Source organism: Pristiophorus japonicus, chromosome 15 (assembly GCF_044704955.1).
Source record: "Pristiophorus japonicus isolate sPriJap1 chromosome 15, sPriJap1.hap1, whole genome shotgun sequence".
In the NCBI taxonomy this organism is placed as follows: domain Eukaryota; kingdom Metazoa; phylum Chordata; class Chondrichthyes; family Pristiophoridae; genus Pristiophorus; species Pristiophorus japonicus.
The window spans coordinates 146,222,033-146,510,390 of record NC_091991.1 but is presented as its reverse complement, the minus strand read 5'-3'; the positions used below and the strand labels follow the sequence as shown (position 1 = coordinate 146,510,390).

The following is a 288,358-nucleotide window of genomic DNA, read 5'->3' as shown; positions in this document are numbered from 1 at the left end:
GAGCTGCAAACCCTGCAAACCCTGCAAACCACCACATTGCAGAGGAAGATCGATCCACTGTGCATCAGGCTGAATTGGAGACTCGAACCAAGGAGGCAGAAGTGTACGGGGTACACACATTCACCACAAAATGTCCATCAATAATGTTGAAAGTTGAACTGAACAGAATTCCAGTATCCATGGAACTGGACACAGGTGTGAGTCAGTCCATACTGAGCAAAAAGGCCTTCGACAAGTTGTGGTGCAACAAGGCACACAGGCCCAAGCTCAACCCCATTCACACCAAACTAAGAACTTATACCAAGGAACTGATCCCTGTAATTGGCAGTGCAGAAGTCAAAGTCTCCTATGATGGAGCAGTGCACGAACACCCCCTGTAGATCGTGCCAGAGAATGGCCCCACACTGTTCGGCAGAAGCTGGCTGTGAAAAATCCGCTGGAACTGGGACGACATCCGAGCGCTTTCGTCCGTCGTCGACGCCTCATGTGCCCAGGTTCTGAGGAGATTTCTATCGTTGTTCGAGCCAGGCATTGGAGGCTTCTTGGAGGCGAAAGTGCAGATCCATTTGGTTCCCGCTAGACGACCCATCCACCACAAGGCACGGGCGGTACCGTATATGATGCGTGAGAAAGTGGAAATTGAGCTGGACAGGCTGCAGCGAGAAGGCATCATCGCGCCGGTGGAATTCAACGAGTGGGCCAGTCCGATTGTCCTGGTACTTAAAAGTGACAGCACGGTCAGAATTTGTAGGGACTATAAAGTAAAGATTAACCGTTTTTCACTACAGGACCAGTACCCGCTACCCAAGGCAGACGACCTATTTGCGACCTTGGCTGGAAGGAAGACGTTCACTAAGTTGGACCTGACCTCAGCCTACATGACACAGGAGCTGGAGGAATCTTCAAAAGCCCTCACCTGCATCAACACGCACAAAGTTCTGTTCATCTTTAACAGATGCCCGTTCGGGATTCGGTTGGCCTCGGCAATTTTCCAACGGAACATGGTGAGCCTGCTAAATTGGTTCCATGCACCGTGGTTTTCTAGGACGACATACTGGTTACAGGTCGGGACACCATTGAGCATTTGAAGAATCTGGAAGAGGTTCTCAGTCGCTTGGATCGCGTGGGACTCAGGTTGAAACGCTCGAAGTGTGTTTTCCTGGCACCGGAGGACGAGTTCTTGGGAAGAAGAATCGCAGCAGACAGCATCAGATCCACCGACGCCAAGACGGAGGCCATCAAAAACGCGCTGAGAGCATAGAACGTAACGGAGTTGCGGTTGTTCCTGGGACCCCTTAACTATTTTGGTAATTTCCGACCCAGGTTAAGCACCCTGCTAGAACCCCTACATGTGCTACTGCGCATGGGAGACGACTGGGTATGGGGGAATTCACAAGAGGCTGCCTTTGAGAAAGCCAGAAATCTGTTGTGTTCAAACAAACTGCTTGTCCTGTATAACCGTTGTAAACGATTATTGCTAGCTTGCAATGCATTGTCATACGGGGTTGGGTGTGTGTTACAACAGGCTAACGAATCGGGGATCTTGCAACCGGTCACTTATGCGTCCAGGAGTCTGTCCAAGGCCGAAAGGGCCTACAGCATGATTGAAAAAGAGGGTTTACAGGGTGAAAGAAATGCACCAGTATTTGTTTGACCTCAAGTTTGAGCTTGAAACTGACCGCAAACCACTCATATCGCTATTCTCTGAGAGCAAAGGGATTAACACCAAAGCCTCTGCCCGCATCCAAAGATGGGTGCTCACGCTGTCGGCATACAACTATGTAATCTGCCACAGACCAGGCACAGAGAACTGCGCTGATGCTCTGTAGGCTACCATTGCCCACCACCCGGGTGGAAATGGCACAGCCTGCGGACATGCTCATGGTAATGGATGCATTTAAAAATGAAAAATCACCCATTACGGCCTGCCAGATCAGGACCTGGACCACCCAAGATCCTTTGCTGTCCTTGATAAAAAACTGTGTCCTCCATGGGAGCTGGTCCAGCGTCCCAGCAGAGATGCAGGAGGCAATTAAGCCGTTCCACAGGCGCAAAGACGAAATGTCCTTGCAGGCGGACTGTCTGTTGTGGAGTAATCACATAGTCTTGCCCAAGAAAGGCAGAGAAACATTCATTTGTGACCTACACAGCACTCACCCAGACATTGTAATGATGAAAGCCATAGCCAGGTCCCATGTGTGGTGGCCCGGCATCAACTCAAATTTAGAGTCATGCGTGCACCAGTGCAACACTTGCTCTCAGCTGAGCAATGCACCCAGAGAGGCACCGCTAAGTTTATGGTCGTGACCCGCCAAACCGTGGTCGAGCATCCACGTGGATTATGCGGGCCCATTTCTAGGCTTGGTTGTCATGGACACTTATTCAAAATGGATTGAATGTGCAATAATGTCTGTAAGCACGTCCACAGCCACCATCGAGAGCCTACGAGCCATGTTTGCCACGCACAGCCTGCCTGATGTCCTAGTCAGTGACAATGGGCCGTGTTTCACCAGTGCTGAATTCAAGGAATTCATGACTCACAATGGGACCAAGCACATCACATCTGCCCCGTTCAAGCCCACATCCAACGGCCAGGCAGAACGGGCAGTTCATACCATCAAGCAAAGCTTGAAACGTGTGTCAGAAGGCTCTCCGCAGGCCCAGCTGTCCTGAGTCCTACTCAGCTACCGCACCAGACCCCACTCGCTCACCGGGGTTCCCCCAGCCGAGCTGCTCATGAAAAGGGCACTCAAAACAAGGCTCTCTCTTGTCCACCCTGATCTCCATGATTACATGGAGGGCAGACGGCATCAACAAAGTATGTACCATAACCGCGCAAATATTGAGGTCAATGATCCTGTGTTTCTACTCAATTATGGACATAGTCCCAAATGGCTCGCTGGCACGGTCATAGCCAAAGAGGGGAGTAGGGTGTATCAGGTCAAATTGGCCAATGGACAAACGTGCAGAAAACATTTGGACCAAATCAAATTGCGGTTCACCAACAGCTGCAAACAACCCGAAGAAGACACCACCAACTTTGACCCTCCAACACACACACAAGTGGCAACCGACATCATGGTTGACCACGAAGTCGAACTCACCATCCCCAGCAGCCTGGCAACTCACCCACACCCGCATTTGTACCGAGACGATCGACAAGGGAGCAAAAAGCCCCAAATCGTCTCACTCTGTAAATAAGTATACTATTGACTTTACGAGGAAGTGATGTTATGTATTTAACCCTTTGCAACCTGTATCACTCCACCACCAGAGGGCCTACCTGTTGAAGTCCCAAGGGATCCTAGCATCCCTTGGAAGCACGGTGTATAAGCAGGCCACCCATGAGGTAACTGCACTTTGGAGTCTTATTAAAGGAGCTAAGGTCACATTTTACTCATCGTTCACAGTATTCAGTTTCATCCTTTATTATGAGCGTATCAATGAGGAGAAATGTATTTGAGCAGAGTGGTTATGATCTGGAATGCACTGCCTGAAAGGGTGGTGGAAGCAGATTCAGTAGTAACTTGGAAATTGTATAGATACTTGGAAAAGGAAAAATCTGCAGGGCTATGCGGAAAGCTCACGGGAGTAGGACTAATCTTTCAAGTTGAGTCTCTGAGTATATTCAAGGCTGAGATAGATAGATTTTTGGAGTCAAGGGGAATCAAGGGCTATGGAGATTTCTTATGTTCTTATGTTCAAGAAACATAGAAACATAGAAAATAGGTCCAGGAGTAGGCCATTTGGCCTTTCAAGCCTGCACCGCCATTCAATATGATCATGGCTGATCATGTAACTTCAGTACCCACTCCTGCCTTCTCTCCATACCCCCTGATCCCTTTAGCCGTAAGGGCCACATCTAACTCCCGTTTGAATATATCTAATGAATTGGCCTCAACAACTTTCTATGGTAGAGAATTCCAAAGGTTCACAATTCTCTGAGTGAAAAAGTTTCTCCTCATCCACGCACAGGCATCTTCCACCCTCGAGGATGTAGTTCGGGTCCTTCATTGAAACATCTGTGAACTCCTCCTTTTTTGAGGTGGAAGCAAGTCATCCTCGTTTCGAGGGACCGCCTATGACTGAAATGTAAGAATATAATGCATGTTGGAATGTGGAACATTTAATGTGAACCAGGTGATGGAGTGAAAAAGTACAATTTGATTGTGAAGATTGATAATTTACTGAAAATGTCAGATCATTGTGCAGCTGTTATCAACAAAGCTAATCAAATAATACTTGTGTATAAATTGAAACAAGTATTGTAGTGTATATATTGCTGTTTAGGCCACATTTGCAAAATTGTATACATTTTTGAGTACCCTATATTGAAGAGGATTTAAAGAAAAAAGAAATGATGATTCTGGGAGGCAGGATTCTAATTTGAGAAAAAAGCTGAATTTGGCATTGGAGAAAAGAATAATGAAGGAGAACATGTTTCGGTCCCTTAAAATGCTGAGGCGGGATAACCTGAGGAAGGACATTCTTGCTATTGAGGGAGTGCAGCGAAGGTTCACCAGACTGATTCCCGGGATGGCGGGACTGACCTATCAAGAAAGACTGGATCAACTGGGCTTGTATTCACTGGAGTTCAGAAGAATGAGAGGGGACCTCATAGAAACGTTTAAAATTCTGACGGGGTTAGACAGGTTAGATGCAGGAAGAATGTTCCCAATGTTGGGGAAGTCCAGAACCAGGGGACACAGTCTAAGGATAAGGGGGAAGCCATTTAGGACCGAGATGAGGAGGAATTTCTTCACCCAGAGAGTGGTGAACCTGTGGAATTCTCTACCACAGAAAGTTGTTGAGGCCAATTCACTAAATATATTCAAAAAGGAGTTAGATGAAGTCCTTACTACTAGGGGAATCAAGGGGTATGGTGAGAAAGCAGGAATGGGGTACTGAAGTTGCATGTTCAGCCATGAACTCATTGAATGGCAGTGCAGGCTAGAAGGGCCGAATGGCCTACTCCTGCACCTATTTTCTATGTTTCTATGTCTAATGTAGATGTAAATGGCCTATTTGAACTGGACTGTGAGCATGCAGTTGGAGGACACCGAGTCAAAATGAACAAACCTAAAATAAATCTAACTTTCTGCCCAAAGTGATGCAAATGTTGAACATGCTCCTAAAATAGAATGAAAGACTTGCATTTATATAGCGCCTTTCACAGCCAGTGGACATTCCATTTTTTGAAGTGTAGTCACTGTTGTAATGTAGGAAACGAGGAAGCCAATTTGTGCACAGCAAGCTCCTACAAACAGCAATGTGATAATGACCAGATAACTATTTCAGTGATGTTGATTGAGGTATAAATGTTGTCCAGGACTGGGGATAACTCCGTGTTCTTCTTTGAAATAGTGTCATGGGATATTTTACGTCCACCTGAGAGAGCAGACAGAGACTTGGTTTAACGTCTCATCTGAAAGACAGCACCTCTGACAGTCCAGCACTCCTTCAGCACTGCACTGGAGTGTCAATCTAGATTTTTTTTTTTGGTCAAGTCTCTGGAGTGGGATTATGAACCCACAACTTTCTGACTCGGAGGCGAGGGTGCTACCAACTGACCAGTTCTGGTAGTTGATGCTGTATTGATTAACACTTTCAACAAAACAAAAGAGTGGGTAGATATCTGGTCAAATGAGATTGAAGGTTTTGGATACAAGTATAGACTGATATGATCAAATATTCCATGGGACACTGGTTCCTGTGCTTCTGGGCCAAGGGAGGGCAGTAGGCTAGGGTTGAATAATGATGTGAGGATGGATGATTAGTCATTTGGTATATCTGAATATTTAATATATATAAAGAAAACAATTAGTACCTCTTTCTGCTTTATCCGTACGCTAGGTGTGGACGTTAAAGATAGTAAACAAAAAAATATTTGTGAAAATATTTGCCTGCTGGCAAAGGCTGAAAGGCCTATTCTATGCTGTATGTGTCTATGTATGGGAAAACATAATGGAATGGGACTAAATGGATAGAGATAAAAATTGGCCAAATGGCCTTGTTCGGTGCTGCAAATATATATGATTTTATGAAAAGTTATGGATTACCATCTACAGCACGCAACTGAAATATAATAACTGCCACAAATATATGAAGAACCTTGCAATTCTTCACAGAGGTAACATTTTTATACCATCCAATGTAATGGCCTTTTAAAGATCACTACTAAACCAATTTTCTAATAGCAGAGAATAGATTATGAATAAAAGCATTACAATCTGACACATTACTTCAGAGAATAATGGTTTAAACAAAGCTGCTTAGGGTCACAATGACTTCAAACAGTTTTGACTCCAAGACAACCATATGTTGTCATAGAGACTAGTGAAATCTTTGAAGCATGCTCAGTTGAACATACTAATTAAAATGAAATGTGTACACTACACTAATGACATAATCAGTAAGACTGTAAAAAACTGAGACCACAACTGAGATAATAATGTCATTTACCTTGTATGTACACAAGTGTACATTGTACAGTTTACACAAAGACTAACAAGTGAGCAACATTTGCAATGACCGCACCTAGCAACGAGTTAACAGTACCCTCATTGTTCCTCTAAGTGAGACTCAGACCAGAACAAGTTGCAAATTCAGCCTCATTTTTAAAGGTCCAAATTTTACCAACTTCATTTAGGACCCACTCCAGATACTTGAACACATAATCTAGGCCGACACAGCAGTGCAGCACTTCATCATAGAATGATACAGTACAGAAGGGCGCCATTCGGCCCATCGTGCCTGTACCAGCTCTTTGAAAGAGCTATCTAATTAGTCTGACTTCCCTGCTGTTGCCCCATAGCCCTGCATTTTTTTCAGTTTCAAGTATTTATCCAATTCCCTTTTGAAAGTTACATTGTATCAGCTTCCACTATCTTTTCATGCAGTGGATATTTTTGTCCATATGAGGATAACTCAACACACTTGTCAATGGACACTGGTGAATATGGGTCCATATGCTCTTGAACCACTTGATAGCCATGGAGCCTGAGGTGATGATCTTGGACAAATCCACTAGTTTCCTGTATGACAAGGACGCTAATGCATTCCTGGAAAGGATAAGTCCAATTTCTGGTTTCCCACCATCTGTCATGTTTTGGTATTTTATGATCAATTTTTAATTCATGCAAAGGGTTCGGGTACGAGCTATGTTTAAGCGTTTCACTTTAAAACAATGCAAATTTACACAGGTTTAAAAAAAGAGGGACAGGCTGCAGGCATTGAAAATGTGCAGTAAAGTCTGACAAGCCAGCTATTGGAATGTTGCAGGCCACAATCTATTTCAAACTGACACATCGAAAAATATGTTATAAACTGCAACTTTCTAGTTTTAATAGATATGGGCTTACTGAAGACTCATTTCAGGGGCAGGTCTGACTATCACTGTCTGTGAGTATAAATTGGCACCAAGACTCGCAACGCAGACCTTTACACATTACTCTGACTGTTTCTGCTTTATCCGTACGCCAGGTGTGGACATTAAAGAAAGCAAACCAAAAAATATTTTTGAAGCTTCTGTTTTCATACAAGTGCAATGTACGTATGAAATGGCTACACTACACATGTGTAAGTGCAGATGTGTGATGGAGGTTAGGAAAATGAGTGTTTAGTGGAGTGTCTGCTTCAATGTGCAATGGAACACTGCGACTGGATTTTGGCACCAGCTCTCAGTATAAATATGTCCCTTTTAATCTGCTCCACTTATGTTTCTGACCCCAATGGAGGGCAGAGGTGGGGAAGGAAAGAATTCCATGGGATTTTGTTCTGTGCGGCATTCCCTGTTGAAAATTGTCATGTTGTGTTAATAATAAATGGATAAGCTGTTAGCAGTTGGTACCTGCAGGAGATTTCAAAAGGCAGAATTGACTCAGGAAGACAGTAATTGGTCTCAGTAGGCACTTGAACAAAGCGGAAGAGATGAAGGATTATAGGAAAAAAACACCAAAAAGCAGATTTGTGACTGACTTATTGGCATCAACTCCGTGGTGCATCACTTGGCAGCTTAATCAATGAAATGTTTGATTTTAAGCTGCGCTGCATTGTGTTTTGGATTACCCGAGAGACTATCATTGGTGTGAGAGGCCATAGTCTCCAATTCTGCTATAAGGGAATGGGAGGTGTCCGTACTGGGATTTACAAACCATACCAAAATAACCAGTTATAGAATTCAGTTAAAACCTGAAAAACTAAGAATATGTTCCTGAAATAAGTTATCTCAATTGTCTGTGTCTTATCATTTCCGCAGTAAATTTTATTTTAATGTATATATTTTTAAATGTAACTTTCATTCATTTTAATGAAATGAGCATTTGTCCCAGTTTTCTCAGGATGCCCTGTATGTGAGCACTTGTGTTTAATTATCACTTGGGTTTGACTCTTGCATTCTCAATGGAGGATATGATTTTAAAATTGAACGGCGCCATTTAACAGGTTGCAGGGTAGCCTGAAACAAAATAATGTTGACAAGGTAAATAAAATAATTTTGTTTAGAAAGAAGGCAATGTTACACCTGTTTTCTCAACTGTGTTTAAACATGGGTTAATGATCTCACCAGGGTTGTCAAGCTAAGAATCTTAGCTCAGCTCAATTATTCTCATTTCACAATGGGGCGAATGGCTTCCTTCTGTGCTGTATGACTCTATGATTAAGATATCTAGCCCTTGGCTTGTGGGATCCATGCACTTTAGTCAATAAATTGCATAATGTTGAGCACTGGAAGAATTTCAAGACTGTAAGTTCGTCTCTGGAAGCTCTCACAGGAGGCTGTTTTGATTGTTCTATCTGTTGCTCTTTATGCGTGATTGAAATAGGTCAGTCTTGGAGCTTCAAAGGTGGTGCAAATGCCTCTGGCAGTGGTGGTTCCTACTTTTCTTCTGAGGTTGACCAATAACGTGGCGTCAGCACAGGGTTCAAAGGGCATATCAACTGATTATGTTGTTGTGAATAGCTTAGCGCATCTTTTGCAGTGTTGGACATCACCAGAAAACTTTGGACCACCGGCTGATTACCTTCTTCATTATGAGGGCAGTGTCCAATTGTCTTGGGCAAGATATAAACAGTTAGTGCCAAGTTGGAGTGACAGAACGAATTAAACTAAATATGGGAGTGAGTTGAACAATGGAAGATGACATTTTATGTGACAAATATGAAGTAATGCAAACAAGAAGTAAAAATTGGCAATATATATACTCCATAAAAGGAGTTGAAACAACTAAGGATGAAGTTGAAAGAGACCCGAGTTTTGAATAGACTCAATGATCAACATGTCCAATCAATGCACAGTAGCAATCAAGAAAACTAATAGAATATTAAGGCAAAACAGTGGACTATAAGTCAGAGAGAGTTGTGAACAAACTGTAAAGGATTCTGATCAGACCACTCCTTGAATACTGTGCCCAGTTTTGGTCGTCGAGTAACAAAGGAGACATTTAATGGCTGTAGGCACAATAGCACAGTGGTTGTTACTGGAATAGTAAGCTTGAGGCCTTGACTAATGATCTGTAGATGTGAGTTCAGATCCCACCACGGCAGCTGGGGAATTTAAATTCAATTAAATAAATCTGGAATAAAAAGCTAGCATGAGTAATAGTGACCATGAAATTACCATAATTGTCGTAAAAACCCATTTGGTTCACTAATGTCCTTTAGGGAAGGGAATCTGCTGTTCTTACTTGGCCTGCCCTGAGGATTGGGAAGAATTTAGAATTCAGCAAAGGAGGACCAAGAAATTGATAAAGAAAGGGAAAATAGAATATGAGAGTAACTAGTGAGTGACATAGAAACAGACTGTAAAAGCTTCCACAGGTATGTAAAAAGGAAAAGATTAGCAAAAGTAAATGTGGGTCTCCTACAGGCTGAGACAGGAGAAATTATAACGGGGAATGAGGAAATGGCAGAGAAATTAAACAAACACTTTGTGTCTGTCTTCACGGAAGAAGACACGAAAACCCTCCCGGAAATAGTGCTTGAGAAATGAATGGGACTGAAAGTCGATAAATCCCCTGATGGCCTACATCCTAGGGTTTTGAAAGAGGTGGCTATAGAGATAATGGATGCATTGGTTGTCATCTTCCAAAATTCCATAGATTCTAGAACGGTTCCCGCAGGTTGGAAGGTAGCTAATGTAACCTTGCTATTTAAGAAAGGAGGGAGATAGAAAATGGGGAACTACAGACCAGTTAGCCTGACATCAGTAGTAGGGAAAATGCTAGAATCTATTATTAAGGATATGGTAACAGGGAAAGTAATAATAGGATTGGGCAGAGTCAACATGAATTTATGAAAGGGAAATCATATGTGACAAATCCGTTAGAGTTTTTTGAGGTTGTAACTAGCAGAATAGATAAAAAGGCACCAGTGGATGTGATGTATTTGGATTTTCAGAAGGCAATCGATAAGGTGCCACACAAGAGGTTATTGAACAAAATGAGGGCTCATGGGATTGGAGGTAATACACTAGGATGAATTGAGGATCGGTTAACGGACAGAAAACAGAGATTAGGAATAAACGGGCCATTTTCGGGCTAGCAGGCTGTAACTATTGGGGTGTCGCAAGGATCGGTGCTTGGGCCCCAGCTATTCACAATCTATATCAATGATTTGGAAGAGGGGACAAAATGTAATATATCCAAGTTTGCTGATGATACAAAGCTAGATGGGAATGTAAGTTGTGAGGAAGATGCAAAAAGACTTCAAGGGGATATAGGGATATAAGTGAGTGGGCAAGAACATAGCAAATGGAATATACCGTGGAGAAATGTGAAGTTATCCACTTTGGTAAGAAAAATAGAAAAGAAGAGTATTTTTTTAAATGGCGAGAAATTAGGAAATGTTGGTGTTCAGAGCGACCTGGATGTCGTTGTACAGGTTGAATCTCCCTTATCTGGCACCCTCGGGACCTAGCCTGTCCCGAGCGAGGGATTTTGCCGGTTATGGGGACGTCATGTGTTTAGGTGGTCTGCGCCTTTAAGTGCTGTTGTTGGGGTAAATATGTGTGTGCGCCGATTGGTTGGACCGACTGTCAGTTTGTCAGTTTGTCAGTTAGTCAATCAGTGTGCAGGGGGCCCAGAAGAGCCGGCGGGCCCCAGTAGAGTCGGTGGGTCCCGAAGGGTCGGCGGGCCTCTGAACAGTCGGCGGGCCCAGAAAGGTCGGCTGGCCCAGAAGCATCGGCCCGACCCGCCGAGGAAGCACTGTGTGGAGGAGCGGCCGGCCCGAGGACTGTGGTTGCAGGAGTCCCAGCAGGGCGACGAGGATGAAGCAGCCGATTGAGGAGAAAGATTATATTGGTGAGTAAGATTTTGACAGTCACGTTCTGCGCATGCACCACCCGGCGGCTGGGAATGGTCCAGGACGAGGGGTGGTGCCGGATAAGGGAGTCCCATATAAGAAAGGTTTAACCTGTACATGAATCACTGGAAGTTAACATGCAGGTACAGCAAACAATTAAGAAAGCAAATGATATGTTGGCCTTTATTACAAGAGGATTTGAGTATAAGAGTAAACATAGAAACATAGAAACATAGAAAATAGGTGCACCGCCATTCAATGAGTTCATGGCTGAACATGCAACTTCAGTACTCCATTCCTGCTTTCTCGCCATACCCCTTGATCCCCCTAGTAGTAAGGACTACATCTAACTCCTTTTTGAATATATTTAGTGAATTGGCCTCAACAACTTTCTGTGGTAGAGAATTCCACAGGTTCACCACTCTCTGGGTGAAGACATTTCTCCTCATCTTGGTCCTAAATGGCTTACCCCTTATCCTTAGACTGTGACCCCTGGTTCTGGACTTCCCCAACATCGGGAACATTCTTCCTGCATCTAACCTGTCTAAACCCGTCAGAATTTTAAACATTTCCATGAGATCCCCTCTCATTCTTCTGAACTCCCAGTGAATACAAGCCCAGTTGATCCAGTCTTTCTTGATATGTCAGTCCCGCCATCCCAGGAATCAGTCTGGTGAACCTTCGCTGCATTCCCTCAATAGCAAGAATGTCCTTCCTCAAGTTAGGAGACCAAAACTGTACACAATACTCCAGGTGTGGCCTCACCAAGGCCCTGTACAACTGTAGTAACACCTCCTTGCCCCTGTACTCAAATCCCCTTGCTATGAAGGCCAACATGCCATTTGCTTTCTTAACCACCTGCTGTACCTGCATGCCAACCTTCAATGACTGATGTACTAAAGACGTCTTACTGCAATTATATAGGGTCCTGGTGAGACCACACCTGGAGTATTGTGTACAGTTTTGCTCTCCTTACCCAAGGAAGGATATACTTGCCATTGAGGGAGTGCAACAAAGGTTCACCAGACTGATTCCTGGGATGGGGGATTTGTCCTGTGAGTAGAGATTGGGCAGACTAGGCCTATATTCTCCAGAATTTAGAAGAATGAGAGGTGATCTCATTGAAACATACAAAATTCTTCCAGGTCTTGACAGGGTAGATGCAGGGAGGATGTTTCCCCTGGCTGGGGAGTCTGGAACCAGGGGTCACAATCTCAGAATAAGGGGTCGGCCATTTAGGACTGAGATGAGGAGAAACTTCTTCATTCAGAGGGTGGTGAATCTTTGGAATTCACCAGAGGGCTATGGAGGCTCAGTCTTTGAATATATTCAAGACAGAGATCGATAGATTTTTGGATATTAAGGGCATCAAAGGATATGGGGATAGTGCAGGAAAGTGGAGTTGAGGTAGAAGATCAGCCATGATCTCTTTGAATAGGCTCAAGGGGCCGAATGGCCTACTCCTCCTCCTAATTCTTATGTTCTTATGTTCTTATATGTGACTCCAGAGGTGTCCTTATAAAGGTATGTAAAATGGTAAATGGAAACGTTAATCCAAAGTATAATGTTGATGAAAATGAGATTTGAACAAGGAGATACAAATTCAAACCAGAAGATGGTAATTTTAGGACTGGTATCAGGGAGTGCCTTGCACAGAGTGATCAATACTCGGAATTTGATATCTGACATTCTGAAATTGATTGAGTGGCAAACACTCTGGAATCATTCAATAATGCAATTAAATGGAGCAATGGGGAGAGTGTAGGACCATTCTGGATAGATGAGTTAAGATGGGCTGAAGGGCCTTTGTCACCTGTAAACATCTTGCAATCTGTGCTAGAAGTGAATGGGCTAAGATACTCAGCCATAAGAATTATATTAGGAAGATAGGAACAGGGGCTGGCCATTCAGCCCCTCGAGCCTGGTCTGCCGGGACTCGATCTATGTGACTGCCAATAAGGCAGATTTACTGACAGTTGATGAGGCCAAAAATGTCCTTCTCTTGACGAGCGAAGTCATAAACAAACCGAAACTAGAGCCCACTAGCCACTCACCACAAAGCAGCACCCTTTTTGCAAAGGAAAGGAGAGTTGTTGGGCGAAAGCAAAGAGCCTGTAAAGTGGTACTTGAACCCTCTTCAAAGTGATCCAGAGCTGCTGAAAAGTCAGACTATGCAGCGTGACGTGATGCCAGTAGAGTAATTCGGGAGATGAGTGGGATCACAGAGCTGCATTCATCAAGGGTGTGCGATTATACAAAAAATTACCTAAATTGTTTTTCTGTTGGCTAATGACTGTTGTCAATTGTGATCAAAAAGGTTCCTTTGGACTGATGTTAATGAACGATTGGTCCGGTGCTCGCCAAAAATAAATCAAAGGCACCCTTGGAGATTGGAAAGAGCGCTATAATGAGCTGGCATTTGAACTAAAGAGCATAGCAAAGACCCATCTGCTAAACAGGCTAGAATAACTCGCAGAGGGTTCCGCAAAGGTAGCTGGCCTTAATGCATCAGTTTAATGGGAGGAAGTGTGCTGCCAACTTAGTAATAGGCCAGCAAGCATGGATGAATCATGCCATATTCTGAAAGTTGTTCTAGCCAAGGGATAGATAGCACCAGAAAACACCAACCCTCCTTGGAATTACCATTCTGAGGTTGGTCAAAGAGAGCAGCTCAGTTCCGTGGATTGCACATCCTGTGGCATGTGGGCAATCTCGGGTGCTTCACACAGCCAGGGTGACCATGTGTGCGGGAGGTGTCTCCAGCTGCATCAACTCGAGCTCCATGTTTTGGAGCTTGAGCGGCAGCTGGGGTCACTGCGATGCATCCACGAACCTGAGAGCAACGTGGATAGCACGTTTCTAGAAGTGGTCACCCCACAGCTTAAGAGTGTGCAGGCAGAGAGGGAATGGGTGACCGTCAGACAGAAGAGGAGGACGAGGCAGGTAGTGCAGGAATCCACTGAGTCCATCTTGCTCTCCAACCTCTGAGTAGCGGTGGTACTGGGGAGTGCAGCCAGAACCAAGTCCACGGCACCACGGGTGGCTCAGCTGCACAGGGGGGGAGAAAGAAGAATGGAAGAGCTATAGTGGTAGGGGATTCAATAGTCAAGGGAGCAGACAGACATTTCTGTGGCTGCAGATGTGACTCCAGGATGGCATGTTGCCTCCCTGGTGCCAGGGTCAAGGATGTCTCTGAGCAGCTACAGGGCATTCTGAGGCTAGAGGATGAACAGCCAGAAGTCGTGGTCCACATCGGTACCAATGACATAGGTAGGAAGAGGGATGAGGTCCTGCAGGAGGAGTTTGGGGAGCTAGGAGAGAGATTAAAAAGCAGGACCTCAAAGGTAGTAATCTCCAGATTACTCCCAGTGGGAGGATAGAGCAGATGAATATGTGGCTGGAGAGATGATGCAAGCAGGAGGGCTTTAGATCCCTGAGGCATTAGGACAGCTTCAAATTCAGATGGAGGGTGAGAAAGTTGGATCTCTAACCAATGTATTAAGCGTAAATAAAGGAGACTATGAAGGTATGAGGGCAGAGTTAGGTAAAGTGGACTGGGAAAATAGATTAAAGTGTAGGACGGTTGATGAACAGTGGTGTACATTTAAGGAGATATTTCACAACTCTCAAGAAAAATATATTCCAGTGAGGAGGAAAGGGTATAAGAGAAAAGATAGCCATCTATGGCTAACTAAAGAAATAAAGGATGGTATCCAATTAAAAACAAGGGCATACAAAGTGGCCAAAACTAATGGGAGGACAAAAGACTTGGAAGCTTTTAAAAGCCAGCAAAGAACAACTAAAAAAATGATTAAGAAAGGGAAGATAGACTATAAAAGTAAACTAGCGCAAAATATAAAAACAGATAGCAAGAGTTTCTATCGGTATATAAAAAGGAAAAGGGTGGCTAAAGTAAATGTTGGTCCCTTAGAGGATGAGACCGGGGAATTAGTAATGGGGAACATGGAGATGTCAGAAACTCTGAACAAATATTTTGTATCAGTCTTTACGGTAGAAGACACTAACAATATTCCGACAGTGGATAATCTCGGGGCCAGAGAGGGGGAGGAACTTAACACAATCACAATCACTAAGGAGGTGCCACTCAGTAAGATAATGAGACTAAAGGCAGATAAATCCCCTGGACCTGATGGCTTGCATCCTAGGGTCTTAAGAGAAGTAGCAGCAGGGATTGTGGATGCATTGGTTGTAGTTTACCAAAATTCCCTGGATTCTGGGGAGATCCCAGCAGATAGGAAAATTGCAAATGTAAGGCCCCTATTTAAAAAAGGAGGCAGACAAAAAGCAGGATACTATTGACCAGTTAGCCTAGCATCTGTGGTTGGGAAAATGTTGGAGTCCATTATTAAAGAAGCAGTAGCAAGACATTTGGAAAAGCAAAATTCAGTCAGGCAGAGTCAGCATGGATTTATGAAGGGAAAGTCATGTTTGACAAATTTGCTGGAGTTCTTTGAGGATGTAACAAACAGGGTGAATAAAGGAGAACCAGAGGATGTGGTGTATTTGGACTTCCAGAAGGCATTTGACAAGGTGCCACATAAAAGATTACTGCACAAGATAAAAGTTCACGGGGTTGGGGGTAATATATTAGCATGGATAGAGGATTGGCTAACTAATAGAGAACAGAGACTCAGGATAAATGATTCATTCTCTGGTTGGCAACCAGTAATGAGTGGGGTGCCGCAGGGATCATTGCTGGGACCCCAACTATTTACAACTTAGAAGAAGTGACTGAGTGTAACGTAGCCAAGTTTACTGATGATACAAAGATGGGAGGAAAAGCAATGTGTGAGGAGGACACAAAAAATCTGCAAAAGGACATAGACAGGCTAAGTGAGTGGGCAAAAATTTGGCAGATGGAGTATAATGTTGGAAAGTGTGAGGTCATGCACATTGGCAGAAAAAAAAAATCAAGGAACAAGTTATTATTTAACTGGAGAAAGATTGCAAGTGCCGCAGTACAGCACTACAGGTATTGTTTTTAAAAGTTTCAAAAATTGCACACTATTTATTTTGTAAATGTAAAAAATTGCAGCATTTGTAGAATTTGTCATTTAAAAACAAAAAGATAGAATGCATGTAAAACTAGTGATCAGGAAGGCCAATGGTACCTTGGCCTTTATTGCAAAGGGGATGGAGTATAAATGCAGGGAAGTCTTACTACAGCTATATAAGGTATTGGTGAGGCCACACCTGGAATACTGCGTGCAGTTTTGGTTTCCATATTTATGAAAGGATATACTTGCTTTGGAGTCAGTTCAGAAAAGGTTCACTAGGTTGATTCCAGGGATGAGGGGGTTGACTTTTGAGGAAAGGTTGAGTAGGTTGGGCCTCTACTCATTGGAATTCAGAAGAATGAGAGGTGATCTTATCAAAACGTATAAGATTATGAGGGGGCTTGACAAGGTGGATGCAGAGAAGATGTTTCCACTGATGGGGGAGACTAGAACGAGAAGACATGATCTTAGAATAAGGGGCCGCCCATTTAAAACAGAGATGAGGAGAAATTTCTTCTCTCAGAGGGTTCTAAATCTGTGGAATTCGCTGCTTGAGAGCTGGGGAAGCTGGGACATTGAATAAATTTAAGACAGAAATAGACAGTTTCTTAAACAATAAGGGGATAAGGGGTTATGGGGAGCGGAGGGGGAAGTGAAGCTGAGTCCATGATCGGATCAGCCATGATCTTATTGAATGGGGGAGCAGGCTCGAGGGGCCGTATGGCCTACTCCTGTTCCTATTTCTTATGTTCTTATGTTCTTATCCTGTTTGAGGCACACGCAGTCTTGATCCTCCAGAATGCCTAACATCATTTTAGGAGTATCTTCACCACATGAACTTCAGCGGCTCAAGAAGAAGGTCCACCACCACATTCTCAAAGCAACTAGGGATGGCCAGTAAATAGCAGCCTAGCCAGCAATGCCCATATTCTGAGAATGAAAACATAATCCTATTTGACGCTATCCAATACATTATTGTGAATATATCAAATAGGGTTACAGTGAACAACCCTGCCTCCTTCCTCTTTGAGATAATGAGGTTCCGTAAGTGTGTCATCCACCCTTGTATGTACACTCAAGCTGGAGTATACATTCCTTATAAAGTGAAAGATTTGGCTATGTAGTTTCCAGCTTCTATGCAAGGGCTGCCTGATGCCAATGTTGAGCTATGCTGAGATAGAACAAAGAACATTTTGGTCTTTCTCATCTTTTTTCAATGCTTGATAAAGTCCAAATGGAAGTGGACTTCAGGTGTGGAAGAGAGAGGGAAGACTCTGATCTACACTACATATCACCGAATTCCCTGGAGGGGAAGTCACCTTCATGGTGGTAAGCACAGCTCTTTGACAGAGTCTCTCACACAAGGACCTTGGATTAAACAGTTAGTAATGAGTAAGCTTGGTACATGGCACATTGCAAGCTGTCCTTCGCAGGTTGTTTCGCCATACTGAATGCAGATGTTCATCATCTTGCTGCTAAGGTGTTACCTGGTGGCCATATCTCCAAGGCTTGGAATCTACCATGATGAGGTTGCAGAGAGGTTAACAACTGCTACTGAAGCCCTACACATCCAACCTGTAGAACCACTGTTCCATGATGTATGGTGTGTCAGTGATCAGATGGATGGTGACAACAGAATCTATGGTCAGTTGCACTGCTCACCATATCGATCGTGAGGAGTTCTTGGTATTTTCTGCCCATCTACAGATGGCTTCATCTATGCTTTTCTAGCAACCAAGTAGTGACCATCTTCCTTGACAAGATGTTAAACAACGTCTATTTGGATTCAATGTGGCTTCAAGATGACAAGCCTGGTGATGAAAGTTTGCAACCAAGTCAATCGTCTGCAGCAGGTCCGGAAATGCAATATCTGACCAGAACATTTTGGTCTTTCTCATCTTTTTTCAATGCTTGATAAAGTCCAAATGGAAGTGGACTTCAGGTGTGGAAGAGAGAGGGAAGACTCTGATCTACACTACATATCACCGAATTCCCTGGAGGGGAAGTCACCTTCATGGTGGTACTCCAGAACATTGCCGATAGTTGCCCAGCCATTCTGGCACACTAATGGAAACTGGAGGGGTAGACCTGTCATTGAGAGTTGGGATTCTTCCACGTGGGTTTAGATAACCTTGCAAACCAAAGTCGTTACAGGTAGGATGGTCCTGTTTAAAAGAGCAGTGGGAGGTGATCTATAGTAGTAATCTGCATGATTTTAACTGGTTAAACCACAGTTCACACTTTGGAGTTCCTAAATCCTGGCTCTGCCAACTTACATCTAGGATCTCTGGACCTAGTTAAGTGGGATATGTCCCTATGGGGCGAGCATGTGCACTCCGTAATGAGTAAACAGAAATTCTAACCGTGTAGATTTCTTGGTAGTTTGGTTCAGAAATTCCTAAATACGGTGATGGTTTTCTACACATAGACATTTGGCTGACCAACAAAAAAAAGGCCATTGATTTACAGTTTGCACCGAGGGGTTGGTTTACTCTCCTGGTCGGAAACACAGCCTGGAGAGCAGACAGCCCAAATAGGGAGCGACAGCATGGAGCCTTGGACGATTTTTAACAGCCAGGTCTCATTACCATGTCGTTTGCTGACTTCCTGCCAAAAAGGCTGAGAAGTCGGCGGGAAGTGTATGCCCAACCATTAAAATTACATGACTTGCAGGCACGTGTGGAAATGGCCCCTGGCACAAGATAAGTGGTTACACGGGCTCATGGAGGGGAATCGTGGTCAGAGGAGGGGTCCTGGACCTAGCTCCTGTTCCCAGCAGGTTTGGCCTGGCAGAAAAGCCACTACTACTCCCCTGTTCAGGCCTTAAATCATCAACACCTGCTCGGCATGTTTAAAAAGGATCCCGCTGGCTTTGGGCAGGTGTCCTTGCTGTTTACTATTTAGACAGTCACAGCAAGGCAGGAACCCATTGGGGAAGTTCTCCGCTCCGTTTTAACAATTTTTTTTGGAGTAAGTAGGTTTCCAGGCGTAAGTTGAAAAATGCCATTTTCCCCAATAAACTTGCTCCAGAGTAACTTAGTTAGGTATGTTTTTTTTAGTTCCGTTTTTTTTTTCAAAAGGGGATGTTCCAAGACACTTACACCAGTTTTGGCTATTTATGCCGTTTTGGCCAGCTAAAACTTACTCCAAATCGACTTAGGTCAGCGTATGTGGCCAGCTCTGAAAAACATTGCGGGCAGTGAAGAAAACAGTGCACATTAGTACATCGGCGGATATCAGGGCAAGGATAGTGGAGGGAAGGGAACCGGAGAGGACATGAAACAATACAACCAAGCACCAAACACTGCTAGGAAAAGCACAAGCAAGTAACATGCTAATAGAAATCAAGTAAATTCTACCTTAATCTTTAAAGTCGGCCTGGGAAGGTAGCGGTGGGTGGGGGGATGGAGGGGGTGGGGGGGGGCTGTAGCGAGATGCTGCCTCGATATCCACGGGTGGGGGGCCGCGAAACAAAGCAGTACATTTGCACCAAGCACAAAAAGTTATAAGCAATTAATTAACAAATAAAAAATAGAAAGAACCCTGCACCTAAAGCACCAAGACCAAAGTAATAAGCAATCAATCAATCAATAAAAAACAAATAAAAAAATAGAAGGAACCCTGCACCTAAAGCACCAAAATCAATCAGTAAATAACAATAGAAAATAGAAGTCCTACCTTAGGGAATGCAGCGGGCCACCGATGAGGGAGCCCATTCGGCCAGGGCTACGGACGACATGCTTCGGGCCCCTCCCACATAGCCTGCAGCGCACGTTTGCGAAAACGGCCTGCCAGGAGCTACTGCACATGCGCGCAGACTCTAGTGCGCATGTGCAGAGGTCTCGGCACTGTTATCAGCGCCGGGACCTGGCTCCGCCCCCAATCCATTGGGCCACACTGCGCCACGACCGAGGAGAGGCTGGGGAGCAGCCAGAATATGGACGTCTTTTTTCGGCGCAGACAAAAGCGCCGCACCTCAGGCGAGGGCGCTAGAAAAATGGGTTGGGGAAATTTGAGCCCAGAGTCTCTTCAGGATCTGTCATTGTGCTGTGAGGTGAGGTCATCTCATTTCACTTCTTCACTTCGCTACATCAAATAAAACAGGACATTTTCCACATAGTTTATTGATGTGTTCGGTTTACTCTTGCCAAAAAATGTTAAGAACAAACACAGGAAAATAGGTTCGTCTCACAATAAACACAAATCTTTGAACATCCCAGTCAGATTGAGGAACCTACATGTACGACTGAAACCTTTTGCTGTGTGCAATTTATCGATCACCTTGGGGTTATTGTAAAGAGGAATACAATTTCTTTAAAGGTGATATTGATTCTTGTCACATAATCCTAAATGTTAGAAAAGAAGACAGCTGTACATTTCTAGCTCTCTCTCTCTCTCTCTCTCTCTCTCTCAGACCCCTCTTGTTCCCTGTCCAGTTATCTTGTGTAGTTATTACCCAGTGCATACTATGATGAATGTGGATTGTTCAGTGCATAAACAGTACTTCCAATTCATGAAGCACACTGAGAAGTGTACTGGTACAGGTTGAACCTCCCTTATCCAGAACTCCCTTATCCAGAACCACCCCTCATCCAGAACCATTCCGGCCACTGGGTGGCACATGCGCAGAACTCCAACATGAACAAATTGAAGTCCTTCCTCGCTGCCGACTCCCGCAATCGCTGACCTGACCCCGCGATCCAACGACTTCCCACCTCCCCCCCCCCCCCATGATCTTTCTGCCGCATTCCCAGCCCCAAGCCAGCCAGCCCCAATATCCTCTTGCTCAGTACCTGTACCATCCAATTTAACGTGACCACCCCTCGTCTGGAAAAATCCCTTATCCAGAACAGGCCAGGTCCCCTGTATCAACCTATATCCACCTCTACATTACTTAGGATTATGTGGGAATTCAGCAGAACAAACTTCCCCTTTTGAATAAGGTCTGAACATCAATAAAGAGGATAGCCAAATTTATCTGATTAAGGACAATTAATCAACTAAGCAGATAATCAACCATTATTTCTGAAGAGCCTGACTTTTACTAGTCCTTTGTCATTTCCCAGATTACCAGGATCAAAAGCATTCATATTTTAGGGTGACCTTTGTGGTCCTTTCACAATTTAATTTGTTCATTAGCTCAGCATCTGCATACAGTTTTAAAAATACAGGCAACTAACTACATTGTATATGCTTGTCAGAATGACTTAAGGTCACTGAATTAAGTGGGTAATACATCACATAAACAGCTTGTTCTGATTATCATAATGAACAGATATGGTGGAAATTCAGGTTAAAGGCACAGACAGACATGTAAATTATTTTGTCTGGAGGCTTTGAACTCCTCGGAGCAAGATTTTAATATTACTCAATTAGTAATATAATAAATTGAACATTAATATGATACATAAATTTACTTAGTGATCTTATTTTAATAGAGAACTCTATTTTTCCTTGTTTACCTTAAATCGCTGAATTGTAATCTTAGCAACATTTAGCCCTTTATTGAAATTCACACACATTTCAAGGATGTAAGGAACATTACAACAACAACTTGTATTTATATAACTGTTATATTACTATAGTAATTATATTACTATTTATATCTAACTCTACTTAGGATTAAAAATGGGCTGTAATATGTCACGCTCTATGTCACAATTAAGATGAATCATAGTAAACAGCGCAATGGTAACTTCAGTCTTCAATAGGAAAATAATGTGTGAATGGACAGTTAATTAGTTCAGTGAGTAGCAAGTATGAGCACCAACTGAACTCCTCGTCATGCTGTGACATTGGCTACAAATAGCAATGGGAGGAAACAAACATAAGATATGAATACATTACTCAGGGCAAAATTTACATACCATAACAATATTGGGAGGTGAAGAATTTGCTGTTTAGTAAGGGCATGGACATTATAAAGTATTGCATAATGCATTATTCTGTTACTAAAATGGAGCTGTGTGTAGCTTTTCTGGCCCTTTGAAGGCACAAGATATACTGTAAATAGGCACATCCTGAGATCAATTAGAGGCTCATTCTTGTTGGACACTTCCTGAGGTGAAGCAAAGAATAGTTGTTCCTCTGGATTATCAGCTGCTTTGAAAATCCCTGGCTCTTTGCAGATTAGCAGCTGTCTTGAAACCCCTGGCTCTTCCCCAAGGTCAAAAACATTGTTTTGCATCTATAACAAAACATGGCACTATGAAGCACATATGTGCATGTTAGATGTAGGGTTAGTAACTCTCCAGTGTTGTTACTCAGAATGAATGGAAGCTATACTGTTGTTGAGACGGAGAGGAAGAGTGTCGGGCTCTGCAAATAGGGACTATTTTTGTGTTACTACCTGTATAGATATTTGACAAAGTGATAAGTATATTGAGGATTTGTTTAGATATACTTACCTGTAATATTAGTCAAATTTTTAAGGAAAGTTGTCATTCCTCATGATAACGCTCCCCTTTACAGCATCACATCCTCACTTACTGCCAGCAAAATGGCTAAATGATTTATTTTATTTGTCTTGCTAAATTGAGCCCCTTGATGTCCACCATCTACTGACAGTCCAGTAAAGGAAGCATCAATGTTTTCCCCTTTATATCACCAGTGACCCCATTTATGAAGAAACAGCATGAATTTCTTTATATGATATATTGCGTTGCACCATAGTGCACAAGTACCATACACGTTTAAATTATTTTGTTAAATAAATGAACAGTTTTGGTACAAGTGCATTTGTTGTGAATGATTGTAAATAAGCCCGAAACAGTGCATGACTCTGGCATATTCTCAGCCATCAGAGGGAGCTGGGCATAGTGCAATCTTTATTACTCTGCTTAAAACCCAGGATTTTCTGAAAAAAGGGAAATTTGTAGATTTATAAAGATTATACTAATCAATCTCTTGTGGCATTGTACACGGACTGTCAAGACCAAGTCTGGTCATCAGGTTTAGAAAGCAGGTAATAATTAGGCCAGGCACACAAACATAATTCAGTCTCCATTTTAAAGTCCAATACCAGCAACATCAAAGAGGACTTCTCAACAATACCTGGAGCCTTGGGCCTAGAGCTGGCTTTGAGTGGCGGCATTCAGGCCTTGGTTGACAAAATGGCGAGATCTATATCTATATTTACCAGAGTCTGAGTTTGCCAGGGTGCCATTTTGGAGGGTTTGCAGGATATTTGGGATGTCCTCTCTCAAAGGTTAAGGGATATTAGTAATTCCATATGGTCTGCTTTTTCATGGCCATTTTCTTTACTCTTTGAGAGCTGAAAAGGCTTTGGCTTTCAATTGTCAATCCTCTTCCAGACATAATGTTCTAGAAATTTGCAAAGAGGAATATTAGGTATTTTAATTATACAAAATCTCAAACTTAAAAACAAAATCATTACAAGTTTTATTTTGCTGCAGACCCGCTATTTCAATCCTCAAATGGTTGAAGAATTAAATGCTGAAATAGTTTGTTGGAAGCTTTATCTACTGGTTGAATGAGTTTCAAGCCAAAAAAGCAAGATAGGTTTTATAATTACTGCCGGCAGGTGTCGAGAAGATCCTGAAGAATTCCATTTTAAGCATCAAACACTTCATTTAAATTTTTTTAAATGATCAATTAGATCGAAATAAAATATCATTTGCATTCTCAAAGAGTTTCAGGTTATAATTTAATTGCAAAGTATCTAAAGCTTTGAGGGAGGCAGGTCATGAAAGGGCATTTCATTTTCCTTGCTATATGCCAAACAGGGCACAACCTAACCCATTCCCTCTCCTCAATTATCTATCCATTACCAGATATTGGTAAAAAATCATTACATGGTAAAATTGCTTTACTTATTAAACCTATCAGGGCAGATTGTCCTGCTCCTGAGCATGTTGAATCATCTAAGTGCAGCGCGTAGAGGAATATTGGGTGGGGTAAAGCACATACCCATTCGGGAGCCCAACCAATTTAAAATGGATGGAAAATTATGCTTCCTCCATGAGCAGTCACAGCAAAGTCTGGTCGTGTCTTCATTTAACATCCATACCTATGGACTTTTAGCAAGACTTAGTGATCAATATACTCTGATTTCTCTCCTCCGCAGCCTAGAGAAACTCATGACAATTGAGTGCACCTACAACTGGTCCAGCTGAGATGGACTGAAACAGCATAATTCAGTTGAGGAATTGAACCGGCAACCCTCTTGTTCTATGTGGCTTATTGCCGTGTCTCGAAGTACGTTCTACCACTGAGCTGCTGAGCTGGGGGAAGCTCACTCTCTATTGGGAACCCATTATTTCTTAGAACAAATAATACTGTTAAAATAACTGATTTATATTTGCATAGGCATTTTAGTTTCATTTTACAGTGTCAACCTTTTCTCACATTAAAACAGAAGGCTACAAGCATTCACAATTCAGGCACGATACAGGAAGAGTTAACTAATTAAATAAGAATATGAAGTCTTAAACTTTCCATTGATGATATCGAATGCACCTTGCTGTGCGCTTCCAGAAATCCCTTCAAGCACTGGAACAGACGGTGCTGTTTATTCAGCAGGGTGAGGATTAAAAGTAATTTGAGATGGTGAGGGCACAAGAAAGTCATCTGGTTGATGATGTTCAGCTTAAGAGTTTTTCTGTTGCTGAGTCAGTCAATTGAAGTGTTGGTTTCTGTAAAGTGTTCTGTAAGTGCAGTTGTAATCAGGATGAATAGTAAACTGAATTTCAATCACAAAGTGACTTAACTTCCATCAATTTTGGTGAATTTGCTGAAGTTAAACAGTAAATCACTGTCACCTAAGATTTAAATTCATAATGGTTTCAACACAAATCTTAACTATTTATATTTTAAATCTTTCATCCTTTCATACACTTTTCAACATGAATGCTAAAAATCAATACTGCAGATCAATGAGGCAGCTTTGTTGATGTTTTCTAGTTCATAAATTTTGCCACAATTTTCTTGGAAATTTTTCCAACAAAAAGAAGAGAATCAGATTAGTAAAGGTTGACAAAATTTTCAAGCTTACTCTGAAAGTGCCACTCACAGCTTTCAAGATAATTATAACATTGTGCATTAATTCCATCCAATACCTATATATTAACACAAGGCCTCAACAGAGAATGGAAATCAATTGTTCTCAACACCAGGGGTTCTCTACCATTTTGCCTCTGAGTCCCCCCTAGGTGTTATAAAAATTCCACGGACCCCCTGTAACACAATTATTTTTTCTGCCTAAAAATTATTTATACAATTAAACATATACTTATTATTTTTGTTTTATTTACTTAATGTGACTAATTAGGAAGAGAAATTCCAATCATATATTAACCCCACCCCCTTTAATCGATAACTGGAAATTAGATACAATGTTATTTTTCCACCACCGTCAAGTCAGGATTTGACCCTAAACTCCAGCATTACTAGCACCCACCGAAGTGAGTGGGCGTAAAGAGGAAGCTCTCCTTTGGAGGCTTTATTGTTACTATTGGTTATTGATTATTCACTGACTGCTGCTGCTCCTTACTGAATGAATTGAGGAAATCCGTTATCTTTTTGATGCTGCTGGTGATAACCTCAATGCACTCCCTGTTGGCCCATTCCTGATGTATCTCTCCTTGCACCGGATCACCCTGCCCTGCCATGTCTGAAGCACAGCGACGTTCCCCAACCCACCCCACCTATAATCGCTGCGCTGATTGGCTTCACATCGCCCATCCAAATCGCCAAATAAACCGTACAACCAGATTGGCCACAACTAACCCAGAAGTGCGAGTTAGGCAAGGATTATTGGTCAGGATGGCAGCAGATTGAGATGACGGATGAAACAAGGGTTTCTATTAGTTAAACATTGCAACAGTGACTATACTTCAAATAGTACTTTATTGGCTGTAAAGTGCTTTGGGACATCCAGTGGTCGTGAAAGTTGCTATATAAATAAAAGTATTTCTTTCTTCTTTTCTTTTTAAACATGAAGGGGGAGCTCAGACTTTGGAGCAAAATACGAATCTGATTGGTTAACAAGAAGTTACATCTGGATTTCAATTGGCAGAAAAAAATCGAAGAGCAAGTTATTATTTAAATGGAGAAAGATTGCAAAGTGCTGCAGTACAGCGGGACCTGGGGGTACTTGTACATGAAACACAAAAGGATAGTGTGCAGGTACAGCAATTGATCAGGAAGGCCAATGGAATCTTGGCCTTTATTGCAAAGGGGATGGAGTATAAAAGCAGGGAAGTCTTGCTGCAGCTATACAGGGTATTGGTGAGGCCACACCTGGAATACTGCGTGCAGTTTTGGTTTCCATATGTAAGAAAGGATATACTTGCTTTGGAGGCAGTTCAGAGAAGGTTCACTAGGTTGATTCCGGAGATGAGGGGGTTGACTTATGAGGAAGGTGGAGAAGGTTGGGTCTCTACTCATTGGAATTCAGAAGAATGAGAGGTGATCTTATTGAAACATATAAGATTATGAGGGGGCTTGACAAAGTGGATGCAGAGAGGATGATAGCGGAGACTAGAACTAGAGGGCATAATCTTAGAATAAGCGACCGTCCACTTAAACAGAGATGAGGAGGAATTTCTTCTCTCAGAGGGTTGTAAATCTGTGGAATTCGCCACCACAGAGAGCTGTGGAAGCTGGGTCACTGAATAAATTTCAGATAGAGATAGACACTTTCTTAAAGAATAAGGGGATAAGGGGTTATGGGGAGCAGGCAGGGAAGTGGAGCTGAGTCCATGATTGGATCAGCCATGATTTTATTGAATGGCGAAGCAGGCTCGAGGGGCCGTATGGCCTACACCTGTTCCTATTTCTTATATTCTTATGTTCTAAGTATGATTGGTTTAACTTGGGTTAGCACTATTTTGGTGGACCTCTTGAAACCTTCTGGCGTGTCCCTGGGGGCCGCAGAGCCCTGCTTGAAACCCCTGGTTGAGACCAAATATACAAGCTAAGTACATATTGGGGGCTAATTCTCTCTATGTATTAGAGCTCAGTATCTTTGGGGTAGATCTTGACATTGTGTGACTCGCTATTGCTTTTTACACCATTGCACAAAGTCAAGATCCACACCTCTGTATTAGCATTGAGAAAGGTTGTTAATTTTTGCCAGCGTTTCTAAAATACTCTTGGGAGTAAACAGGTTTAGCACACTAATACACAGAGCTGATGTTAAAGCAATGTTTTTGTGTTGCTTGTTACGCAGCTGTTGACGAACGCTTAATGGAGAATCTGCTCAAGGATTACTTAATTCCTATGATGCATTAACTTTCCACACTGAAAGCTGATACCAAAGTACCAGAAAGAGCCACGAGTGTTTGACCAGTAAACAGAGCAGAAAATACTCGGGGGCCTTTCTGAACTCAGCAGCATGGTTGCTAGGCACACTGGAGGAGGAGCAGCAATGACAACATATGATGTGGGCCACCAGAACTAATGTCTCATTAATGAAGCAAGAGCACTCTGTATGCGACAGCTACCTAGACCCCAGTGAGAAATTGTATGTGCAGAGGCTGTGCAGTATCACAATTAATAGCCTGTGTCAGCCCCTTCTACACCACTGGATTTTTCCAAGCCCCAACAAAAGGCATCAACAGAATCGATGGGCTCAATTTTCCCCAGTTAACTGCGCCGTTTTTTTGGCGGCCGCCGCTTTTTTTGGTCTAAATTTAAATATCCAAGTTTCCCCAAAGTTTGTGCGCCAGTATAACTGTTAGTTATGGATTTTTTTAGGTTAGGTTTTTTTTTTGCATCATAGGTGGCGTAACCTGATGTCTGCACCTGTTTTTCAGATTTATGCAAGTTTGGGCAACTTACGTTTCTCCTAGGGCGGCGTATGTATCCACTCCCAAAAATCCTTCTGGGCACTTAAGAGAAACCAGCGCACATTAAAAAACCAGCCATTGTTTTTAGGCGAAGTTTTGGAGAGAGTCAAGAAGCCATTAAATATGCATCATGAAGTTTAATTTTTTCAAACTTAAAACGGAGAAAATGGAAGTCGAATGCAATTCTTTCATTTTTGATTTTTTTCAAAGTGCCACACCACCACCAAACATCTCCTCACTGAACTTGAGGGTCGGAGCGTCAGCCGTCAGAATCGCTCCCTCACCCGGACATAGGGGCTCGGGGTTCGGCTTCAAAAGAAGCCCGGGGTTGGGGTGGGGGGGGCGGTGGAAGGGTGGAAGCAGAACTGAAAGCATGAGAAGCCTTACACTATGCAGCAGTTTCAAAAGAAGCTCGGGGGGTGGGGAGTGGGAGTGTGGGGGGGGGTTGCCGAGCCCCTATGTCTGGGTGAGGGAGTGATTCTGCCAGTCAACCCTCGAGCCCAGTAAGGAGCCATTCGGTCGGTGATAGGATGTTTCATGTATCTCACACTACTGTACATAACTGTATCTTATCATGCTATACATGACTGTAACTAGAGATGACCTGCAACCACAAACTTACCTTATCACCAGGGGTGCACTTGCAGGAGACACTGGATACTGTCCCAGACAGGTATATAAGGACAAGTCTCAGGCAAGTGTGGCATTCGAGAGCTGTGTAATAAAGGTGCAGGTCCTGAGTGACCTTGACTTCAGTATGTGCCTCGTGTGAATCTGTACTACAAGGACAGGTTACGACGAGTTACGGGATTACAGAATCCACAGAATGGCGACCAACGGCTCAGATGAAAAATACAATGCTGGAGATAATTGGGAGGACTTTATAGAAAGGCTCCAGCAAAGCTTTGTAACCAAAGACTGGTTACGGCGACGATAAGGCAGACAAGAGAAGAGGCCATCTCTTGACCAGCTGTGGCTCGAAAACATACGCCTTAGTGAAGGACCTGCTGGCACCCGAGAAACCAGCAAGCAAGTCATTTGAAGAATTGAGCACACTGGTCAGAGACCACCTGAAGCCAGCGAGCAGCCTACACATGGCTCGACACAGGTTCTACAACTACAGACGCTGCGTGGGCCAGAGCATATCCGACTTCATGGCGGAACTTCGGAGGTTGGCTAGCTTATGTGAGTTCTCCGATGAACTAAGGAGAGAAGTACTGAGAGACTTTTTTATGGAAGGAATAGGCCACGCAGGCATATTCCGAAAGCTCATTGAGACCAAGAACCTGACCCTAGAGGCAGCAGCACTGGTTGCACAGACATTCCTGGCAGGAGAAGAAGAGATGAGGTTGATCTACACTGCGGGTACGACAACTAACGAAACATCGGAACAAGGGGTTCACAGCGTGAAACAAGCCGCTACCCCCACACACAGACAAAGGCAGGAGAGCAGGCACTCAACAGCAGGGAGTGGCGCCAGAAGCCATCAAGGGCCACATGAACGGCCGTTCACACCTCATCAACCCACAATGCGAGCAATCAACTACAAACTGAGAGAAGCTCAAGAGAGATCAGCCAGACGCAGCTCATCCTTCGGAAACAATGGAAGCGATCTGTGCTGGAGGTGTGGGGGAAGGCACTCATCAAGGGGGTGTCGATTTCAGCATGCTGTTTGCAGAAACTGCGACTATACAGGGCATCTGGCCCGCATGTGTAGAAAAACGGCAGCTCGGCTGGTATATGAATCGGAAGGGTCGGAAAGCGGACCAGAAGATGGTGGGGACAGTACCCGGGACACCGAGGTACAGCGGGTCAACATGATCAATGGCCACTGCTCCTACAACAAGACACTTCCAATAATGATGAGGGTCCTACTCAACGGGACACCCGTCAACATGGAGCTGGATACGGGAGCGAGTCAATCTCTCATGAGCGCTCAACAATTTGAACAGCTGTGGCTGCACAAAAGAGACAGACCAAAACTTACAAAGGTCGACACCAAACTAAGGACTTATACCAAAGAAATCATGCCAGTCCTCGGCAGCGCCATGCTCTCAGTCACACACAAAGGGACAGTGAACCGACTTCCCCTGTGGATTGTCCCCGGAGATCTCCCAGCACTGCTGGGGAGAAGCTGGCTGGCAAAACTAAACTGGAAATTGGATGATGTTCACGCCATGTCATCAGAGGAACGGACCTCCTGCTCAACAGTACTAAGTCGATTTGAACATCTCTTTCAGCCAGGTGTGGGCACCTTCAAAGGGGCTAAAGTCAAAATCTACATCACACAGGATGCTAGACCGGTCCATCACAAGGCCAGAGCTGTGCCCTATGTGATGAGGGAAAAGATTGAACATGAACTGGACAGGCTTCTGCAGGAAGGCATTATCTCACCGGTGGAATTTAGCGACTGGGCAAGTCCCATCGTCCCAGTCATGAAGCCTGATGGATCCGTACGAATCTGTGGGGATTACAAATCTACCATAAACAGAGTCTCCCTACAGGACCAATACCCGCTGCCCAGAGCGGAGGACTTATTTGCCACATTGGCTGGAGGAAAACTTTTCTCAAAACTAGATCTCACATCTGCGTATATGACGCAAGAATTGACCGACGAGTCCAAGCTACTCACCACCATCAACACACATCGAGGCCTTTTCATGTACAACCGATGTCCATTCGGCATCAGGTCGGCAGCTGCTATATTCCAGCGCAACATGGAGAGTCTGCTCAAGTCCATCCCGGGAACGGTTATATTTCAAGACGACATACTTATCACGGGCAGGGACACCGACTCCCATCTCTGCAATTTGAAGGAAGTACTAAAGCGGTTGGATCGGGTAGGCCTAAGAGTTAAGAAATCCAAGTGACTGTTTCTCGCACCCGAGGTTGAATTTTTGGGCAGAAGGATTGCCGCTGATGGAATCCGCCCAACAGAGTCCAAAACAGAAGCAATTCGCCTGGCACCCACGCCCCGGAATGTCTCAGAACTGCGCGCTTTTCTCGGGCTACTCAATTACTTTGGGAACTTTATGCAGAACTTATGCACGCTGCTGGAGCCTCTCCATGTGCTACTCAGAAAGGGGTGCGATTGGTTTTGGGGGGGCGCCCAGGAACGCGCCTTCAATAAGGCACGCAACCTTCTGTGTTCCAACAGTGTTTTGGCTTTCTTTGACCCAGGTAAAAAGCTAGTTCTTACATGTGATGCGTCAGCGTACGGGATCGGGTGCGTTTTACAACATGTCAATAGTGTGGGTAAATTACAACCCATAGCTTATGACTCCAGGTCACTTTCACGGGCGGAGCGCGGGTACGGAATGGTGGAGAAGGAGGTGCTCGAGTGCGTGTACGATGTCAAAAAGATGCACCAATACCTTTTCGGGGCCAAGTTCGCGTTAGAAACCGACCATAAGCCCCTCAAGTCCCTACTATCCGAGAGCAAGGCAATAAACGACAACGCCTCGGCGCGCATTCAACGTTGGGCACTCATGCTGACGTCTTACGATTACACCATAAGGCACAGACCAGGCACAGACAATTGTGCCGACGCGCTCAGCAGGCTACCCCTGGCGACCACGGAAGGGTCTGACGAACAGGAATGTGAGATAGTCATGGCAGTCAATGCCTTTGAGTCCACAGGTTCGCCCATGACGGCTCGCCAAATCAGAGCCTGGACGACCAACGACCCCACGTTATCCCTAGTAAAAAGATGTGTCTTAACTGGTGACTGGACAGAGGCTTGCGATGCCTGCCCCGAGAAGATCAAACCTTTCCATAGGCGCATGCATGAGCTGTCACTACAAGCAGACTGCCTGATGTGGGACAGCCGAGTAGCTTTGCCTCTGTGAGGCAGAGAGGCATTTGTCTGGGAGCCCCACCGCAAGCACCCGGGGATCATTCTCATGAAGGCCATAGCCAGATCCCACATCTGGTGGCCTGGCATTGACGCGGACTTGGAGCTCTGCGTCCGACGGTGCACCATTTGTACTCAACTCAGTAATGCCCCCAGGGAGGCCCCCCTGAGCCCCTGGCCCACCAAACTGTGGTCGCGGGTGCACATAGACTATGCAGGCCCATTCATGGGCAAAATGTTCCTCGTAGTTGTAGACGCATTTTCTAAGTGGATCGAATGCACCATTTTAAACTCGAGCACCACCTCCACCACTGTGGAGAGCCTTGGAACCATGTTTGCAACGCACGGCATTCCTGACATATTGGTCAGTGATAATGGTCCGTGCTTCACCAGTGCAGAATTCCAAGATTTTATAAGTGACCACAGCCTAAATCACGTTAAGACAGCACCGTTCAAGCCGGCCTCCAACGGCCAGGCGGAGCGAGCAGTGCAGATCATTCAACAAGGTATGCTCAAAATCCAAGGTCCCACGCTGCAGGGCCGCCTGTCACAACTGCTGCTGGCATACAGATCTCGTCCGTATTCATTGACTGGAGATCCCCTCGCACAACTATTAATGAAACGGACCTTAAAGACAAGGCTCTCATTAATCCTCCCAGACATGCATGAAATCGTTGAGGCAAAGCGCCGTAGGCTAACCAAGTACCATGACCGAAATTCGAGGGGGAGGTGGAATGAGATAGGGGACAAAGTGTTTGTACTAAATTATGGCAGGGGTCCCAAGTGGCTTGCAGGGACAGTAACAGGCTAGGAAGGAAACAGGCTACTGGTGGTACAAATGGACAATGGCCAAACCTGCCAGAGGCATGTAGACCAAGTAAAAAGTAGATTCACCAACAACACTGCAGAACCAGAGGCAGACTACAATGTGGAACTCACACCACACCTGGTGGACAGACAGAGGGAACAACCTGAGGAAAGGGCAATCCCAACAGATAGCCCAGGCGAGACACCAACAATCATACTGAATGAAACAGACAGCCCAGGCAAGATACAGCAACCACACCCAAAGAAAAACAGGCACCAAGGCAAACAACTGAACCACAACTAAGACGCTCCATGCGAGAGCGTAGACCACCTGAGAGACTGAACCTATAAAGACAATAAGACCTTGGGGGAGGGTGATGTCATGTATCTCACACTACTGTACATAACTGTATCTTACCATGCTATACATGACTGTAACTAGAGATGACCTGTAAACACAAGCTTACCTTACCACCAGGGGTGATCTTGCAGGAGACACTGGATATCTGTCCCAGACAGGTATATAAGGACAGGTCTCAGGCAAGTGTGGCATTCGAGAGCTGTGTAATAAAGGTGCAGGTCCTGAGTGACCTTGACTTCAGTATGTGCCTCATGTGAATCTGAACTGCAGAGATAGGATTTTACAGGATGGTACTTTGAAAAAAATCTAAAATTAAAGAATTACATTAAACTTTGTTGCCCCAAATGTCTTCATTTGAATGCCTAGCTTCCCATTCTTAGCAAGCCTATTGCGCATGCGCAGACCAGGGTGTGGTCCAGACTGGGGCGTCAACCTTTGGGCTTGGGGAGAGGGAGAGCAGGGAAGCTTTAACTTCCTGGTCTTGGTGACTCCACCCCTGCCCGCAGGTGGTGGCGCAGTGTTTCTCAGCTTGGTACCAAGCTTATTCTTTCAAGCATCTCGGATAATACACACTTCTTGATGGGGGGGCGTGAGCAGGCAGTAATGTGGAAGGCCCGGCTTGGGCCTCTTCAGGGGCTGGTCTGGGGATTGGAGTGGGAGTGGCAGTTGATTCTGTCAATGGGCGCAGGGTCTGGGCGTCTTCCCTTATTGCAGCAGCTAACTCGACATTCCCTCCCTCATGTGCCCTGAGAGTGTCTCCACTACCTGCGACATTCCCTCCCTCATGTTCGCCGACAGTGTATCAGCTGCCTGTGACATTTCATCCCTAATCTGCCCGAACAGTGTTCCCATTTCTCGTGAGAGTGTTGTTACTTCACCCGACAGTCCCGACACCTCATCACCCACCCCACTGATGGTGTCCAGGAGTGATCGGGTAAGGTCAATGCTCTCCGCTCTCATTGCCATCATCTGAACTACATCTGTTAGATCTTGCATCTCAGCAGAGTGCTGTCGAGCTCTTCTTCCCCTCCTCACCCTGGGTGTGCCTCACTGCATCCTATTGGGACCCACAGCCTCGGACCGTGGGGCCCTGATTGTACCTTGCTGCACCCCACTGGAATCCCCAGCCTCGGACTTTGAGAAACCATGGAATGTCCCAACACTTATACCACTTAGGAAAAGGCCTGGCACCTCAATGGGCGGCACCTGCACCTCCTCCAGAGTGAGTACAACAGTGAGGGCTTCATCCATCCCCTGTCCCTACCCCCCCATGCTCTTGGTCTGGAAGGTGGATTGGAAGATGTTCTCCTCTTCAGGCTCAACTCCGTTTGAATTTTCTGCATCGGCTTAAGCCTTGTCAGGGCTGGCCTCAAGTTCTGCAAACTATAACAGAACAGACCAAAAGGTTAGCAGCAGAGGAGGGGGCAGGGTGGGTGGCACGAGTAGGCTCACACAGCGCAGGCAGCAGGCTCATTTGAAGGACCATGATGAATGATAGCACATTGCATCAATCAAAGCGTAGCTGAGGGAGACATCCTCATGAACCGAAGCATGGCTAGTCCACGCAGTACTTAACATTTAGCAAAGCCAGACTGTGGAATTTGCAGGACTTACCCTCTCCCTTGAGTGTGGGCCCAGCTTGTGTAGTGGTGGTTGCTTTTCTCCAGGCAGGACCCATCAAAGCAGCGACCCTGTCTTTCAAGGATGTCAGTGGGTGCAGATTTGCCCGGGCCTCCTCCTGTTTGAGTTCTTTTCCTTTTGTTGTGTGCCATCTTCCTCTGCAAAAATGAAAATATAACTTTTTAGAGAGGGCGTCTTTCTGCTGGATGGGACATATAGGATGATCACATTTACAATTGCAATTCCAGTGAATAAATGAAAATATTACTTACACTAACTACTTGACCAAGGTCCTGCCACTTCTTTTTGCACTGGCCTCCAGACCTCGGGGTGTTCACCATTGCACAGTAATCTTCTGCAAATTGGTTTCAGCATTTCCTCATTTCTTGTGGTAAAACTTTTATGTGGCCTCTGCTGGTGTCCAGCTCGTGTCATCTGGCCTCAATCACAGTAACCAGTGCCTCCATTTCATCATGTGAAAAATTCTTGGTCCTTGAGCCGCGTTGCATATTGTGTCGCAGCTCCAATTTTTCCACTGAGAATGAAAATTCTCACACACAACTGGCTCTTTAAAAATGGCAGAATGCAGACCGGGAGCTGTACTGGGCATGTGTGCCCATAGCAGTCACGTCAAAAACGTCATTTTTTTTTTTGCGCATGCGCAGAAGGGGAGCATTGTTTTATTGATGCAGGCATTACGCTCCACCCCCTGAAGCTAAAGGACAGGCCGCGCGGCGAAAATTTAAAAAATAGAACGGGGAAACTTGCTAGTTACTTTTTTGGAGTAGTCGGGGCCAAAAATAATGGGGGTAACTCTGGCAATACGCCAAAAAACGGCATTGGGGAAAACTATGTTGTTCACTGATATATTACAGAGGTAATAGATGCTCTCTTATAACATGCATGAAGTTTTAATTATGGGATGTAGAACCAGTTGGAGTGGCAAGACCAATTTGTTTCGGATGTATGGCATTCCCAAATACAGGGTGCCCTTGATTTCATTCACATTGCAATGTCCTCCCTTTTTATCAGTAGAGAAAGTTAATGTACAGATGGCATGTAAGCCGCTGGCAACAAACAGTGCAAATCAATGCGTGTTTTTTTTGTGATGCACACATTCTGTTTTCATCGTCAGTTGGGGATAGTTAATTATGAAATTAAACATCCCCAATTCTTAATAGGGTGAAAATGAAACGCAAGGTTGGTTCATGGAAGAGACAGCCTATGATCTCCATGACGACCATCCCATCAACTGTAAAAGGCTTTATTTGTACAGTCCCGTCATGGATCTTGAAATGCTCATGTCTGTTGAAAGCCACCTTCTATGTATTGTGTGAGAAAACATGACTTTCAAGGGAAGGAAAGGTTGAAACTCAGGGGGCGAAATTGAGGTACGCCAGAAAGCTGGTGCACCTATCAGTTTTTACCTGTTTTTACCGCTGAGATCCATAATGATCGATTTTCAGGACTTTGAACTAAAGTCCCATTGGAAGTCGGTCATAGTGGGGGCGGGAGGTTGACAGGAAGACAGGCTGGGGGGCTGAATTTGGGTCGGGACGTTAAAGGGGAGAGAATCAGTCATTTTTTATCTTTGGCCACTGGGCCACCAGGGAGGGTTTTGGCCGGGCCAGCGGCCTGGCACCCATGAGAGGGTACCAGGCTGCTCATTGACAGCCCAGCCGAACCCGGGGGCACTATCTTGTCAAGTCGATCGGGAAGTCGGCTGGCAAAAATAAATACATGGCAGCCGCGGCAGTAAAGGACCAGCGTGCTGTCAGGCCGCACAGGCCAATAAGGTGCACTGACACTGTCGGGAGCACCGGCGGCGGGGCATTGATTTTTTTTTGTGAATTTTGCTCGGTTTATTTTTCAGGTGAGGGAAAGCGGCTGTGTGCATTCTGATGACGCACTTGCGGTGGTCATCAGCATCAGGGCAGAATCGGGTCCAGGCCAAAAAATCCCCAAGCTGATTTTGGGTCGGGGCGGCCAGTTGATCACAAAGTGGCGGCCATGGGATTCCGCCGCATGGCCGCCGCAAACAGGCAGTAACGGGTCTTTCTGAGACCCTGAATTTCGGCCCCTCAATGTATATATTACTAGGCTATCATGTTAGGTAAACTTAAAGAGTAGAGTGCATGCCTTTGTACTATTAATGTCACCCCTGTGTTCGCTGACCTTCCTTGACTCCCGGTTGAGCAACGCTTCGATTTTAAAATTCTCATCCTTGTTTTCAAATCCCTTCAAAACCTCACCCCTCCCTATCTAGGTAACCTCCTCCAGCTCAACAACCCTCCGAGATCTCTGCGCTCCTCCAATTCTGGGCTCTTGCGCAACCCGGATTTTAATCACTCCACCATTGGTGACTTCAGTTGTCTAGGCCCTAAGCTCGGGAATTCCCTCCCTAATTCTCTCTGCCTCTCTTTCCTCCTTAAAACCTACCTCTTTGACCAAGCTTTTGGTCATCTGCCCTAATATCTCCTTATGTGGCGCGGTGTCAAGTTTTGTTTGATAACGCTCCGGTGAAGCACCTTGGGATAGTTTACTACGTTAAAGGCACTATATAAATGCAAGTTGTTGCAGTTCTTTCCGTGGTGAAAGGTAGCTAATTATTAATTTCTTTCTCACCTGCAACTTGCTATGTTCTTACCTTTAAGCTATTGTTACATGTATTTACTCCTTTTTTATGGTTCACTTTCAGCACACCACTAAATATAGCATTTTTAGCAGATATCATGCCTATATTCTCCATAGGATCTTGGGTCTCAAGGGCTTAGTATAACAATGTGTTGGGAAATGGCCTTCTGATATCAGGGTAAACCTAAGGAATTAACTCTGGACTACCAGGACGGCCAAAGTCTTACAGGTAGGACTGCCAACTCTCCAGGATTGTCCTGGGGTTTCCAAGAATTGAAGATTGATCTCCAGGACACTGCTATGAGTAACCCTGGAGAAAAATCATAGGGCGTATTAAAATAAATTGTGTTTTTTTTCATTTTCTTTGAACACTCATTCGCTTTTAGTTATAAAAATATTAGAGATGGGGGCAACAGTCTGTTTGAGAGTCAAGAATCATCCAATGGGGTAACGAAGAGTCTGTTCACTTCCCAATTAGCGTGGGAAGGCAGAGCACCACGAGGAGGGACCTTTTTGGAGACCAATGATGGGGGTGGGGCAGTTGGAGACGGAAGTTCATGTGTTGAAAACTCCAGGAATACGTCCAACCAAAGTTGGCAACCCTACTTACATGGACGCTGAGATAAAGAACTCACATATGGAGAGACAGGCAGCAAATGACCAACTAAGCCTGGAGCCACAGCCTGGGATAAACCTGTTGAAAAGGAAATCAAAACCTAAGAGGCCAAATGAAAGATCAATTTTTTTTCTACACACAGTAATGGAGAAGCTTGTAAGAATACATCTGGGATCATGGCTGTCTAGCTGTAGTTTAATTGCTGGGAAAGTTAAAGGCATAAAACTGACCAAAAAAAAAAACTAGTCTTCATCAAGATATTTGAAATTTGACAGTTATAGTTCCAGACACATGCCTGTCCAGTTAACTAGCACCTCGGAAAGGATCACTGGGACAAAGTTAGTTATTATGTCACTTATGAGTGACTCCACGAGGCAATGTGTTGTACACAAACTGTAGTGACCTTGGTCCTTTATTCGTAACTCCAGAGTGAGGCAGCCGCATGGTGGCTCCCCTTTTATACAGCCCCTGCCACCAGGGCAGGAAACCCTGGTCTCCACCAGTTGCATCCTCTAGTGTATACACTGTGTAAACCTTATTGAAAGTACATCAGGTAAACAAGTCTCCATCTTATGCAACTATACAGTGACTACACAGAGAGTATATCTATAGTTTGCATATATAACATTAGTGATTTTGGACTTGGCGATTAAGATTTAGTCTCGGAAGGGGACTTGAGTTTATGGTATATAAAGTTATGATCTTCCCACCTCAAAACACAAAATGATAAAAAGCAAGAGCGCAGAAGGGAAGGAAGGCAGAACAAAGAAAGGAGCAGGGAGGGGACGAGAGTTGAGAGGAAATATTGGAACTGAGAGAAAGGCAGAAAGATTAGGAAAGAGCAAAGGTTTTAGAGAAGCTTTGAGTGAATCTGCAAGATTATGAAATGTTACAGGCTTAGTTTGACAGAAATAAACAAGGAAAGTGTATTGCAATGACATGGAATAGCTCATGCTTTTGTGCACAGTGTGAGAGTATATTGACAGTATAACAATGCAAAGAACCATGTATGTGCAAGGGTTAGCTCTGTCAGCATGAGAAGAAGACAACCAAAGAAAGAAGATGATGGCCACTGATGGTAACCCAGTACAGGCATCATCTGCGGTGAAGTATTACATCCCAAGAAGGTCAAACAGCTGGTACCACAATGCTAGTGTACTAGTGGGACAAAATTGCAGGTTTGTTTCATCCTACAATGGGGATAGTCTGCATTTCAAAGTAAGTAACTTGTCAGTGACGCACTGAATATGAACTTTAAACTTAACATTGCTGAGCAGTACCATAACCCCAGGCATTGAACATTACTTTGTTACACTATAATCAGGAAAACCTAACGCCAGCTAAAATGTATTTGTGCATGCTACAATTTAAACTGTCAGTTAAGAATCTTTACCTGAGTGCCTTATGTAATTCACCGAATTTAACCTTATGATGGCATTAGTCGTGTTAACTTAGAGGTAGTGAATAACGTAGTGTTAATGTAATATATATAAGCTCCACCCAGTGGACTACTGTGGTAATGCAGCCATTGCTGTTGACAACAATAAAGAGAGAACAGGTCACCTGACAGGTTCCTGAAGTTATCAGCCATCTTAAAGCCTGTGTGTTTGTGAGGTCAAACAGAAGATATCACATTGGCGACGAGAATGGGATTTCTGGATAACCTAGCTGAAATTTTTGTTGGTGGATGATTCAGCCAACCGACAGAGAAACTTTGAGGGCTTCTTTGTTTTGATTAACAGCTAAAAATCCAACGTAAATAGTAAGCACACTTGACTAAACTGCCAGAGTCCAAATGGCTGCGCCTATGGGAATAATAGGGCGTTTGGGTGAGTTTCAACGTCACCGTGAAATTTTTGGAACGCATGTGGAGCGGCTAGAAATGTTTTTCACCATGAATAGTGTCATCAAAGTCCCCGATGATGAAAACTGTAACCGGGTAGTGTTGAAAAGAAAACGGGCTATTTTCTTAACTGAAGCAAGCCCCTAGGTGTTTGAAACCCTGAAAAATGTGCTTGTGCCTGTCAAGCCAAAGGACACATCACTTAAACAGATTCTAAGTAAGTTAAAACAGCACTGAGCCCCTGGAAATTGCTGAAAGTTATAATTTCAGAATACGAGATTAGTTAACCGACAAAAGTATCAGTGAGTACATTGTAGCATTAAAAATGCTATCTATTCAGTGTCATTTCGGAAACTTTCAGGGCCAAGCATTGCGCGACCGCTTTGTTTGTGGGATGGAAAATGAAGCGATCGAAAGAAAGTTACTGACAACTCCTAACTTGATTTTTGATTTAGCTTGTCAGACAGCTATGTCAATGGATATGGCCGACCTATACTCCTGAGAATTTCATACCATTTCGAGTCTTCAGACAACCAAGGTGAATCGCCTGCAGGTTAAAAATAAAAGGCAGTTAGGCCCCAAGGCCTCATAAACTGGCCAAGGTAACAGTTCATTGAAGTCATGCTATCAGTGCCTGGGACAACACATTGCTCAAAGTTATCCATATGTGAAGGCAGAGTGTTTCTTCTGCAGGAAAACTGGGCATTTTGCGAAGGCATGTCGACTGAAGGGTAAACCAACTTTCAAGGCTATAAATAGAAATCCCCAGAGACTACACAGCATGGAAGAAAAGCAATAAGATGAAGAGATACACATCATCAGGAGCACGAGGATATCTAACAGCAATTCAAAAAGTATCATCATCCACGCAGCTGTTGCAGGAACCAAGATACCCATGGAAATTAACACTGGTGCATCCGTGAGCGTAGTACAGGAATCGCTATACCTCAACAAATTGCGTGATTTTCCATTGGAGTAATCGGGAGAGAACATTCCTGTGGTAGGTCGTATCACCGTACCGGTGAAATATAAGGATCAATTTCAGAGCTTGCCTCTCTTAGTAATGGCAGAACACAAGCCTGCCTTACTAGGAAGAAATTGGTTGGGATCACTGAAGCTGGATTGGAATGAGATTTTTCATGTTGAAACAAGATTTGCATCAACGGATGATGTCATCAAGAAGTATCCAAAGGTGTTCTGCGAAACAGGCAGTCCGATCCAAGGCTTCAAGGTGAGTGTCAGGGTACAGAAGGACACAAGACCAGTTTACTGCAAGTCATGTCCCGTACCAATCCACTCAAGGAGAAAGTTGAGCAAGAACTCAAAAGACTAGAGACTGAGAACATAATCTCTAAGATAGATCTATGTAATTGGGCTACACCCATTGTTGTTGTTCCTAAGTCCGATGGTAAGGTAAGGTTGTGTGGTGATTACAAAGTAACCATAAACCAGGTTCTAGTGGGTAATCTCCCCAATTCATTGCCAAATGTAGAAGATTGTTCACAACGCAGACAGGTGGTCAGATATTCTCAAAGTTGGATCTTACAAATGCCTAGTTACAACTTCAACTAGATGAGGAGTCCAAGTCATGCTTGACTATAAATACTCATTGTTATGTATGCAACCCTATGTAACCCGTATTGTATCGCCACCTGAGAGCGTACCTGTTGGAATCCCAAGGGATCCCAGCATCCCTTGGGAGCACTGTATATAAGCAGGCCTTTCATGCTGTACAGGCACTCTGGAGTAGAATAAATGAACTAAGGTCACACTTACTCACATCTACAGTACTCAGTTATACCACTTTATTATGAACAAAACAACTGGCGACGAGATAACGAACCATCACGCGAAAATGCAGAGAACTGTTGGTATCCTGGAGAAGTTCTCAGAAGGGGATGATTGGGAGGCTTTCGTGGAGCGACTCGACCAATACTTCATGGCCAATGAGCTGAAAGGGGATGAAAACGCTGCCAAATGAAGGGCGATCCTCCTCACCGTCTGCGGGGCAACAACCTATGGTCTCATGAAGAATCTTCTCGCTCCGATGAAACCAACAACAAAATCGTATGAAGAACTGTGTACACTGGTCCAGGAGCACCTAAATCTGAAGGCGAGCATTCTGATGGCAAGGTATCGATTGTATACATGTCAACAGACTGAAGGCCACGAAGTGGTGAGCTACGTCGCCGAACTAAGGCGCCTTGCAGGATATTGTGAATTCAATAGATTCCTGGAGCAAATGCTAAGAGACTTTTTTGTGCTTGGCATTGGCCATGAGCTTATCCTTTGCAAACTATTGACTGTTGAAACACCGAACCTGAGCAAAGCCATAACGATAGCCCAGGCATTTATGTCCACAAGCGATAGATAACACCAAACAAATTTTGCAGCATAAAGAGGTTTCAGCAAGTACTGTACATAAAGTAACGTCGTTTTCAGGCAGGAATGCATATGGCAGAACGTACATGCCTGCAGCTGCATGACCTCAGATGACCCAGAGTCCGCCATCAAACATTAATGCGAGGCAGTTAACACCTTGTTGGTGCTACGGAGGTGATCATTGAGCCCATCAATGCCACTTCAAACACTATGCGTGCAAAGGCTGTGGAACAATGGGACACATCCAGCGAATGTGCAGACGAGCTGCAAACCCTGCAAACCATCACGTTGCAGAGGAAGATCGATCTATGGTGGATCACACTGAACTAGAGACTCGAACCGAGGAGGCAGAAGTGTACAGGGTACACACCTTCACCACGAAATGTCCACCGATCACGTTGAAAGTTGAACTGGATGGAATTCCAGTATCCAGTGAACTGGACACGGGTGCGAGTCAGTCCATCATGAGCAAAAAGGCCTTCGACAGGCTGTGGTCGAGCTTAGCCCCATTCACACCAAGCTGAGAACATACACTAAAGAGCTGATCTCTGTAATTGGCAGTGCAGCAGTAAAAGTTTCCTATGATGGAGCAGTGCACGAACTCCCACTATGGATTGTACCAGGAGATGGCCCCACACTGTTTGGCAGAAGCTGGCTGGTGAAAATCCGCTGGAACTGGGACAATATCCGAGCGCTCTTGTCCGTCAACGACGCCTCGTGTGCCCAGGTTCTGGGCAAGTTTCCGTCGTTGTTTGAGCCAGGCATCAGAAGTTTCTCGGGGGCGAAGGTGCAGATCCACTTGGTTCCCGGTACACGACCCATCCAGCACAAGGCACGGGCGGCGCTATATATGATGCAAGAGAAAGTGGAGATCGAGCTGGATAGGCTGCAACGAGAGGGCATCATCGTGCCGGTGAAGTTCAACGAGTGGGCCAGTCTGATTGTTCCGGTTCTCAAGGGCGATGGTACAGTCAGAATTTGTGGGGACTATAAAGTAACGATTAACCGTTTTTCGCTACAAGACCAGTACCCGCTACCCAAGGCAGACGACCTATTTGCGACCCTGGCAGGATGAAAGACATTCACCAAGTTGGCCTACATGACGCAGGAGCTGGCGGAATCCTCAAAAGGCCTCACCTGCATCAACTCGCACAAAGGTCTGTTCATCTACAATAGACGCCCGTTTGGGATTCGATCGGCCGCCGCGATTTTTCAAAAGAACATTTTTGGAGCGCCTGCTAAAGTTGGTTTTGCGGTTTTCCAGATCGACATAGTGATCACAGGTCAGGACACCATCGAACACTTGAAGAACCTGGAAGAGGTTCTAAGTCAGCTAGATTGCATGGGACTTAGTTTGAAACGCTCGGTGTGTTTTCCTGGCGCCAGAGGTCAAGTTCTTAGGGAGAAGAATCGCGAGCAGACGGCATCAGAACCACCGACGCCAAGACAGAGGCCACCAAGAATGCGCCGAGACCACAGAACGTGACGGAGCTGCAGTCGTTCCTGGGACTCCTCAATTATTTTGGTAATTTTCTAGCCGGGTTAAGCACCTTGCTAGAACCCATACATATGTTGTTACGCAAGGGACATGACTGGGTATGGGGGAAATCACAAGAAGTTGCCTTTGAGAAAGCCAGAAGTCTGTTATGTTCCAACAAACTGCTTGTTCTGTATAACCCATGTAAACGTTTAGTGCTAGCTTGCAATGCATCTTCGTACGGGCTCGGGTGTGTGTTACAACAAGCAAACAAATCGGGAACATTGCAACCGGTCGCCTATGTGTCTAGGAGTTTGTCCAAGGCCGAAAGGGCCTACAGCATGATTGAAAAAGAAGCTCTGGCATGCGTTTACGGGGGAAAAAAATGCACCAGTATCTGTTTGGTCTTAAGTTTGAGTTAGAAACTAACCATAAGCCGCTCATATCGTTATTTTCAGAGAGCAAAGGGATTAATACCAATGCCTCTGCTCGCATCCAAAGATGGGCGCTCACGCTGTCTGCATACAACTATGTAATCCGCCACAGACCAGGCACAGCCTGCAGACGTGCTCTTGGTGATGGATGCATTTGAAAACGAAAAGTCACCTGTTACGGCCCGCCAGATTAGGACCTGGACCAGCCAGGATCTCCTACTGTCTCTTGTAAAAAACTGTGTCCTCCATGGGAGTTAGTCCAGCATCCCAGTAGAGATGCATGATGAGATCAAGCCGTTCCAGCAGCGCAAAGACGAAATGTCCATACAGGCGGACTGTCTTTTGTGGGATAATCGCGTGGTTCTGCCTAAGGAAGGCAGGGAAACGTTCATACGTGACCTACACAGTACCCACCCAGGCATAGTAATGATGAAAGCTATAGCCAGATCCCATGTGTGGTGGCCCGGCATCAACTCAGATTTGGAGTCTTGCATGTGCCAATGCAACACTTGCTCTCAACTGAGCAATGCACCCAGGGAGACACCCCTAAGTTTGTGGTCATGGCCCTCCAAACTGTAGTCCAGGATCCACGTTCACTTTGCTGGTCTGTATCTAAGCAAAATGTTTTTGATTGTTGTGGATGCTTATTCAAAATGGATCGAGTGTATAATAATATTTGTAAGCATGCCCACTGCCACCATCGAAAGCCTATGAGCCATGTTTGCCACGCATGGCCTGCCTGATGTCCTTGTCAGTGACAATGGGCCGTGCTTCACCAGTGCAGAATTCAAGGAATTTATGACCCTCAATGGGATCAAGCACATCACATCTGCCCCGTTCAAGCCCGCATCCAAAGGCCAGGAAGAACGGGCAGTCCAAACCATCAAGCAAAGCTTGAAATGCGTGTCGGAAGGCTCCCTGCCTGTCCCGAGTGCTGCTCAGCTACCGCACCAGACCCCACTCACTCACCGGGGTTCCCCCAGCTGAGCTGCTCCTGAAAAGGGCGCTCAGAACAAGGCTCTCTCTTGTCCACCCCGATCTCCATGATCACGTCGAGGACAGACGGCATCAACAAAGCATGTACCACGATCGCGCAAATTTGTCACACGATATTGAAGTCAATGACCCTGTGTTTGTACTCAACTATGGACATGGTCCCAAATGGCTTGTTGGCACTGTCATAGCCAAAGAAGGGAGTAAGGTGTTTCAGGTCAAACTCACAAATGGACTAACGTGCAGAAAGCATTTGGACCAAACCAAACTGCGATTTAGACAGCCATGAGCAACCCGAAGAGGACACCACCAGCTTTGACCCTCCCACACACACACAAGTGGCAACTGACATCACGGTTGACCACGAAGCTGAACTCACCACCCCCAGCAGCCCAGCAGCCCAGCAACCCAGCGAAGAACCAACCAACTCACCTACACCTGCATTTGTACCGAGGCGATCGACTAGGGAGCGAAAGGCCCCAGATCGTCTCAACCTGTAAATAAGTGTACTATTGACTTTGGGAGGGAATTATGTTATGTATGCAACCCTATGTAACCAGTATTATACCGCTACCTGAGGGCATACCTGTTGGAGTCCCAAGGGATCCCAGCATCCCTTGGGAGCACTGTATATAAGTAGGCCTCCCATACTGTACGGGCACTCTAGAGTAGAATAATGGAACTAAGGTCACACTTAATCACGTCTACAGTACTCAGTTTCACCACTTTATTATGAACATAACACTCATCTAGGCCTATATCAATTTAATAGGCTACCATTTGGAGTGTCTTCCGCCCCTGCCATATTTCAAGGGGTGATGAACCAGATTTTGCATGATCACCATCCGCCCCAAAGTGGAGGTCAGACTGTCCTTCATGGCCTGTGCTGTGGATCTGTGTCAAACTATTCTTCATAATGCATGGGCTTTACCTGTTTGTGATCTACTAGTTTCCCTTTTGATAAAGCCAGGCTCTTATTGCCAGTGGAAATCTTTGAGTCTATGGATCCCTAAATTTTACAATGGGATGGGTAATTGTTATCTATGTTGCCGGGCGGGAAACCCACAGGATCGGGTGGAAGGCCAGCTTTACACCCTGCCAAATATTACACTCCGTTAACTTCAGTGAGAATTAAATCATGCAGGTTGTGAAATTAGCATTGCATCTACTCACATCAGTATCCATACTGTTAAATTAAGGCTCCCATCCCCATTATGAGGCCATTACTGCCCCGGTAATGCCAGGCGAAGGCAGTGAAAGTTGACACCACTGGCACGATAAAGCAGATATCAGTTAATTTACCCCTGTTGTGTGACTTCATTTTTGATGCCTCTGTCAAGAAGGAGTTAACTCAGTCCACTCAGGGTTGTACTGTAATTTCCTGGTGAGTGGCTCAGGACATCTTGTCTTATCTATCCGTCCTTTTCACAGGTTTTCCATTACACCTTGTATGTGTTCCTTCCTCCTTTGTTTCATGGTTGATAGATTCTCAAGAACACTGGGATTTCTTTCCCTGGCTTGTGCTAAAAATCATAATTGTCATGATTATGAAATGTCTACTGAACCTTCCCGTCACTGTGTTATGCATTTTACTGTCATCATTTGTCAGGTTGAATGATGCAAGAATAGTATCTGCTTTATCGTGCGTGCCGTAAGCCAGCGGTGTCAACTTTCACAGTCGGGATACTGAGAGTGTTTGGATCTGTCATGTCAGTCGCGCAGCTCGCCTGGCAACACAGAACTGAGCAGAAGTATGTTGTGCACCATCATCGGCCCTTCCCTTTAAGCGAGGGAAGCAGCCTCTCGTGCCAATATCATTGCACTCCACATTGTTCAGCACTCCGGCGCTACTGCCCCACTCCCGCTCTTTAGCGCCCTAAGAGAAGTGGTCAGTGCTTGATTTAGCGCTCCACTTCTCTCCTAGAGCGCTGAAGCTAAATTTCCCAGGAGCAGAAATTGATTATCACCTGCCTATACTTTTCCGTCAATTCAAAATGTAATGCCCCAAATAGAGCGCTTCAAAATTTCCAGCCAAAAGACTTCCTTGAAGGGAATGGATGGATAATCAATGCAGAAACAGGCTGTTTTACTTCAATTAACAATTCATTATAGTACCCGAAAGGTCCAGAACCTACCTATGTGACCACAAAAGGTGTTGAAGAAGCTTTTCTTCGGTCTTGCAGCCAATGGGTAAGTTACTGATACTACATCCTGAATCTGAAATATTAGTCTTGTTTAATTTATTGATGGGATGCATTGAACCCCTCGTCCTACCTCCAACCCCAAACAAGAAACATCAAGTGATATTGGGAACACATTGAATGAACGCCATACAATGAATAGTCCATGTCACTGCCTTAGTTTATGTTCATGTCGCCTAGCTTGAATACAAACCTCTTTAGAAGCATGGGTGTCAAAGTCCAGTTTCAGGGCCATTTTTGGCCTAGTCAATCATCTGTCAACAAGCCAATGAGCAAAATGGTGGCCCAGATGTTGTGGTCATAGGCTTACCACCAGAGTATGCCTTTGACCTGCAAAACAATTCCAAAAGTACCTCCTAGCATCCAGGCTGCGAAAAGTTGCAGTCTCAGACCTCCAGTCACACGGCAGCGTAAAGGCCCACCGATCCCAGGGACACAGGCGGTTCAGAAGTGCCCCTGGGATCACATGGGCCTAGTCCTCCAATGACAAAGGAGAGTTACATTGCTATTATATATGAGGACAATCCCCTAATGGTATGCAATGGAATCCCCAAATAATTATACAATGTACAGAATTCTAATAAATATAAATGTACTGAATTGCAATTTTATTCATAAGTTCCTTCATTGCACCAACCTCAATAAAAAATGTATTTTTTACTCTGAGAGTACGGAGGTGCAATTTCAGGGCGATTGGTTTGTTGGCCTTTGAGTAGATGGAATTGCAACAATGAACTGCGATAAAATGAAGGATTAAAGCAGAATGTTTAAATAACCAGTGAAATCTGATCATGGAAACTGATTCATGACCATGAGAGTATCATGTAGTCAATTAAAATAAAATTAAACTGAAGCTTCCAGTACATGAAAACACATGACTAAGCACAAGACTATGGGTTCAATTTTCCCGGGTCATTTGCGATGTTTTTTTGGCGCGACCCGTTTTTTCTGCAGTAAGTATTTAATTCAAAGTTTCCCCCTGGTATCTGCGCCGGCCTAACTGCTTTAGTTACGATTTTTCTACGTTAGGTTTTTTTGACGTCATAGTTCCCTCATGTCTGCGGCAGTTTTCATCATTTTTCGCAGTTTATATTATGTTCCTAACACAGATGAGACTGCACACAGGGAGGTTAAAGTAACAGCGACCTCAGTCTTTATTAAGACACTCCAGAGTGAGGAACAGGCCTTAGGGGCCGGCTTATATACAGTGCTCCCAAGGGATGCTGGAATCCCTTGGGATTTCAGGTGATGTGCTCCCTGGTGGCGGAACATGGGAGTGCATGCTTTACAGATACACAACATCACTCACCCCCAAAGTCAAAGTGAAAACTGTTTACAAGGTGAGGCGGTCGGGAGCCTTTCTTTCCCTGGTGGACCGCCTCGGTACAAATGTCTGCTCTGGTGTGTTGGTTGTGCCCTCGCTGGGCTGGCATGTTGTTGGCCCTGCAGGGCTGCTGGGTGAGTCTGGCCTTGCTGGGCTGTTGGGCGTGATGGGGTCGATTTCCTGGTCCGGAGTGGTGTCGTTGATACTTTGGGTGTGTGTTGTGGGCTGTAAAAAGGTGGTGTCTGCTGTGGGTTGTTCAGGGCAGTCTGTGAATCGCAGCCTCGTTTGGTCCAGGTGTTTTCTGCAAATTTGTCCATTGTCTCGTTTGATTCCAAATACCCTACTCCCTTCTTTAGCTATCACCGTGCCCGCGATCCACTTGGGACCATGTCCATAGTTTAGCACATACACAGGTTCATTCAGATCAATTTCCCATGACACAATGGCGCAACTATCGTTTACATTTTGTTGCTGCCGCCTGCTCTCTACCTGATCAGGCAGGTTGGGGTGAACCAGCGAGAGTCTGGTTTTAAGCATCCTTTTCATGAGTAGCTGAACCGGGGGCACCCCTGTGAGCGAGTGGGGTCTCGTGCAGTAGCTGAGCAGTACTCGGGACAGGCGGGTTTGGAGTGAGCCTTCTGTGACTCGTTTAAGGCTCTGTTTGATTGTTTGTACTGCCCGCTTTGCCTGCCCATTGGAGGCTGGTTTAAACAGGGCCGAGGTGACATGTTTGATCCCATTGCGGGTCATGAATTCTTTAAATTCGGCAATGGTGAAACATGGCCCGTTGTCACTGACCAGTATGTCAGGCAGGCCGTAGGTGGCAAACATGGCCCTCAGGCTTTCAATGGTGGCAGTGGCGGTGCTTCCCGACATTATTTCACATTCAATCCATTTTGATAAAGCATCCACCACCACCAGGAACATTTTACCGAGAAACAGGCCCGCATAGTCGACATGGATCCTCGACCATGGTCTGGAGGGCCAAACTTAGTGGTGCCTCTCTGGGCGCATTGCTCAACTGAGCACATACGCTGCATTGCCGTACACAGGACTCTAAGTCAGAGTCGATACCGGGCCACCACACATGGGACCTGGCTATCGCTTTCATCATTTCTATACCCGGGTGTGTGCTGTGGAGATCCGAGATGAACGTCTCCCTGCCCTTTTTGGGTAGCACTATGCGGTTACCCCACAACAGGCAGTCTGCCTGAATGGACAGCTCGTCCTTTCGCCGCTGGAACGGCTTGATTAGATCTTGCATTTCAACGGGGATGCTGGCCCAGCTCCCATGCAGTACACAGTATTTTACTAGGGACAGCAGAGGACCTTGGCCGGTCCAAGTCCTAATCTGGCGGGCCGTGACAGGTGATTTATTATTTTCAAACGCTTCCATGACCATCAACAAGTCTGCAGGCTGCGCCACCATCAACAAGTTTGCAGGCTGCGCCATTTCCACCCCCGTGGTGGGCAATGGTAGCCGACTGAGAGCATCCGCACAGTTCTCGGTGCCTGGCCTGTGGCGGATGGTATAGTTATACGCTGATAGCGCGAGTGCCCACCTTTGTATGCGGGCTGAGGCATTAGTATTTATCCCCTTGTTTTCAGCGAACAGGGATGTGAGGGGCTTGTGATCGGTTTCCAGTTCAAATTTGAGGCCAAACAGGTACTGATGCATTTTCTTTACCCCGAACACACACGCTAATGCCTCTTTCTCAATCATGCTATAGGCCCTCTCAGCCTTAGACAAGCTCCTGAAGGCATAGGCAACAGGTTGCAACTTCCCCGCAACGTTAGTTTGTTGTAATACACACCCGACTCCGTACGACGACGCATCACATGCTAGCACAAGTCTTTTTACACGGGTTATACAATACAAGCAGCTTGTTGGAGCATAAAATGTTTCTGGCTTTCTCAAAAGCAATTACTTGTTTTTTTCCCCATACCCAGTTCTCACCTTTATGCAATAACACATGTAGGGGCTCTAAGAGGGTGCTTAACCCCGGTAGGAAGTTACCAAAATAGTTGAGGAGTCCCAGGAACGACCGCAGCTCCATGACGTTTTGTGGCCTGGGCGCGTTCCTGATAGCCTCTGTCTTGGCGTCTGTGGGCCGAATGCCGTCCGCCGCAATCTTTCTCCCCCAAAACTCCACTTCTGTTGTCATGAAGACGCATTTCGACCTCTTCAGCCGCAGCCCTACGCGATCCAGTCGCTGGAGGACCTCCTCCAGGTTTTGTAGGTGCTCGACGGTGTCCTGACCTGTGACCAATATGTCGTCCTGAAAAACCACCGTGCGTGGTACCGACTTGAGTCGGCTCTCCATGTTTCTCTGGAAGATTTCTGCAGCCGATCGAATTTCAAACGGGCATCTGTTGTAGATGAACAGTCCCTTGTGCGTGTTGATGCAGGTGAGGCCCTTCGAAGACTCTTCCAGCTCCTGCGTCATGTAGGCCGAAGTCAGGTCGAGCTTGGTGAACGTCTTGCCTCCTGCCAGCGTCGCAAATAGGTCGTCTGCCTTAGGTAGCGGGTATTGGTCCTGTAGCAAGAAATGATTAATAGTTACTTTTTAATCGCCGCAAATCCTGACCGTGCCATCACTTTTGAGTACTGAAACAATCGGGCTGGCCCGCTCGCTGAATTCCACTGGGGAGATGATGCCCTCGCATTGCAGCCTGTCCAGCTCGATTTCCACTCTCTCCCTCATCGTGTGAGGTACCACTCGCGCCTTGTGGTGAATGGGTCGTGCCTCTGGGACCAAGTGGATCTGCACCTTCGCCCCGGAAAAGTTTCCAATGCCTGGCTCAAAAAGGGAAGGAAATTTGTTAAGAACCTAGGTACATGAGGCCTCATCGACATGTGATAGCGCTCCGATGTCATCCCAGTTCCAGCAGATTTTGCCCAGCCAGCTCCTTCCAAGCAGTGTGGGGCCATCGCCCGGGACAATCCAGAGTGGCAGTTCGAGCACCGTGCCCTCATAGGTGGCCCTGACCATGGTGCTGCCCAGGACAGTGATAAGCTCTTTGGTGTACGTTCTCAGTTTCGTGTGGATGGGGTTCAGGGCTGGTCTGAGTGCCTTATTGCACCACAGTCTCTCAAACATCTTTTTACTCATGATGGATTGGTTAGCGCCAGTGTCCAGTTCCATGGCTACGGGTAAGCCATTCAATTTTACATTTAGCATTATAGGTGAACATTTCGTCAAAAATGTGTGCACCCCGTGTACTTCAGCATCTGCCTCCTCTCTCTGAGGCTCGAAATTGCTTTGATTCACCATGGACCGATCTTCCTCTGCCACGTGGTGGTTAGCAGGTTTTGCAGAGCTTGCAGCTCACCTGCAAGCTCGTTGGAGGTGCCCCATTGTTCCACAGCTCTTGCAAACAAACCATTTGAAGCAGCATGAATAGGCTGAATGGAAGCCTCCACAACGCAAACAAGATGTGAATTGCCTTGCATTCATCCTTTGTTGCGGACTCTGAGTCAACTGGGTCACCTGAGGCCTGATGGCAGTTGCAGCCTCGTGGTTTCTGCCCTGTACATTTCTGCTCGTAAACACAGTTCCAGTTAATTTATGAACATTGCTAGCACTTGTGTGCTGAGAGATTTGTTTGGTTTTATCACTGGTGGACATAAACGCCTGTGCTATCGCAATGGCCCTACTGAGGGTCGGTGTCTCTACAGTCAAAAGTTTTCGTAGGATGGTCTCATGGCCAATGCCCAGTACAAAAAAGTATCTGAGAATTTGCTCCAAGTAGCCATCAAACTCACATTGTCCTGCAAGTCGCTTTAGCTCGGCGACGTAGCTCACCACTTCCTGACCTTCAGATTGCTGGCACGTGTAGAACCGATACCTCGCCATCAGCACGCTCTCCCTCGGGTTAAGATGCTCCCGAACCAGTGTACACAGCTCCTCATACGACTTATCTGTGGGATTCACCGGAGCCAGAAAATTCTTCATGAGGCTGTAGGTCGGTGCCCCGCAGACTGTGAGGAGGACTGCCCTCCTTTTTGCAGCGCTTCCTTCTCCATCCAGCTCGTTGGCTACAAAGTACTGGTCTAGCCATTCGACAAGGCTTCCCAGTCCTCACCCTCCGAGAACTTCTCCAGGATGCCCACAGTTTGATGCATCTTTGCGTTGGATTTGTATTCTTGTTGCCAGTTATTGTGTTCCTAACAGAGATGAGACTGCACACAGGGAGGTTAAAGTAACAGTGACCTCAGTCTTTTTTAAAACACTCCAGAGTGAGGAACAGTCCTTCGGGGCCGGCTTATTACAGTGCTCCCAAGGGATGCTGGGATCCCTTGGGACTTCAGGGGATGCACTCCCTGGTGGCGGAACATGGGAGTGCATGCTTTACAGATACACAACAGTGTGCTCCAAAATTTTTTATCCTAGGTCGGCAAATCTGGCCGCTCCTGAAAAACCTTCTGGTGAGTTAACAGAAAGCAGCGCACATTGAGAAATTGGCGCTGAAAGACGCCATTGTTTTTCATCAAAGTTTTTGGAGGGAGTGAAGAACACTTTAAATATCCATTAAAAAATACAACTTTTTTTTACCTTTCAACGGAGTACATGGAAGCTTCTTTGATTTCTGAAGTTTTCATTTTATTTTTATTCACACGCCACCACCAAGCATCTTCAAGCAGGGCTGGAGGGGGTTCATCGCGTCGGCCGTCAGAATCAGACCTGCGCCCGGACACAGGAGCTCGGGGCTCGGCTGGAAAACAAGCCCGGGGTGGGGGGAGGTGGCGATCGGAAGGCTGCTGCACTAGGCACAAGACTGCAATGAATTTGCGGGGGGGCGGGGGGGTGGAGAAATCACAAGACTGCAATGAGTTGGCGGTGTGGGGTGGGAAGAGGCAGGAGGAGAAGTCACAAGACCTGGATGTGGTCCATACACACACTCGGGGAGAGAGAACAAAGAACCTGTCCTGCCTGCCTTCCTGCAGTTTGAGCTTCTTGCAAAGGTAACATTTAACTATGGGGGCAATACTGACAATGCCATACCTAGTGCGAGCCTTCTGCACCATGGTGCTATGTAAGATACAATTGATTCAACATCATCGCATGAGGAACATCAGAGCCCATAGGGTGCTGGGCAGGAGGCTTTACCCACCTCGGGTATATCGAGACAGGCGTTCGTACCTGCACCTGAGTGATGCAGACTGTGTCAGAAGGCTGCGTTTCCACAAATAAGTTGTAAGTGAGATTTGTGAGTTGGTCAAAGCAGACCTGCAACCTAGAAGTGTCAGGAGGACTGCTTTGTCAGTTGAAGTGAAGGTTACAGCAGCACTTTCATTCTATGCCTCCAGATCATTTCAAGCTACAACTTGGGATGAGTGCGCCATCTCTCAACATGCAACACATGTCTGCATTCGGCAGATGACAGCTGAACTTTATGTCCGGAGGAATGACTGCATAAAGTTCCCCATGACCGCCCAGGATTGCTGGCTTCCCAAAGGTACAGGGCTATATTGATTGTATCCACATTGCCTTGTGAGCTCCTTTGGAGGGTTCCGAGATGTACAGGAACAGAAAAAGCTTCCACTCCATTAATGTACAGCTCATGAGTGATGCATGTCATCACACATCAGTCGATGCAAGATACCCTGGGAGCATCCATGATCCATTCATCCTACGCGACAGCATTATATCTGCCATGTTTCAGCAGCAGCAGCCAGAAGGACAGAACTGGCTACTGGGAGACATTGGGCTCAAGTTTCGACCTGAGTTGCTCTTATTTTTTTGAAGCAACTAGTTTAGAATGGAGCATCTTAGAAATTGCAATTCTCGACATTTAGTTTGCACTAGTTCTAGTGAGTTAGAATAGTTTCATTTTAGAACAGATTTTTTTTTCAACAGGGGGCGTGTCCAGCCACTTACGCCTGTTTTGCAAGTTTAGGCAGCGAAAACTTACTCCCAACTAACTTACAATGGAGTAAGTGTAGATTTTTGTACGCTCAGAAAAACCTTGCCTACATTTACAAATCAGGCGTAGGGAACGAGAGATGGGGGGGGGGGGGGCGGAAGGGGGGTTTACAAACATTAAACACTTCACTTTTACAAATAAAGAGCCATCATCAATAATAAATGATAAATAAATCAATAACTCAACCAATAAATAAATCAAAAAAATTAAAAAATTAAAAATATATATTTTTTTAAATCAATCAATAAATAAAAAATTAAGTTTCTACTCACTGACTGCAGCACCGGGAGCCCTCCAACAGCGTGGTGGGATGGCCCCACCCTGTGTCTCTCTCTCGCTCTCTGTCAGTGCCTCTCTATATTTCTGACAGTAAGGAATGGGGGGAGAGAGGGGGAAGGGGGGAGGAGAGGAGAGGGGGAGGGGGGAGGAGGGGGACAGCTGAGGAGGGGGGAGGGAGGAGAGGAGGAGGGGGAGGGAAAGGGGGAGGGAGACGAAGGGGGAAGGAGAGGAGGGGGAGAGAGAGGCGGGATGGAGGGAGGGAGGGAGAGAGGAGGGGGGAGGGAGAGGAGAGGGGGAGGGAGGGAGAGAGGAGAGGGGAGGGAGGGAGAGAGGAGGGGGGAGGGAAGGAGAGAGGAGGAGGGAGGGTGGGAGAAAGGAGGGGGAGGGAGGGGAGGGGGAGGGAGAAGAGGGGGAGGGAGGGAGGGGGGAGAGGAGGGAGAGAGGGGTGAGGGAGGGGGGAGAGGAGGGGGGAGAGGAGGGGGAGGGAGGGAAATGGAGGGGGAAGAGGAGAGGGGGAAAGAGGAGAGGGGGGAGAGGGAGGCTGAACAAGCAGATGCAGATGTCTGGCCGCGCCGAAGACTTCGGGCGGGGCCCGCCCCCAGCAAGGTGCCGGGCGGGAGCGCCCCGCCGAGGATGTGGTGTTGAGGGGGAGAGGAACGGGAAGGAGGGGGAACTGCTGAATGGGAGGGAGGGAGAGAGGCCCGAGTCCAATCTTCGCCCGGTGAGCCCAGTCGGCCAGGGCTAGGGGCGCCGTGCTTTGGGCCCCTCCCACACAGCCTCGGGGGCGAGGAGCTACTGCACATGCGCGCACACTCTAGTACGCATGTGCAGAGGTCCCAGCACTGTTTTCAGTGCCGGGACCCGGCTCCGCCCCCGACCCCTTGTGTTGCGCCATGCCAAGCACGAAGATGTCCTGAGGAGACCGGAGAATCACAAGCTAAGTTTTCGGCGCTCTTTTTATTCCAGAAAATCGGCGCACCTTATGGAGGTGCATCGTTCTTACAGAGGGCAGGAACTTGGGCCCAAAGGGTACAGCCTCGCCACTTGGCTCATGACGCACCTACTCATAACCCGGACAGAAGCTGACCGGGAATACAACATGGCGCACATTTCGATGCGCAGCATAATAGAGAGGACCAATGGCATCTTAAAACAGTGTTTCCGATGCCTGGACCATTCCGGAGGCTACTTGCAATACTCCCCTGAGATTGTTGGTCAGTTCACTGTTGTGTGTTGCAAGCTGCATAATTTAGTCATCATGAGGCTGCAGCACCTGGTAGTAAAGTCCTATCTGCGGTGAGAGCGGCTGATGATAATGATGTGGAAGATGCAGGTGACAAGCAGGAGGATGAGGACGAGGAAGCTATGCAAGTACCTGAACCTGGAGCACGACGGCAGGGAAGGGCGGGCTGCCATGCCCCTTTAACGATTGCTCAAGCCTTGCGCCAGCAGTTCATCTGTGAAAGCTTTGCTGCCTGAAGGCTCAGTGGCAACTATTCCACATGGACCATGTTTACTGTTTGGATCTGTTCCATAATGTTGTGTTGTGTTAATGGAACAAATGATGGAAATGATTCTTGTTTACTTCAAAAGTTGTGTTAATAATGGAACAAATAATGGAAATTATTCAGCTTTAATGTAAAATATATTTTATTCAAAAGTTTAACAAACAGTTCTTTGTACTTAACGTAACTTTAATAAAATTATTCTTGTATCAAACTTTAAAGTTTTAGTTACGATCACTTACAAACTCTAAGATCACTTAAAAACTTTAAGATCACTTACTAACTTTTAAACTTGTAAATTTACATAACTTACAAAAATCTTTTAATTTGAGATCAACAGTTACAACAGTAACAATAATAAGAAGAACAACAGCAGCAGCAGCAAAGAAAGGCTGCACCCATCTCTCCTCCACCTTATTCTAAGACCGCCCGCCGCGCTTATTCTTGGTGACTCCACCACCCCTGCCCAGAGTGGCGCAGTTTTTCTGGGGTTGGTACCAAGCTTATTCTTTCTAAGATCTTGGGTAATGCGCACCTGTTGAGGGGGTGGGGGTCGGCAGCAGGTGGCAATGTGGAGGGCCCGGCTTGGGGCTCTTCAGAGGCTGGTGTGGGGATTGGAGTGGGAGTGACAGTTGATTCTGTCAATGGACGCGGGATCTGGGCGTGTTCCCTTATTGCAGCAGCTAACTCCAGCATGCCATCCCTCATGCGCCCTGGCAGTGTCTCAACTACCTGCAACATTCCCTCCCTCATGTCCACTGACAGTGTTTACACTATCTCTGACATTCCCTTCCTGATGTTCACTGACAGAGCATCAGCTACCTGTGACATTCCCACCCTCATGTTCACTGACATGATTTCAGCTGACTGAGATAGTCCCTCACTCATGATCCCGAACATCATTCCCATTTCTCGTGAGATTGCTGTTAATTCTCCCGACAGTCCGGTTACCTCATCACTCACACCACTGATGGTGTCCAGGAGTGATCGCATAAGGTCAATGCTCTCCGCACTCATTACCATCATCTGAACCACAACTGTTAGATCCTGCACCTCAGGAGAGCGCTGTAGAGCTCTCCTTCCCTTCCACACCCTGGGTGTGCCTCGCTATACCCCACCGCTGAGACCTGCAGCCTCGGACGGTGAGAACCTGTGTGTGCCTCACTGCACCCCACCACTGCGACCCGCAGCCTCAGATGGTAGGAAACCATGGAATGTCCCACCTGTAATGTCCTTACACATTACTATAAATTCACACGAGGCATATTCCGCAGGCAAGGTCACTCTGTGACCTGAACCTTTATTCACAGGACCAAGAAGTGATGAACCTGCGTGGGATCTCCCTTTATATACCTGAATGACCAGGTGAACATAAGAACATAAGATTTAGGAACAGGAGTAGGCCATCTAGCCCCTCGAGCCTGCTCCGCCATTCAATAAGATCATGGCTGATCTGGTCGTGGACTCAGCTCCACTTACCCGCCCTCTCCCCGTAACCCTTAATTCCCTTATTGGTTAAAAATCTATCTATCTTTGACTTGAAAACATTCAATGAGCTAGCCTCAACTGCTTCCTTGGGCAGAGAATTCCACAGATTCACAACCCTCTGGGAAAAGAAATTCCTTCTCAACTCGGTTTTAAATTGGCTCCTCCGTATTTTGAGGCTGTGCCCCCTAGTTCTAGTCTCCCTTACCAGTGGAAACCACCTCTCTGCCTCTATCTTGTCTATCTCTTTCATGATTTTAAATGTTTCTATAAGATCACCCCTCATCCTTCTGAACTCCAACGAGTAAAGACCCAGTCTACTCAATCATGTTGAGCCTTGGCATGCGTCTCTGTCACCTGTGGTGATTCCGGCTTGTCCATGCTGCTGAATGTTCTTGTTGCTCGTTCACTGGCGGTGGTTTGGGCAACATTTCATGATCTTCCTCAGGTTCCTCAGTGTCCATGCTGAACCTTTTTTTTACTTGGTCCAGATGCTTGCGGCATATCTGTCCATTGTTAAGTCTGACCACTATGACCCTATTCCCCTCTTTGCCAATTACAGTACCATCAAGCCACTTGGGCCCCAAAGAGTGAATAAGAACAAATACAGGGTCATCGATTTCTATCCATCTCCCCTTTGAGTTCTGGTCATGGCACTCATTTTGGGTCTAGCGCTTGCCCTCAACAATGTCTGACAGGACAGGATGAATGAGCGACAGCCGAGTTTTAAGTGTATGTTTCATGAGTAGATCCGCGAGCGGGACTCCCGTGAGCGAATGCGGTCGGGACCTATAAGCCAGCAGGAGGCGCGATAGGCGGCATTGAAGGGAGGGTCCTTGAATCCGGAGCATGTCCTGTTTTATGATTTGGACCGCACGTTCCGCCTGGCCATTGGAAGCCGGCTTGAACGGTGACGTCCTGACATGTTTGAGGTTATTACCCGACATGAACTCCCGGAATTCATAGCTAGTGAAACATGGGCAGTTGTCGCTAACCAGGATGTCCGCCAAGCCGTGGGTCGCAAAGAAGGCATGCAGACTCTCCACGGTGGTGGATGTCGTGCACGAATTCAATATGATGCACTCGATCCATTTCGAGTACACATCAACAACAATCAGGAACATTTTTCCCATGAACGGGCCTACGTGAATATGGGCCAGGGCCACAGACTGAGTGGGGCCTCCCTGGGGGCATTGCCCAGCTGGGCACACGTCGTGCACCTGCGAACACAATGTTCCAGGTCTGAGTCAATTCCAGGCCACCATACATGTGACCGGGCAATGGCCTTCATTAGCACGATGCCTGGGCGCTCGCTGTGGAGTTCCCTGATGAATGCTTCCCTTCCCTTCTGGGGTATGACTACCCGGCTGCCCCATTGTATGCAGTCGGCTTGGATGGAGAGCTCATCCATCCGTCTGTGAAACGGTCTGACCTCCTCGGAGCATGCTCCGTGTGCGGGCGCCCAATCCCCAGTCAGGACACATTTCTTCATCAAAAATAGGAGGGGATCTCTGTTTGTCCAGGTTTTGATCTGGCGGGCTGTGATGGGGGAGCCTGCGCTGTCAAAGGCTTCAACGACCATGACCATCTCAGCGCTTTGCTCCGCTGCCCCCTCAGTGGTGGCCAGTGGAAGCCTGCTGAGTGCGTCAGCGCAATTTTCGGTGCCTGGCCGGTGCCGTATGGTGTAGTCATACGCAACCAGCGTGAGAGCCCATCGCTGTATGCGAGCTGACGCATTGGCATTGACAGCTTTGCTGTCTGACAACAGGGATGTTAATGGCCTGTGATCCGTTTCTAACTCGAACCTTCTGCCAAAAAGGTACTGGTGCATCTTTTTCACCCCGTAGACACATGCGAGTGCTTCCTTTTCAACCATCCCATATCCCCGTTCTGCTTGGGAGAGCGACCTGGTGGCATAAGCCACAGGTTGGAGTTGTCCCTCAACATTACTCTGCTGCAACATGCACCCAACCCCATAGGATGATGCATCACATGTCAAAACCAATTTCTTACAGGGGTTGTACAGAGTCAACAGCTTATTAGAACAAAGCAGGTTCCGCGCCCGATTGAAAGCCCGTTCCTGACAGTCCCCCCAAAACCAATCGCAACCCTCACGCAGGAGCACGTGTAGCGGCTCCAACAATGTGCTTAAGTTCGGCAGAAAGTTCCCGAAATAGTTCAAGAGTCCCAGAAAGGAACGCAACTCCGACGTGTTGCCAGGCCTGGGCGCACGACGAATCGCCTCCATTTTGGATTCGGTAGGCCGGATCCTGTCTGCAGCAACCCTCCTGCCCAAAAACTCGACCTCTGGGGCCAAAAACACACACTTTGACTTCTTTAGTCGCAGGCCTACCCGGTCCAGTCGGCGTAGCACCTCCTCCAGGTTGTGGAGGTGTTCCTCTGTGTCTCGACCTGTGATAAGGATGCCGTCCTGAAATACAATTGTTCCGGGGATGGATTTGAGCAGGCTTTCCATGTTCCTTTGAAAGATAGCAGCCGCTGATCGAATGCCAAACGGACACCTGTTGTAGACAAACAGCCCCTTGTGCGTGGTGATGGTGGTCAGTAGCTTGGATTCTTCGGCCAGTTCCTGGGTCATGTAGGCCGAAGTGAGGTCCAACTTGGTGAACAGCTTGCCGCCTGCCAGCGTGGCAAAAAGATCCTCCGCTCTCGGAAGCGGGTATTAGTCTTGTAGTGACACTTGGTTGATAGTGGCCTTGTAGTCGCCACAGATCCTGACCGAGCCATCCGTTTTTAGAACAGGGACGATGGGGCTGGCACAGTCGCTGAATTCAACGGGTGAAATTATGCCCTCTCTTAGCAACTTGTCCAACTCACTCTCAATTTTCTCCCGCATCACATACGGCACAGCTCTAGCTTTGTGGTGTACTTGTCTGGCGTCCGGGGTGATGCGTATCACTACTTTGGTACCTTTGAAAGTCCCGACACCAGGTTGAAATAGTGACTTGAATTTCTGTAGGACCTGTGAGCATAAACTTCGCTCCACAGATGAAATGGCATGCACAGCCCTCCATTTCCAGTTCATCTCAGCTAGCCAGTTCCTCCCCAAAAGCACGGGACCATTTCCCGGGACAATCCAGAGTGGCAGCCGGTTCTCTGATCCATTATGTGTGACCACCAACATTGCACTGCCTAGCACTGGGATGATCTCTTTGGTGTACGTCCGTAATTGCGTGTCAATGCGTTCTAGTTTGGGTCTACTAGCTCTGAGTGGCCATAGTTTCTCGAATTGTTGGACACGCATAAGTGACTGGCTGGCTCCTGTGTCCAGCTCCATGCGTACCCGGATGCTGTTTAATAGGACTTTCATCATTATAGGTTTTGTATATGAGCTGTGGCTGTTTGCCATATGAACCCGCTGAACTTCAGCGTCAATTGCTTTCTCCCAAGCATCAACCTGCCTTGCAGACCCCTCTTCTGGTTCATCTGCCTCGTAAATTAGCCTCGCTGCGGGCTTCCTGCACATTCTGGCTAAATGTCCACTGAAGTTACAATTTCTACAGATAAATTGTTGAAACCTACAGGTTTTTGCAGCATGTCTGCCCCCGCATCTCCAGCATGAGCTGAAATCGTTGTGAACAAAAGGGCTGCTACCAGGCATTACTCTCTGATTGTCTCTTTGATTACTCTTGAGCACTCTATTAGTGGGTGTCAATGGCCCCATCCCAGGACGCATTGTACACCGTGATGGCATAAATGTCTGTTCAACCTGCCATTGTCTCTGTTGAGGACCCACTCTAGAGTCTGTTGCTGCCTGGGTGGTGTTGAATTGCCCTTGCCTGCCTGCGGGGTTCTGAGTTGCGTTTACAATGTTAACTCCCTGATCCATTGCCACGTTGGAAGCAGAGTTGCGTGCGTATATTATCTTGGTTTCCTCCTCCCCTGCCATGAAGGTCTGAGCCATCAACGCCGCCGCTTCCAAGGTCAAGTCCTTGGTTTCAATTAACTTTCTGAAAATCCCGGCATGACCAATGCTCTCAATAAAGAAATCCCTCAACAGGCATCTATGAACTTACAGAGGCTGGCCAAGTGCCGAAGGTCCGCAACGAAGTCCGGTATGCTCTGTCCTTCTCGACGTCGGTGTGTATACAATCGGTGTCGGGCCATGTGTACGCTGCTCGCCGGTTTGAGGTGCTTACCGATCAGTTTGCTGAGCTCTTCAAAGGTTTTGTCCGCCGGCTTCTCGGGTGCGAGCAGGTCTTTCATCAGCGCGTATGTCTTAGGTCCGCAGCTGGTCAGTAGATGCGCCATTCGCTTGTCAGCCGCTGCATCTCCTAGCCAATCCTTCGTGACAAAGCTCTGCTGTAGCCTCTCAATGAAATCATCCCAGTCCTCACCAACACAGTACCATTCCTCTGTGCTACCGGTGGCCATCCTCGTGGGTCGTTGATTCTCATTTCACGTCACCAAATGTAATGTCCTTACACACTACTATAAATTCACACGAGGCACATTCTGCAGACAAAGTCACTCTGTGACCTGAACCTTTATTCAAGGGTCCAAGAAGTGATAACCCTGCGTGGGATCTCCCTTTATATACCTGGATGACCAGGTGAGGAGTGTCTCCCACAAGTTCACTCCCTGTGGTCAAGGTGTGCATTTCTTAGGTATATACAGTATGCAGTGTTGTTATGAAGGTTACAGTTACATGAAGGTTACATACATAGATACATAGAAACATAGAAAATAGGTGCAGGAGTAGGCCATTCGGCCCTTCGAGCCTGCACCGCCATTCAATGAGTTCATGGCTGAACATGCAACTTCAGTACCCTATTCCTCTTTCTTGCCATACCCCTTGATACCCCTAGTAGTAAGGACTGCATCTAACTGCTTTTTGAATACATTTAGTGAACTGGCCTCAACAACCTTCTGTGGCAGAGAACTCCACAGGCACACCACTCCCTGGGCGAAGAAGTTTCTCCCCATCTCGGTCCCAAATGGCCCACCCCCCCATCCTTAGGCCGCGACCCCTGGCTCTGGACCTCCCCAACATTAATATGAACATAAGAACAAAAGAACATAAGAATTAGGAACAGGAGTAGGCCATCTAGCCCTTTGAGCCTGCTCCGCCACTCAACAAGATCATGGCTGATCTGGCCGTGGACTCAGCTCCACTTACCCGCCCGCTCCCCATAACCCTTAATTCCCTTATTGGTTAAAAATCTATCTATCTGTGATTTGAATATATTCAATGAGCTAGCCTCAACTGCTCCCTTGGGCAGAGAATTCCACAGATTCACAACCCTCTGGGAGAAGAAATTCCTTCTCAACTCGGTTTTAAATTGGCTCCCCTGTATTTTGAGGCTGTGCCCCCTATTTCTAGTCTCCCCGACCAGTGGAAACAACCTCTCTGCCTCTATCCTGTCTATCCCCTTCATTATTTTAAATGTTTCTATAAGATCACCGCTCATCCTTCTGAACTCCAACGAGTAAAGACCCAGTCTACTCAATCTATCATCATAAGGTAAACCCCTCATCTCCGGAATCAGCCTAGTGAATCGTCTCTGTACCCCTTCCAAAGCTAGTATATCCTTCCTTAAGTAAGGTGATCAAAACTGCATGCAGTACTCCAGGTGTGGCCTCACCAATATCCTGTACAGTTGCAGCAGGACCTCCCTGCTTTTGTACTCCATCCCTCTCGCAATGAAGGCCAACATTCCATTCGCCTTCCTGATTACCTGCTGCACCTGCAAACTAACTTTTTGGGATTCATGCACAAGGAGCCGGCGCCTCACAACTTAAGCCGCCTCGGGGAAATCCCCTCCGTGCCTTTCAGTTCCGCGCGGAGGGGTTTCTTGTACGGGCTGCTCCTGCACACTCTCAACTTTGCCATCCTCGCCTGCCGTCCGGACATGCCATGGCGTATCATCTTGCCGTCCGGAGGAGGCGGGGGTCCCCGATGGAGGGCACTCTACGCAGGGGTCCTCCCACTATTCATCGGGGACTTGGCCTGGAGGGTGGTGCACGGAGCAGTGCCGTGCAACAAATTTTTAAGCCGGTTCACGGACTCCCAGGCCGCCTGCAATTTCTGCGGTCTGGAGGAGTCCGTGTTCCATGTTTTTATTGAGTGCACGAGGTTGCAGCCCCTGTTCCATTATTTGAAGGGGCTGCTCCTGAAATTCTGGCTGCACTTCAGTCCCACTCTCCTGATCTTTGGGCACCCTGTGCGGAGGGGAGCGGGTAGGTCCAAGGGCCTCCTCGTAGGACTGCTCCTGGGCACGGCCAAGGGTGCCATCAGCCGGTCCAGGCAGCGGGCGGTCGAGGGGGTCGTTCAACCTGACTGCCTGCCTCTCTTCCGCTCTTACATCTGGTCCAGGGTGTCCTTGGAGATGGAGCACGCGGTGTCCACCGGTACACTCGCGGCCTTCCGCGAGAGGTGGGCACCAGAGGGACTGGAGTGCATCATCACGCCCGGCAACCAAATTTTAATTTGATTTTACGTTTTAAAATTTAATTTGTTTTAATTGCTGGTGCTTTTAGTGTCCTCCTCTCCTTTTATAGGGGGCACTGGAAAAAGGAAAAATTTGATTTTAGTGCTCAAAAAAAAAACAACAAAAAAGAAAAAAAGGGCCTTGTAAATGTCTGGTGTGTCATCCAGGTCGGGTGGCACGGATAAATGTTTTATGTTTTGCAGGTAGACTTTAAAAGAGTTTCATGCACAAGGACCCCCAGGTCCCTCTGCACTGCAGCATGTTGTAATTTCTCCCCATTCAAATAATATTCCCTTTTACTGTTTTTTTTCCCAAGGTGGATGACCTCACATTTTCCGACATTGTATTCCATCTGCCAAACCTTAGCCCATTCGCTTAACCTATCTAAATCTCTTTGCAGCCTCTCTGTGTCCTCTACACAACCCGCTTTCTCACTAATCTTTGTCTCATCTGCAAATTTTGTTACACTACACTCTGTCCCCTCTTCCAGGTCATCAATGTATATTGTAAACAGTTGTGGTCTCAGCACCGATCCCTGTGGCACACCATTAACCACCGATTTCCAACTCGAAAAGGACCCATTTATCCCGACTCTCTGCTTTCTGTTAGCCAGCCAATTCTCGATCTATGCTAATACATTTCCTCTGACTCTGTGTACCTTTATCTTCTGCAGTAACCTTTTGTGTGGCACCTTATCGAATGCATTTTGGAAATCTAAATACACCACATCCATCGGTACACCTCTATGCACCATGCTCATTATATCCTCAAAGAATTCCAGTAAATTAGTTACACATGATTTCCCCTTCATTAATCCATGTTGCGTCTGCTTGATTGCACTATTCCTATCTAGATGTCCCGCTATTTCTTCCTTAATGATAGCTTCAAGCATTTTCCCCACTACAGATGTTAAACTAACCAGCCTATAGTTACCTGCCTTTTGTCTGCCCCCTTTTTTAAACAGAGGGGTTACATTAGCTGCTTTCCAATCCGATGGCACCTCCCCAGAGTCCAGAGAATTTTGGTAGATTTTATAACGAATGCATCTGCTATAACTTCCACCATCTCTTTTAATACCCTGGTATGCATTTCATCAGGACCAGGGGACTTGTCTACCTTCAGTCCCATTAGCCTGTCCAGCACTACTCCCCTAGTGATAGTGATTGTCTCAAGGTCCTCCATTCCCACATTCCTGTGACCAGCAATTTTTGGCATGGTTTTTGTGTCTTCCACTGTGAAGACTGAAGCAAAATAATTGTTTACGGTCTCAGCCATTTCCACATTTCCCATTATTAAATCCCCTTTCTCATCTTCTAAGGGACCAACATTTACTTTAGTCACTCTTTTCCGTTTTATATATCGGTAAAAGCTTTTACCATCTGTTTTTATGTTTTGCGCAAGTTTATATTCGTAATCTATCTTCCCCTTCTTTATTGCTTTCTGAGTCATTCTTTGCTGTTGTTTAAAATTTTCCCAATCTTCTAGTTTCCCACTAACCTTGGCCACCTTATACGCATTGGTTTTTAATTTGATACTCTCCTTTATTTCCTTGGTTATCCACGGCTGGTTATCCCTTCTCTTACCGCCCTTCTTTTTCACTGGAATATTTTTTGTTGAGCACTATGAAAGAGCTCCTTAAAAGTCCTCCACTGTTCCTCAATTGTGCCACCGTTTAGTCTGTGTTCCCAGTCTACTTTAGCCAACTCTGCCCTCATCCCACTGTAGTCCCTTTTGTTTAAGCATAATATGCTCGTTTGAGACACTACTTCCTCACCCTCAATCTGTATTACAAATTCAACCATACTGTGATCACTCATTCCGAGAGGATCTTTTACTCGGAGATCATTTATTATTCTGTCTCATTACACAGGACCAGATCTAAGATAGCTTGCTCCCTTGTAAGTTCTGTAACATACTGTTCTAAGAAACAATCCCATATGCATTCTATGAATTCCTCCTCAAGGCTACCCCGTGCGATTTGATTTGACCAATCGATATGTAGGTTAAAATCCCCCATGATTACTGCCGTTCCTTTTTCACATGCCTCCATTATTCCCTTGATTATTGTCCGCCCCACCGTGAAGTTATTATTTTGGGGCCTATAAACTACGCCCACCAGTGACTTTTTCCCCTTACTATCTCTAATCTCCACCCACAATGATTCAACATTTTGTTCATTAGAGCCAATATCATCTCTCACAACTGCCCTGATAGCATCCGTTATTAACAGAGCTACCCTACTTCCTTTCCCTTCTTGTCTATCCTTCCAAATTGTCAGATACCCCTGTATGTTTAATTCCCAGTCTTGGCCACCCTGCAATCACGTTTCTGTAATGGCCACCAAATCATACCCATTTGTAATGATTTGTGCCATCAACTCATTTACTTTATTTCGAATGCTGCGTGCGTTTAGGTAGAGTGTTTTAATACTAGTTTTTAAACCATGATTTTTAGTTTTGACCCCTCCTGCAGCCCCTTTATATTCATACATATTGTCCCTTCCTATCACCTTGTGGTTTACACTTACCCCAGTGCTACTCTGCTCTGTTGCCTCCTGCCTTTTGCATTCTTTCTTGGGGTTCAGTTCATCTGAGCTCTCACCCACTCTAACTAGCTCAGAGCCCTCTCCTGGGTTCCCATCCCCCTGCCAAGCTAGCTTAAAGCCCTCCCAACCGTACTATCAAAACCACCCGCAAGAACATTGGTCCCGTCTCTGTTGAGGTGTAACCTGTCCAACTTGTACAGGTCCCACCTTCCCCAGAAGCGGTCTCAATTGTTCAGGAAACTAAAGCCCTCCCTCCTACACCAACGGGAGAGTGGAGAGCACCAGTTCCAACTGTCGCAGGACGGGAGAGTGGGGAGCACCAGCTCCAACTGTCGCAGGACGGGAGAGTGGAGAGCACCAGCTCCAACTGTCGCAGGACGGGAGAGTGGAGAGCACCAGTTCCAACTGTCGCAGGACGGGAGAGTGGGGAGCACCAGCTCCAACTGTCGCAGGACGGGAGAGTGGAGAGCACCAGCTCCAACTGTCGCAGGACGGGAGACTGGAGAGCACCAGTTCCAACTGTCGCAGGACGGGAGAGTGGAGAGCACCAGCTCCAACTGTCACAGGACGGGAGAGTGGAGAGCACCAGTTCCAACTGTCGCAGGACGGGAGAGTGGAGAGCACCAGCTCCAACTGTCGCAGGACGGGAGACTGGAGAGCACCAGCTCCAACTGTCACAGGACGGGAGAGTGGAGAGCACCAGCTCCAACTGCCACAGGAGAGAGAGTGGAGAGCACCAGTTCCAACTGTCACAGGAGAGAGAGTGGAGAGCACCAGTTCCAACTGTCGCAGGAGAGAGAGTGGAGAGCACCAGTACAAACTGTCACGGGACGGGAGAGTGGAGAGCACCAGTTCCAACTGTCGTAGGAGAGAGAGTGGAGAGCACCAGTTCCAACTGTCGCAGGAGAGAGAGTGGAGAGCACCAGTTCCAACTGTCGCAGGAGAGAGAGTGGAGAGCACCAGTTCCAACTGTCGCAGGAGAGAGAGTGGAGAGCACCAGTTCCAACTGTCACAGGCAGAGAGTGGAGAGCACCAGTTCCAACTGTCACAGGAGAGAGAGTGGAGAGCACCAGTTCCAACTGTCACAGGAGAGAGAGTGGAGAGCACCAGTTCCAACTGTCACAGGCAGAGAGTGGAGAGCACCAGTTCCAACTGTCGCAGGAGAGAGAGTGGAGAGCACCAGTTCCAACTGTCACAGGAGAGAGAGTGGAGAGCACCAGTTCCAACTGTCGCAGGAGAGAGAGTGGAGAGCACCAGTACAAACTGTCACGGGACGGGAGAGTGGAGAGCACCAGCTCCAACTGTCGCAGGAGAGAGAGTGGAGAGCACCAGTACAAACTGTCACGGGACGGGAGAGTGGAGAGCACCAGTTCCAACTGTCGCAGGAGAGAGAGTGGAGAGCACCAGTTCCAACTGTCACAGGAGAGAGAGTGGAGAGCACCAGTTCCAACTGTCGCAGGAGAGAGAGTGGAGAGCACCAGTTCCAACTGTCACAGGCAGAGAGTGGAGAGCACCAGTTCCAACTGTCACAGGAGAGAGAGTGGAGAGCACCAGTTCCAACTGTCACAGGAGAGAGAGTGGAGAGCACCAGTTCCAACTGTCACAGGCAGAGAGTGGAGAGCACCAGTTCCAACTGTCGCAGGAGAGAGAGTGGAGAGCACCAGCTCCAACTGTCACAGGAGAGAGAGTGGAGAGCACCAGTTCCAACTGTCACAGGCAGAGAGTGGAGAGCACCAGTTCCAACTGTCACAGGAGAGAGAGTGGAGAGCACCAGTTCCAACTGTCACAGGCAGAGAGTGGAGAGCACCAGTTCCAACTGTCACAGGCAGAGAGTGGAGAGCACCAGTTCCAACTGTCACAGGCAGAGAGTGGAGAGCACCAGTTCCAACTGTCACAGGAGAGAGAGTGGAGAGCACCAGTTCCCACTGTCACAGGCAGAGAGTGGAGAGCACCAGTTCCAACTGTCACAGGCAGAGAGTGGAGAGCACCAGTTCCAACTGTCACAGGAGAGAGAGTGGAGAGCACCAGTTCCAACTGTCACAGGCAGAGAGTGGAGAGCACCAGTTCCAACTGTCACAGGAGAGAGAGTGGAGAGCACCAGTTCCAACTGTCACAGGAGAGAGAGTGGAGAGCACCAGTTCCAACTGTCGCAGGAGAGAGAGTGGAGAGCACCAGTACAAACTGTCACGGGACGGGAGAGTGGAGAGCACCAGTTCCAACTGTCGCAGGAGAGAGAGTGGAGAGCACCAGTACAAACTGTCACGGGACGGGAGAGTGGAGAGCACCAGTTCCAACTGTCGCAGGAGAGAGAGTGGAGAGCACCAGTTCCAACTGTCACAGGAGAGAGAGTGGAGAGCACCAGTTCCAACTGTCGCAGGAGAGAGAGTGGAGAGCACCAGTTCCAACTGTCACAGGCAGAGAGTGGAGAGCACCAGTTCCAACTGTCACAGGAGAGAGAGTGGAGAGCACCAGTTCCAACTGTCACAGGAGAGAGAGTGGAGAGCACCAGTTCCAACTGTCGCAGGAGAGAGAGTGGAGAGCACCAGCTCCAACTGTCACAGGAGAGAGAGTGGAGAGCACCAGTTCCAACTGTCACAGGCAGAGAGTGGAGAGCACCAGTTCCAACTGTCACAGGAGAGAGAGTGGAGAGCACCAGTTCCAACTGTCACAGGAGAGTGGAGAGCACCAGTTCCCACTGTCACAGGCAGAGAGTGGAGAGCACCAGTTCCAACTGTCACAGGCAGAGAGTGGAGAGCACCAGTTCCAACTGTCACAGGAGAGAGAGTGGAGAGCACCAGTTCCAACTGTCACAGGCAGAGAGTGGAGAGCACCAGTTCCAACTGTCACAGGAGAGAGAGTGGAGAGCACCAGTTCCAACTGTCACAGGCAGAGAGTGGAGAGCACCAGTTCCAACTGTCACAGGAGAGAGAGTGGAGAGCACCAGTTCCAACTGTCACAGGCAGAGAGTGGAGAGCACCAGTTCCAACTGTCACAGGCAGAGAGTGGAGAGCACCAGCTCCAACTGTCACAGGCAGAGAGTGGAGAGCACCAGCTCCAACTGTCACAGGCAGAGAGTGGAGAGCACCAGTTCCAACTGTCACAGGACAGAGAGTGGAGAGCACCAGTTCCAACTGTCACAGGCAGAGAGTGGAGAGCACCAGTTCCAAATGTCACAGGACAGAGAGTGGAGAGCACCAGTTCCAACTGTCACAGGCAGAGAGTGGAGAGCACCAGTTCCAACTGTCGCAGGAGAGAGAGTGGAGAGCACCAGCTCCAACTGTCACAGGCAGAGAGTGGAGAGCACCAGTTCCAACTGTCACAGGCAGAGAGTGGAGAGCACCAGTTCCAACTGTCACAGGCAGAGAGTGGAGAGCACCAGTTCAAACTGTCGCAGGACAGAGAGTGGAGAGCACCAGTTCCAACTGTCACAGGAGAGAGAGTGGAGAGCACCAGTTCCCACTGTCACAGGCAGAGAGTGGAGAGCACCACATGACACCACCAACACTCAAACCACTCGTCACAGAAGGGGCTGGCACCTCAATGGGTGGCACCTGCTCCTCCACCAAAGTCAGTAAACCAGTGGGGGCTTCATCCATCTCCATCCCCCCCCCCTCACCCCCATGCTCTTAGTCTGAAGGGTGGGATTGGAAGATGTTCTCCTCTTCAGGCTCGTCCTCGTCCGAATCTTCTTCTGCATCGTCAGGGTTGGCCTCAAGTTCTGCAAAATATAACAGAACACAGACAAATGGTTAGCAGACTGATTTGAAGGACCATGATGAATGATAACACATTGCATCAACCGAAGCGTAACTGACGGAGACATCCCCAGGAACCAAAGCATGGCTAGCCCATGCAGTACTTAACTTTTAGCAAAGCCAGATGGTGTAATTTGCAGGACTTACCCTCTCCCTCGAGTGTGGGCCCAGCTTGTGCAGTGGTGGTTGCTTTTCTCCAGGCAGGACCCATCAAAGCAGCGACCCTCTCTTCCAAGGGTGTCAGTGGGTGCAGATTTGCCAGGCCTCCTTCTGTTCAAGTTCTTTCCCTTTTATTATGTGCCACCTTCCTCTGCAAAGATGAAAATGCAAGAGAGGATGTCTTTCTGCTGGGTGGGACATATACAGCTGGTCACATTTACAATTGCAATTCCATTGAATAAATGAAATATTACTTATACTAACTACTTGACCAAGGTCCTGCCACTTCTTTTTACACTGGCCTCCAGATCTCATTGTGGTCACCAGTAATCTTCTGCAACTTGATTCCAGCGTTTCTTCATTTCTTTGCGTGGAACTTTTATGTGACCTCTGCTGGTGTCCAGCTCCTGCCATCTGTTCTCAATCACAATAATTGGTGCCTCCACTTCATCCTGTAAGAAATTCTTGGTCCTTGCACCGCGTTGCATCTTGTATTGCTGCAGCTCCGATTTTTCCAATGCTCTCACACAGTACTCAACATTATCACACACACAACTGGCTCTTTAAAAATGGCCGATTGCCAACCCGGAGCTGTACTGCTGTAAAACGTCACTTTTTTTCCTGCGCATGCGCAGAAGGTGCACCATCATTTTATCGGCGCGGACAGCAGGCTCCACCCCCCGAGATGACTGGACATGCTGTGCGGCGCCAAATTTGAATTATATATTGGGGAAACTTTGGCAAAATATTTCTGGCGCATTTCTGGCCTAGAAAAACGGGTGTAGCTCTGGCAATACGCCAGAAAACGGGCTTGGGCAAAATTGAGCCCAACGTGAGGACATTATTTATTCATTTGAACCAGCGTTATTTAGAGTTCACACACAAAGACACTCCTTGTGTAACACGGAACAAATTCAGAAATAAATCTTCTCTTCTAGCGCCTGGGGGTCAGTTCACTAATCATTCCAGACTTGACAGCAGCTCTGAGGATCGACAGCTTGCATTGCCAGACTTTTCCCTTATAATCTACATCGTTTTACATTAGAAAATGGTTTGAAATCCTAGTACACTTTATATCAGAGTCATTTTACAGTAAGGTCCAGAAAAAATAAGCCATTTGCAAATCTGTGCTTCAGTCAGTAGTTATATTTAACTGTACGTAAAATATTATTATATCCTGCTACATTACTGGTAATAGACTTTGTAAACGGGGGCATTGAATACAAAAACAAGGAAGTTATGCTAAACCTTTACAAATCTCTGGTTAGGCCTCAGCTGGACTATTGTGTACAATTCTGGGCTGCACACTTTAGGAAGGGTGTCAAGGCTCTGGAGAGGGCACGCAGGAGGTTTACCAGGATAATACCAGGGATGAGGGACTTCAGTTATGTGGAGAGATTGGAGAAGCTGGGATTGTTCTCCTTAGAACAGAGAAGTTAAGGGGAGATCTAATAGAGGGATTCAAAATTATGAGGGGTTTTGATGGAGCAAGTTTCCTCTGGAAAGTGGCTCGATAACCAGAGGTCATAGATTTAAAATAATTGGCAAAAGAACTAGAGAGGAAATGAGGAGAAATGTCTTCACCTGAAAGGGTGGTGGAATCAAATTCCATAGGAACTTTTAAAAGGCAATTGTATATGTACTTGAAGAGGACTAATAAGCAGGGTTATGGGGAAAACGCTGGGGTGTGGGACTAAATGGGACAGCTCTTTTGAAGAGCCAGCATAGGCATGATGGGCCAAGTGGTCACCTTCTGTGCTGTAAAATTCTATGATTTTATACCACTTGAAAAAAGTGGTAATTATTAGAGATGACAGAAAGTGTGCATTATACCTCTTAAGCAGCAGCAGATGAAATAAATGGTGATACAAATGTTGGTAAGGGTTGAGATTCATATCTTGTATTTACACTACCTTCAGCTTCACAATGATTGTAGCTTGTAGACAATCAGGCATCAAGCCCTGAAATGACTTCGAAGCAAAGCAGAGTAAAACTACCTTCTCCAGGGTCCTGGCTCTAGATTCAGGCTACAGTTACACTATAACTGCAGCTTTGGTGAAAAGTTAAACCACTTCGCACTCACTACAAGTATGTGGGGATGCTCCTCTAGTCAAAAGTCCATTCGTATGTACTGTGTATTACACCACCCCAGGCCAGCCAACACTGACTCTGAAAGGCTCAGCAGTGCCATCAGCAGGAATATGATGATAGTACAACTGCCGTTACATGTTGTAGAATTACTGCAAATTCACTTCAATTCTCAATCTGGAATACAATGGATGCGAAACCTAAAAGGGAACTATTTGCAAAAGCACTTATTCGAGGAAATGAAAAAGGAATCAATAACAAAGGGCATAGCTTTCTACAAATCATTTGTCTCACTTTTCACTTTGTATCCTTGTTTTCTCTAATAGCAATTCTGTTGACACAGTCAGTGTAACTGAATACAGTATTAAGAACTGCAACATAACCACTGCAAATTAGTAGAGGAATCATCAACAGAGATTACTTGCAAAATCATTAGAGATTAGTTACAAATATGACCAGTATATTATTACATAGAGGCAAATAGATTCCTGGGATGGATTACAAAGCATTAATCTGATCAAAGGGGTTGAAATATCATCAACCATGACCACAATGTTCAGAAGGTTAACGATATTCAGAACGTGAAATTGTCTTGGAATACTCAAAGGCTGTACGTTTGTGATGTGGCGCCCAAGAGTGATTTCATTTGCTTATTGAGTTTGTTTTTTCCGAAAGCGAATGTTATGATGGGTGTCAGACAGAGCACTTGGTATTCTTAATGTGCCATTATCTCCACAATGAAGGATTAGCAGCATCATGTAATCATTCCGTGTGCCGAGAGATAATAAACAGCTGATCACTGGAAAATGGCAGAGCTGATATAGGTTAGAACTTGTGCAAAAATAACAAATGTTTACTTATGCTAAATGATAGCGAAACCTTTAAAAATGTAGGGGCCGAAATTGCCCCTCTCCGTAAGGCCTGTTAACACCGCAAATTGGCAGCCACGCTGCAGAATGGAGTGGCTGCCAACTTTCCGTGAAATGGCCGCTGATAGCCCAATTGCCCTTCCGAGGTTTCCCGACGGTGCCTCGATGCACCCCCACCCCCAACCCCAACCCCAACCCCAACCCCCCCACCACCCCGCTGCTGCTGATCCGTGTTAAGCATGTCATCACCGTGCGCACCGCCAATCTAAACCCCCGATGGCAACATTCCCCTCTAAAAATCTTCGGCATGCCCGGCAGTGCCAAAACCTGATTTTCCCCAGTGGTCCAGTGAGGCTGTGGCCTTCTGCAGCGGTGGTGTGGCTTCCCTTAAAGGGGAGGATGCACTGCCGATGCCGGCAAGTTTTATTTTTGTCAGCCGACTATCATGTCGGCCCGACAATTATACCCCCCGGGTTCGGCCGGGCCGCCTCTTGGGTGCTAGGCCGCTGGCCTGGCCAAAACCCTCCCTGGTGGCCCAGTGGGCCGAAGTTTTAAAATGGCAAAGGCTCTGCCCTTTAAGGGGAGAGCCGAAGTGGTGCGACGCCGTGATGATGTCATTGCGGCAGCCACCCTGCACCGCCTCACTTCCACCCCTCTCGTGTAGTCACCGCCCCCATTAAGAGCGACTTCCGGATCCAAGTAAAAAAAACAACAAAGAGCAGAATTTCGCTCAAGAGGCGACCTCAACCACAGCTGTGGTTAAAAACCATTGAAATGGGGTGTGTGCACCCCGTTTCGGGCGGGGGAAAATTTCTACCCTGTAGTATTTAACAACCGCAGACAAAAGTTCCAAAGTGAGATTTTGCTGAGGCTAACTTTGAAACGTGTGTTTGTCTGTGAATCGCTGGTCTGTGTAACATAGTGGGTGTTACAATGGATAGTGCCTTTATACATTAGATCATTAGATCATCAGAGCAGCTATTACCATTTTATAAAATAAACTACAGCTGTAGAAGATCTCGGTAATTAGCTTACACAACCGAGGCTGTGCTGTATCTTTCAATTTATATATAAGCTGTGTATATATATATATATGGGAACGAATCAAAGAATTTGTAACAGTGCAATGTTGCTGTGGGCAGTTACCTGCTGGGCCGTCTCAATGCATATTTTAATGGGTTTGAGATTGGTTTGCTTTTTTCTCCCATTGTTGGTAATAGTCTGCCATTGATAGATAAACAAGGTATTTAGTAAAGCAACAATGTAAGTTATGTAAGGACTGGGGCAGGACATGTGTGGGTTACCACTGATGCTTTTGCACAAAGCAACTGGTACAGTAACGCTCCAATATACCTTTGGGTTCAATACTTTCATTAGGTGACCCATATCATTCAATGATATGTAAGTAAAAATCAAATGCGATATTTAACCTTGTGCCAAATGTCTATACCACAGGTGGGGCAGCAGGCTGGAGCTCGATACTGAGCACTCTACCTTCAAAAGGAGAATAAAACATGAGAAAGAGGTTGGAGATGGTCAAATAACATTCAATTAACTTTGAAAGGGCATAATTCACTTGTTCTCATGGAAAGGAGGAAAGACTTGCATGCATACAGCGCCTTTAACAACCTCAGGGCATCCCAAAGCACTTTACAGCCAATGAAGTACTTTTTGAAGAGTAGTCACTGTTGTAATGTATGAAACACAGCAGCCAATTTGCACATAGCACGGTTCCACAAACGGCAATGTGATAATGACCAGAAAATCTGTTAAAGTGATGTTAGTTGACACTGGAAAGAACTCACCTGCTCTTCTTCAAACTAGTGCCATGGGATATTTTACATCCACCTGAGAGAGCAGATGGAGCCTTGGTTTAACGTCTCATCCGAAAAATGGTGCCTCTGACAGTGCAGCACTCCCTGGGGTAATTAAGATGGTGAGTGGAGTCATAATCCAAGTTTTGAACATGTTAAAAATGATGGGTAATGTGGATGTAACCGGTTTAATTTAAACTGATAACAGTAGAGAAACTGTGAAACTCCTCCCAGTGCAATTACATATGATGTTTCCCTTCTATTAACAAAAAACAGAAATAGACAGGGAAAAACAAATTCATTTGTAACCATTTAGATTTGCTTTTTTCCCCCGCTAGCATTGAAACATAGAAACATAGAAAATAGGTGCAGGAGTAGGCCATTCGGCCCTTCGAGCCTGCACCGCCATTCAATGAGTTCATGGCTGAACATGCAACTTCAGTACCCCATTCCTGCTTTCTCGCCATACCCCTTGATCCCCCGAGTAGTAAGGACTATATCTAACTCCTTTTTGAATATATTTAGTGAATTGGCTTCAACAACTTTCTGTGGTAGAGAATTCCACAGGTTCACCACTCTCTGGGTGAAGAAGTTCCTCCTCATCTCGGTCCTAAATGGCTTACCCCTTATCCTTAGACTGTGACCCCTGGTTCTGGACTTCCCCAACATTGGGAACATTCTTCCTGCATCTAACCTGTCTAAACCCGTCAGAATTTTAAACGTTTCTATGAGATCCCCTCTCATTCTTCTGAACTCCAGTGAATACAAGCCCAGTTGATCCAATCTTTCTTGATATGTCAGTCCCGCCATCCCGGGAATCAGTCTGGTGAACCTTCGCTGCACTCCCTCAATAGCAAGAATGTCCTTCCTCAAATTAGGAGACCAAAACTGTACACAATACTCCAAGTGTGGCCTCACCAAGGCCCTGTACAATTGTAGCAACACCTCCCTGCCCCTGTACTCAAATCCCCTCGCTATGAAGGCCAACATGGCATTTGCCTTCTTAACCGCCTGCTGTACCTGCATGCCAACCTTCAATGACTGATGTACCATGACACACAGGTCTCGTTGCACCTCCCATTTTCCTAATCTGTCACCATTCAGATAACAGTCTGTTTCTCTGCTTTTACTACCAAAGTGGATAACCTCACATTTATCCACATTATACTTCATCTGCCATGCATTTGCCCACTCACCTAACCTATCCAAGTCACTCTGCAGCCTCATAGCATCCTCCTCGCAGCTCACACTGCCACCCAACTTAGTGTCATCCGCAAATTTGGAGATACTACATTTAATCCCCTCGTCCAAATCATTAATGTACAATGTAAACAGCTGGGGCCCCAGCACAGAACCTTGCGGTACCCCACTAGTCACTGCCTACTAGTAGGAGCCTTCCTCCTACACACAATGCCTCCTTCCTGGCAGATAGGTGCTCGCATCCTTCCCAATCAATCTCTGTCAGTTTCACTGGCCATTAGGAGGTGACAACCACAGCCTGAAGTTTCTTCCTCCAGTTTTTCTCCTCCCTGTAGGTGTGAACTCCATCCTATCATTCCACAGCATGTGCTCATGTTTCTCCGGTGTTAGTGATTTTTATCCCAAAGACTAAGAGTAGAACTCCAAGGGAACAATTAAAGCAATGATCTAGAGAAGGTTAAAAAAAAATCAATTCCGTAAGCCTACCCCATTCTAATTGAGCTAATAAATGCCTGTTCTCTATATCAGGTCATCATCTTGTTCCCATTATAGCAGTTAAATATGACGTAGTGGTGCAGAATGGCAAGTTCATATTCCCCTGACGTCAGCCATGATTGGAATTTAAAAAAACCATAGCATCCTGCCCTATGACAGGCCATTCTTTTCATTTCATAATAATAATTTTATTTCAAGTCAGCACTGTGCTGAAGAAGTTTAGACTTTGTGCTCCGCATACCTGCTTTTAGGTTTGAAACAGGCTCTGAACCAGCCTTCTTGATGCAACACTATTTCTGGCCTGATTCTTCTCCCTCTGCTACCAGTGCAGTGTGCCATACTACAGCATGGTTCGATAAGAATCAGGCATCCTCAGTAAGTTGCCCAAATGCCCATTGTGTGAGCCCAATGTGAGAGGCATAAGAACATAAGGAATTCCCCTCGTGGGGGAATCTAGAACTAGGGGGCATAATTTCAGAATAAAGGGTCGCCCATTTAAAATGGAAATGAGGAGGAATTTCTTCTCTGAGAGGGTCGCGATTCTTTGGAATGCTCTACCGCAGAGAGCTGTGGAGGCTGGGTCATTGAATATATTTAAGGTGGAGATAGACATATTTTTGAAAGATAAGGGAGTCAAGGGTTATGGGGAGCGGGCAGGGAAATGGAGTTGAGACACGTCCCCTGGATCTGATGGCCTGCATCCTAGGGTCTCAAGAGAAGTGGCTGCAGAGATAGTGGATGCAATGGTTGCAATCTACCAAAATTCCCAGGATTCTGGAGAGGTCCTAGTGGATTGGAAAACCGCAAATGTAACACCCCTATTTAAAAAAGGAGACAGAAAGCAGGAAACTATAGACTAACATCTGGCGTTGGGAAAATGCTGGAGTCCATTATTAAGGAAGCAGTAGCAGGACCTTTGGAAAAGCATAATACAGTCAAGCAGAGTCAGCATAGTTTTATGAAAGTGAAATTGTGTTTGACAAATTTGCTGGAGTTCTTTAAGAATGTAACGAGCAGGGTGGATAAGAGGAACCAGTGGATGTGGTGTATTTGGATTTTCAGAAGGCATTCGCTAAGGTGCCACATAAAAAGTTACAGCACAAGAGCTCACGGGGTTGGGGGTAATCTATTAGCATGGAAAGAGGATTGGCTAACTAACAGAAAAGAGAGAGTCGGGATAAATGGGTCATTTTGCAGTTGACAAACAGTAACTAGTGGGGTGCCACAGGGATCGGTGCTGGGGCCTCAACTATTTACAATCTATATTAATGACTTGGACGAAGGGACCAAGTGTAATGTAACCACGTTTGCTGATGATGCAAAGATGGGTGGGAAAGCGAGGAGGACACAAAGAATCTGCAAAGGGTTATAGGTAGGCTAAGTGAGTGGGCAAACATTTGGCAGATGGAGTATAAGGTGGGAAAGTCTGAGGTTATCCACTTTGGCAGGAAAACTAAAAAAGCAAATTATTATTTAAATGGAGAGAAATTACAAAATGTTGCAGTACAGAGGGACCTGGGGGTCCTTTTACATGAATCACAAAAGGTTGGTATGCAGGTACAGCAAGTAATCAGGAAGGCAAATGGAATTTTGGCTTTTATTGCAAGGGGAATAGAGTATAAAAGCAGGGAAGTGCAGGGTATTGGTGTGACCACACCTAGAATACTGCATACAGTTTTGGTCTCCTTATTTAAGGAGGGATATACTTGCATTGGAGGCAGTTCAGAGATGGTTCACTCGGTTGATTCCTGAGATGAAGGGGTTGACTTATGAAGAAAGGTTGAGCAGGTTGGGCCTATACTCTTTGGAGTTTAGCAGAATGAGAGGTGATCTTATTGAAACATATAAGATATGAGGGGCTCAACAAGGTAGATGCAGAGAGGATATTTCCACTCGTGGGGTAATCTAGAACTAGGGGGCATAGTTTAAGAATAAGGGGTTGTCCATTTAGAACTGAGATGAGGAGGGTCATAAGTCTGTGGAATTCTTTGCCCCAGAGAGCTGTGGAGGTGGGTGTCATTGAATATATTTAAAGTGGAGATAGACAGATGTTTGAATGATAAAGGAGTGAAGGATTATGGGGAGCGGGCAGAGAAGTGGAGCTGAGCCCAAGATCACATCAGCCATGATCTTATTGAATGGCAGAGCAGGCTCGAGGGACCAATTTCTTATGTTCTTATGAATATGAGCAGGGATATGCCATCCGGCCCTTCGAGCCTGCTCCGCCATTCAATAAGATCATAGCTGATCTCTTTACCTCAACAACACTTTCCTGCCGGATCACTGAATCCCTTGATTCCCAGAGAGTCCAAATATTTATCCATCTTAGCCTTGAATATACTCAACGACTGAGCATCCACAACCCTCTGGGGTAGAAAATTCCAAAGATTCACAACAGTGTGAAGACATTTCTCCTCATCTCAGTCCTGAATGGCTGACCGCTCATCCTGAGACTACGACCCCCATTTCTAGCCTCTCCAGCCAGGGGAAACAACCTCTCAACATCTACCCTGGCATGGTGTGAGTCGAATGCCGCCTTCACTTCACCTGCACATAGGGATCTTCCAGCAAGGTCACTTGATAGCATTCAGGAGCAAGAATAAGAGCCTGTTATTATACTTTGCAGCTCACTAGACAAGGGGGGAAACTGAGTCAGAGGAACGTTTTCCATTCCCTGTTTTTAAGGTGCCCTGTAAATGAAGATAAATTTAAACCAAACCGGCAAAAAAAGAGAATTGATTGAAGGTCAGGAAGGAGCTGTGGGTGTACATTCCACTGACAGGTCTGGGCACGACTGCCTTTCCTCCAATGTTTAAAAAATAATTGTTATGTATGTAACTATGTAATACTTGCCACCAGAGGGCGCGACTGTTGGAGTCCCAATGGTCACCTGCACACACATGCAGGGCCAGTATAAAAGGTTGGCTGCCATGTTATTTAGGCACTCTGGAGTTGTAATAAAGAAGACTAAGGTCACACTAAGTTTAGCTCACAGTACTCGGCCTCGTGGAGTTCTTCTATACACAACAGTAATGATAAAGGTTAATGGAATGTTGACCTTTATCTCAAGGGGGTTGGAATTCAAAAGTGAGGAAGCGATGCTCCAGTTGTACAGAACTTGGTCAGACCCCATCTGGATTAGTGCGTTCAGTTTTGGGCACCAAATCTCAGGAAAGATATACTGGCTCAGGAATGGGTACAGTGCAGATTCATCAGAATGAAATTGGGGCTTAAAGGCTTAAATTATGAGAACAGGTTGCATAAACTTGACTTGTATTCCATTGAGTTTAGAAGGTTGAGGGGTGATCTAAAATGATTGAGGGACCCGATAGAGTAGATACAGAGAAATGATTTCCTCTGGTGGGGCTATCCAGAACAAGGGAGCATAATCTTAAAATTAGAGCGAGACCATTTAGGAGTGAAGTCAGGAAGCACTTTTTCACAGAAAAGGGGTTTGGAAATCTGGAACTCGCTCCTCCCAAAGGCTATGGATGCTGGGTCAATTAACACTTTAAAATCTGAGATCAATAGATTTTTGTTAAGTAATGGTATCAAGGGATATGGATCAAAGGTGGGTAGATGGAATTGAAGTACAGACCAGCCATGAACTAGTGAATGGCTGAATGGTCTACTCATGTTTCGATAAGTTCATACCTCTTTAGCTTCTTCTCCCATTGTGCTTTTGAACTTCAGGTTTAGTTTTTAATATTAGTATGTCAAAACACAATGATTAAAATTGCTGGAATGTAATGCACCACTCCAATCTGCATCAGAGACAAAATTGCATCATAGTTTATTTAACCACATTACAAATTGCTTTCCTTAAACATTTCATTCATACAATACTTTTATCTCTATGGGAGAACTAACTTTTGTCCATTACATTTTAATAGACAATTACATTTAAATTTTACACAGAAACAATTGTCCAGTTAGTTTGTGGCAAAGTTGTACAATGGTTGGTGTAAAACCCAAGATCTAAAATGCAATGAAACAATCCATTCATCCTTCAGGAGGTAAGTTATTATACGTTGTAAGTATCTTTAGCATTAGGGGAACCATTACCAAAACAAAAGTGCTGGTAACTGAGTTGGGGAGCAGTTCTGCAATGCTATAGGTGTTTAGTTGCAGACTGTTATAATATTAAAACTCAATCAAGCATGTCAAAACAACCTCTTCCCTTTGTATATTCTGCTATGAAATATACAGCTGCTTCAAGGTATCAGCTGCCAGGAAGGAATGTCACAATCAAGTTGGTGTCAGCCATGACACAACGGTAATACTCTGAATCAGCAGGTTATGGGTTCAAATCTCACTCCGGATACTTGAGCACATAATCTAGGCACTACAGAGGGAGTGCTGTGATGTCAGAGGTGACATCTTCCCTCTCAGGTGGATGTAAAAGATCCCATGGCACTATTTGAAGAAGAGCACAGGAGTATTCCCCAGTGCCTTGGCCAAAATGTATTCAACAAACAGCACAAAAAGTGACAGGAAACAGAGAGTAGTGATGAACAGTTGTTTTTCGGACTGGAGGAAGGTGTTACCCAAGGGTCGGTACTGGGACCACTGCTTTTCTTGATATATATTAATGACTTAGACTTGGATGTACAGGGCACAATTTCAAAATGTGCAGATGACACAAAACTTGGAAGTATAGTGAACAGTGAGGAGGATAGTTATAGACTTCAAGAGAACATAGAGAGGCTGGTATAATGGGCGGACACGTGGCAGATGAAATTTAACGCAGAAAAGTGCAAAGTGATACATTTTCGTAGGAAGAATGAGGAGCGGCAATATAAACGAAAGGGTACAATTCTAAAAGGGGTGCAAGAACAGGGAGACTTGGGGGTATATGTGCACAAACCGTTGACGGTGACAGGGCAGGTTGAGCAAGCAGTTAAAAAAGCATATGGAATCCTGGGCTTCATAAATAGAGGCACAGAGTACAGAAGCAAGGATGTTATGATGAACCTTTATATCATCATCATATCATCATAGGCAGTCCCTCAGAATCGAGGAAGACTCGCTTCCACGCTAAAAATGAGTCCTTAGGTGGCTGAACAATCCACACCAGCCAATTAACCACGGCAAAGTCTCACAGTCAATGACCAGATAATCTGTTTTCATAGAATGGTAACAACACAGGAGGCCGTTTGACCCGTTGAGCCTGTGAAGGGTCTCTGCAAGAGTGCTTCAGCTAGTTCCACTCCCTCGCCCTTGTAGCTCTGCAATTTTTTTTGTTCAGGTACTTATCTAATTCCACAGTCCCTGTCACAGGTGGGACAGATAGTCGTTGAGGGAAGGGGTGAGTGGGACTGGTTTGCCGCACGTTCGTTCCGCTGCCTGCGCTTGATTTCTGCATGCTCTCGGCGATGAGACTCGAGGTGCTGAACATTTATAAAACACTGGTTTGGCCTCAACTGGATTATTGTGTCCAGCGACACCGCACTTTAGGAAGGATGTGAAGGCCTTCGAGTAGGGGCAGAAAAAATTTCAAGACTGGTTCCAGGGATGAGGGACTTCAATTATGTGGATAGACTGGAGACGCTGGGGTTGTTCTCCTTAGAGCAGAGACGGTTGAGAGGAGATTTGATAGAGGTGTTCAAAATCATGAGGGGACTAGGCAGAGTAGAGAAACTGTTTCCATTGGCAGAAGGGTCAAGAACCAGACAACACAGATTTAAGGTAATTGGAGGAAGAACCAAAAGCGACATGAGGGAAAACTTTTTTATGCAGTGAGTGGTTGGGATCTGGAATTGACTATCTGAAAGGGTGGTGCAGGCAGATTCAATTGTGGCTTTCAAAAGGGAATTAGATAAGTACCTGAACGAAAAAAATTGCAGAGCTGCAAGGGCGAGGGAGTGGAGCTAGCTGAAGCACTCTTGCAGAGACCCTGCACAGGCTCAACGGGTCAAACGACCTCCTTCTGTGTTGTTACCATTCTATGAAAACAGATTATCTGGTCATTGACTGTGAGACTTTGCCGTGGTTAATTGGCTGTTGTGCTTCCTACATTACAACAGTGACTACGCTTCAAAAGTACATCATTGGCTATAAAACACGTTGAGACGTCCTGAGGTTGTGAAAGGCGCTATACAAATGCAGTATTTTCTTTAGCTGTTTTCAATGGTATTTACAAAGAGGGAACATTAAAAGGCAGGTTTTGAAAAGCAGAAGAACCTCGAGTTAAATGTTCAATTTAAAGGATCTGCTCCCTTAGAATAAACCATCGCCATGGTTTTCTAACCGGTTTTCTGTGAGTTTGTGTCCCATTTACTATCGGGGACTCGATTCCAGGAGCGTTGGCAACCCGCTGCCAGTGTGACTGGCTAGTTAGTTCCGAATCACAGGGGAGAGGCCGGCAGGCGAGGCCCGGGACCCGGTGCAACCTCCGGCCTCCCGGAGCGGACTGCGCGTGCGCACACAGGGGCGGGCGGAACACAAACCCCGGGCGGCGGGGCCGGGGAGCAGCGCGCAGCGGGGCCGGCGATAATTGGGCGGAGCGGCAGTGATGGCAGCTGTAGGCCCAGGTTAGTGTCCGGGGCAAGGTCCTGGGGGGCGGGGGTTATTGAGCGGGTCCAGCGCAGCCCCAACGGTCACCTCTTCCTCAGCCCCTTTCACTCAGGGCCTGGTGTTCGGGTCGGTGCGGGTCTGGTTACCCGGAGCCCCCGAGTAATAATCCGGAGCCCTAAAACCCGGAGTAATAATCCGGGGCCATAAAACCCGGAGTAATAATCTGGGGCACTAAAACCCAGAGTAATAATCCGGAGCCCTTAAACCCGGAGTAATAATCCGGAGCCCTAAAACCCAGAGTAATAATCCGGGGCCCTAAAACCCAGAGTAATAATCTGGAGCCCTAAAACCCAGAGTAATAACCGGAGCCCTAAAAGCCAGAGTAATAATCCAGAACTCTAAAAGCCGGATTTATAATCCGGAGCCTTAAAACCCTGAGTAATAAACCGGTAGGCCATAAAACGCGGAGTAATAATCCAGAACCCTAAAACACAGAGTAATAATCCAGAGCCATGGTACCCGGAGTAATAATCCAGAGTTTAAAGAAAAATCTGGAAATAAAAAGCTGGATTCAGTGACCATGAAGTTGAATTGTTGTCAAAGCCCAACTGGTTTATTAATGTCCTTTAGAAAAAGAAATCTGCTGCCCTTACCTGGTCTGGAAGATATGTGACTCCAGTCCCACCCCATTGTAACGTACCCTCTGAGTGACCTAGCAAATCATCACATTCTACCGGGCAACCGTGAATCATCTTCGGTACTGATAACCCTGATATCGCTGCCATCCATTGCTGCTAAAAGGGTAACTGATCCCCGATGTTCACTTCTTCCTTACCCACTTTAATTCAGGCTACATCCGTCGTATCACCACCTTCTCTGGGAAACTGGGGCTCACTTGCCAGTGATGCCCACATTCTGAGAATGAATGGGAAAAAAATGCCCCAATTGTAAACAGAGTAGAGGGGCTGTCACCTGTCAGACCAGTTGGTTATCTGTCCAGCTACAAACTTCCCTCACCTTTGGGCGGGTGGAGAGAGACAGAACATGCAGACCAGAGTGCGCTTTTGCAGATGCAACATTTCTTGGAGATTGACATGGTTTTAGTAAACCGCTGGAGAGTGATTATTGAGCCTGTGATCGCGCTCTCTGTCCTGTAACATGTCCAGCCAAAGTGCTCTGTATATAATGGAGTTAGTGAGATGATGATTGCATGAACAGTCTTTGTTGGCTGACAGTTAGCTACATTCTCACCCTCTATCAGCACAAAATTAAATCTAAAAGTTCACTTCAAAAGCAACTCGATGGAGTTTCTCCTTACCCATTTGCCCACATTCATTTTGGGACATTCCTTGCTATTTTTCCATCCAACTGGGTTCCCACAATGTGGCACTATCATGCCACCATGGCAATCTTTAATGTCAATTAGATCACATCTAAAACCAGTATTTAATCACACATGTTCGTGGTGCAGATTACTTTGTATTACAGCAGTGACTGCACTCCAAAAGTACTTCATTGGCTGTAAAGTGCTTTGAGACGTCCAGTGGTTGTGAAAGGCGCTATATAAATGAAAGTCTTTCTTTTACCTCAGTAGGCACCAGGGAATACCCTCGGATCCAAAACATTGGCGTATTTAATTCTCTCTTTACATATTCACGCCAGCCTCTCCTATCTCCATTTGTATAGGTCCTTCGCTTTAATACAAGGGTATTGTGCCCCAAGTAGAGTGCATCACCCCCTTTACAGCCAGCAGTAAATGCTTACTTTCAATACTTTGCAGTTAAGCTTGATGTGTAGAGACTTAATTTACTTGATTAAAGCTTTTGTATACAAGATGACCACAAGCTGTTGAACAATAACTTTGAGTTTGTTTTACAAATTTAGCAGGAATGAGACTGTTGCTAAAAATAATTTTATAAAATGAAGCCAGATTGAATAAGTGTGCTTGTGTCTCTGATGGATCAAAGGGTTAAGACAGTGTGTAGATCAAATGTACAGACCAGGAAGGTCTCAGGTTTAATTCTTGACCTGTACTGAATTAGGTGGCTAATTGAACATCATTGAAACATGCAGAATCTAGTACTACATATCTGGACAGAAGGTCACGGTAGGATCAGGCTCACCTGTGACACTCCTCATGGTGGAATAGCCTGCCAAGACTTATGGTCACAAACAAATACGAGCAAGTTGGCTGAGGTACTGGTGGTGACCAACACCAGTAGAATTAGATTCCAGGAAGAAATCAATGTCTCCAGAAAGGGGAGGGGAAAATGGACAAAAACAGGAAAGAAACAAACTGTCCTTTCTGTCTATGGTTCGGAGTTTCCCTTTATCTGAAGCTCTAATTATATGGGGCTAGAACCTCCTCTTCTGTGCTTATCACCCAAAAATGGGTGTTATTTCCGGCGTGGGCTGTAAAAAAGGGTTTTCAGATCGCCGGCTTCTCGCCCATTCTGAAAACACCTAGTTTACATTTTTGAAAATGGGCGTTACCGTGAGCGATATCAAATGGGCGGTAGTGTTACATTTTTTTGACCTTCTGCCATAAAGTGTGGCCGTCCTTAGCAACGATTCCCGTGATTCTGGAGGTCAAGGGTCACCGTGACATGCGCAGAAGAGGAGACAGAGAGAGAGGGAGCTCAGAGGAACTGAAGGCGTGTGTGGGTGTGGTGTGGCTGCTTTGGGAGGAAGGAGGGAGACTTCAGAGCTTCACAACAAGTAGGCAAACAAAAAGTAGCTGTTACCAGCCACATATTTGACTGAATTTGGCCTATAATGGAGGGAAGAGGAGGAGGCATCACAGCACGCTGTGGACACTGATGCTGGAGAAAGCAGTGAGGTGAGAGAGGAGCACATGGGAGGCCGCAAAAGAGCCAGGAGGTTCTCGGACGAGGCAAATGTCTCCCTCCTGCAGGGATGATTTGACACAGGGAGGGTGTGGGAAGCCCACCCCAAAGACTTACCAGAAGATATGGACTGAGATAGCAGAGGTGGTCTCGTCAGCGACCAACGAGGTGCGTGAGGGCAACCAATGCCGCAAACAATGGAACAACCTTGTGGAATCCACAAGAGTAAGTATTACATTGATTTACATGTACTTTTGTATTTATATAATTTGATTTGTAACAGTCATGAGTGACTATCAGCAGATGTGAGATCTTGCATTTTACCGGGAATATTTTATTCAAAGCCTGCAGTCACGGTGTACATCTTTAGGTAAAGAATGATAATAATCATGATGACATCTGTCGGTTATATATTGTATCAGTCTCTGTGATAGTACCTAGCAATGATATCACGCAATGATCTTATGCCATGTCGTCCTGTCACCTTTTACAGAAGAAGCTAGCGACTATGAGGTCCGTGCAGAGGCGAACGGGTAGGGGGCCACCAGTCCCCAGCGACATCACAGAGATGGAGGAGCGAGTGCTAGAACTCGTGAGGAAGTACACCTGGACAGCCACGGATGCATCTGCAGACCCTGAAGTGATGCCACGTGAGTAAAACTTACACCATTGCGTGATGTAAAGTCAATAGATGCCACACCACTCATATCCAAACAATCATATGTGATAGCTGAATTCTAAAAGTGTCATAGAAATAATGCTGGCCGAATGAAAATCATTGCAATGCACAATGTGTTGACGGTCATGAAATGTGATGTCGATGATTTTGAGAGCGGTGGTGCTTTTATCGTGCATATATGCTGTGTGTAGCGCTGGACTCACCTTGTCACCCTAGCACCCCTGTCTCCTCTAATAATCTAATTTGTGTCTTGCAGCTCAGACAACAGCGCAGCCCCAGGCAAGGCCACAGAGGCCAGAAGGTGGGGATGTGGGGCAGGAGTCGGCGGACAATCCTACTATGTCTGGTGCTGAGGAGCTCCGATTGTCGCTCGTCAATCCGCTGGGTCTGTTTTCGACGGATTAGAGCGCGGACTTCGAAGAACCTGCATCGTCACGCTCCAGAACCCATTCCAACCCAGTGGTTCTCCGGTGATTCCCGCCTCCACTCTGGAGGTGCAGGCCCCAAGCACCTCTCCACAGGGCACCCAATTTGTTCCCAGGATGGAGCAGACCCCGCGGAGGCCTAGTGGACGCGGCAGGTCTGTTCCACAAGCGTGACATGACAGTGGAGAGATGGTACAGTTGTCCAGGAGGACTGTAGACATTGGTGACTAGCTCATCGAAGCATTGGGGGGCATATCCCGACACCTGGCCACCATGACCAAGTACATTTCGCGCATGACGGAATCCCTGGATGCGATAGCCAGGAACACTGCTGCCACAGGCCTCCCAGTGGTCCCTGAGTGCGGCACTCCACCCCTAGGTTCCGCACCACCACTGCGAACGACAGATGAGAGCAAGAACCAAGATCCTGCTTCTGCATTAGCGAATGTTGTACCCTCGGCACCCCTTGTTCCCGCCTTCATCCCCCCCAGTGAGGCACCACCTGAGGAGCTCCTCAACCAGGCGCTGTAGAGCGAGGAGGGGAAGGGGTAGAGGTGGGGAGAAGGAGAGGGGGGAAGGAAAGTGAAGTGCATGTGCGCAGGTGATGGCTGTGTTATATCTCCATCTGGGTGTATGCAATTTGTTGCAATGTTTGGGGGCCGGGGATCACGTTCCTGCTTTGCCTTTGTATTCTGTGTTGGTGGAAAAAGTAGGTGTGGGCGGGGGTTGGGTGTTACTGGCTGTGATACTTATGATTTCAGACCAATGTTGGTATTAAACTTTTGTTATTGAACATAAGCTTGCTGTGCATTGTCTCAGATAGCTGGACCGTTACACACTGGTGATTCCTTAGCATGAAAGGGTTAAATACAACTTAACATCAATCAACATAAGCTTTAACTGGCACCAAGATGATGGGCACCATTGATGTCTGAGCTGCACACACACAGCAGTGTGTCAGCGTTGTCACTCACATCAGCGCTCTTTCAGGCAAATCTTTCCAATATCAGCTCCTCACGTAAGAGTGGGATTTAACAAATGCCGGCCACACCGCTGGTGTTCGTTCCAGTTAGTTCCACTTTTTGTCGGCGGTTTTTTGAGCGAGCGATATTCTGGGCGATATGTGTGCGAGGTGGTGAAATTGAAGAGAGGCGATCTCCACGGCCACTAGTTTGGGTAAATATACTCTTTACGACAAAAAACAGTGGGTGGGCGTTAATATTGAATCTCGGCGTTAATTCCATGCGGAAAGTAATGCTGGCCGATATTACGGGCATTGAATTCGCCCATTCTGCTGATTCCGCCCAAAAAAGTGGGCGGGCGGTGATATTTTTTATCGGCGATAAGGCCATTGGGAAAATAACGCTCGGCGATAAGTCTCCTAAAAAAGCCCGTCAGTTTCCATTTTGTACCAGAATGGGCGATATATGTGCGTTATACGTCATTTCAGCGCTAAAATGGGTGTTAAGTGGGCATTAAACATGCAAAAAAAATGGAGGTTCTAGCCCTTGGAACCTGTAGGCATGGGACTAACCACAACTGCTCTTTCAAGGAACCAGCACATGCACAGTGGGCCGAGTGACCTCCTTCTATGCTATAAGTTTCTATAATTCTAACCTTGCCACTATGCCGCTCAACCCCTGCTCTTCTGTTTGAGACTTGTATCACTACATACACAAAACTATACATGTCCAACCCATTTTGTTCTTTTTTTAGGAATGGATCAGGATGACAATGAAGGGGAAGCTGAGCTCAGGAAGCGGTCAATTGGCGGCTGGGGTTTACTGCAGATCACTGGGTGCACAGGATTAACTGCATATATCGTATGGGCAGGGATACTGATGCCTAGTTTCAGGAGGGTCCCTCTAAGGTTACAGGTAGGAGAAGCACATCTTACTATAAATTGCTTTCTGTGTAAAAACCTATCAGTTCACTAATGTCCTTTAGGGAAACAAACCTGCCGTCCTTACCCAGTCTGCCCTACATGTGACTCCAGTTCCACAGCAATGTGGTTGGCTCTTAACTGCCATCTCAGTTGTACCAAGCCGCTATGATAAAGTTAGCACTGTGGGAGTACCTTCATCAGACAGCAACGGTTCAGGAAGGCGGCTCAACGCCACCTTCTCAAGAGCAATTAGGGATGGACAATAAATGCTGGCCTTGCGCACACATCCCGTGAATACATTTTTAAAAACTAGTACCATCAGCTTGAGGATAAAGTATATTCATGTCAATTGCCTCAATCATCCTAACCATCTGTACTAAGTTCTTTCCATTGAGTAGATCCCTCGTTCAGTTTCTCGTAGCAATCATGAACTGAGAATGTTGTTCCCAAATCTGACATCTTTTGTGCCAGTAAACAGGACACTTCTGAAGGAGAATTCAATATGATTGCTCCTTTAAAGCTTAAGGAAGACTACAGGTTTTACCTGATCTTCAGTTCCTGGACTTAAAACTAAACTTTAGTCAAAAACTTGTTACCATCATTTAGCACTCCATTATGGTCCGTGAACAGACAAAGATAGTGGACAGGGAAAGAAATTGAGCCTGTCCCACACGGTCATGTTGCATCATAACCTCCCACACTCTCCACACACCAGCAGCCACGTGATCTCCGGGGAGAGGCAAAAACCAGATTTTAAAAAACCAAAAGCCAATTCAGGGAAAAGGGATTTTCTGGGAATGTGTTCCCAATCAGGTGACCACGAGTCACTCTTAGCTCAGCAAGTGGTGGCTGTCATGCTGCACTTACTGAACAGGTGAATTTTTAGCTGAATCAGAAAAATTTGAAAAAGTGTCTGGTCTTCAGAAGAATTTTTACGTGGGTGAACTGCAGATTGTGTGTTTTTCGGTTCGCAAAACTGAGCACAATAAAGAGGTGTGATTATCTTTAACCAGGTACCGTACATGCCTGCAAGCCGCAAGCAGGTGCAGAATGTGATGACCTTACTGAAAGACCGGTCTGGCAAGTTGGTGGACTTGGGATCAGGTGATGGCAGAATTGTATGTAATCTTTAATCCAGATTTTACAGACACGTCTATGAACAACTGTTATGGCTCAACTTGGCTTTCAGTACATATTTAACACTAATAGCATTATAAAAACTACCATTTAAAAAAAAAACCTGAATTAGCCCGATCCCCAGAGCTCGGTGGCATGATTACCCTCGTTTTGTGAAAGCTATTTAACTGCCTTGTTTGTTTAATTTTTTTTAAATAGAAATTTTTGTCATTATTTCTTCACAATCTTATCAACCTGCACCTTAGCTTCTGACTCTCTCCTGCACCTCTGAACTGCCCTTGAGGTGCAGGAGAGAGACTGGACTAATTTTCATCCGCTCTGCCCTCCTTGTGTGAAAGCTGGTTGCTGAGCCAGTTTAAGAATTCTTCTGGCTCCCGGGCACCATGAACATTTGGGGCTCGTCTGCAGCGCCTCCTCCCCCCCCTCCCCCCCCCCCCACCATGATACATTAAAGCAATGGTGAGTGTGGGTATTTATATTGTAATGAAGCTGCTGACTCTGCCTCGCTCCTTTCTGACAGTATTTTTAAAAAGCTAGGATATCTTGATCCAGTGTTGTATGTAGTTTTTCTGTGTTATGTTGAGTTTTACCGAGGGCCCTATGTTTGGCTCGGGCCCTGGGTGTAGGCCCGCACACTTATCCGCACATGGTGGCTTGCTTCCACATGGTGCCTACCCACAGTGGCATGGCTGAGAGTACCGTGTGAGTCACAGTGCAGGGGATTGTGGGCATGAGTCCATGTCCCAGTGCACCCGTTAAAATTTCTCTTCCTGTCAGCTCCCCATGTATACAGCAAAAAAATACTCTTTGTTCCTGAAGCCATGCATGATTCGCCAGTTCAGACAGATGGAAGGAGATCTGACCTATTCCTAGGACATTACCATTACTTATTGTAGTGTATTTGTTTCCTGGGTTCTTTGCTTAAGAATTCATAGCAATACATATGCTAATAACCCAATTAGTTCTTAATATCAAAGGTTCAACAATCATACTACACATTACCAGGCTCACAACCAGCCTCATCGTGGATCCCCCAAACCCAACTTGCTGGGCTTTTTTGAGTCTTGTGAACGTCACGTGACTGGTTAAGCCACTCCCAACTCAACAACTATTTTGTAAAACCATAAATCAAATGCCCCCTTATTAATAGGGGGCACTAAAACCGATAAATAAACCAATTAACTTCTTGACATAACTTAAATCAAATTAAAATTTGGTTGCCGGGGGTGATGAGGCACTCCAGTCCCTCCGGTGCCCACCTCTCGCGGAAGGCCACAAGTGTACCAGTGGACACCGTGTGCTCCATCTCCAGGGACACCCTGGCTCGGATGTAACTGCGGAAGAGAGGCAGGCAGTCGGGCTGAACGACCCCCTCGACCGCCCACTGCCTGGACCGGTTGATGGGTACCTTGGCCATGCCCAGGAGGAGGCCTTCCATAAGAACATAAGAATTAGGAACAGGAGTAGGCCATCTAGCCCCTCGAGCCTGCTCCGCCATTCAAAAAGATCATGGCTGATCTGGCTGTGGACTCAGCTCCCCTTACCCGCCCGCTCTCCATACCCTTTAATTCCCTTATTGGTTAAAAATTTATCTATCTGTGATTTGAATATATTCAATGAGCTAGCCTCAACTGCTTCCCTGGGCAGAGAATTCCACAGATTCACAACCCTCTGGGAGAAGAAATTCCTTCTCAACTCGGTTTTAAATTGGCTCCCCTGTATTTTGAGGCTGTTCCCCCTAGTTCTAGTCTCCCCGACCAGTGGAAACAACCTCTCTGCCTCTATCTTGTCTATCCCTTTCATTATTTTAAATGTTTCTATAAGATCACCCCTCATCCTTCTGAACTCCAACGAGTAAAGACCCAGTCTACTCAATCTATCATCATAAGGTAACCCCCTCATTTCCGGAATCAGCCTAGTGAATCGTCTCTGTACTCCCTCCAAAGCAAGTATATCCTTCCTTAAGGTGACCAAAACTGCACGCAGTACTCCAGGTGCGGCCTCACCAATACCCTGTAAAGTTGCAGCAGGACCTCCCTGCTTTTGTACTCCATCCCTTCCGACCTGCCCGCTCCCCTCCGCACAGGGTGCCCAAAGATCAGGAACGTGGGACTAAAGTGCAACCAGAATTTGAGGAGCAGCCCCTTCAAATATTGGATAATATAAATTTGATCACTTGGAGCAAGTTGCATCTGAGGCCTGAAAACAGCCTCCTTAGATGTTTCATTCTATCTTTCCCCTTCCTCACCGAGAGGACAGACCAGTCAACTGCTTCCCTGTTGTAGTGATACAAGGGTTAAGCGTAAGGATGGGGAGGAGGCTCGTGTGGAGAATAAACAGTGGCATAGACCAATTGGGCCGAATGACCTGTTTCTGTGATGTAAATTCTATGTAATATGCAAGAAAAAATGGTTGCAATTGTTAAGTTTTGGATTGAATCAAACACTTCTTTCTTGTTGTAGAATTACCACCATCCAGATGACGTTTTTTCAACGTCAAGCGATCCGTTATAACTAAGCGTTTCATTGCGACATTAATTAGCAGGATCCGTTTTACTCCGCAGGTTTTAGAAGCCAGTAAACGTGGCTTCCATCCAGCAGTGGGCTATGAACTGAACCCATGGCTCATCAGGCTGTCAAAGTTCTACGCTTGGAGAGCAGGCTGTCATAAGAAGGTTTCATACATGAAACAAGATTTGTGGAAGGTAGAAATATATTCATTTTAATGTATGAGGGAGGTAGGGCTTCATCATTTGATATTAATGGGTATTTTCCACAAGCTTTCTCAGTCTTAGATATAATTTTCAAAAGATACATATTTATTTAAAATCGCATTTATATGCTCATTTTCTTTGGCAGTCAAATTCCAATAAAATTCTATAAGTGTCTATATGATTGGCACAAACCAGTAACTGACCATTATTTCCTAGCCTGGGAGATGTGGAATATAGCAGTATCTGGTCCGTTTCTGTTCAGTTTTCTGAAGGGCCTTCACATTTGTTCAAGAAATGGAACAGATTTCATAGAGAGGGATGCGTCAGGGGACTACTTTCTCTTTAAAAGACCAGCAATTTATAAGTAACCTACTTAGAATAGAATAGTACAGCACAGAAGGAGTCCATTCGGCCCATCACATCTGCACCGGCTCTTTTGAAGAGCTATCCAGTTGATCGTTTCCCATATCCCTGCAATCATTGAATAGAATCATAGAATGGTTACAGCACAGAAGGAGACCATTTGGCCCATCGAGATTGTGCTGGCTCTCTGCAAGGGCACTTCAGCTAGTACCACTCCTCTGCCCTTTTCCCGTAGCCCCGCAATTTCTTTTTCCTTCAGATACTTATCCTATTCCTGTTTGAAAGCCACGATTGAATCTGCCTCCACAACCCTTTTAGGCAGTGAATTCCAGATCATAACCACTTGCTGCATAAAATACATAAAATCCTTCAAATATTTATCCAATTCCCTTTTGAAGACCATAAGAATTAGGAGCAGGAGCAGGCCATGTGGCCCCTCGAGCCAGCTCCGCCATTCAATAAGATCATAGCTGATCTTCGACCTCAACTCCACTTTCCCACCCGATCTCCATATCCCCTGATTTACCCGAGAGTCCAAAATCCTATCCATCTCAGCCTTGAATATACTTGATCTGATTGTTCCACATAATAGGAGGTCATAACATAGTGCAAGTGCTTTCCCAGGGTATAATGTTGAAATGTTCCTTTGAGAAAAGTTTGGTCTGAAACTGTATATAAAGCATGTAGACCAGGTGAAAATTGCTGCTTGAAAATTATTGCCTAGAATTTGGAACTTTTGACAAAGTTGGTTCATTACAGGTAAAACAAGGAGCAGCTCAGTGACACAGAGGATTAATGCTCCAGTGTACCACAACAGAATCAGGCACAGATTCATGTTCACAACTCCTGCAAATCATGGTGCCAATCTCAGATAAGCAGTCAGGAGAGTGCATGGTGTGGAGCAAGTAAATCGTGTTACAAGTCCAACAACTTGTATTTACAGAGCGCCTTTAACATAGTAAAATGTCCCAGGGTGCTTCATGAGAACGCTTCAGGCCAGTGTTGTACACATGCTAGTGTTCTTTTGTCAATTAATATCTCCTGCCTTTCACCCTATCACAGATCTTCGTTTTTGTTCTTTCCTCCCCATCCCCCTCCTTTCCCTGCCTCTGTACTTGCTTAAAACCTGTTACATCTCCAACTTTTTCCAGTTCTGATGAAGCATCATTTACCTGAAAGGTTAACTCGGTTTCGCTCCCCACAGATGCTGCCTGACCTGCTGAATATTTCCAGCATTTTTTGTTTTTATTTCAGATTTCCAGCATTGGCAGTATTTTGCTTTTGTGCTAGTGTCCGGTCATCTAGCAGCATTGGCAAGGGCCTGGAACAGGACGTTTTCTCCAGCTTCTTAGCTGGGAAATATTTCTGGGATGAGGGGGACTTGAGAGATGGGAACATTATAGGCAAAGCATGGACTATCAGAAACCAAAGTCTCAGGTTCAGACTTGTTGTATGTACTCTTACAAAAATCTGTGCATACATATTGTGTAAACAAATGTGATACTCAGAAGCAGACTGGTGAAATATTGATGTAAATGAATTTCTTTCTTATCATTATTTTAGGTTGATTTGTCAGACTGTTCCAATGTCACAGTTTTCCTGGCTCCCAGTGTGGTAGTGATAGGTGATCTTTTTCTTTCTCTCTCTCACACACACACACATCTGTCTCTTACATGCAAACACCTGGCTTATTACTGTGTTCTCAGTATTTCTAGAATCATTGCTGTCTCGTTCCTTCCAATCTCTAAATATACGTCTGTTATATTTTTAGGCTTTATACAATGGATATTTCTTCAGGTTCAGAGTCACTGGTTATTCCCTAAGCGGACCTCATGTCCCTTACGATCCAGAGTGTAACTTTACCTGTCCAATATCTAGGTAAATGTAGTGAAACCCAAGGTTTGAACAGAGAATCCTCGTCACTGCACTCTGGCTTACTGGCATATGTCACATGCCACCACAAACTGCTCGTCTTTGGTAAACAGAAGAATTACATTCCATCAGATACTATAAACCATTAAGATAAATTTATTGAACATTACACAGTTTAACGAACCAGTATTGAACACCAACAGTAGATTTACAGTAAATACTGCCTGCGCTATTCCCCTTGGAATCAATGAGAATACCACCCCTGCCCTCTCAAAATAAGACTGACCTTTGAAACAAGGTCGCTTACTTTTTACAGAACTAATCACTAGCATGGAGATCTTGCACGAGGCTTGTATCCTGACGTCAGGCTGACTGACTGATCAAATAGAAGCCCATAATCGGAAGCCGCTGGCTACAGAGCCGTCTGTTAAAGGGAATAGAAAGAATAATGGCTCTGCCTTTCTCACAGACATCACTCCTGCCTTCACCTCAGGTATGGCTGTTGATACTTTGTTAACTGTTGATTGTTTATTAACAAAAGATCCTCAGGATGTCCATCACGTAGAGTGTTTGAATTGAATGGAATGGCTTTGCTCATTAGTCTGTGCCAATAACCTGTTAGAAGGGTCCCATCCAAGTACAAGGCGAGTAGTCAAACCACAGCTGCCTGTAACTATGCATGTCTTTGGCCTGTGTGAATATCAACTGGCCCGTAACACACATTCTGTGCACCTTGAAAAATCAGCTCACAGTGGCTAACCTAAACTCTAGGTGCACTTTGGCCCGCAGGAATGAATTCAATAAATAATACAGAGACAAAAATGCTTTGTCGTGTACCCCCATTGTATTGAAATCGGGATCCATTCCACACTGTCTGCTACTCTAAATCATTCTTTCCCAGGAGCTCAGAACGGTGACATGCCAACCTCCTTCAGCCCTCCCTCCCTCCTCAAACCTGCAGGTATTCAAAATCAATGTTTGGCATCGCCTGGTTAGTACTTTGTAAACAAACTCATCTTCTGTGCGCCTCAGCATTGGTGGGTTCTTGTACTGTAGGACTTGGCCCTTCACCTTAATAAAATTAGTTACGGTGAAAGCGCAACACAGCGAGAATTGGTAATGGTAAAAGTATACGCGTAATGCTATCTACAGCTATTAGTACAAACAGATTTAGTCACTCAGAAGTGAACTGTAATAATTGCAGATTCATAATTTGTTGCTAAAATGTTTGTGTTCCTATGGTGGTCCTTCATGGGATAAAAATTCTCAATAATATCTCCCATCATTATCTGCTTAACCTTCTAAATTGAGTGGTTTTGTGGCGAGGCACAGAAGTGATGTAATTCAGGGTGTGGAATGGGTCACTGCAATTCCCACCACACTCCTTCCCCTTCCATATAGTTTGGCATGCACAATGGATGCAAGAGATATCATCATAGTGAGTTATTTAACGTTACCATGATTTAGTTGGTGAAAGAGATTAAAGCACATCTCTTTCTGTGCAGCTTTCTTTACTAGAAGCCAAGCTGTTATCTGAACTTCTGGAAGATGCCTGGATCGTTGCTGGTTGATTCCCTTTCCCGAGCTGGAAACCGTGCTGCGTGGTTGGGGAGGGGATGGATAGAGCCTGGCGTTACAGTGCCAAAAGACAACGACAAGAACATGAATCCCAAATCACACAGGAAGGAACAGCAGTATAACAGTAGCTGCCAACTGTTAACTGCAGATATGTAATTTGAAGAGAAGACAGTTAAATTATTTGTTTTTTTTAGCTGCAAACCACAAATTGAAGATATTTTCAGAAACTACAGCAGGCTTTTTAAATACATATATAGATATATATATATAGATTCCTCTAAAAACTAAGAAAATACCAATTTTTTCTTTTTAATTAACATTAATGCTACAAAATGTGCAATTTTCAGAATGGGATTTGGTTACCTTGTTAATTAGAGTAGGCAGGTAGTCTCCTATCTTTCATTGAATTTCACACCTTGACACAGCATAAGAAGTTTTAGATTGAGTTTTTCAGGCAGGTCGAACTTTCAAAAGTTGTGGAATCCCACCGGCGAGTTGTGTTTGTGCATTGTTATCGTGCTAGGAAATAGAGTGGAATGCTCTCCCTTCACACAACTCCCAATATTATCAATTCATTTTTCAGCGCTCAACACAGTTGACTGGGGAGAAGCGGAGGGCAAGTCTCCTTATGCTAGCACCCAGCTGGAGAGTGACATTAAAGAAGCTTGGGCCATGTGGCCTGATCATCCTGTTGATTGTGCATGGTGATGTGGGATGGGAGGGTATGTAAAGAACAGAAACAAAATCTCCAAAATGGAAGACATGCACTCCATTTAGCTCAATTGCACTTATTACAGTCGAAGACAAATTCTCGGTTAAGGAGATTTTCAAAATGCTCCTTCTAACAGGCACGACTGCTTCTCTGTCCTTGATGAGTACCTCACCGTTCTTGGCCAGCAGTGGGGTAGGGCCTTGGGTGCTTGGGCCATAGGTGGTCTTGCCTGCGCTGAAGAATTCATGCACGTCGTGGTTGTTGGCTAACTGCTGGATCTCCTGAGCTTTCTCAACCCACCATCTGTTTTTTAGGTCGTGGGTTTTTTGTTGGACCTCTGCCTTCAGCCGTCTGTAGAGCTGCTTTCTTGTTCTCATGTTGGGTTGCTGTTTTAAGTTCAGAAATGCCTTGCGCTTGCGGCTAATTAGCTCCTGGATCTCCTGGTCGTTCTCGTCGAACTAGTCTTGGTGTTTCCTGGTCGCGTGACCGAGCGTCTCTTCACAGGTGGTGATTATGGAGGCCTTGAGGGCAGACCAGGTGCTGTGGGCACTCTGCGTCTCTGGGTTATCGAGGTTCGCCAAATTGGCAGCGAAGCGCTGACTGTATGAGAGCATGGGCCTTACGCTAAACATCCGTAAGTTAAAGGCCCTTTACCATCCTGATCCCACCACACAGCATTGCCCCGATTATCAAAATCCACGACGAGACCTTGGACAACGTGGATCATTTTCCATACCTCGGGTGTCGACTGTCAGCAAGAGCAGACATCAACGATGAGGTACAACATTGCCTTCAGTGTGTCAGTGCAGCCTTCAATCGCCTGAGGAAGAGAGTGTTTGAAGACCAGGACCTCAAACCCAGCACCAAGTTCATGGTCTCCAGGGCAGTAGTGATACCTGCCCTATATAGCTCAGAGATGTGGACGATATACAGCAGACACCTCAAAGCGCTGGAGAAGTACCACCAACACTGCCTCCGCAAGATCCTGCAAATCCATTGGCAGGACAGACGCACCAACGTCAGTGTTCTCGCTCAGACCAACATCCCCAGCATCGAAGCACTGACCACACTCAATCAGCTCTGTTGGCCGGGCCACATTGTCCGCATATCCGAAATGGAACTCCCAAAGCAAGCGTTCTTCTCGGAGCCGCAACACGGCAAGCGAGCCCCCAGGTGGGCAGAGGAAACACTTCAAGGACATTCTCAAAGCCTCCTTGACAAAGTGCAACATCCCCACTGACTCCTGGGAATCCCTGGCCCAAGACTGCCCAAAGTGGAGGAAGAGTATCCGGGAGGGCGCTGAGCACCTCGAGTCCCATCGCCGAAAACAAGCAGAAAACAAGCATAAACAGCGAAAGGAGCCACCCTTTCCTTCAACCACTGTCTGCCCCACCGTGACAGAGACTGTAGGTCCCGCATTGGACTCCTCAGTCCACTTTTAGAGTGGAAGCAAGTCATCCTCGACTCCGAGGGACTGCCTATGATGATGATGACTTATTACAGTACTACCCTGTACCACAAAAGAAAACAGCTTGACTATAGTGCGTATATTTTATTTATAAATAAGTTAAATTGTAACTTATTCCACAGACCCCCAAGTTTTATATATTTAAAGATTATTGTCGGGTGTTTCTGTGCTGGGTTTCCCCAATATGCTGCTGTAACTTTTATCAAATGAAAAATTACGTATCTGGAGAAAATGATATAAATGGCTAAAAATAGTTGTTTGCCGCATTTCTCCAGGGTTTTTACCAATCTTTCACCAAAGTTACAGCAGCAGATCCGCAGAAGCCCGTGGAAACTCTCCCTCTCCCCCCCAACCCCCCGCCCAACCTAGTATTCCAATTGGAATCTATTCTGTCAATATTGGGCAATAGTTTACTTTCACAATATGGGCAAGGAAGGTTGGATTTAACATTGAGTACTGAAAAACCTCACTGTTTAAAAATGGGGTATTGATGTTCTGCTACTTTCTATCAGTTATACTTCTGAACTAAAGAAATCACTTGTACCGTCAATGGGTTATTTGAAACTTAGGCATGATTGTTCTGTGTAGGTTTTATTAAAAAAATACTAAATTAGGATAACCATGAGCAGGAAGCATCCTAGGTTAACTAGTATAGAGGATACAGCATGTGTCTAAAACGTCTCTTAGAATTAGTAGCCTGAACCAGATAGGGCAGCTGTGTAGGAATTAACTGTATTTCTGTAGATAATAGACCCTCAGGTCAGAATTGTATCACATGACATTGGGAGTGTATGAATTTGAAATAGTTAAGCGTGGTTCCCATGGATACACAAGTATAACAGAAAAAATAATTAAACACATAAATACTTTGGCAACAAGAGGCTGGGAATTTTGCGGCAAGTATTTCACCTCCTGACTCCCCAAAGCCTTTCCACCATCTACAAGGCACGTCAGGAGTGTGATGGAATACTCTCCATTTGCCTGGATGAGTGCAGCTCCAACAACACTCAAGAAGCTCCCCACCATTAAGGCCAAAACAACCCGCTTGATTGGCATCCCATCCACCACTGTAAACATTCACTCCCTTCATCACCGACATACCATGGCTACAATGTGTACCATCTACAAGATGCACTGCAGCAACTCGCCAAGGCTTCTTCGGCAGCACCTCCCAAACCCGCGACCTCTACCACCTAGAAGGACAAGGGCAGCAGGCGCATGGGAACACCACCACCTTCACGTTCCCCTCCAAATCACATACCATCCTGACTTGGAAGTATACCGCCGTTCCTTCATCGTCGCTGGGTCAAAATCCTGGAACTCTATCCCTAACAGCACTGTGGGAGTACCTTCACCACACGGACTGCAGTGGTTCAAGATGACGGCTCACCACCATCTTCTCAAGGACAATTAGGGATGGGCAATAAATGCTGGCCTTGCCAGCGATGCCCACATCCCATGAATGAAAAAAAATGACTGAACAGCGAAACCTAGAAGAGTTAAGGGATGAGGCCTACTATCGGTACCAGAAAAAAACGGTTTCTACCATTTTCTTCAAACGACGAGATGGTGCAATGGTTGCTTCACATCCTGTGACCAAAAAGACATGTGTTGTGGAATGGGTATGAAAGTTGGTGCACATCACTGACTTGGTGGGGTGTAGCCAGGGCTGGCGGCACCATAGATCAATCTCAGTGTGGCCGAGGTTCCATCCAGCGGGCTGACCTGATATAAGTAACATGGACACCCGGGATTTGCCTGTTTACTATGATTGATGTATCAATGCAAGATAAGACAACAATCTTGTATTTCTAAATAAAGTATTAAAGTTGGTGATGCTAGACTCTCGGACCGATTAATTAATAAGAGGAGCTGCAGTGGCTATAATCTGACATCCTCTGTCAATGCTATTCCACTTCAGTGGATGTGAACACCCAGAACAAAATGCATATTTTAAAACTTTTACAAAAAAATGATGTAGAATTACATAGAATATACAGCACAAAGGTATTTTGGGCACTTATGCTCCAATCGAGTCTCCTCGCATTTATATACCTATAGCACCAATATTTGTCAGTATTTTCACAAAATAACATTTGATGCCAAAGATTTTGGGCTTCTTAAAATAAGGAAGCAGAAAAGCATTTGTTAAAAAAAAAAGCTCTTGCCTTGCATTCATGCCACTGCAGTGGTGAGTGAAGCAGGGTGAGATAGCATTTATGAGGTGGGAAGGTTGAGAAAGATTCTACATCAACTGGGAGCTCTGTGGGCGGGCAGTAAATCATTGAGCCTCTGAGTGGAAGATATACTGCAAGTCTGCTACAGTACATAATATTTTTACGGGTGAGAAGAGAGATGGCAATGATAAATTAAAGTATTTACTGTAAAATTCAATGGATAAATCATATCACAGATCATTGAATGCGTGCCATTTCTATGAAAGCCCTTATAAATTTCACCAGAGGAGTTAACAATGTGCATAAAAGTGCAAGATAGTAAGTATTGCAAAAATGGCGACAGTCAAACTGACCAATGCCCAGTTAGTGATTGAAATGCCCTAGAATATAAGCAGCTTTCCAGTACAGGCGAAAAGTACTCCGTGTTTAACTCTGGTCTGAGTTAAGGGAAGAGTTAACAGCCCTGCCTTAAACCCGATGGATACACAGCTCATGGCACAATCAACACAGCATGGGCACTTGAAGCCCACATGAAGCTCGATGATTACAAGAGACAAGAAAAGACACAAGTCCAAAGAGAGCTAGAAGGCAACAAGAGCATTTTCTAAGATGGCTCATTAAACACTTATATAATTAAATATATACTACAAATTGAATAAACACAAACTAATATTCCCAATGTTTAACATTTTCAGTGAGGAGGATTTATAAGGGGTTCCTATGCAACCAGCTACAACATGTTCCCTGCTCATTATCAGCAGCCTTCTAACCTATAAGCTTCTGAAAGTAATCACCTCAGGCAATTCATCTTGAAGTAGGAAACGAACGTTAAAAGAGATTGGCTTTAATGTTTCTGCAGTTGGAAGAAAAACTCAGCCTGATGTCTGATATGATTGTATTTGTTAGATATTAATTGTTATGATGTAAGTTATATTTCCCTACAGTCAATTGTGGAATTACGTGAAGAATTCATAATAATTACATCACAGTCATCCAAACTGAAGGTTGAGCGTTACAATATACTGTACGCAGTGTTCACTATACCTCCTGTCACTGGCAAAATAAATAAAGTAAAATGGTACGAAATTGCCCCAGTGGGATATATGATAGAAGAAAATGGCTACATAGGATTGATTTCAAGGCTAATCTCATCCTGAGAGTCAGGCCATAGTTACCCTTGCAGTTTACGATGTTATGTGAACCACTCAATAGGATTGCTGCCTTGTAATCACAGCTGGCTATCCATTATTCTGAATATAAACTGTAAAAAAAGTAAAAGGGGAAGTCAGACAGGAAATGCACTGTGCTTCAAATAAAGCTGAATCTGATAATGTGCTTCAGTAGGAAATGATTTAATGCTGAAAACTTTAAAAAGACATATATATATATAAAATATTCTTGAAGCTATCAAAGTTGAGAACAGATGCTGATTATAATTTTTAAATAGTTTTAAAATTATATAAATAACTAATTTTTACAAATGGGATTGAATACAAGCCTTCGATGGATAGGTTAAGGAGCCTGCAGTATGATCCAAGGATGCAGAGCTAATTAGAGCTGGGCTCATCATGGCTGATGTCAGGAACCATTTCTTCACAAAGGGTCTTGGAAATCTGGAAAACTCTTCCCCCAAAAAGCTGTTGAGGCTGGGGGTCAATTGGAAATTTCGAAACTGAGATTGATAGATTTTTGTTAGGCAAAGGTATTAACCAAGGCGGGTGGATGAAGTTAAGATACAGATCAGCCATGATCTAATTGAATGGGCCCGAGAGGCTGAATGGCCTACTCCTGTTGCTGTGTACAGTCTAGTTTGTGAACATGTCTACTTGCACATGGTAACACCATATAGTCTCTTCCCCTAGGGCAGGCCATATGTATGAGTACCTTTTATTTCTGTAGCGTAGAGTATCAGCATGAATGCTACTATGTAATTTTACTAATCACAATGTTCACTTTCCAATTAATGCTCAGACAATACCTGACGACATAAGGGGTTACTTTACTACATTTCAGAGTTTAGGTTCCTGTGTGATTGCCGTGGAAGTAAGCGATGGTGGACATCAGCACTGGCCGCTCTCGGTACTTCAGTCCCAACGAGTTTTCTGAGGCGTGTAATTTCCTGCTTGTACCTGCAAAATTTTTTAAATGGTCAAATGATAATGGTTATTTCAAAATCAATATGGCTCTGCAACCTAAATACTGTACAAGCAACTAGAAGTATATTACATAGTATACATAATATAATATTACACATTTGAAAAAGATATATAACCTCCATTTAAAACTTATTTTATCGTGAGGCAAATCTAACCCAGAAACATAGTAAAGGTAATAGGGCAGAGCAGTGACATAGCCACCTAAACATATATGAAAACACGTGCTGGCTACTATACAAAGTGCTCTTTTTGAGCTGTGGATTAAGGGAGATTTATCAGGAAATAATCGGACTGACACATTTTAAAGTTTTCTTTCAAATGCACACATTTTCCTACATCTTAAAATAAATTCTGAGCCACACATTCCGAACAAATGACTTTTCGGTTTGTAAGAAATAGTTTGCCAGCTGCAGGGACCTTGTCACAGATACAATGATAAAGAAATATTCCAATACCAAAAACGGAAAGAAAGCTATGCATTTATATAGCACCTTTCACAACCTCAGGATGAACCAAAGCATTTTACAGCCAATGAAGTACTTTTGGAGTGTAGTCACTGTTATAATGTAGGAAACGCGGCAGCCAATTTGCACACAGCAAGCTCCCACAAACAACAATGTGATAACGAACACACAATATTTTTTTTAGTGATGTTGATTGATGGATAAATATTGGCCAGGACACTGTGGATAACTCACCTGCTCTTCTTTGAAATAGTGTCATGGGATCCTGTACGTCCACCTGACAGAGCATACTGAGCCTCGGGTTTAACATCTCATCCAAAAGACGGCACCTCTGACAGTCCTGCACTGGGGTGTCAGCCTAAATTTTTGTGCTTAAGTCTCTGGAGTGGGACTTGAACCCACAACCTTCTTAAAGGCAAGAATGCTTCCAACAGAGCTACAGTTGACAGAACACGGAGTGCAGCAAAGGTTCACTAGACTGATTCCCGAGATGGCGGGACTGACATATCAAGAAAGACTGGATCAACTGGGCTTGTATTCACTGGAGTTCATAAGAATGAGAGGGGATCTCATAGAAACGTTTAACATTCTGACGGGTTTAGACAGGTTAGATACAGGAACATTGTTCCCGATGTTGGGGAAGTCCAGAACCAGAGGTCACAGTCTAAGGATAAGGGGTAAGCCATTTAGGACCGAGATGAGGAGAAACTTCTCCACCCAGAGCGTGGTGAACCTGTGGCATTCTCTACCACAGACCGTTGTGGAGGCCAATTCACTAAATATATTCAAAAAGGAGTTAGATGTAGTCCTTACTACTAGGGGGATCAAGGGGTATGGCGAGAAAGCAGGAATGGGGTACTGAAGTTGCATGTTCAGCCATGAACTTATTGAATGGCGGTGCAGGCTCGAAGGGCCGAATGGCCTACTCCTGCACCTATTTTCTATGTTTCTATGTTTCTATGTAACATACAACTTATGTCATTCTTAAGATAGGATTCTGCTTTTCTTAATTAAGCAGATATATCAAACGAACAAAAGTGTCCCCTTTTTAGAGGGGCGCAACTAATTAAAAACAATATAAAATAAAGGAAACTTATAAAATTAAATAATATTTCATGGTGGCCCACTCTGCCCACCAGTCCCTGCGGTGCCCAACAGTCGCGGAAGGCTTCAAGTGCACAAGCGGAAAGATAGGATTATAAGACGGGGATTTATTGGAAATTTTACATTTTCAAAACAAAGCAGTGCTTTTCTCAGGCCCTTTGTCATAGTTAAAGGAGCCCCAGCCCTGGAACAGCTAATACACAAAAACCATGATGCAGACTCACCAGGCAGGGCGTTGCAGTAAGTCTGCTGACAGTACAGGGCGGGTTTGCCGAGTCCTCGCCCACTGGGAGCATTTGTCGGAAAATTGCAGGCCACCCGTTTCCAGTACGCACTCAGTAAGCAAGGTACCTCGTTCTCACGAGGGGAACAGATAACTTGTATGTCTGCTGCAATGGGAATATTATCAATGGAGTTTTCACATTTGCATGTGTAAAAAAAAAAGCAGCGGTGAAGGAGGACATTAATGTAATTATCTCTAATTGTGCCACTCCCTTGTGCATAAATTTGGTAAAGTGTTGCAAAGGACATAACCATGGCAACGCCACACCCACTTAATAAATATGCCTACAATATATGTACACACAGACGTGCACATTGAATGTTGAGGGAATATCACAATTGGTCAGTGGGAACAATATTACTGCAAAGGCTCATTGATTTTTGGTCAATGGCTCATTGATTTTTGATCAATGGCAATCATGCTAATTTCTATAGTAACCACTGCTCATTCATTTTCATCATTTTTTTTTCCACAGTATAAACATACTCATTGTTCATGTAACGTTTGTGATCACTGTGATCTGTGGATCAAAGTACTCCAAGCCAATATTTTTCTCCATGAGCAATGCCATGAAAGATCTGTGGATGCATAAAACCCCTGCTAATCTATTGCAGTTACAGTATTTCCTGTGCATCATGGACAATATATTTTATTCTTTGAGTTTCACTTTTAAGAAGGAAAAAAGTGAATAGAGTTACACGTAAATTACAATTTTTATAATGATATGAAATGCAACCTCTGTGCCAGTAAAGCAGATATTGTTTAATTTTCAAAATGATTAATGCCTCTGAGAGCTACATATTCAACCAGTTGGCACCTGCAGCTCCTCTCCCAGGTGTTGCCAAATCAAGAAAACTCACCAAACCAAGTCACCATAGTAAACATTACATTCTGAGTCTTATTTACATTAACATATTTTAAATCTTTATATATCTATATGTTCATTTGTTCAATGTTCATTTTCCAACATTGCATTTATGACCTCTGGTAGCACACTGATTAACGCACTCACATCAAAAATTTCTGTGCCATTTTAACAATCATTAATCCATTTAAACCAATAGGTTAATGACTGTGTTAAATGCTACCTTCAGGAATTTTAGGCCAATGAGTTAATCGGTTGAAAGGAAAATAAATAATTTACATTTATACAGTGCCTTTCATGACCTTAGAACAAATACACATTCCTGGGCTGATAGCATCATTGGCAGTTCTTGAATGGGCAGAAGGTGCGCGGATATTTAGCTTTGATGTTTTTGGGGCGGTACAGTTTGCGCCTCAGTAAGTACATTTGGGCAGCTGGGCCCTGAGTCAGGGGGCGCAGCGCCGCCTCTCTTAGGGCGTTAGGATGGGAAATTCCCAAGCTAAAGAGCCGGGCCGGGATCGCTCCGAGAGATGCCTGGGCGGGGGGAGCCCAAAAAAATCCCCACAAAAACATTCCCAAAACATTACCCATGCCACCACAAGGTAAATCACAAAAAAAATTAAAAGAAAAAAAACAATCACTTACCTTAGGAGTCTATTACTTACCTCTCCGCTGTCGGGATTGTTGGAGCACCTGATTTCCCAGGCGGTCAATGCGAGGCGCACTTTGGGGCGACGGCTCGGGCAAGAGTCAAAACTCGCGCCGGTGTTGCAACCAAGGGCATTGCACACCGGCGCAGCTTTTCCGGGTGATGCTGCTCAGCGTCACTGCTAAACCGGACCCGAGGATTGCTGCCCGCCCAGAACACCTCATTGCCGCCGATTCCAGGGCGAAAAAACGGAGTGAAGAGGAGCTGAAAATCCGCCCTTTGTTGGCGAAAAGTGAGTTGGCATCAGTCAGAGGCATGGTAAAAATAATGAATATAGGTTTGCCGTCTCATTGCATTGCAACTCCTCTCAGTATTGTGCAGTCTGGCTTTACCTGCCCAGGTGTTTATCCACATATTCCTGCAGTTCAGACAACTGCTCTTCTGCAACTGTGACTCGTGCGTACAATTGAGCACGCTCACGTTCCAATTCCTCCTGTGAATAAAAGCCAGTGTTAATACATTAACGGTACACAAACTCTACTATATATCTGCACATTATATCTATTCACACTCTAAAATTTCTGAGCCTGGAATTACTGTGTGCAGTGTTATTGAGCTCGTATCAAATTGCTCTCTTGGCTCTTTTAATGCCTTTTGAAAGTGTAGATACACTGTACCGTAGGGATCCCCGCAGTCTACTCAGGATGTCACTTCCTTAAAGAAATCAAGGAGGTTGGGCAGGCAGGATCTTACCCTTATGAACCCATGTTAGCTACTATTTACAAGGTTATTATTGTAAGATGCCCTTCAAGTTTTCTCCTGATAATTGATTCCATTATTTTACATGGGAATGGAGGTAAGACTGATGACTCTAAAGTTACCAATGGCTGTATTATCCCCCTTTTCGAATATGGACAACACACTGGCTTGTTTACAATCTACTGGTACTGGTCCAGTGTCAGTGACTGTTTCATAATGGTTGTCAGTGCCTCAACAATCTCCTATCTTGTGTCTTTCATCACTCTGAGATAAATATGATATATCCCTGAATTTGTTTTAAGCCCTTTTAGTCTGTCTAGGACTTCTATCTAATTTATATCTTCCGTTGTTTTTAATATTATCTCCGTGTGGGAAGGGCATGTTACCCATGTCTTCCATTGTGAACATTTGTAGGAAGTAAGCATTCAGAATATTAGCTATCTTGGCTCATCCTCTGTTTTCATTTCATTTGCACCTTAAGGTTTTTACCTGTGCTCTGACGGTCTTGTTATTAAAGATACTGTAATGTTTAGCTTTGCTACTATGCTGTTTTTCTGAGTCTATCTTTGCAATAGGTGTTCACGCTACCTGGGTACCTCAAATGTTCCTTCTGTGCAGTCTGTGAGACCAGCACATGATGAGTTAAAAGTTAAAACAGCTTTCTACCGAGCATGGGTTGTAAATTGTATAAGGGGATCTTCACACATCAGAAGGCTAACCTGCGTTCCCATCAGGTAAGGAATCAGGTCACTTGTGTTTATGGTAATAAATGATGGGAAGAGTTTATGACGGCAATAAAATAATTAAAAGTCAAGTGCCTGCTTGTTTAATTTTTGTTATTTTGTTGCTATTTGTATGTATCTTTGATGTACTATGATTTATTGTTAGTATGCATGGAATGTAGTGATCAAAGGTGAAACTTGGTATAAGAAATGTGAAGAAACGACTGTTCAGCAGCTCATATTGGAATCGTGATGTCTCACAGAGCCCATACTGGCTGTGGATAGTATGGAGTTTCAATAAAGTCCTGATCCTCCATTGCTCAAACGGAGTGTGTGTGTGTATGTGATCTGGCATTTAAAGTAACAAAATGAAAAAGTAGAAGAAAGCAGCCCAACAATCAACCTTTTAACATGTTTCTGTTTTCTTGCATTCATTCTGGTAAACCCTCTCATTTTTCTCTCTGCAGGAATTGTACAGGTCACGTTTCCTCTTTATATCACTTATGAATTGGATTGTTTGTTAATCTCTTTTTGGGACACAGTTGTTTAGTCTGAGCTTGATAATTTTCAATTTGTAGATATCCTGCATGCTCAGCTCTATACCTATAGAGGTGTTGCACTCGCCCTCGACTGAAGTGTTGTTGAACAACCTTCCCCAATCGATTTCCTTTAGTTGTTCCTTGAATTCATTAAACTTGTCACTTTAAAATTAAACAACAGGCCTTTAGATGTCTAATTCCAAGATCATGTTAAACTTGATCATGATGCAATCACTGTCCCTCCCCAGAACTTCTACAACTTCCATTTCTTGTACATCATCTGCATCATTTACAAATATCAGGTCAAGATGGGCACTGCTGCTCTTGAGATTAAATTACATGGCGCCTTTTTAACCCTGAATGTAGTTGGAACCACATTAAGCACACAGACATGTCCAGAGTTGAGGAAGATTAAAATGAGTAGATTGGGACACTGGATCATTTTACATGGACACCACCATAGCATTTATAGAAATTAGCAACTACAATTTTAGTCACCACCAGCTACCAGACATATGCATTTCCAGTCTAGGAGGTAACCATTGCATAATGTAATATAAGATATGGGTTCTATCAAATTCTATAATGAGTAACATTACAGACCTGTGCGGTAAATGTAAAATCTCTCAGTTGTTTCCTTAGGTCACTCCAGCTTTCACTGGCAGCTTTTCCACTAGTCTCTAGGCTGAAAATACAGATTAAAATAGTAAATTAGGACTTTCTTTAACGTTATTAATCATAATAGAATCACAAAAGATTACAGCACAGCGGGGACCATTCTTTGCCAGAGCAATCTAAAACGAATCCTCCTGCCCTGCATTAACTCCATAGCCCGGTATCTTCCTCTGCTTCAAATGTGTATCTACTCCTCCCTTGAAAACAATTGCCTCAATTACTCTCTGTAACAAAGCATTCCATGCTCTTTAAAAACCCTCTGAAAGCATTTTCTAAACTCTGTCCTCGCTTTCTGGTGACAATTTGACTTTGATTACATTTTATCACTGATGCCCCTATCAGAGGAAATAGCCTTTCCCTATTTACCTTATCAAAATCCTTCATAATTAAAAGAAACTTAATTTTCTCTTGACCATCACTGATTCAATTGAAATAATCCAGTAGCTCAAAGTTTCTCCTCGTCCCTATAGTTTCTTTGTCCCGGTTTCATTTCTGGCTCTAATGTCCTTTTTTATAATGGGGTGCCCAAAATTGAGCACAACATGCCAACTGTGGTGTTCCCTACACATCTGTAGATGGTCAGAGTGAAGGCTGGGCATTCCATCCCCTTCCCTGGGATGAAGAGGGGAAGAAAGAATTGGCAAGCGCCCTGTGCCACTCTAATGTACCTCCAAACAGCTATGTGCAGGGTGGTATCGCCCGAGGCTACTGCCTGTCCGTTCTCTTAGATGGGGAGGAGTGCGCAACAAAAAGAGGAGAAAAGATAAGAATAAAATACTGCAGTGTTGCAAAGAATAAGAATTGAGCAATACTCACGGCAAGAAAGAAATGGCTGGTACAGAGCTCCCACCCAGTCTTACCTAAAAACAGAAATGCTAATTAAATGAACGAGACGCACTTACAATGAAGTATATTTTAAGGGAATACACTCACGATATTCAAGCAAGCAAAACGGGACCCAACCGTAAAGATAATGCACCTGCCAAGTGCCCACTGGCGAACCAGCCACTTTGTGAGATAACCCATTTGTGGATCATGTTTACTGCCATTAAAATCGCCTTGGCTGAAACATTCTGTTGTATATGCATGCCTGTTTACTATGTGATGTCTGTAACACTGTTATGCAACACTGAATGTATCCTTATACTGTTACACACCTTGCCTGTACACCAGAGGGTGCTGCTGCTGAAGACCTAAGGGTTACCTGCACACTGCTACAACTGGCGACGTGAATGCGAGGTCACGAACCACACGCTCACCATGTCGAATCTCAGCAACTTTCAGCAATTTACCGATGGGGAAGATTGGGACGCTTTTGTAGAAAGATTGGAACACTTAAGGAGACTGGCTGCACCGTGCGACTTTGGCGACCACCTAAACCGACGAGAGCAGTGCACCGCATTGATACTTCTAAGGGCAGAAACGCTGCCCTGAGTCTAGCAACCCTGAGTCCGCCACATGGGGCAAACTGGCTAGCCCCGTGCTGGCATGGTGGAGGAAACCACAGGGCTCACCAGTGCCGCTACAAAGACTATGCATGCAAAGAGAACAGGCACCTTCAAAGGATGTGCAGAGAAAGCTTTACTCACCGTGTCTCTGATGAGTTGGCTGATCACCGGGGCTCCGACACAGAGGAAGGTGAAGTTGGAAGAAGAGTATGGAACTCATACCTGCTCCACCGAAAGTTCTCCGTGGGCGATGAAAGTAGACGTCGACGGGGTCTCAGTTTCTATGGAGAGCGACACAGGGGCGAGCCAGTCTGTGATGAGCCAAGTGACCTTTGAAGAACTTTGGATGAATCCCGCCAATCGACCACAACGGCATCCTGTCCAAGCGAAGCTGCTCCCAGGCCTCTGGGCTCCGGCAATCGACCTCGAACATAGATCCATCGCAGCATCCAGAGGTTCCACTGTCCAGCTCGACTGCCCACAACACCCTGGAAAAATCTCCGAGACCAAGGATCCAAACTCCACTTTCCGGGCCGGGGCAGCACTCCAAGAGGTGAACATCGACGGAATAAATGGATTCCCAACATCCAGGATCAAACCTGTGGAAGAAAAGAGCACCACAACCTACCTGCAGCAAGATCAGAAAATGGCTGCAGCACCACAAACAGCAGAACCTGTAATCAAAATGTCCTCCGCCATGCCACGAATGAACATGGAGGAGCATCATGTGACATCGAGCGGCCAATCGAATTTGAAGGCTCCCTTAAAGGAGACCGGTAACCAAAAACATTTTAAAGGGGAAGTTTCAACTATTTGAGTACACGGACTTTAAAGCTAAAGATGCAATTAAAGGGTGCATGTATGAAAATGTATGCAATGTAACCATGAATTGTGATGCTGGTTTAACTAATGTGACTAATGAGATGAATGCAGGTGTCAGTAAGGTTAAGAACAAGTTTATTATGCTTAACAATAATGATAAAGAATGTGAAATGCCTAATGTAACCATGTCTGTTGAAACCAGGACACCCAAAAGTGATGCAAATGCTAGAATGTATAATGCAGGCTCGACTATGTGTGATCAGAGCCAAGGTGACATGTATACCGGTAGGACACTGCCAAAGGACATTGGGTCCTACAGGGACCATGCTGATGCGAATGGAATCCCCCTGTGGGAGACCCCCAGGTCCAGCAGGCTACCTGACCATGTAGCCTGGACCTTCGGAACGAATGTGATGCCCCTTGCAGGACACACACAGCCAGTGGGAGCAGACCCATTACAGGGACAGTGGTCAATGGGCAGCCCAGCCACCACCAATGGCAACCTGCACCAGATCAGCCCTACAACCCCTGGCCACCAGGGCCAACACCAGGAGCATGAGGCCAATACCCTTCGGCTTCCTTGACAAACCCTGGGATGACCTGACCCTCATCCCAGTTGATGGACAAGGAGCCCACCCAGTCTTGTGGCCCTGCCCACCACCCCACAACAACAGTGGACAAGGAGCCCAACCCAGTCTTGTGGCCCTGCCCACAACTACCCACATCACAGTGTATACACACCACCCACTGCTGCCGTGGCTACCCCCCGAGGGATCCCACAACAGTGACACCCACATGGTCTGTGTGTGAGGGAGGGGAAACGTACGAGGCCAGCCTCAAGCACAGGGGTCACACCTGGCAACCACACAACCCTCACCACAACCTCCCATAGCCCACCACTGATCACCTCCCCTGGGCATGACAATAAGGATATGAAAAATACTTAGGGGGGAAGTATTGTTGTGTATGCATGCCTGTTTACGGTGTGATGTCTGTAACACTGTTATGCAACACTGAATGTACCCTTACACTGTACACACCTTGCCTGTACACCAGAGGGTGCTGCTGCTGGAGACCTAAGGTAACCCAGTATAAAAAGGAGCACACAGCTTGTTGTCCTCACTCAGGAACAACAAATAAAGCACTACAGGTCTACACAGTTTAAGTATCATACCCTGCCTTGTGGAGTCATTACAAAAGGTGCCTACATACACTACACATTCCATTGAGAATGGTTGCTGGATGACACAGCACTGCTTTTGCAATCACTTTTTATGACACTGACATATCACTCAGTAACCATTTTGAGTCTGATTATTTCAAACAACTGGTGCTGCCTAATCTAGGCCTGATTTACAGCTGGTTCACTGCATAAAGCGATTAATAAAACCTGAGTAACCAATATCACCTGAATAGTTACATTTGAACGTGCAGTATTCCTGTAGTTTATTGCCCATTATTTAGCCGAGTGGCGAAAACAGCTCTTGGTATAAATTGAAGATTCCTCCCTCCACCCCCCGCCCCCTTACTCTCCATGGCTCTCACCTTCTCCTGAAGGTCTTGGAGTTTTGCCTCCAGATGGGCTTTGTCCTCACGTAGTCGGTTGAGCTCCTGGCTCTGGCTGGATAGCAGTTCACTGTCGGTGATTGCCAAGGTTATTTCTGAAGGACCAGGGTCCACATCTTTGTTGCCCAAGGATAAAATCTGTTCCCGCTGTATTCTGTACCAAACAAAAATATGCACACAATCGTAGATATGTTACTCCACAGATGCATCTACTCTTGCTCCAGCATCATGGAATGTGATTTCTTCCACTTCCGCCCTCCCCTCAATTCACATGTATGGCCATTACCCCAACATGGTTTACCATTTTCAGGAAAGGAATTGAGAGAAAATCAAAGGGCAAATTTAAAAGGTCCATATGATTTGAAAACCATGAACCAAAATCCCAAAGACCCCCACACTCCCTACAGCAACATTGAAAGATTTCCTTACCAGCTCATTGGCTATCTAACATTTCTGGCCTCACTATTTATATGCACCCTTGCTGGGGTCGCATTATCAACAGTCACAGTTCAATCATCTCCTAACAACATCTTCACAGGGTCACCGTACTCAACCAGCAGTCTGAGATGCAGAGTTTCTGTGAGGGCACCACTTTGAATATTAGAAAAGCAAACTCCACTATCTGGAGTCAGGGTTACAGAAAGTAGGAAAGTGATCATGTTTCCCGCTATTAATATCTCATACTTACTCAGACCCGCAATGGTAAACTTGCCACACCTGATTTATTTGTTGAATGCAGTTGGAAAATAATCGCATTTATGATGAGGGGTAGGGTGATGACAAAGGGATGTGACTCATCCAACTTCTCTCAATTGATCAATCAATTATTTTGTAGTAAAATAAACTGCTGGCAAGTGCACAATGAATGAGGGCAAGAACAGGATTGGCCACAGCTGAATAGCCTGCTGACAATCTGGTCTCTCACAGGATGGATGACCACTAGATATTGGTGATTGGCAGTTCGTGTGTCCACTATCATTTCAACCTGGTGTAGCGGTAGGAGGGGGGACTAGCAGGACGACATCACGCATCGGAATTACCAACAGTACTGTATGCCCCCAAAATTAACAACTTGAACAACTGGTCTGGGCGAATTCGCTCTACAAATTTTCTCTCGTTCTCAAACCTTAGCCGAGACTCCAGTTGAAATACTGTATTACCATGACTAGAAATCTCCAATTATTTTTTAACCTGTATGCGATCAAAAGATGTTCATGCTTCTTGTATACGTTCTGCATCCTTTTCTTGTAGTTTCTGGCTGCCGTCGCCAACTGTTCTTCCCGTGATCTGTATGCAGATCGAATGTCCTTGAGCATGCTGTCCACAAATCTCTTCAGGCAAGGCTGGTCAGCTGAGGGCCTAGTGTTGTCAGCGCCAGGTTTCACTACGTTATCCACATAGTCCTTTCACAGAACATTGAGAACCATTAGCATATCTTTCAACTATTTTTGCAGAGTCTTGCATACAGGCAAGCTTGCACATTGCATTTACAGCATTCTAGATTTGCATTTAGTTAGTGACTATTTACTTACAGTGACATCCTCAATGTAGCGGATAAGTCGCATGCGATATTCTTCATTCAGTTCTTTCAGATGGAGCTGCAACTGAGAGTTCTCAGTTTCAATCTCCTTTAGTTGACTCTGCGAACCTAGCAATGCCTAGTGGGGATTGCAAAAAGGAAACAGATTAGTAAATGTTCTAGATTTTAAAGAAATTATTTAATACAAAGAAAACACCAAGCATAACGGTGAAAGTTTGCTTTACTGCTTAAAAATGACCAAGAACTATTTGAGTTATTTTCTCAGTTGGATGGGCAGAGATTCCACTGGAATGATTTAACATTTTATATATATGTGTGGAAGCATAGAATAAGGAGGCAGTTTCTTATGAATTAATAGACACAACAAGGATGTCCTACCTTGCTATAATATTAAAGCAATAACCTTCTGAATAGCAGGCTAGAATTCAGAAGCCAGTCTCAACTGACATTTGGAGTGGGACTTCATTTGAGAGTGACTTTCACCAGCAATAGCTAGGCTGTTTGTGAGTAGGAGGGAATAGAATAACAGAATTTTACAGCACAGATACAGGCCATTCGGCCCAACAGGACTATGTTGGTGTTTATGCTCCACACGAGCCTCCTCCCACCTTACTTCATCCCACCCTATCAACTAACCCTGCTATTCTTTTCTCCCTTGTGTACTAATCTAACTTCCCCTTAAATGCATTTATGCTATTCGCCTCAACCACTCCATGTGGTAGCGAGTTCCATGTTCTCACCACTCTGAGTAAAGAAGTTTCTCCTGAATTCCTTACTGGATTTATTAGTGACTATTTTATATTTAATAGTTCCAAGGTTTGGACTCGTCACAAGTGGAAACATCTTCTCCACAAATACTGCACAGTACAATCCTTTGGAATGACATTCACGTCACTCATGGAGATGCCCATGGGCTAGGTAGTTTTCTGTCACAGATATAAATATAAACACAATATAAACGAAGAGAAGCAGAAAGTCAACGTGATTGGTAGCAACCTGGCGACAAGGCAGTAAGATTAGAATGCACACTAGATCGGAATTCTATTGGTCTTCTATGTACACCTGAGTCTGAGAGTACTTAATTCAGCACTCAAAAATGGACAGACATTTCCAAAAAGGTAATTGGGCAGGTGATTGTCCCTCCCTTCTCCACCCATAACTGCCCAGGAAAGTCACATTTAACTACAGTCTCTTCAACTACACTTCTTACCACTGTTTGCTCGGCGAGTTTGTGCTGCGTGTTTCGAATAGCTCTTTTGGCCTCTTGAAGTTCTTTGCCCATCTTTACTCTAAAGCAGAGGTTATAGTCAGCATTTAAAATTAACTTGCAGTTAATTCGTGGAGATATAATTTTCAACTAGTTAGAAAGCAGGGAACTAACAAAATCCTCCGTTTAATGTCTCTGTATTTGAGTAGAGTAATACTGAACTTAAGGGCAACTATACCCTGAGTTAATAAAGGGCCCACATTATAGAAGGATAATGCCATCGCAGTTACAAGAACGTATTAACGGTACAAGCTATATTAACACCCTCCACCCCCGCCCCGCAATAGTTCAGTCTATAAATGCGCAGCTGAGCCATATAGATTAGAAAGGTCAGAGGCTCAATCCTTGATCTGTGCTTAGTTAGCTGACCTCAGTCAAGGTACCAGTAGAGGTGTTAAGTAGTGGCCTCTTGGGTTAGGGAGGTGGAAAGAGAAATCAGCCAGGATTCCCTTTGCTCTTAAATGATCTCCGCACATCTTGCGGATGTCTGGATCAAACACGTGGTACAAAACTTTTGTCATATAATAAAATGCTCATCAGTTGTCTTATAAATTGTTGGATACAGAAGTTGTTAGGAGTTTGGGAAAATCAGATACATGCTGTAAATAATGCCAAACTAACAAACAATATCATTAGTTGGAATGCAAATAGACTGATCTCATCAAATCAAAAATGGATATAAAAGAGGAATCCTTGCTGGTTTGAACTTGAGGCCATCATAGTACACACTTCTCAGATAATGAAGCAATCCGTGCCCACATGCAGCAAGACCTGGTCAACATTGAGGCTTGGGCTGATAAGTGGCGAGTAACATTTACACCATACAAGTGCCAGGCAATAACCATCTCCAACAAGCGAGAGTCTACCCACCTCCTTTTGACATTCAACAGCAGTACTATCATCAAATCCCCCATCATCAACATCCTGGGGGGTCACCATTGACCAGAAACTGGACCAGCCACATAAATATACTGTAGTTACAAAAGCAGGTCAGAGGCTGGGCTTTCTGCAGCGAGTGTCTCACCTCCTGACTCCCCAAAGCCTTTCCACCATCTACAAGGCACAAGTCAGGAGTGTGATGGAATATTCTCCACTTGTCTGGATGAGTGCAGCTCCAACAACACTCAAGAAGCTCGACACCATCCAGGACAAAGCAGCCCGCTTCTTCGACAGCACCTCCCAAACCTGCAACCTCTACCACCTAGAAGGACAAAGGCAGCAGGCGCATGGGAACACCATCACCTCCAAGTTCCCCTTCAAGTCACACACCATCCTGTCTTGGAAATATATCGCTGTTCCTTCATCGTCGCTGGGTCAAAATCCTGGAACTCCCTCCTTAACAGCACTGTGGGGGTACCTTCAGTACATGGACTGCAGTGGTTCAAGATAACGGCTTACCACAACCTTCTCAAGGATAATTAAAGATGGGCAGCAATGCCCACATCGCATGAATGAATTTTTTTTAAACTTACATTCGTTCTTCCATTGCATTTTGCTGTCTTTCATGGTTTTGCTTCATTATTTCTATTTGTTCTTTGATCTGATCCTGGTTACCTAACAACTAAGACAAAAGCATTCATCTTCATTGGTGGGGCCCCAATTTCCATACCAAAACCTCAAAAGGCATTTTTCAGTTTATAAAAATGATAAGCAAAATACCCTTTGTTTGTGTATAATTCATATAACAGTCCCAGCAAAAACCTGGCATCGTAGTCTTAAGCAGTTTTAAATATTGAGAATATAGCAGTCAAAAAAAGGAGAGCAATGTTGTTCAATAGGTTTCCAAAAGGTAATTTACAAGGCACCACAAAAATATATTGAAATGTGATATCTCTGTCAGTTACTTTCTCCAAATGCTTACCTTCACCTCTCCCCCTACCCCACTCCATGTCAAACACCAGTCCTCTCCTCACAGGCTGATCTTACAAGACACTCTGAGTGTATTCCATGACCAACTGAAGATGAACAAGATCATTACAAACTGACTTCCAAATTTCCCTTTCTCTACTTCTAGGTAGCTCAACTGAGACCTGTGGGTAATGACTAAAGTATTTCTGGATATATTTTTTCTCTTGCAATTCATCTCCCCTTTCTGACTATTTGTCGCTGCTGAAGAGGGCAAATCACAGACTTTTCCATGACCACAAGCAGTATTGTTCCATAATTTGTGTGACTTGAGATGGGCAAGTGAGGCAGTGCTAGCTTCCCATCAGCCCAAGATGGAGCCCATGGTCTGCATGGTACTCTGTCTGTTAGCCTTGATGTCTGCATGTCCTATAGAAAGTTGAGATCTTTCCTGATACAGAATTCTTCTGTATCCTTTCTCCATTACGTAATATTTCGAATGTTAAGAGTTTCTAAGAATTTCAAGGATTGGTTGTTCCAGGGCCAATATGAATGAGTTAAACTCTATAATCATCATCCAAATGGTTCATTCTTATTTGAATTGACTTGACTTCCGATGGAATCTGATATTTTGAAACTAGTCTACCACCATGTATTTATATTGGAGTCATGTAGGAGTTGTATGAAACAATTCAATCCTAAAGTGTATTTGCCACATTCTAACACAGAATTTCATGCGAAACAGACAAATAAGAATTCAGAGAAAGTCCACACCAACACTTTTTTTGTTTAACACTTACATTTCTCTCAAGTGTGCCTCGCTCGTATTCAGAAGCGAACACCTCTTCAGGCTTGATGTACCATAAACACAAAGGCAAACTGATTAATGTTACTGCAAACTTATTACTTAAAAGCCAACTGATTGGCTTTGTAGAATAGTGCTTAATCACAATTGCACAAACTTCCAAATGCGTCAGTGGGATCTGACAGAATCTCTCTCTCTCTTGGATCAGGGAACCCCAGCAACGTGTAATTTTTGCAATGCTGCCTAACACTGTAAAGTTACCATTTGCTGACAATAATTGATCAACATCACAACTGTGAACAGTTCTGACCTCCATATTATAAAAAGAACATAGGGGCACTGTAGAAGATGCAAAGAAATTACTAGAATGGTACCAGAACTGAGAGGTTATACCTATAAGAAAGATTGAACAGGCTGGGGCTCATTTCTCTGGTAAAGGGAACAATAAGAACATAAGAAATAAGAGCAGGAGTAGACCATACGGCCCCTCGAGCCTGCTCCGCCATTTAATACGATATTGGCTGATCTGATCATGGACTCAAGTCCAATTCTCCGCCTGCTCTCCATAACCCCTTATTCCCTTATCGGTTAAGAAACTGTCTATTTCTGTCTTAAATTTATTCAATGACCCAGCTTCCATAGCTCTCTGAGGCAGCGAATTCCACAGATTTACAACAATCTCAGAGAAGAAATTCCTCCTCATCTGAGTGGAAACATCCTCATCCACCTTGTCCAGTCCCCTCATAATCTTATACATTGCGATAAGATCACCTCTCATTCTTCTGAATTCCAATGAGTAGAGGCCCAACCTACTCAACTTTCCTCATAAGCCAACCCCCTCATCTCCGGAATCAACCGAGTGAATCTTCTCTGAACTGCCTCCAAAGCAAGTATATTTTCGTAAATTTGGAACCGAAACTATACGCAGTATTCCAGGTGTGGCCTCACCAATACCCTGTATAACGGTAGCAAGACTTCCCTGCTTTTATACTCCATCCCCTTTGCAATAAAGGCCAAGATTCCATTGGCTTTCCTGATCACTTGCTATACCTGCATACTAACCTTTTGTGTGGGATGACCTGATCGAGGTCTTTATGATCATGAAAGACTACCACAAGGTGTAGTTGAGGCGAATAGCATAGATGCATTTAAGGGGAAGTTAGAGGGAGAAAGGATTAGAAGGATATGTTGATGGGGTTAGATGAAGAAGGGTGTGAGAAGGCTCGTGTGGAGCATAAACACCAGCGTGGACCTGTCGGGCTAAATGGCCTGTTTCTGTGCTATAAACACTTTGTAATACTTTGCAACTTTAGCTTTCATACTTGCAAAAAAAACCTGGACAATTAGTTTAACACCAATTGCAATGTATTAAGAGTGTTTACAGTTGGGGAATAAAACGATAAAGCATCCATACTGCAGGTCGTCACCGGGAGAGCAGCTCACAGCCAGAGAACATGGTTGGGAGCAGCCCAAGACATGAGCAGTGGAGCCTGAGACCAGAAGCGGAGTCTGGGATGGCTGGAGGTGCAGGTTGTGATGGAGGCCAGACCAATCAATGTGAAGGATGATGGTAATGTGTTATCTCGGAACAATCAGATTGCAGATAATGGAGTTTCACCAATGCCTTCAGCTAATGTACCAATCAGAGTCCAGAAAAAAGAGCTACAACAATTGACTTTTAACAACAGACTGACCAACTCAGTTCTTTTTACTAATACTATCTGATCTCCCATGATGCTGCTCATGTGGAGGGGAGTCAGTGGAATACCTCGGTTACTGACAACATTGGTTTGTGACAGTCAGGCCTCAGATATGCCGAGGGGGTCAAAGGTTGCATGGGTGTTCGAGGCTACAAAAGTAGGAAGGGAAAGAACAGTGCTTGCGGGAGATCATATGAGCAACACTGAGGATGCAGAGGTAAGAGAAGGGCAAAGAGAAAAATAGCTCAGGGAATAGAGCAGAAAGCGAGCCAAAGCTGCTGAGAAAGGGGTCACCTGTGGAACCAATAGTTGGTGAATGTGCAGTAAGATGTAATGGGTAACTGTATTGCTAAGTTTTGTACTTGGCTTTTTTAATTCTTGAATTGTGTGTGTTGTTATTGACAGTGATATACAAGAGAGTGGATGAAAAGAAAATGGCTAATAGAAGCTTTCCCGACATGTTAGAACTCAGCAGAGGAGGACAAAGGGTTTGATTAGGACAGGGAAAATGGAGTACGAGAAGAAGCTTGCAGGGAACATTAAGGCGGATTGCAAAAGTTTCTATAGGTATGTAAAGAGAAAAAGGTTGGTGAAGACAAACGTAGGTCCCCTGCAGTCAGAATCAGGGGAAGTCATAACGGGGAACAAAGAAATGGCAGACCAATTGAACAAGTACTTTGGTTTGGTATTCACTAAGGAGGATACAAACAACCTTCCGGATATAAAAGGGGTCAGAGGGTCTAGTAAGGAGGGGGAACTGAGGGAAATCTTTATTAGTCGGGAAATTGTGTTGGGGAAATTGATGGGATTGAAGGCCGATAAATCCCCAGGGCCTGATGGACTGCATCCTAGAGTACTTAAGGAGGTGGCCTTGGAAATAGCGGATGCATTGACAGTCATTTTCCAACATTCCATTGACTCTGGATCAGTTCCTATGGAGTGGAGGGTAGCCAATGTAACCCCACTTTTTAAAAAAGGAGGGAGAGAGAAAACAGGGAATTATAGACCGGTCAGCCTGACCTCAGTAGTGGGTAAAATGATGGAATCAATTATTAAGGATGTCATAGCAGTGCATCTGGAAAATGGTGACATGATAGGTCCAAGTCAGCATGGATTTGTGAAAGGGAAATCATGCTTGACAAATCTTCTGGAATTTTTTGAGGATGTTTCCAGTAAAGTGGACAAAGGAGAACCAGTTGATGTGGTATATTTGGACTTTCAGAAGGCTTTCGACAAGGTCCCACACAAGAGATTAATGTGCAAAGTTAAAGCACATGGGATTGGGGGTAGTGTGCTGACGTGGATTGAGAACTGGTTGTCAGACAGGAAGCAAAGAGTAGGAGTAAACGGGTACTTTTCAGAATGGCAGGCAGTGACTAGTGGAGTGCCGCAAGGTTCTGTGCTGGGGCCCCAGCTGTTTACATTGTACATTAATGATTTAGACGAGGGGATTAAATGCAGTATCTCCAAATTTGCGGATGATACTAAGTTGGGTGGCAGTGTGAGCTGCGAGGAGGATGCTATTAGGCTGCAGAGTGACTTGGATAGGTTAGGTGAGTGGGAAAATGCATGGCAGATGAAGTATAATGTGGATAAATGTGAGGTTATCCACTTTGGTGGTAAAAACAGAGAGACAGACTATTATCTGAATGGTGACAGATTAGGAAAAGGGAAGGTGCAACGAGACCTGGGTGTCATGGTACATCAGTCATTGAAGGTTAGCATGCAGGTACAGCAGGCGGTTAAGAAAGCAAATGGCATGTTGGCCTTCATAGCGAGGGGATTTGAATACAGGGGCAGGGAGGTGTTGCTACAGTTGTACAGGGCCTTGGTGAGGCCACACCTGGAGTATTGTGTACAGTTTTGGTCTCCTAACTTGAGGAAGGACATTCTTGCTATTGAGGGAGTGCAGCGAAGGTTCACCAGACTGATTCCCGGGATGGCGGGACTGACCTATCAAGAAAGATTGGATCAACTGGGCTTGTATTCACTGGAGTTCAGAAGAATGAGAGGGGACCTCATAGAAACGTTTAAAATTCTGACGGGTTTAGACAGGTTAGATGCAGAAAGAATGTTCCCAATGTTGGGGAAGTCCAGAACCAGGGGTCACAGTCTGAGGATAAGGGGTAAGCCATTTAGATCCGAGATGAGGAGAAACTTCTTCACCCAGAGAGTGGTGAACCTGTGGAATTCTCTACCACAGAAAGTAGTTGAGGCCAATTCACTAAATATATTCAAAAGGGAGTTAGATGAAGTCCTTACTACTCGGGGGATCAAGGGTTATGGCGAGAAAGCAGGAAGGGGGTACTGAAGTTTCATGTTCAGCCATGAACTCATTGAATGGCGGTGCAGGCTAGAAGGGCTGAATGGCCTGCTCCTGCACCTATTTTCTATGTTTCTATGTTTCTATGTTTAGAAACATAGAAACATAGAGAATAGGTGCAGGAGTAGGCCATTTGGCCCTTTGAGCCTGCACCACCATTCAATAAGACCATGGCTGATCATTCCCTCAGTATCCCTTTCCTGCTTTCTTTCCATACCCCTTGATCCCCTTAGCTGTAAGGGCCATATCTAACTCCCTCTTGAATATATCCAATGAACTGGCATCAACAACTCTCTGCGGCAGGGAATTCCACAGGTTAACAACTGTCTGAGTGAAGAAGTTTCTCCTCATCTCAGTCCTAAGTGGCCTACCCCTTATACTAAGACTGTGTCCCCTGGTTCTGGACTTCCCCAACATCGGGAACATTCTACCCGCATCTAACCTGTCCCGTCCCGTCAGAATCTTATATGTTTCTATGAGATCCCCTCTCATCCTTCTAAACTCCAATGTATAAAGTCCCAGTTGATCCAATCTCTCCTCATATGTTAGTCCTGCCATCCCGGGAATCAGTCTGGTGAACCTTCGCTGCACTCCCTCAATAGCAAGAACGTCCTTCCTCAGATTAGGAAACCAAAACTGAACACAATATTCCAGGTGAGGCCTCACCAAGGCCCTGTACAACTGGAGTAAGACCTCCCTGCTCCTATACTCAAATCCCCTAGCTATGAAGGCCAACATACCATTTGCCTTCTTCACTGCCTTCTGTACCTGTATGCCAACTTTCAATGACTGATGAATCATGACATCCAGGTCTCGTTGCACCTCCCCTTTTCCTAATCTGCTGCCATTCAGATAATATTCTGTCTTCGTGTTTTTGCCCCCAAATTGGATAATCTCACATTTATCCACATTATACTGCATCTGCCATGCATTTGCCCATTTACCTAATCTGTCCAAGTCACGCTGCAGCCTGCTAGCATCCCCCTCACAGTTCACACCGCCACCCAGTTTAGTGTCATCTGCAAACTTGGAGATATTACACTCAATTCCTTCATCCAAATCATTGATGTATATTGTAAAGAGCTGGGGTCCCAGCACTGAGCCTTGTGGCACTCCAGTAGTCACTGCCTGCCATTCTGAAAAGGACTCGTTTATCTCGACTCTCTGCTTCCTGTCTGCCAACCAGTTCTCTATCCACGTCAGTATATTACCCCCAATACCATGTGCTTTGATTTTGCACACCAATCTCTTGTGTGGGACCTTGTCAAAACCCTTTTGAAAGTCCAAATACACCACATCCACTGGTTCTCCCTTGTCCACTCTCCTAGCTACATCCTCAAAAAATTCCAGAAGATTTGCCAAACATGATTTCCCCTTCATAAATCCATGCTGACTTGGACCAATCCTGTCACTGCTTTCCAAATGCGCTGCTATTTCATCTTTAATAATTGATTCCAACATTTTCCCCACTACTGATGTCAGGCTAACCAGTCTATAATTACCCGCTTTCTCTCTCCCTTCCTTTTTAAAAAGTGTGTTACATTAGCTACCCTCCAGTCCATAAGAACTGATCCAGAGTCAATAGACTGTTGGAAAATGATCACCTATGCATACACTAGTTCTAGGGCCACTTCCTTAAGTACTCTGGGATGCAGACTCTCAGGCCCCGGGGATTTATCGGCCTTCAATCCCATCAATTTCCCCAACACAATTTCCCACCTAATAAGGATTTCCTTCAGTTCCTCCTTCTCACTAGACCCTCAGTCCCCTAGTACTTCCAGAAGGTTATTTGTGTCTTCCTTTGTGAAGGCAGAACCAAAGTATTTGTCCAATTTGTCTGCCATTTCTTTGTTCCCCATTATAAATTCACCTGAATCCGACTGCAAGGGACCTACGTTTGTCTTCACTAATCTTTTTCTCTTCACATATCTATAGAAGCTTTTGCAGTCAGTTTTTATGTTCCCGGCAAGCTTCTTCTTGTACTCTATTTTCCACCTCTTAACTAAACCCTTTGTCCTCCTCTGCTGAATTCTAAATTTCTCCCAGTCCTCAGGTTTATTGCTTTTTCTGGCCAATTTATATGCCTCTTCCTTGGATTTAACACTATCCTTAATTTCCCTTGTTAGCCACGGTTGAGCCACCTTCCCCGTTTTATTTTTACTCCAGGCAGGGATGTACAATTGCTGAAGTTCATCCATGTGATCTTTAAATGTCTGCCATTGCCTATCCACCGTCAACCATTTAAGTATCATTTGCCAGTCTATTCTAGCCAATTCACGCCTCAAACCATCAAAGATACCTTTCCTTAAGCTCAGGACCCTAGTTTCTGAATTAACTGTGTCACTCTCCATCTTAATAAAGAATTCTACCATGTTATGGTCACTCTTCTCCAAGGGGCTTCGCACAACAAGATTGCTAATTAGTCCTTCTCATTACACATCACCCAGTCTAGGATGGCCTGCTCTCTAGTTGGTTCCTCAACATATTGGTCTAGAAAACCATCCCTAATACACTCCAGGAAATCCTCCTCCATCGCATTGGTTAGCCCAATCAATATATAGATTAAAGTCACCCATGATAACTGCTGTACCTTTATTGCATGCATCCCTAATTTCTTGTTTGATGCTGTCCCCAACCTTACTACTACTGTTTGGTGGTCTGTACACAACTCCCACTAGCGTTTTCTGCCCCCTGGTATTCCGTAGTTCCACCCATACCGATTCCACATCATCCAAGCTAATGTCCTTTCTTACTATTGCATTAATTTCCTCTTTAACCAGCAATGCCACTCCGCCTCCTTTTCCTTTCTGTCTATCCTTCCTAAATGTTGAATACCCCTGGATGTTGAGTTCCCAGACTTGGTCACCCTGGAGCCATGTCTCCGTGATGCCAATTACATCATACCCGTTAACTGCTATCTGCGCAGTTAATTCGTCCACCTTATTCCAAATACTCCTCACATTGAGGCATAGAGCCTTCAGGCTTGTCTTTCTAACACACTTTGCCCTTTTAGAATTTTGGTGTAATGTAGCCCTTTTTGCTTTTTGCCTTGGGTTTCTCTGACCTCCACTTTTACTTTTCTTCTTTCTATCTTTTGCTTCTGCTCCCATTCTACTTCCTTGAGCTCATCACATGATGATTTACCCAATCAGAAATGTATGACATATTTTTGGTGTTACTAACACACTTCGGGCTAAAAGTTCGGCAACCTTGCGCCCATTTTTTTGGCGATATTTTGCCATTTTTAGCGAAAAACGGTGCGGCAGGAAATTCGGAGAATTCTTGCAGTGGCGCTTTTCAAATACCGCTGGAGAGAGGAGCGCCACCGTGCAAGACTCGAAATATCGCTTTCGCCAAAAAATTTGGCTCTGAGCGCACCCATATTTAGGACGAAAAACACGCCAAGGACAAAGTTGCGTTGCAGCCCTTGGATCAGCAGTAATTTGAAGGTCTGCAAAAAAAGGTAAGTTAAAGTTTCTCTTTTTAAATTCTTTTGCAGCGATTCTCTGGTTGAGTGTCTGGTGAATGTTTTGTGATTTTTTTATTTTTTGTTTTTTGCAATTTATTTTTTTGTGTTTTCCGCCCTCCCAAGACCCAACTCGCAGTGGTATCGGCCTCAGAGAAAAGTTGCAGAAAATTCGCAGTTTGTGCCACAAATCCTTGTGCAACGCCAATTTTTACCGCTGCGCAAATTGAAGCTCGAATTTACGGTCTCATAGCGATAGCGTTGCCATAACGATAATTTGGGCGAAACAATACAATTATCGCTGAGAACCGAATTTCTAGCACTTAAAGTGTAAAGCTCACTTTATGTAAGAAGTTTACTATAGATAAATAAAAGATATATTTCAATAGACCTAATTTCTTTTTTATGTATTACTGTTCAGCATTGCAACTAAATACACACACATACAACCAGCATATTCCAGGCCATGACCTGACAGATCCAAATTGCAACCAGTCCCCAATTTTATCCCATTCAGTCCTGTTATTTCACATAACTCAGATTGGAGCCAACTTTTATGCATTTCTTGACCTATAGTATATAACAGATTAAACAGTCCTTGGCTGATGCTGCATTTATACTGCAGTTACTAGTCGGGCAGTATCCTGTTTGGACAATTTAGTTGGACCTCCTGTCTAGGAGAGAGCTTTGAACATGCAAAGATACTCCCCAGCAGGTAAAATTTAATTTAAAAAAAAAATCAGAGGCAAGTGCACTACCACTGAGTCACGGCTGATACCCAAGTCTTGAAGGTTTGGAGTGTGCAGGCAATTTACATTGTCCAAATATTTAAATTCAACAAGAAATTAAGGATGCGTGCCATAAAGGTACAGCAGTTATCATGGGTGACTTTAATCTACATATAGATTGGGCTAACCAAACTGGTAGCAATACGGTGGAGGAGGATTTTCTGGAGTGTATTAGGGATGGTTTTCTAGACCAATATATTGAGGAACCAACTAGAGGGCTAGCCATCCTAGACTGGATGATGTGTAATGAGAAAGGACTAATTAGCAATCTTGTTGTGTGAGGCCCCTTGGGGAAGAGTGACCATAATATGGTAGAATTCTTTATTAAGATGGAGAGTGACATAGTTAATTCAGAGACTAGAGTCCTGAAAAGGAAAGGTAACTTCGATGGTATGAGACGTGAATTGGCTAGAATAGACTGGCGAATGATACTTAAAGGGTTGATGGCAGATAGGCAATGGCAAACATTTAAAGATCACATGGATGAACTTCAACAATTGTACATCCCTGTCTGGGGTAAAAATAAAACGGGGAAGGTGGCTCAACCGTGGCTAACAAGGGAAATTAAGGACAGTGTTAAGGAAGAGGCATATAAATTGGCCAGAAAAAGCAGCAAACCTGCGGACTGGGAGAAATTTAGAATTCAGCAGAGGAGGACAAAGGGTTTAATAAGGAGGGGGGAAATAGAGTATGAGAGGAAGCTTGCTGGCAACATAAAAACTGACAAAAGCTTCTATAGATATGTGAAGAGAAAAAGATTAGTGAAGACAAATGTAAGTCCCTTGCAGTCAGATTCAGGTGAATTTATAATGGGGAACAAAGAAATGGCAGACCAGCTGAACAAATACTTTGCTTCTATCTTCACTTCCGGAAATACTAGGAGACCGAGAGTCTAGTAAGAAGGAAGAACTGAAGGAAATCCTTATTAGGCGGGAAATTGTGTTCGGGAAATTGATGGGATTGAAGGCCAATAAATCCTCGGTGCCTGATAGTCTGCATCCCAGAGTACTTAAGGAAGTGGCCCTAGAAATAGTGGATGCATTGGTGATCATTTTCCAACAGTCTATCGACTCTGGATCAGTTCTTATGGACTGATATGGGTAGCTAATGTAACACCACTTTTTAAAAAAGGAGGGAGAGAGAAAACGGGTAATTATGGACCGGTTAGCCTGACATCAGTGGTGGAGAAAATGTTGGAATCAATTATTAAGGATGAAATAGCAGCGCATTTGGAAAGTAGTGACCAGGATCGGTCCAAGTCAGCATGGATTTATGAAAGGGAAATCATGCTTGACAAATCTCCTGGAATTTTTTGAGGATGTAACTAGTAGAGTGGACAGGGGAGAACCAGTGGATATGGTGTATTTGGACTTTTAAAAGGCTTTTGACAAGGTCCCGCACAAGAGATTGATGTGCAAAATTAAAGCACGTGGTATTGGGGGATAATGTACTGACATGGATAGAGAACTGGTTGGTAGACAGGAAGCAGAGAGTCAGAATAAACGGATCCTTTTCTGAATGGCAGGCAGTGACTAGTGGGATGCCAAAGGGCTCAGTGCTGAAACCCCAGCTATTTACAATATACATTAATGATTTAGATGAAGGAATTGAGTGTAATATCTCCAAGTTTGCAGATGACACTAAGCTGGGTGGCGGTGTGAGCTGTGAGAGAGATGTTAAGAGGCTGCAGGTTAACTTGGAGAGGTTAGGTGAGTGGGCAAATGCATGGCAGATGCAGTATAATGTGGATAAATGTGAGGTTTGATGGCAAAAACACGAAGGCAGAATATTATCTGAATGGCGGCACATTAGAAAAGGGGAGGTGCAACAAGACCTGGGTATCATGGTACATCAGTCATTGAAAGTTGGCATGTAGGTACAGCAAGCGGTGAAGAAGGCAAATGGTATGTTGGTCTTCATAGCTAGGGGATTTGAGTATAGGAGCAGGGAGGTCTTACTGCAGTTGTACAGGGCCTCACCTGGAATATTGTGTCCAGTTTTGGTCTCCTAATCTGAGGAAGGACATTCTTGCTATTGAGGGAGTGCATCGAAGGTTCACCAGACTGGTTTACCAGACTGATGGCAGGACTGACATACGAGGAGAGACTGGATCAACTGGGCCTGTATTCACTGGAGTTTAGAAGGATGAGAGGGGATCTCATAGAAACATAACATTCTGACGGGACTGGACAGGTTAGATACAGGAAGAATGTTCCCGATGTTGGGGAAGTCCAGAACCAGGGGACATAGTCTAAGTATAAGGGGTAAGCCATTTAGGACTGAGATGAGGAGAAACTTCTTCACTCAAAGAGTTGTTAACCTGTGGAATTCCCTGCCGCAGAGAGTTGTTGATGCCAGTTCATTGGATATATTCAAGAGGGAGTTAGATATGGCCCTTACGGCTAAGGGGATCAAGGGGTATGGAGAGAAAGCAGGAAAGGGGTACTGAGGTGAATGATCAGCCATGATCTTATTGAATGGTGGTGCAGGCTCGAAGGGCTGAATGGCCTACTCCTGCACCTACTTTCTATGTTTCTAACTCGAGTACAAAAGGAAAAAATACTGCAGATGCTTGAAATCTGAAATAAAAAAGCAGAAAATGCTGGAAACATTAAGCAGGTCAGGCAGCTACTGTGGAGAGAGAAACAGAGTTATGTTTCAGGTAGGTGACCAAAGGTTCTGATGAAAGGTCATCGACCTGAAATGGTAACTCTGTTTCTCTCTTCACAGATGCTCCCTGACCTACCGTGTATTTCCAGCATGCTAAATTAACTTTAGGTAGATTTACAAAGTGCCCAAAAGAGCCAAGGTACTCCCTGATGGATTTGTAAACCAAGTTTACCACTGGACTGGAGATAAAGGCAACCCTTTCTAAGAACCCTTGCATCTTTCTTTTCAGTCAGATGGGCTCTAACTTTGGATTCATACTAAGTTTAGTGTCACTGTGAAGCCACTTGAAGCATCTCTTATGTTGTTGCATGAATGCAGCCAGTAGTAATTTATTTCTAAATGTGTGAGAGTACATGGACATGAGAGCCCCAGTGAAGGAAATGTAATTGTATAGTCAGTGAAGCGTTTACCTTCATCTTCTGGCTGCTGAGCCTGGCTACAAGATCCTTGACTCTGTTTAACTCAATTGTAGCTTCATCATAAATGGCTCGGGATTTCACATACTCGTCCTGTTCTCTGACCAGCGAATTCCTAGAATTGACCAAATTCAAGAGCTCCAAGCTCAGCTCATCGTTTTTTGCAACCTATCGCAAAGTGCATATATATATATTTTAATAATCAGCTCCATCCACAAAAGCATATGGCAATGAAAAGGTCACATTTTATAGTCTCTAATATATTCAAAGCTTGCTCAATCTTAATATGCACTTTAAAGAAAAAGTTTTAGATTGATTTTAAACTTTAATTGCCCTATTTTTGGACATTTCCTCGTGAATAATGTTTAAGTAATGATTTTAAACTTTAATTGCCCTATTTTTAGAATTTCCCCATCATTAATATTTAAATGTTTTTTAAGATTTAGTTGCCCTATTTTTGGACATTTCATCATGTATAATATTTAATTAATGGTTTCTAAACTTGAATTGCCCTATTTTTGGACATTTCATCATGTATAATATTTAATTAATAGTTTTTAAACTTTAATTGCCCTCTTTTCCTCATGTTTAATATTTAAATGATGTTTCGACAGTTCCATATTTTTATGCCTTTATATTTCGATTAAATGGGTTTGCTTTAGGTTTCCAAAGATTCAAATGAACTTTAGGCTGCAGACCAAGCCAGGCCCTCAGTCCTCAATCAGGACTGGACCTTAAGGTGAGACGTCTGGTCGCTCCACTGTCGCTGATACCAGAAGCAGTAGTCCCTTCACTTCATCCTCAGGGCCACCGAGTCCGCCATGTGATCTCCGAAGGCACTTCCAGTGAAACTCCGCAATCCCCGACACAAACAACGCGGGAAGTGCAGCCCAGTCACGTTATCCAGAGTGGCAGTTATCAACGGAGCCAGCGGCCTAACAGTGCCACTTATCAAACAAGGAAATCACCCAACAATGACCAGCATGAACATCAACAGAAAGCAACATTAGGCATGTGTAGGATTTTTATCTGTGTAAACAGCTGGCTGGGAATGTATTGCCAGTTTTAATTGATAGATTCAATGAATATAAATCAATAGAATGGAGAGAAACACTTAACTTTATATCAACCCCAGGAAACAGTCTTAAGAGGCAACCAACTGTTATTTTATTCAGCTTATTAAAGGTAAAAAGAAAGATCACTGACTTATATTAAACAAACAGCATGATGTATTCTTCCATTGTAACAGGATGGAGATTGTCTTCGATCCTCACCACTAACTCCGTTCCCTAGCGACCGACTCCATTCCTCTCCCTGGCAACTGTCTGAGGCTGAACCAGACTGTTCGCAACCTTGGTGTCATATTTGACCCCGAGATGAGCTTCCGACCACCTATCCACGCCATGACCGCCTATTTCCACCTCCAGAACATCACCTGACTCCGCCCCTACATCAGTTCATCTGCTGCTGAAACGCTCATCCATACCTTTGCTATGTCTAGACTTGACTATTCCAATGCTCTCTGGGCTAGCATCTTCCACCTACACAAACTTGAGGTGATCCAAAACACTGTTGCCCATGTCCTAACTCGCACCAAAGCCCGTTCACCCATCGCCCCTGTGCTCGCTGACCTACATTGGCTACCATTTAAGCAAGGCCTCGATTTTAAAATTCTCATCCCTGCTTTCAAATCCCTCCATGGCCTCGCCCTTCTCTATCTCTGTAATCTCCTCCAGCCCCACAACTCTCCAAGATACCTGCGCTCCTCTAATTCTGGCCCCTTGATCATCCCCGATTTTAATCGCTCCACCATTGATGGCCGTGCCTTCAGCTGCCTAGGACTTAAGCTCTGCAACTCCCTAAAACTCTTTGCCTCACTACCTCTCTTTCCTCCTTTTAGATGCTCTTTAAAGCCTACCTCTTTGATCAAGCTTTTGGACGTCTGCCCTAATATCTCCTTTTGTGGCTCAGTGTCAAATTTTATCTGATAACATTCATGTGAAGTGCCTTGGAAAATTTCACTATGTTAAAGGTGCTATATAAATACAAGTTGTTGTTGTTGATATAACCATTGTAATTCAAGTACTCCAACACATCATTTAACTGGATGTGGCATTATGTAAGCATTCCAATAGAATCTTATAGCACAGAAGGAGGCCATTCGGCCCATTGTGCCTGTGCTGGCTCTTTGAAAGAGACATCCAATTACTCTCAACTCCCCAGCTCTTTTGCCATAGCCACTGTGATGAAACGACTTACAGTGATACTACATCATGTAAAAGGATGGCAATTGATAAACATTGTGATGAAAGCGTTCGGTGATCTTCATCAAGTGTGAGAATGGAGAATGATATAAGCATTGTGATCAAAGTATTCACACTGATATTACATCATGTAACAAGAAGGATGTTATAAGCCCCTGTCTCAGCTCATTTGCTGATGAAACCCTCATCCATGCCTTTGTTACATCTAGACTTGATGATTCCAACACTGCCCTGGCCAGCCTCCCATCTTCCATGCTCCATAAACTTGAGCTCATCCAAAACTCTGCTGCCCGTGTCCTAACTCACACCAAGTCCCGTTCACCCATTGCCCCGGTGCTCGCTGACCTACATTGGCTCCCAGTCCGGCAAAGCCTCAATTTAAAAATTCTCTTCCTTGTTTTCAAATCCCTCCATGGCCTTGCCCTTCCCTATCTCTGTAACCTCCTCCAGCCCTATAACTCTCCGAGATCTCTGCACTCCTCCAATGCTTGTCTCTTGCGCGTCTCCGATTTTATTCACTCCACCATCGGTGGCAGTGCCTTCAGCTGCCTCGGCCCTAAACTTTGGAACTCCCTCTCCACCTCTTTACCTCTCTTTCCTCCTTTAAGACACTCCTTAAAAGCTACCTCTTTGATCAAGCGTTTAGTCATCTGTCCTAATATCTCCTTATGTGGCTTAATGTTAAATTTTGTCTGATAAAACTCCAGTGAAGTGCCTTGGGACATTTTATTACGTTAAAGGCACTATATAAATGAGAGTTGTTGTTATATATTTATGCTCTGTGTTTTGTGGGTTTAGATATTTTATATAATAAGACATCAAATTGTTGTAAAATTTGTGAATAAACTACTGCCTGCTAAGATACAAGGGATTACATTTCTAAATGTCAATGAAAGCCTTTGAAGTACAGTTCCAACTGTAACATCTCTAATACTTGGTCGGAGTTCGGAGTTCGGAAGTCGAACGCCAAACCATCATCAACACCTTCACCGAAGCGTACGAGAGTATGGGCCTTACACTAAACATCCATAAGACAAAGATTCTCCACCAATCTGCCCCGCCACACAGTACTGCCCACCCCTCCCCCGATTATCAAGATCCATGACGAGGCCTTGGACAACGTGGACCATTTTCCATACCTCGGGAACCTACTGTCAACAAGGGCAGACATCGATGACGAAGTCCAACACCGCCTTCAGTGTGCCAGTGCAGCCTTCGGTCACCTGAGGAAGAGAGTGTTTGAAGACCAGGACCTCAAACAGTAGTGATACCCGTCCTCCCATTTGCTTCAGAGACATGGACTATGTATAGCAGACACATCAAAGCACTGGAGAAATACCACCAACAATGCCTCCACATGATCCTGCAAATCCATTGGCAGGATTGGCACACCAACGTCAGTGTTCTCGATCAGGCCAACATCCCCAGCATCGAAGCATTGACCACGCTCGATCAGCTCCGATGGATGGGCCACATCGTCCGCATGCCCGATACTAGACTCCCAAAAACAAGGGCTCTACTCAGAGCTCTGATACGGTAAGCGAGTCCCAGGTGGGCAGAGGAAACGCTTCAAAGATACCCTCAAAGCCTCCTTGAAAAAGTGCAACATCCCATACCTGGGAATCCCTGGCCCTAGACCATCCAAAGTGGAGGAGAAGCATCCAGGAAGGCGCCGAACACCTCGAGTCTCTTCGCTCGGAGCACGCGGAAGCCAAGAGCAAACAGCGGAAGGAACGTACGACAATCCAAGCACCCCACCCACCCCTTAAACCACCATCTGCTCCACCTGTGACAGAGACTGTAGGTCCCGCATTGGACTCATCAGTCACCTGAGAACTCGCATTAGTGTGGAAACAAGTCATCCTCGACTCCGAGGGACAGCCTAAGAGAGAGACTTGTGAAGACCTTGCTACTATGTAATGATTTCCCATACATTAATCCATGTAGCCACTATCTGCTTTTAGCTCTCCTTTGAATCCACTCAGTCTTTGCTGATATGTAAAGTTTTTGTGCCCACGATCCACTGGGTCACTGACCTCCATTACTATGCCATCTCAATTCCTCTCAGTGTTTTCCCACAGTCACCCTCACCTAACTGAGATCCCCCTATTCACAACCCAACCCTTTCATTATTTCTATTTCCATTTCCACTTTCCTCCACAATTTGAGTAACACTACCCACTTCTTACCTTCTGGTCAAGAGTGACATCAGCAGATGGGTGGTGACCATTTTACACGGCACTTGTCAAAACCACCATTCTGGCAGCAGCTCAGGGAACAAGCACGACATTTTCGCACATATTAACACATATCTACCTGGCTAATCAAACTACAGTGCACACGATTGCAGATTAAGAATCGTTTAGCAATTTCATATCACAAAAATTGATGCATCACACATTATCTGCCACAAGTTAACTTTACAACTCTGACACAAGATGAACTAGTACTGCCTAGCGACAGTAAAGTTCCACAACACTTTGTTTTTTTTTTGCTTTTCATTACTATGGGAAACAAAAGAAAGATTGGTTCAGATCAAATCTGACTTAAGATCAGCACATTTTCTGGTAAATGAAAATTATTTTTAAGAATGCTTTACTATGTTTACAAAAAGCTGCCCAACATGGGCACAATTTATAATGACCAGAATTGAAGTCCATAGCGGATTCTCAGAGGGGTTTTCGACATCTTTGAACCCCGCTAGAACCTCTTGTTAACTTTTCACTCACCTCATTTCCATGCTGTTTACTCAGGGCCATATAATTGCTCTTCAGGACAATGTATTCATCTGCCAGCTCCTTACGATTTTTGTCCACTGCCTTCAGACGATCCTTAACCATCTCATAGTCACGTGTAGATTTGTCTTTCTGCACTTCTAGCTCCACTGTTCTGTTTTCAAGGATTAAAATCTGCAAAATGAAAATATCAGCATGACTAATAATGAAAAAAAAATGAATACATCCACTAAATATCTTTTCCGAGTCTGTGAAACTTGTGAATAGTTATAATGCCCTAGTGCTGCTGAACGTTAATGTTCAACTCCCATATTTGTGTCAGAAATAGAGGCGGATATCAGTGCAATCTGGGTGGAATTGACTGAAATAGCACAAAGGAACGTGGAATTTAAAACGCAAGTGAGTTATGCCAATAGCCACTTGCGCTCTTTTCGCTGGTTCAAAGGTCAATCCCTACCCACAGGACTATCCAATGTGCTTTCTGGTTTCTGTGAGGTTTCTTCAGTCCTCCCTTAAAGGAAAGGAGAGAGAAAGGAGGAGAAAGAAAGGAGAAAGAAAGAAAGACAGAAAGAAAATTTATAGTACTTTACTAAACCCTTCAAGAACATCCCAAAACTCTTTGTATACAATGAATTGATTTCAAGCGCAGTTATAGTTGCTATGTAGGTGAAAATCTTTCTGCCTCTTTACTAACATACCAGAAAGTTAAGGCCAACAGCATCATTCAGCCCTGATTTACAAAAATACAAATCTTCTTTCAGCATTCAATAATCCGTTATAACAATTTCAGAGCAAAGGACCAAGAACAAAACAGATAATTGAACCAATTAGGAAGAAATTTAAGAAAGTAAAATAAACACAAGAAATGTAACACAGCAGAAAATGAAAACTATAGGACTGTACTTTCCTCCATTTTCTAATTTTTGTCAAAAAGTAGATGTGAATATAAAACGCACTTTAGAGTTGCACCTACATTTAGGCTAAATTTAAGGGACAGAGGGAAATATTCCCCTAAATAGGAGCACAAGATGATTTTTATAAAGAGGATGGATAACTAAATAAGTGCCCCAAACAGTAAGACTGCCCATTCATTGCTGGAACACGGGTTTGCTCCTGATGGGTGGATGGGATGAAAGTCTCTTTGTTCCAATTCTGTATGGTTCCGAAGTGAAAGCACTCCAGGTTCTCAAAGTATGCTGTTGTGGATATGTTCATAATTGGGATTTTATGTGGGCAAAACCATTCACTAGTTTTTCATCTGCCTTTGTAATGTTCATTGCTTTACACCCATATTGCAATTTTCCAGCACAGTTACTCAGCTTGGTGTTTACTGTTGGAACAAATCGTTGCTTTTTTTCTATTTCTAGGTATTCTCCAGTTGACTGGACACTCTCAATATTCAGGTCCAATTATTTTAATGTATTATCCCTTTCACTGACCATACGCACATGGTAAATGAACTCTAATCTTCTGAATGCATCTTCCATCTACAGTTAATGCTGGGGAGAAACCAAGAGACTATTCCCAGCCAAATTAACTAACAGCGTTCACTGATGCTGAAAGATGCAGGTCTCAAATCACAGAGATCCAGATCAACTCTTATGAACAGAAGTAATGCAAAGTCTCCATGTCAGTGGCTGCACATATTGTTGCTAAGCAACATACTAACGTCATGGAGTATTTGTTTCTTTCCACAGACTGCAAGCGAAGACCTAGAAGGTGTTCAAAATCTTGTATGTGGCTGAGTCAGTGCAGAGGTATTAAAAGAAATCTGGCTTGAGATTTGTAAAGTTTAGAATCTGTGTATGAGTCAAATTTCTCAGTGTTAAGGTTCCACTTCCTTAACTCATTGACCAGCTATAAAACGGGTGGCTCACGGTGCTATCATGTGAAATAAATTCTCAAAACTGAGAAAACTCCCTAAAAAAAGGTTATGAGCTTCCTGGGGTAAAACAGTTCTCCCCATTACGATTCTTAATATGTTCTTTGGTGGTAATGCTAAGGCCATTATAAGAAAATGGCTCTACCATGTTATATCTCGTTGCATCTGTCCATCTATCTTTCAATTAGACTTTGATCAAATTGAATTTTATTCTTTTAAATCAAGAATAAAAAGGGCCATTGAACGCATCCAGTTCACCTGCTCATTTTTTTTCTCACCCAATTTTCTTCCCTCTTCCCACCTCCTGAAGGCATTAGCTTGCTAGAGTACGATTTCACCCGTGATCAATATTCACGTGAGCCTCAACAATGAGTTACCTCATCATCATAGGCAGTCCCTCGGAATCGAGGAGGACTTGCTTCCACTCTTAAAATGAGTCCTTAGGTGGCTGAACAGTCCAATACGAGAGCCACAGTCCCAGCCACAGGTGGGACAGATAGTCGTTGAGGGTAAGGGAGGGTAGGATAGATTTGCCGCATGCTCTTTCCGCTGCCTGCGCTTGATTTCTGCACGCTCTCGGCGATGAGACTCGAGGTGTTCAACGCCCTCCCGGATGCACTTCCTCCACTTAGAGCAGTCTTTGGCCGGGGACTCCCAGATGTCGGAGGGGATGTTGCACTTTATCAGGAAGGCAAATGAGTCACAGCCAGCTATCCGACTAAAGGTGATATCACAGTTGAGCCCAATCCTGTGCATATTGATGATCACCCTACATAAACTAGAGGTGATCCAAAACTTGGCTTCCCGTGTCCTAACTCACACCAAGTCCAGCTCACCCATCACCCCTGTGCTCACTGACCTACATTGGCTTCCGGTTAAGCATCGCCTCAATTTCAAAATTCAAATCCTTATTTTCAATCCCTCCATGGCCTCACCCCTCCCTATCTCTGCAATCTTCTCCAATCCCACAACCCCCCTCTAATTCTGCCCTTTTGAGCATCTCTGATTATAATCGCCCAACCATTGGTGGCCATGCCTTCTTTTGCCTAGGCCCTAATCTCTGAAACTCCCTCCCTAAACCTCTCCGCCTCTCTACCTCTCTTTCCTCCTTCAAGATGCTCCTTAAAGCTTACCTTTGACCAAGCTTTTGGTCATCTGCGCTAATTTCTCCTTATGCGGTTCGGTGTCAATTGTTTAATCTCATAACACTCCTGTGAAGCGCCTTGGGATGTTTTACTATGTTAAAGGCGCTATATAAATACAAGTTGTTGTTGTTGATCAAAAACTTTTATTTCAGATTTCCAGCATTTGCGGGTTTTTTTCTCTTTTTTATTTCTTTACCTCAGTTAACATAATATTGGACGTTATCAGTGCCTTAAAAACATTCTTCTCATCAACAACATCCTTCTCAACCATCTCTGGTTGTTTATGCCTCAGTGAATCTTTAACATGGTCTCCCTCTGATGATCACTTCTTGATAAAAAATGCTATTGAAATTATTGTAGATAGTTTCTATAAAATGCGTTGATCTCCACCCAATGCAGCAATTTCTCTTTCCTTTTCCACCAGGCACAGATTTTGATTAGTAATAAATAATCCTCGTACAAAAGCAAAATACCGCAGGTGCTGGAAATCTGAAATAAAAACAGAAAATGCTGGAAACACTTAGCGGGTCAGGCAGCATCTTTAGAGAAAGACCGAGTTCCCGTTTCAGGTCGATGGGCTTTCATCAGAACAGTTTCGTGGATCCTTGGTTTGGTTTTCTCATTTTGATTAGATGTTTTTGAATTGTCATTTATTTGTCACTTTATGGATATTTAATCCCATTGTTTCTTCCCCTCCTTCATTTGCTTGAGTACGTTACCAAGTCTTGCTGTTGTTAAGTAGGGAGCATACAACAATGTCCGACAGGAAAAGGCCAGCCGTTCCATCAAACCTCTCCTATACTGGCATGGTGCAATGTATGTCCACCATCACTCCACACCCCCCCCCCCCATGCACACTCCCCCTCCCCCACGCACCCCCCACCCCCACCCCCTCCCCAGCTACGCAATATCCTGGGAGAAAAAAAACCCTGGCCAATTTAGGGGAAAGCCGCACTGGGAAATTGCTCTCTGACCCCCGGAGGCGATCAGACAAGTTCCAGGAGACCACAGTGACTGAGAAGCTGTCAACATTGAGGTCAGAGGCTGAGTAATATATTGGGCTTCGGTAGTGCATTCACAAACAGTTTGGGCTTTCTTCATTTCCTTTTGATACAGTGAAAATTACAATTGGGAACAAAACAGTCACATCGGTTGTGCAAAATACCGTAAAAGGAACGAGTGTTTCCATGGCATCACTACCTTATTCTTAAGCTCAAAGTTCTCAGCTTCATATTGTTCTCGAATCTTGTTTGTCTGAATTTGCAGGTCAATCAGGTCCTTGGAAATCTAGATAGATAAAAGGAATCTCTGAGAATGAATCAGCAAATTAATCTTGAAGGGACAGGATCCCACAATTAAAAATTATGCCTCTTGGGTTTGGAGCAACATTAAGATTGCTCTGAGAAACTGCAGTGGGATGACGACAAACTCTGCTGATTGCTCAATGCTTTCTCAACTTTGATCCTGAGTCAGATAGACCACAATGGTGCCATATTCAACCGCTTGGTCTGTGCTGAGGTAGCTCATTTCAGCCAAGGAAGTGGGAGGAACCATACAAGGTTTCCCCTCCTCATCGCTATGCAGTGATCCCTGCTATAACGTGCATGTGTGTGAACATCATTTTAAAACAGGGTTTGGCTTGGCTATGATAATCCCCAAATTTGAATACCCTGCCAAAACCTTGGGGGAGGAGGTGGGGCGGAATTGGACCCTGCTGCACTTGATTTACGGGTGCAGAACGGCGCAAAAAGCAACTATTTCCTGGTGTTGTCTGCCACGCCCCATGTAGGGTCAGGCGATATTCAGGTGCCTCTGGAGATAGCCGAAACAGGCATTCCGCCCCTTGAAATAGGTTAATTTGGGGCCTAACATCAGTTTAAGGAATTTTCCTGGAAATTCATTGGGACTGAGCGGAGCTGTGTCTGGCTTACTCCACTCGGTTTTTGGGATTCAGCGACCCTTAAAGGGAAGACTGAAGGCCAACACCAAAAGGTTAAGCTTTCTCTTTTAAACTTACCGTCTTGTGAAGCTGGGGAAAGAAGAAATGCTCGCCCTGGCTCCACCATACTTCTGTGGGCCACTGCCAGTCTGCGCTGGCTCCCCTTCCCCACTAGCCCACCCCAGAGCCTTCCACAGAGTGCTGCAGCCGATGAGGCAGCCTGAAAAAACTGGTCATCCTCAAACCAGTCAGCTACCTCTGGACGCCCGATTGGCATTCACAGCTCGCCGAAAATATTGCTGGTGAGGCCCGAGGCCCAATTCGGGACGAGCCTTGGGCCTATTTCAGGTCCCAAAATAGTTCTAAAACCAATTTCTACCGGGGGCGGGGAGGGGGGAGAGGAAATCGCCCCCTTCTTTAAGTCCCGTTACCGCCTTTAATGGGTCGGTAAGGCCTTTCCACCCGGGGGCAGGCGGCGGGGCCAACCCATCCGCAATTGCCCCCGCGCCGGAGGCGGCAGTTAAGGGTTCTCGCCCCACCCCGTATTTACGCCCCCTGCCCGGTGCACCAACCCCTTACTGCCCCGCGGGAGCACGGCCGCCGCTGGTTGATGCCCCCAACAGCTTCATGCGGTGATGCAGCCGCCTTAAAGGGGAGGGTGCCTGAGTCGGCCCAACAATGATGGTCGCTGGCCCGACCGAACCCCTCCTCGGTGGCCCAGTGGGTTCCACGTCGGCCTCGCTGCGTCCCTCCCCTTAAGTGACGTCATCACCGCCCCGCTCCCTCGCAAACCCGCCCCGATACCGCCTCAAACAGCATCCCAAAGCGCTGGGAGGTGGTGTCAGAGTTAAAGAGACGAATTTTTCAGCTCTTCCCTCTGACTCCCGCTGGGCGTTAAATTGCCGGTTAATTCAAAGTGCCCTCCCCAATTTCCCGCTGAGGGCAATTTCGGCCCCTACATCTTTCTGAGTAAGGGTACACATGGCCACTAGATTGTTGCTGACGTCTGTGAAAATCCCCGCCTCCTCAGGATATTTATATGGAAATCAACCATCCTGTCACCTGGTTGTAAAGAGCAGCCTTTTCAAAAAACACAGAATGAGAAACTAATATCGGGGTCTAACGTCATCACATCATAAAAGCAAGAACTCCTTCCTACACCAGATCATTTCATCGTTCAGAAAAGGTGATTGCAGAATAATTAGATCAGTGCCCCTCGCTTTCTCGTGCTTCAGGATAATCTTCATCCTGGAATCCAGACAGCCAACAAAAAAAAAATCCCCCAAACCATTCAATGATAATTATTTCATTGTTTACATTTCTGCTTTTCGCCCATTAAGTTCCCCTCTCCACGAAAGACATACATCAGTGTCGGTAGACAGGACTTTAGATGTTTGTGGGGAATCTCACCTTCAGTTTTTCTTCCTCACTGAACACTAGTTTAGATGAGAGATCGGTTTTCGATCCGGCCAACTGTCCCATCTTTCCCTGAAGCTCTCCCAGCTTAGTGTACAAGCGCTCGTTCTTATCACGTAGCTGCACCTATTAGAATAGTGTATGTATCAAACCGTGATGGTGAATAACAAGTCCTGGTAAAGTACTGAATAACTATCCACACGTTAGAACTTAAGTGTGTAACACCATCCTGTAATAAGCCTGAAAGCAGGTTTATGCCACCTACTAGCCACTCATTTTTTTCTTAATTTAGTCTTTTGCATTAGTTGAAGGAGCGTTGCAGCTATTTTGCAGAGTTCTCAGGCAGGCTGAGTGTTGTGAAACCCTCTGTGTAAAATGTCACCTTGTTGGCTGCCAGGAATGGGTTGCATTGCAGCAAGAACCTCATGTACTGGAGTGAAATCTATTCCGCCAAAGATTTTAATGTTTTTACCTCAGAGTTGGCTTAAACCACTAAAATATAACAAATCTATAATGGCAGACACAGTCAGTGATTTGATGTCCTTGTGCTGTATATGGTAACCTGACCATTTAGTGTTTTATAAAGAAATAATAGCATGAATTAAGAAATGTTTTTCGTTCTTCTGCTAATTTAATTTCAGAAACATCGAGATAAGCAATTTTTTTTACAAGTTGTCTGATAAAGAAAAAAATGTGTATTTTAAAAGCTGAATTTATTTATGCACTGTAGAAAATGGTAGTGTTTATTACCCAATCCTGTAAATGCCGTCAAGTAGGGGTGACTTATCAGAGCGCTTTCAGTCCCCAAAGAATTAATACTGTCTATGCTTCTTACTTTGAAATCATTTAATTCAAATTGTCTGAATTCTAACTTTGCTGCATTATTTTTCTTGTTTAATTCAAATTACTAGATAATTCCAATTTTTGTAACACAAAAGCAAGTTTGAATTATCAGCAGTAGACTAACCAAGATACATTTTTGAATTTGGCAGGGCCCTTGGGAAATCAATGAATTGGAGCTTACAAAATAGTGAGCATATCCGTTATTGTCCAGCCTATGGATGGGGTTTATAACGTGGCAGTGATTCAAAACCTGATTCAAAGAAATAAAGAGGCAAGCAGCTGCATTGCTTGAACGTGAATTCTTCGAGGTAATATGATTATTCCAAGGTGCATATAAGGCCCAGAGCTGCACGCATAGTGGATCTAGGTACACATTCCAAATCCCAACACTCGTTCCTTTTGGGCCTCCAAATATTTTCAACACAAACATCTGCCATCCTTCACTTCACACTCACATTTACTCACATTCTGTTCACCTAATTTCAAACATGAACCTTCTGATTCAGAGGTGAGAGTGCTATCACCGAGCCACACTGACACCTAGTGAACCCCTAAGCACGATACAATGATGAACTAGCAATGGAACACATTACATGGAACAGTACAACCTGATACATAGCACTTGAGGCAGTGTAAAGTAATATTTGGAATTAAGCCACTGAATGGCCTAATTGGCTGTCAAGGCCTTTGGAGGCTTATGTGAGAGGAATAGTGTCCCAGGCCAACTACTTGTACTCCGCTGTGTCTGGGCACAAGTTAGACTGAAGAATTAGACAGTTGAAAGGCTTTATTAAAAGAAATACAGCATCTTTCACAATCTCAGGATGTCCCAAAGCCCTGTACAGCCAACTAACCAAGGAATTAATAAGGGGATGGAGTATAAAAGCAGGGATGTCTTATTACAGTTATATAAGGTATTGGTGAGGCCACACCTGGAACACTGCGTGCAGTTTTGGTTTCCATATTTATGAAAGGATATACTTGCTTTGGAGGCAGTTCAGAGAAGGTTCACTAGGTTGATTCCAGGGATGAGGGGGTTGACTTATGAGGAAAGGTTGAGTAGGTTGGGCCTCTACTCATTGGAATTCAGAAGAATGAGAGGTGATCTTATCGAAACGTATAAGATTATGAGGGGGCTTGACCAGGTGGATGCAGAGAGGATGTTTCCACTGATGGGGGAGACTAGAACTAGAGGGCATAATCTTAGAATAAGAGGCCGCCCATTTAAAACAGAGATGAGGAGAAATTTCTTCTCTCAGAGGGTTGTAAATCTGTGGAATTCGCTGCCTCAGAGAGCTGTGGAAGCTGGGACATTGAATAAATTGAAGACAGAAATAGACAGTTTCTTAACCGATAAGAGGATAAGGGGGTATGGGGAGCGGGCGGGGAAGTGGAGCTGAGTCCATGATCAGATCAGCCATGATCTTATTGAATAGCGGAGCAGGCTCGAGAGGCCGTATGGCCTACTCCTGTTCCTATTTATTATGTTCTTATGAAAATACAGTCTGCCGAGATTTTTCGATCAGCAATATTTGAGTACAGTATTATCACATTTGCATTATCATCTAAAAACACCGATCAGAATTTAGGACCAGTAGCAGAAATTCCAACTCACTTAACGGGTGGGTTAAGAGAATGCGCCAGCAAAATGACCGACTATTGCCCTATTCTCTAACATTTCTTAAAAAAATACACCCAATTTAAAAATAAATATTTTGAAGTTGCACATTTTGTTGATTGCTTTCATGATTAGTGTTGGCATTTTCCGAATCTTGAATGACAACAGATGGGCATTTTAACCCCGAGACTCATCTCTCAGCACTTGTTATTGTGCCACTGAGAGTGATGGAGCATCTCACAGCCATACTGATGCTGACAGAAACACCTACTTTACATACTCAACTATGCCAAAGGCAGCTCCTGGCAATGTTAAAGCACATGAAAATTAGTGTTCTGGGAGTGTTTCTTTGCTTCTATATAAAAACGACATAAGCAGTGAAATGATACTGGTAAACTGGGACTGAAAAAGATTGATTTATATAAAATTTCCACATTAGAAAAAAAATTTGCATTTATATAGTGACTTTCATGGCCTCAGGATGTTACAAAGTGCTTCACATTCAATTAAGTACTTTTTGAAGTGCAGTTACTGTTGTAATGTAGGAAACGTGGCAGCACATCTGCACACAGCAAGCTCTCACAAACTTAATGACCAAATCATCTGTTTTAATGGTGCTGGTTGAAAGATACATTTTGGCCAGGACACCAGGCAAAACTCCCCTGCTCATCTTCAATTTAGTGCTGTGGGATCTTTTACATCTGAGAGGGCAGACAGGGATGATTAACTTTGGATTTAGATTCACAGTATCTGCACCTCAGGAGTCAAGTGGACACCAGGTTCAATCTGAGATCACAGTATGCCCTGTATATAAATATACATTATAACCAGGCAGGGCAACTAAACAAGTACCACAACTCACTACTGTACCCATCACAACAGTGAAAGGTATGAATGTAGCTTCAAAATAAAACAATTCAATGCTGAAATAAAACCCTTTCATATCTTAAAAAACCCCTCAAATACAGTACTGGTTGGATTTTTTTTTAAATTTATAAATATTTTAAATATTAATTTGGATGGGACTCGAGTTTTGAAATATTCAGCTGGTCAACAATGATGTGCAGTAGAGTTGGTATTTAAACCAGGCTGGTGTCTAATGTACAAATGAGTTTCTTACGTTTTCATTGTTCAGCCGACGAATCTGATCCTTGAGTGCATTGGCTTTCTCGTTGCCGCCTTTGGTGCCCATATCCTCGGCAGATTGGTGCTGCAATGCCAAGATCCGTGCTCGGTACTGGGTCACCAGTGACTGCGGTCAATTGGAAAACAGAGTCAAGGCATGTCCACACCTCTTAGCACTGATCACCCGGGGTAAAGTCAGCTTGCCTCTGCAGGCATCTATGAGCATGACTGAGTGCACAGTGGCCCTGTTGCTATAAACAGTTTGTTGCTATTTCCTCTCTTGTTACTCTGACTGGCTGAAGACAAACCTTCATTTAACCTTAGACAAACAGGGAGGTGGAGCAGAATGAATGAATGGAAAGCTGTCAGTTGCCCGCGAGACTGCAGACCGGCCGCCAGAAAGATTGTGTTACAGAAATTGGATGTGGCTCAATTTTTAATAAAAGATTATGGAATTAAGTTGGAGTCTGTAATCAAGCTGTAACATCCTCGTAGTGATTGAAGATCACATCCCCACCAAAAACAGCTTGTCTGCATCTCTAAAATGCATTGTAGATATACTCCCAATATTCTATTACATAGAATTTTCAGCACAGAGAAAGGCCATTCAGCCCAACTGGTCTATGCCAGTGTTTATGCTCCACACGAGCCTCCTCCCCACCCTACTTCATCTCACTTTATCAGCATATCCTTCTATTCTTTTCTCCCTCATATACTTATCTAACTTCCCCTTAAATGCATCTATGCTATTCGCCTCAACCATGCCATGTGGTAGCGAATTCCACATTCTAACCACTCTCTGGGTAAAGATATTTTTCCTAAATTCCTTATTGGATTTATTTGTGACTATCTTATATTTATGACCCCTGGTTTTGGACTCTCCCACAAGTGCAAACACCTTCTCTACATCTACCCTATCAAAGCCCTTCATAATTTTAAATACCTATATTAGGTCGGCCCTCAACCTTCTCAGGAAAAGAGCCCCAGTCTGTTCAGTCACAAAATGATACAGCGCAGCAGGAGGCCATTCGACCCATCACTGGAAAAATCATTTGGATATATTAAGTCGGTTTTCTTTTTTTTTTGCGCCTTCATTGCCAGAGCTTGATTCCCCATATGGAGGTCCTCTCATCACTCATTCTCAACACATTTCTCCGAGTGCTCTTCAAGCTTTGACCCTCTAAACAGTAGAATAGCGTAACAAGACCTGTCTATGATCATGCACAAAGGCAAGATGCTGACGGGCCGATAGAATGATAACCCAATGACACCACCTTCAGGAAGGCTGGGGTGAAAAGGAAAGGAAAAGAATGTGTCATTTCATCATTAGTAACTCATTTAAATAGATTGGAGTGGACTCTACTGATTGCTGGCAGTGGCAGTTCTATCATTTATTTCATCAGAATCAGTCGAAATGCAAAGGGTAAGGGCACCTTTCCAGGACAAATACTGAGGCAAAGCAACAAATTCATCCTCATACAAATCACATTCAGTATTCGGATGGTATTGGTGCTGGTGTATGTGCAAAATGAAAGCTAATAATCTCACCCACCAAGGGGCCACACCTCCGCTAATTGAGTTCAAAACCAGTGGATTCCAGCAGCTCCCCAGGGCTGGCTGTCAGAGGCAGTGGCGTGGATTTGAGAAGAGACTGGCTCGGGGGAAAAGGCGGGGAGCGGGACTAGCTGAAGGCATGGGAGAACTTACAAAATAAGATGTTAGAAAAGAAAGGTACTCATAACAAATAAAAATCTCAGCTCGTATGTTGCAGATACTAAATGAGCTGGTCTCAGTGTAGTACCGTGAGGTGGGATTGACCATCTCTTTGCTGGTGAATGACACTTAAAAGGACAATCAGAATAAGGGCGAGCCGAATCTTAGCTTTGAGGACATGACACTTTCTCTCTAAGGTGAACTCAGAAATTAACGCCTGTAATGTATTTGCTTCATGAGCCCTTTGCTTAAGAATTCATAGCAACACATTGCTATTAAGCACTAGTTGGTTTATTAACAAAGATTTAACAATCACACTACACATTACCAGTTCATCCACTTGGCTCACAACTGCATGCCTCATCGCGGATGACCTAGACCCAACTGATTGGGGTTTTATTGAGTCTTGTGAACATCACGTGACTGGCTAAGCCACTCACAATGCAACAACTCTACAACTATACCTGTGAGCATACTCACAGGTGCATACATTACAGTATTCACTAAGCCAAATAGGATGGACCAAATACAGTTAATGGGACTCATTATGCGCTGGTGTAAAACGGGAGATAGCAAATCGACAAGTTGTATAAATGAGGCATGCGTTACATAGAATATACAGCACAGAAACAGGCCATTCAGCCCACCAGACCATGCCAGCTGTTGTGCTCCACTCGAGTGTAGAAGATTAAGGAGTGATCTAATTGAAGTTTTTATCATTAAAAGATTTAATTGGGTAGATAGAGAGAAACTATTTCCTCTCGTGGGGGCGTCCAGAACAAGGCGGGAGGGGCATAACCTTAAAATTAGAGCTGGGCCGTTCAGGGATGATGTCAGGACGCACATCTTCACACAAAGGGTAGTGGAAATTTGGAACTCTCTCCCACAAAAAGCTTTTGAGGCTAGGGGTCAATTCAAAATTTCAGAATTGAGATTGATAGATTTTTCTAAGGAAAGGATAATAAGGGCGATGGAATGAAGCCGGGTAGATAGAATTAAGATACAGTTCAGCCATGATCTCATTGAATCACGGAATGGGCTCGAGGGCTGAATGGCCGACTCCTGATCCTATGTTTTACATGTCTCCTGACTTTTATTTATTATGACTTCAATGCAAATAAAAATAGGGAGAGATTTAAAGCGGGCTGCCGATTCGCTTTTGCCCGTCTGACACTACCGCACAACGTCAAAATTACACCATTATCATTCTAAAGCTTCCTGTGATGAACTGCAGTTCACAGAGAAAACTGAAAAAGACAGTAAAGAAACATCCAACAAAGGTATGTGGTCAAATGCTGTCATCTTCTGGGTATTACATTATACGAAAGGAGCAGTTCGTCAATTAATTGAGGGTCTCAAATTCCTGCTCTCCTGCTGCCTCGCTGGAGGTCCTAGTGGGGGAAGTCAAGGCAAGGAGGGGGTTACTGTTTCCCAGCAGGTGAATCTTCAAGCAGGCCTGTAGCGAGGTGGCTGACAGGGTCAATGCCACCAGGACCATCCAGGTTCAAAGCAGAAACGAAGTTCAATGACCTCACAAGAATGGCACAGGTGAGTACAGGTCTTTGCCTCTCCAACTATCTCAACAGCACCTGACAACACTCATTCCCTGCACTCCCCCACAAATCTCAATAATTCCCTCCCCTCTATCACATCCTTCAGCATACAATCACGGCACACTGCAACACCTCTCTTTCTCATTCCAAGCACATTCACCTCTTCCTTTTCTCTCTACGTGCCAAACACTAACACCATTCTCTTCTCACATCCAAGCACTTACAATCATAGAATCATAAGCAGCAATTCCTCCCATCACTCTTCACTCACTTCACATTCCACACGCTTGGCTTTACATTCATCACCTCCCCATCCTGCTTCTTGCCCACTTCTCAACAGATGTACCAAAAGGCACAAGCTCTAGGCATTTCCACTAACCTTTTCAATAGCCACTGATGAACTCTAACCCTCTCTTTCTGCCCATAATGTGAGGAAGAGGAATCAGACCGGTAGAGAAGTCGCCAACACCATCGCTCACACCCAAGCACAGCAAGAAACCCTGGAGATCAGTGGCCCCGGCAGAGCCATGAACAGCGGGGAAGGTGAGGCTCACTTGAGCAGGCTCGAAGGGCCGAATTAACTACTCCCGCAGCTATTTTCTATGTTTCTATGTTGTCCGCCTATTACCTGCAACCCTTCCTTCACCTCAGTACATATGCCACTAGCTCCACAATTTCAAGCTGCAGTCTCAAGACTGTCGCCTGCAAATGCCAAGCTTCTATCTACCCATCGTAACAGGATGGCAGTGTCATCAGCCTTTGCAGCATTGGTGGAAGCTCCTTCTTATAGAATAGTACAGCACAGAAGGAGGCCATTCGAGTCTGCATCGGCTCTTTCGAAGAGCAATCCAGTTAGTCCCACTCCCCCGCTCTTTCCCCATATCCCTGTCATTTTTTCCAAATGAATGGTTCAAAGGGGGAAGGCAACATGAGCTGGACAGCAGGGCACTTAGTGTTGTAATGAGAGCTTCTGCAGAATGGTAGTTGATGTTTTGCAATGCATACCTCAACAAAGTAGTCATTCAACACTGGGAAGTTTTTCACTTGAGAGAGGGTGGAGCATAATCTTAAGATGGCAGAAAGGCACTGGGTTTCTGGTTTAGGGGGTAGACAACAAATAACCCGAGTCTTACAGTTTCCTCCAAAAGCCTCTTGTGTCAGCTGAGTTAATTTGGATTCACTACAATGTAAAAATACAGAATTAAAGTCAAGATCTTAATGAAAGACTCATATTTATTCTCACAAAGTGGTTCCAATTTTTGGCAGCACAAACAGTAACATTTCTATAACACGACATACAAACTAAATTCAATTATAATACAGTAATTAGTTGTGCGTAAATCACTATCAAAACTAAGCTATTGAGGACCCAATAGTCGTAACATGTGATATTCTAGATAATAACGCTTTATACTATGAGGTCTTCTGCCTCATTCCCATGTGAAATCAGATGACGCCTCAGTCAGCGCTTTCATTATACATGTCAGAAAAAAAGACTTGCATTTATATCGTGTTATGTCACTCAGAAATGTCTCAGTTTCTCAGACATTGAATTGCTATTGAAGTGTTATTAGCAATTGTTTTGCAGGCAAACATGGCGACCATTTTGCACTCAATGGCCTTGAAATTGCGGTCAGAGGAATACGGAATACGGCTCAAACCCGCAAAATATTTCCAAACTTACCTCCAGGCTCCCAGGTTGCGCAGTATTCGGGTCCTGGGCCTCCAGGCGGATGTCAACATAAAGGCCCACAGATCCCAGGGATGCAGGCAGTTCGGAAACGTCCCTGGGATCACATGGGCCTGGTCCTCCAATGAGAAAGGAGGACATTTCTGAATGGAATCCCCCAATGACATGCAATGGAATCCCCAAATAATTGAACAATTTACACAATTCTAAGAAATAAAATGTTCTGATTTTCAAAATTAATTAAAAATCCCTTCATTACACCAAATACCTGTACAACAAAAATGTAATTTTTTGAAAAATAATTTTAAACATTTTAATCTGGGCCAATATTTGCATAAACTATTTTTAAGTGTTTGTGCATCATTTTTTATTTCAAACTGTTTAAGATTTATATTAACCCTTATGGTGGTAAAAGCAAGCCCTACACCTGCTTTTACCAGCCATAAGAGTTTTGTGGGCAATTGCTGTGCAGTAGTTGGGCAAATAGCCCAACTCTGCACCAGCGAAACTGATTTTACATTTGGTTGATATGATCTGTCAAGGCGTACCTTGACATATCGCAGGTTCCCGGTTTTCACGCACATGCAAGTGTATTCGGACACCCAGAAGTTGCGGGGCCTTTCATAAGGATTTTGATGTCGTTCGCTGAGCATATGCCGTCGAAGACATCGTAATTTCAGGACCAGTATGTATATAGTTCCTACGTGTTGGGAGGGGTGATATACTTCTGGTAGTTATGTAAATACTATTATAGAAGGTGCAATTTTAGTAGAAAAATAATTCTGTTGCCAACATTTTTTGTTGTTTGCTAAATTTAACCATCTGATCAAATATTAACCAGCTTTGTTTTATGTTATATGAAGTCATGTTAGCAACGGTATCCCTCATTTCCCAGCCATTTTCCATGTCTATCACATTATACATCTCAATACATCCAGTTGCCACATGGCATTGCCGAATCCTTACCTGTAGTTAATAACTCTGTCTGGATAGGGGGAGGAAGCCAGGTTATTCACTACTTGAGAGAACCCCACAAGCGTCTTGTTGAGCAAGGAGCCTTCTTGAAAATGTAACGTATTCTTGTCTTCTGCGAGCTTCTCCGCTCCTGGCAGATCAATTATCTGCAGGGTTGACTTAGTGGGATGCAGCTCATTGCGGTTCTGCTGCAGTAGTTAAATCCAAATACAGAATAAAAGTGTCAGTCAACAGAGTGGCAACATGAATTTTGTGATTAGGTGATGTATATGTGAGCTTACAGAAAATTGACTTTTTTATTAGGAGATCACACTTGTTGGAGGGGAGGGTGGAAATGGGCAGAGGAGAGGTGTTTAAGGATGCGATTGGTAGCTGAGAAAAGAAGTTGGAGCTTATCTTTGAGACCTGAATGTGCTTGATGTGGGCCAGCCAGATCTGGTGATAGATGGCAAAACCAGTTGTGCGCTAGATACACTCACGCCTGTGCCCCTCGAGGGAGTGAAACTGGGGGCCATACCAGAGGAATAGGAGAGTAACAGTTTTCCTGGTGACAAAGGCATCAAGGATGGCCATGAGGGAATGGTTGGGCCTTGGGTTATACTTTTTTTATTCATTCACGAGATGTGGGTGTTGCTGGTAAAGGCAGCATTTATTGTCCATCCCTAACTGCCCTTGAGAAGAGGGGGTCTTCTTGAACCGCTGCAGTCCGTGTGGTTTTGTAGCAATTTGGTACAATTGAGTGGCTCGCAAAGCCATTTCAGAGGACAATTAAGAGTCAACCACAATGGTGTGGGTCTGGGGTAAGGATGGCAGATTTCCTTCCCAATGGGCATTAGTGAACCAGATGAGTTTTTACGGCAATCCGGTAATTACATGGTCACCATTACTGATACTTGCTTTTTTTTAATTACAGATTTATCTAATAAACTGAATTTAAATTCCCCATTAGAATGGGATTTGAACTTATGTCTCCGGATCATTATTTCTGGTCTCCAGATTTCTAGTCCAGTAACATAACCACTATGTTACCGTTCATTGCAATAGTTATGTAGGCGACACTGCCTCTTGCTTTTAATCACAGTCCAGCCCAGTTTGAAAGGAAGATTTCCTCTAAAATCTGAAAATTTGTAAAGCAATTCATCAATTGTTTTTCTTCATCATTTTACAACAGCAACATCTTATATTTGTATCGCATCTTTAACGTAGTGAAACATCACATGGTGCTTCACAGGAGTAATATGAGATAAAAAATTTGACACCAAGCCGCAGAAGTAGAAATTAGAGCAGATGACCAAAAGCTTGGTCAAAGAGGTATATTTTAAGGAGTGTCTTAAAGAGGAAAGAGAGGTAGAGCAGTGGAGAGGTTTAGGCAGGGAGTTCGAGAGCTTGGGGCCAAGGCAATAGAAGGCACAGTCACCAAAGGTTGAGTAATTATAATCAGAGATGTTCAGCAGGGCAGAATTAGAGGAGCACAGACATCTCGGGGGATTGTGGGGCTGGAGAAGATTACAGAGATAGGAAGGGGCAAGGCCATGGAGGGATTTGAAAATAAGGATGGAAATTTTGAAATTAAGGCGTTGCTTAACCGGAAGCCAATGTAGGTCAGCGAGCACGGGTGATGGGTGAGCGGGACTTGATGCAAGTTAGGACACGTGCAGCCGAGTTTTGGATCACCTCTAGTTTACGTAGGGTAGAATGGGGGAGGCCAGCCAGGAGTGCAGTGGAATAGTCAATTTTACAAGAGGCAAGTGGACCAATGACCTTTTCCCAATGACCCTTCTGTGGAATAATGGCACCATTGCTCTATCTAACATCATGGTGTCTCTGCAGCTGCAGTTACAGTACTTGAAGCAATCTTATTGACAGCAGAAATTCTGGAACCTCACCACCAGCAGGTTAAGTTGAGTGACAACAGTAGCATGGTTTGCCGCAGGTCCAAAGTCTGTAATCGCCTCTGTACGGCGCGCCCAACCTTGGCGGAAAATAGTGGTAGCGTCAGCTGCTGAGGAGATGGTGACACGGTTTAATCCCTGAAAACCAACATATGGCAACATTCAGTACAATTAAATCCGTACAAGGGCATCTCCTGGTGTAACGTTGGTGGGAACACTGGCGGACGCTCCAATGAAAAGGTATAAACAGCCTGTGGGATTTCCACTTGTCACCCACCAAAGTTGCAGGGAAAGACCGGCAGTAAATCCATAGGGGCCAAAATTGCCCCCCTCTTTAAGGTTAGTAAGGCCTTTCCGACCGGGGGTAGATAAATGGTCTGACCAACCCGAAATTTCCCCCGAGTCGCGGTTTCTGCCGCACCCTGCTTGTCCGCTCCGTCAGGAATGCCTCGACCCCTTACCGCCCGGCAGTGACCCCTTTCCACCCCATGGGGGAAATTGCCCCACAGGAGTGGAGCCGCCGCCGCTTGGTATCCCCGACAGCTTTTCCCGGCGGGAAGCTGCCAGTGGCTGGGCAGCGCATCGGTCCTTAAAGGGGAGGGCGCAGCGTTGCATCCGTTTTTTATTTTAATTATCGGCCGACTCTGAAGTCAGCCCGACAATGGGTTTGGCCAATGGCGGCCCAGTGGGTGCCACGAAAGTGGCTGCAGTGCTCGCAACGGCCCTCACTTTAACTGACGAGGAGGGACGTTGCTATGCGCCAGAGCGGTGCGGCGCGTTTGTGTCGCGCTGACGTCATCAGCATCACACTGACGTGCTCAGCGCGGCGCTGATGACACCACCCCTTCCACCCCGCTCCCGACGCACTTCCGCCCCTCAGCTGCCCCAAACACCGCCGCAACAAATTAAAAATACAAAAAGATGCCAATTTCCCTCTATTCTCCGCCCCATGGATTCGGGCAGAGAATATTCACTTAATTTGAATTATCCGCCCCGGGCGGGGGTCTATTTCAGCCCCATAAAGTTTAGTCTTCCTGCCAGGACACCAGTGGCACCAAGGAAATTCAGGGCCATGGATGCCTGTAGACCACACGTGTGCCTGACGTAGACCTTAGCATCTTTTATGATAGATCTGCAAACCCAAGGATGGCTAAGATTACACATACACAGATCCCCAGGCTTTTCTTTTAAACATTTAATAAGCTATGAACTCATTGAATGGCGGTGCAGGCTAGAAGGGCCGAATGGCCTACTCCTGCACCTATTTTCTATGTTTCTATGTTTCTAACAAGCTTTAGAAATAGTGTTGATTTTATCAGCAATTAGTCAATATTAGTCAGTGACATGAATGTATTTAATGGTTGTAATTGTAGGTTCTCGGTATTGACACTATCCAAACTCTAAATGTACAATATGCATCAAAATAACTTATTGGACCATAGCTCATAGCTGCATAAAATTATTAGATTCAGCACATAAATTCAGCACTAGAAATTACTGTTGCTTATATTAACACTTTCCTAGGATTTTCATTTATTCTTTAAAATGGGCCAATATCTTAGTTAAATAGCAGACAAAGGAATGTTACACAAATGTATTAAACATTCACCTGCTAATATCACCAACAATAATGTCTAGGCTTCTATAAGCATCAGTAGGCACCACATGTCAGTTATCACAACACTTGGATGACAATCCATATAATGGGCCCAAATTTGGCCAGGAGTTGCTCTGTTTTTTCTTTGGAGCAACTTGATTTTTCTGGAGTATCTTAAAAATCCCGATTCTGCACATTTAATTTGTGCCAGTGTAAGTGAGTTAAGATTGTTTTTAGTTAATTTTTTTTTTCAAAAGGGGGCGTTACCAGCCACCTGAGCCTGTTTTGGCCTTTTAAACCAGTTTGGACAGCTAATAACTGCTCCAAACTAATCTAGGCCAGCGTATGTGGCCACTTATGGCCCGCACAGAAAACCCTTGCAGAGAGTTAAGCAATCAGCGCAAGTAGCCAGAGATAGGGAGGGGGGGGGGGGCGGAAGGGAATTGAGAGGACCTTGCAAAGCACTAAACACCTTCACAACAACATTAAAGAAGCATTAAAACCATCAATAATAAATAATACATAAATAAATAAATAAATAATAAAAAGTCCTACCTCGGCCCCAGGAAGTCAGCGGGAGAATGCACCGACTGCAGCATGCACTGGCAAGCCCTTTGGTCAGGGCTTGGGGCAGTGGATGGGAAGCCCGGGCAAGAGAGCAATGAACTGGCCACACACCCAAGAAGCAACAGAATGGGCTCGCAGAAGGGGACTGGCAGGAGGGAACTTAAAGGGGGGCTGGGAACACACAGGCTGCAGGCACCAAAAATCAATGAGAAGGCTTTCCCTTTAAAAATGGCCGATTGCCAATGTTAGTCCCCCATTGAGCATGCGCGAACACTCCAATGCGCATGCGCAATGCTGCCGGCACTGTTACAGATGCTGGGCCCTAGCCCCGTCCCCCTGCTGGTTGTCTTTCAGCAGCACAGCCCTAGCTCCACCCCCACCACCCCCCCCCCCACACTCCCCCCGCCCCACAACCCCACCACTGCTTTTCCCACGCCACGCCAAGCCCTAGGATGGTCCACGGAGCGGGGAGAATATGGAGCTACATTTTCGGTGCTGTTTTCGGAGCAGAAAGTCAGCGCACCTCAGGCAAGTGTGCCGAAAAAAACGGAGGGTCAACTTTGGGCCCATTGAGACTACAGAGGTAATTCCGCAATCCAAGAGGGAAAACTTCATTCAAAGGGAGACAGGACGCTGAGCATTGCAGTTCCGATTCTCTCTGTGAGTACAGCGCCTTGCTGGGACCAGGGGACCTCAAGAATTACCTCTTGCAGGTCAATCTTGGCGAATACCCACATTCCAATTGATGCTCTGCACCATAGTGACTGTACCTTTATGAATGTGCCATCCTGGGCATTATGTGCAAGCTTTAAAGTGGCAGGATCCAGTCCACTGGAGTGTAACAAATCTTTCAGCGCCTCAGCGTAAATCTCGTACATAGAGATCGAAAGAGACCACATCGTAGTGGCCTGTAAATTCTGCAGGTATGGTGTACCTAGTATCACAATACAGAAATGTAAACACAATACATTGATATAATTACAATTTGCAACAAATTTTTAAAATGTGCTGGGCATAATCGAGCATTCTTTCAGGGGCCTGGGGCTTGTCAGTCTCTTTTATTAATTGAAAAGTCTCCAATTTTATATCACAATACTTAGACCCTGCAACAACCTCAGTTGGGAAAAGATCCTGTTTACATTTAAAATATCAGATTCCACAATTGGATTGTTAGTGGCCTCGCCTCTCACTATTTCTGTAACCTCCTCCAGCCCTACGGCCTTCCAAGATCTTTGCATTCCTCCAATTCTGGCCTCTTGCACATCCCTGATTTTAATCGCTCCACCATTGGCGACCGTGCTTTCAGCTGCCTTGGCCCCAAACTCTGGAATTCCTTCCCTAAACCTCTCCGCCTCACTACCTCTCTCCAAGGTGCTTCTTAAAACCTACTTCTTTGACCAAGCTTTTGGTCATCTGTCCTAATACCTCCTTATGCAGCTCGGTGTCAAATTTTGTTTATTAACGCTCGTGAAGCACCTTGGGACATCTTACTACGCTAAAGTGCAAGTTCTTGTTGTTCGTTAGTGCAAACTTATATATCCAATGAGATGATCTGGTTCTCTGACAGTGGCTACCAGAGTCGTTTTGTTCAGTGCTGAGCAACTTACCAAAGATGTAGTCAATTGTCAGTGGTATGATCGCCAATCGATCATTTTTTTCTCCAATCAACGTGTATGACTTGCCAGAATCAGTTTCACCAAATACCACAACGCAGACATTCATTCCTTCCGCGAACACATTGAGCAGGGGTTCCACCGTCTTGGTGAATACTTCCTGCGTGGAAGCATTCTGGTCAAAGACCTCCTGAAATCTGGAAAAAAAACAGGCACAGTAAAGTTCAGAACGACTCGAAAACTCTTGCGTGCCACTGCTCACAGGGAACCTGGGGCCACTGGCTGCAGAATGGAACGCGGGGCAGGGCAGAGTGGAACGATCAGGTGGGGAGTGTAACCCAGAGCCGAGGAGCAGAGCAGTCGAGCTGATTGGGAGCTGCAAGAGTTCACTGACCCTCAAGTCAAAGCAGAGATGGCAATAATATCACCTTTCTCTGATTGGCAACTGGCAGGGAAAAAGTCAAAGGCTTTTGGTGGGCAGTGGCGATCCTAGGGCTGAGGTCTGGATGAAGGCTAGGGAGAATGAGAAGGTCAACTCTGTATAAAATAGGAACAGAAAATGCTTCAAACATTCGGCATTTGTGGAGAGTAAAACCGAATTAATGTTTCAGGTTGAAGACCTTTTGTCAAGCTTGAGGGGCCAAATGGCCTACTCCTGCTCTTACATTCTTATGTTCAGCAAAATCCCAAAACATGATATGGGGAAGCAGTGGGGGTTCCTGATGGTGCACAAGAGGCCAGAGCCAGTTGGCGCCTAATTCCCTCATATGGCTGCGATATCCTGCTATTCCCACAAATAATGTTTCTTGCCAGCAACCCCCAAAGTGCCAACTACTGCACCCAAGCTCCCAAGACTCTTCTCCAGTCTTGCTGGACTTCATCACTCCACTCACCGGGACTTTCATCCCACCTCCAGATTCCAAGATTTCGCCTCAGTGCTTGCATACCCCGAGATCCCAGTTCTTCCTGGTCCCAATGATGCCCTCATGTTTCCAGAGCCAGGGATTTCCTTCCTCAATTCTCACAGGTCCAGTGTCGCCTCTCCCACCTGATCCCAGAACCCCACCCCAATAGTGCCCACAACCCCACTCCCTTTTTCCATTACTTTCATAAGAAACATGAGAAATACGAGCAGGAGGAGGCCATTCGGCCCTTCGAGCCTGCACCACCATCCAATAAGATCATGACTGATCTTTCACCTCAGTACCCCTTTCCTGCTTTCTCTCCATACCCCTTGATCCCTTTAGCCATAAGGGCCACATCTAACTCCCTCTTGAATATATCCAACGAACTGGCATCAACAACTCTCTGGGGTCGGGAATTCCACAGATTAACAACTCGCTGAGTGAAGAAGTTTCTCCTCATCTCAGTCCTAAATGGCCTACCCCTTATCCTAAGACTGTGTCCCGTGGTTCTGGACTTCCCCAACATCGGGAACATTCTTCCTGCATCTAACCTGTCCAGTCCCGTCAGAATTTTATATGTTTCTATGAGATCCCCTCTCATCCTTCTCAACTCCAGTGAATAAAGACCCAGTCGATCCAGTCTCTCCTCATATGTCAGACCAGCCATCCCGGGAATCAGTCTCGTGAACCTTCGCTGCACTCCTTCAATAGCAAGAACATCCTTCCTCAGATTAGGAGACTAAAACTGAACACAATATTCCAGGTGAGGCCTCACCAAGGCCCTGTACAACTGCAGTAAGACCTCACTGCTCCTATACTCAAAACCCCTAGCTATGAAGGCCAACATACCATTTGCCTTTTTCAATGCCTGCTGTACCTGCATGCCAACTTTCAATGACTGATGTACCATGACACCCAGGTCTCGTGCAACGTCCCCTTTTCCTAATCTTCCGCCATTCAGATAATATTCTGCCTTTGCGTTTTTGCCCCCAAAGTGGATAACCTCACATTTATCCACATTATACTGCATCTGCCATGCATTTGCCCACTCACCTAACCTGTCCAAATCACCCTGCAGCCTTTTAGTGTCCTCCTCGCAGCTCACAACAACACCCAGTTTAGTGTCATCTGCAAACTTGGAGATATTACACTCAATTCCTTCATCTAAATCATTAATGTATATTATAAAGAGCTGGGGTCCCAGCACTGTGCCCTGCGGCACCCCACTAGTCACTGCCTGCCATTCTGAAAAGGGCCCATTTATCCCAACTCTCTGCTCCCTGTCTGCCAACCAGTTCCCTACCCACGTCAGTACATTACCCCCAATACCATGTGCTTTAATTTTGCACACCAATCTCTTATGTGGGACCTTGTCAAAAGCCTTTTGAAAGTCCAAATACACCACATCCACTGCTTCTCTTGTCCACTCTACTAGTTACATCCTCAAAAATTCCAGAAGATTTGTCAAGCATGATTTCCCTTTCATAAATCCATGTTGACTTGGACCAATCCTGTCACTGCTTTCCAAATGTGCTGTTATTTCATCTTTAATAATTGATTCCAACATTTTCCCCACTACTGATGTCAGGCTAACCGGTCTATAATTACCCGCTTTCTCTCTCCCTCCCTTTTTAAAAAGTGGTGTTACGTTAGCTACCCTCCAGTCCATAGGAACTGATGGAGAGTCGATAGACTGTTGGAAAATGATCACCAATGCATCCACTATTTCTAGGGCCACTTCCTTAAGTACTCTGGAATGCAGACTATCAGGTCCCGGGGATTTATCGGCCTTTAATCCCATCAATTTCCCTGACACAATTTCCTACCTAATAAGGCTATCCTTCAGTTCCTCCTTCTCACTAGACCCTCGATCCCCTAGTACTTCCGGAAGGTTATTTGTGTCTTCCTTCGTGAAGACAGAACCAAAGTATTTGTTCAACTGGTCTGCTATTTCTTTGTTCCCCATTATAAATTCACCTGAATCTGACTGCAAGGGACCTACGTTTGTCTTCACTAATCTTTTTCTCTTCACATATCTATAGAAACTTTTGCAGTCAGTTTTTATGTTTCCGGCAAGTTTCCTCTCATACTCTATTTTTCCCCTCCTAATTAAAATCTTTGTCCTCCTCTGCTGAATTCTAAATTTCTCCTAGTCCTCAGGTTTGCTGCTTTTTCTGGCCAATTTATATGCCTCTTGCTTGGATTTAACACGATCTTTAATTTCTCTTGTTAGCCACAATTGAGCCACTTCCCCGTTTTATTTTTACTCCAGGCAGGGGTGTACAATTGTTGAAGTTCATCCATGTGATCTTTAAATGTTTGCCATTGCTTATCCACCATCAATCCTCTAAGTATCATTTGCCATCTATTCTAGCCAATTCACATCTCATACCATCGAAGTTACCTTTCCTTATGTTCGGGACCCTAGTCTCTGAATTAACTGTGTCACTCTCCATTTAATAAGGAATTCTACCATATTATGGTCACTCTTCCCCAAGGGGCCTTGCACAACAAGATTGCTAATTAGTCCTTTCTCATTACACATCACCCAGTCTAGAATGGCCATCTCCCTAGTTGGTTCCTCAACATATTGGTCCAGAAAACCATACCTAACACACTCAAGGAAATCCTCCTCCATCGTATTGCTACCAGTTTGGTTAGCCCAATCAATATGTCGATTAAAGTCACCCATGATAACTGCTGTACCTTTATTGCACGCATCCCTAATTACTTGTTTGATGCTGTCCCCAACCTCACTACTACTGTTTGGTGGTCTGTACACAACTCCCACTAGCGTTTTCTGCCCTTTGGTATTCCGCAGCTCCACCCATACATACTGATTCTAGATAAGATAATGGCTGATCGTCGACCTCAACTCAACTTTCCCACCCAATCCCCATTCCCTTGATTCCCTTAGAGTCCAAAAATCTATCATTCTCAGCCTTGAATATACTCAACAACTGAATGTCCTCTGAGGTAGAAAATTCCAAAGGTTCACAACCCTCTGAGTGAAGAAATTTCTCCTCATCTCAGTCCTAAAAGTTGATACTCTCCAGTCAACAGAAACAGTCTCTTAATATCTACTCTCTTAATCTTTCTCTGAATCTTACATGTTTCAATTAGATCACCTCTTATTCTATGGCTCATTCTACTCACTCTCTCCTCATAGGACATCCCTCTCATCCCAGGCCATGAGACCACCCTCCTCAAAATACTGATGGATCTTAAGACCTTATCATAGTAATAGGGGTTGTGGGGCTGGAGGAGATTATAGAGATTGGGAGGGGCGAGGCCATGGAAGGATTTGAAAATTCTGATGAGAATTTTGAAATCGAGGCTTAACCGAAAGTCAATGTAGGTCAGCGAGCACAGGGGTGATGGGTGAGCGGGACTTGGTGCGAGTTAGGACACGGGCAGCCGAGTTACCTTTAACACCTGAAGGTGGTGCTCTAATGGGAATTCCAATGTTAAATGACAACACCAACCTGTCACTATTTTGCCATTCGATGTACAGTAATACATATTTCCAACAAATTACTCAAAATAATGAATGAAAACAAATCATCTGTTTCTTTCTCAGTACTTGAAATTTCTCATGCCTAAAATAAAGTTCATAAAAATAAAAAAAATACACGTTTCACAATAGCATGATTAAATTTACCCATTGAATTAGCCTATGTGTCTTTTAATTATTAAGTTTTTACTTCAAAGGCCTCATCTACCTCAAAAGCATGAACTCATTATTTTTTATCTCACAACAGTTGGAGAGCGAGTTCAACTATGTCCGTGCATTCTGAGTGTGTGCAGTTTTGCAGATATTTAGGCCTGAGCAGGGAAGTTGCTGTGGCTTTCCTGCCAGACTACCAAAGTGACAAGTTGCTCATTCTTATGTCTAAAGTCATACTTGGGATAGAAACTGCTCTTTCTTGGCTCCCACGACCTACCTGCAGGAGGCTCCTCCTCCTAAGGCCGTGTAGATGGTCCTTCCTTCTACCGAGGTCTGTAAACTGTGGCCTTGTCCTGCCCTCCGAGCTGGTTGGATCCGTCCCACCACATCGATGTTCATTCTCGCAGCCTATGAACATTCAAAGATTGATAGTTGTGAGATTATTTTCATTGAATAGATGGATGCACATTGTGGAAATCAACCTCCTTCATCACTACAATATCCTAGCATTACTACACACGACAATTTACTCAATTCATTGAACGTATCATCTAGGAACATAGGAACAGGAGCAGGCCATTCAGCCCCTCGAGCTGTTCTGCCATTTAATTAGATTATGGCTGATCTAAGCTCATCATAGGTTTTAGAAATACAATATTGTAGTAATGTCAAGGCAAGAGCCATTTTTAATTTTTTTTATTCTTTTAATTATTTTATCTAATTTTCTAAAGGAAACATTTCTTCCCTCTTTTCGGTCACCCTCCTTTGTCAAGTTATTCACATTTCCCCAGGTCAGGCGGTAGTGAGCAAACCCTCCATCACTTTGTATTGTAACCAGTCACTAGGAAGTGCAAGAGAGTAATGTAGCGTGAACCTGTTTGTCATTGAGTGGTGCAGTTGGCCATCAGGCTGTGGCAATGTATCTCTCTCAACTGGTCTGTGTGACCAGCAGAGTGAGTGGGCAATCAATCGCAGGTCCTTCTTGTAGTGCCAATACAACACTGAATCCAGCATTATAGTGACAGCACTTTGTTTGATATCTAAAATCTGTTTAATTCTATATATGTTACACATCCATAAATATCCTCACATATCAGATGCATATTGAATATTATTTGTTGAAAAAAGCCTCCTGGTTTAAGTTCATCTCCACATTTGGTCACAACCAGACACTGCTTACTTCATGTGAATGTGACTGTTTCCGAGCCAGAGAGTTACAGGCACTGGATCATGGGTTTATTTGTCAGGCGGGCTGAGTTTTCCTGGAACTCAATTGGAAGTGGAACTCGGTCAGTTTCAGCAACACCCGGGGGCAGATATGAAGCCACCAATTCCAGAGACCACTTCTTGACCACTGCATGTACCAATGACCCGCCTCAGCAGCTCTGTATTTGAACTTCTGTGCAGAAGGGAGGGAGTTCCTCATGAAGATTCACCCTGGCATTGCACACAGACTTTGAGAAGAGAAGTGAAAGCTATCTTGAAACCACCTGTACAGAGAGAAGCTTGGTACGATGCCTCAGATAAAATAATTCCAATCCAGACTTAGAAACATATTTGAAGATCACGGCTGGAATGTTTACATTGCCGAGCGTGCAGGTTTGGGAGAGGGTTTGCGTGTCAGGAACCCGTCGTCATCTCACCGACGTCAGCAATTAACTGGGGCGCGTTTCGAAGTGCGCCACAGACTCGCTCGGGAGAAGCGGGCGACCTCACTGAGGTAGTTTACTACTCATTGAGAGACCCTTAACTGCCTTTATAATGTGAGGTTCAACTTTAGCTGGTTGCACACAGGATTCATGCACCTCGGGAAGCTCGCCTGTGAATGGGAGGCGGGAGCTCAGTGACTATTGGGCTACTTCACTAAGTGACAGCTGGAAAAAGCAAATAAATACACACAGCTTACACCTGCTTCCTTGCCGAAGGGAAAGGCTCTTGCTGACACCGTTGGTGCTGAGAGTTTGCTTTCAGGAGTTTGCAGGTAATTTCTACAACCTCGGAAACCACTGGAGGATTGTGCCTCTGATCTCCACTTTACCTCGCATCTATCAGATCAGCAAGGGTACCACTTATGCTGTTCCACCTTAGACCTCCGATTCAGACCAAGATGAGCCCAGCACCAGCCACAGCAGCAGCAACCACAACAGCAGCCTTCCCCGCAATGACCTGATGCTCCATAGGAGAGAGGGGGTCAGCACAGGGCTGCAGCGCGCCGGAAGCGTTACCCCCAATACAGAGTATACAGGCAGAGGATGAGCTTCCTCAGCATTACTGAGCAGCAGTGCCGAAGGAGACTCAGGCTATCGCGCCAGGTCGTGGCAGACATTTGTAGCTTGCTGGAAGATGATCTGCTGCCTAAAGGACCTGGTGGACCCGCCTTACCAGTGGCTGTCAAAGTCACCACCGCCCTCAACATCATTGCCTCAGGCTCCTTCCAGGGATCTGCAGCAGACATTTGCAGGATCTCGCAGTCGGCCGCCCACAAATACATCGCCCAGGTGACCGATGCCATGTTTAACAAGTTAACCACTTATGTACACGTTGCCCATGAAATAGCCAGTGTGACTGAGCGGGCGCTCAGCTTTGCGGCTCTGGCTGGCTTCCCACAGGGGCAGGGTATCACCGACTGCAACAAATGTGGCCATGAAGGCAACCCATCATCACCCAGGAGTGTTTGTGAACCACAAGGGCTTCCGCTCCCTCAATGTGCAGCTCGTCTGATAAAAAAATCATCATGTATTTGTGCGCCAGATTCCCTAGCAGCTGCCATGACCCTTTTGTCCTGCACCAGTCCACCCTACCTTAGCTCTTCACACCTCTAAACACACTACCGGCTGGCAGTTTAAAGACAAGGGCTATCCACTGAAGATGCAGCTGCTAACATCCTTGAGGAGGCCTAGTACTGAGGCCGAGGAGCATTATAATGAAAGCCACATGTCCACCAGATGTGTCTTAGAGCAAACCATCAGCATGCTGAAGATGCACTTCAGATACCTTGTCAGATCTGGAGGAGCCCTTCAGTGTGCACCAGCCAGGGGTCTCCAGAATCATCATCGGCTGCTGTGGGCTGCACAAGACAGCACAGCAGCGAGGATTGGAGCTGCAGGAGGAGCAAGGTGCAGAGCGCACAGTCTCTTCGGAGCAGGAGGAACAGGTTGCTGCCCGGGAGGACCTCATAATGACCCGATTTACTTAAGTTGCACCTGTGCACCCATCTGCTTTCCCAGATTGGAGGGAGCAGCGTGCGGCAGCCCGGCCCGGAAATTGGCACAGTCCCAGCCTGCAAGACCATCAGCAGGCCGGGGCCATTGGAGGGAGCAGCGTGAGGCGGCAGGAGGGCGACGGCTATGAAGCCAGGTCGATGATTGCAGTGCGGGCAGGCACAACAGGAGGGGGGAAGGAGTGGCAAGAATCCATAGAGGGAAGTGACCGGGGCCCAGGAGAGGCGTGAATCTGGGGCCCAGAAGAGGCGAGGGCCCAGGGGCAGCATGGGCCAGCCCATACTGCGATATTGTGCACACTCGGTCTGTGCAGCAGAGCTGGTCTCCAGTTAGTCTTGGGCAATCCTTGCTCTGTCAAGCCCGTGTGGTGGCTGGTGTGCAACGGCCACTACATGTTAAAAAAATCCACGCACAGGCATCTTCCAACCTCCAAGATGTAGTTCGGGACCTGGAATGTCAGGTCCTTCAGTGAAACACCTGTGAACTCATCCCTTTTTGGAGTGGAAGCAAATCATCCTCGCTTCGCAGGACTGCCTATGATGATAATGACAAACTTCCGCCCTGCCCTGCACCCCCAACCCCCCCCACCACCAACCACAACCCCACCAACACCACAAAGCATCCTAAAATCATAGAATGGTTACAGCACGGAAGAAGGGCAATCGGCCAGTCGAGCCTGTGCCGGCTCTTTGCAAGAGCACCTCAGCTAATCGCACTCCCCCAAATTTTCCCCATAGCCCTGCAAATGTTGTGTTTTCAGGCACTTATCCAACTCCCTTTTGAAAGCCATGTTTGAGTCTGTTTCCATCATCCTTTCACTGCATAAAAAAAGTTTTTTCTTATGTCGTTTTTGGTTCTTTTGCCAATCTCCTTAAATCTGTGTCCTCTAGTTTTCGACCATTCTGACAATGGGAACAGTTTCTCTCTATCTACTCTGTCCAGACACCTCATGATTTTGAATACCTTTCTCAAATCTCCTCTCAATCTTTTCTGCTCTAAGGAGAACAACCCCAGTTTCTCCAGTCTATCCACCGTAACTGAAGTCCCTCATCTCTGGAACCATTCTCGTAAATCTTTTCTGCACCCTCTCTAAGGCCTTCACAATCTTCCTAAAGTGCAATGCCCAGAATTGAACACAATACTCCACTTGAGGCCGAGTCAGTGTTTTATACAGGTTCATCATAATTTCCACTCTTTTGTACTCCACGGACTGGATTTTCAGGTTTGGTGATTTCGGGGTGTTAATCACGGCGGGGCAGTACTGATAGCGCCTGGGAAACTGAGGTTCAATGATCGGGGGCACTAAATCAGGACTTACACATCTGTGCTTGGCCGCCCCAGCTGAAAATCGCTGTCAAAAAATGCTTTGGAGTTTGCACATGCGCAGACGCACTCGAAGCTTCCTGAGCCCAGGTGAAAGTTTAGGGCCGCTGATTTAATTTGCTCGTGCGCAGATCTAGCAGCCCGCTTCACTCAGAGCGGGAGACATGGTGCAGCAGGAGAGAGGCCTGAGAGTACGTCGCTTCTCTGCAACGGTTGCACATTTACTCAACCCTCCTTCTTGCTCTTATTGTAGGCTGAGACCCGAATTCAGGCCATTGAGAGGAGGTGGCCCTCACTGTATCTAGTGGGAGGAAGCAGGCCCGTGTCAAGGGTCTTCAGGAGGATTTGGAGGGAGATAGCGCTGGAGGTGTTAGCGGCAGACACGGTGGCTAGAACTGCCACCCAATGCCGCAAGAAGTTTAACGAGGGTCATCAGGGTGAGCACCCTTTACATTTATGGACCTCTACCATGGTTGCAAGATCAGTGTTTCACACAATGTAAAGTCTTTGACGGAGCTACCCCTTCTCTATGTGTTCCAGTCCATGGTGTGGGTTGTTGAAGCCACCTGAAAGCTGGAGGCTCAGTTCACCAGATGTGCCCTGCGCATTCAGGCGGTGCGGACCCTCTTGTCCCCTAGTCATTATGACCCCCCTCCTCGCACTACCCTTCCACTCTTGATATGCGTTGCCCAAACATCACCCTGAGCCGCAATGCTCCCTGGCTCTCACCTCCTCCTAGTCTTTCTGCACAGATTATAATGAACACATTTGCACTTCCAGATAGTGGCAGCTGTTCTACTATGGAAGGCACATTTGGCACAAGAGGAGCAGCACACTTACTCAACCCTCCTTCTTGCTCTTATTGTAGGCCAAGTTAGCGCATATCAGCGGGAGCAGCAGCGGACCGGAGGTGGAGAGCCTGATCTGCAAGACCTCACCAAGGTGGAGCAGCGAATGTCAGCCCTGATGGGCACCCCAATTCACACCGTGGCCGGCGGCGCCCCCTACGGGTAGTGACGCTATGTGAATGACTTTTGCAATTGATGTGACTTCCTTGCCCCCTAATATCAAGTGGCCTAGCCCCTTTACATATACATGTCCAATGCCACCTTCCTTTTATTAGCCTGCACCCTCCCCTGCTGCTGGAGCCCATCTGCCTCTGTGAGCGGCCAAGGATGGGCTCGCTGGAGTCCTGAGATGCAAGGGCAATGCGTGAGGCTGCCTCCGCCACACTAACAGCAAGTGCGTCGATGCTCTGCTAGAGCTATCGCGTCGCAGGCACAAGGCCGCAACAGCTAGGTGATGCCATGTGTTGCTTTGTGCTTACAGATGACCAGCCAGAAGAGCAGCAGCCTTCCCATGAGCTATCGCCATCTGGGGACGGGGGAGATGACGAGGGAGGGGACAACTATGTGCTCCCTGAGCTGGAGACCCCATCAGGCCCACCGAATGGGGACACAACATCGGGGGCAACGTCTCGTTTGAGGGGTTTGAGTACTCTGAGGCTCCTGGCCCCAGTGGCCTACAGCAACGCCAAGCGGGAGGGGAAGCTCAGAGACTAGCTCCCCGGAGGGTGAGTCAGCACAGTAGTCCTGCTCAGAGACAGGCAGACCATGGACCCGGACTTGGTGGCTATGTCCTGGGAGAACATGGAAATGCACAGCAACCTCATGGGTGCATTGGGTAGGGTCCCGCAGAGGATCGACGCACTTGCTATGAGTGTGGCGGAGGTAGCCTCGTGCATTGCCCGTGCATCTCAGGACTCCAGCTCACAGAGGCAGATGGGCTCTAGCAGCGATAGTGGAGTCCCAGAGGGGATGGCGCATGCCATGGGTGATGTGGCAGCAGCTATCGCATCGCAGGCACAAGTCACACAACAGCTAGGTGATGCCAGCGATCACTGACTGCTGCCGTCCTCTCTGTGTTCCCCACAGTCCGCCGGGGAAGTGACGGTGCCGAAGCAGGCCAGCAAGTTGTGCTCACACATCGTGCTCCGGATGCTGAGGCTCAACCCTGTGTGAGTCGCAGTGGTCCCCTGGAAATGGAAGTTGCTGTCCTTCCTCAAGATCATCATCATCATAGGCAGTCCCTTGCTTCCACTCTAAAAGTGAGTTCTCAGGTGACTGAACAGTCCAATATGGGAATTACAGTCTCGGTCACAGGTGGGACAGACAGTCGTTGGAAGAAAGGGTGAGTGGGGAGACTGGTTTGTCGCATGCTCCTTCCACTGTCTGCACTTGATTTCTGCATGCTCTCGGCGACAAGATTCGAGATGCTCAGCACCCTCCCGGATGCTCTTCCTCCACTTAAGGGCGGTCTTGGGCCAGGAATTCCCAGGTGTCAGTAGGGATGTTGCACTTTATCAAGGAGGCTTTGAGGGTGTCCTTGAAACATTTCCTCTGCCTACCTGGGGCTTGCTTGCCGTGTAGGCGTTCCAAGTAGAGTGCTTACTTTGTGAGTCTCATGTCGAGCATGCGGATGATGTGGCACGCCCAACGGAGCTGGTCGAGTGTGGTCAGTGCTTCGATGCTGGGGATGTTGCCCTGATCGAGAACACTGACGTTGGTGCGTCTATCCTCAAGATAACAGCATTCCGGTTCCAAGCACTGCCACTCCGACTTTGCACCTAACGCGGACCACACCCGAGCCTTCACAGACCGATGCCGCCGATGTTGAGGCGGAGAAGTCAGAAGCCGGGCCTTCCACGGCCAGTGCGGGTCCAGGGCGCAATTTGGCAGTCTGTATGTCTGGCCCATACATGCAGCAGCCCTCAAGCAGTCCAGCTGTAGGCACTGAGGCCTCATTGAGGAGGAGCAGAAGGCATGGGGGAGGGGGGAGGGCAAAGGTCGGGGGGGGGGGAAGGTCAGGCCAAGTCTGATTAAGGACTAGCACCACATTGGGGACTGTGGAAATGTACTTTTAAAGTTGCATACACTGTTTTATGTATCCTTTTGCAATAAAACAAAATGGAGTCCCGATCCTGCCAGAAGCTTCTGCAGCAAACAGTCTGTTTGCATAAACATGCTAACCTTGACTGAAACTGCTGATAGCTGATTAATAGCCACCAGACAACATTAAGACTGTCCTGCTGAGATAAGTACCACCCATTGTGCTCCCCTCTATTATCAATAGTCTGTCACTATGCCACACCTTAGAAGGGCTAGATAAAAGCTGTAAAGATGCAGCACCAATTCACCCCCTAAGAGTTAATCAAATTACCAGCCATTATCTCTTGTATAGAACTCATCCATAATGTGCAAGAAGCCAATTACCCAATCAACCACTATGGAAATCATGGGCCCAAGTAGATGGCCAGGAAATTGGGCAATCCTAAAACAATGCAAAACCAGTGAAAGCACATTATCACACCCTAATCGAGTTACTGCTGTCTAGCCCACCAAAAACACTGACAAAGGAGACATTTGGAAATATGTAAAAGACTCAGACAAGGATGTGGTAATCATTAACTGATTGGAGAACTCTTGATCTGTTTTCGCTGACTGCAAAGGCAGAACCAATACACAGGATGGAACCATAACTTGTTTGTTCTACTGTATAAATACATTGTGAATCTGTACCATATTGAGAGCCTCCGCTTACCCTTTGACTGGACAGGACTCTCCCTTGCTGCAAGTAAAACTATTAAAGGAACATCTACCGGAGCTGATTGTGTTAGAGTTTTATATTGAGAGTTAAGATTTCGACAGTTACTGCTTGGAGGTTCCAACGAGATCGCTTACTCTCTACTCTGTGAGTGAACAGATGCTGGCATAGTGCCTCTTCAGTGAAGGGCTTAAATGGCCAGAATAAGGTGAGCCTTTTTCTCACAAGGGGTCTCTTTACTGTTGAATCGTATATGTAATCTGTTGTCCACAATGGAGGTACTGCGATCTACGAGACTCGAAATTTAAGAGCTAAAGTTATTTTTGTAATCATTTCCTTCTCAGCTTATAGGCAGAAGGGATCTGATCCTGAAAATATCTGATTTTGAAACAGCCCGGGGAGATTTTCATTAGTAAAAGGTAAAAAGAGCGCTATTGATCGATGATCCTTGTGTGATAGGACCATAAAGGGAATTATCCTTGTTTGATAGGATAATACAAGTCCCTAAAGGAAAGTTCCTTGTGTGATAGGACTGCCTTAGAAAGGACAGGGTCCTTGTGTGATAGGATCTGGGTCCTTGTGTGATAGGACCATAAATTTTATTAATATAAGTTAAGGACTCGGTCTGAAGTGGCGTACAACGCAGACTGAGAATTGACTATTTGTTTCGATAGAGTTTAAGGCTATGATTTGTATACCCACGTGAATGTTGATTGTCCTAGTTGTCCTTGTTATACTGTTGTGTTCAATACCTTTGTACAACATTGCAATTAGAAGAACGGGAAGAGTCACTAGGGAAAATTGTGATTCGGGAAAAAAAACAACAAGGATTGATTGGGAAAAGAAACAGTAACTGATTGATCAACTACGGTTGGTTCATGTCAACATATCTCACACACACAGACTGAGCCCGAATAAAGAGCCTTTTCAGGCCACATGACGGCCAGGAGAAGTGGACGTAGAGAACTCGGTTGAGCAAAAGGATTGTGAGATCAGAAACTGTGAAAAATCTTAATCATCCAGAATGGGTGCCAGAGCAAGTAAAACACCACTAAAGGGCACACCAGCCTATTTTATGCTCCAGAATTGTGGTCAGTCTTCAATTGACCACCTAAAAAAAAATGGGTAAAATGGACTAAGGGTGAAAACAGGCCATTTCCACCCGATGGTTCATTTAATTTAGAAAGAATAACATGCCTAGAGGAGTGTCTTATAGACAGAGACCCAGGTAGAAGTAAAAAGAAAGTAATAGAAAAGGCCTGGGTTCCGATTTTTCGAGCCCACGTAAAATTAACAGAGGAAGTAAATCAATATGTAAGAAAAGAGAAAAAAAACCTGATAGTGACTCTCTTAAGAGTATGGATCCAAAAATAGAGCTAGTCAAACAATAAACTTTGTTGAATGAAGAAAGACTTTTGTGAATGTCTGTCTTTGAATGAGAGTCCTTGTGTGATTTTTGACTGCGGAATATTTGAGGTGGGAATTAATGAATTTTTCATGTGTCTGAAAGCCTGCTTCAGTAGGTGTTGGAGCTGTCTGCTGTTTTAGCTCCACCCACTTTTTCGGACAGAATTAAAGTTTTTTGTAACCCTTTGTAGTGTTGTCCTGTATGTGGGAAGTTTTAAGAAAGTGTGAACCTAGAATTGAATTACATTTTAAGTTAGAAACACAGGTGTGGATTTATTCGGATGAAAAGTTACGGAGCTAGGAAATGCACAAAGGATAGGTTTGTTGAGCAAAAGATAAAAAATGAGTGGTCCTGTTGGTTTTAAAAAAAAAAATTTCGACACGCTCACTTGTCAAAAGAAAACACATAATCATTGATTACATTGGGTTGAAAGACAATAAATTTACTCCAGAAATGAAATAAAGAATGGAGAAGGGAAGTTGAAATGCCTTTAAAAAAACGCCTGTTTGGGTCTCTCGAGGCTGGGGAAGTACACCCCCATTTTCCTTTGTGTAAAACCTTGACATGAAAGCTTCTAGCTCAGTAAAAAGAGTTTTAAATAAAAGATTGGCAGTACAATATTTGAATTGGGATTTTGAGATATTCCAGGTGATTCTCCTTGATAAACATTTGGGTTGTATTGGAAAATCTTGGGTTTAGAAGCCTTTTTAATAAAATTACACAACTACTGCGTCAGAAGCTGAAGCTTAAAAAGATGTAATTTATGAGCCACTGTATCATAAAATTGAAGTTACAGAGCAAACAATTGGAGTTTTTGATGTTCAGCTTCTAAACCAGAAGTTGGGCACACAATTATAAAACAAGTACTTTGCATTCTGTGATCTGTGAATCACTGTAAGCATAAACGAGAAGTCCAAGTAACACACTGATTTTTCCGGTTCAGAAGCCCAATAGTGACAAATGGAGGTTTGTCCAAGACCTACGAGCCGTGAATAAATCTGTAATTCCCAACTGATCCGGTGGTACCCAATCCTGCGACTATACTTACCAGTATTCTAGCAAACTCAACGTATTATACGGTGATTGATCCATGTTCGGCATTTTTCTCAATACCCATTCACCCAGAGTCCCAATTCCTGTTTGCCTTCACGTATAAAGGACGCCAATATACGTGGACAAGACTCCTGCAGGGATTTACCGAAAGCCCTAATATGTTTTCACAATGCTTAAAGAAGGATCTGGAAGATGGAATTTTACCAGCAGGTTCTACACTTGTGCAGTATGTTGATGACTTACTGCTCGTCTCACCCTCCAAATTAGCCTGCGAAACAGATTCTCTTGTGTTATTAAAAGTCTTGGCCTCGAAAGGACACAAAGTGTCAAAGGCGAAATTACAATTTGTCTCCGAAAGGGTTCGCTATTCGGACACAAATTGGTCAGAGATACAAGACAATTGACACAAGACCGAGTAAAAGCAATCTGCTCTGCTCCACTAGCAATAGCCAAGAGAGAAATAAAACATTTACTCGGCATGTCAGGATATTGCAGGCAAGGGATTATGAGTTATTCCGAGATAGTTAGACCATTGTTAGACATGTCCATGCCCTCACTACCAGAAAAGTTGATTTGGAATGAAATATCCCGGAATGCTTTCCAGAATCTTAAGCAGTCCCTCACTTCAGCACCAGCCTTGGGATTACCAGATTACACTAAGTCATTCAACTTACTTGCTCATCACAAGTCGGGTTTTGCACAATCTGTTTTGACTCAGTTACATGGAGACAGGCAGCGACCGATAGCGCATTTCAGTACCCAACTAGACCCAGTGGCACGCGGACTATCAGGATGTCTTCCTTCTTTGGCAGCAGCTTATTATGCTGTACAACAGGCTCAGACAATAACTCTAAATTATCAAACCATTTTATATAGCCCACACTCCGTCGAGATTTTACTTACTAAATGTGCCACTCAACACCTAACTTCTGCAAGAACCACTAAATATGAAGTTGAACTGTTATCAAATCCGAACCTTATCATTAAAAGATGTACTACCTTAAATCCAGCCACTCAACTCCCCACGGAAGAAGACGACAAACCCCATTCATGTGAAATGGTAACCGAATTAGTGACTAAACCACATATCAATCTAACAGATGTACCAATGTGTAACCCTGATCTAGTGTACTATGTTGACGGATCAGCCTTACGAAATGATAGGGGCCAACCTAAAGCGGCTTATGCAATTGTAACCCAGTTTCATGTTGTCAAAACAGCCTCTCTTCCAGACTCCTTTTCAGCCCAACAAGCCGAATTATTTGCATTAACTCGAACCTGTATTCTGGCTGAAGGACAAACAGTTAATATCTACACTGACTCCAGGTATGCTTTTAGAATAACGCATGACTATGGACAAATTTGGAAAATTCGTGGGTACCTGACTTCTTCAGGAACCACTATCAAGAATGCAAAACAAGTAGAAAATCTTCTGCGAGCCATTCAATGCCCCTTAAAACTTGCCATTATCAAATGCCAAGCACATACAGGCCAGTTGAATGAGGTAGCACTTGGGAACGCCAGAGCTGATAGTGCAGCTAAGTCAGCAGCTCTGTCAAAAGGGGGGATGCAGGTGTCATTGTTTCCACTAAGGAAAAATAATTGCTCAGATCCGCCACCCACTATTAATGACATGCTGGCCTTTCAGACACAGGCCGGTACGGAGGAGATGTTGACCTGGACAAAAGATCAATGTTATAAAAATCCAGAAGGAATATGGGTTTACTATGACAGCCGCGTGGTGGCGTCCAAATCCTTACTTTCATGGATTGCCCGATGTGTTCATACATTCACACATGCGGGCAAAGGGGGGATGGCAGATTATATTTTGGCAACTTGGTATACACCAGGTATTTCGGCAATTGCAAAACAAATCTGTGAAAATTGTGTTATCTGTCAGACAATTAATCCAGGTAAAATGGAAAAAGTAGAATCTGCCTCCCACCCAAATCCAATGGGGCTTTTGTACATTTACAAATGGATTTTATTGAATTACCTGTGTGTATGGGATTTAAGCATGTTATTGTAGATGTGTTCTCTTGATGGATTGAAGCCTTTCCATGTAAAAAGGCCGATGCCACTACTGTTGCTAAATTTTCGTTAAAAGAAATCGTACCGCGCTTCGGAATTCCTGCTAAGCTTTCTAGTGATAATGGGTCACATTTCAAGGGAACTGTTATAAAAGAAACAAGCTTTACAGATTAACCAACGTTTTCATTGCAGTTATCATCCACAATCAGCTGGACTTGTTGAAAGATATAATGGAATGCTTAAAAATAAGTTGGCAAAATTATGTAATGACACTGGTCTAAAATGGGTAGAACTGATGCCCTTAGCCTTGATGGTAATGCGATCTGCAACCAACAGAACAACATGAGATAGTTATTGGACGTCCCCAACAACTACCTTTTACAGCACCATTTACTGCAAAACAAATGGACATCGATAAAATGGAAGGAAATATATTGAATTATTGTATTGCGCTAAGCAAATGTAGTTCCAGCTTTCATTCGCAGGTAAAAGAAGCTCAAGTCGAACCAGCGGGAGGGAAGTGTCATAATGTGGAGCCCGGAGAATTCATTTACATCAAGATCTTTAAAAGAAAAAGCAGTCTGCAACCAAGATTTGAAGGACCATACCAGGTCTTGCTGGCGACTAATACTGCAATCAAGGTAAAGGAAAGACCAACATGGATCCATGCGTCCCATTGCAAAAGGGCACCCGACCAGGAAGAAGGGAAGAAGGAACCAGAGGAACAGAAAAAGGAAGAACGAATAAAGAACTGTACGGACTATGGGGACTGATAGTGCTATGCTTAACAGGGTTGTACTTTGCGTTATTGATAATCCAGGGGTACAGAAACGTGAACAAAGGGAACTACAGGAAAATGTATTTATGGCGCTGAGTCATAAGTATGCTCAAGAAAGAAATTTGTCTAACTGTTGGAAATGTTCCCATGTACCTGTCCACTCCAAAGGGGGTATTCCCCTAAGATCCATCCCCTTTAATGAATCAGAAATGGCAGAATGGTTAATAGTGCAAAATAGGACAAACCTAACCAAGGTGTCAGAAACGAAGGATCTAACAGAATGGAGGTTAGCAGGGTATAATCTTACTATCCCTGAAAGGTTGTACCAGCCAAATTATAATAATAACCGTCAGCCACCCTTCCTAAGTATTACTCCCGGATTAGGAAATCCTGAAGGTATAATATGCCTAGTAAGTAATGAGACGAAAGGACCAGAAATGGGATGCAGCAAGTGTTCCCAAATGACTAAATGGCAAGCCATGACAAATCTCACCGACGGGAGAAAGATAGCAACCGTTAATTGGACGAGGTCCATAATAAAGCCTCAGGTGAAGGGTGGGACAGTGAGACCACTCAAGTATGGATGGCACGAAAGGACCAAAGACTGACATCCTATAATTGCACTTACTTTATTTGTGGCCATAAAGCCTACCCATGGTTACCAGCCAACTGGACAGGGTCCTGTTACTTAGGATATGTGGTACCCTTTATTGGACAATGAAGACTCTCAGGGATGCCTATGGAAGTCATAGACTTAAACGGGATTTGACAAGGTTAAATGGAATATTCAGGGTAATGATACTACCCTATGGAATAGCATCAAAATGAATGGCAATTACGGGAACTGGCTAATTTAGTAGAATCAGTAGCCAACACAACTTCACAAGCCTTCGAAGGGGTGAATGACGAAACAGTAGCCATTCGAACAGTGGCTCTCCAAAATCGTATGGCCTTAGATTATCTCCGAGCCAAAGAAGGAGGGACATGCGTGTTAATTGGTGGAGAATGCTGTACATATATCCCGGATAAGTCAGAAGAGATCGGCAGTCTAGCTGAATATATTAGGAAAAAGGTAATAGAGTACAAACAGACTATTGGCCAGGACGGTACCACCTTGTGGGATTGGGCATCGGGATGGTTGGGATCCCTAGGGAGATCTTTAGTACAGGGTTTGATCATATTCTTGCTGATAATCTTTGCCCTATATCTTTTGTTTGTCTTAGTCAAGTGTTGCTGTGCCAGATTGGGAAAAACAGTGTTACCAACCGAGACCACTGCTAGGGTTATGGTAGCAACAACTACTGAAGGTTCTTGTGTGGAAATGGAAATAGAAAGACTATGCAAGATTAGAATGGATTAAGTTGTCCTTGTGAAGGACAAAAGGGGGGAATGTGGAAATGTACTTTTAAAGTTGCATACACTGTTTCATGTACCCTTTTGCAATAAAACAAAATGGAGTCCCGATCCTGCCAGAGACTTCTGCAGCAAACAGTCTGTTTGCATAAACATGCTAACCTTGACTAAAACTGCTGATAGCTGATTAATAACCACCAGACAACATTAAGACTGTCCTGCTGAGATAAGTACCACCCATTGTGCTCCCCTCTATTATCAATAGTCTGTCACTATGCCACACCATAGAAGGGCTAGATAAAGGCTGTAAAGATGCAGCACCAATTCACCCCCTGAGAGATAATCAAATTACCAGCCATTATCTCTTGTACAGAACTCATCCATAATATGCAAGAAGCCAATTACCCAATCAACCACTATGGAAATCATGGGCCCAAGTAGATGGCCAAGAAACTGGACAATCCTGAAACAATCCAAAACCAGTGATAGCACATTATCACACCCTAATTGAGTTACTGCTGTCTAGCCCACCAAAAACACTGACAAAGGAGACATTTGGAAATATGTAAAAGACTCAGACAAGGATGTGGTAATCTTTAACTGATTGGAGAACTCTTGATCTGTTTTCGCTGACTGCAAAGGCAGAACCAATACACAGGATGGAACCATAACTTGTTTGTTCTACTGTATAAATACATTGTGAATCTGTATCATATTGAGAGCCCCCGCTTAGCCTTTGACTGGACGGGACTCTCCCTTGCTGCAAGTAAAACTATTAAAGGAACATCTACCGGAGCTAATTGTGTTAGAGTCTTATATTGAGAGTCGAGATTTCGACAGGACATGTAATGAAAATTGTTTAATCAGCCCTGTATATAGTTACGGTATATTGCTGCACTCCATTATGGTTGAGTGTGTTGCAACAGAACGTTGTATTTTGTTTGTTTTTTGGGGGGGGAGTGTGTATGTGTTTGTTTGTTTCAGTAAAATGTTGCTTTGACCGCTTACCATTGGCGTCTCGTGTATCATTGCAAACTTAACTGCAGATGTGCCATTATGGTGGCCAATAGCGTGGCCAGTATTAGCTGCATCCCTCAGCTTCCTCCATTCAAGAGAACTGATTGATTATGAGCTGCCAACGTGTGATTCTTGGTCCAGCAGCATCTCCACGCTGCCTTCCCCATAGATGATGTGGCTGTTCAATTGGGGCCTCACCAGGCTCGTGTTCGTCGTCCTCCTCCTCCTGAGGTGAGCCTGCAATCCCCACTGGCAATGCCTGGCCCCGCATGGTGGCCAAGTTGTGCAGCATGCAGCACACCACAATGAATTCCGAGACCTGTTGAGGAGAGTATTAAAGGCTGCCTCCAGAGCAGAGCAGGCATGGGAATCGCTGCTTCAGCACACCTATTGTCTGCTCGATGATGGTGGCCACATGGCTCTCATTGTAGCACTGCTCCGCTTCTGTGATGGGGTTGCGAAGGGGAGTCATGAGCCACATGGCTAGGCCGTAACCTTTGTCGCCAATCAGCCAGCTGCGCCATTCCCATGGTGGCCAAAACAATCGTGAGATATTGCTCTCACGCAGGATGAAAGCATCATGTGCGCTCCCTGGTAGTCAATGGCTCCTTCAACCCTCGGGAAGCCCGCAATCCTGACAAACCCACATGCCCGCTCATTCTGGCTCTCCCTGCTCATTGGGAACGTTATTGAGTCCATTCTGAGGGTGTAGAGAGCCTTTATGACTTGGTAAATGCAGTGATGTGCAACGTATTGAGAGATGCTGATTATGTCCCCTGCTGCAGCCTGGAAGGAACTGAAGGCATAGAAGGCCAGCACCACCATCACCTTCACCTTGACGGGCAGTGCAGTCCTGGCGCGCTGAAAGGCTGTAGGTCTGCCGGTAGAAGATGGCATATTTCTGTCTGCACTTCCTTATGGAAGCGCAGCCTTCTCACACACTGCTCCTCAGAGAGCTGGAATTATGAGGGTTGCTGCCTGAAAGCCGGTGGGGGATAAGGCCACCTCCCTAGATGTCTTTGGCCTCTCCTCATCTGTGGGCAGACATGGACAAGAGCCCTTCTATCTTGACACCGCCTAGCAATAGCTTGGAGTAGGATACGCTGGTGAACATTAAATTATTTCACTGAAGTTGTAAGGACACTGTAATGGCAGATAAATCTGCCGCTTTAAAGTCTGAGCTTCACGCAGCGTGCTGTGCGCAAACGATGCAGTCAATGTGACCTCCGATTTAGGATCCTGCTCCCTCACTTTAAACACGCAGCAAATAGCGCCTACTCGCTCGTGGGATAGCCTGGTTTTTCAGGCGTCACTTGGGATTAACACCCCAAAATCTTAAAAGCCGAAAATCCAGGCTTTAAAACTCCCAAATGGTCAGAGCTAAATGGTTAGAGTAAACATATTCCATTACTTGAGATTTGCAGTCTACTGTCTTCTCATAACAACTCTTTGGAGAGTTCCTGCCTGGTCAGATATTATGGAGCACGATGTTAAGCTGCTTGACTGGAATTAAACACAAATATATCCAACCTTACCTTTGAGCTTGTCTGTGAAAGTTTTAATCTTTTTGCTTTTATTTCCAGACTTCCAGAGTCACTGCAACGTGTAATATGTGTTCTGCTGTTACCCTGGTAACACTGTGAAGCAAAGTGAGCTCCACCTCCTAATTTCAATGGAAGAGAGCAGAGAGACAGTGCAGCTGCTGCAGGCACTATCTGCTCTCTGGGGCCCCCTAGGAGGGCTGATCCATGATCCCAACTGTAAGAATTTATGCCACAAGAAAAAAAGCACCTCCATGAGAAGAATTAAGCTCTGAACCCACGTTCGTGCCAGCCTGCGCCCAAACTCTCTGGCCTTGGTTAGGTGCATCCCTGTCGGGGGACAGTGTGCACTTGAGGAGGATAGTGATAGACTTTAGAAAGACAGCGACAGGCTGGAGAAATGGGTAGACACGTGGCAGATGAAATTTAATGCAGAAAAGTGCTTAGTGGTACATTTTGGTAGGAAGAACAAGAGAGGCAATACAAACTAAAGAAAACAATTCTAAAGAGGGTGCATGAACAGAGAGACCTGGGGGTGCACGTGCACAAATTGTTGAAGGTGGCAGGGCAGTTTGAAAAAGCGGTTGAAAAAAGCCTACGGGATCCTGGGCTTCATAATTGGAGGCACAGAATATAAAAGCAAGGAAGTTATGACGAACCTTTATAAAACACTGGTTCGGCCTCAATTGGAGTATTGTGTCCAATTCTGGGCACCGCACTTTAGGAAGGATGTGAAGGCCTTAGAGAGAGTCCAGAAAAGATTTACAAGAATAGTTCCAGGGATGAGGGACTTCAGTTACGTGGATAGACTGGTGAAGCTGGGGTTGTTCTCCTTGGAGCAGAGAAGGTTGAGAGAAGATTTGATAGAGGTGTACAAAATCACGATGAGTCTAGACAAAGTAGATAGAAAGAAATTGCTCCTATTGGCAGAATGGTCGAGAGCCAGCAGGCACAGATTTAAGGTGGTTGGCTAAAGAAACAAAGGTGACTTGAGGTGAAAACGAGCGAGTGGTTAGGATCTGAAAGGATGGTGGAGGCAGACTCAATCGTGGCTTCCAAAAGGGAATTGGATAAGTGCCTAAAGGAAAAAAAGCTGCAGGGCTATGGAGAAAGGGCGGGGGAGTGGGATTAGCTGAAGTGCTTTTTTATAAACTGCCCATGACACATGGGAAACAATTTCTTGTAAGAAACACAGTAGACACACTTCACAAACATTATGTCAACAATTGAGGGAAACATAGCTACTGCTAGATTTACCAATGGGCTATTTAACTATCTAATACATTACTACAAAATATGTTTAAAAAAATCCATGCACAGGCATCTTCCACCCTTCAAGATGTAGTTCTGGATCTGGAATATTAGGTCCTTCATTGAAACACCTGTAAACTCTTCCCTTTTTGGCGTGGAAGCAAATCATCCTCGATTCGAAGGACTGCCCATGATGATGATGACATTACTCCACTTCAAAGCATGTAACTTCTGAGTTTTCATCTAATCATCGGCCGGGGCATGAAATTGGAAAATGCCGGCCTATCTGGGAGCAGGGATCGATCACTGTACCAGAAAGGGTAGACCCAAGGTACACTCAATATTGAGCTTCATTTAAATTAGACAGGCGAGCTGCGGACGCCTGCCGCGCGTCCCCAGGGTTCTCGCCAACAAAGTAGATTAAAATTTTGGGCCGCTGAGTCTCCAGCAATAGCCCTCAGGCAGACCCTATGCAGGAGGGGTGGGGGAAGCAATTGGGAGGAGATTGAGTGAGATCCTGTAATAGTCTTCGGAACTGCTGCGGAGCCGGGGCAGGGTGGGGAGGGGGGAGCATGGAGAGTGCATAGGGAGCAGAATATGCCCTTGCACACCATCCGACATATTGGACATTCAGATGCCTATTTTTGCCTGTAAAATGGGGACAGTGTCAACAAATTTCTAGGCCCGGGTATCCAGTTTGAGCTCAGTTTGCGCGGATTTATAATACAAATGTAGCAATAGTGTGAAGCAGTTAGCTATGCGCTATCACTGCACCTATTGCGTTATTGCAGCCTGAATCCAGAGTCAGGGCCCAACCTGATACCACAGTGCCACTCCCTGGTGAAAGAAGGAGTCTTGTTACATTTTGTAGTCAGTTTGAGTCCTCACATCTGCTTTACACTCCAAGCGTTGGTGTAAAGCCAAAACCACCTTGAACTGACATTAAATTGAAGTTTAAATGCACAGCAAGAGACAATAGTAAAGGATAATTTCTGACAAGAACATGTTTTCAGCCATCTTTTATCTATTTATGAGGGATAAAGCTAACTTTGGCACTTTTATTTTACTTTGAACACATTGAAATCGCCTTTGCCTTTTTAAAGCTTGCATTTTACAACATGACTGGTGACATATCAGTTTGTAGTTGATTGTGACATACTGGTATGTTAAATGGGTAGAGAGGGAGAGAAAAAGAAGAGAGAGGCAGACAGAGAGAGGGGGGTAGAAAGGGAGAGAGGAAAGAGGAGGAGAAAGAGAGTGAGAGGAGGTAAAGAAAAAGCAAGGGAGAGAGAGAAAGAAACAAGTGATGGAAAAGGGGGAGAGAGAAAGATAGTTATAAATAAAAAGAGGTGGAGAGGGGACGGGAGAGAAAGGGAACAAAGGAGAAGGAGAAAGAAAGAGGCAGAAAAGAGAAAGATATGTGCACATATACAAGCACGTGAGGAATTTAAAGAGAAACCGAGGGAGAATGGCACTGAACACAGTTCAGTCACACAATGGAGTGCCAATTCTGGAAGGCCCAGAAAGGTAGAGACAAAACATTTTGACAGAGCTGTCGAAAAAGAAGTTATTAATATCCACAAATGTGCAAATGTACAGTAATATAATCCTTCACTTTTGATATAGTAATGCAACTGTATTAATAGTAATGTGTATTTGAAACAGAGGAATCTAATTTTAAAAGATGCACAGAATGCAAATGGTATCAAGGATGAGTTAGAATTTATCCCAAATTTCAAGAGAAAATGTAATAGAATTATTTGCCTTGTGTAATATGTGAGACAAATATAATGAAATGCTATAAAGTATCAGACCTTTATTAGACAGAAAATCGGCCCAACTTCCTTAACCTTTCCTTATAACTTAAATTCCTAATAGCCAGAATTAGCTTGCCCTTGCACCCCCAAAGGGGTAACAATATGTTTAGGTTGTTATTGGTCTATGTCTCTTTTTTCTAAGCAATGAAAGGAAAAACCTTTATTTGAGAACTCTAACTTTTTAGTATTTAATTTGTCCAGCTGTACTTTCCTCTAACTTCTATTAAATTACTTTTCAGTACATTTGAGGACAAGTAGAGGATATTGCGGATCCCAACATTCTAGCTCCCCCTTTTTCTTTTAATTTGTTATTTCTCTCTGGCTCCTGTGAAAAGATGTCCCTTCCCAGCAAATAAAATGGGTAATGTACATTTTCTTCTTCACAATGAAATTATGAGATTATGCAGCTTTCAAATGTGTAAGAGCTCAGAATACAATTCCACGAGCTGATTGCTAACCACAGTGAAAAACAACTTTCACTACAAAAACCCCATGGCTCTTCCTCAGCCAGGCAACCCATTAGCTTCTTGATCTCTGAATACCATGCTGGAGCTTTCTACTGAGGTGCCAGGGATGGCTGAGTCTCTGATTATCCTACTCTGTATTGAATATTCTACGCTCTACTTGGTACCTTCGCACCTTCCCCTGAACACCAACAGAGTATCATGAACTGATCATGTGAGGAATCAAAGACATAAACCTATGCGACATTAAAGGAATAGTATTGTCTGTGAATATTTCCGTGTTGTCTGTGATACCTCTTCCCCTGTAACTAATTTTGTTTTAACATGAGAACCATTTGTAGTTATGATGGCTGCATTTTAAGAATAAGGCTATTGCGGAACATTAGAATTAGATATTCCTTTAGTGATCACATATTCCTTCAATAAACAACTACAAATTAAATACTTTATGAGGTTTGATGGAGAAATGATACTGCAGCCCTCAAAAGATCAATTAATGATTAACCCCCCCATCCCGCCGCCCCGCAAAATCCTTCTGCTTTTACTTGCCTTTATCTGGCCCATTCCACTCCCTTTACTCATTTCCCAGGTTACTAAGGTACTAGGTTAACTTCCCCACATGATCAAGTCACAATAGCAAACTAACCAGATAAAACTTTACATGTTATTCTTTATTTTGACTATATATGAAGTGCCTGATTTTTTTTAAACAAAAGCAGGTACCCACCCAATCTTATAATACATCATCCTGTAACACAAGCAACACAGAAGTGGTCAAGTCATCGGTTATGTAAAATATATCTCAAACTATTCATCTAGGTTGAGTGAGTATGCCATTTATATCATGAAAATACAGAGATATAACAGCAAATTAGGTACCTAAATGGATACAATATATACCTGGCGCCAAATAACCCAGTAAAAGACTGAAAGATAAAATCATTACCTCAGTAAGAGTTGCATGACTTGTTACCTCAGTTGTGACATTTATTTTTTATTTGATTTGGATTGGTCATTGCAATTTTTAACACTGCTAACTGACAGACCTAGTATGCAAAAATATCTTCATGATGCTCCGATTCATCCTACTGAATATAACTGGCAGCACCATCACCACAAGCATTTCAAAAGTTCCAAGAGAAGGCTCACCATCACGTCCACCTCAAGGCAGCCTTGTCAGCATCATCTCGTGAACAAATAACACCATCACTTCCATTCTTACCAACCTGCTCCTCATTCAGACTTCGACCTCAACCAATGAAGCTCCCCTAAAATGAACTGTTGTAATCATAGGAATATACTCACAGCTGCGTTTCCTGGACCAAGATCTCATCTGACCTGCGCAAAGTGTTAAAGCCTATTCTGTTTGCCTATTTTTTCAGGATGTTTTTCATGTAAAAGTTTAGTTACTGATTTGGGGTAATTTCTGCAGAAGAAGTGTCCAGGCATGTAGTCAGATCTGTGTTTATGACTCATTGCGATGATGCACTGATAACGGCATCAAACATCAAATCACAATGGACATGCAATCATTCATTCTAGGGATGAACAGAGCTCACACTGGGCATGAGGTCACGTATTAGAGATGAGCAGACACACTTTAACAGCTTTCAACTTCTGATTAGAGGCCCTAATGTTTATCATATTCATGAAACCAAAGCCCAGAGTGCCAGAGAACCCCAGAACATCACACTTTCCAGGATCCTAACGTCCTCCAACTCATAAGATCACCATGTAGAACTACAAATTACAAATTGTTTTAATGGAAACTTTGTTCTGTTCATATATGTCACTGTACATTTTTTACAAAAAGAGACAAATAACTTCAAATCCCACATGTCTGAATTTGGCTGCGATGTGAACCATTTATTTAAACATATCCCATTCAGGTCACTTTCGGGACCAAATCCAACCAGTACTGTACTATTACATAACAATTTATCCAATGTATTGGCTGGACCTCAACATCACAAACTCCCCAATTACTGAATGCTTTGATGAACTTTAGTTAAAAAAATAAGCTGGGCAACATATTAAGGAACAGAGCAAAGATCTAACCTGCTACTGAAGCGTCACTGCAAGCTGAAACTAAAACAGTCGTCAATCAACTTCAGGCAATCTCACTCTCAAAAATCACCCAAAGTCCCTAGATAGTACTTAAAAGGACCACATTGTAATTAGTTACTTTATCAACATACTACGTACTCCTTTAATGAAAACAAAATATCAACTCTTCAACAAATCTTTAATCAATCTCTGGCTTCTGAACCAGATAAATGAATTGTATAGTTAATTGTGATTCTATTGAAGTCACTTAACTACTGTTCATCTCAGTCACTCTCAACGTCCACACTTTGCATATCAATAATGACATCACCAGGATAGCTAAAGTGTGTATCTAAACAGATGATGTCAGAACTCTATCACTATGGTTTCAGTAATTGTTTTGTTTTACATCAGTGATGATCTCAGAACCTTCTATCACAACAGGCGCAATAATTATTACGTTGTCTATTGAGATGCCATTTTCCCCAAATTGGCAAATCTAAATGAGCTTGAGAAGAGAAAATTATATGGGTTCAACTCAATCAAGCTTATTCCTGGAACAATAAATGACTATCAAAGCCTTGTTTACTCATCAAATGACAATGCATTATGCACTCTACCATCTGAGATGAAGCACTGTACCTGTTAGTCATTGTAAATGAATTGAATATTTAATTATCTGCAACATTCCTATTATAAGGGTTTCCCTGATAACTTGGTGAGCTTTTCAGTAACCAGCTGAGCTACACAGGCTATGAAGGTCTGAGGTTTGATCCTTGGTTATGCAGAATTAGCTAATCGTAATTGGGTCAGTAGTAAGGGTGCCACAATTGGTTTCAGCACCATTAGGTTAGGGAGGGTGAAAAAATGGAGTGGCTATGGACAACATGACTGACCTGCACCATCGACAATGTCACAATGACTATTGACACCATGCTGGCCATGCATCAAATGATTGACACCACCAATTTAGGTTTAGGTTTAGGGTTATGATTAGGACCAGGGGTTGGAATTACTGATTAGGGTTAGGGGTTAGTAGTTCGGGTTAGGCTTAGGGATTGGGGTTAGGGTTAGGGTATTAACGTTAGTGGGTTCGGGTTAAGGTTAGGGGTTAGTGATTATTGTTAGGGTTAGAAACCGCTATTGTCGATACCACTGTCAATGGGCACATCCAAAAGAATTGGTTCAGGTTTCCACTCCTGATGGCTATGTAGTGTAGGGTGTTCATTTTCCACTCTACTTTGATTCATAAACCTCGGAAATTGCAGGATGGACTCCATGTAACAGAAAGTTTAGGCTTAAATCCAACTGTTAGTTTATTACACAAAAAACAACTAAAAATTACAGACAAAACTTCTTAGAGATTGATCGAAGACATACAATCACTCATCCAGCCAGTGGTGGTGTTATCGATTGTTGGCTCATGGAGCGAGGGAAGGTATTGCTTCGTGGTCATTGTTCCTTTGACCTGCTGTACTGAGGTGTTTCTTCGATCTGTTGTTCCTCTCTGATATTTCTCTCCGATGTTCTCCTTCACATTCTGAGCTGTTGTTCTCAGCTCTTACATATATATCCATTTGATGAATACATCTTCTGCTGGGCTGCTTTTCAGTTAATGTGTCTGGATGAGTCTTGATGGCTGTGCTGATGGGTCTCGATCTGTTTGGATGGCCACAATTTGCACACGGAATTGACAGGGCAAAAGATAACTCCTTATCTTTTGTGCTCCCTTATCCAAAAATGCACACCTTGTGGAATCCTTTGTTGTCCTGGGTTTTCGCAGACTTGTAGTCTCCATAGGAACTAGTTTTCCCCCTCCAGCCAATTAATCCATGGGCTCCTCTGCTTGATTGTATCAAATCCTTTGTCTCAAAGTTTAATCAGGTCTTGCACCTGACTGCAGAAATTGCATTAATCAGTTATGAGTCACCACCTGCCCCAGGCTGGTGCTCTTTTCTCCCGCCTAACAGTCCTAAAGGTTTCTTTTAAACCATTTTAGTCCGTGGCCTCTTGCTGTGCCTTGATCGTGAAACTGTGTAACCTTACAGTAGTGATCTCTCCAGGTGGCGCACACCAAGGATGGGGTTGGATTGGTACTGAATCTGGTCCATATGCACAACTTTGTGTGTTTTTTTTAAACTGGCAATGGATACCAGATTTAAACCCAAGAGGTCAAGGTGTATAGATCTGTGACATACATAATCCTAGGTATCACAACAAAAGCTCTTGACAAATTTGGGGGATTTAATCCATTAAGATAAAATAAAATAACAGGTAATATAATTTCATTGATATTCCCCTTTGAAATGCACTAACCCTCTGATCCTCATTCCATTTGTCATATAACTACAACAATAACGCACATTTATATAGTAGCTTTAACGTAGTAAAAATTCTCTGAAAGTAAGTCTATCTCATCTTGGAGGATGAGCATTAGCCAAGACCAAGTAAGTCCCTAACCTTTCCAAATTAAATGTTGAGAGAGACACTCCTTTTGGATACAGGACAAAATAGATCATTTGATACTTACGGAAATAATTCCATGAAAGTACAAGGCTTTTGAGCACGAATGTACCTTCTGCCAAAGAAGTTGTATCTATTTGAAAGTGGAACTGAATTGATTGGAAAAGCATAATTAAGTTCTAGAATTAAGCAAAAAAAAATCAAACTGAGCGGCAAGTTTCTGTCAACAACAACAATTTCTATTCATATCGAGCATTTAATCTAGAGAAACATCTCAAGGTGCTTCAAAGAAGTGTAATTAAAATATGAAGTTGTATTGGCAGGGATGTGTAATGGTGCAATCCTCTGTTGAGTAAACAATTACAGAACAAGCTGTACTAGTTCCTTGCCAGTGTAACTTCATTAACAGTAAATCTATACATATATATGGAAACAAGATTGGACTTCACAAGTTTGAAACATCCCTCTTTCTAGTTCCACTGTTATGAGAAGTCATTAAGAACAAATACATTCCCAAAGACTTAGTCGTCAGTATCCTGTTTTTATTGTGATCAAACTGAGTTGAAACTCGACCTTGTTCTCTAAAGCATATAATGAAATAATGTTATTGCAATAAAATTCCAATCACAGCTTCAAGAATTTGTTTGAACAGTGGGTTTAATAAGAGGATCATCAGCTTCTCAGAATCTAGAAAGTATGGTGCTGGGTTAAGATTTACTTTCATATCTTTTGTGGTTTAATTATTCGGGTAATGTCATCAACCAGTGACCTACATCCAGCAGACAGAAAATACGGTGTCACAAAAGTTACTTCATGTCTCCACAAATCATATAGGTGCAGTGTATAACTATCTCTTCTTTATAGACAGATAGACAGACTTACATGTATATAACACCTTTCATAACCTTAGGACGTCTCAAAGCGCTTTACAGCCAATTAAATACTTTTGGAGCATAGTCAAGCAAGGTCCCACAAACAGCAATGAGATAATGACCAGATAATCTGTTTTAGTGATGTTGGTTGAGGGATGAATATTTTAAATTGATAAACAAAAACCATGGTGAATATTCGGAACATAGGAAACATAGGAACAGGAGCAGGCCATTTAGCCCCTCAAGCCTGCTCCGCCATTCAATCATTATCATCATCATCATAGGCAGTCCCTCGGATTCGAGGAAGACTTGCTTCCACTCTAAAAATGAGTCCTTAGGTGGCTGAACAGTCCAATATGAGAACCACAGTCCATGTCACAGGTGAGACAGATAGTCGTTGAGGGAAAGAGTAGGTGGGACTGGTTTGCTGCACACTCTTTCCGCTGCCTGCACTTGATTTCTGCACGCTCTCGGCGATGAGACTCGAGGTGCTCAGCGCCCTCCCGGATGCACTTCCTCCACTTAGGGCAGTCTTTGGCCAGGGACTCCCAGGTGTCAGTGGGGATGTTGCACTTTATCAGGGAGGCTTTGAGGGTGTCCTTGTAGCGTTTCCTCTGCCCACCTTTGGCTCATTTGCCGTGAAGGAATTCCGAATAGAGAGTTTGTTTTGGGAGTCTCGTGTCTGGCATGCGAACTATGTGGCCTGTCCAGTGGAGCTGATCAAGTGTGGTTAGTGTTTCAATGCTGGGAATGTTGGCCTGATCGAGGACGCTAACGTTGGTGCGTCTGTCCTCCCAGGGGATTTGCAGGATCTTGCGGAGACATCATTGGTGGTATTTCTCCAGCGACTTGAGGTGTCTACTGTCCATGTCTCTGAGCCATACAGGAGGGCGGGTATTACTACAGCCCTGTAGTCCATGAGCCTGGTGGCAGGTTTGAGGGACTGGTCTTCAAACACTCTTTTCCTCAGGCGGCCGAAGGCTGCACTAGCGCACTGGAGGTGGTGTTGAACCTTGTCGTCAAAGTCTGCTCTTGTTGATAAGAGGCTCCCGAGGTATGGGAAATGGTCCACGTTGTCCAGGGCAGTGCTGTGCAGCGGGGACAGGTTTGTGGATGACCTTTGTCTTATGGATGTTTAGCGTAAGGCCCGTGCTTTCGTACGCCTCAGTGAATACGTTGACTATGATTTGGAGTTCTGTATGTGCGCCGATGCAGGCATCGTCCGCGTATTGTAGCCATTCAATGAGATCATGGGTAATCAGCGACCTACCTCCATATACCGGCCTTTGGTCCATATCCCTTAATATCTTTGGTTAACAAAAAGCTATCAACCTACGATTTAAAATTAACAATTGATCTAGCATCAATTGCTGTTTGCGGAAGAGAGTTCCAAACTTTTACCATCATTTGTGTGTAGAAGTGTTTTCTAATTTCACTCCTGGAAGGTCTGGCTCTAAGATTTAGAGTAAGTCCCCTAGCCCTAGAATCCCCAACCAGCGGACATAGTTTTTCACAAGCTACCCTATCTGTTCCTCTTAATATCCTGAAAACCTTGATCAGATCACCCCGTAACCTTCTTAATTCTGGGGAATACAACCCTAATTTGTGTAATCTCTCCTTGTAACTTAACCCTTACAGTCTGGGTATCATTCTGAAAAGCAAACCAAAATTAAGCTATTTACACAGAGTTTTATTTAGATTCATATGCATAGTGATCTGTAAGAATGCACTTATTTTCTTCTGGTTATTAATACTTTTATCTTTAAACATCTAATATAATAGTATTGAACCTGTTTAAACATACATTATATAGCATTTTAATGTAACCAAATGCCTTAATTACTACCAGCATACTACTGAGTTTCAACAATGTCGCCTTGACATTCCAAGATATGAAGCCACCCCCCCAGGCCTTTCAAGGCAAGAACAATGGAAAAGTTTTCCTCACACAACAGAGGGTGGGTATTTTTTATCACATTTTTTGACCCAAATCAACCAATTACATTAATTTATTTGAAGTTGCACGCTCTCAAAATGGTTGATTTATTTATCAGGTGATATTCATTCCAAGTACTCAGTCCAAACCACTGAAATCTTTCTCGATGCCATTCTATCTCATGGAAGGATGCTCCATTGAACAGGGCGTCTTCGCTGCCAATTACATCAAGGGCAAAGTTCATGCTCAGCCTGAAGGTAAGTGACAAAGCAATTGCCCCGCTTGGAATTTTTTTTCTTAATGTTTGGTGTACTATAGTAATCCAGGAAGCCATTAACGTTTTTATGGAATTGTGTTTGATCAACATTTGAAGGGGTATTATCACCAGATAAAGAGAAACTTTAGCGTAGGACTAAGTTCAATAACTTTCATATCAATCCTTTAGTACTTGGGTATTTGCAAGTGATTGTGTATTTACCCATCTGTCCATCTGTAATATAGTGGTACTCCAGGAGTAGAACCAAATTATATCATGATTGGAAAATTCAGAAGTATCAGTAAAACATCACAATGTTAATAAATTCTAGTACCAGAATCACATTTTACAATACCACACTGAAGAATTTTTATCCAATGTCTCATATTTGTCTCTTGCAGAATATCCTGTAATATAGCTTTCTAAACTCTCAGGGCTAAAAATTCCTGATAGCCTGGTTTGAGGCGGTGACACTACCTGGATGATGATTCTAGCATCTGCCGATATTTACCACCTCCAACTGGGATATTTGCTATTAGTGCCCCAAGAGGGGAGTGAAGCACTGAGGGAAGTGTTCCACGCTACTCTTAGGGCGCTACAGGGCAGTAGCACTGCAGGGATAACGAAGTTCTGGCGCTAGGAAACCGGCATCCGAGCGCCGAAAGGGGAGGTCAGCTGGACCACCCGAAAAATGAGAGAAAGTTGAAGGGATCATTGGAAACAGTAGCAGTATGTCAGAGCTCACAGAATCTCAGCAATATTAAAAGATTTCACAATGACCACCCTCTTGCTCTTGCTTTATAATATCACCCCGGGAACTTCTACGGAACGTCTGATCTCCCCGTTGGTGACAGCGCCAGGCGAAAGGAGTAAAGTTTGGGATCATGGCACTAACGTGGCATTGCACACTCATGACATCACCCAGTGGGTGGTGCTAGAGTGCGCAGCGCTAACTGATAGCGCCGCCGCTAAACCACCAATGAAGTTCGCGGCAGGTACTAACAGCACGGCACTCAGGCGTGCTAACAGGTGGTGCTCAGCAAACAAATTTTTAGCCCATATGCTTTAAAATCATGCTTCTTACTTGCCTTCTTATTTATTCTTTTGAACTTTGGTGGTGTCCTGCACTCAAAATCTTAGCCCGTCATCATGGTATGTCAATTATCTTTTTTTTTAAACTACCTCTTACATTTGTAAAGCTCAACCAAAAACAAACTTATATTTTTGTTGTATTACTCCTAGCAAAAAAAAAAATTACTTTGTACTGGTAAATTTTTACAAGTAATGTGTAAGTGGCCTGCAATGGCTTGCACAGAATGGGCTGTGGTTTACCCCAGGACATGGTATTGTCAGGCACAGGCTGCTGAGCTTCAGGAACATTCAAGACCCAGGTATTTAAAAATATTCTGTTATTTAACTATCTGATTTTTTAAAAAATGGAAACAGACTGAGCACAGCACCAAGGTCTGAATTTGTTATCACCTCAGATTAGGAACAACCACCAACAATTTACTTATTTGAAAGTAATGTGCATATGACAAACTATTTGCATTTTTCCTAACTCTGTCTTCTAACCAGGTGGCTGGGAAGGAACAGCAACTTTCAAAATGAGGTTCTATTCTGGAGGAGCAATTGACTTTGGGAAAGCAATGATAAATGTAGCCACTCACGGTAGGCAATGATAAAGTTAATGAGAACCATTGAGGGTACTACATGGAAGGTGTTGTTTTCGATAGTGCAGAAAAGTCTGCAGAATTACACAAATCTCAAGATGCACAGTTATTTGTGGCTGAATTACCTCTTTTGTTGAGTTGCAATTTTGACTGAGCCATTCATGTTCCGTGTTACCTGCGCTCCTTTAAACATTGCACCTTTTCTATAATGGCTCTCACTCTCACACAGCAGCTTCATACTACATAGCTTGGCCATTATACAGGGAACTTGTGGAGAAAATTCAGAGCTTTTAAAAAGTTTGGAAATAATATGGGGGGGTGTAGGAAATCTGCACCAGCAAAAAGGACCAATGAAGAGAATTATGGCTAAATAAATAAATATAAGCATAACTATCCTTGTGTTCAGTCCTTTAGCTTCAACTATGTCCTCGTCCCATTAACACTAAAAAAATTATTCATTCCTGGGATGTGGGCGTCGCTGGCAAGGCCAGCGTTTATTGCACATCCCTAATTGTCCTTGAGAAGATGGTGGTGAGCCGCCTTCTTGAATAAGTGGTTTGCTGGGCCATTTCAGAGGGCAGTTAAGAGTCAACTTAACTTGCTGTGGGTCTGGAGTCACATACAGGCCAGACCGGGTAAGGACGGCAGATTTCCTTCCCTAAAGGACATTAGTGAGCCAGATGCGTTTTTACGACAATCCGGTAGTTTCATGGTCACTATTACTGATACAGGCTTTTTATTCCAGATTTATTTATTGAACTGAATTTAAATTCCCCAGCTGCTGTGGTGGGATTGTGAACTCGCGTCTCTGGATCATTAGTCCAGGCCCCTGGATTACTAGTCCAGTAACATAACCACTATGCTACCACTATGCTGAGACCATTTCTATTCTGATTTTAGTTCCGCTGCTACAAAAAAGTTCTTGCCACTGACCTTTTTAAATGACATTTTAAATGTTACTAAATTTAGAACACCTTTGACGGAAGAAAAAATAAAATTCCAATTATCCCAAAGTTTATTAAATATGGACATTAAATAGCGTGAAGCAGAAACCAATAGAGAAACCAGCTGACAGTTGTACTGCACCTATAGTCAACAGAGGTCTACAGTAAGAAACGTCTCGTAGAAGCCAGCCTGAACTGGTCACAAGGCACTCTTCAGAGTGCAGTACTAGTAAAAAAAGACACTGTGAGTTCTGGACTATCATCATGAAAGGAGCATTAGACTCCATTTTAATACTGACTACATAGTTTAGTTACACTTATTTTTCAAAGTATTCATTCCAGTTCAGTTACTGCAAACTGAATTTAACGATTCTGTTGTTTTGTTGAAGTACAGTCAGTATTCAAATCAAATTCATGATATGAAAGAGTTTGAATCTTTCAGCAAAAGAATGTGGCTATGAGGCCAACTGTTAACTGTGACTGAACATAAAGCTGCTGCTGTCTCAGTTTCAAAATGGCATTCAGTGATGTTCCACCGACTCCTGATGTGCTCTGGCGAGCACAAGACCAGAGTTCCAAGTCTCTGAACAGTGGGTTGACATCCAGTGTGGTACACGTGTCCAATGGGAGTGACTCCCCACTTTCCCCATCACATCGAGCTGGTCTCCCCCTGGTAGGGAGTTGCGAGTCATGCTAACGACTTGTCCACATAAAAAAGGGACTTTGTTACAGGAACAACCTGAGCATGATCTGCTGGACATAAAGCAGTGAAAGAAACAGATTGCCTCATGTGCCACTATGCACAGAAGAGACCAAGTCGCGGAAGAAGACCTCGTGATTCGGTGAAACATAATATCTACTGACATTTTTTTCTGAAAGGTCTGCTATATATATACATAGATAGCAAGAACATCCATTTGTGGAAGGGTATAATTAGCACTCATATTTTACCTCAATTGCTTAATATAACTGGAAATTGCCTCTTAAAAGCTTCACAGTCTCCGAATAAGGGTTAGGCCACTTAGGACTGAGATAAAGAGACATTTTTTCTCTCAAAGGATTATGAATCTTTGGAATTCTCTATGTCAAAGAGCTGTGGATGTTCAGTCGTTGCATATATTCAAGACAGAGATCAATAGAGTTTTTGGATATTAAGGGAATCAAGGGATATGGGATAGTGCTAGAAGGTGCAGTTGAGGTAGAAGATCAGCCATGATCTTATTGAATGGTGGGGCAGGCTTGAAGGGCCAAATGGCTCCTATTTCTTATATTCTAAAAAAAACACGAATCTCATAGGAAAACAAGTAACTTGAGAATGTATTAATCTATAGGGTTGGCCACAAGTTGTAATACAGCATACTTTACAGTCTGTAGTAAGCATCCTGCTGATTACAATTTTAACTTTTTCTTTCAGTATCAAGAAATCCATCAGCTTACAGTCCTGTGATATATGCCTTTGAAACCGTTAGTGTTATGCCACCAAGGAGGAGATTTGGTCTTAGGTATCTTGCTGCAACTGCACCACAATTTTCTTACGTTTCTGGACCACCACCTCCAGCAGGTAATATTAACCTTTTTAGCATATCTTTCCATTATCAGAGTGTATAATAATAGCATTTAAATTGTTGTTTCTCAGTCTTCTTCAGAAAAAGATGTATTGCAAACCTTTAAACATAGCTCTGCAAGTACTATTCAACAACAACAACAATAACGAATTTTATTTATATAGTGCCTTTAACATAGTAAAACGTTGAAGGTGCTTCACAGGAGTATTATGCGATAAAAAATTTGACACCAAGCCACATAAGTAGAAATTAGCGCAGGTGACCAAAAGCTTGGTCAAAGGGGTATGTTTTAAGAGCGTCTTGAAGGAGGAAAGAGAGGCAGAGAGGCAGAGAGGTTTAGGCTGGGAGTTCCAGAGCTTGGGGCCTAGGCAACAGAAGGCATGGCCACCAATGATTGAGCAATTATAATCAGGGAGCGCAGGAGAGTAGAATTAGAGGAGCACAAAAATCTTGGGGGGATGTGGAGCTGGAGGAGATTACAGAGACAGGGAGGGGCAAGACTATGGAGGGATTTGAAAATAAGGATGAGAATTTTGAAAACGGGGCTTGCTTAAGTGGAAGCCAAGGTAGGTCAGCAAGCACTGGGGTAATGGCTAAGAGGGACTTGTTGCGAGTTAGGACACGGGCAGCTGAGTTTTCAATCAACTCTAGTTTACATAGGGTAGAATGTGGGAGGCTTGCCAGGAATGCGTTGGAATAGTCAATCTTTAGGTAACAAAGGCATGGATGAGGGTTTCAGCAGCGGATGAGCTGAGGCAAGGGCGGAGATGGGCAATGTTACGGAGGTGGAAATAGGCACTCTTAGTTATGCTGCGGATATGTGGTCTAAAGCTAATTTCAGGGTCAAATATGACACCAAGTTGCGAACAGTGTGGTTCAGCCTCAGACAGACATTGGGGAGAGGGATGGAGTCAGTGTCTAGGGAACGGAGTTTGTGGCGGGGACCAAAAACAATGGCTTCAGTCTTCCCAATATTCAATTGGAGAAAATTTCTGCTCATCCAGAACTGGATGTCAGACAAACAGTCTGACAATTTGGAGACCGTGGAGGGTTGAGAGAAGTGATAGTGAGGTAGAGCTGGGTGCCGTCAGCATACATGTGGAAACTGACGCTGTGTTTCCATATGATGTCGCTAAGGGGCAACATGTAGATGATTAATAGGAGGGGGCCAAGGATAGATCCTTGGAGACACCAGAGGTAACAATGCGGGGGCAGGAAGAGAAGCTAATTCTCTGGCTACAATTAGATAGTTAACAATGGAATGTAGTCCCACCCAGCTGGACAACAGTGGAGAGGCGTTGAAGAAGGATAGAGTGGTCAACCATGTCAAAGGCTGCAGACAAGTCAAGAAGGATGAGGAGGGATAATTTATAACAGTCACAAAGGATGTAATTTGTGACTTTGATGAGAGCCATTTCGGTACTGTGGCAAGCGCGGAAACCGGATTGGAGGGATTCAAACATGGAATTGCAGGAAAGATGGGCACGGATATGGGAGGCGACAACACGTTCAAGGACTTTGGAGAGGAAAGGTAGGTCGGAGATGGGGCTGTAGTTTGCAAGGACAGAGGGATCGAGGGTTGGTTTTTTGAGGAGAGGGGTGATGACGGCAGATTTGAGGGAGAGGGGGACAGTGCCTGAGGAGAGAAAACCGTTAACAATGTCAGCTAACATGGGAGCCAGAAAAGGAAGTTGGGTGGTCATCAGTTTGGTGGGAATAGGGTCAAGGGAGCAGGAAGTGGGTCTCATGGACAGGATGTGCTTGGAAAGGTCATGAGGGGAGATCGGAGAGAAACTGGAAAAAGGTGTGAGGTCAGGGGTAGGGTAGGGGGCATCCTTAGAGGAAGTTTGGCTGGATGGGCTAGGGTTTTTTCCCACAAAATACAAATACTATACCTATAAAACATAACTCCACATTGTTTTTACTAACTACTGTACAGTTTGTGTGTTTAATTTTTCAAAAAAGATTCCCATTTTACAGGTCTTCCCTTTCACTTCAGGCTCCTTATTTGCTAATAATAAGTTCATACACAGAGTACAGAAAAAACATACGCACAGAGCCAGACCAGGCTTGCCAGCTATAAACAACACATGAACGTCAAACTACAGAGAAGGACACCTGAAGATGTAGATTTAAAAACTAAACAGTGAAAATATAATGTTTGCAGTTAACAGAGCATTTGCCATCTCCTTTGAGGCACAAGACTGGTCAAAGTTTATTAAATCACAGCTGCCACCGACGCTAACTTCAAAAAGAAGGGTTTAAATGTTACAGGCTCCATCCAGTTAAAACCATGGCAATCCTGGAAATAGGTTAGCCACGATAGAATGCAAAAAGACCTGAGGTAGATGGAGGCGGGAATAACAACACCAAATACACGACTCTAATAAAATAAATAAATAACATAATTAGGAGAAAATACCTTGGTGTTGATTTTAACTACCGGGCAGGAATACGGTCGAGCGAGTGACTGACCCTGCCGATTTTAATGGCCAGACTTCATTAAGTGGCCAACTTCCTATCGGGTGGCAGAAGTCAGAAGGAACGGTCCCCGGCACTGAGGTCAGTGGTCAAGGTGAAGGTTGGGAGGGGGTTGCCGTGTCAGTTGGGATTTGCAGTAGGTTGAGGGGGAATAAAACCCAGGGTAGCGAAGGCCCAAGGTTTCATTGTGGGGCCTGGAAGAGTACATCACAGTGGCTTCCTTGCTCAAGCCTTAAGTTGATTTCTGTCAAATCCTGACAACGGGAGACCAGGCGAGGACCTGTAGAACATCAGGGCCACTGTGTTCACTGTTGTTTATAGAATCATAGGACAGGATTTTCTGGAGTCCATGCGGGCACGACTGGAGGTAGGTTGGGAGGGAAATTTGAAATACCTTGGAGCAGGTCAGGAAACCGTGACCATCCCGCCCCCATGCGCTTTTCCCTCAGGCACGTTTGCCAGCGTGACAGCAACCCAAATGGCAGAGGCGGCCGAGGTAATTGAAATAATTATGAGGTACTTGTCAGACCCTTAAGCATCTTTTTAACACGACCGTTCAAATTTTCTTGGGTGAGCATGGGAATCACGCGGCTCGGGAACCACGTCTGTGAATCTGAGGCGGGAGTTGAGTGGCCATTGATCCAGCTCATTAGTGCACAGCATGGAAAGCACAATAAATACTCCCACTTAAGAGCAGATCACTTTCATAAGGCAGATGCTGTTGCTGAGTGCATTGTCAGCACTGATTTAGCTTTCTAGAGATAGCAAGTGTTTCCAGCAAAGTCATGATCCACTGTCAGCTCATTGGTAGAACCTATCACACCATTGACAGATTGCTTCTGTCATCTCTACTTGACCTGCCATCTGTTACTTCAGCATGGGTGCCATTTATACTGTCTCACGATGAGCCCCAACACCAGCAGCACCAACAACAACACCACCAACCTTCTACTCCAGCACCCGATGCTGCACAGGACAGACGGCATCAGCGCAGAGTTGCACCACGCTGGAGGCGATACAGGCAGAGGATGAGCTTCCTCAACATGACTGAGCAACAGTGCCAAAGGAAACACAGGCTATCGCTCCAGGTCATTGCAGACATTTGCAGATTGCTGGTGCAAGACCTACAACCCAGAGGACCAGTGGCTGTCAAAGTCACCAGCGCCCTCAATTTCTTCACCTCAGGCTCCTGCCAGGGATCTGCAGCAGACATTTGCGGCATCTTGCAGTCGGCCTCCCACAGATGCATCACACATGTCACCGATGCCCCATTGACAAGTCAACCAGTTATATCAACTTTGCCACTGATTAACCCAGTGTTACTGAGCGGGTGCTCGGCTTTGTGTCTCTGGCTGGCTTCCCACGGGTGCAGGGCATCATCGACTGCACACTTGCCTATCAGGGCACCCCATCATCACCCAGGAGTCTTTGTCAACCATAAGGGCTTCCACTCCCTCAATGTACAGCTCATCTGCAACCATAGTAAGATCATCGTGCATGTGTGCACCAATTTCCCAGGCAGCTGCCATTACTCTTTCATCCACCCTCCCTCAGCTCTTCGCTCCTCCAAACAGAGTTTCTGGCTGGCTGCTTGGAGATAAGGGCTATCCACTGAAGACGTAGCTCTTGTCACCCTTGAGCAGGCCAAGTACTGATGCCGAGAAGCGCTATAATGAAAGCCTCATTTCCACCATATATGTCATAGAACAGACAATAGGCATCCTAAAAATGCACCAGATGCCTTGACAGATCTGGAGGGGCCCTTTAGTACACACCAGACAGAGTCTCCAGAATCGTCATGGTCTGCTGCGCCCTACACAACATAACGCAACAGTGAGGATTAGTGCTGCAGGAGGAGCAAGGCACTATGCGCACAGTCTCTTCAGAGGAGGAGCAGGAGGAGTAGGATGAGTATCAGCTGGAAGACGAGGAGGAGCAGGATTAACCTGAGGTCCAGATGCCAGCAGTACCTGAGCACATTGCTGCCTGGGAGGCCAGGGATGGCCTCATCATGTCCAGATTTACTTAACTTCCTGCGTTACATCCGTATGGCTGCCACATGCTGCGCCAGGTTGGTGCCATCCCATAGCAACACCATAAAGGATTTCTACAATGACCAAGCCATTCCTTTCACACTGACTGGAAGTAATGCTCTGTTTCACCATTCATTCCAACTCACTAAGCAATTTCCAAAGTGGCACACAAATGTGGTGAAAATAAATCTTTTTATCTGTGATTTCACAGGAACAGAAACGTTACAGAAACATTTATTAAAACACCCATGTGCCTACCCTTATGCATCTACTTGTGTGTCATCTTTCTCTTACACGTGCTTCTACGAGGTGCTACCCCTGTGGCTTCAGCAGAGGTCAAGGCAGCCTGCTCACTTCCCTGCCGTGACTGCATAGACACTTTTGGCGGACGTCCTCTGGGTTTTGGAGCCCCACCAAAGTCTGCTCCTCCTGTGACTGTGCAGGGGAAGACTCGGCCATCGTGATCCATGGACCCATCTGGGGCTCTGACTGAGGGGGAGGCAACAGGGGAGAAGTGAGCACTTTGAAACGAGCTCCCACATCCATGTCCCCCCTCACCATCATCCCCCTCATGTGCCACCCGCACTTCCTTGCTAGCAAGGAGCTGGCAAGCACATTGCTGTACAGAAGTGGGGCCATGAGGACCCATGTCTATGTTGGCATCCCTCCGAGAGAGGAGGTTTATGAGGCTCTGCCATCTGTTCTCCATAGAGACCTGTGCTCCTGTGAGTGCCGCATTAGCTGCTCCATGCAAGTGGCCATCCTTTAAATGGAAGAGCCTACAGTTGCCATCACCTGCGACACAGTGGTGCTCATGTTGGAGATGGACTCCTGCATTTGCTGTACTTTTGCAGACATCGCGGTGGCAAAACCTGTCAAAGTCTTCTGCACTTCTTGCTACACCTCCAGGATCACCCTTTTTCTGGATGGCTCCCAATTTTCTGTGTCTGCTTGCAGCTGAGCAGAGCTGGGAGCTTCCTGTGCCCTCTGGCGAGGAGTCTCCACTGCTGTGCCTGTCTCCACCATCTGCTCTTGCTCACATGTGAATTATGAGGCACCAAGTGACAACACTATCTCGCGTGGGCGTAACTGCACTGGTGACAATGCGCCCTCAGAGACTGAAGGCCCCTTTGAGAAGCCATCTTGCTCTTCCTCCTGGACAGTTGGGAGGACTCTTTGTGGATTTGTGGGAGAGTAAAGAGATGAATTATATACATCATATCAAGAATGGGTATAGATACCATTATGCACGTGATGAACACTCACTGGCTGCCGACATCAGTCCCCATATGACTGACTGCAGTATACCATGTGGCTGTATGAGATGTAATTCTGTCACCAGGTTGCTGAGATGTCCCCCTCTCTCCATCTCCCATATCTAGCTGCATTGCTCCTCCTGATACTTCCAAGGCAACCTCCTCTGCTGCTGCTAAGGTAGCCAATAATGGATTCTCTCCCACTCCCTCTTATTGTGGGCTCTCCTTTCCTTCAAGGAGGGACAGAAGAGAAGATTGAGTGAGAGTAATGGCATTAGTGTAAGGAATGGCTGGGTTAGATCTTTAGAGGGAGACTATGATGAGTTGCGTGCCAAAGCCAGGTGGGTCCTTGTGTGTTGGTAGTTGGTATGATTGCATTAGAATGAGGGTAAGTGTGAGGGGTGGTTAGTTAGATGGGGATGTGATAATGTAGATAAAGAGAGAGAGAGTAGGATGGGTGGGTGTGCAAGGTATGTTGGTGTAAGGATGTGCAGGTGTAGGGTCGGAAAGGCAGACTGATGGGGATGTGACGAGAGGCACAGCAGGATGAAGTTGAGTGTGGTTTTGCACTCATCTTTCCTGATCTAATGAGATCATTGAAATGTTGGCGCCTCTGCAGCCAGGTCCTCCTGACTACGGGCTCAATTTTGCCCAACCCCTTTTTTCGGCGCACTTACCTTAAGTGCGGCGACTTTGTGCACTGGAAATGGCGCCGGAAAAAAGTTGTTCCATCCTGGCCGCTCTTCCGAGTCCCCGGAGTCCCAACGTGGCGTGCATTGTGCAGTGGGGGGGCGAAGCAAGAGGCCAGCGCCAAAAACAGTGCTGCACCTGCGCGTTTGCGCAGTGAAGTCTGCGTGCATGTTCCTGCCCTCCCAGCATGGTCTGTGGGCTGTGAGCAGGACCCGATGCTCGCAGCCCCTATCCCCGGCCGAAGGGACGCCCCGATCTCACCGCACCCTATCCCCGGCCGAGTGGCCTCCCGCACCAGCCAGCCGGCCCACTGAGTTCCCGGGCCGAGGTAGGACTTCAGTTTTATTTTTTATTCATTGATGGTTGTACTTGAGAGTTTTGATTGGTGGGGGGGTAAGAGGAGAGTTTTGAGAGGGAGGGGAGAAAGAGTGTTTTGGGGGCGGGGGAGAAAGAGTGTTTTGGGGGGGGGGGGGGAAGAATGTTTTGGGGGGGGGGGGAATTAAAAAAAAAATACTTGATTCTGGCATAAAGGTAGGACTTCTATTTTTTATTTGTTATTGATTGATTGCTCATTACTTCTTGTGGTTTGTTTAGTGCTTTGTAAGTCTTGGTGCAGGTCCTCAGCTTCCTTGTATTTTTTATTTGTTACTGAATGCTTATTTTTGTGCTTTGTTTAGTGCTTTGTAAGTGTTGGTGCTTTAAATGTACTAACCTGCGCCGAATTCTTAACTGCCCATTAAGGTTTTTCAGAGCTGGCCACATACGCTGATCTAAGTTGATTTGGAGTAAGTTTTAGCTGGCCAAAGTGGCATAAATGGCCAAAACTTCCGTAAGTGTCTGGGAATACTCCCTTTTGAAAAAAACTGTCACAGAATACTACAGCGTCCTCCTGGACACAAAGCTGAAATGAGACACCGCAATAGATTCTAAATTAATAAATTGATCTAAAATCAATGCACACATATTTACAGTAATGGCATGAACCAATCACCCTTGTACAATCCCTTAGTGCCCGTTGTTCGGGTACCCTTTCCTGTCCGAGTGCTCCCATAAAGCCGCTTTCCTCTTGCTCATCTCCCTCATCCTCCTCCTGAGGTGGTCCCACAATCACTGCTGACAAGGGTTGTGCCCTCATGATGGCCAAGTTGTGTAGCATGCAGCAGGACACCACAAAATGGGACACCCGCTCCAGTGTGTACTGGGGGGCCGCTCCCGAGCGGTCAAGGGAGTGGATCCATTGCTTCAGTAGCCCGATGGTCTGCTGGATGAAATTCTGGTGGCAGCATAGCTCTCATTATATGACTACTGGGCATGAGTGGTGTGGTTGCGGAGGGGAGACATGTGCCAAGTGCAGAGCCGATAGCCCTTGTCTTTGAGCAGCCACCCTTGAGTTTTCTATGGTGGCTGGAAGATTCCTGGCACACCGGATTGACACAGGATGAAGGCACCAGGGCTGCTGTCAGGATAGCGGGCATTAACCATCAGAAAGCGCTGAGCATGGTCGCACACCAACTGCACATTAAGTGAGTGGTGGCCTTTGCGGTTACAGAAGATCTCAGGATTGTTATACAGTGCCTGCAATGCCACGTGGGTGCAGTCGATGGCGCCCTGCACCATGGGGAAGCACACGATTATGGAAAAGTCACACGTGTGCTCGTCCTGCTTATCTCTGCTCAGAGAGAAGACAACGTAGTCTTTTCTCCTGGTGTAGAGAGCCTCAGTGTCCTCCCAGAGGCAACAATGGACAGTGAACTGAGATGTTAGCTATGTCTCCTGCTGGAAGGATCAGCTGGCAAAGAAATTGAGGGCCACGCTGACCTTGATTGCCCCTGGAAGAGCCATGGTCGCCCTGCTCTCAGGCTGCAGGTCAGGTTGCAGGAGGTGGCAGAGTTCTGTGACAACTTCCTTGATGAAGTGTAGCATCCTAATGCACTGTTCCTCACTTAAATACATACCAGAGAAATGCTCTCAGAAGACCCTAAGTAAGGCCTCCTGTTGCTAGCCCTCCTCCTCCTCGCTCTGTGCATATCTTCACTGCCTCGGCTCCCTCTCCCTAAGAGACAATCATGAGGAGCACTGTACAGCTGACTGTGAGCAAGTTGTTATGTATGTATCCATATAATACTTGCCACCAGAGGGCGCGACTGTTGGCGTCCTAATGATCACCTGCACACACATGCAGGGCCAGTATAAAAGGTTAGCTGCCATGTTGGTTAGGCACTCTGGAGTTATAATAAAGAAGACTAAAGTCACACTAAGTTTAGCTCACAGTGCTCCGCCTCGTGGAGTTCTTCTATACACAACAATTGGCGACGAGTAACAGAATACGAACCTTCACGCAACCATGGCTGCCATTGGAATATTAGAGAGATTCGTAGAGGGTATGATTGGGAAGCCTTCATCGGGCGTCTTGATTAGTACTTCGTGGCTGGAAGGAGACACTAACGTGGCCAAGCGCAGGGCGGTTCTCCTCACCGTCTGTGGGCCTAAAATATACGGCCTCATCAAGGATCTGCTCGCACCAACAAAACCAACGGAGAAGGAATATACAGAGTTGTGCACGCTGGTTCGGGACCATCTCCAGCTGAAGGAGAGTATCCTCATGGCCAGGTATCATTTTTACACGCACCATCGCTCCGGGGGCCAGGACGTGGCGGATGATGTCGCCGACCTGAGACGCCTCGCGGGACCGTGTGATTTTGGAGCTGCGTTGGGGCAAATGCTGCGAGACATTTTCATGCTGGGCATCAGCCACGAGGTCATTCTTCGACAGCTGCTGGCTGCCGAAACCCTAGACCCCGAGCAGGGCCACCGCGATCGCCCAGGCATACATGGCCACGGACGATAACACCAGACAGGTATCTTCTCAACATCAAAGCTCACCGGCAAGTACTGTGCATAAAATGATGTCGCTAGCAGGCTGAACAACATATGGCAGGGCCTATAAGTCTGTGGCTGCAAGACTTGTGATGATTCAGAGTCCGCCATCGGGGGTGAATGTGAATCCATTAGCACCGTGTTGGCGCTGTGGGGGTAATCATCGGGCCCATCAATGTCGATTCAAGCACTAAGTGTGCAAAGGCTGCGCAACGATGGGGCACTTCCAGCGAATGTGCAAACGTGCTGTAACATACCACGTGGCAGAGGCTGATCGATCCGGAGCGGATCACGCAGCACAGGCAATTCAACCCGAGGAAGAAGTGTATGGGGTACATACCTTCACCACCAAGAGCCCCCCCTATAATGCTGAAAGTAAAATTAAATGGAGTTCCTGTATCCATGGAGTTGGACACGGGAGTGAGTCAGTCAATAATGAGCTAGAAGGCGTTCGAGAAACTGTGGGGCAATAAAGCACAAAGGCCCAAACTGAGCCCGATTTATGCAAAGCAGCATACCTACACCAAAGAGCTCATACCAGTCATTGGAAGTGCGGCAGTGAAGGTATCGTATGATGGAACTGTGCATGACCCATCATTGTGGATTGTTCCAGGCAATGGCCCAATGCTGTTCAGCAGAAGCTGGCTAGAAACGTTTAGATGGAATTGGAACGACATCAAAGCACTATCTTCAGTGGATGACGACTCGTGTGCTCAAGTGCTGCGCAAGTTTCCCTTGCTATTCGAACCAGGCATCAGCAACTTCACAGGCGCCAAGGTACAGATCCATCTAGGCCCCGATGCACGGCCCATCCATCACAAGGCTCAGGCGGTTCCGTACATGAGGGAGAAAGTCGAGATCGAACTAGACAGACTCCAATGCAAAGGAATCATATCGCCAGTCGAGTTCAACAAGTGGGCCAGTCCAATTGTTCCGGTGTTGAAAAGCGATGGTATGGTCAGAATCTGCGGAGACTACAAGGTAACGATTAACCGAGTCTCACTACAGGACCAGTACCCGCTGCCCAAGGCGGATGACCTGTTCGCAACGTTAGCGGTGGGGGAATTCGTTCACCAAGTTCACCAAGTTGGACCTAACCTCCACCTACATGACACAGGAGCTGGCTGAATCAACACACACACAAAGGGCTGTTTATATAACACAGGTGCTCTTTCGGGATTCGCTCGGCTGCAGCCATTTTCCAGAGAAACATGGAGAGTTTGCTGAAATCTGTTCCGTGCACCGTTGTGCTTCAAGATGACATCCTGATCACTGGTCATGACACCATTGAACATCTCTCAATCTGGAAGAGGTTCTAAGTCACCTAGACAGAGTGGGGCTCAGGCTGAAACGCTCCAAGTGTGTTTTCCTGGCGCCAGAAGTTGCATTTTTGGGGAGAAAGATTGCAGCAGATGGCATCAGGCCCACAGATTCAAAGACCGAGGCCATCAAGAATGCACCCAGACCACAGAATGTGATGGAGCTGCGTTCGTTCTGGGACTCCTCAACTATTTCGGTAACTTTCTACCCGGGTTGAGCACGTTTTAGAGCCTTTGCACATGTTTCTAAGTAAGGGTGACAACTGGGTTTGGAGCAAATCTCAAGACACAGCTTTTGAGAAGGCCAGGAATCTGCTATGTTTAAATAAGTTACTTGTACACTATGACCCATGTATTGGTGAGGCCGCACCTGGAGTACTGCGTGCAGTTTTGGTCACCTTACTTAAGGAAGGATATACTAGCTTTGGAGGGGGTACAGAGACGATTCACTAGTCTGATTCCGGAGATGAGGGGGTTACCTTTTGATGATAGATTGAGTAGACTGGGTCTTTACTCGTTGGAGTTCAGAAGGATGAGGGGTGATCTTATAGAAACATTTAAAATAATGAAAGGGATAGACAAGATAGAGGCAGAGAGTATGTTTCCACTGGTTGGGGAGACTAGAACTAGGAACACAGCCTCAAAATACGGGGGAGCCAATTTAAAACCAATTTGAGAAGAAATTTCTTCTCCCAGAGGGTTGTGAATCTGTGGAATTCTCTGCCCAGGGAAGCAGTTGAGGCTAGCTCATTGAATGTATTCAAGTCACAGATTTTTAACCAATAAGGGAATTAAGGGTTATGGGGAGCGGGCGGGTAAGTGGAGCTGAGTCCACGGCCAGATCAGCCATGATCTTGTTGAATGGCGGAGCAGGCTCGAGGGGCTAGATGGCCTACTCCTGTTCCTAATTCTTATGTTCTTATGTTCTTTCTTATGTAAACATTTAATGCTAGCTTGTGACGCCTCATCGTATGGAGTCGACTGTGTTTCAGCAAGCCAATGTATCGGGCAACCTCCAACCGGGTGCATACGCGTCTAGAAGTCTGTCTAAGGCTGAGAGCCTATAGTATGGTCGAGAAAGAGGCGTTAGAATGTGTATATGTGGTTAAGAAAATGCACCAATACCTATTTGGACTTCGATTTGAGCTTGAAACTGACCACAAGCCACTCATTTCGCTGTGTTCAGAGAGCAAAGATATAAATACCAATGCTTCATCCCGCATCCAAAGATGGGTACTAACATTATCCGCTTATGACTGTTATCCGCCACAGACCAGGCACTGAAAACTGTGCCGATGCTCTCAGCCGGCTACCATTACCCACCACTTGCTATTGGTCATGGATGCTTTTGAGATGTGGGGTCACCCGTCACAGCTTGCCAGATCAGGACCTGGACCAGCCAGGATCCTGTGTTATCATTAGTAAAGAGTTGTGTCCTAAATGGGAACTGGTCAGCCGTTCCCGGGGAAATGCAAGATGAAATTAAGCCATTTCACCGACGCAAAGATGAAATGTCCATCCAGTCGGATTGTCTCTTATGGGGTAATCGCATGGTTTTGCCAAAAAAAGACAGAGAAATGTTTATATGTGACCTAGACAGTACCCACCCAGGCATTGTCATGATGAAGGCTATTGCCAGGTCTCATGTTTGGTGACCCGGCATTGACTCGGACTTGGAGTCATGCATGCATCAGTGCAACACTTGCTCACAACTGAACAATGCACCTAGGGAGGCTCCACTGAGTCTGTGGTCATGGACCTCCAAACCGTGGTCCAGGACCCACTTAGATTTTGCCGGCCCCTTTCTAGGAAAGATGTTTTTCGTAGTTGTGGACGCTTACTCCAAATGGATTGAATGCATAATCATGTCATCCAGCACGTCCACAGCCACTATTGAAAGCCTCCGGGCCATCCATGGCTTGCCCGATGTCCTTGTCAGCGACAATGGACGGTGTTTCACCAGCTCGGAATTCAATGAGTTTATGACCCACAATGGCATCAAGCATGTCAGGTCTGCTCTGTTTAAGCCCGCGTGCGTGTGGATAAATGTGAGGTTATCCACTTTGGTGGTAAAAACAGAGAGACAGACTATTATCTGAATGGTGACAGATTAGGAAAAGGGAAGGTGCAACGAGACCTGTGTGTCATGGTACATCAGTCATTGAAGGTTAGCATGCAGGTACAGCAGGCGGTTAAGAAAGCAAATGACATGTTGGCCTTCATAGCGAGGGGATTTGAATACAAGGGCAGGGAGGTGTTGCTACAGTTGTACAAGGCCTTGGTGAGGCCACACCTGGAGTATTGTGTACAGTTTTGGTCTCCTAACTTGAGGAAGGACATTCTTGCTATTGAGGGAGTGCAGCGAAGATTCACCAGACTGATTCCCGGGATGGCGGGACTGACCTATCAAGAAAGACTGGATCAACTGGGCTTGTATTCACTGGAGTTCAGAAGAATGAGAGGGGACCTCATGGAAACGTTTAAAATTCTGACGGGTTTAGACAGGTTAGATGCAGGAAGAATGTTCCCAATGTTGGGGAAGTCCAGAACCAGGGGTCACAGTCTGAGGATAAGGGGTAAGCCATTTAGGACCGAGATGAGGAGAAACTTCTTCACCCAGAGAGTGGTGAACCTGTGGAATTCTCTACCACAGAAAGTAGTTGAGGCCAATTCACTAAATATATTCAAAAGGGAGTTAGATGAAGTCCTTACTACTCGGGGGATCAAGGGGTATGGCGAGAAAGCAGGAAGGGGGTACTGAGGTTTCATGTTCAGCCATGAACTCATTGAATGGCGGTGCAGGCTAGAAGGGCTGAATGGCCTGCTCCTGCACCTATTTTCTATGTTTCTATGTTTCTATGTCTAACGGTTAAGCAGAGTGGGCAGTCCAAACAATCAAGCAGAGCATGAAACGCGTGACAGACAGTTCTCTGCAGACCCGCTTGTCTCGCATTCTGCTCAGTTACCGAATGTGACCCCATTCGCTCACCGGGGTTCCCCCGGCAGAATTGTTAATGAAGAGAGCCCTTAAAACCAGGCTCTCCCTGGTCCACCCGGATTTTAATGATCACATGGAAACCCGGCGACATCGGCAGAACATGTACCACGATCACACGGCTGTTTCACGTGACATTGATGTTAATGACCCTGTGTTTGTCCTGAATTACGATCATGGTCCCAAGTGGGTTGCTGGCACTGTTTTGGCCAAGGAAGGGAATAGGGTGTTAATAATCAAACTGTTAAATGGCCAAACGTGCAGAAAGCATTTAGATCAGACCAAATTGCGATTTTTACTGACAACCAGGAACGACTTGAACAGAACATCACCATCGACGATCCACCAACACACACCCAACCAGCAATCGATCTCGGTGTCAATCACGAGGATGAACTCACCATTCCTGACAGTCCGGTCAGACCAGCCACAGTGCAGTGCAGCAATGGTCCGACCAACTCACACACACCAGGGTTTGAACTTATACGATCAACCAGGGAGCGAAGGGCTCTGGATCGCCTCAACTTGTACCAAAGATTTTGGCGGGGGCAGGGGGCGGGGGTGGAGAGTGATGTTATGTATGTAACTGTGTAATACTTGCCACCAGATGGTGCAACTGTTGGAGTCCTAATCACCTGCACACACGTGCAGGGCCAGTATAAAAGGTTGGCTGCCATGTTGTTTAGCCACTCTGGAGTTGTAATAAAGAAGACTAAGGTCACACTAAGTTTAGCTCACGGTACTCAGCCTCGTGGAGTTCTTCTACACACAAGTGATGTGAGCAGAAGCATTTAAATAATAATTAAGGTATTCTCCACTTGCAACAACACCCCGTGTTACCTTAGAACCTTGCAAGAAGTTTATAAAGCTGCTGCAGTAGCAGAAAGTTGCACAGAGCCAGTCAAACTGAACAAACCTGTCTTGCTGATAATCCTTTTAAACACAGCTGCTGGAGCTTCCTTCCTGCTTGTCAACGCTTGCTCAGCTTGTCGTACATAAGGCATGCCGGTAAGTTAAACTCCAAACTCGCAGATCAGGCTTCAAGTGACATCACGATCTGCATCATTTCCATAATTTTAGTGATCGCTGATATCGACAGCGCTGCCAGCCATCCACAAACAGCGGCTGCTGCGGAACCCGCCGCCAACTGGTGGAAGAGCAGCGGCCGCCATTTTGTTTGCCCGATTATGGCACTAAAACTCCAAATTTCTAAGCCTATGTTTTTCCTCATGTCACCTCTGCTATTGCCAATTACCTTAAATCTGTGCCCTCTCGTTATCAGCCATTGGAAATAGGTTCCCTTTATTTACTCTATTTAAACCCTTCATGATTTTAAAACACCTCCATCAAATCTCCTCTTAGCCTTCTCTGTTCTAAGGCAAACGACGCCAGCTTCTCCAGTCTATTCACGTAACTGTAATCCCTCATTCCTGGAACCAATCTCTTCAGTAACCTCTCCAAAGCCTAAAGTGTGGTGCTCAGAATTGTACACAATACCCCAGCTGGGGCCGAATTAGTGTTTTATATTAGGGTTAGCTTAATTTCGTGGCTTTTGTGCTGTGAGCCTTTATTTATAAAGCCCAGGATCCCATGCTTTATTAACTGCTTTGTTAACCTATCCTGCCATCTTCAAAGATTTATATCAATTGAATTAATTTTGTTCCCCAGGTGGTTACTATGCACCAGCTCCTCCTGTGTATGCCCATTATGGACCTCCAACTCCATCGTACTTTGGCTCCACGCAGCCCCCTCCTAATTTTGCAGCAGCTGGAAGTGCAGGTAAGAAAACTCCATTGTTTTTATGATGGGCAAAGGCTGGGCTTCAGGATATGGTTATTGATCTCACAAAAACAATTTGCCAAATGACCCTCTCAGGATGCAATAGTATTTAGGACAAAGCAAAAGATGGAACCAGAATACAACGTTAGAAAAGATATATTCTTATATTGCTCAGATGAGACATTACACCGAGGCCCCATCTGCCCCCTCAGGTGTATGTAAAAAATCCCATGGCACGATTTGCAGAGCAGGGGAGTTCTCCTTGGTGCCCTGGCCAATATTTATCCATGAACCATCATCACAAAAACAAATAATCTACTCACTATTACGGTGCTGTCTGTGGAACCTTGCTGTATGCAAATTGGCTGCTACATTTCTTTTTATTCATCCATGGGATGTGGGCGTTGCTGGCAAGGCCAACATTTATTGCCGATCCCTAAATGTCCTCCAGAAGATGGTGGTGACCTGCCTTCTTGAACTGCTGCAGTCTGTGTGGTGGAAGTATTCCCATAGTGCTGTTAGGGAGGGAGTTCCAGGATTTTGACACAGCGACAACAAAGGAATGGCGATATATTTCCAAGTCAGAATGGTGTGTGACTTGCAAGAAAACTTAGAGATGATGGTGTTCCCATGCACCTGCTGCCCTTGTCCTTCTAGGTGGTAGAGGTCGCGGGTTTGGGAGGTGCTGTGAAAGAAGCCTTGGCAAGTTGCTGCAAATTATCTTGTAGATGGTACACACAGCAGGCACATTGGACGTTGCAAGGAATGAATGTTTAAGGTAGTAGATGGGGTGCCAATCAAGTGGACTGCTTTGGCCTGGATGCTGTCGAGCTTCTTGAGTGTTGTTGGAGCTGCACTCATCCAGGCAATTGGGGAGTATTCCAACACACTCCTGACTTATGCCTTGTAGATTGGGGAGTCACTCACTGCAGACTACCCAGCTTCTGTTCTGCTCTTGTAGCCTGATTATTTATGTGACGAGACCAGTTAAGCTTCTGGTCAATGGTCTGTTGATGTTGGTGATGGAGGATTTGATGATGGTAATGCCATTGAATGTCAGAGGGAGGTGGCTAGACTCCCTCTTGTTGAAAATGGTCATTGCCTGGCACTTGTGTGGAGTGAATTTTACTTGCCCCTTATCTGTTCAAGCCTGGATGTTGTCCAGGTCTTGATGTATGCAGGCATGGAATTTTTCCCATTATTTGATGAATTTCAAATGAAACTGAACACTGTGCAATCATCAGCAAACATCCCCACCTTATAATGGAAGGAAGATCATTGATGAAGCAGCTGAAGATGGTTGGTCTCGGACACTGCCCTGAGGAATTCCTCAGCGATGCAGCGATGTCCTGGGACTGAGCTGATTGGCCTCCTTTGTGCTTGATATGACTCCAGCCAGTGGAGAGTTTCCCCCCTGATTCTCATTGATTTCAATTTTACTCTGGCTCCTTGGTGCCACACTCGGTCAAATGCTGCCTTGATGTCAAGGGCAGTGGTTCTCACCTCACCTCTGGAATTCAGTTCTTTTGTCCATGTTTGGACCAAGGTTGTAATGAGGTCTGGATCAAATGGTCCTGGCAGAATTCAAACTGAGCATCAGTGAGCAGATTACTGGTGAGTAAGTGCCGCTTGATAGCACTATTGACAACACCTTCCATCATTTTGCTGATGATTGAGAGTAGGCTGATGGGGCAGTAATTGGCCAGATTGGATTTCTCCTGCTTCTTGTGGAGAGGACATACCTGAGCAATTTTCCATTTCGTCGGGTAGATGCCAGTTTTGTAGCTGTACTGGAACAGCTTGGCTAGAGGCGTGGTAGTTGATGATTTTGTTAGTTTTCCGCTAACAGAAATGTTAAGAACGTTATAAAATTACATGTCAGAAACTTTCTAAAAGAGGTTATATTTTGCATCTGCAACAGATAGATTGGCGAGGATGAGGTCAAATAGATTTTTCCCTCAAGTTGTTTCTTGCACCATCTGCTGCAGGCCCAGTCTAGCAGTTGTGTCCTTCTGGACTCGGCCAGCCCGGTCAGTACTGGTGCTGCCGAGTCATTCTTGGTGATGGACATTGAAGTCCCCCACCCATTCCGTGCCCTTGCTACCCTCAGTACTTCTTCCAGGTGTAGGAGTACTGATTCATCAGCTGAGGGAGGGCGGTAGGTGATAATCGGCAGGAGGTTTTCTTGCCCATGTTTGACCTGATGCCATGAAACTTCATGGGATCCAGAGTCAATGTTGAAAATGCCCAGGGCAACTGTACACCACTGTGCCGACAGCTCTGGTGGGACTGTCCTGCCATTGGGAAGTTGGCTGATAGGTTTGATTAAGTCCGGCTTGACTAGTCTGTGGGACAGCTCTCCCTATTTTGGCAGAAGGCCCCAGATGTTGGTGAAAGGGACTTTGCAGGGTCGACTGGGCAAGGTGTGCCTTTGCTTTGTCCGAATCCGATGCCTAGTTCGATGCCAGTTGGACGGTCTGGTTTTATTCTTACTGTATTTGTTTTGTAACGGTTTGATACAATTGCATGGATTGCTAGGCCATTTCAGATGGCAGCTAAGAGTCAACCACATTGCTGTGGGTCTGGTGTCCAGATCTGGTAAGGTGGCAGATTTCCTTCCCTAAAGGACATTAGTCAAACAGTTGGGTTTTAATGACAATCCGTTAGCTTCATCCTCACCATTAATGATACTAGCTTTTTAATTCCAGATTATTTAATTTACTGAATTTAAAGTCACAAATTGCCACGGTGAGATTTTAACTCATGTCCCCGGATTATTCGTCCAGGCCTCTAGAACACTGGTCAAGTTAAATAACCATTATGCTACCATACCCAATGGTACATTACAACAGTGACTGCACTTCAAAAGTACTTAATAGGCTGTAAAGTGCTTTGGGGCATCCTGAAGTCATGAATGTACAAATGTATTATGGTCCCTTATATTTTTCTAACTTTACATTATAATGTGCACCCAGGAGAAAGAGACGGTGCAATGGGCTAAGACACTGCTTTCATCTCAGAGTTTGGCAATCAAATGCAGCTTTAACTGATAATGTGAAAATGTCCTCTGCAAGACAGGTGATAAGGATAGCAAATGGAGCAATATATTGGATAAGTAGCATAAAAATGTCAATGATGAACCCAGAATTGGAAATAATCATGGATGCCATGAGAAATCATGGTTATGCACTCTAGTTTTCTTGGCGTACTGGTGGGACAGTGTAGAGGCAGCATTACCTTACATCCAGTCTGTGCTATACTGCACAAATGCGGTAGTATTTTTGCACATTTACTATCCAATGTGGTATGCTATCACTGGCATTAATGCAATATTTATTTTAATCACAACTTCATTTAACACAATACCCAACTACAATAGAGGAGTCAGCAGAACAGCTTGCTTCTTCTTCCTCAGAGTTACCTTAATTGTTTTCCCCCGTAGATACCACCAACAGTTTAGGTCGGGATGAATATATTTCACTTGTGAAGATACTAAAGAAATTATGAGTTGATTTTGTATCACCTCATATTTTTAAATAATACCGACCAATATCAAAATATTTGTATCAGTTTTCTACTTGGATTCATGAAATTGCCAATTTCATCAAAATTAAGGTCAGCCATGTGAAGTTAGCCTACCTTACAGGTGTTTACAGCCGATGAAGTACTTTAGAAGTGCAGTCGCTGTTGTAATGTAGGAAATGCAGCAGACAATTTTTGTGCACAGCAAGCTCCCGTAAGCAGCAATGTGATAATGACCGGGTAATCATTGTTTTAGGTGGTAATTGAGATTGATATATTGGCCAAGCCACGAGGAAAACTATCCTGCTCTTATTTGAATACTGCCATGAGATAATTTACATCCACCTGAGAGGATAGACCAGGCCTTGGTTTAACGTCTCATCCAAAAGACGGCACCTCCGACAGTGCAGTACTCCCTCTGTTCACGACGACATGCAGGACATGATCCTTACCAACGGCTCCATCACAGACCCAATCCATGTCCGGACTGGGGTCAAACAGGGCTGTCCCAACCCTCTTCTCAATCTTTCTCTTCGCCATGCTCCACCTCAGTCAACAAGCTTCCCACTGGAGTGGAACTAAACTACTGAACCAGTGGGCACCCATTCAACCTGTGCCGTCTCCTGGCCAGGTCCAAGGCCACCCCAACATCGAGCTACAGTAAGCGGACGGCGCCTGCCTCTGCGCACATACAGAGGCTGAACACCAGGACATAGTCGACGTATTTACTGAGGCGTACGAAAGCATGGGCCTTACGCTGAACATCCGTAAGACAAAAGTCCTCCATCAGCCTGTCTTCACCACACAGCACTCCCCCCTCCGCCCCAGTCATCAAGATCCACGGCGTGGTCCTGGACACCATGGACCACTTCCCCTATCTCGGGAGCCTCCTATCAACAAGAGCAGGCATCGACGATGAGATCCAACACCGCCTCCAGTGCGCCAGTGCAGCCTTCGGCCGCCTGAGGAAAAGAATGTTTGAAGACCAGGCCCTCAAAACTGCCACCAAGCTCATGGTCTACAGGGCTGTAGTAATACCTGCCCTCTTGTATGGCTCAGAGACATGGACCATGTGTTATAAATGTGCACTTGTATTTACTCTGTACAGCCATCATAATCCCTTGGAGCACAGGTATTTAAGGAGGCTTCCTCTCCAGGTTTGAGAGGCACTCTGGAGACCTGCAATAAAAGACTAAGGTCACACTTTACTTTGAGCTCACAGTGTTCAGTCTGACTCTTTCGCCATACACAACAACTGGTGACGAGATACAGATAGCGAACCCAAAGATGCAGAGAAGAGTGGGCATCCTGGAGAAATTCTCAGAGGGAGATGATTGAGAAACTTTTGTGGAGCAACTCGACCAATACTTCATGGCCAATGAGCAAGATGGGGAAGAGAGCGCTGCCAAACGAAGGGCGATCCTCCTCACCTTCTGTGGGGCACCAACGTATGGCCTCACGAGGAATCTGTTCACTCCAGCGAAACCCACGGAGAAATCGTACGATGATTTGTGCACACTGGTCTGAGAGCATTTGAACCTGAAGGAAAGCATTCTGATGGCGAGGTACCGGTTCTACACCTACAAAAGGTCTGAAGGCCAGGAAGTAGCAAGTTATGTTGCCGAGCTGAGATGCCTTGCAGGACGAATTTGTGAATTTGAAGGACATTTGTTGGAGCACATGCTCAGAGACTTTTTCGTACATGCCATTGGCCATGAAACCATACTTTGCAAACTTTTGACTGTAGAGACCCAACCTTGAGTAAGGCCATAGCGATAGCCCAGGCATTCATTGCCACCAGTGACAATATGAAGCAAATCTCTCAGCACACAAGTGCTGCTACGAGTACTGTGAACAAAGTGATGTTGTTTTTGAATCATAAAGTCCAGGGCAGGTCACACATACCTGCAGCTGCACATCCACAGATGACTGAGTCCATCATCAAGGGTGATGAATGCAAGGCCATTAACACCTTGTTGGCGCTGCGGGGGTGATCATCGTTTCCATTCATGCCAATTCAAAGAGTACGTTTGCAAGGGCTGTGGAACAATGGGACACCTCCAATGAGTGTGCAAGCGAGCTGCAAAGCCTGTTAAACCTGCAAACCACCATGTTGCAGAGGAGGACAGATTCATGGAGGATCACGACGAACAAAAGCCTCAGATCGAGGAGGCAGAGGTACATGGGGTACGAATTGTCCTCCGATAATGCTGAATGTTGAACTAAATGAATTCCCAGTGTCAATGGAGCTGGACACGGGCGCGAGCCAGTCCATCATGGGCAAAAAGACTTTCGAAAGGTTGTGGTGCAACAAGGCCTCAAGGCCAGTCTTAACTCCAGTTTGCACGAAACTAAGAACTTACACAAAAGAAGTGATTCCTGTAATTGGCAGTGCTACCGTAAAGGTCTCCTACGATGGAGCAGTGCACAAGCTACCACTCTGGGTGGTACTGGGCGATGGTCCCACGCTGCTCGGCAGGAGCTGGCTGGGAAAGATACGCTGGAACTGGGACAACGTCTGAGTGCTATCGCTCGCTGACGACACTTTGTGTGCCCAGGTCTTAAACAAATTTCCTTCGCTGTTCGAACCAGGCATCAAGAAATTCTAAGGAGCAAAAGTGCAGATCCACCTAATTCCGGGGTACAACCCATCCATCACAAGCAGTAGAGCAGTACCATACATGATGAGAGAAAGGGTAGAGATCGAGCTAGACCAGCTGCAAACAGAGGGCATCATTTCACCGATCGAGTTCAGCGAGTGGGTCAGTCTTATTGTCCCAGTCCTCAAGGGAGACGGCACCATCAAAATCTGTGGCGATTACAAAGTAACTATCAATCGTCTCTCCCTGCAGGCCCAATACCCACTACCAAAGGCCAACAACCTCTTTGCAACGCTGGTGGGAGGAAAGACGTTCACGAAGCTAGATCTGACTTCAGCCTACATGACGCAGGAATTGGAGGAATCATCGAAGGTCCTCACCTGCATCAACATGCACAAAGGTCTTTTTGTTTATAACAGATGCCCGTTTGGAATCTGATCGGTGGCGATATTCCAGAGAAACATGGAAAGTTTACTGAAGTCGGTCCCGCACACCGTGGTCTTCCAGGACAACATCTTGGTCACAGTTCGGAACACAGTCGAGCGCCTGAAGAACCTGGAGGAGATTCTTAGTCAACTCAACTGCGTGGGGCTCAGGTTAAAACGCTCGAAGTGCATTTTCCTGGCACCTGAAGTGGAGTTCTTGGGAAGGAGGATTGCGGCGGACAGCATCAGGCTCATCAACACGAAGACGGAGGCAATCGAGAATGCACCGAGGCCACAGAATGTGACGGAACTGCGGTCGTTTCTGGGACTCTTGAACTACTTTGGTAACTTCTTACAGGGTCTCAGCACACTGTTAGAACCACTACATGTCTTACTAAGAAAAGGGGGCGAATGGGTTTGGGGCAAAAGCCAAGAAAATGCCTTTGTAAAAGCGAGAACATTGTTATGCTCAAACAAATTGCTTGTGTTGTATGATCCATGTAAGCGTTTGGTACTAGCATGTGATGCATCGTTATATGGCGTCGGGTGTGCATTGCAACAAGCTAATGATTTTGGGAAACTGCAACCGGTTGCTTATGCATCCAGGAATCTGTAAGGCTGTGAGAGCCTACAGCATGACTGAAAAAGAAGCGTTGGCGTGTGTCTATGGGGTAAAGAAAATGCATCAATACCTCTTTGGGCTAAAATTCGAATTGAAAACTGACTATAAGCCACTTATGTCCCTGTTTTCTGAGAGTAAAGGGATAAATACCAACGCATCAGCCCACACAACTACGCCATCGGCCACAGGCCAGGCACAGAAAACTGCGCCGATGCTCTCAGTAGGCTGCCATTGCCCACCACGGGAGTGGAAATGGCACAGCCTGCAGATTTAGCCATGGTTATGGAAGCATTTCAGAGTGAGCAATCACCTGTCACTGTCCGGCAGATCAAAACCTGGACAAGCCAGGACCCCTTATTATCTCTAGTCAAAAGCTGTGTGCTTCACGGGAGCTGGTCCAGTGTCCCAGTGGAAATGCAGGAAGAGATAAAGCCGTTCCAGCGACGCAAAGATGAAATGTCTGTGGGGCATTCGTGTAGTGATCCCCAAGAAGGGCAGGGACACCTTCATCAATGACCTCCACAGTACCCACCCAAGCATCGTAATGATGAAAGCGATAGCCAGATCCCACATGTGGTGGCCCGGTATCAATGCGGACTTAGAGTCCTGCGTTCACAGATGTAATACGTGCTCGCAGTTAAGCAATGTACCCAGGGAGGCGCCGCTAAGTTTATGGTCTTGACCCTCCAAACCGTGGTCTAGGGTACACGTCGACTATGCAGGCCGGGTCTTGAGTAAAATGTCCCTTTGATTGTAGACACATACTCCAAGTGGATTGAATGTGAGATAATGTCGGCTAGCACGTCCGCTGCAACTACTGAAAGCCTGCGGGCCATGTTTGCCACTCACGGCTTACCTGATGTCCTTGTGAGTGACAACAGGCCATGTTTTACCAGTGCTGAGTTCAAAGAATTCATGACCCGTAACAGGATCAAACATGTCACATCTGCCCCGTTTAAACCAGTGTCCAATGGTCAGGCAGAGAGAGCAGTGCAAACCATCAAGCAAGGCTTGAAGAGGGTAACTGAAGGCTCACTGCAGAATCACCTATCCCGAGTCCTGCTTAGCTACCGCACGAGACCCCACTCGCTCACTGGGATTCCACCTGCTGAACTGGTCACGAAAAGAGCACTTAAGACAAGGCTCTCGTTAGTTCACCCTGATCTACATGAACAGGTAGAGAGCAGGCCCGCTTCAACAAAGTGCATACCATAATCGAGCAAATATGTCACGCGAGATTGAAATCAATGATCTTGTATTTGTATTAAATTATGGACAAGGTCCCAAGTGGCTTCCCAGCACTGTCATGGCCAAAGAGGGGAGCAGAGTGTTTCGGGTCAAACTTTCAAATGGACTCATTCACCGGAAACACTTGGACCAAATTAAACTCAGATTCACGGACTACCCTGAGCAACCCACCTTGGACCCTACCTTTTTTGATCCCCCAACATACACACCAGTGGCAACCGACACCACGGTTGACCATGAAGCAGAACTTATATTCCACAGCAGCCCTGCAGGGCCCAACATACCAGGCAGCCCAGCAAGGCCAGCTGCACAGCAGCCCAGTGAGGGCCCAACAAATGATTCAACAACACCAGCTTTCACACCGAGACGATCAACCAGGGCAAGAAGGGCCCCAGATCGACTCACATTTTAAATAGTTACGCTATTGACTTTGGGGGTGGGGGGGTTTATATATGTGGACTTGTATTTACTTTTACAGCCACCAGAGGGCTCATTCCCTGGAGTCCCAAGGGATCCCATAATCCCTTGGGAGCACAGATATTTAAGGAGGCTTCACAGGTTTGAGAGGCACTCTGGAGATCTGCAATAAAAAACTAAGGTCACACTTTACTTTGAGCTCACAGTGTTCAGTCTGACTCTTTCTCCATACACAACACCATGTTACCTCAAGTTGCTGGAGAAATATCACCAACGATGTCTCCGCAAGGTCCTACAAATCCCCTGGGAGGACAGGTGCACCAACATCAGCTTCCTCGTCCAGGCTAACATCCCCGGCATTGAAGCACAACTCCGCTGGGCAGGCCACATAGTTCGCATGTCAGGCACGAGACTCCCAAAGCAAGTGCTCTACTTGGAGCTCCTTCACAGCAAACTAGCTAAAAGTGGGTAGCGGAAATGCTACAAGGACACCCTCAAAGCCTCCCTGATAAAGTGCGACATCCCCACTGACACCTGGGAGTCCCTGGCCCAAGACTGCCCTAAGTGGAGGAAGTGCATCCGAGAGGACGCTGAGCACCTCGAGTCTCAACGCCGAGAGCATGCAGAAATCAAGCGCAGGCAGCAGAAAGAGCATGCGGCAAACCAGTCACACCCACCTCTTCCCTCAACAACTATCTGTCCTGCCTGTGACAGAGTCTGTGGCTCTCATATTGGACTGTTCAGCCACCAAAGAACTCGCTTCAGGAGTGGAAGTAAGTCTTCCTCGATTCCGAGGGACTGCCTATGATGATGACTCCCTCTGTACTGCACTGGAGTGTCAGTGTGGACTATGTGCTCAAATCTCTGCAGTGGGACTTGAAGGTACAGGTACAAACTTTTGACTCCGAGGTGAAAGTGCCACCACTGAACCACAACTGACTCTGAGCAACCCATTCCCTTAAATGAGCACCTAGCAGTGAATTAGAACAATGTTCTTTTGGCACAACCCTCCTCTCATGTCTGCGAAGCGGGTACTTCATCAATCACTGACTTTAATAAATTCATTATAAATATTAACATCTCATTGCTATATATTGGATGTACTACATTTCTATTTTTGTTTTGTATTTTTTGCCAGGAAGAGAGAGGTGCTCATTTTATATTAAAACTGAGGACAGAATATTATCTGAATGCCTGAAAAAATGAATACATTGTTATAAACATGTTCAGTGAATTTGCTGCACATATACCAATAGTTAGCTTCCATTGTGGTAAAATTCAAGTTACTTATAAAATACCGTTGTTCAATCTTATCATGAATACATCTGCTAGAATTAGGAACAAGCGATAATCGGGAATCTACCCAGCACTGATAGTATAGGGAGTGTCCATTTTAAGAGGCTTCCTGTAAGAGTGGACTACTGCTCCGCCTAGTGGATTATTGTGGTAATGCAACTACTGTGGATATAATAAAAGCATCATGTGACTATCACATGATGACAAGTTCGTGTCGAGCCATCTTGTGTGCAGTGTGTTTGTGATGTCGTAAAGAATAACTCGCAGTTTCCAGGGTTGAAAAATATTGAGATTTCAGTCTAAGAGGAGAAGGAGGGTACACAGCATTGAACTAACCCTCCGCACACTGGAGTAAAATATATAGGCTGTTTTCACAGCATAGAAGGAGGCCATTCAGCCCATTGTGCCTGTGCTGGCTCTTTGGTAGAGCTATCCAATTAATCCCTCTCCCCTACTCTTTCCCCATAGCCCTGTAAAAGAAAAATACCCATCAAGTATTTATCCAATTCCCTTTTGAAAGTTACTATTGAATCTGCTTCCACCATCCTTTCGACAGTGCATTTCAGATCATAACAACTCCCTGCGTAAAAAAAAAAATTCTCCTCACCTGTCCTCTGGTTGCCGATCCTCCTGCCAGTGGAAACAGTTTTTCCTTATTTACTCAACCACAACAACAACAACTTGTATTTATATAGCGCCTTTAGCGTAGGAAAACATCCCAAGGCACTTCACCGGAGCATTATCAAACAACAATTGACACCGAGCCACATAAGGAGATATTAAGGAAGGTGACCAGAAACGTTATCAAAGAGGTAGATTTTAAGGCGTGCCTTAAAGGAGGTAAGAGGTAGGGAGGCAGAGAGGTTCAGGGAGGGAATTCCAGCGCTTTGGGCCATGGCACTGCCGCCAATGGTGGAGCAAGTAAAATCGGGGATGCACATGAGGCCAGAACTGGAGGAGGGCAGATATCTCAGATGGTTGTAGGGCTGGAGGAGGGTACAGAGATAGGGAGGGCCAAGGCCATGGAGAGATTGGAAACATGGATGTGAATTTTAAAATTGAGGCGTTGCTTAACTGAGAGCCAATGTAGGTCAGCGAGTACAGGGGGGATGGATGAATGGGACGGTGCGAATTAGGACACGCACAGGGCAGAGTTTTGGATGAACTCAAGTTTATGGAGGGTGGAAGATGGGATTATCAACACCCCTGATAATTTATTCAGGAACTTTGTGTACTGTGTGCATCATTGCTTATTTCAATTGAAATTATTAATTATTTTGGTTTCTTCCTAGGCATGCCTCCTACGAATAATTATTTTGCGCCTCAAACTGGCTACACACAGTCCCCTCCGATGACCTCTGCAGGTACAGGTGAAAGAGAGGGAAACGAGAGGGAAAAGTACCCCAAAAATTAAAGAAAGACTTTCATTTATATTGTGCTTTTCACGACCTCTGGACAACCCAAAGTGCTTCAGTCAATGAAGAACTTTTGAAGTGTAGTCACTGTTGCAACGTGGGAAACGCGGCAGCCAATTTTCACCCCAGCAAGCGCCCACAAATAGCAATGCGATAATGACCAGATAATCTGTTTTAATGCTGTTGGCTGCGGGATAAAGGGTGGCCAGGACATTACTGGGATCTTTCCCTCCAAAAAAGGGGGTTCAGCAGGCCTTCCAGGGTCTACCAGCACCCTGCTCCTGGCAGTCCCTGGGGTCGTTGATAGCAGCAAGGAAATCATGTGGATGGTGGGACACCAGTACTTACATATGACGAGGGCAGTCTGGGGTCAGGCGTCTTACTTTGCTGCATTCTGAGGAGGAAGAAAAATCAAGGTCGGCAATGGTAGGGGTAAAAATGCAGTTGTAGGCCCCATCACCATACTTTCTGTCGATAAGTTGCCTGATTTTGGGAGTAAATCCAGCCCATAATCTACTTTTATTCGTACTGTGCGCCTCATTATTTGTTTTATTTGAATGTTGTCTTTCTTTTCCAGTTGGTTACTATCCTCCAGCTCCTCAAACGATGAATAGGTTCTCATCTCCACTGCCCAGCACTGAGCAGCCCATTCCTGGTACTTCTGCAGCAGGAATATCATGTAAGAAAGCCTCTCAGGTTTTACTTTATTAAAGGCACTGTACATTTGGGGATTTTTAATGCTAGATATTTTCTTGGTTTAAGCATCACTGACCACTGCCCCTAAGCAGACCTCACATCCCTGTGAACTACTGTGTGCTTTTACCTGCCTGATATCTAGGCAAATGTAGCAAGACCCTTATCACTATACTTCGCTTACTGGAATATATCATGGGCTGCTACATGATCTCTTTACCTTTGGTGGGCAGAATATACATCCCATCTCAGCGCAGACTATAAACCACTCACTAGGCATATCTATTAAACATTAAGGGGTAGAAATTGCCCCCCGCCCGAAACGTGGTGCACACACCCCATTTCAAATGGTTTTTACCACAGCTGTGGTTGAGGTCGCCTCTTGAGCGAAATTCCGCTCTTTGTTTTTTTTTTACTTGGATCCGGAAGTCGCTCTTAATGGCGGCGGTGACTACACGAGAGGGGCGGAGATGCAGCAGTAGCAACACCTGAGGGACGGAAGTTGGGGGCAGTGCAGAGTGACCACCGCGATGATGTCATCATGGTGCCACCTCACCGCAGCTCTCCCCTTCACTTCAAGGAGAGAGCCTTCGCGATTTTAAAACTTCGGCCCACTGGGTCACCACGAAGGGTTTCAACCAGGCCAGCGACCTGGCATCCAAGAGGAGGTGCCAGACTGCCTGTTGGCGGGCCGGCCGAACCTAGGGCATAATTGTCAGGCCGACAAGGCAGTAGGCCGACCAAAAAACACAGGGCGGCAGCGATAGCGAGCCCTCCCCTTTAAGGGAAGCCGCACCACCAATGCAGAAGGCCACAGCTTCACTGGACCACCGGGAAAAAACAGGTTTAGCCACCACACCGCCGGGTGGGTCAAAGATTTTTGGAGGGGAATGTCGCCGTCCGGGGTATAGATCGGTGGTGCACACGGTGATGACACGCTTAACACGGATCGGCAGCAGCGGAGCAGTGGCCGGGTGGGGGGGGGGGGGGGGGGATCGGGGCACCGTCGGGAAACTTCGGAAGGGCAATTGGGCTATCAGTGGCCATTCCAAGAAAAGTCGCCGGCCACTCCATTCCGCAGCGTGGGCACCGATTTGCAATGGTAACAGGCCTTAAGGAGAGGGACAATTTCAGCCCCAAATAAGTGAATGGAACCTTGGCCGCCCTCGTGTCTGAAGTCCAAGCTTCCTCGCCGCCCCCTCTCCCCCACCCCGCCTCACACCAGGATGCTCTCACTCTTTATACCCTGTAATGATCCATCTATGTCATCTAACTGACTCCTCTTTGTCTTCTGGCCTGTTTCTGATAGGAACTTAGCACAAGACAGCTCGAGCTATTGTAATCTGTTGTTTACAAGGGCCACATTCCTTAGCATCTAGCAGCATGCAGCTGTGTCCTTCAGTAATGTTCTCATTATCCCTAGACTAACTTGCCATAAAGATGTTATTTTCTATAGTTTCACAATCACAGGTATAAACATTCCACATTATTATTCTAATCTATTCTATTGCTCACTCTTGATGAAACTAATATATATTTTTTAATTCATTCATGGGATGTGGGCGTCGCTGGCAAGGCCCAAACAATGTTTAGTGACAAAGCATTATTCTTCCTCCTTATCTCATTCTGTTCCATCTCGCCGACTGTGAGGAATGCCATGCCAGTGTTGCCTTGGCAACCTGTCTGCATGAAGTGCTTGCCCGTGTTTCTAACAAGATAGCTCCACTTTCCCATAATACATATTATATCAGCCATTTTATGTCAATGTGTACTAACCATTTTATGTCACTGCATGTTAACCATTTTAGATCAATGTATGTTAGTCGTTTTATGTCAAGTTACAATTTTTTAAAAGCTGTTATTAATGACAATTTTTGTACCAAATAACAGAATGTGTAATACCTGTATCAGTAAATGCAACACAGTTGGCCGATTGTATATTTTTACACAAATATGCAGCAACACGAGACAGCACCGAGCATATATTATATTTATGTTAACTTGTTCTACACTGTTTCTCCAACCTGCAAAACCCTGTTGAAATGCGTAGTTTTATTTTTCAATACAATAGCTAACTTACAAATTCAGGTCTTCTATAGATTCAGTGGTGTCCGTCTGAGCATCTTACTTTTATGGGAGTTGGTTCAAATTGTACTGCATCTATTTTTATAATAACCCAGGGACAATAACACTCTGCTTTTGACTGAGTATTCATATCTTTCACACTTGTACTTCTTCAACTTCTCCAAAGGCAGACTGAGTTGGCACTTGGTGAGTCGAGGTGTGAGACAAATTGTTCAGCTGCTTCATTTCACAATGAGTGAACGTATGGAGCACCAATGATAAAATTAACTGAGCTCAATCAGTGGAACATATCTTCACATATATAGTAATGACATAAAATAAAGCACATACCACACTTCCATAGGAGCAGGAGTGCACCATTCAGCCCTTCGAGATTGTTCCGCCATTCAACAAGATCAGGGCTGATCTTCCACCTGAACTCCACTTTCCCGCACTATCCCCATTTCCCTTAATTCCCTTCACTCCCAAAAAATTATCGATCTCTGTTTTGAATATACTCAACGACTGAGCATCCGCAGCTCTCTAAGTACCAAAGATTCACAACATTTTGAGTTGTTGTGACCCCATGTTATAGACACCCTAGCCAGGGGAAACATTCTCTCAGCATCTACCCTGTCAAGGCCCTTAAGAATTTTAGATGTTTCAATGAGATCACTTCTCATTCTTTTAAACTCTAGGAAATATTAGTCTAGCCTACTCAATCTCTCCTCATAGGACAATCCCTCCATCCCAGGAATCAGTGAACCTTTGTTGCATTCCCTCTAAGATAAATTTATACTTCCTTAGGTAAGGAAACCAAAACTGTACATTGTAGCTCTCTCTTTAAAAGTCTGACTCCTCTTGCAACCTTCTGGTTTCAAAAAGCTTTTCTCTATTTATTCCTCTATTCACAAGTAGACAAGGATAAAGAGATTTTCCAACACAATGGATGTGAGATGTTCTTCAATTATTTAGATAGGCTAATGAGTAATTTGTTGTTTCGTCCTTAGGAAAACGACTTCCATTGAGTATATTAAGCATGCTTTTTCCTAAACATGTGATAAAACATTTGGGCTGGATTTTCGAGGAGTTTGTGACCGGGTTTTTGCAGTGATTTGACCCTCCGCGGCAAAAACCCGGTCGCGAAGCCAGGGCGGGACCCTCGGGTACCTGTTTGCGGCGGCCCTTCCAAGTCCCGCCGGGGAGAGGTGCGTCGACGTGCAACGACACGGATTGCATTACCGTCGTACTTTCGGCTCTCCCGACCCATTTGCCGCGCCCAGAATAGCGACAGGTCAAACCTGTCGGTACAGCCCTGCCAGCAGCGGTAAGTATGAAAACCTGCAAAAAAGGTAAGTTAAGTTTTTATTTTTAATACTTTTTCAGCGATTTGCTAGCTAAGGGCTTGGTGAATGTTTTTTGCAATTTTTTTCCCTCCTCCCAAGGCCTCTATCGCAGCGCCAACGACTACGGGCTAAAGTGCTGAAACTCACATTTTGCGCCACGAATAATCACGCAGTACCTCCTTTACCGATGTGCAAAGGCTAAAAGTTCAGCCTAAAAACGGTAGCACAACGTAAACGTTAATTTTCACATATCGCTATCGTTTTCGCCGAAAATCCGGCCCTTTAAAACATATTAAAAATAACTTTATTTGAATTCCTTGCTGTGGAAACATGGTAAACAAATCCTGAAATATAACACTGGGTAAATATGTATCACTCTCCTAATTTTACAAAAACTTGAAAACAGGTTCTTGAGATGCTTTACTTTGGCAGAAGGGAGAAAATTGTTTGGTTTATATGTACTGTCTACATTATTGCTTATTTTGAATTGGATTTTCAATTGGACTTTCTTTTCTAGCTGATTTTAACCCATCGATTTCTTCAATTCCTAATTCTTATGCATCTCCATTGAGTTCTGGTTTTGAGTTGCCCCAGCAAGGAACTCCTAAGACACCAGGTAAGAAAACCTCTTGGTTTAAGTTTAATTACAGGAACAAACAGGGGTTAAGGTTGAGTCAACATAGAACCTGCACGTAAGCTCTCAGAGAAACAGAATGCATCTTACGGTGAGAGAATATGCACTCCATACTGGACAAAAGAAATCCTACCAGTGAGAGTACATTGCTCAATAGCATGAACAGGAGCTCTTAAACAGGATGGGTTTTACTCATCAGACACCTGACTGGCGATAAAAAAACCAGAAGTTAGCTCATGATCAGTGGTTTATTGTGATTTTTATTTCCATTTATGCTTCTGACTAAATAACAAATGAAGAATGTTTCTTTCATTCTATTTTACAACAACAACTTGTATTTAAATAGCTCCTTTACATAAGAATATAAGAAGTAGGAGTAGCCCATGCGGCCCCTTGAGCCTGCTCTGCCATTCAGTAAGATCATGGCCGATCTGATCTTGGCCTCAACTCCACTTCCCTGCCCGCTTCCCATAACCCTTGACTCCCTAATCGTTCATAAATCTGTCTATCTCTACCTTAAATATATTCAATGACCCAGCCTCCACAGCTCTCTGGGGTAGAGAATTCCAAAGATTCACGACCGTCTGAGAGAAGAAATTCCTCCTCATCTCAGTTTTAATGGGCGACCCCTTATTCTGAAACTGTGGCCCCTAGTTCTAGATTGCCCCATGAGGGTAAACATCCTCTCTGCGTCTACCTTGTCAAGCCCCCTCAGAATCTTATACATTTCAATAAGAGCACCTACCATTCTTCTAAACTCCAATAGTGTAGGCCCAACCTGCTCAACCTTTCTTCATAACACAACCTCTTCATCTCAGGAGTGAACCTTCTCTGAACTGCTTCCAATGCAAGTATATCCCTCATAAAATAGGGAGACCAAAACTGTATGCAATACTCCAAATGTGGTGTCACCAACACCATGTACAGCTGTAGCAAGACTTCCCTACTTTTATACTCCATCCCCGTTTCAATAAAGGCTAACATTCCATTTGCCTTCCGAATTACTTGCTGTATCTGCATGCTAACTTTTTGTGTTTCATGTACAAGGACCCCCAGATCCCTCTGTACTGCAGAATGTTGTAGTCTCTCTTCATTTAAATAATTTGCTTTTTTAATTTTTCCTACCAAAGTGGATAACCTCACATTTTCCAACATTATACTCCATTTGCCAAATTTTTGACAACTCACTTAACCTATGCAGATTCGTTGTGTCCTCTTCACAACTTGCTTTCCCACTTAGCTTTGTATCATCAGAAAATTTAGCTACATTATACTTGCTCCCTTCATCCAAGTCATCAATATAGATTGTAAATAGTTGAGGGCCCAGCACTCATCCCTGTGTCACCCCATTAGTTACAGTTTGCCAACCTGAAATTGACCCATTTATCCTGACTCTCTGTTTTCTGTTAGTTAGCCAATCCTCTATCCATGCTAATATATTACCCCTTTATCTTGTGCAGTAACCTTTTATGTGGCACCTTATCGAATGCCTTCTGGAAATCCAAATGTACCAAATCCACCGGTTTTCTTTTATCCACCCTGGTCATTACATCCTCAAAGAACTCTAGCAAATTTGTCAAACATGATTTCCCTTTCATAAAACCATGCTGACTCTGCTTGACTGTATTATGATTTTCTAAAGGTCCTGCTACTACTTTCTTAATAATGGACTTCAGCATTTTCCCAATGATAGATGTTAGGCTAACTGGTCTACAGTTTCCTGCTTTCTGTCTCCCTCCTTTCTTGAATAGGGGCGTTACATTTGTGGTTTTCTAATCCACTGGGACCTTTCCAGAAGCTAGCAAATTTTGGTAGATTACAACCAATGCAGCCACTATCTCTGCAGACACTTCTTTTAAGACCCTAGGATGCAAGCCATTAGGTCCAGGGAATTTGTCCACCTTTAGTCCCATTAGTTTGCTGAGTACTTTTTCTCAAGTGATAGTGAATGTTTTAGAAACATAGAATCATAGAAAATAGGTACAGGAATAGGCCATTTGGCCCTTCGAGCCTGCACCACCATTCAATAAGATCATGGCTGATCATTCACCTCAGTACCCCTTTCCTGCTTTCTCTCCATACCCCTTGATCCCTTTAGCCGTAAGGGCCATATCTAACTCCCTTTTGAATATATCAAGTTCAATATATTAAGATCCCCCCCCTCTCTATAGCCCCTTGATTATCTATTATTATTGGGATGCTTTTAGTGTCTTCTACCATGAGGACCAATACAAAATATTTAACGTAGTAAAACGTCCCAAGGTGCTTCACAAGAGTGTTTTAAGACAAAACAAATACATTTGAGACCGAGCCACATAAGAAGAAATGGCAGCTGACCAAATGTTTGTTCAGAGGTAGGTTTTAAGGAGCATCTTTAAGGAGGAAAGAGCGGTAGAAAAGTGGAGAGGTTTAGGGAGTGAGTTCCAGAGCTTGGGGCCGAGGCAGCTGAAGACATGGACACCAATGGTTGAGCAGTTATAATCAGAGATGCTCAAGAGGGCAGAATTTGAGTAGCGCAGACATTTCGGGGGGTTGTGAGGCTAAAGGAGATTACAGAGATAGGGAGGGGCGAGGCCATGGAAGGATTTGTAAACAAGGATGAAAATTTTGAAATCGAGGCGTTGCTTAACCGGAACGCGATGTCGGTCGGCGAGCACAGGGGTGATGGGTGAGCAGGATTTGGTGTGAGTTAGGACACGGGCTGCCGAGTTTTCGATGATCTCAAGTTTATGTACGATAGAATGTGGGAGGCCAGCCAGGAGTGTGTTGGAGTAGTCAAGTCTAGAGGTAACAAAGGCATGGATGAGGGTTTCAGCAGCAGAGGAGCTGAGGCAGGGGCAGAGACTGGCGATGTTACGGAGGTAGAAATAGGCGGTTTTAGTTATGCTGCGGATATGTGGCCAGAAAGCTCAGTTCAGGGTCAGATATGACACCTACGTTGCGAACAGTCTGGTTCAGCCTCCGATAGAGGGGAGTCGGTGGCTAGGGAATGCATTTTGTGGCGGGGTCCAAAGACAATGGCCTAGAAATTCGTTTTTTGGCCAAAGCGGTATTTTTTCGGCATTTTTTGCCAAAAATACCGCTAATCACACCGCCATTGTTTAAAGGCCTAAGTTTCATTACAAAATGCGGCCAGCGGTAAAAATCAGCATTGCATGAGGATTCGCGGCGGAAACCGCGGTCCTTGCCAACTTTAGTCCGAGGCCGATTACCGCTGTGAGAGAGGCCCTGGGAGGGGGAAAAACACAAAGAAATAGCAAAAAATTAAAAATTAAAAAATCACAAGATGCCTAACTATTGAATCGCTGAAAAATAATTTAAAAATAAAAACTTTAACTTACCTTTTTTGCAGGTCTTCATACCTACTGCCATTTTTGAGGCTGCAACATGGGTTTTTCTCCGGTATTTTTTTCGCCCAGAATACGGGTGCACCAAAAGTCTAAACTAAGGTGATAGCGTTATTTCCAGTCTTGCACGACAGCGGTATTTCAAAACCGCTGGTGCTAGACTTCGGCGAAGCTAGCGGATCACCGTTTTTCACCAAAAACGGCAAAATATCGGCAAAAAAACGGGCGCAAGGTTGGTGAATTTCCAGCCCAATGGCTTTAGTCTTCCCAATATTTAATTGCAGAAAATTTCTGCTCATCCAGTACGAGATGTCGGACAAGCAGTCTGACAATTTAGACACCATGGAGGGGGCAAGCGAACTGGTGGTGAGGTAGAGCTGGGTATCATCAGCGTACATGTGCATTTTCAGAAATTGTCGCAGCATATGGATGAGAAATAGGAGTGGGCCAAGGATACCTCCTTGGGGGACACCAGATGTAATGATGCAAGAGTGGGAAGAAAAGCCATTGCAGTTGATCTTCTTAGATAGATATGAATGAAACTAGGTGAGTGCAGTCCCACCCAGCAAGAGGGTGGTGGAGGAGGATGGAGGGGTCAACCATGTCAAAGGCTGCAGACAGGTCGAGGAGGGATAGTTTACCTTTGTCACAGTCACAAAGTTATGTCATCTGTGACTTTGATGAGAGCCATTTTGGTATTGTGGCAGGGGTGGAAACCAGATTGAAGGGATTCAAACATGGAGTTCCGAGAAAGATGGGCATGGATTGGGGAGGTGACAACACGTTCAAGGACTTTGGAGAGGAAAGGAGATGTTAAGTATGGAAGAACTCCACAAGACTGAGTACTGTGAGCTAAAACTGATGTGACCTTAGTCTCTCTAATACAACTCCAGAGTGCCTAAGCAGCATGGCAGACAACCTATTATACACCCTTGCACGAGGTGTGCACGTGACCCTTGGGCCTCCAACAGTTGCGCCCTCTGGTGGCAAGTCTTACACAGTTACAATGTTTACATACATAACATCACCACCAACGCACCCCCCCCCCCCCACCCCCCGCAAAGTATTTGATACAAATTATTTACAACTTGAGACGATCCGGGGCCCTATGCTCCCTGGTTGATCATCTGAGTTCAAACTCTGGCATGGGTGAGTTAGTTGGACCATTGCTGCACTGCGGCGCGGCTAGTCTGACAGGACTGTTGGGAATGGTGGGTTCATCCTCTTGCTTGACAGCGAGGTCGATTGCTGGTTGGGTGTGTGTTGGTGGATCGATGATGGTGATGTCCTCTTGAGGTTGTTCCTGGTTGTCGGTGAACTGAAGTTTGATCTGATCCAAATGCTTTCTGCACGTTTGTCTATTCAATAGTTTGATTATAAACACTCTATTCTCCTCCTTGGCCAAGACAGTGCCAGCAACCCATTTAGAACCATGACCGTAATTCAGGACAAACACAGGTTCGTTAACATCAATGTTATGCTTTACAGCCGCGCGATTGTGGTACATGTTTTGCCGGTGACGCCGGGTTTCCACATAACCATTTAGATCCAGGTGGACTAGGGAGAGCCTGGTTTTGAGTGCTCGCTTTATTAACAATTCTACAGGAGGAACCCCAGTGAGCGAGTGGGGTCACATCCAGTAACTGAGCAGAACCCGAGATAAGCGGGTCTGCAAGGAGCCTTCCGTCAAGTGTTTCAAGCTCTGCTTAATAGTTTGGACTGCCCGTTCCACTTGACCGTTGGATGCGGACTTAAACGGGACAGACCTGACATGCTTCATGCCATTGCGGGTCATAACCTTGTTGAATTCTGAGCTGGTGAAACACGGTCCATTGTCACTGACAAGGACGTCGGGCAAGCCATGGGTGGCGAACATAGCCCGGAGGCTTTCAATGGTGGCAGTGGATGTGCTGGATGACATGATTACGCATTCAATCTATTTAGAGTAAGCGTCCACTACAACTACAAACATATTTCCGAGAAAGGGGCCAGCAAAATCTACGTGGATCCTGGACCACGGTTTGGAGGGCCATGACCACAGACTCAATGGAGCCTCCCTTGGTGCATTGCTCAATTGTGAGCACGTGTTGCACTGGTGTACGCATGACTCTAAGTCTGAGTCAATGCCGGGCCACCAAACATGTGACCTGGCTATAGCCTTCATCATGACTATGCCTGGGTGGGTATTGTGTAGGTCGCGTGTAAACGTTACCCTGCCTTTTTTTGGCAAAACCATGCGATTACCCCATAAGAGACAATCTGACTGGATGGACATTTCTTCATTGCGTCGGTGAAACGGCTTAATTTCATCTTGCATTTCCCCGGGAATGGCCAACCAGCTTCCATTGAGGACGCAACTTTTTACAAGTGATAGCACAGGATCCTGGCTGGTCCAGGTCCTGATCTGGCGAGCAGTGACGAGTGACCCCTCGCTCTCAAAAGCATCCATGACCAAAAGCAGGTCAGTGGGCTGCGCCATTTCCACCCCGGTAGTGGGCAATGGTAGTCGACTGAGGGCATCAGCACAGTTCTCCGTGCCTGGTCTGTGACGAATAACATAGTCATAGGCGGACAGTGCCCATCTTTGGATGCGGGACGAAGCATTGGTGTTTATACCTTTGCTTTCTGAAAACAGTGAAATGAGCGGTTTGTGGTCGATTTCAAGCTCAAACCGAAGTCCAAATAGGTATTGGTGCATTTTCTTAACCCCATATACACATGCTAACGCCTCTTTCTCGACCATACTGTAGGCTCTTTCAGCCTTAGACAGACTTCTAGACGTGTATGCAACCGGTTGAAGTTTGCCCGATACATTGGTTTGCTGTAACACAGAGCCAACCCTGTACCAAGATGCATCACAAGCTAGCACTAATCGTTTACATGGGTCATACAGTACAAGTAACTTATTAGAACAAAGTAGGTTTCTGGCCTTCTCAAAAGGCTGTCTCTTGAAATTTACCCCAAACCCAGTCATCACCCTTACGTAGCAACATGTGCAATGGTTCCAGCAAAGTGCTTAACCCGGGTATAAAGTTACCAAAATAGTTGAGGAGTCCCAGGAAGGAATGCAGCTCCGTCACATTCTATGGTCTGGGTGCATTCTTGATGGCCTCTGTCTTTGAGTCCGTGGGTCTGATGCTGTCTGCCGCAATCTTTCTCCCAAAAAATTCGACCTCTGGAGCCAGCAAAACACACTTGGAGCGTTTCAGCCTGAGTCCCACTCTGTCTAGTCGACTTAGAACCTCTTCCAGGTTGTGCAGGTGTTCGATGGTGTCACGACCGGTGATCAGGATATTGTCTTGAAACACAATGGTGCGCGTAATCGATTTCAGCAGACTCTCCATGTTCCTCTGGAAGATGGCAGCAGCCGAGCGAATCCCAAAAGGGCACCTGTGGTATATAAACAGTCCTTTGTGCGTGTTGATGCCGTCAATCTTTTTGAAGATTCAGCCAGCTCCTGTGTCATGTAGGCTGAGGTTAGGTCCAACTTGGTGAACGACTTCCCCCCTGCTAACATTGCGAACAGGTCATCCGCCTTGGGTAGCGAGTACTGGTCCTGTAACGGGACTCTGTTGATCATTACCTTGTCGTCTCTGCAGATTCTGACCGTGCCATCGCTTTTCAACACCGGAACAATCGGACTGGCCCACTCATTGAACTCAACTGGCAATATGATTCCCGCTCGTTGAAGTCTGTCCAGTTCGATCTCGACTTTCTCCCTCATCATATATGGAACCGCTCGAGCCTTGTGATGAACGGGCCTTGCATCGGGGACTAGATGGATCTGCATCTTGGCACCTGTGAAGTTGCCGATGCCTGATTCAAATAGCGACGGAAACTTGTACAGCACTTGGGCGCATGAGACATCATCCACTGAAGATAGTGCTTTGATGTCGTCCCAGTTCCATCGAATCTTTCCCAGCCAACTTCTGCCAAATAGCATTGGGCCATCGCCTAGTACAATCCATAGTGAAAAATCATGCATAGCTCCACCATACGATATCTTAACTGCTGCACTGCCAATGACTGGTATGAGCTCTTTGGTGTAGGTGCGCAGCTTTGTCTGAATCAGGCTCAGTTTGGGCCTTTGTGCCTTGTTGCCCCACAGTTTCTCAAAAGCCTTCTGGCTCGTAGTTGACTGACTCGACCTCGTGTCCAACTCCATTGATACCGGAATACCGTTCAATTTGACTTTCAGCATAATAGGGGAGGGCTCTTGGTGGTGAAGGTGTGTACCCCAAACACTTCTTCCTCGGGTTGAGTTGCCTCTCTTGTTTGATCTGCATGATCTGCGCCGGATCGATCATCCTCTGCCGACTCTGCCACGTGGGGAGTCGCAGCACTCTTGCACATTCGCTGGAGGTGCCCCATTGTTTTGCAGCCTTTGCACACGTAGTGCTTGAATCGGCATTGATGGGCTGGATGATTACCCCCACAGCGCCAACATGGTGCTAATGGATTTGCATTCACGCCCGATGGCGGAATCTGAGTCATCCTAGGATTTGCAGCTGCAACATAAGAACATAAGAACATAAGAATTAGGAACAGGAGTAGGCCATCTAGCCCCTCGAGCCTGCTCTGCCATTCAAAAAGATCATGGCTGATCTGGCCGTGGACTCAGCTCCACTTACCCGTCCGCTCCCCATACCCTTTAATTCCCTTATTGGTTAAAAATGTATCTATCTGTGATTTGAATACATTCAATGAGCTAGCCTCAACTGCTTCCCTGGGCAGAGAATTCCACAGATTCACAACCTTCTGGGAGAAGAAATTCCTTCTCAACTCGGTTTTAAATTGGCTCCTAATTTTGAGGCTGTGCCCCCTAGTTCTAATCTCCGACTAGTGGAAACAATCTCTCTGCTTCTATCTTGTCTATCCCTTTCATTATTTTAAATGTTTCTATAAGATCAACCCTCATCCTTCTGAACTCCAACGAGTAAAGACGCAGTCAACTCAACCTATCATCATAAGGTAACCCCCTCATCTCCGGAATCAGCCTAGTGAATCGTCTCTGTACCAACTCCAAAGCTAGTATATCCTTCCTTAAGTAAGGTGACCAAAACTGCACGCAGTACTCCAGGAGCGGCCTCACCAATACCCTGTACAGTTGCAGCAGGACCTCCCTGCTTTTGTACTCCATCCCTCTTGCAATGAAGGCCAACATTCCATTCGCCTTCCTGATTACCTGCTGTACCTGCAAACTAACTTTTTGGGATTCATGCCCAAGGACCCCCAGGTCCCTCTGCACCGCAGCGTGTTGTAATTTCTCCCCATTCAAATAATATTCCCTTTTACTGTTTTTTTTCCAAGGTGGATGACCTCACATTTTCCTACATTGTATTCCATCTGCCAAACCTTAGCCCATTCGCTTAACCTATCTAAATCTCTTTGCAGCCTCTGTGTGTCCTCTACACAACCCACTTCCCCACTAATCTTTGTCTCATCTGCAAATTTTGTTGCACTACACTCTGTCCCCTCCTCCAGATCAGCTATGTATATTGTAAACAGTTGTGGTCCCAGCACCGATTCCTGTGGCACACCACTAACCATCGATTTCCAACCCGAAAAGGACCCATTTATCCCAACTCTCTGCTTTCTGTTAGCCAGCCAATTCTCTATACATTTCCGCTGACTCCGCGTACCTTTATCTTCTGCAGTAACCTTTTGTGTGGCACCTTATCGAATGCCTTTTGGAAATCTAAATACACCACATCCATCGGTACACCTCGATCCACCATGCTTGTTATATCTTCAAAGAATTCCAGTAAATTAGTTAAACATGATTTTCCCTTCATGAATCCACGTTGCGTCTACTTGATTGCACTATTCCTATCTAGATGTCCCGCTATTTCTTCCTTAATGATAGCTTCAAGCATTTTCCCCACTACAGATGTTAAACTAACCGGCCTATAGTTACCTGCCTTTTGTCTGCCCCCTTTTTTTAAACAGAGGCGTTACATTAGCTGCTTTCCAATCCACTGGTACCTCCCCAGAGTCCAGAGAATTTTGGTAGATTATAACCAATGCATCTGCTATAACTTCTGCCATCTCTTTTAATACCCTGGGATGCATTTCATCAGGACCAGGGGACTAGTCTACCTTGAGTCCCATTAGTCTGTCCAGCACTGCCTCCCTAGTGATAGTGATTGTCTCAAGATCCTCCCTTCCCACATTCCCGTGATCAGCAATTTTTGGCATGGTTTTTGTGTCTTCCACTGTGAAGACCGAAGCAAAATAATTGTTCAAGGTCTCAGCCCTTTCCACATTTCCCATTACTAAATCCCCCTTCTCATCTTCTAAAGGACCAACATTTACTTTAGTCACTCTTTTCCTTTTTATATATCGGTAAAAGCTTTTACTATCTGTTTTTATGTTTTGCGCAAATTTACTTTCGTAATCTATCTTTCCTTTCTTTATTGCTTTCTTAGTCATACTTTGCTGTCGTTTAAAATTTTCCCAATCTTCTAGTTTCCCACTAACCTTGGCCACCTTATACGCATTGGTTTTTAATTTGATACTCTCCTTTAGTTCCTTGGTTATCCACGGCTGGTTATCCCTTCTCTTACCGCCCTTCTTTTTCACTGGAATATATTTTTGTTGCGCACTATGAAAGAGCTCCTTAAAAGTCCTCCACTGTTCCTCAATTGTGCCACCGTTTAGTCTATGTTCCCAGTCTACTTTAGCTAACTCTGCCCTCATCCCACTGTAGTCCCCTTTGTTTAAGCATAGTATCCTCGTTTGAGACACTACTTCCTCACCCTCAATCTGTATTCCAAATTCAACCATACCGTGATCACTCATTCCGCGAGGATCTTTTACGAGGAGATCGTTTATTATTCCTGTCTCATTACACAGGACCAGATCTAAGATAGCTTGCTCCCTTGTAGGTTCTGTAACATACTGTTCTAAGAAACAATCCCATATGCATTCTATGAATTTCTCCTCCAGGCTACCCCGTGCGATTTGATTTGACCAATCGATATGTAGGTTAAAATCCCCCATGATTACTGCCATTCCTTTTTCACATGCCTCTACTATTCCCTTGATTATTGTCCGCCCCACCGTGAAGTTATCATTTGGGGGCCTATAAACTATGCCCACCAGTGACTTTTTCCCCTTACTATCTCTAATCTCCACCCACAATGATTCAACATTTTGTTCATTAGAGCCAATATCATCTCTCACAACTGTCCTGATATTATCCTTTATTAACAGAGCTACCCCACCTCCTTTCCCTTCTTGTCTATCCTTCCGAATTGTCAGATACCCCTGTATGTTTAATTCCCAGTCTTGGCCACCCTGCAACCACGTTTCTGTAATGGCCACCAAATCATACCCATTTGTAATGATTTGTGCCGTCAACTCATTTACTTTATTTCGAATGCTGCGTGCGTTTAGGTAGGGTGTTTTAATACTCGCTTTTAAACCATGATTTTTAGTTTTGACCCCTCCTGCAGCCCCTTTATCTTCATACATATTGTCCCTTCCTATCACTTTGTGATTTACACTTACCCCAGTGCTACTCTGCTCTGTTGCCTCCTGCCTTTTGCATTCTTTCTTGGGGTCCTGTTCATCTGCGCTCTCACCCACTCTAACTAGCTCAGAGCCCTATCCTGGGTTCCGAATACTCCTCGCATTGAGGCACCGAGCTTTCAGGCTTGCCTTTTTATTACACTTTGACCCTTTAGAATTTTGCTGTACATTGGCCCTTTTTGTTTTTTGCCATGGGTTTCTCTGCCCTCCACTTTTACTCATCTCCTTTCTGTCCTTTGCTTCTGTCTCCATTTTGTTTCCCTCTGTCTCCCTGCATTGGTTCCCATCCCCCTCCCCAACAGCACTAGCAAACACTCCCCCTCGGACATTGGTTCCGGTCCTGCCCAGGTGCAAGCGTGTAGACCCTGCCATATGGTTCTGCTTAATAGCGATGTTATTTTAAGCACAATACTTGCCGGTGAGCTTCGATGCTGGGAAGATATCTGTCTGGTATTATCGCTCGTGGATATGAATGCCTGGCCTATCATGATGCCTTGCTCAGGTCTAGGGATTCAGCGGACAGCAGCTTGCGAAGAATATGACCTCGTGGCCGATGTCAAGCACAAAAAAGTCCCGCAGCATTTCCCCCCAAAAATCCAGCAAATTCGCAAGTTCCCGTAAGGCGTCTCAGGTCGGCGACATAACTTGCCATGTCCTGGTCCTCGGAGCGGTGGTGCATGCGGAAACGATATCTGGCCATTAAGATGCTCTCCTTCGGTTTGAGGTGGTTCCGAACCGGTGTACACAATTCTGTATATGTCTTCTCCACTGGTTTTTTCGGTGCTAGCAGATTCTTAATGAGGCCGTATATTGTGGACCCACACACGGTGAGGAGAATCGCCCTGCGCTTGATTGCTTTATCGTCCCCATCCAGCTCATTGGCCACGAAGTACAGGTCGAGACGCTCAACAAAGGCTTCCCAATCATCACCCTATACAAATCGCTCTAAAATACCAACGACAGACATGATCGCGTGAAAGTTCGTAATCTGTTACTCGTCACCAATTGTTAAGTATGGAAGAACTCCACAAGACGGAGTACTGTGAGCTAAAACTGATGTGACATTAGTCACTTTAATGCAACTCCAGAGTGCCTAAGCAGCATGGCAGACAAACTTTTATACTCCCTTGCACAAGGTGTGCAGGTGACCCTTGGGCCTCCAACAGTTGCGCCCTCTGGTGACAAGTCTTACACAGGTACAATGTTTACATACATAACAGGAGATGGGGTCAAAAGTTGTTTTTTTTTGAGGAGAGGAGTGATGACTGCAGATTTGAAGGAGAGGGGGACAGTTCCTAAGGAAATAGAACCGTTAACCAAAAAGTAAGTTTGTGGTCATCAGTTTCGTGGGAATAGGGTCAATGGAATAGGAAGTGGGTCTCATGCACAAGATGAGCATGGAGAGGTCAAGAGGGGAGATCAGAGAGAAACTGGAGAGAGCTGCGAGTTCAGGGCCAGGGCAGGGGAGAACCTCAGAGGATGTTTGGCCCGGTGGGCTAGGGGAAGGAAGGGAACTGGCAGAGGCAGCTGATCAGATGGTCTCAATCCATGAGCTCCTCGCACTTGTTGTTGGAGGTGCGTGTGGTGGAGACAGAGGAGAGGGGTTTAAGAAGATGATTAGCAGTAGAGCATAGTAGCTGGGGGTTATCCTTGCATTCCAGAATGATCCTGGAATAGTGAACAGTTTTGGCAGACAAGAGTAAGACCCAATAATGTTTTATGTGGTCCAGCCCGATCTGGCAGTGAATGGCTAAACCAGTTGTCCGCCAATCCGTTCATCTCTGCATCCCTTGGACTTGAGGGAGTGATGATGAGGGCCGTATCAGGGGGAACGGTAAGGGTGAGTGAAAGTAATGGTTTTAACAGGGGCTAGGGCATCAAAGTTGGTGATGGTGTGGTTGAGCAGATCGGAGATAGCAGAAATGTCATGGTTAATGGTGGGCCAAAGGCTGGACAGTTTGGAGTTGATATGTGTAATTGTAAGAGAGTCGGGAGAGAGGTTTTTTCCAGGGGTGGAAACAGAAGGAAGTAGGTTTGGGTGGGGGAAGGGGGATCTGCATGCTAACTTTTTGTGTTTCATGTACAAGGACCCCCAGATCCCTCTGTACCGCAGAATGTTGTAGTCTCTCTCCATTTAAATAATTTGCTTTTTTAATTTTTCCTACCTACAGCACAGTAGCCACACCAATGCTTTTGAAGCAAATTGTAAGTGAAAGGGTAGACTGCATATTGCGAAGCACAGACACCGATCTCAATCTTGGACATGCCCGTTTAGAGCTGTGACACACTGAGGCAACAAATAAAGGTTGACATTTCCTCGGATATCTTTGAACTGGTTGCTAATTCCTTTAATCTTTTGAGTGCATACGCACATGTGAAAATGACTGATGGAAAACGACCAGCTAGTCCACTGTATCTGTCCCAATAAGCCATGATGCAACTGAGCATCATGTTTTCCAATGCCACCAACAACCATGTAACCTCCTGGCAAAGGCAAAAACATAGATAAAGACTCTTGGCCAACTCAAGGAAAAAGAAAATCTGTGAAATTTGTCTCCGCCCCTCAAAGGTGGTCAAAATGAGTTCCAGGAGATCACATGAGGCGCATCACCCAACATCCCAACTATCTGTGGAATGCTGCATTATCAACCACAGCCAGGAACTCACTCCCTTTTGAACACTTGCAGTAAATCGCACTCACTGCATAACCCAGCAACTTGTTCCAAAAGTCGAGGACCTTCTGAAAAGGATAAACCTCCTGACATCGAACCTAAGATCTATGCTTACACAACTTATACACATGTCCATTGGTTCTCCCTAACCTAACTAATTTAAATAGTCTATCCACCCGGACACAGTCTAATCCCTTCATTAATTGAAAGTACTCAATCAAATATCCCCAAAGTCTATGCTTTTCTTAAGTAAAAGGACCCTGCTTTCCAAGTCTATGATGGTAACTAAGGGACTTTAAACTCCATCATCATAGGCAGTCCCTCGGAATCAAGGAGGACTTGGTTCCACTCCCAAAGTGAGTTCTTTGACGGCTGAACAGTCCGATATGAGAGCCACAGACTCTGTTACAGGTGGGACAGACATTCGTCGGGGGAAGGGGTTGGTAGGGCTGGTTTGCTGCACTTTCCTTCCGCTGCCTGCGCCTGGCCTCTTCATACTCCTTGCGTCGAGCCTCAAAGAACTCAACCCAGATGGACTTTCTCCACCTCGGGCGGTCTGCGGCCAGGGTCTCCCAGGTGTCAGTGGTGATGTCGCACTTTACCAGGGAGGTTTTGAGGGTGTCCTTATAACGTTTCCGCTGTCCTCCTTTGGCTCGTTTACCATGAAGGAGCTCCACATAAAGCATTTGCTTAGGGAGTCTTGTATCTGGAATGCATACTATGTGGCCTGCCCAGCGAAGCTGATCGAGTGTGGCCAGTGCTTTAATACTGGGGATGTTAGCTTGGGCGAGAACACTACTGTTGGTGCGCCTGTCCTCCCAGGAGATTTGCAGGATCTTGCGGAGACATCGTTGGTGATATATCTCCAGCGACTTGAGGTGCCTTCTGTACATTGTCCATGCCTCAGACCCATACAGGAGGGCGGGTATTACTACAGCCCTGTAGACCATGAGTTTGGTGGTAGATTTGAGGGCCTGGTCTTCAAATACTCTTTTTTCAGCAGGCGGCCGAAGGCTGCGCTGACTCACTGGAGGCGATGCTGAATCGCCGCATCAATGTCTGCCTTTGTTGATAAGAGGCTCCCAAGATATGGGAAATGGTCCACGTTGTCCAAGGTCGCGCCGTGGATCTTGATGATTGGAGGGCAGTGCTGTGCAGCGATAACAGGCTGGTGAAGGACCTTTGTCTTACGGATGTTAAGCGTAAGGCCCATGCTTTCTTATGCCTCAGTGAATACATTGACTATATCCTGGAGTGCAGCCTCTGAATGTGCGCAGACGCAGGCATCATTCGCATACTGCAGCTCAACGACAGAGGTTGGGGTGATCTTAGACCTGGCCTGGAGGCAGCGTAGGTTAAACAGCTTCCCACTGGTTCGGTCTTTTAATTCCACTCCAGCGGGGAGCTTGTTGATTGTGAGGTGGAGCATGGCAGCGAGGAAGATTGAGAAGAGGGTTGGAGTGATAACGCAGCCCTGTTTGACCTCGGTCCGGACGTGGATTGGGTCTGTAATGGATTTGTTGGTAAGGATCACAGCCTGCATGTCATTGTGAAGCAGACGAAGGATGTTGACAAACTTTTGGGGGCATCCGAAACAGAGGAGGACACTCCATAGACCCTCATGGTTGACAGTGTCAAAGGCCTTTGTAAGATCAAAAAGGGCCATGTATAAGGGTCTTTACATGCTTCCTGCATTTTTCCTGTAACTGGCGCGCTGCAAAGATCATGTCTGTTGTGCCCCGTAGGGAACGAAATCCGCATTGTGATTCCGGGAGGAGCTCCTCGGCCACGGGGAGAAGACGATTCACGAGCACTCGAGCGACAACTTTCCCAGTGGCTGAAAGCAGGGAGATTCCCCTGTAGTTGCCGCAGTCGGACTTGTCCCCCTTTTAAAAAATGGTCACAATCACTGCATCTCTGAGATCTCCCGGCATGCTCTCCTCCCTCCAGATGAGAGAGATGAGGTCATGTATCCGCGCCAACAGCGCCTCACTGCCATATTTTAGTGCCTCAGCAGGGATTCCATCCGCACCCGTAGCCTTGTTATTCTTGAGCTGTTTTATGGCTTTGCCAACCTCGTGCAACATTGGTGTTTCACTGAGTTGGTGGCGGGTCGCATGCTGCGGGATGGAATCGAGTAACTAAGGGACTTTAAAACTAGCTATCAATCTAGCGTCCCTTCTCTGAGTCTTTGTGAGGTCCTCTAAATTACCCACTCTGTGAGGAGACCAACTCTGTACACAGTATTCCAGATGAGGGCTAACCTAAAGATCTTCTACAATGTAATTTCGTGAAATTGAACTGAACAGTGGGAGGCATTCAAGGAGGAGATAGTGAGGGTTCAGTGCAAATATGTTCCCACAAAGAAAAAAGTGGGACTTCCAAATCTAGAGCCCCTGGATGTCTCAAAAGGATAGTGTGCAGGTACAGCAAGTGATCAGGAAGGCCAATGGTATCTAGGGCTTTATTGCAAAGGGGATGGAGTATAAAAGCAGGGAAGTCTTGCTACAGCTATACAAGTTTTTAGTGAGGCCACACCTGGAATACTGCATGCAGTTTTGGTTTCCATATTTACGAAAGGATATACTTCCTTTGGAGGCAGTTCAGAGAAGGTTCTCTAGGTTGATTCCGGGGATGAGGGGGTTGACTTATGAGGAAAGGTTAAGTAGGTTGGGCCTCTACTCTTGGAGTTCAGAAGGATGAGAGGTGATCTTATCAAAATGTATAAGATTATGAGGGGGCTTGACCAGATGGATGCAGAGAGGATGTTTCCACTGATGGGAGAGACTCGAACTAGAGGGCATGATCTTAGAATAAGGGGCCGCCCATTTAAAACAGAGATGAGGAGAAATATCTTCTCTCAGAGGGTTGTAAATCTGTGGAAGTCACTGCCTCAGAGAGCTGTGGAAGCTGGGACATTGAATAAATTGAAGATAGAAATAGACGTTTCTTAAATGATAAGGGGATAAAGGGTTATAGGGAGCAGGCGGGGAAGTGAAGCTGAGTCCATGATCGGATCAGCCATGGTCTTATTGAATGGCGGAGCAGGCTCGAGAGGCCGTATGGTCCACTCCTGTTCCTATTTCTTATGTTCTTATGTCAAGGAACAGACAAGGCAAGAAAGTGAAGCTTATGTCCGATACCCAGAGTTCAATAGTGCAGAAACCCTAGAGGAGTAAAGAAAGGGATGAAATTAAAAAGGAAATTAGGAAAGCAAAGAGAGAGCACAATAAAACATTGGCAAGTAAAATCAAGGAAAGCCCAAAGATGTTTTATAAATATATAAAGAGCAATATATATAAATATATATTAGAGACCAAAAAAGTAACCTGTGTGTGGAGGTAGAAGCACTATTGGTGCGAATTCATGACAATTTCTCTTATTTGGAAGGAGAAGAGCATGCCTGGACACACGCTGTAATTGTGACCATCTTCAGGAAAGGTGACAAGTCCGACTGCAGTACTACAGAGGAGTCTCCCTGCTGTCGGCCACCAGGAAAGTCATCGCAAGAATCCTCCTTAATCGTCTTCTCCCTGTGGCTGAAGAGCTCCTCCCAGAGTCGCAATGCGGATTCCGCCCACTAAGGGGCACAATGGACATGATCTTCATCGCACGGCAAATACAAGAGAAATGCAGGGAACAGCATCAACCCTTGTACATGGCCTTCTTTGACCTCACAAAGGCCTTCAACACTGTCAACCATGAGGGATTGTGGAGAGTCCTCCTCCGATTCAGTTGCCCTCAAAAGTGGGTTACCATCCTCCACCTGCTCCACGATGACATGCAAGCCATGATCCTGACCAACGGATCCACTACAACATCATTCCACGTTTGGACTATGGTCAAGCAGGGTTGTGTCATCGCACCAACGCTCTTCTCGATCTTCCTTGCTGCAATGCTCCATCTCACCCTCAGCAAGCTCCCCGCTGGAGTGGAGCTAAATTACAGGACAAATGGGAATCTGTTCAATCTCTGACATCACCAGGCCAGATCCAAGGTCACCCCAGCCTCGGTCATCGAGCTACAGTACGCAGACGATGCTTGCATCTGCTCACACTCAGAGGCCTAATTCCAAGCCATCGTCAACACCTTCACCGAGATGTACGAGAGCATGGGCCTTATGCTAAACATCCATAAGACAAAGCTCCTCTACCAACCTGCCCCCGCCACACAGCACTGCCCCCCTAATTATCAAAATCTACGATGAGGCCTTGGACAACATGCACCATTTTCCATACCTCGGGAGCCTACTGTCAATATCGACGACGAGATCCAACACAGCCTTCAGTGTGTCAGTGCAGCCTTCGGTCACCAGAGAAAGAGAGTGTTTGAAGACCAGAACCATAAACCCAGCACCAAGCTCATGGTCTACAGAGCAGTAGTGATACCCACCCTCCGATATAGCTCAGAGACATGGACTATGTACCGCAGGCACCTCAAAACACTGGAAAAGTACCACCAATGCTGCCTCCACAAGATCCTGCAAATCCATTGGCAGGATAGATGCACCAACGTTAGTGTTCTCACTCAGGCCAACATCCCCAGCATCGAAGCATTGACCATGCTCGATAAGTTCCGTTGGATGGGCCACATTATCCACATGCCTGACACGAGACTCCAAAAACAAGCGCTCTACTCGGAGCTTCGACATGGCAAGCAAGCCCCAGGTGGGCAGAGGAAACGCTTCAAGGACACCCTCAAAGCCTCATTGTAAAAGTGCAACAACCCCATGACACCTGGGAATCCCTGACCCAAGACCACTCAAAGTGGAGGAAAAGCATCCGGGAAGGCGTTGAACACCTCGAGTCTCTCCACCGAGAGCAAGCTGAAGCCAAGCGTCGACAGCTGAAGGAGCACGCGACAACCCAGGCACCCCACAAACCCGTACCTTCAACCTCCATCTGCCCCACCTGTGACAGAGTCCCGCATTGGACTCTTCAGTCACCTGAGAACTCATTTTTAGTGTGGAAGTAAGTCATCCTCAATTCCAAGGGACAGCCTAAGAAGAAGGCCTATTGGAGACCAAAAAGGTAACCTGTGTGTGGAGGTGGAAGACATGGGCATGGTCCATAATGAAAGCTTTGTGTCTGTCTTCACAAATGAGGGGGACAATGCAGACATTACAGTTAAGGAGGAGGAGTGTGAAATAATGGATGGGATAAACCCAGTGAGAGAAGAATATTTAGGGGTTTAGCATCTTTGAAACTAGATAAATCAGCAGGCTCGGATGAAATGTATCCCAGGCTGTTAAGAGAAGCAAGGGAGGAAATAGCGGAGGCTCTGACAATCATTTTCCAAATTCTCTGGCTGCCGACGTGGTGCCGGAGAACTGCTAATGTTGTACAGTTTTTTAAAATGGAATAAGGAATAGACCGAGTAATTACATGCCAATTAGCCTAACCTCGGTGATGGGAAAATTATTGGCAAAAATTCTGAGGGACGGTATTAATCGTCATTAAAAAGGCACAGATTCATTAAGAATGGTCAGCATGGGTTTGTTAAGGGAAGGTCAAGCCTGACTAAATTGATTGCATTTTTTGAGGTGGTAACAAGGAGGGTCGATGAGGGCAGTGTGTATAATGTGGTCTACATGGATTTTAGCAAGGCTTTTAACAAGATCCCACATGGCAGACGGGCCAGAAGAGTAAAAGCCCATGGGATCCAAGGGAAAGTGGCGTTGGATCCAAAATTGGCTCAGATGCAGGAAGCAAAGGGTAATGGTTGATGGGTGTTTTTGTGATTGGAAGGCTGTTTCCAGTGGGGTTCCGCAGGGCTCAGTACTAGGTCCTTTGCTTTTTGTGGTATATATCAATGATTTCGACTTCAATGTAGGGTGCATGACTAAGAAGTTTGCAGATGATACAAAAATTGGCTGTGTGGTTGATAGTGAGGAAGAAAGCTGTAGACTGCAGGAAGATATCAATGGACTGGTCAGCTGGGCAAAAAAGTAGCAAATGGAATTCAATCCGGAGAAGTGTGAGGTAATGCATTTGGGGAAGGTAAACAAGACAAGGGAATATGCATTAAATGGTAGGATACTGAGAAGTGAAGAGGAACAGAGGGACATTGGAGTTCATGTCCACAGATCCCTGAAGGCAGCAGGACAGGTAGATAAGGTGCTTAAGAAGGCACACTACATACTTTCTTTTATTAGCTAAGGCATAGAATATAAGAGCAGGGGGTTATGCACGAACCGTAAAAAAAACTCTAGTTAGGCCACAGCTAGAGTACTACGTACAGTTCTGGTCACCACATTACAGGAAAGATGTGATTGCACTTGACGGGGTACAGAGGAGATTTACGAGGATGTTGCCAGGATTGGAGAGTGTTGGCTCTGAGGAAAGATTGGATAAGCTGGGGTTGTTTTCTTTGGAACAGAGGAGGCTGAGAGGAGATTTAATTGAGGTGTATAAAATTATGAGGGGCCTGGATAGAGTGGATGGGAAGGTCCTATTTCCCTTAGCAAAGAGGCCACTAGCCGGGGGCATAGATTTGAAGTAATTGGTAGAAGGATTAGAAGAGAGTTGAGGAGAAATTATTTCACCCAGAGTGTGATTGGCGGTCTGGAACTCACTGCCTGAAAGGGTGGTAGAGGCAGAAACCCTCACCACATTTAAAAAGTACTTGGATATGCACTTGAAGTGTCTTAACCTACAGGGCTGCAGACCAAGAGCTGGAAAGTTCATTTTCGGCCTGGCACAGACACGATGGGCCAAATGGCCTCCTTCTGTGCTGTAAATAGACTGGAGTTTTTACCTTGGCATCGGGTAGGGTGCGTAACAGAACGGGAACACTATGTTCTGAGCAGCGGATTGCTCAGAGCATTTTCAACTTAATGGTCCCAAATGAAAGACATGTGTTTCCTGGCCTTATTAAATGGTGCGGGTCTGATGACATCATCGATGTTTAAAGCAGCCTTGGACTCAACTCATTTGAAGGTTGCTAGAGGAGGGTGGATCCTGACAAACAAAGGCCACAGTACTCTTATCAATTTGCAAGGATGGATAGCCAAAGGCAGAGGGTTGCACCACGCTTATTAGACTCATCCCTGCATATTCTGATGGAGGCTGTCAGAGCATGCAGGATAGGCCTCATCCCTGCTGATATGGACGTCTCCTTTGCCTAAGAAACAAATGGAGCCTGGTTGGATATTGCTGAGGAGGTCAGCAGCAGGGATGTGGTGAGGAGGAGCTGGATCCAATGCAGGAAACACTTCATGAGGTCAGAAAAGGTGAGTGCAATGCCACACTCATCCTCAGCCTAAGTGTGCCTGTCAACACATCCCCATCACTCTGCCTTCCCAAGCCTGGAATTCCTCATTCCTCACACCAACCTACCTTCCAAGTCCATCCATCCCTCTCTATCTATGTACATACACACATCCCCATGTGACTAACCACCCCTTACCTGTATCCTAATGCAATTATCGCAGGAACACCACAAAAGGAGGCCATTAGGCATTGGCAACCCACTCCCTCAGAGTCACCCTCGACAAATGTAACCCACCCATTCCTTACACTCATTCCATCACTCTCACTCAAATGTTTCTTCTTTCCCTCCTTGCAGGAGAAGAGAGCCCATAACAACAGGGAGAGGGAGAGAACCAGAGATGGCCCTCCAGTCTTCACACACCTAACAGCAGCAGAGGAGGGGCCTCTGGGGAAGTGGGGAACTCGAGAGCTGCTGGTGGTGTGAGACAGAGAGAGGGGGACATCTCAGCAACCTGGTGAGAGAATCACATCTCATAAAGTCACTTGGCATACAAGTCACTCAACTGGTGACTGATGTCAGGAGCCAATGAAATGTCACCATGTGCATAATGGTAATGTTACCCATTCTTATTATAACACTTCTAATTCATCTCTTTACTCTCCCACAGGTCCATCAAGTGCTCCTCCTCCCACTGTCCAGCCAGAGGAGGAAGACGGCTCCTCAGAGGAGCCTCCAGTCTCTGAGGATGCAGCGTCGGCAGACCCAAGCGCACCCAACACCAGCGCAGATACAGTGAGTCCTTTGCGCCATAGAGTAGAGGTGTCTCACACTTCACAATTGAGCAAGAGCAGGTGTTGACAGGGACGGCAGTGGAGACTCCTTGTCGGCGAGCGCAGGACACTCCAAGCTCTGCTGAGCTGCATGCAGACGCTGAGTCTCGGGGGATGGCCACCTGAATGGAGCAGCAATTGCAGCACTGACATGAGCACATGCTGGCTGTGGACAACAGATGTCAGGCGCTCATACACCTCCTTTCAAGGAGTGATGTAAACGTTTCCTTGAGCCCTTATGGCCCCACTGCTGTGCAGCGAAGTGCTCACCAGCTCCTTGCTAGCAGGGAAGTAAGTGCAGGTGGCCCATAAGAGGGATGATGATTAGAGGGGACATGAAAATGGGGGATTTTCTCAAAGTGCTCCCACTTCTCCCCCATTGCCTCAGTCAGAGCCCTAGATTCCTCCTCGGATCCCGATGGTCAAGTCTGTCTGTGCACAGTCGCAGGAGGAGCAGACTCCAAAACCCAGAGGATGTCCGCTAGAACTGTCTCACTTGTCACAGCAGGGAAGTGAGCAGCCTGCCTCGACCTCTGCTGAAGCCACAGGGAGTTGTACCTCAAAAGAAAAGTGACACAAAAGTAGATGCACATGGTTATGCACATGGTTGTATCAACAAATGTTAGTAGTAAGTTTCAGTTATTTTGATGACACATTTCATTGTTCATTGCACCACTTTCTAATCCATTTTTGCTTCAAACCTTAGAAGTGGCTTTGTCACTTGGAGTGAATGGTGAGGCATTATTTAACCACGAGTATTGGGGCTTTGGGTGAGAAGACATGTTTGGTCATTGTAGGGATGTTTTATGGTGTTGTTGGGGGGGGCATGTGGAGCATGTGGCTGCATTGGAGCAAGTTAAGTAAATCTGGCCATGATGAGTCCATCTCAGGCTTCCCAGGCAGCAATATGCACCACTGCTGGTGCCATCTGCACCTCAGGTCCCTTCTGCTCATCCTCATCCTCATCCTCATCATCCTCCTCCTCTAAACATGCTGTGTGCTGTGCGACGCTCCTCCTGCAGCTCCAATCCTCGCTGCTATCTATATTGTGCAGCGCACAGCAAATGACGATGATCCTGGAGACCCTGGCTGGTGCGTTCTGAAGGGCTCTTCCAGATCTGTTAAGGCATCTGAAGCACATCTTCAGCGTGCCGATTGCTTGCTCTATGACACAATTGGTGGATATGTGGCTCATTATAACGCTCCTCAGCCTCGGTACTTGGCCTCCTCACAGATGTCATGAGCCACGTCTGCAGTAGATAGCCCTTGTCACCAAGTAACCAGCTGGTTAGTGTGTCTGGGGGTGCGAGGAGCTGAGGGAGGGTGGACTGGTGCACGACAAAAGAGTCATGACAGCTGCCAGGGAATCTGGCACACACATGCATAATCATCTTTTTATGGTTGTAGACGAGCTGCACATTGAGGGAGTGGAAGCCCTTGCAGTTCACAAACACCCCTGGGTGATGATGGGGTGCCTTCATGGCCACATGTGGTGCAGTCGATGACACCCTGCAGCTGTGGGAAGCCAGCCAGAGCCACAAAGCCTAGTGCCCACTCAGTCACACTGGCCTCATTGGTGGCAAAGTTGTTATAATTGGCTGACTTGTGAAACATGGCATCGGTCATCTGGGTGATGCATCTGTGGGCGACCGACTGCGAGATCCTGCAAATTTCTGCTGCAGATCCCTGGAAGGAGTCTAAGGCAAAGAATTTGAAGACTGTGATGACTTTGACAGCCACTGGTAAGGAGTGTCCACCAGGTCCTCTCAGCAGCAAGTCTTGTTCCAGCAAGCTACAAATGTTTGCAACAACCTGGCGCGATAGCCTAAGCCTCTTGAAGCACTGCTATTCAGTCATATTGAGGAAGCTCATCCTATGCCTGCACACCCTGTATCACATCTGGTGCAGCCCTGTGGTGCCCCCTCTCTCCTGTGCAGCATCAGATGGTTGAGGAGAAGGCCGCTGTTATGGTCACTGCTGATTTTGATTGATGGTGTTGTTGGTGGTGGGGCTCATCTTGGTCCGATAGATGGCACGTAAAGTGGAAATGAGAGGGCCAATCCCTCAATGTTGTGATAGTGAGTAGCAATGTGGTGAGAGTGGCTTCCGAGGTTTCAAAAATGACCTGCAAGCTGCAGAGACCCAAATCTGTGGACAAAATGGAGTGAGCAAGAGCCTTTCCATGAGGCAAGTCATGAGCTGTAATGTTAGAGTATTTATGTGCGTTTCCCAGCTGTCAGTGAATGGACTCACCAATGGCCAGTGAGCTTCCGTCTCCCCTTCACAGGCGAGGTACCCGACCTCCGTGAATCCCGTGATCCTGAAGTTAAGGTCAAAAGCTGGCGTTAAAATCACTCTTAAGGGCCTCTTAACAAGCACTTAATGATTTCAATGAGGTCGTCTGCCTCTGCAGATCGGGTCCGTGTCGCGCCTTCAAAGCCGCCTGAGTTAAATGTGTGAGGCAACGGCCGGTTCCCGACACACTCGCTATTTCCGCGATTGGTACTGCGGACCCGCCCCCAAACCTGCACACTCGGCAACGGAAAATTCCGACCTATGATTCTATGAAGGACAATGTAGTGCTTTTTATTTTATATTGGATCGTCCTAGCAATGTGTTCTAATACTCTATTTGTTTTTGCTATAGTCCGGCGGCACTAGACATGAACCTTTAGCAGTTCGTGTACTATAATACCAAGGCTCTTTCTCACTCTTTAGTCAAAACCCCTACAGGGTATGCCTCACGTGCATAACACGACATTTATCTACATTAAATGACATCTGCAAGATGTAGTCCCATTCCCCAATTATATCTAGATCTGATTGTTGTTGTTTCTTTCCCATCCAAGGTTCTAACTTTCACACAAGTCTTTGTATCATCCATGATCATGCGGACAGTTCCCCAAACGCCTTCACCCAGATCATTAATAAAGATTATGAAGAGCAGTGGTCCTAACATTGATTCCTGTGAGACCCCACCAGTGACCAGTCTCCACGCAGAACCACTACCATTAATGACAACCTTCTAATTATGAGAGTGCAGCCACGTCCCTATCCAATTCAAGGTCTACCCTACAATGCCAGAACACTCCCCTATACCACCCACCCAATGATGACGATGGGGGTCATTTTGACTTTGTGCGATAATGTAAAATGGGTGATAGCCAATCGGCAGCCCATTTTACATATCTCAAGATTTTAATTTCCATTGAAGGCAAAGAGAAATAAAAATCAGGAGCGATGTAAAACCGGTTGCTGATTGGCTATCACCTGTTTTACTCGATCGTACAAAGTCAAAATTAGCCCCAATATGTGCTAAAACTGAAAAACATCTCCACAATATCCAATACATATGTCAAGCGGAGCACATTTTTACATCTCTGCTGTACACGTTATTTATATGGACCTCCAAAAAGCATTTGATAACGTCCCGCATAAAAGACTGTTAACTAAAGTTGATGCCCATGGAATTGAAGTCAAATTATTGACCTGGTTAGGAAATTGGCTGAGCGGCAGGAGACAGAGTAGGGATTATGGACAGGTACTCGAATTGGCAGGATGTGACTAATGGTGTTCCACAGGGATCTGTGTTAGCGCCTCAACTATTCATAGTATTTATTAACGACTTAAATGATGGCATAGAAAGGCACATATCTAAATTTGCCGATGACACAAAGATAGGCGGCATTGTAGGTAGTATAGATGAAAGCATAAAATTACAAAGGGCTATTAATAGATTAAATGAATGGGCAAAACTGTGGAAAATGGATTTCATTTTAGGCAAATGTGAGGCATCCACTTTGGACCTAAAAGGACAGAGCAGGATACTTTCTAAATTGTAAAAAGCTAAAAACAGTGGAGGTCCCAAAGAGACTTAGGGGTCCAGGTTCATAGATCATCAAAATGTCATAAACAGATACAGAAAATAATCCAAAAGGCTAATGGAATGCTAGTCTTTATATCTAGAGGACTATAATACAAGTGGGTAGAAGTTATGCTGCAGTTATACAAAGCCCTGGTTAGACCACACCCGGAGTGCTGTGAGCAGTTCTGGGTACCACACCTTAGGAAGTCTGCATTGGGCTTGGAGCGAGTGTAGCGTAGGTTTACCAGAATGAGTTAAATTACGAGGAGGGATTACACAAATTGGGGTTGTATTCCCTAGAATGTGGATGGTTAAGGGGTTATTTGATCAACGTTTCAAGATATTAAAGGGAACAGATAGGGTAAATGGAGAGGAGCTATTTTGACTGGTTGGGGAGTCTAGGACTAGGAGGCATAGCCTAAAAGACCTTTCAGGAGTGAAATTAAGAAACATTTCTACACACAAAGAGAACTCTCTCTTGTAAACGGCAATTGATGCTAGATTCAATTGTTAATTTTAAATCTGAGATTGATAGATTTTTATTAACTAAAGGTATTAAGAGATTATGGGCCAAAGGCGAGAATCTGGAATTAGATTGCAGACCAACCATCAGGGGCTAAATTGCCTAATCCTGTTGCAATGTTTCTACACTGTTGTACAAGCTGATGTTTGGCAGTGTTAGTGCACTGCAGAATGTAAGGGAAGTGGGATCCATTTACAGGAACAACTGACACACTGAACCTGAAATGGTTAGGGCAGACCCAAATTTATAATACTGAAAAAGGTAATGGCCTGGATTTTCAGCTTTGCCATTGTCGGGGCAAAAATGGAGACTGGGCGGGAAATTTACCGCCTGATTAACATTTGCGCTGTAACTGTTCTCATTTGGCCCCTGCACCAAGGACGCAGCGCAAAGGGAGGTGTTGTACGACTTTTGCGGCGCAAAAACGGGAACCTCGGCAACTAAAGTGCAGGGCCAGGAGCGCTCCGAGAGAGGTCTTGGGAGGAGGGAGAAAAAAACATTCACAAAAACATTCAAAAAGCATTGCCCACACCCTTACAACACAAATCGCTACAAAAAAATAAAAGATTAAAAATTTAAACTTACCTTTTTTTTGCAGTTTATCCACCTCACCGCCACCGGCAGCAATGGACAAACTGTGTTTTCCCTGGCGGTCATCGCGGGGCCCGTTTCGGGGCGTACGGGTCAGGTGCGAGTCAAAACTTCTGCCGGTGTCGCAAGGAAAGCCGTTGCACACCCAGCACAGCTCTCCCTCAAACAACGGCAAAAACAGATTATCTGGTTATTTATTTCATTGCTGTTTGTGCGAGCTTGCTGTGTGCATATTGGCTGCTGAATTTCCCTATATTACAACAGTGACTACAAAAGTACTTCCTCGGTTGTAAAGCGATTCAGGGCATCCTGAGATTGTGAATGGTTCTACGTATATATATATATAAATGCAAGTTTTTTCTTTTCTTTTCTTTATTAAAATGCATAAATTTGAAACCATATAACCAAAACAAAAGGACAATCATGATAAACAATTTCCAAATGGTGGCATAACATTAAGAAAGGAGTACAAAATCATCTTCTGTTGGTAATACCAAAATCTACAGATCACTTCGCATCAGGAGGTCATAATGGAAAGAGCCAACATATTGGGTTAAGGCGGAAATGTCCAGTGGCTCTGGACCAGAGCACAACAACCAAATGATAGACTGCAAACAATCCTCAAATGCTTACATCAAACTATGAACAGCAAACACATGCTCTATTTTTACATAAAATCCAGAACAGGACATCAGAGCAATGATCACCAGAGCCTACCTCCCGTGTTCACCCATCAACCAAGGGTTGAAACCATCCAGACTAATTTCACTTGGAACACTTACAGAGAGGGAAGTGAGGAGACTGTCACCCTCTTGGTCTGGGCTGGATTTAAGCCAAGGTCCCTGGGGTGAAATAATGTGCTAACTCTTGGAAACATTCAATACGCAGAACACAATTTATCTAAAATTAATTAATAATTAAACTTATAAGACCTTTGTGTTCAAAGAATTATTTTCTCCAATCAAAAAAAAACACGCTTTGAAAAACTTATCTTCTCAATTCCAACGTTTTATAGGAATCTTGATATGCAGTAATATAGATTCCAGATCATGTACATTAAACAAATCAGGAATTCCGGAGATGGCAAGCATGAGGGATAGCAAATAGAGTTTAGATCATCAGTTCCAGGAAGAGTGATTTCACCCTCCAAGTTACATTTCATTTTTTTTTAAGTTGCTAAAAGCTCTGAAGAACACTCATTAACCCATTCGAGAAAGGAATTCAAAGTGCAGCCTTTTGGTATATTTTAAAAAGGATTTTTTTTTTAAAGTGGGCTCTGCCTGTATAGTTTAGCAAGTGGATACATGGTGTAATATTGATTCATACAGACCAGGCAGGTTTCAGGTGTGATCCCTATTCTATGCCAAGTTAGGTGATCTCAGCCAAGACAAAGGTGGGAATGCTATAGTTGTCCTCAGGACCACTGGGCTGGAGCAGGTGGGGAAATGAGCCAGAATTCCTATTTCTAATCTGTAACTAGTGATTCCTGCTAAAAAATCAACTTCGGCGGGGACACAAAATGAGCAGTAGCGAATCGGCCTCCCCTAATACACCCGCCTAATATTCCTTCCCATTGAAGTCAATCAGGTGGGGCGTATAATGGGCAGCCGATCTGCTAGTACCTGTTTTGCCGAAGTTGAATTTCATCCCCCGACATGTGTAGACATTAAGCAAAAAGAATCAAGACAACTGCAAATGAATGTGAGTAGAATAATTAGTTCCTCAAATTATCGACAACACGATCTCCTCCAAGAACTCTGCGTGTGTTGGGTCATGTTGAGCAGATTCGAGATCCAGCAGTGTTGGGTCTGCTACACTGAGAATTTTTTCAGTTTGGTTGTTCAGGGTAAAGTTTTCAAATTTATAGCAGCAGTTGCTATCAATGTCATCGCAGTTCAATTGCTTCACTGTGTGCTCTTGTGTGTACAAACATTGCAAGGCACATCGCCAGTCAGAAATGCCTTTTCAATGCTTTTTGAGGCTAGTTGACAGTAATGCAAATGCGAGAGTATGTCTCCAGAGTCAGGTCTTCTACCTACACTGGAGCGCAGGTGTACGAGATCTCACTGAAGAAGTCATCTCACATCACTTGGACTCAGCACACATGTAGTCTAATGGCAATGTGGTGTCAAGACAGGTTTAACAAGTGCTCATAGGTCTGCAGAAACTCCTGGACATTTCATCGTTTTTTTTATAAGTATCGAATTCTTCAATTTCCCAATCCATCCCCCATTAGGATATTAAGAATAAATTAGTCCACTAGTTCTAGTTTCCCTGACTATTAAGAATGGAGCCTATGTGCACACTCAACTAGACATTAATTTACAGAAATAACAGCATATACCTTTGCTGCTTAGTCTTCAGCTGCAGATGCCCATTCCAGAGGGGAACTTATGGCATGAAAGAGCAAATATAAATGATTGTGTATATGAATAGAAGATTTCAAAGGACAGTCCAGCCTGACAATGCCTAAACTGAGCAGAATGTTTGCATTTGGAAAATAATCTCAGTGACCAAATTCAGATTGTTTTGGTCTTTTGCTTCAGTTCAGGTTCCAGTTCCAGCTCACAAGCATTAAGCAATGGTCTTCACCTGCAGTCTCATTATTACAGGTAAGGTTTGGATCACTTATAAAGAAAGAACTTGCATTTATATTGTACCTTTCACAACCTCAGGGTGCCCCAAAACGCTTTACAGCCAATGAAGTACTTTTTAAAGTGTAGTTCACCGTAGGAAACACGGCAGCCAATTTGCACACTAAACCCTTCCCTTGCTCCAAATGGATTTCTATTCAAATATTTTTCACATTTTCAACAGGTTGAAGGAGAACATTACTGTGGAGTAGTTACTCATAGTGTGCAGCTTTGAACAAACCAGCTGGTGAGATTGAACAGAGGCAATCCCCCTTAAAAACACAATGAAAAGGTGTGGATAAGGAGGAAGCCATTTTTTTCATTAGAATAACTGGTCAAAACATAAAGTCAAGAAACAGAAAACAAATACTGGTCTCAAAGTCATATTGTACATAAAATTATTATAGTTTCAAAAACAAAAATCTGACACAATATCTTCAACCTACTCAAAAAGGAAGAACCCCTTCTTCTAACTGAAGCTTTACCCATCAGGTCCAAAGCATATAGTGAGAAAGTCTATATCTGACAGATTCATAATAAATTGGTTAAAAAAAGAACATGGTTATTAAATTAATGCTCTGATATACAGGTACACTATTTTATTGTTCTATAGCAGTTCTTTGCTACTCTCTCACATGATTTGTTTTGGACCTGTCATAGTTGGGGAACATAACAACTATACTTCTAGATTTTCAGAAATTCATGGTTCCTTTGTTCGCCATCTGAAGTTGGTTTTGGCACTCGTCTGCAGCTGGAATTGCTGCCCGTGCCCTGAATGTACACTAGCTGACATGCTCTGTATTGACTTTGCAACTGTTTAATCAACCCTTGGTCAACCTTGCTGACGATTCCTTGGTGCGTTCAAACGATTCGCAGGCTTGTTTTAGTACTGGTGCGTTCATTTGTGTTTCTGTTTTGTATTTGGCTTCTAAATTTCTGCGCGAAGACACTGGGTTATACGTTAGATTAATACTACTTTTAATGACTTGTAAATTCTATTTACCAGCAGAGTAATGAATTAATCATTTAGGCACTATTTTGAAATTGTGTTATTTTCCCATTAAAATAATCTCCTATTATCTGAAAGCAAATGGCATGTTGGCCTTCATAGCAAGGGGATTTGAGTACAGGGGCAGGGAGGTGTTACTACAATTGTACAGGGCCTTGGTGAGGCCACACCTGGAGTATTGTGCACAGTTTTGGTCTCCTAACCTGAGGAAGGACATTCTTGCTATTGAGGGAGTGCAGCGAAGGTTCACCAGACTGATTCCCGGGATGGCGGGACTGACCTATCAAGAAAGACTGGATCAACTGGGCTTGTATTCACTGGAGTTCAGAAGAATGAGAGGGGACCTCATAGAAACATATAAAATTCTGACGGGGTTAGACAGGTTAGATGCAGGAAGAATGTTCCCAATGTTGGGGAAGTCCAGAACCAGGGGTCACAGTCTAAGGATAAGGGGTAAGCCATTTAGGACCGAGATGCGGAGGAACTTCTTCACCCAGAGAGTGGTGAACCTGTGGAATTCTCTACCACAGAAAGTTGTTGAGGCCAATTCACTAAATATATTCAAAAAGGAGTTAGATGAGGTCCTTACTGCTAGGGGGATCAAGGGGTATGGCGAGAAAGCAGGAATGGGGTACTGAAGTTGAATGTTCAGCCATGAACTCATTGAATGGCGGTGCAGGCTAGAAGGGCCGAATGGCCTACTCCTGCACCTATTTTCTATGTTTCTATGTTTCTATGATTATCTGTTGCTGATTTTTGTGTTTTCTCTTGTGCTAAATAGCTTTGTAGTTGAAGAAACAACATTTTAAAAAATAGTTTGAGGCAAAACAATAAAACCCAAATGGGTACTTTTCATTGCCGATTTATCACAATTGTCACATGCACACACACACATATATGTAGTGAAACAAAACAGTACAGCTGTAACCCTGACTATCATTATTTTTTGATGTAATATAATTACAACCAGTAGTTTTGATAACGATGGCATGGATGAGATATGACCAGCTTTGTGTTAATTTATTTAAACCTTTCAGTTCATCCTTACCTTGAGAGCAACATCCTACCTTTGAATAATCGCCTGTTCTTTTTCAATATACATACATTTATCTCGTTAATGAGGGAGAGGGAAAACAGGGAATTATAGACCGGTTAGCCTGACATCAGTAGTGGGGAAAATGTTGGAATCAATCATTAAGGATGAAATAGCAGCGCATTTGGAAAGCAGTGACAGGATCGGTCCAAGTCAGCATGGATTTATGAAAGGGAAATCCTGTTTGACAAATCTTCTACAATTTTTTGAGGATGTAACTAGTAGAGTGGACAAGGGAGAACCAGTGGATGTGGTGTATTTGGACTTTCAAAAGGCTTTTGAAAAGGTCCCACACAAGAGATTGATGTGCAAAATCAAAGCACATGGTATTGGGGGTAATGTATTGACATGGATAGAGAACTGGTTGGCAGACAGGAAGCAGAGAGTCAGGATAAACAGGTCCTTTTCAGAATGGCAGGCAGTGACTAGTGGGGTGCTGCAGGGCTCGGTGCTGGGACCCCAACTATTTACAATATACATCAATGATTTAGATGAAGGAATTGGGTGTAATATCTCCAAGTTTGCAGATGACACTAAGCTGGGTGGCGGTGTGAGCTGTGAGGAGGATGCTAAGAGGCTGCAGGGTGACCTGGACAGGTTAGGTGAGTGGGCAAATGCATGGCAGATGCAGTATAATATGGATAAATGTGAGGTTATCCACTTTCGTGGCAAAAACACGAAGGCAGAATATTATCTGAATGGCGGCAGATTAAGAAAAGGGGAGGTGCAACGAGACCTGGATGTCATGGTACATCAGTCATTGAAGGTTGGCATGCAGGTGCAGCAGGCAGTGAAGAAGGCAAATGGCATGTTGGCCTTCATAGCTAGGGGATTTGAGTATAGGAGCAGGGAGGTCTTGCTCAGCTGTACAGGGCCTTGGTGAGGCCTCACCTGGAATATTGTGTTCAGTTTTGGTCTCCTAATCTGAGGAAGGACGTTCTTGCTATTGAGGGAGTGCAGCGAAGGTTCACCAGTCTGATTCCCGGGATGGCAAGACTGACATATGAGGAGAGACTGGATCAACTGAGCCTGTATTCACTGGAGTTTAGAAGAATGAGAGGGGATCTCATAGAAACATATAACATTTTGACGGGACTGCACAGGTTAGATGCAGGAAGAATGTTCCCGATGTTGGGGGAGTCCAGAACCAGGGGTCACAGTCTAAGGATAAGGGGTAAGCCATTTAAGACCGAGGAGAAACTTCTTCACTCAGAGAGTTGTTAACCTGTGGAATTCTCTACCGCAGAGAGTTGTTGATGCCAGTTTGTTAGGTATATTCAAGAGGAAGTTGGATATGGCCTTTACGGCTAAAGTGATCAAGAGGTATGGAGAGAAAGCAGGAAAGGGGTACTGAGGTGAATGATCAGCCATGATCTTATTGAATGGTGGTGCAGGCTCGAAGGGCCGAATGGCCTACTCCTGCACCTATTTTCTATGTTTTTATGTTTGCTTGGTTTACTTCTATGTTTTGTATCAAATAGGATAAAAGATGGTTTGAACAAACAGTAGATTCTGGAGACCAAAATCACCAGCCATTTTGGGTGTACTTTTCACCTTTGGCATTTGACTGAGTTTTGATCCTCATCAAATCTTCCATAGGTTGGAAGGTCTGGTTTATTTGGGATTGGATGGACACTATTTTCCACCAGATTATTTTGCTGCATCCCATGTCATTCCCCTCCCTGCAGGCTTTTGCTGCCTTCAGTCGGCATCCCAAACTGTGGCAGTCAGGCTGGGTTTTGCTGACCCGTTTGAGAGCCAGAACCTTTCATTATTTTTGCAGCATTTCTGCCGAACAAATTTGATTTCTGAATCACTAAAGTGAACCTTTCTCTTGCTGGATCTGTCACTCTTATTGCTGACATCTTGCCACTGTGTGATATTCTAAGAAATAGGAGCAGGGGTAGGCCATGCGACCGGTCGAGTCTGCTCTACCATTCAATAAGATCAAGGCTGATCTTCTACCTCAAATCCATTTTCCTGCCCTGCCCCATATCCCTTGATTCCCCTATTGTCCAACAATTTATCAATCTCAGTCTTGAATATAATTAATGACTGAGCATCCACAGCCCTCCCGGGTTGAGAATTCCAAAGATTCACAACCCTCTGAGTGATTACATTTCTCCTCATCTCGTTCCTAACTGGCCGACCCCTTATCCTGGGACTATGACCCTTAGTTCTAGACTTCCCAGCCAGGGGTAACAGTCTCTCAGCATCTACCCTGTCAACCCTCTAAGAATTTTATATATTTCAATGAGATCACCCCTCATCCTTCTAAACTCCAAAGAATTCCCATTCTACTCAATCTCTCCTCATAGGACAGTACTCCCATCTCAGGGATCAATCTAGTGAACCTGCGTTGCACCCCTTATAAGTATAAGGCAAGTATAACCTTCCTTAGCTAAGGAGATAACAACAACTTTTGTTTATATAGCGCCTTTAATGTAGTAAAATGTCCAAGGTGCTTCATAGCAGTATTATAAGACAAAATAGATCAATTTGACATCGAGGCACATAAGAAAAAATTACAGCAGATGACCAAAAGCTTGGTTAAAGAGGCAGGTTTTAAGGAATGTCTTAAAGAAGGAAAAAGAGGTAGAGGTGGAGAGGTTTAGGGAGGGAGTTCCAGAGCTTAGGGCCCAAGCAGCTGAAGACACAGCCACCAATGATTGAGCAGTTATAATCAGGGATGCTCAAGAGGGCATAATTTGAGGAGCGCAGACATCTCGTGGGGTTGTGAGACTGAAAGAGATTACAGAGTTAGGGAGGGGTGAGGCCATGGAGGGATTAGTAAACAAGGATGAGAATTTTGAAATCAAGGCCAATGTAGGTCAGCGAGCACAGGGGTGATGGCTAATTGGGACTTGGTGCAAGTTAGGACATGGGCTGCCGAGTTTTGGATGACCTCAAGTTTACGTAGTATAGAATGTGGGAGGCCAGCCAGGTGTGCGTTGGCATAGTCAAGTCTAGAGTCAACAAAGGCATGGTTGAGGGTTTCAGCAGCAGAAGAGCTGAGGCAGAGGCGGAGGTGGAAATAGGCCGCGGATATGTGACGGTAAGCTCATTACACGATCAAATATGACGCCTAGGTTGCGAACAGTCTGGTCTAGCCTCAGATAGATGCTAGGGAGAGGGATGGAGTCAGTGGCTAGGGAACACTATTTGTGGTGGGTACCAAAGACAATGGCTTCGGTCTTCCCAATATTTAGAGAAAATTTCTGCTCATCCAGTACTGGATGTTGGACAAGCAGTCTGACAATTTAGAGACCATGGAGGGGTCACGAGAAGTGGTGGTGAGATAGAGCTGGGTGTTGTCAGCGTACATGTGGGAACTGACTCCGTGTTTTCGGATTGCAGGAGATTTTCTGGCTACGATTAGATAGATAAGAATGGAACCAGGCGAGTGCAGTCCCACCCAGCTGGACGATGGTGAAGAGGCGCTGGAGGAATGGTCAACTGTGTCAAAGGCTGCAGGCAGGTCCAGTAGGACGAGGAGGGATAGTTTACCTTTATCACAGTCACAAAGGATGTCATTTGTGATTTTGATGAGTACCATTTCGGTACTGTGGCAGGGGCAGAAACCAGATTGAAGGGATTCAAACATAGAGTTCCGGGAAAGATGGGCACGGATTTGGGAGGCGACAACACGTTCAAGGACTTTGGAGAGAAAAGGGAGGTTGGCAATGGGGCGATAGCTAGCAAGCACAGTGGGGTCAAGGGTTAGTTTTTTGAGGAGGGGGTGATGACGGCAGGTTTGAAGGAGAGGGGGACAGTACCTGAGGACAGAGAACCTTTAACAATGTCAGCTAACATGGGAGCCAAAAGAGGAAGTTGAGTGGTCAGCAGTTTAGTGGGAATAGGGTCAAGGGAGCAGGAAGTGGATCTCATGGACAAGATGAGCGTGGAGAGGTCAAGAGGGGAGATCAGAAAGTAACTGGAGAGAGATGCGAGTTCAGGGTTAGGGCAGGGGGGAACCTCAGATGATGTTTGGTCCTGTGGGCTAGGTGAAGGAAGGGAACTCGCAGAGGCAGCTGATCGGATGGCCTCAATCTTTGAGACAAAGAAGTCCATGAGCTCCTCGCACTTGTTGTTGGAGGTGAGTGAGGTGGAGACAGGGGAGAGGGGTTTAAGGAGACGGTTAGCAGTAAAGAATAGTAGCCGGGGGTTATCTTTGCATTTCAGAATGATCCTGGAATAGTGAGCAGTTTTGGCAGACAAGAGTAGGACCCAATAATGCTTTATGTGGTCGAGCCAGATCTGGCAGTGAATGGTTAAACCAGTTGTCCGCCATCTCCATTCAAGTCTGCTCCCCTTGGACTTGAGGGAGCGTAGATGAGGGCCGTACCAGGGGGAACGACCAGGGTGAGAGAGAGTAATGTTTTTTATACGGACTAGGGATCACAGGTGATGGTGAAGGTGTGGTTGAGCAGATCGGTGGCTGCAGAAAGGTCATGGTGAAGGGAGGGCCAAGGGTTGAATAGTTTGGAGTTGATAAGTGCCGTTGTAAGAGAGTTTGGAGAGAGTTTTTCCAGAGGCGGATGCAGAATAACTAAGTGTCCTCAATCCTATTTGAAAGAATGGTTGGGAACCAATCAAAAAGCACTTTCCTTTGGTATGATCAAAGTGTATTAACAATACTTTTACATTGAATATTATTTTTGAGATGGGATGTGGCAGTGAACATGCATATACATTGTTGCTACAAAGAAAAATGTTTATCATTCAGGGCTGAGTTAAGATCTCTTTTATGTTTGAAAGCTGTTAGAATCAACAATTCAAAAAAACAGCAATGCAGAAACAAATTTTAAATATTTACCTTTGTTGCTGATTGGAGCCAAAGTCTTGTTAAAGGTAAATCTATGAGCACTTTAAGTAGCTCCCTGTCATGGTCAGCATTTTCATGGTGCAGTAAGTTTAATCCATTCAAAGTATCACTGGGCCATAATTTGCTGCAGGAGTGGATCTTACGGCGTCTGCCGTTGGTTAGGTTTGCCCTTGCCCGTTTAGTCTCGACGATATTTTGTGTCGCAAGTTGATGGAAACGCGAGCTGATAACATTCCAGCAAGGTTCCATCTGGGACCTGAGTGAACAGGGCAAGCAATTGCGTATCTCCTTAACCAATCAGACTGAAGGATTGAGAACATAACAGTGCAAGGACTGACAAGGAAGTGTAAATTAGAGTGGGTGAATTTAATGCGCATCTCAAACAGCAACTTTTGGATTTCCGCATCGAACCTCACCTAAAGTTGCTGCAGCATTTGCACGAATAGCCTCGCCATTAGTTTGACAGCAAATTAATATATTCTCCATTACCAGCTCAGAAAAACTGTTGTTCTAGGTTTCACATCAATGTTAATATAAGCGATATTTAACCTTTTTGGGACTGCTGTAATATTTCTGCAACAAAAATAGAACAGGTTTTAAAATTCAAATAATCCTATGAAATGAGAAATGTTCAAGCTTTGATCATACGAAGCATTAAAGGTGATGTTTGTCATGTATCTTACATTATTATATATAACTGTATCCTAACATGCTATACATGACTGTACCACCAGCATACCTTACCACCAGGGATGCACTTGCAAGAGACAGGTATATAAGGACAGGTCTCAGGCAAGTGCTGCATTCCAGAGCTGTGAAATAAAGGTGCAGGTCCAGAGTGACCTTGACTTCACTACATGCCTCGTGTGAATCTGTACTGAGGGGCCAGGACTTTACAGTGGTGACGAATTACGGGATTATAGAATCCACAGAATGGCAAACAACGGATCAGATGAAAAGTACAATGCGGGAGACAATTGGGAGGACTTTATAGAAAGGCTCCAGCAAAGCTTTGTAACCAAAGACTGGTTAGGCGACGATAAGGCAGACAAGAGAAGAGCCCATCTCTTGACCAGCTGTGGCTCGAAAACATACGCTTTAATGAAGGATCTGTTGGCACCCGAGAAACCAGCAAGCAAGTCGTTTGAAGAATTGAGCACACTGGTAAGAGACCACCTGAAGCCAGCGAGCAGCCTACACATGGCCAGACACAGGTTCTACAACTACAGACGCTGTGTGGGCCAGAGCATACCCGACTTCGTGGCGGAACTTCAGAGGTTGGCTAGTTTATGTGAGTTCGCCGATGAACTGAGGAGAGAAATGCTGAGAGACTTTTTCATTGAAGGAATAGGCCATGCAGGCATATTCCGAAAGCTCATAGAGACCAAGAACCTGACCTTAGAGGCAGCAGCACTGGTTGCACAGACATTCTTGGTAGGGGAAGAAGAAACGAGGTTGATTTACAATGCAGGTACGACAACTAACGAAATATCAGAACAAGAAGTTCACAGCACTAAACAAGCTGCTACCCCCACACACAGACAAAATCGGGAGAACAGGCGCTTGACAGCAGGCTGAAGCCATCAAGGGCCACAGGAATGGCTGTTCACACCTCATCAACCCACAATGCGAGCAATCAACTACAAACTGAGAGAAGCTCAAGAGAGATCAGCCAGACGCAGCTCATTCTTTGGGAACACTTTGAACAATGGAACAGGTCTGTGCTGGAGGTGTCGGGGTGGGCACTCGTCAAGGGGATGTCGATTTCAGCACGCTGTTTGCAGAAATTGTGAACATACAGGGCATTTGGCCCGCATGTGCAAAAAAACGGCAGCTCGGCTGGTATACGAATCGGATGGGTCGGAAAGCGGACCAGAAGATGGTGGGGACAGTACCCGGGACACCGATGTACAGCGGGTCAACACGATCAATGGCCACTGCTCCTACAACAGGACGCCTCCTATAATGATGGGGGTCCTACTCAACGGGATATCTGTCAACATGGAGCTGGATACGGGAGCGAGTCAATCTCTCATGGGCGCTCAACAATTTGAATAACTGTGGCCGCATAAAAGAGACAGACCAAAACTCACAAGGGTCGACACCAAACTAAGGACCTATACCAAAGAAATCGTACCAGTCCTCGGCAGCGCCATGCTCTCTGTCACACACAAAGGGACAGTGAACCGACTTCCCTTGTGGATTGTCCCCGGAGACCCCCCAGCACTGCTGGGGAGAAGCTGGCAGGCAAAACTAAACTGGAAATGGGATGATGTCCATGCCATGTCATTAGAGGAACGGACCTCCTGCTCAACAGTTATAAAGCAATTTGAACATCTCTTTCAGCCAGGTGTGGGCACTTTCAAAGGAGCCAAAGTCAAAATCTACATCACACAGGATGCTGGACCAGTCCATCACAAGGCCAGAGCTGTACCCTATGTGATGAGGGAAAAGATTGAACACGAACTAGACAGGCTTCTGTGGGAAGGCATTATATCACCTGTGGAATTTAGCGACTGGGCAAGTCCCATCGTCCCAGTCATGAAGCCTGATGGATCCGTACGAATCTGTGGGGACTACAAATCTACCATAAACAGAGTCTCCCTACAGGACCAGTACCCGCTGCCCAGAGCGGAGGACTTATTTGCCACATTGGCTGAAGGTAAACTTTTCTCAAAATTAGACCTCACATCTGCGTATATGACGCAAGAATTGACCGAGAAATCCAAGCCACTCACCACCATCAACACATATCGAGGCCTTTTCATGTACAATCGATGCCCATTCGGCATCAGGTCGGCAGCTGCCATATTCCAGCGCAACATGGAGAGTCTGCTCAAGTCCATCCCGGGGACGATTGTATTTCAAGACGACATACTTATCACGGGCAGGGACACCGACTCCCATCTCCATAATTTGGAGGAAGTACAAAAGCGGTTGGATCGGGTAGGCCTCCGAGTCAAGAAATCCAAGTGCCTGTTTCTCGCACCAGAGGTTGAATTTTTTTGCAGAAGGATTGCCGCTGATGGAATCCGCCCAACAGAGTCCAAAACAGAAGCAATTCGCCTGGCACCCAGGCCCCGGAATGTCTCAGAACTGCGCGCCTTTCTCGGGCTACTCAATTACGTTGGGAACTTTATGCAGAACTTAAGCACGCTGCTGGAGCATCTCCACATGCTACTCAGGAAGGGGTGCGATTGGTTTTGGGGGGACGCCCAGGAACGCGCCTTCAATAAGGCACGCAACCTTCTGTGTTCCAACAGTGTTTTGACTTTCTTTGACCCAGGTAAAAAGCTAGTTCTCACATGCGATGCGTCAGCATATGGGGTCGGGTGCGTTTTGCAACATGTCAATAGTGCGGGCAAATTACAACCCATAGCTTATGCCTCCAGGTCACTTTCACGGGCGGAGCGCGGGTACGGAATGGTAGAGAAGGAGGCGCTCACGTGCGTGTACGGTGTCAAAAAGATGCACCAATACCTTTTCGGGGCCAAGTTCACGTTAGAATCCGACCACAAGCCCCTCACGTCCCTCCTATCCAAGAGCAAGGCAATAAACGCCAACGCCTCGGCGCGAATTCAACGGTGGGCACTCATGCTGGCGTCCTACAACTATACCATAAGGCACAGACCAGGCACAGACAACTGTGCCGACGCGCTCAGCAGGCTACCCCCGGCGACCACGGAAGGGTCTGACGAACAGGACTGTGAGATAGTCATGGCAATCAATGCCTTTGAGTCCACAGGTTCGCCCATGACGGCTAGCCAAATCAGAGCATGGATGGCCAGCGACCCCACGTTATCCTGAGTAAAAAGATGTGTCCTAACCGGTGACTGGGCAGAGGCTCGCGATGCCTGCCCCGAGGAATTAAAACCCTTTCACAGTCGCATGCATGAGCTATCACTACAAGCAGACTGCCTGATGTGGAGCAGCCGAGTAGTCATGCCTCTGCGAGGTAGAGCGGCATTTGTCCGAGAATAAAGAATTCCAAGACTTTATAATTGACCACGGCATAAATCACGTCAAGACGGCACCGTTCAAGCCGGCCTCCAATGGCCAAGCGGAGAGAGCGGTGCAAATCATTAAACAAGGCATGCTTAAAATCCAAGGTCCCACACTGCAGGGTTGCCTGTCGCGACTGCTGCTGGCATACAGATCTCGTCCGCACTCACTGACTGGGATCCTCCCCCCCGCGCAACTGTTGATGAAAAGGACTTTAAAAACAAGGCTCTCATTAATCCTCCCAGATATGCACGAAATTGTTGAGGCAAAGCGCCGTAAGCTGACTAAGTACCATGACAGAAATTCGAGGGGGAGATGGAATGAGATAGGGGTCAAAGTGTTTGTACTAAATTATGGCAGGGGGCCCAAATGGCTTGCAGAGACAGTAACGGGCAAGGAAGGAAACAGGCTACTGGTAGTACAAATGGATAATGGCAAAACCTGCCGGAGGCATGTAGACCAAGTTAAAAGCAGATTTACCAACAACACTGCGGAACCAGAGGCAGACTACAATGTGTAACTCTCACCACACCTGGTGGACAGACAGAGGGAACAACCTGAGGAAAGGGCAATCCCAACAGACAGCCCAGGCGAGTCAACAACAATCACACCAATTGAAATAGACAGCCAGGCGAGATACCAGCAACCATATCCAAAGAAAAACAGACACCAAGGCAAACAACTGAACCACAACTCAGACGCTCCACGCGAGAGCGTAGACCACCTGAGAGACTGAACCTATAAAGACAATAAGACCTTGGGGGAGGGTGATGTCATGTATCTTATATTATTATATATAACTGTATCCTAATATGCTATACATGACTGTAATAAGATATGACCTGTAACTACCAGCATACCTTACCACCAGGGGTGCAAGAGACAGGTATATAAGGACAGGTCTCAGGCAAGTGCAGCATTCCAGAGCTGTGAAATAAAGGTGCAGGTCCAGATTGACCTTGACTTCACTATATGCCTCGTGTAAATCTGTACTGAGGGGACAGGACTTTACAATGTTAAAGCGTTGTACAAACCTGCCATGCCACAGAGTAAAAAGACACAGGCTTAGTCACTCACTTCATCAGAGTTTCGATCTCAAACAATCTGCATGGGGAGGTGCTGAGCAGCGACCTGTTGTGCACATTGAGAAAGGTCTGGTCACGAGTTCGTTGCTCAATGTCCTAGATCTGCTCTTCTGGGTGCCAGAGTACACACGGAAGCATCGGTTGCTAAGCATGGAGTTGAGAAGATGGATCGTTGTTCTGCAGAGTAAAATGCTGGAGAGCTTGAAACGCAGTCCGTGCTTCCATACTGTGCCATACACCACTGACAGGTCCACGGATGCTACGATAGTCTTGAGCTGGCACTGGAAGCCTGCTTCGATGTGCGTTGTTAAAGCTACCACTTGGTCGCAGCAGTTACGGCCACTCCGGAAGCCCGCTTGCTCTGTAGGGATTGTTTGCTCGATGATGGGAGCTAGTCTGTAGAGGAGTAGCCTCTCCAGCACTTTATAACAAGTACAAAGTAAGGAGATCGAGCGGTAACTGGAGGCTTCACAAATATTCTTCCCCTGCTTCAGGAGGGCAATTATTTTAGTCTCCTGCCAAATAGATGGAATTTTACCATTTGCCAGTATCTCAGAGAAGAAGGAAGTCAACCATCTCTTCGCTTTGTGTCCCAGTGCTTTTAGGAATTCTGGGTAAACACCATCTGGACCAGCAGCTTTTCCAGATTTGGTTGTCGACAGGGCTGCGTTTAGTTCATCCCAGATGAATGGATCAGACATGGTTGACGATCTTGGTTCTGCTGTCAAATCTGTCGAAAGCTGCCTCTTCACCTGCCGAAGAAAATCTTTGTCCACCGGAGCCTTTGATGTTTGTATCAAGTGGGACAAAATGGTGTCCGCTCTGATGGTCGTCCTGTGTTTATAGGTGGGGTTTGCCACGCCAAGTTGACGGAGCAGGGTCCATGCTTTCCTGCTGGAGTGAGTGAAGTTAGACTTCTCCACACGGCCCACTAGACCTTTCACATCTCGCCGAGTTCAAGGACTCCAGCATTGCGATGCTGTGACTGGGTTCTTGTTCAGTGAATATTCCTGATAGAGAGCTTCACTTTCTTCCATCTAACAAGGAATATATGTCTTTCTAAACCCCCAAGGTATACTGCGTTTTGCGGCAACTTTAATAATTCCTATGAATCTGTTGAAGGCATTGGTGTTTGGTGGAATCCACCTGATGTTGGTGTCAACTGACCTTTGGAAAGTTTCTCAATCTGGTTTTTTGAAGTTCCATCGTGGTTCTAGTGTTGATGTAATGACAGGAATTCTGATGCCAACGTTGATGATTGAGGGCCTGTGTTGACTGTTGGGGAAATCATCGAGAACGGTTCTGGAGGGAATGCTTGGATTTCCTTTACTGTCTTTAGAGAGGAAACATAGGTCTGGGTTATAATTGCTCTACCATCTTGACGAATGGAATATACTTCGATCATTGGTGTCAAAAAGGGGAATTTATTCTCTAGTGAAGCCCACTGTACAATTGCTTCTCCATTATAATTGGTGACTGCATAGCCCCACATTGCGTGATGGCTATTAAAGTCTCCCAGATGGATGGATAGATGTTGGCTAGGAGGGAGCAATGGTTTGTAGACATTGAAGATTATTAGCTCTCTTATATGTATTACTGTAGTAAAAACTTCGGCAGTACTGGTACGCTCAAGTTCAGTGAAGCCTTTGATGCCTTGTTTAACAGCACACCAGGCCATATTTGGAATGGTTATTGAATGCAATTTGCTCAAAACCTGTGATCCGTCCTCTTGTGTCAAACTGGTGGATGTGTTCAATGTGTGTTTCTTGAAGCACAAGAACATCGACGCTGTGTTCCTTGAGTAACCTTTCGAGGTATTTGCCTTTTGAACGAGAGATGTCTTCGATGTTGAGTTGGCATATTCGGATGGCTGGGCCTACATGTAGTTTTCGTTGGAGAGGACCGTTCAATTTGCTTGGTTTGCTATCGGGAGGTCGATTTAACCCAGAAGAGCAGATATTAGCCATTGAACAATGGACTCCCACAGGGTTCTGTCCTGGCGCCCACGTTATTCAATGTATCATCCACCCAAAACAGAGTCCCGCAAATTCATATACGCTGATGACATTGCCTAGGCCACGCAAAACACGAATATGTCCATCACCAAGGAGACCCTGACCAGTGATTTACAGAGGATGGAGGCCTACTCACCGATGGCGACTCCGACCAAACTCGCAAATAACCGTCACCTTGACATTCCACCTCAGCACCTATCACACAAACCAAGCTTTGAAAGTCTTCTTTTGCGGCGCAAAGGTAAACCATGCCAAAAAACCCTCCTACTTAGGAGTCACGCTCAATTGCACCCTGTTGTATAGACAGCATCTCCAGAATCTTGGGAAGAAACTAAAGAGTAGGGTCAACTCAATCCAGAAACTTGCTGGATCCACATGGGGAGCAGACGCACAAACCCTCCATACGACAGCATTCGCCCTGGTGTACTCTACAGCGCAGTATTGCTCTCCAGCATGGCTATCAAGTCCGCATGTCAAATCTGTTGATATCCAGCTGAATTCTACTATGAGGATTATCACTGGTACACTTTTATCGACACCAAAAACTTTGCTCCTCGTGCTTGCAAACATCGCACCACCACACCTACACCGCGAATATGCAGTCTCCAGAGAATACAACCGCTACACCAGCAAAGACATGTTGATCCAGGCTGACTTGAACAACCTACCACCGACCCGTTTCAAATCTAGAAGGCCATGTTGGACTGTCGCTGAAGCCCTTCAGCAATCGTCCCTCAGCCTTGTGAGCGATGATGAAATGCTTGGAAGAACTGCAACATATGGAATGAATTCCTTATAGAGGACCCCACAGTACAACCTGTAGGATCAAACCTTCCACACAAACAGTGAACAACCATCAACCACCTCAGAACCGGTCCTGGTAGATGTTGCCACCTTCTCCATAGATGGAAGATTAAAGCATCCCTATCATGCGACTGTGGAGCTCCTCATCAGACCCTGGAACCGTATCATTGAGCACTGCCCTCAGAGGGAATTCGCAGGCAGCCTACAAGATATCCATGCTGTTCCACTGGATATCCAACGTTTGATCTGCTTTGCTACTAAACACGAAAGAAGAAGACTAGTTCTTTGCCCATACCCGAACGAAAATTAGCAAGAGAGATATGTAGCACTAAAAAAAATATCGTTATTTGACTGAAGGCCACACTGCTCTTTAGTCACACTTTTTTTGATCATTTTTTTTCTTCTTTTAACTGATTTTGGGTTTGAGCGATGTCTAAGTGATGTGTTTTAAAGCAAAGTGGCTGAGGAATTGGTTTTGGACCAGCACCCGACTCAAAGTGGGTGGCACGTCCGAAGACAAAGACCAAGGTTCACTTCCACTTGGGCCTCGGACTCATTCCTTTAAAACCGAGCTGCGGATGCTAGTTGGGCATTCTGAAACAGCTTGTCAGTCGAGGTTGTGGGTAGCCCGCACTCCTGCTCATCCCTGCTCCACATTACAGTAAGTAAAAGACCCCAAATGTTTCTGTTCTTCGACAGTCTTTGGCGCTTCAAGGACTGCTGTAGACCCGGAAAAACTGAGCAGAGCATGGTCCGCACATGCTCCATCCAGTTTTTGCTGAATTTGGCATGGGGATGAGGAGGGGGGGAGGGGGGGGAGAAATCGGGCAAGTGAGATTGCGCTCGGAGTTTGATGCCGTGAATTTTCCACCCATAAAACAGGTGAGACAGGGACCAATTTCTCAGCCAGCATATTCATGCAGCTAGAAAAAGGCTACAAGGTCAACAATGTGGATCAAAGACAGATGAGCCCGTTTGTGGAATGTCCCAGCTCGCTGTTGATCTCTGCGCTCTGCCTACTCTGGCCTTTTGAACATCCCCGACTTTAAGTGCTCCACCGTTGGCGGTTGTGCATTCAGCTGTCTAGGTCCTGAGCTCTGGAATTTCCTCCCTAAATCTCTCCACCTCTCCACTTCTCTTTCCTCCTTTAAGATGCTCCTTAAAACTTACCTCTTTAATCAAGCTTTTGGTCATCTGCCTTAACATGTCCTTACATGGCTCGGTGAATGATGCTCTTGTGAAACGCCATAGGATGTTTTGTTATGTTAAAGGCGCTATCTAAATATAAGTTATTTTTATTGTTGTGGTTGAATCATTCTCTGAGTTAGCGGAAATAAAAACAGAAAATGCTGGGAACACTCAGCAGGTCAGACAGCATCTGTGGAGAGAGAAACAGAGTTAACGTTTCAGGTCAATGACCTTTCATCAGAAATGGAAAACGTTAGAGATTTAACAATTAATCAGCAAGGACAGAGCCAGGGAAAAAGAGAAAAGATATGGTGGAAGGCAGAGGTGATTAAATGATGAAAGGAATGATGGTGCAAGGCAAAAGTGGGGCGATAATGGGGCAATAAACAAAAGATGCGTCCAGAGATGTAAATGGCAATAGCAGAACCATTACCAGCACCTGCTGTCCAAGAAAGTGGGAGCAGTGATTATGAACTCAAAGTTGAGGCCAGAAGGCTGCAAAGTGCCTAATCGAAAGCTGAGGTGATGTTCTCTAAGCTTTTGTCTGAGTTAGCCGATCTTGGCTGGGGCAGCAGTGGGAGTACATTTGACCTTAGCACCTGTGATCAGGAGAGGGGAAAATTCAGCTAGGGTTCCCGATACTGATGACTATCAGATGGTCTATGCTGAACATGCTTGTATGTGGACACTGAGCGCTCTTCTTCTTTCTTCTTCTTCTTCTGTATGTTAGTAGTAAAGCAAATCAAATATCAATATACAAGTTGGATATCCAGGCCAAATCTGCCACCAAGCTCATGGTCTATAGGGCTGTAGTAATACTCGCCCTCCGGTATGGCTCAGAGACATGGACCATGTACAGTAGACACCTCAAGTCGCTGGAGAAATACCACCAACGATATCTCCGCAAGATCCTACAGATCCCCTGGGAGGACAGACACACCAACATTAGCGTCCTCAACCAGGCCAACATCCCCAGCATTGAAGCACTGGACACACTTGATCAGCTTCGCATGCCAGACACGAGACTCCCAAAGCAAGTGCTCTACTCAGAATTCCTTCATGGCAAACGAGCCAAAGGTGGGCAGAGGAAATGTTACAAGGACACCCTCAAAGCCTCCCTGATAAAGTGCAACATCCCCACCGACACCTGGGAGTCCCTGGCCAAAGACCGCCCTAAGTGGAGGAAGTGCATCTGGGAGGGCGCTGAGCACCTCGAGTCTCATCGCCGAGAGCATACAGAAATCAAGCGCAGGCAGCGGAAAGAACGTAAGGCAAACCTGTCCCACCCTCCCTTACCCTCAACGACAATCTGTCCCACCTGTGACAGCGACTGTGGCTCTCGTATTAGACTGTTCAACCACCGAAGGACTCACTTTAAGAGTGGAAGCAAGTCTTCCTCGATTCCGAGGGACTGCCTATGATGATCCAGGCCAAAGCCTGTGGTGTAACAGCATGGATATCTTGTAGGCTGCCTACAAATTTCCTCTGAGTGCAGTGCTCAATGGTGTACTCAAGGGTCTGATTAGGAGCTCCACAGTCGCAGCAGAATTGTATTCCACCACAATCTGTAACCTCATGGCCCGGCATATCCCTCACTCTACCATTGGCAGCAAGCCCGGGGACCAACCCTGGTTCAATAATGAGTGCAGACGAGCATGCCAGGAGCAGCACCAGCCATACCTGAAAGTGAGGTGTCAACGCAACACAGGATTACATGCATGCTAAGCAGCGCAAGCAGAATGCTATAGACAAGGCTAAGTGATCTCACAACCAACGGATCAAATTAAAGCTCTCTAGTCCTGCCACATCCAGTCATGAATGGTGGTGGACCATTAAACAATTAACAGGAGGAGGAGGCTCCATGAATATCCCCATCCTCAATGATGGCGGAGCCCAGCACGTGAGTGCAAAAGAAAAGGCTGAAGTGTTTACAACCATCTTCAGCCAGAAGTGCTGAGTGGATGATCCATATCAGCCTGTTCCTGAGGTACCCCCCAATGCAGAAGCCAGTCTTCAGCCAATTCGATTCACTCCACATGATATCAAGAAACGGCTGAGCGCACTGGATACATCAAAGGCTTTGGGCCCGGAACAACATCCCGGCTGTCGTGCTGAAGAATTACGCTCCAGAATTAGCCGCGCCTCTAGCCTAGCTGTTTCAGTACAGCTACAACATGGCATCTATCCGACAATGTGGAAAACTGCCCAGGTATGTCCTGGCCACAAAAAGCAGGACAAATCCAATCCGGCCAATTACCGCCCCATCACTCTACTCTCAATCATCAGCAAAGTGATGGAAGGTGTCGTCAACAGTGCTATCAAGCAGCACTTACTCACCAATAACCTGCTCACTGATGCCCAGTTTGGGTTCCGCCAGAACCACTTGGCTCCAGACCTCGTTTCAGCCTTGGTCCAAACATGGACAAAAGAGCTGAATTCCAGAGATGAGGTGAGAGTGACAGCATTTGACCGAGTGTGGCATCAAGGAGCCCTAGTAAAACTGAAGTCAATGGGAACCAGGGGGAAAACTCTCCACTGGCTGGAGTCATACCTAGCACAAAGGAAGATAGTTGTGGTGGTTGGAGGTCAATCTTCACAGCCCCAGGAGTTCCTCAAGGCAATGTCCAAGGCCTAACCATCTTCAGCTGCTTCATCAATGACCTTCCCTTCATCATAAGGTCAGAAGTGGGGATTTGCGCTGATGACTGCAGTGTTCAGTTCTATTTGCAATTCCTCAGATAATGAAGCAGTCCATGCCCACATGCAGCAAGATGTGGGCAGCATTGAGGCTTGGGCTGATAAGTGGCAAGTAACATTCGCACCACACAAGTGCCAGGCAATGATTAGCTCCAACAAGCGAGAGTCTAACCACCGACCCTTAACATTCAATGGCATTACCATCGCCAAATCCCCTACCATCAACATCCTGGGGTCACCATTGACCAGAAACTTAGCTGGACCAGTCACATAAATACTGTGGCAACAAGAGCAAGTCAGAGGCTGGATATTCTGCGGCGAGTGTCTCACCTCCTGATTCCCCAAAGCCTTTCCACCATCTACAAGGCATCAGGAGTGTGATGGAATACTCTCCACTTACCTCCACGTGCAGCTCCAACAACACTCAAGAAGTTCGACACTATCCAGGACAAAGCAGCCCGCTTGATTGGCACCCCATCCACCAACTTAAACATCCACTCCCTTCACCAGCGGCATACTGTGGCTGCAGTGTGTACCATCTATAAGATACACTGCAGCAACTCGCCAAGATTTCTTAAGACAGCATCTCCAAAACCCACAACCTCTACCACCTAGAAGGATAAGGGCAGCAAGCACATCGGAACACCACCACCTCCACGTTCCCCTCCAGTCACACATCATCCTGATTTGGAAGCATATCACCGTTCCGTCATCGTCGCTGGGTCAAAATCCTGGAACTCCTTTCCTAACAGCACATCACCGCACGGACTGCAGCAGTTCAAGAAGGTGGCTCACCACCATTTTCTCAAGGGCAATTAGGGATGGGAAATAAATGCTGGCTTTGCCAGCGCTGCCCACATCCCGTGAATGAATGAAAAAAAAATGATGGGATGCTTTAATCTTCCACCTATGGAGAAGGTGGCAGCATCTACCATGACCAGTTTGGAGGCAGTGATAGTTGTCCACTGTTTGTGAGGAAGGTTTGATCCTATAGGTTGTACTGTGGAGTCCTCTATAAGGAATCCATTCCGTATGTTGCAGTTCTTCCAAGCATTTCGCCATCGGTCATCAAGCTGAGGGGAGATCGCTGAAGGGCATCGGTGACGATCCAAAATGGCCACCTAGATTTGAGACGGGTTGTTGGTAGGTTGTTCAAGTCAGCCTGGATCAGCATTTCTTTGCTGGGTGGTAACAGGCCTGAGCGCAACTGTACCCCAGTTACACAGACTGTTAGCACTCACCATATTGGTTCATACGTAGAGAATAGACACTTAAGTAAGGTTTCATCCAGCATGAGTCACTACTGCCAAGAGAGGAGGGGAAAAAACTGGGGTAAACTTGATGGTAAAACTCTTAAATTTAACAAAATCATTCTGTCAATGCTACTCTCATGTACTGTGTTATCACTGTGATCTTTCCAGCTTTTTTTAACATCAGTAGCCTTGACCGTTAGAGAGGTGCTTTCCTAACATTAACTGAATGTTATCACCAGAACATTATCAAGGCTGGAGTTCCTGCTAATGTAGACTGTTAACCTCAATTACATATGCAAGTTCAGACTTACATTGTCTGAATAAGTAAGCTGGCTGTAACGAACAGGTGTTGTTTGAAGGAATTGGAGCAGTACAGTAATAAAGCGCAGTCAGTTAGATTTGATCCAACTAACTAAGCAAATTAATATCTCAAAAATACAAATAATTTAAATTGCTTTTTCAGGATCTACTTATTTTGATGCTTGCTGTGAATTTTAACAAAATGATTGCAATAAAGTGAAGCTTTAACTTGATTTTAAGCCAAAGTCTTTATTCTGTTCCTCCTCTCAATCTTGGAGTGGCGTGGAGCGAGAAAACAATGAATGGGAGTGCTTGATAGCAAAGTCCTGCTCCCATGACGTCAGCATTGAAAAAGCGATGCTATGAAATGAAATTCTATTACGGTAACATGAGGCAATTACATAATGGCTTCAACCATCTCAATCCACCTGAGTCATTCTGTGGGCTATAAAGTAAAATACAAAACAAAAATATGATTTACCTTCATTTCTTATCTGACAAGCTGGGTGATATTGGAATGAGGATTACAACAAGTTAATTATGTCGCCCTACTCTGGGTTATTCCTTTAATTAGTGTAGATGTTAAGAAATTACTCTTTTACTTCGAATGATTCCGTTCATTTAGTAAGGTAATTATTCAAATCTAGGGGTGGCTAATTTGCTAAAACAAATGTATCATTTCAACATAAATATATTTGATATAGCAAGTCACTTTGCATAAAACAAAAAAAATGGTTAAAGTTCTAATTCTCGCAGAAGTAATTTGAAAAAGATCAACAGAACTCCTGGGGGCATTTCCACTGTAAGTCAGAGGATACAATGTTTACTAAGGATAGGAATATAGGCCCTCTATTTTTGCCACGATTGTGCGCCGTTTTTTGGCGTGCAAATATTTTTTGGCGTGACATCTTCCATTTCCAACTTTCGCCAACGTTTGTACGTCAGCGCCGACCATGTGCGCCAGTTTAAAATTTTGGGGTGCAGACACGAGTGGAAAACGGGCTCGAGTGCCGTTTTTGTGCAATTTTGGCCGCCCACGATTTTTTTCAGCATGGCGCACACTGCCAAAAAGCCCCGAAAAAAAAACTTCTGTGAACTTAAGGAAATCAGCGCGGCGAAAAATTGGGGCCAGACAAAAGAAGACAAAATAAAGTACAAATGCATGGTTTTTTTTTGACAGGGTACTCTGAAAATAACTTGGACAGTAATTTCCGAGTTTTTGGAGCGAGACAATGTAAAAAACAAATGTATAATTTTTTCGGAGGGGACTGAAATAACTTTGCTGGGTTCTTTTTCACCCAAATCACGACTGTTCACCCCAACACAATCGTTGCTGACCGGGCTCCAGGCACGAGTCAGGGGAGTGCCGCTCGGTCCAGATCGCAAGCTCGGCCAGACATAAGCACCAGAGCCCGGGCTGCTTTTGAAGCCGAGCGTCGAGTTGTTGTGCTTGTGTTCGGCCGAGCTTGCGATCCTGTCCAGCCGGCACTCCTTCGACCCGTGTCTCGAGCTCGGTCAGCATCTGAAACGGGACGTTTTGTGCACAGGCACAGCAACAAGCTAGAAATCAGCATTTGTCACAGGTGATCCAAGATAATCACTGTACAAACAAACAAAACACATGCGCAGATCACAGATCAGGATGTGATCTGATCTAGGGCATCACCCAGCCTTGTGGAGCAAAACAGGGAGGAAAAGTGTCAGTGATTTAAGTATTTATCTGCATAATAACAATAATAATGGGTTGCAATTTTTAGCATGCCTGATGTTATAAGGGCGTTGGCTATACATGGCATGCAGAGGCGATGAATAATTCGACACCGATATCGGGGAGACAGATTGATGGAACTACAGGACTGTAGTAATACCCGCCCTCCAGTATGGATCAGAGGCATGGACGATGTACAGAAGACACCTCAAGTAGCTGGAGATATATCACCAACGATGTCTCCACAAGATCCTGCAAATCCCCTGGGAGGACAGGCGCACTAACATCAGTGTCCTCGTCCAGGCTAACATCCCCAGCATTGAAGCACTGGCCACACTCGATCAGCTTCGCTGGGCAGGCCACATAGTTCACATGCCAAACATGAGACTCCCTAAGCAAATGCTCTATGCGGAGCTCCTTCACGGCAAACGAGCCAAAGGTGGACAGTGGAAACGTTACAAGGACACCCTCAAAGCCTCCCTGATAAAGTGCGACATCACCACTGACACTTGGGAGTCTTTGGCCGAAGACCACCCTAGGTGGAGAAAGTGCATCCAGGAGGGCGTTGAGCTCTTCAAATCTCAACGCCGAGAGCGTGAAGAGGTCAAGCGCAGGCAGCAGAAGGAGCGTGTGGTAAACCAGTCCCATACACCCTTTCCCTCGGCGAATATCTGTCCCACCTGTGACAGAGTCTGTGGCTCTAGTATTGGATTGTTCAGCCGCCAGAGAATCACTTCAGGAGTGGAAGCAAGTCTTCCTCGATTCCGAGGGACTGCCTATGATGATGATAATGGGGAGGAGGCCTTACCCTCAGCGAGTCTATAGGGAGAGGCGCTCATACCTGCAACTGAGTGAGGCAGACTGCATTCGCAGGCTGCGATTCAGAAAGGAGGTCATCACTGAGATCTGCCAACTAATCAGGGCAGACATATGGGCAAGAAGTGGAAGGAGGATTGCCCTACCTGTAGAAGTAAAGGTAATAGTGGTACTTACCTTCTATGCTATGTCAAGCTTCAATTGGGGATGTATGCTCGATCTCGCAGCACACTACCCGTTATTGCATTTGCCAAGTGACTGCTGCACTGTATGCCGAAAGGGACCAGTTCATCACTTTCCCTATGACCACGTAGGCAATGAGAGACAGGGCTATGGGGTTCTCCAGAATTGCTGGCTTCTCCTGGGTACAGTATGCTATTGACTGTACCCACATCACCTTGAGAGCTCCCTTGCAAGATTCCAAAGTTTACCGCAACAGGAAAGGGTTCCACTCCCTAAATGTGCAGCTGGTGTGCGACAATCTGCAGCGGATCATGGCAGTGGATGTCAAATATCCCGGCAGCATCCATGATGTTTTCGTCCTACGTGAGAGCATTATATCTGTGATGTTTCAGGAGCTGTCAGAGGTCGGGGCGAAGGAGCGGCGAGAGATTGTAGAGGGATGTGATCGTGGCCCAGGAGAGGAGTGAGTTTGGGGCCCAGAAGAGGCGAGGACCCAGGGGCAGCACGGGGTCAGCCCACACTACGATATGTGCGCGCACTAGGTCTGTGTAGCAGAGTAGGTCTCCAGTCGTCTTGGTTAACCCTTGCCATTGGACCAAGACCTAGCTCTGTCAAGCCCATGTGGTGGCTGGTGTGCAACGGCCACCACACGTTAAAAAATTCCACGCATAGGCATCGTCCATCCTTCAAGATTAAGTTCAGGACCTAGAATATTAGATCCTTCGTTGACACACCTGTGAAATTTTTGGCGTGGAAGCAAGTCATCCTCGACTCGAAGGACTGCCTGTGATGATGATATCTGCAATGTTTCAGGAGCTGCCAGAAGGGCAGAACTGGTTGCTCAGGGACAAAGGTTACGGGCTCACCACTTGGCTTATGACCCCCCTACACAATCCCCACACTGAGGCAGAGCATAAGTACAATGGGCCCAAGTTTTGGGCTGTGCCTGACCTGGACGCCCATTTTTCGCGCCACAAAGTGCGCCTAAAAAAAACTTACAGCTTCTCCGGCTCCCTGTAGGCCCTCTGGAGCCGGGCGCAGCGCAGCACGAGCTGTAGGGGGCGTAGCTAGGTCCCTGCACTGAAAACAGTGCCGGGACTTCTGCACATGCGCGCTACAGTGGGCGTGCATGTGCAGTAGCTCCAGGCGCCCAAAACTGTGTGGGAGGGGCCCGAAGCACGCAGCCCCTAGCCCTGGCCGAATGGCCTCACTGGGGCTGCGTGCATAAGGCTGCCTCCCACGCCCAGCTTCCTCCCGATCCGACTCGACTCCCGCTTCTCCCCCCGCCCCCGGACCGGACCAGACCCGACCCCCTGGACTGGACCCAACCCGCGCTCCCCGCACCCCCCCACACCCGACCTGACCTCCCTCTTCCTCCCTCCTTCCCCACGCCCCTCCCCGACCCGAACCGAACCGACCTCCCTCCCACCACCCCCCCGACCCGACCCGCGCTCCCGATGCCCCCCCCTCAACCCGGACCTGACCCGACCCAACCTGACCTCCCTCCCCCCGCCCCCGACATGAACCGAGGCGAACCTGTGCAGCTGCAGCGGGGAGAGAAGGCAAAAAAGAAGTAGAAAGAAATCAAAAGGTGACGTCACAGCCAAGAGGGTAAGTGATTGGCTGGTGATTGGTGAGTAGTTTTTCTTTTTTCTCTTCTATAACAGTGAGTAAACTTCAACATTGTTATTGCCAATTTAAGTGTACCTAAGGGTTAAGTCATGGCAGGAGAGCTCGGTCGGGTGTTATGCTCCTCCTGTACCATGTGGGAACTCAGGGACGACTCCAGTGTCCCTGACGACTATTTGTGCAGGAAGTGTATCCGCCTCTAGCTCCTGACGGACCGCGTTGCGGAGTTGGAGCTGAGGGTGGATTCACTCTGGAGCATCCATGATGCTGAGAATGACGTGAGTATCACGTGTAGCGAGTTGGTCGTACCGCAGGGAAAGGGTCCACAGCCAAATAGGGAACGGAAGACCAACAGGAAGAGCAGTGCAAGGAAGGTAGTGCAGGAGTCCCCTGTGTTCATCCCCCTGCAAAACAGATATACTGCTTTGGGTACTGTTGAGGGGGATGACTCATCAGGGGAGGGCAGCAGCAGCCAAGTTCATACCACTGTGGCTGGCTCTGTTGCACAGGAGGGCAGGAAAAAGAGTGGGAGAGCGATAGTGATAGGGGATTCAATTGTAAGGGGAATAGATAGGCATTTCTGCGGCCGCAACCGAGACTCCAGGATGGTATGTTGCCTCCCTGGTGCAAGGGTCAAGGATGTCTCGGAGCGGGTGCAGGACATTCTAAAAAGGGAGGGAGATTAGCCAGTTGTCGTGGTGCACATTGGTACCAACGACATAGGTAAAAGAGGGATGAGGTCCTACGAAACGAATTTAAGGAGCTAGGAGCTAAATTAAAAAGTAGGACCTCAAAAGTAATAATCTCGGGATTGCTACCAGTGCCACGTGATAGTCAGAGTAGGAATCGCAGGATAGCGCAGATGAATACGTGGCTTGAGCAGTGGTGCAGCAGGGAGGGATTCAAATTCCTGGGGCATTGGAACCGGTTCTGGGGGAGGTGGGACCAGTACAAGCCGGATGGTCTGTACCTGGGCAGGACTGGAACCAATGTCCGAGGGGGAGTGTTTGCTAGTGCTGTTGGGGAGGAGTTAAACTAATATGGCAGGGGGATGAGAACTAATGCAGGGAGACAGAGGGAAACAAAAAGGAGGCAAAAGCAAAAGACAGAAAGGAGATGAGGAAAAGTGGAGGGCAGGGAAACCCAAGGCAAAGAACAAAAAGGGCTATTGTACAGCAAAATTCTAAAAGGACAAAGGGTGTTAAAAAACAAGCCTGAAGGCTTTGTGTCTTAATGCAAGGAGTATCCGCAATAAGGTGGATGAATTAACTGTGCAAATAGATGTTAACAAATATGATGTGATTGGGATTACGGAGACGTGGCTCCAGGATGATCAGGGCTGGGAACTCAACATCCAGGGATATTCAACATTCAGGAAAGATAGAATAAAAGGAAAAGGAGGTGGGGTAGCATTGCTGGTTAAGGAGGAAATTAAGGCAATAGTTCGGAAGGACATTAGCTTGGATGATGTGGAATCTATATGGGTAGAGCTGCATAACACCAAAGGGCAAAAAACGTTAGTGGGAGTTGTGTACAGACCTCCAAACAGTAGTAGTGATGTTGGGGAGAGCATCAAACAGGAAATTAGGGGTGCGTGCAATAAAGGTACAGCAGTTATAATAGGTGACTTTAATATGCACATAGATTGGGCTAACCAAACTGGAAGCAATACGGTGGAGGAGGATTTCCTGGAGTGCATAAGGGATGGTTTTTTAGACCAATATGTCGAGGAACCAACTAGGGGGGAGGCCATCTTAGACTGGGTGTTGTGTAATGAGAGAGGATTAATTAGCAATCTCGTTGTGCGAGGCCCCTTGGGGAAGAGTGACCATAATATGGTGGAATTCTGCATTAGGATGGAGAATGAAGCAGTTAATTCAGAGACCATGGTCCAGAACTTAAAGAAGGGTAACTTTGAAGGTATGAGGCGTGAATTGGCTAGGATAGATTGGCGAATGATACTGAAGGGGTTGACTGTGGATGGGCAATGGCAGACATTTAGAGACCGCATGGATGAACTACAACAATTGTACATTCCTGTCTGGCGTAAAAATAAGAAAGGGAAGGTGGCTCAACCATGGCTATCAAGGGAAATCAGGGATAGTATTAAAGCCAAGGAAGTGGCATACAAATTGGCCAGAAATAGCAGCGAACCGAGGGACTGGGAGAAATTTAGAACTCAGCAGAGGAGGACAAAGGGTTTGATTAGGGCAGGGAAAATGGAGTACGAGAAGAAGCTTGCAGGGAACATTAAGACGGATTGCAAAAGTTTCTGTAGATATGTAAAGAGAAAAAGGTTAGTAAAGACAAACATAGGTCCCCTGCAGTCAGAATCAGGGGAAGTCATAACGGGGAACAAAGAAATGGCGGACCAATTGAACAAGTACTTTGGTTCGGTATTCACTAAGGAGGACACAAACAACCTTCCGGATATAAAAGGGGTCGGAGGGTCTAGTAAGGAGGAGGAACTGAGGGAAATCCTTATTAGTCGGGAAATTGTGTTGGGGAAATTGATGGGATTGAAGGCCGATAAATCCCCAGGGCCTGATGGACTGCATCCCAGAGTACTTAAGGAGGTGGTCTTGGAAATAGTGGATGCATTGACAGTCATTTTCCAACATTCCATTGACTCTGGATCAGTTCCCATGGAACCCCACTTTTCAAAAAAGGAGGGAGAGAGATAACAGGGAATTATAGACCGGTCAGCCTGACATCAGTAGTGTTTAAAATGATGGAATCAATTATTAAGGATGTCATAGCAGTGCATTTGGAAAGAGGTGACATGATAGGTCCAAGTCAGCATGGATTTGTGAAAGGGAAATCATGCTTGACAAATCTTCTGGAATTTTTTGAGGATGTTTCCAGTAGAATGGACAATGGAGAACCAGTTGATGTGGTATATTTGGACTTTCAGAAGGCTTTCGACAAGGTCCCACACAAGAGATTAATGTGCAAAGTTAAAGCACATGGGATTGGGGGTAGTGTGCTGACGTGGATTGAGAACTGGTTGTCAGACAGGAAGCAAAGAGTAGGAGTAAATGGGGACTTTCCAGAATGGCAGGCAGTGACTAGTGGGGTACCGCAAGGTTCTGTGCTGGGGCCCCAGCTGTTTACACTGTACATTAATAATTTAGACGAGGGAATTAAATGTAGTATCTCCAAATTTGCGGATGACACTAAGTTGGGTGGCAGTGTGAGCTGCGAGGAGGATGCTATGAGGCTGCAGAGTGACTTGGATAGGTTAGGTGAATGGGCAAATACATGGCAGATGAAGTATAATGTGGATAAATGTGAGGTTATCCACTTTGGTGGTAAAAACAGAGAGACAGACTATTATCTGAATGTTGACAGATTAGGAAAAGGGGAGGTGCAAAGAGACCTGGGTGTCATGGTACATCAGTCATTGAAGGTTGGCATGCAGGTACAGCAGGCGGTTAAGAAAGCAAATGGCATGTTGGCCTTCATAGCGAGGGGATTTGAGTACAGGGGCAGGGAGGTGTTGCTACAATTGTACAGGGCCTTGGTGAGGCCACACCTGGAGTATTGTGTACAGTTTTGGTCTCCTAACCTGAGGAAGGACATTCTTGCTATTGAGGGAGTGCAGCAAAGGTTCACCAGACTGATTCCCGGGATGGCGGGACTGACCTATCAAGAAAGACTAGATCAACTGGGCTTGTATTCACTGGAGTTCAGAAGAATGAGAGGGGACCTCATAGAAACGTTTAAAATTCTGACGGGGTTAGATAGGTTAGATGCAGGAAGAATGTTCCCAATGTTGGGGAAGTCCAGAACCAGGGGACACAGTCTAAGGATAAGGGGTAAGCCATTTAGGACCGAGATGAGGAGGAATTTCTTCACCCAGAGAGTGGTGAACCTGTGGAATTCTCTGCCACAGAAAGTTGTTGAGGCTAATTCACTAAATATATTCAAAAAGGAGTTAGATGAAGTCCTTACTACTTGGGGGATCAAGGGGTATGGTGAGAAAGCAGGAATGGGGTACTGAAGTTGCATGTTCAGCCATGAACTCATTGAATGGCGGTGCAGGCTGGAGGGGCCGAATGGCCTACTCCTGCACCTATTTTCTATGTTTCTATGTTTCTATGACCCGACCTCCCTCTGCCCCCCCCCCCCCCGACCCGAACCGAACCGACCCGACCCGCGCTCCCTCCCTCCCCCCCTACCCTACCCGAACCAATCCGACCTCCCTCCTCCCCCCCCCCCACCCGACCTGTGCTGCCGACCGCTCCCCGCATCCGGACCGGACCCGACCCGACCTCCCTCCGCCCCCCAGACCCGACCCGCGCTCCCGACCCCGGACCCAACCCGACCCAACGCCACCTACCTGTAAATCTGGTGCTGGGGACGGGCCCTTCCAGAAGTCTTGGGCCCGGCCGGGCCCAGCCCGTTCAGCCTCCCTCCCCCTTCTCCTCCCCGCCCCTTCTCCTTTCCTCCCTCTTCTCCTTCCCCCCCTCTCCTTCCCCCCTTCTCTTTCCCCTCCCCCCTTCCCGTTCTCCTCCCCCCCTTCTTCTCTCCCCCCCTCCCCCTTCTCCCCTTTCCCCCCATCCCTCCCCCTTCCCTCCCTCCCCCTGCCGCCCCCTCTCCCTCTACCCCCCTCCTCCCCCTCCCCTCGCTGTCAGAAACACAGACACTGACAGACAGAGAGTGAGAGACACACACAGACAGACAGACAGAGAGATAGAGACACTGACAGTGACACACTGGTGGGGGGGGGGGGGGGGGGGGGGCGGCATCCCAGCATGCTGTTGGAGGGCTCCCGGTGCTGCAGTCGGTAAGTAGAAAATGTTTTATTTATTGACTTTTTAAAAATTAGTTCTTATTAATTTTTTTTGATTGATTTATTGGTTGATTTATTGATGTTTTTATCATTTATTATTGATGATGGCTTTTTATTTGTAAAACTGAAGTGTTTAATGTTTGTAAACTTCCCTTTAAACCCCCCCCCCCCCCCTCCCCAAATCCCTACGCCTGATTTGTAACCTACGCCTGATTTTCTAAAGTGTAGACAAGGTTTTTTCGAGCGTACAAAAATCTTCACTTACTCCATTCTTAGTTTGGAGTAAGTTTTCACTGCCGAAACTTTGAAAACAGGCGTAAGTGGCTGGACACCCCCCCTTTTGAAAAAAAAATTCTGTTCCAAAGTGAAACTGTTCTAACTGACGAGAACTGGAGCAAACTAAATGCCGAGAATTTGAATTTCTAAGATACTCCGTTCTACACCAGTTGCTCCAAAAAATCAGGAGCAACTGAGGCCGAAACTTGGGCCCAATATGTCCCACATAACGACATGGAGCATCATAGAGAGGACAATTGGCATTTTAAAGCAGCGTTTCCGATGCCTGGACCACTCTGGAGGCTACGTGCAATACTCCCCTCACCACGTCGCCCAGTTCACTGTCGTGTGCTGCATGCTGCACAACTTGGCCCATCATGAGGGGACATGTACTGAACATTGAAGATCCTCCTGAGGGGAGAAGGAGGGATAAGGATTCGGAGGAGACTGACAATGAGGAGGATGTGGAGGACCAGCAACAGGAGGAGGAACCACCTCAACCCGCAGGATGACAGCAGAGGAGGGTGGGGCAACCAAGGGGACCTATAGTCATTGCTAGAGATTTGCATCAGTGGTTAATCTGTGAACGTCTTTCTGCCTGAAGGCTAAACGGTGGCACGTTTGATTATAGTGTCGCACCATGTTGACTGTTTACACCTGTTTGCACTTTTAACAATGTAGTGTTGGCTTATGTTGGTCTAATATATACCGTTAGTTAAATTCACAAAATAATGCACTGATTCTGGTTAAATTAAAAGAATAGGTTTATTAAACATTTGTACATTTGTACTTAACTTTAATAAAACATTACTTTTCAATGAAGAAATATCAAACTTTTAAATTTTCAATGAACATGTATCAAACTTTTAACTTTTCACAAATTTTAACATTCTCAGTTAACAAAACTTTATTGTATCAAACTTTTCTATTAACAAAACAAATAACAGCAAGATACAAATATCTCTCCTCTCCCTTACTCAATGACCACTTGCACCTAGTGCCCCTCTTGCCCGCCCTGGTGCCTCTAGCCTTAGCCCATTCTGTTGGCGCAGCAGACTTCCTCGGGCTCTGGTGAGCCCAAGGTTCGAATTTTTTGTTTTTCGTTGGTGGGGTTGGACAGAGGCAGACCTAGTAGACACCTTTCTGGAAGACCCGGGTTCATCTGCGTCTTCTTTTTCAAGCTGTGGATCACTCTGCAGCACAGTCCCTGAGGTTAGTCTGGGGATGATTTGAGTGGCAGCAGTTGATGCCGCCAATTGGTGTTGTTAAATGACAACCTGGGTGTGTTCCCTTATTGCAGCAGCTACCTGCAAATTTCCGTCACATATGTCAGACAATTTCCCCATCAGCTGTTCTGACAGTGCATCAAGTGCATCCACCATTCCCTCCCTAATCTGCCCCACCAGTGGTGGTCCTATTCTCCAGATAGTGTTGCTACTTCTCCTGAAAGTCCCACAATTTCTACCCTCACCCCGCCCATGGTGTCCAGGAGCAACCTAGTTATCTGCATACTCTCCCCACTCATCCCGATGAGCTGTACCATGTCTACCTGCACTTGTGGTTCAGCTAGTTCACCCTCCTTCGCCGTCTCCCACCTGTGCCTTGCTCCTCGACCCTATTGGGCATCCCTCTCACAGGTGTACGTTGCTGGACCACACCGCATCCTGATCCATGAACTCCACCAGCTGCAGGTCCAATATGACCATCTGATCAGTGGGGAGATCTTCATGCTGGCTTTCATCCAGATCGTCCTGCTGAAAATCAGAAAACAATTTGGGACTCTGTTCTGGATGTCCTTCGGGTGCTACTTCTGCTGGTACCTCTGCTGGTACTTCTGTTGTCCTTTTACTTGTCCTTCTGGATCACCTTTTGCCTCTTCCTGATGCACAGCTGCTGTAAAACAAATCGAAAACATCCATTACAGCCTAGCTAACCCATGCAGTATTTAGCCATCCCACAATGCAAATAGCAGGGCTTACCCCATCTCTTTGACCTGGGTCCAGCATCCACATTGGTAGTGGATCTTCTCCGGTGAGCTTTAATCAGATCAGAGATCCTTTGTTCCAGCTGGCTCAATTGCAGCTTACTTGGTGGACCTCCACCAGTACGATTCCTGTAGTTCCTGATCTTTGTATTCTTCAATTGCATAGTTGAAAATAGAACTTTTTAAGAGAGGGTCCTTTTGTGTGGTGGCCACACACACACACACATTTACAAATGTAATTGCAGTGCATACTTACTTTGACTAATTGTCCTAGGTCCTGACACTTCTTTTTCAGCTGCCTGCCAATTCTCCGGGTGATGGCTACTGCATTGTACTTTACAGCAACATTATCCCAACGTTGAACCATTACAGCAGGTTTTACTTTTTTTCGCTTTTCCCCCAAGATCCAATTTCCTCTCAATGATATCTACCAGGGATACCACTTCATGTGGGAGAAATCGAATGGCCCTTCCTTCTCTTTGTCCTTCGAATTCCTCTTCCACTTCCCTCTCAGCTTTGTTTTGCAGATTTTAATGCTCAAAATTGCAGAAAGATGCAGCCAACACGATCCGCTCACAAAAGGAAAAACGATCCGATCACAAAGGACTCTCTAAACATGTCTGATCCAGACCAAGAAGTTTATTTTCTCACGCATGCCCAGAGAGTTTTTAGCTCAGACTTGAAGCACGGCCCCCCCCACCCCCAGACAACTTCAGAGAGCGTGGCGCCAAATTCAAATATTTGTTTGGCGAAAGTCCCGCAAACATACACAAAAAAAAAATCGGACGTTAACATGCGCGGGCGCCAAAAATGCAGCAAGTGGAAAATAGGGGCTATTATCATGCAACACAGAATGTGTTGTTCTGCTGCTAAGGTGCAGCTATGAGTAATGTGCCCTTTCCCTTTAAGGCCACATGGTCTAATTAACATCTTGATGTCAATTAAAGCCCAATTCCTCCTAGGTATTACAAAAATAACCCCAAAATAATCAACACTTAAATATAATGTTAATAAACTGAAATGGCAAAAAAGATTAGTGCATTATAGCTCATTTCTGATATGTATCAATGCAAACAGGTTGATCTGGGATGGGCTGCACTGGGTTGAGTTGAGTAAGGTATGTTTTCAGTCCATTCTCCTATTACCCTAAATTACTCTTCTGTCCCGCTGGGTATTCTCCCCACCTTCTGGTATAGTACTCTGACATGAGAACTGCTACAAAAATGCAAATTGTTAATATAATCACAATGTTTTGTGCAGAGTAAATACCGGATAAGATCGCACCAATTAATATCACATCTACTGTTACACATATTTTAAAGGTATCATTCACTTTGGTGCTAACTGGAGACAAAACTGACAAGATTGCATAATGCTTTAAATAAGTATTTCGCCCTGACCAGACAGTGTGATCTTATCAGATTTTTTTATTGAATGTACTTGGTGTTCAGAGGGACATTGTATTGGCAGCATGCTTTGTGGCTGCAAAGTAGCTAAATATTGCCACATGTCGATGCACTAAGTAAATACAATTGAT

General features: G+C 45.3%; 2 protein-coding genes across 3 annotated transcripts; one reads left to right on the top strand and one right to left on the bottom strand.

Annotated features, from left to right (window-relative positions):
- Window positions 1–89,429: 89,429 nt before the first annotated feature.
- Window positions 89,430–97,381, top strand: antkmt (adenine nucleotide translocase lysine methyltransferase). The gene is given in 5 exon segments (XM_070856766.1): window positions 89,430–89,588; window positions 90,610–90,714; window positions 93,297–93,437; window positions 95,373–95,423; window positions 97,187–97,381. Coding segments are annotated over 5 exon segments (651 nt in total).
- Window positions 97,382–103,105: 5,724 nt separating this feature from the next.
- Window positions 103,106–221,587, bottom strand: ccdc78 (coiled-coil domain containing 78). 2 transcript variants are annotated; one of them, XM_070856765.1, is made up of 22 exons: window positions 221,566–221,587; window positions 161,905–162,035; window positions 157,050–157,252; window positions 156,213–156,376; window positions 153,273–153,416; window positions 151,378–151,574; window positions 149,727–149,901; window positions 145,451–145,582; window positions 141,864–141,995; window positions 139,715–139,801; window positions 135,482–135,661; window positions 130,483–130,656; window positions 119,121–119,171; window positions 117,948–118,036; window positions 116,419–116,497; window positions 115,201–115,326; window positions 114,860–115,071; window positions 113,648–113,822; window positions 110,649–110,692; window positions 109,761–109,842; window positions 107,530–107,630; window positions 103,106–103,745 (listed from the first exon to the last, which is right to left on the bottom strand). In XM_070856765.1, exons 2-22 carry the CDS (start codon window positions 162,024–162,026, stop codon window positions 103,619–103,621), a joined length of 2,796 nt encoding a protein of 931 aa, XP_070712866.1. In that variant the 5' UTR covers window positions 162,027–162,035; window positions 221,566–221,587; the 3' UTR covers window positions 103,106–103,618. The 2 variants fall into 2 exon arrangements, with proteins under 2 accessions (XP_070712866.1, XP_070712865.1); XM_070856764.1 differs by lacking the exon at window positions 221,566–221,587 and adding an exon at window positions 178,950–179,022.
- Between the last annotated feature and the right edge of the window lie 66,771 nt (window positions 221,588–288,358).

Excerpts from the sequence above, each read along its gene's own strand:
- ccdc78 (XM_070856765.1), bottom strand. The coding sequence starts at position 162,026 with ATGAACATCGATGTGGTGGGACGGATCCAACCAGCTCGGAGGGCAGGA. Across the intron at positions 119,172-130,482 it reads TCAGCAGCCAGAAGATGAAG|CCTGAAGAGGTGTTCGCTTC; the intron begins GTAAACGCTTCA and ends TGGTACATCAAG. Across the intron at positions 103,746-107,529 it reads GTGGATAAACACCTGGGCAG|GTACAAGCAGGAAATTACAC; the intron begins GTAAAGCCAGAC and ends AAAATTTTGCAG.